General features: G+C 44.0%; 1 protein-coding gene across 15 annotated transcripts; it reads right to left on the bottom strand.

Annotated features, from left to right (window-relative positions):
• Positions 1–33,956: 33,956 nt before the first annotated feature.
• NEDD4L (NEDD4 like E3 ubiquitin protein ligase) lies at positions 33,957–215,898 on the bottom strand. Of its 15 annotated transcripts, XM_082497952.1 has the most exons (31): positions 215,795–215,898; positions 174,228–174,301; positions 138,484–138,565; positions 132,907–132,945; positions 130,101–130,154; positions 95,008–95,058; positions 91,759–91,820; positions 91,552–91,654; positions 90,490–90,656; positions 88,116–88,248; positions 86,800–86,976; positions 83,097–83,171; positions 81,052–81,111; positions 76,155–76,286; positions 75,542–75,661; positions 72,907–73,104; positions 72,285–72,362; positions 70,760–70,814; positions 65,952–66,010; positions 61,481–61,546; positions 52,640–52,869; positions 50,827–50,948; positions 49,889–49,959; positions 48,339–48,434; positions 44,853–44,926; positions 42,723–42,783; positions 42,251–42,310; positions 41,624–41,731; positions 40,642–40,738; positions 39,638–39,710; positions 33,957–38,615 (listed from the first exon to the last, which is right to left on the bottom strand). In XM_082497952.1, exons 1-31 carry the CDS (start codon positions 215,840–215,842, stop codon positions 38,513–38,515), a joined length of 2,928 nt encoding a protein of 975 aa, XP_082354078.1. In that variant the 5' UTR covers positions 215,843–215,898; the 3' UTR covers positions 33,957–38,512. The 15 variants fall into 15 exon arrangements, 9 of the variants coding, with proteins under 9 accessions (XP_082354078.1, XP_082354079.1, XP_082354077.1 ...); XM_082497953.1 differs by lacking the exon at positions 81,052–81,111; XR_014270230.1 differs by lacking the exons at positions 81,052–81,111; positions 130,101–130,154; positions 132,907–132,945; ... (1 more) ...; positions 174,228–174,301; positions 215,795–215,898 and adding exons at positions 70,614–70,670; positions 125,468–127,772 and having other exon boundaries at positions 33,957–36,751; positions 37,604–37,653; positions 38,184–38,615; positions 42,723–42,792.
• Between the last annotated feature and the right edge of the window lie 54,844 nt (positions 215,899–270,742).

The following is a 270,742-nucleotide window of genomic DNA, read 5'->3' as shown; positions in this document are numbered from 1 at the left end:
CAAACATTTGAAATAGTTTAGATTAACTGTACCAAAAATGTGCCTATGTCTCTCCGTTGAGGGAAAAGAAAGGAAAGTGTCAGACAGACATCTGTATTTTAAATTCCTTCCATTACATGGGACGAAGTTCTCCAGAGTTGTTCTGAAGCATTTGAGTTTATAGTTTTCTGCTAACTTAGGTGGAGGAGACCAACTACAAATTGGTATTGCAGAATTTAGGATGGTGTTGTAGTCCACATAAAATTCAATGTATGAAAGACTGTTTGAAAAATGAGTTTTTAAATAGAAAATGCCAAAGGAAGGTGAAAACATAGAGTGTGACTGAAATCTGGGTCAAAACATTGAGAATAGAACCTTGACAAAAGAATTACAATGTACTGAGGATGGGAAGCCATTCATTTCAAAACAAGGGTTAATGACGATCCTGTGCTACTGCAGAGAATCTGAAGCATCACAAGAGAATGGTGGTAGAAAAGTATACAGAGCAGAAGGTTTGAAGGAGTTACCAAACACTGCATGCAGAGGGAGATGTGGCACAGATGAGGCAGATGGTCGTATGGATGACGGCTGTGCTGTAAGGAAGAGGTTTGCCCAGGGAAGTCCCATTGTTCTGGTGTCTCAGTTGTTCAATCCAGGAACCAGTCTGAGTTTACCCACATCTCTCTCAGCCAAAAGGAAGTTGGTGTGTGTGAGAGAACGAGACACCGTGCACGGCCAGACAGCACACCTCGCGATGGGGAAGGCAACAAGCCACTTTCCATCACCCCTGGCAATCGTCAGTGCATCGTGTATTTGAGCTGTACTCTGTTGGTGCTTTTGCTGCTTGCAGTTCTGGCTAGCTTTGGTGGGGAAGAGAAGATGCTGGGAATGGGGTGTATCGGGTGCTCTGTCATGTTGCAACTGGAACCGCTGGGTCAGTCAAGGACATGAACGCCAGTGCCGGGCAGTTGGCCTGAAGCTGGCCACCCAGCCTGGGGGAGCATGCGGTTAGGCCATCGCTGTGCGTCAGGGGGCCTTTCCCCTTCTGGGGCGATGGGAGAGGGTCTCAGCAATAGCGCTGCTCCTGACAGCTTTCCATCAATGGAAGGTGCCGATCTAGGAAGGAGAGTTTACCACAGGTCTTTCGGGTTCTTCTGTAGCTATGTGTGTCAGTAGTGCGCTGGATGATGTAACGCACCCAGTGATGAGGCTGCTTGCTCAACAAAGCCAAAGGACGCTGTAAGGAGCCTGCATAATAAAGGTGGGGCCTGGTGTAGCCATTGAACTTGAATTCCCTCAAGCGCTGCTATAAATAGAGAAGGCTCACTTGGGGTCGTTGCCTGATCCAGAGGCTGCACATGTGTGCGCGTGCATGTGTGTATGTTTGCAGGCCACCCTTACGTTACCTAAGGTACTCTTGTCTGTCTGTCGTGTCGGAGCTTCCCTAGCTTTCTGACGCAGACAGTTTCTGGTCGTTCAAGAAACACCAAGTATGATAGTGGCATGTAGCATCTTTGAGAAGGAAATTTGCTCCCTTTTCCCCATTAAGTGCTCAGCTTCCTGATATTTCCTATCTCTAAGAGACAGGATATTGGGAGACCAACACTCCCCCACCGCCACAACTTCAGAGAATTAGTTCTGTTGATATTTCATGCTATATATAACAAGCCATCGTATTTGGATTAAATAGACTCACACCCAGCTAAAATGGGTGATTTTCCACTGTTAGGAGTTTATTGAATGCATTTTGTTTGTTAATAGACATATTACATTGGTGATGTATTACAACGCTGTGTGAGTCACAATTCCTGAATTTCTGTCGGTGGAAATTCTAACTGATGATAACAGAAAAAACTAGCAATACACTGGTTTAAAGCAGTCATTTTTCTGTAATAGGAAAAAAGGTTCAATTATAATAATGTCACATGATCGTGTTAAAATTCAGTCATTGCCCTTGAGTTCAGCTACGCATGCAATTACATTGAAATAATTATACATTAATAGCTACCAAAAGTAGAAAATGCTTGACTGATTACCTCAGGTTAAAGCCATCTTGATAAGTCTTAAAACCTTGCTCTGGCGTGGTACTCGGATGATCGCTCTTTGGCGCATCTAAGGGAAGTAGAGAACCGCGTCTCTGCTTTTATTTATTTCCTTGTTGCCCCATTCTCTTTCACACTTGCTGAGCTGCCTGTTCTGCCCTCCTGTCTGCTTGTTCGACAGGTAGCAAGTCTGGCAGGAATACCTTGTCTGTGCAGATGCCTCAAAAACATCCTCAATTCCTTGCTGTCATTTCTGGGTGTGTTTATAAAGAGCTTAAAATTTAGATAGTCTGACAGTGGCACAGAGAGAGCTCCAGTGTGCCTGTCAAAAACCGATGGGAAATGATGATTAGCAGATTGTTTGTCTGCCCATGTCTAAATTTTCATGTCAGATTTTTTTAAAAAGACTTTGCTAATAATTGCTGTTCTTCGTAGCCTGATAACTAGCCACTCTACACACCTAGTCTTGCTGTTACAGAAAATACGTATATACCCTGTATCAGGAAGTATTTGCTGGCTATCTGAAAAAGAATGAAAGCTGAGTGCATCTAAACTCAACTGTATACAAAGGCCTAGACCAAGAAATCAGACTGGGAGGAGAAACTTGGTCCTGTTTATGTCAGTTGATTTCAATGGCAGAAGAAAGATTCACCTGTAGAGCTGTGGTTTTACCTCGGAGTTCCTGTGTTACCAATATGCATCAGCTGGATGTCTGCGAAATCATAAGCAGTGACATCATAATTGCCAGTAGGGTAAACGGTGTTCTCATTGGGCTCTAGATGTACTGGCCCACTGAGATGGATGGAAGAAACAGCTACCTGTGTCACTGACAGTGCTTTAATCTGAGCCAAAGTCTGCTTTTTGCCTTTTACATAAGGGAACCAAAGCATGGGTTTTGTGAGCACGTCAAATAAATACGTATGCTAATCTCAGCAGAGACATCAGCAAAGCAGAAACTGGAACCTATTTTTTAAAGGAGAACTTAGAGGTTACTTCGTGCTGCTAGCGCTTGTGTTATTATATTAATAGGTATTCTTATGCACGCACAGAATGAATGAATTGCACTGTGTCCTGGTAGCAATTTTGAAATGTTATGCTTTTCCTAGGGCAGCACTGTAGTTGAGGCTGAAGCACTAATGCTTTGTGATTTGAATTCTATTACACAGACTAACAATGATAAAACGCTCAAGACTGGAGTCAATAAAGCTTCTACAGGATGTTTCTTCTTGTTCAAAAGTAATTAATCACATGAGTGGTCTATAGGTATTGAGTTTTTAGAAGTATATGTCCCTACAGATAAACTGATAATTCTACCTGTTCTTTCACAGTTTTTCACAGAATCATAGAATAGTTTGGGTTGGAAGGGACCTTTAAAGGTCAAAAGTGCATGAAGTGCTTTAAAAAAAATCTGATTTCCAGTGGTGATGTTTTTCAAAAACTCCTAAAGGATTTCAGTGTATAGGTCAATATCCACAAAATATTAGGCACGTAACAATCTTTTTTGAAGAACGGTCTGTGGTCCTTGGAACTTTATTGCTCAGTGAAAACTGGCCACCTCTGTCCCTTTTGAAATAGAACCCCAAGTACATTTGAAAATGTCACCTGAATATTCAGAAGTGTTCCGTGGTCACAGCGAATGAACATCAGTCCTCCACAGGTTCAAGAATACAGCTTGCACTTTTGAAAACCCGTGCACAGTTGCTGGGAATCAGCTACACACTCTGGTTCCAGCTTTAGATGTGAAATAACGCTCTCGCCCACAAGGACAAAGTCAGTGGTCCTGAAAACAGTCAGCCTGGTCCTGAAATACGGGAAGATATGCCTTGAGTGCAAAAGAATTGTCTCTAAAACTGGAAAATTGAGAAAGTTTTACCCAAAATGTCTGCAGCATTTTTTAACCTGTGTGGGAAGATCGATCCTTGCCACAGAAGTTAGATTATTCTTCATTTCAAGTTTCCAAATGAAGAAAGCCAGACGGCTAAGGTTCAGGACTTGAGTCGAGGACTGCCTAGCCTTTGCAGCACCGTGATACGTGTTCCCAGCCCTTACGCACCACGTGCTTTACAGATTGCTTGGCCCCAGGTCTCCAGAGAAGGCAGCTGATGTATTTGAATGCTGTGCCTTGAATATTTATCCACTTCAAGGAGATGTAAGATGGAGGGCCCCTTAGAAAACAGGCAGCATGTTTCCCAAACCATTCCTTATACCACATAGCAAGAGAAAATTGTATGCAATTCTTATTGGAGGAACTTTTCAGCATAACCCCCACAGCTTAACCTCACATAACCTAACAGTGAACTGCAGGGATGCAGCCCCCTTATGCCTTAGTTTCTTTTTTTTTCTCTTCAAGAAACTTCAGTGCATCTAATACTTGTGTGGGTGTTGTAAAGGTCATGTTGCTCTACAATAAAAGCCTCGGTAAATAACTTTTCATTTTTGAGTTTTAAGAGCACAGTAGTAAGAAAGTAATAGGAAGAGAGAATTAATCTGCACTGCTGTCCTGCCACAGAGCACCAGAGGAAGGTTAGGAACTGTTTGCCCGCATGGATATTTGACTGAATATTTTAAATGGCTTTCCTTTAATAACATTACATGTAGAAGCAGGGGAGCCTGTGCTGCCATTCCACCACTGGAGCACCAGCAGTGGTGATTCATGTTTTGCATCTCTGAAACAATGAATGATGTTGGGTTAAGCTGTGATGACATTGCAAATCGTAGAGCTAGTTCAAAATGACAGACCTAATCTCCAGCTCTTTGTGTTGTTATGATATGGATATTGCGCTCAGACAAGCAGCACATGAGGCTTACTGAATGGGAGGAGAGAAACGGCGTAAGATGTTCTTCAAATAAGAAAAATGGCAGTGTCAATAATGAGAAGGGCAAGCAGGACTGGTACAGGCTCTCTAGAAAGCACTGCAGGCGTGGGGAGGGAGGGAAGGGACTTCATGTCTCTCTCAGTCAAAGGTTGAGAAGAAAAGTAGCTGCTGTGAAAACATTACACTGAGGGCCTTGCAGACAAGGTCACTTGCTTTCCTCCTGCAAAGCCAGAGAAAAGAGGAAAGAGTTCCACCTCTCTTGCCTACCCTCACCCCCTACCTCACCTGCACAAAGACTCCCTCAGCTAGAAGCTCGTTCTCAGCAAAGACCTTTTGAATAATAAGCCATGATTATCTGCAGCTCTGCTGTTTTCACTGTGAGTCTGCCATAAAATACTGTGGGCGTGAAATTACTGTGATTTCCTGGGTCTTGGACAGGAGGAGAATATTGGCTTTGGGAGCCTTTCTGTTGCTGCTGGAGTCTGGCTGTGTTTATGGGTGACTGAGGTTGCTTGTTTTGCAACAGTGGCAGAACAACATCCCTTGTTAGTGTTAAAGCTTAGTGGTCTTACAGATGCCCAGTCTGTGCCAGATGTTTTGGCTCTGGCCCACTACATCAGTCTTTCCAATTCATTTATCTGCTCCTTTCAGACAAAAGGTAGGGCCCAACCTTATGCTGTGGAGCAGCCCAGCCCTCACCTTCCCCCTTCCACCTTTTTGATAAAGAACCTCCAGCCTTTTTCTTTTTATACAACTAAAAGCTCGCTGACCGCATGAACCATGTTCATGTTCCCCCAAACACACAGGTGATATGTATTTGGTCTTGTGCTGGGTGTGCACACGGGATCAGGTGATGAGAGCGGCGTCTTTGCTGTGGCTAGATTTGTGTGTGTACACAGCAGCATGGTGTATCACAGCTGCAGTTGGGTGATGTGACAGGCCCGTATCAAGTGACATAACAGGGCTGGACTTGTCATCAGGACCCAGCAGAAAGCCTTTGTGGCACACACCAGAAGGCAGCTTTTCTGACTGTATCAGATCCCTGCACAGAGGGGCAGTGCAGGTTTTCAGAACAGATGGTGACAAAAGAAAATTGTGAATGCAAAGAGGGATTAGGATATGTATAAGGTTTAGGAACCTATTCTGGGTTCCTCTGTGAAGACGCGTTGTGTTATTATAATTAGAAGTGCTGAGAATTCTTTTAAAAATATCTAGACTGGAACTCAATTTTAGTAGACAACATTGTAGTTCTTCCATTAATTTTCAGCAGTACACATTGCTAATGACTGTTCCATGGCAATAACTCGTGGAAGAAAACAAAGTTTAGGGAATAAGATTAGGTAACTCATTGAAGGTGTTCTGTTGGGAAGCAGTGTGTAATAAAAGTGGTTGCAAATGGAAACACAGCATAATCTATAAATGATAAATTTCACATATTCACCTGTGCTTTCTTCCAGCAGCATTCTACACACCACAGCCACAGGCAGCTTTCTATTCATTATGCATGCCTGGTTGCTTAGCACTAGAAGTCAGAGGAAGGGTGGAGTTTGGAACACGCTGATGAATATTAAGGTTACTGTCATTGCAAATCACAGAGCAATGTTCTGTGAGCCTAAATCTTGGATTATTCAATGGGATTTAGGCTTCTCAGTGCAGAGAAGGTGCCTGGCTTTCATTAAGGCTTTGGGAAGCTTCTACAGATGATTTGTATTCTTTACAATACTATTCAGAAGAATTTCTATGAGGAAATTGTGATGATTCCCAGAACAGTAGGCTTAGAATATAAGACAATGGACTTCAGTGCAGTGCTCAAATCATACATACAGTTATGACATGGAAGGGGACAAAGCTGAAAGCATTTGAAACCTGAATAAATGATGTTTCAAGTCAGAGGTAATAGCTTTTTATCAGAATTTTGGAAAGCGTTCTGTTTGAAAAATGTCATGAGAGTCTCAGTCAATTAATGTTCCAAGCATACGTTTTAATTTGGTGCCAACAGCCAGAGTTTCAGTACATCAGCTAAATGGCATCAGTATTCTATTGTCGTGGTCAATCCAACAGGAAAAAGAAAATCCCAAGCTGGCCTAGTTTTTCTGAGGTAATCACAACCCCGTTGATTCCAGTGAAATCCACATTCTTAACGATGACATTGTAATGATGATTCCTTCAGATGACTCATGTGCTTTAGGATGGGGAATCTGGAAGTGCGTGTAGCAGAGTATGTATTTCCCACATATTATGGTGGGTTTGCATATAAAAGAAAGAGTAGAGTCATCCTGATACACATGTAAAAATGTTATTTATTCCTCAGCCTGGTGGGAAAACGTATTGCTACACTTCACATAGTTTTCTGAATTGACGTCTTGTCTACCAGTAGCTATTTAGTGTGATAATGGCGTTTGATAGACTGGACACAAACACCATTGTCACACTCCACAGCTCTGGTAGCAGTAGATCTTTAGTCCATGGAAGAAACGATGTGCACACATTGCAGTCTTCAACATGAGGACTTCAAAGATCTGCAAAACACAGAGAAAAGACCATGTTTATGTATATTTATATGTGGTATATCAGGATTCTCACCAAGGAAGGGGGAGACAGGATTCTGAATTTCTCTGAGGGAATATTTTGTCTCAGTTAGCTGTAGCAATCTGAAAGCTAGGTAGCTTTAAGTGTGCCTTTAAGTAGCTTTAAGCTCCTGTCCAAAGGAGATGGACAAGCACCTTGAGAAGGTGATCAGTCCTGTCCTAAGAGAAAGATTTATGAAGGGAGGGATGAATCACTCTCTGGAAGGACCTGTGTCATTCTCTTATCGATGGAGACAGCTCAGAATAAGCTCCTGACTTTTACAGAGCTATGTTAGATCTGAAGAATCACGATGCTAAAGAGTATATTTGTTTTCCAGGAAGAAACACTGGCCTGTGCAGACAGAATGTAGCTTTGTGAAAGTGCAAGCCAGCTAGTGAATGTTCATTAATAGGAATAACAAAATAATAGTAGCAACTAATTGATAACTGTAATCGGGTTGGAACTCGGTGATCTTCAAGGTCCTTTCCAACCTAAACCATTCTATGATTCTATGTAATGAAGTCTGCTAACTGAAAGAAAGGAAAAAAAGAAAAAAGAAGAGACAGACCACAGAGTGGAATTCCTTCATTCCTCTGGAATTGGTAAAAATTTTTCAAGGAGAGCAGGGTACATTAAACATTAATGTTCCAATTTGCATTAATTTGGGTAGATTTTGTATCTGCTGGGTACAAAAATGTTTTTTGTAGCTACTGAAAACTTGAATTTCCAACTCAAAGAAGAATGCTGTATGGACTGGTTAGAAGCACCATGGGAGGGGAAGGAGTTGTCTTTTTATGCCAAGAGATGAGGACGGAACATCTTGCTATAATGCTTTTACGCTCTCCGTCTCAATTTTTTTTAAGCTCAGTAAATGCATTCCCATTTTTACATACTCAGGAGCATTTGTTCCCCATTTGTAATAAAACTAGACTCTCCAATGGTCTTCTGGGTCTGCTTGCATTTTAGCCAGACTTAAGCAAGTTAAAGCATTCAAAAGGCAGAATCTCAGATCCTCAGAGAACTCCTCCTATGGGCTTAGCCTTCCTGTGAATCTCATTTTTTATCTTTCCTAATTCACTGCCCTGGCGATGGGTCACTCCCACACATTAACAGCCTTAACACCTCTGCTTTCTTCTCAGTCTGCTGTCAGCGCTCCCATCCTGCATTCCAGCTGAGCAACAAATCTCTATCATCAGCTGCTTGTAAAATCTAAATGTTTGAGGTATGCATGCTGAACTTGGTACGTATAGGGAGGAAAATCACATTTCTGTACTTGTTGAGACCAAGCGGTGGTCATTTTAAGTATCAGCTTTTGTAAGCAGGAGAGGCAGTCCCTAGCTTGACTCAGGGCATGCTGCAGTTTGTGCACAGTGCAACTCTGCATGCCCCAAAATAAGAGATTGTGTATGGGCGACTACCACGAGGTCAGCTGAAGCCCTGGAGCTTGTGGGGAGTAGAAGATGGCTCTCTGGAGGAAATGATCCAGAAAAGAATCTGCTCTCCTGATGAGATGCAGGTTAAGGGCTCCTGCAGAAACAGCAGCCCTGGTTTGAGACAGTGGAAGGAGCTGTAACAAGAAATGATTAAGGGTAGGGGCATAGGGCTCACGAAGAAAGATTTTATATGCAGATCACCACCTAGGGAGGTTTAGCTCATGCTATTCTACAGCATGAAAAGTTGAAGTGGCAGCAGAGGGGAGACACTAACACCCACAAACTAGGTGGCTGCCTGCATGTACTGCATACATCTGAACCACCGGTGTACCCTGCGCACTGTCGCAGGTTATTTTGTCTGCAGTCCTTACCTTTTCATCCAACTTCATGTCTTTTCTGAATCTTTTTCTTAAATGTAATCTAGTTCAACCAGTGTTGATCAGTCAATGCAGACGCACTAGGCCTCTGGACTAGTTTAACAAGTCCATCGAATCCACCCTCCGTGAAAGCCTGGACTGGCAGCACGAGCTGGAGTTCGGAGTGGCCCTTGGCTGGTAAATAGCAGAAAAATGAACCTTGGCTGGCTGGTTACCAGGTCAGGCTCTTTGTTTTACAGACGTGATTATTACAACTGCTCTGTCGTTCCCATCCTTGTCAAGGAAGCAAGACTATAAATGCTTGGGGGGGGGCTGAAACTTTTCCAAGTGCTTTTCATCTTTCACTGACTTTGTCTGTTTTGAGTCTGTACATGCTGTGGTGGGAAAGAGTTGGGCATTTGAATGCATAGAGAGAACTGTCAGGCAGATTTGCAGATTCCCAGGTCAGGCCGCTGTGAAATCACAGCTACAAAGCAGACATCTCTCAAAGAAGGTAAGGAGCCTCAGCACACCCTGCGCATCAAAATGGCACTGAGGTTTTTGAATCAATGATGGCAAATACACAGTCACAGCCAGAACATATTCTGTCTAGTTAGATGCAGCCTGCAGTTGTAGACCTGAGGTCCACAAGGCTATATTTAATAAATGTGCCTATGCCTATAGGTGATAATGAGAAATGAATGCCAAAGGAAGAGAATTGCTGTACCTTGCTTTCTAATTCATCACAGTATTAGTGTTTTTTCCCCTTACCTTTCCTTATACACATTTTACTCAGCTTTCTCTCTGCAGCAGAGAAGAAAGCTCAGGCAAGATCCTCCTCTAAGTGCTCCGAGGAGAAGTCTGGCCACTGCTGGCAGATACAGCACAAAGAGCAGCAGGACCCTGGCGGAAGCACCTCTGGACTTTACTGTGAAATGTATATGACAGTAGGCAGCCAGGCAAAGGATGCAGGTGCAAGCAGGCAGTTTTATAGTTCCACAACTACGTGGAAACTTCTGGCAATTCAACAGCAGTATTTCCAAGACAAAAGGTAATGAAAGAAAGAGAAATGGCCACTAGTTTTTCTCACTCCAATGGAGAAAAAAACCCCAAACCAACGTGAAAGTTACTGGACAGTACAGGGAGAAAGCAAAGTATAAACATCAGAGAAAAAAAAAAATCCACCTTTTGCTTCTCTTCTGCTAGACATTTGTGTAAAGAATATTATTGGAATGTTCCAGTTGAGAAGGTCATTGTGAAGAACAAGAGGGTTTTTCAAGAGCTATCTTGATGGATCACAGAACCTGTCCTTTTTGTACATCCGGACTTGGAAGCATGCCTGTAACCCTGGGGATGTCTAACCACACTTACTCTCAGCTTCCCTGCCACGCTTTTTTTTTTTAACAATGAACATTTAGGGTGGCTTGCCCACAGGCATGAATAAAAGCATAATCTCTTTAAAAGTGCAGGCAGAGATCACTATATATGAGACTTAAATCCTGTTAAATTACACAGACAGGCCACAGGCATTTGCGGATCTTTTGGTATGCTGAAGTGCTTAGTATTCAAAATTCACCTGCACTATTTTATTTTTGTTGGTACATTTTAGCATTTTCTTCTCCTCACATGAATGAAGCACAGGAAGGCACTTACCATCTGACACAGCTGCCAAATGATCCTCTGGTGTGTCGCTAGGGCTTGTCAGAGCTGAGATTCTTTGCCGTGACGTTTCGCTGAATATCACCGTATTTGGATCTTTGGAGGTCTTGGTTTTCTTTTATGAGTTCCAAGCAGTGGTCAGCTGTTGAAAGCCTCTGTTTCCAGTGGACACCTTTCCCTCGGCCTTTATGGGATCCTGAGGTTTTAAAGTAAACAATTCATTCTCTTTCTGATAAGTCATATTAAAATATTGATCTGGGGGAGGGAGAGGGCCCTCACTGCACAGAGCCAGAGTCACCTCTAGTCACACAGACTGAGAAATGGAAAAAAAAAGCTCTGAAATCTCAATTTTCTCTGTCCCTTCAGAGAGAGCATATGTGGATAGGGGAAAATGCAAAATAGAGGTTTTTTTCAGCTGCCTGTTTTGCTTAGCCCTCAGATGAAGAGCATTTACTCTGTCTTTATATTAATTGTTTACTTCTTCCAGCGAGACTGATTTCATCAGTTCCTCAGATCACAGTGCTAATCTTACTGTTCACTTCTGGGTCTTACCATTTTTTTTCTTTTTTTAAATTTTGACTTACTGTCTTTTCTGCACGGGAATTTTCAAAACTCTCAAAGATCCTGTCACATTTTTAATAGGTTTTACTTTCCAGCACACCTCAACAGCTAGACCATTGCATAAACCCCCAAATTTAGGGCACGATAAATGTAACATTTTTTGTGACGGTAGTATGAGATTTGGACCTGAGACTTCTCTAAACATAAATGAAGTCACACCTTCAGCAGGATAACCTTCCTGATGGTTAACTAATTAGTCTTTCACGGCTTATTTCCATTACCATGCTTCTGTTCCATTAGAACATAAGTACTTTGTAACAGTCTTAAGTGAAAGTAATGTGTTTTTTTTTAAAAAGCCAAGTTTTCAATATCCGCTCAAAAGTGGGGAACCAGGCCACTTAACTGGTTTTGGCTGGATGTGCCTGTTCGGCAGCAGAAAACCACTGCAAAATCAAACTTGGAAAACATTCTGTGTCGTGCAGTCTCCTTGCTTTCCCGCGTTAGTATAACTAGACCTTCGACAGAACACAAATGCAACTTCTGTCCTTGTTAAGATACCTTCCCTCACCACTGCCAGGGTGAGATGAAACAGGCCCAATATATCTGAGCTCTAAGAATCAGAGCTCTCCTTTTGTGAGAAGGGTCCTGCAGGTAATCGATTCAAACACGTAATACAATACTGTGTAATGGAAAAAAATCTGCACTACTAAGCCACTAGAACATCCTCATCTTTACCCATTTATGGCATGTCTTTTCTCCTTTTTGGTTGTCATGTATTTGGCCTGCAAATTTGTCATGGCAAGAACTATCTCCTACTGTTTCCTAAAACGCTGTTTCCTAAAATGCTGTATTCTAATCACAGTGTAGCTCCAGTCTCAGATACACCAGTAATACAAATAATAATGTCAGCAGTTGTGAATAAAAGAAGGCACTGAACTATGCTTTCTGTGCAATAAAGAAGCTATATTTATAGGTTATTAGAAGTCTTATCACTGCATATACAGTTCAAGAATAGCTTTTTCCCCTTATGAAAAACTCCAGAATGTATAGTTCCTAGGGATTTAATGACATATTTTTATAACCTTAGTTGTAAAAGCAATGTTAGTTGCCTAATGGAGGTGATCTGACCGCTTCACTGTAATCTTTTCCAGTTTTGTTAAAGAAAAAGATTTTAATTAGCACAAAGCACAAATGAATAATGCTAACAGGTGACATTTAGTAGGGAAGCTGAGATTTAAATGAGATGGGAAAAGAAAAAGCTGAGTTGTAGCTTTCTTAACCTGTGCTATATGACAGGGTATTGGAGAACCGTAGTGAAATGCAGAGTTTTGTAACACCACAGTGCTAATCACTTGCTTTTAGGTTAAAAGTGCCCGTAATGTGCACTGCCTAACTTCAGGTGCTGTACAAGAAGGGAGACCATGGCCGCATGTGAGTCTCAACTGTCTATGCAGCCCTTGCATGCACTGATACAGTCTCACTTTTTAGCCTTATAAAGACCTTAACAGGAAAATAACTGGGGAAATTCTGGAGTGAACCACCATCTGGCTGATCACTAAATGTCAGACAAAACCAGGATCTACTGAAGTCAAAAGAAACGTTTCCACTAACTTCTGAAAGATCAGGATGGCATCTACAGCATTATATGTCTGTATTTTCTTTGTTTATGCAGACATCCTGCGCAGAGGCACCCGACTGTGCCATGATTGTTACTACTAATAGACTTTCTGTAATATTAGGAAAAATATACCCCAATTACAGCTATTTTCTTTGCTTCGAGTCCCAGTGGTTAGGGCTTTTCGAGGGTCCTGTCAACCTTTGCGTTACCTGTTGCCCTCCTGCAGCAGGAGCTGCTTTTCATTCAGTCTTGACAGTGCTTGTTTTTCGGTGAAAAGTCTCTTATTTGGGACTTGTACAGGCACACAGTATAAAGACGACAGAATTTCTAGTAGTACTAGTTCTGCTATTATGGGCTCACTATGAACAAGTTTTGGGGAAAATATTTATTTAAAAATTACCTGTACAATTATACCAGAATCCTGTGTGCAAACTCCATATGCCATTCTAAAAATATGGATGTGCATTCTAAACCTATAGAAGGTATCTGACAATTTGCTTGCTCAAAAAAGAGGGCAAAAGACTGAAACGAAAAACACAAAACAAAAACAAACCACGCCACATGTTGTCCAAAACCAAACCATGCCACATGTTGTCCAAAAACAGCAGAGAAAGACTAAAATGTGCTACTTTTACTCACAGAGGAAACACCGCTTACTCTCTATTTCTGGGGTTGTGTTTCTGGAAAAAAAGGCTCTTTTCCTCAAAATGGTGATGTGCAATTGCAAGTGGGGTACTGCCCACTACACATGGAGAGGAGCCACTGGTGAGAGACTGAAACAGCATTGCAACATTCATTACTGTTGCAGACTGGTTTGGGTCCAATTCTTTGAAATTAAATGCCAAATTATTTGGAAATTTCTAAAAAAAAAAAGGAACTGGTTTGTTTAAATGTTAGTAAAGGTGACACAAGGACAAATAATGCAATACAGATTGCACATTTATCTGAGGGCCAGATTCTTCCCTGAAAATGTGTAGATATGAACCCAAGCACAATTATCTAACTTTGAACTTGGCACTGCTCAGAGCAGAGGACTGAATCCTGTGACCTCCGAAGGTCCCCTCCCACCTAAAAGATTCTGTGGTTCTGTTTTATGTGCATAGCTCCAGTTGATTAAGGTGTCATTATAGAAAGGATGAAATGTGTTCCACACGAGACTTTTTTCCTATCATTTTTCTTAGATAAAATGTGGAGGATATCAAGATTGAAATAGAAATCTGAGGAATGGAGTCTTTTCTATGTGGAAAGAGTGAAAGAACAACTCCAAAACTGAAGGAATAATAACTTACCACAGGGGCAGTTTTTCACACCGGGAAGACTTAACAAACAGTAAGAAGCTATGGTTTGGTGCTGCAATACCTTAATTATGAAACTCTTCAATTAAGAACAACAATTTTGGCAAAAAAGGGGTTAAATATTCTGGGCATGGAGATCTCACTAGTGTATTAGGAGAATTGTTTTATTCTGTTTCGAAATGATATGGGCCTACAAGGGTTTGTGAGGGGTATCAACCCCTTTGGAAGAATAAACCTTTTTTGCAGCTGTTAATTTTGCTCATAAATACATCACGTGTTCAACAAAGCTCACTTAGAAAGCCCGTTTGAAAGGGCTGAAAAAACACACTTACTTTGTTTATTTAGCATAGATTTCAAAAGTCAGTTGCACCATTCGGTTCAAACTGCAGGCTTTCAAATCAGGGTTCATTTACATGACCTGAAAGAGGCTCACCTGAATCAGTTCTCATTCTTTTTTTTTCTCTACACTTAAAATCAGAATAGTTTGAACTTTATATGAAAAGAAGAATAACACAGAGAAGGATCATGGCGCGCACGTAGAGTAAGTGGGGAGAAGCAAGTAGATTGGGAAGAGCTTTCTCTTCCTTTTTGGGATGGCCTGCTATCTCATGTTATCCAGCTAATTTATCACAACCCTCAGGTTAAAGTTGGTTGCAGTTGTGAGAGAGATGGGAAACTAGACCCTCAGTTGAGGAGGGAGGGAGAGCAAAAGGTTCTGGTCTGAAAAATCTGGTGCTATAAGGTACAGAGGGTTGAAAAAGGAACTACCGAGGCACCAGTCAAGGGAGACTGCGACTCTGCAATCCCCTGGAATCTGTTATTTAAGGATTTTCCTTCCCTAGATTCCAGATTCAGAACTTGACTGTAGCAGTAATGGCTATTCACATATGAGAACCTGAGTTGTATGTTTATGGCTTTACTCCAGCTCTATGTTTAATGAGCATATAATCAATACTCTTAAACCGATTTGGGGACGGCTGTTTCAGCGATGGAAAAATCCTGTTACAGTGCACCAGCTGTGGGCATGGCTTACTTGGTTTGAAACTTTCGGACAAATCCGTGTCAAAGATTTAGGCTGGATCCTTTTATGGGGAAAACTGACACATATCCAACTACGTGACTGAATTTATCCCTTTGCTATGACCTATTAATTTCAGTGAATCTATGCTTACTTACAACAGTTTAGGATATTACCATGTCATTTTTGAGAGGAAATTGCTACAGGAATTCTTGGGCTCTAAGTGGGCAAAGCTGGTATTTATCTGTTTATCCAGATTACTACAGTATTTAAGGGGCACCAACCTTCCCAAACATTCAAGGAAGTGCATTTACCAGCACGAATACCACAATATAGTAGGCAAAGGTGAGGCGTACGTAGTTAGATCACAGAAGGGAAAATGTGGTGACCCTTGCAAGTCCGTGGCTAGTGGTTAAAGATTACCTGTTCTGGTCATTCTGACTACTAGATAGAGAAAGATTAACTTAGAGCAGTATAAAGTAGAGCAAAGGTGTTTAACCTGGAAACCATGATCTCTTCTGATTTCTGCCGGGGCTCAGTAAACGAAATTGATTTGAGTTTCCCAATCATCAAACTCATTACATCAGTTCTAGATCATCCTGGCATTCCCCGTAACGATTCACCATCTGACACATCTGACACAAAGAATTCAAGTTGAGGATTATCTTCAGATTACGGGTGTAAAGTCTGACTAATGTACCGTCGTGAAATTTATGTTTCCCCAGCAAAATAGTGATAGTGGATAGAATTTAAGCAACTTTGATGTAAGCAGATGGCTAACAGATAAAACTTATGTTTATTTACCTGTCCCTAGGGGGAATCTCCCCACCCCCAAGAAAACTACTCCCTCTGCAAACGCTGTTATTTGGCTCCTTCCTCTACATCTTTTGCCCATGTCGGCTACAGTGTTTCCGTTAGCCTGAGGAATTCACTGTCTGTCGGCAGTTGACAAAGGCACAGAACTGCTCGTGTCCTGTCAGCCACTGCTGCAGCCTACATGTTTCTGGCAAAGCATTAATCCTATAAATCCCAAACCGCAGCAAAATAAACTGCTTAGTAATGGGCATTTACAAAGAACATAAGATTCTTGTAACTTCCCTTCCTTTCTACGTTGTACCAGGAGGTCGGCAGGCCTCCTTCTCCGCATCAGCCGGCGGGGAGCAGTGCGGGGCACGGCCATGGACCTGCCCTGCCCCACGCGGTACAGTATTCCCTGAATTGGGGTTGGTCAGTACCAGTTCACTATGCTGCTCTGTAGTGGTTTCTTGTCGTCTGGCAGCCGTTACGTGCGCAGAGCTTAGTCAATACGCCATAGATGCTCTCTGGTCAGAGGAGCGTGTGTCCCCACCGCTCTCTTGTCCGTGACTGGGGTCTCTCCACATCACATCAGGTGCTGCCATGCTGCGCACGCAGGACACAGAAGGGTTAATTTTAGAACTGTAAGCAAAGGCTAGTGGTTTCAAGACTATTGCCCTAAATCATTTTGGAGTCCAAATTCCAGTAGAATTATTATCTTCAGGAATGGCCGTAGTAAATCAAAACTTTGCTCAGCAGTGGCCTGTGCCGCCTACCTCAGAAAAGACAAAAAAACCCCACGCAGCATTTGCTGCCTTCCCCGGCCTGCAGATTAATTTAGTATCTGACTAACTTCTGCTCATAGGTATTCACATATCGTGTATGTGCACGGCAGCCCGGCACCGGCACAGCGGGCGCGCAGAGCTCTCCCTGAGGGGTGCACGCTCGGCAGCCGTGACGCAGTCCCTACGCCGCAGGAGCATCCGCTGCCTCTCCTTCCGCGCTCCCTGCCTGCAGCTACCACAGGGCAGACCGAGCGCAACGTCAAGGTCTTTGTGCAGATAAGGATAAGCAACTTTATTCATTTTTTGATATTTGCAAGTTAAAAAGAAGTTGAAATCCTCCTCTCAGAACTTGAAGAGATTTTAGTGGCCTGAAAGCTGTTAATAAACGATCTAATCCCCTCAAAAAAGACCGAGCACGCCCCACGCTCATGGCGCAGAGGCCGCAGGCTTCGCCCCATGGAGCAGCGCCGCCAGCCAGCGGGACCTCCTCTGGCTCCTGCCCCCAGGCAGGGGCAGCAGAACCTTCTGGAAGGGGCAGGCTGGGGGCTGCGTGCTCTCTATTAGTGTGGTGGCTGTTCCTGGTTTCTATATTCTTCTGCACCTATTTCTCCAATTAACCAGAAGAATAAGGTGGCCATAATATCAATGTTTTGGAGACAAAGAGTAGTGACAAAATAAAAAAAGTTAGTCATGGAGTGTTTTATGTGACATTGCAGACACTTCCCTTGCTAAATGTAAACTTTACACAGATACCATATTTAGTTTAACCGGGTAGTTTGCTATCCTATGCAGCCTGAAATTGAATTTCACATGGTTGTTCCAGCCCTGGATGCCATAGCTCTGCTTCACTGAAGTATTTTTTACAAAAGCGTGATTTCAAGACCTCAGAGAAAATAAATCTGCTGTTTCTTTTTCTAGTCTGTCTCTGGGTAATTGCTGTGCCTGTCAGCAGAAGGTGCCTGTAGGGGAGGGTATGGGACTCTCGGGTGCAGGTGGTCTTTATTTGCTTAGATTAATGCAGGTGCTGAGCATCAGGCACGGCAAGTTCTCCTTAGGCGTTAGGAGAGATTTCTGCAGTGAAAAGAGAAAGAGAACAAAAGCAGGGAGAAAAGGTAGGCAGCCGGTCCTCTAAAAGACCTCTCTCCCTCTTTCAGCAAGAAAAGTTTATTTGTTAATGCTATGGAAAGGATTTTCCTTCAGTAGGCAGAAGCTGGGTTTCAGCTGGAAGCCTGCATGGCTGCAGCAGTTGCTAACTGGCCAGCGATAGCTACGAGCAGTTCACATGTTGCAGGTAACTTGCACATGGAAGCAACAGGGGAGTGAAATATGGATCTTGAGCTCAAGATAAAATGAAGCGGTGGCAACTTCTGGCCTAGCTCTGAGAACGGCAACGTTATTTAACAAAGGTATTGAAAGAGGAATTATTAATCTACTTTGCAGGCTGTAGAAACAGGGCTGGAGAGTCACACAGGTGTTTAGACAATTACTAAGTCATCATTAAGATCAGGTGTGAGGGTGGCCCAGGGATATTTCTAGAAACTGGCAGTTGGAAAGAGATATTCAGTGTGGCTAGATCTTCAGAACAGTCTCTGTTCAACTGGAGGAGCTCACCTATCGCACTGGGCAATTTACTGGCAGTAACAGCTCTGGAGTTCGTGAGACAGCGCTTCTGGACTGACTCGGCTGGAGTGAGGAAGCCTACAGCTGACAGGTAAGTCGACTTCTAATCTTTGGTTGTAATGTGATGATTCTGAGGTTCCACTACTCAGCAATTAGAATACAAGGTGTTCCATGGCACGCGTTAGATTTGATGCTCTTCATAGAATGGACATCTCTGGGAAATGAGGGAACTTGTAGATGAGTTTTGCTGAGGAGCTGTTCTGCCCATACAGTGTTTTGCGGAGCAGTGTTTAGGGGTGCGGAAGGTGGCTGAGCGTGGCTCTCGCTGAGGCAGGGCCCACCCGCTGTCCCGAGGTGCGTTACGCTATGCTGGGGATCAGGAGACTTGTCTAGCAGGGCAGGGTTAACGGTGTAATGGTTAACCTCGCGGGCTTCTTACCCTCTCTGGATGGCAGCATGTGTAAATACTTTCTTGGTGTAATGCCCTACAGCTCTGGAGTTTTTGAACTTTTTTCTAAGTGAGTCTTTTCAACAAAGCTTCAGGGTGTGCTTTTGCTGGTGGTTGAGAATAAAGAATGTCCTATCCTCTACCTCACCGTGAAATATCTGCCCTGAAAACAAAAACATTCAATAACGTGGTTGTTCCTTGTGTATGTTCTTATAATATACCATCAATATGTGACTGTGCGAGTGTGGGCTTGCTTTCAAAAGAAGGAGCTCGAGCTCAGTATAAAAAGGAAGCGTTTCTCATTGTCTGGTTGGGTGGGGAGGGGAGATAAAGGATTGGATGCCTGAGCTCTTCAAGAAAAACACCTACTTTTTTTTAAGCTATCAGGAATTGGATGCAAAGGATAAGAATTAGCTGCCTATGTAATCGCATACCAGTTCAGATCACCAGATCTTTAAATCTGTTGCTATGATCTCACTAGTTTTCCAGGCTTACAATGTTGTGCTCAGTGTAGAGTTAAAAGAAAAATGAATTTGAGACTTCCTTGTTTCTGTGCTTCACTTCTTAATATCTCATTGCGTCGGTATTAGTGTTTGAAAGAGGAACTAGTTTGCTTAGCAAACTTCTTTTTTTTTAATGGAGAAATGAAGAGTCACTTGTGAAAGAGGTGGGCTGTTTTTTAAGGGAAAAAAAACAAAGTGGGGGAGGAGGGAGGAAAGTTCTGTTTGGTTTGCAAAGAATGCCTGCTTTAAATATCTATGTCTTGAAAACATTTCTGTTTGGAGATACTGTTGAGATGTTTCAGTAATTTTTTTCTGGACCAAGGTATCTGCTGTATTAGCCTATAATAGTCCCTATAGCGATTATATGTCATAGCTGCTGTATAGCCCCCGTAATGCAATAAGACACCTCTCTCTTGCTGAATCGCTGCCATCATCGTGCTCAGAACACAAAGCATATATCTAAGCAACAATTTTCTCTACGTCATGTGAACTTTTTAAAATATATGTTTAGTCTCAGAGGAGTCTTTTTTTCAACTGAAGAAGCCTGGTTTTTTTTTTGTTTTGTTTTTAATTATATTTTTTTTTTATTTTAAAGCTAAAACTCTCTACTGGCACTAAAATAAAACAGCACTTTCCAACTTCTTGGGGTTTTTTTTTGTATTGGAAATCAATTCAACTTGTGCAATTCTTGTTTTAGTAATCTCGGTGAATTAATTTTTATTTTTATTAAATATATGAATTCAAGCCTGTCTTATAAAGATCAAGTAAAAATTAGTTATTATCATGTTCAAGTGAAGACTCTTAAACCATGCAATCTGCAGGCACTTCTGTATTATTTACTTTCAAGGCTTATTCAGGGATTCAGAGATTATTTTTTTTATTTGGTAAGCAGAAAGAATAAAGTTATGCTCGCAGGATAAATTTTGTATGAAATGAAACTTAGAACTCACCTGCTGCTCCTAGAATACTCCTGAAAACTTGTTTTTCTTCTGAGGAAGTTTATTATGACTGGAAAAAACAAACCACCACATATACAAATCTTAATCTTTATCCCCAGTGGAAAGTGGGGTATTTCCTCCAGAGATTAGCTGATGGTTTTCCAAGTTACATTAGAACGTTCTCCTACTGTCTATGTTGGGCAGTTGCCGTTAACACTGTGTGGTAGGAATGGCACTGTACAAAGGTGGCACTTGTATCTCTCCCGGGAGCCTGGCTCTGTTAAAGATTACTCACTCTGAAACCTACCAAGCGAAAGCCTTCTCTTAGATTTGATTATTCCTGCGGGTATTATTTCTCTAGGGCTTGTCAGTGTGGACTGTTGTTTACCCTTGTGTCAGGGCTTCATTTCTCAGGGTGGCATTTGGCAAGGTCTGTTCTCTAAGAAAAACGTACTGCAGTTTCAACAGCCGGCAACGGGTTGGGTCGCTCGGAGCCTGTGCTCGCGCCACAGCTCTCCGAGGCGGGTAGGTTTTACGAGCACAGTGCTGTTCTGTGGTGCCTCTGGGATGAAAGAGGCCGTCACTGCGATACTCGGACTCTCTCAGCAGACTGACAGTCTGCTCGACTGAGGTATGCTCAAATATTGTGAGGTCAATGATGCGGAGAGGAACGTACAATTTAATGTGAAATATGCCTTGTGGTGGGGAAAATGTACGTGTGTTTCCAGTGCGACTGGTGTGTTAAGGTACGCCAGTCTCGTGGATAGCTCCTTGGAGCTATTTCACACATGTGAACTTGGGAACGTTAAACGTTAATCATTCTTATCAGCCCTCTGTAAGTGGTGAGTCAGTACTGTGTTTTAACTTTGGGTAAATGAACAAACACTGTGGTGCGATCCATGAAACTAAGTAGTTTGCGTAGCAAGATTCAGTTTGTTTCACAATTCCTAAATGCTAGTTGAACATAAAGTTCCGTTTTAAATTAGGATTGGTGAACAACTCAACCAGACACAAATACCATGCTGCTGTGACAAGCAAGTCTGGGAAATTCCTTAAGTCTGCTGAAGATGACAAGTGGTCAGTGAGCCAACTAGGAAGGATGCCCTCCTAGACTTGTCCTTTGCGACTAGAGACGGACTCGTGGGAGGTGTGATGGCAGGGGGCTATCTTGGCCACAGGGATCGTGAAATGGTAGAGTTTAAAGTTTTTGATGTAGTCAGAGAAAAGGTCAGCAGAGTTCCTGCCCTGGATTTCAAGCGAGCAAACTTTAAGCTACTCGGGGAGCTAGTTAGCAATGTCCCCTGAGAAACTGCTTTTGAGGGCTTAGGGGTCCATGAGTGGTGGTCGGTTTTTAAGAACCAACATTTTTTTTTTTTTTTTGAGAATCTTGCAGAGGAGCAGGGAATCCCATTGTGTCAAAATTCATCCGAGCAGGGCAGACGACCAGCTTGACTGAACAGGGAACTCTCTTGGATGATCTCTGGAAGCCAGGTCAGGCTTTGCAGAAAGATTAGAGCTGTGGTTTGCCATGGTGTTCCTCAGGGCTCAATTCTAGGGCCAGTGCTGTTCAGTGTTTCTATCAAAGATCTGGATGCAGGAGTTGAACACACCCTTAGCAAGTTTGCTGACGATACTAAACTGGGAGGTGCTGTTGACTATCTCAAGGGACAAGAGGCCTTGTGGAGGGATCTAGATAGATCGGAGCATTGGGCAATTGTCAATGGCATGAACTTGAATGAGTCCAAATGCCAGATTCTGCAGCTGGGACGGAGTAATGCCAGATGTAAATATAAACGGGGAGAGCGGCTGGGGAGCAGCCCTGCAGAGAGGGGTCTGGGGGTGCCGGCTGATGGTAGGCTTGGTAGGAGTCAGCAGTGTGCCCTGGTAGCCGAGAGGGCGAACCGCATCCTATTGAAGCAATGAGAAGATAGCACGGCTCTATCAGCTGGCAGGATTACTGAGCATGAGCTGCACAGCAAGATCAGATTCAGGTTGGAAGGGTTGTCAGGAAGTCTATAGTCCAAACTCCTGCTCAAAACAGAGTTAGCTGCAGGGTTGGACTAAGCAGGTCAGGGCTTTATCCAGTTGGATCTTGAAATCCACCCCAGGTGGAGACTGCATGCCCTCTCTGGGCAACGCGTTCCCACCTTGAACAGATGTGATCCTGTAGATCAGCTGTGTAACCACCAGATGTCAAACAAGATAACATCAGATAAAACAACTGCTCTTTGACCTGAAATATTCCCTGGGAAATTGGTAATACAGTTCCCTATTTTTGGGCCTACGCACAGAATATTAGTTTTCTCTTTCTTTCAACTTTCATACATCAAACCACTGCAGGTGAGCTGCACTGTAAGGAGGAACCCGCTCAAATCAAGGGATACATGCTACAGAATGTAGCACGTGCAGAGCTCTCCGTTCTGGGAGTCTGCAAGAAGTAACGGACTGTGGCTAAAAGGCCCGGGTGACCAGGAATTACGGGCTTTGCTCCACACGGCTCTCGGTGTTGTGGACAGGTAGCACTGGTCAATGTGTTCTTCTGTTTGCTTGTTGAGCAAAAACCGCGTGTCTGAAGAGTGTGCAGTGAAAATGACGGTTTCTTCCGTAAGGTTTTTACAGTCTCAGTAAAAGGTGAATGAGAACTTGATGAAGCAGCACAGGGAAACAATGAGAATTTGCATTTTCTTAAATACCCTAGCGGCCTGTCTGCCATGGTGTGATGTGGGGTTTGGTTTGTGGTTTTTTGTTTTTTGGTTTGGTTTTTTTCCCCCTCTTCTGGGTGCATCGTTTGTGTATTTTTTTTTTATCTTTATGAAGAAAGAGAAAATACAGAGGACTTTGAAGGCTGCTAATACATCAGTACTCTCAAAACCCAAGTATCTGTTCTATCAGTGTTAAAGACTGAAAGCATTTCATTAGAAACTGAAGTAACAGGTGATGGGTCCCTCTCCAAATGGGAGGCAGTGCTCACATTCAGTCTTGAACGAGAATGGGGGGCAGTGGGAGGCTGGGCCGTGAGGCTTTGGGAAGAGGAAGGGTTTATACTTGGGCTTGAGAAGATTTACAAAGAGCGAGGTGATGTCGTCAAAGCAGCAGCAGGTGAGAAACAGTTGAAACAACATCCAGCATCAATTTTTCCTTGATTTTACTTCTTAAGCCTGCTGTTTAGGAGGTTCCTTGGCACCACCATGGTATAGGTGGTGATACTGCTTTCTAGGGGCCATAAAGAGGACATGTTGATGATACCAAACTGGGTGGGGTGGCTGACACCCCAGAGGGCCGTGCTGCCATCCAGCGTGACCTGGACAGGCTGGAGAGCTGGGCAGAGAAGAACCTAATGAGGTTCAACAAAAGCAAGTGCAAGGTCCTGCACCTGGGGAGGAAGAACGCTAGGCACCAGTACAGGTTAGGGGCGGACCTGCTGGGAAGTAGCTCTGAGAGAAGGATCTGGGGGTTGTGGTAGACAGTAAATTATCCATGGCCCAGCAATGTGCCCTTGTCGCCAAAAAGGCCAATGGAATCCTGGGCTGCATAGGGAAGAGTGTGGCCAGTAGGTCGAGGGAGGTCATTCTCCCCCTCTACTCTGCACTGGTGAGGCCACAACTGGAATACTGTGTCCAGTTTTGGGCTCCCCAGTTCAAGAGGGACAGGGAACTGCTGGAGCGAGTTCAGCGACGGGCAACTAAGATGGTGAAGGGCTTGGAGCACCTCCCTTATGAGGAAAGGCTGAGAGCGCTGGGACTCTTTAGCCTGGAGAAGAGAAGGCTGAGGGGAGACCTTATTATGGCGTACAAGTATCTAAAGGGTGGGCTGAAGGAGGATGGAGCCAGGCTCTTTTCAATGGTTCCCAGTGACAGGACGAGGGGTAATGGGCACAAGTTAGAACACGGGAAGTTCCGTTCAAATACACGGAAACAGTTCTTTATGGTGAGGGTGACAGAGCACTGGAACAGGCTGCCCAGGGAGGTTGTGGAGTCCCCTTCTCTGGAGATGTTCAAGACCCGCCTGGATGCAGTCCTGAGGGATGTGCTCCGGGCAATCCTGCTTTAGCAGGGGAGTTGGACTAGATGATCTCTAGAGGTCCCTTCCAACTCTGAAAATTCTGTGATTCTGTGATTAAATGGCATAATTGTTAGTAAAAACTGATTAAAAGGAAGGTTAGAGGTATTAATTAATACCTCTAAAGCATAAAATCGGGGAACGTTCTGGGGAAAACCCCATGGCAGCACCACTGGCGGAAGAATTCCTGATGAATTCCATAGGGCCTGGTTTTCACCCAATATGTAGTATTGCAATAGGCAGTTATTGTATGAATTAAAGGATTTTGCTGAAAAGCGTAAAGGTGAATGAATCTGTGAGAAGGAGTGTGGGATACAGTTATCTGTCAGGCGGTGTCAACCACACGTTTGCGAGAACTGCCTGAATCGTCTCTGCCCCAAAGAGCGAGGTTTTCTTCAAATAATATTTTTGTGAAACCCATCATTTGACAAAATATTTCAACTTGAGTGGAACTTTCAAGCCTAAAAAGGTTTCTGTTTAACTTGTAACTGCTCTTTTAATTCTTGAAAGCTGGCATGAATATTGCAGTTTGAAAATGTTGCTTTTTAAAAAGTATGATTTTGAATAGCGCTTATTTTATTTGCATGAAGCTTTGGAGGTTTGGGTTGTTTTCAATCTGGCTTTCAGATGCTATGGTTGGGAGCATGAGGAGACCAGGAGGAAATTGGGCACAGACGAGCAAAGGGTAATACGTGTTGCTTATTTTGAGTTCTCTGATCCAGCACCTATTGAAGCGATGCAAATTGGCAGTGATGGGTATGGGATTAAGTCCCATAAGTTTTTAATAAAAACCAACATTGTCTCTCAGTTTCTTTAGGTCAGCTATTTTTAAGGACAAATTTCTCAATCCAGAGGACCTTATGTTCCATGCATGACTATTTAAGAAAGTTTGTTTGATTTGCCTATTAAAACTGGTGGTATGACCATTTAGATTTAAAGACTTTTTTCATCTTGTTAGCTGTACCTCATGAATGAATGTATGTACATAAAATAGCAGTTAAAAATTAAATAGGAACTTGTTTAGGTGTCATGTCTGACGTATAAAGTGTAGAAGTTGGGGTGGGGGGGAGAAGTACCATACTGGGAAAGAGTTGGAATGCTTTTCCATGGAAAAACTCGTGCATCCCAAATCTGAAGGATGCCAGAGGAGGATTCAGAGAAGGGAAATCTGCTTGATATGGGGCTTCTTATATTTGCACGGAATCAAATTCTTAAAGAACTGAAGCTGACGGGGGGTGAAAGGGGAAGTCTTCACATAACCAAATGTGGAGCTGTAGGAGAGAGAACAAAATGGAGGCAGCAGTTGTCAGTTTTGTCTCTAGGAGTTTCTCAAGGATCTATAGTGGGCTTTTCAATGTATTTTAGGATATAATTCACATTTCACAATGTGAAAGGCTTTGCTGAATCCCTGGCTTGAGTTTTCTGGGTGTTGTTACCCTCCCACCCCCTCTTTTGGTCTGCCCAACAGAAACTGATAGCCAAGAACAAACAAGGTACTCGGTAGATGAACTGACTGTTTGGTCGTTGTACTCTTGTCCTTCAGGATATGGACAGATGTGCTCAAACAAAGCTATTTAAACAGATGCCAGTGGCACAGATAAAAGGTGAATATATATGTGTGTATATATATACATTGGCGTTAGAGGCAAAAAAGAAAAAAGGCTGCTTTTCCCCAGAGGAAAACCTGATAACAATGCTTTCTGCAGATTAACTTCTTGCTGTGACAGTCCAATGAATCTCAGTTCTCTCTGTTAAATGTCACTCGTGCTGGTATTCTGTGGTGTTAAGTTTTAAAATATTCTGGATTTTCTTAACAATACCTAGGTAACGCTTATTTGTGCCTGCGGTAGGTGTAGAAAGACCTCTGACTCACCAGAAGATTGTGGTGGTTTCCCCAGCAGCTTCATGCGGCTGCTGCTTATACTAGCAGGGGACTAGTTCTTCCTTCATTCCCCACGCCCCAATGCCTTATGTTCCCTGGTTTCTTTTTTGGGCAAAAGATGCATGAGGTCCGTACCAGAAATATTTTGCTGTAGATGAAACAGTCATTCAATACAAAATGTAAGAAACTGTCACTTCCTGACCTCTGGTGAACATATTGTAAGTGCTCTCTGAAATGCCTTGAATTTCTTCTGTCCATTCTCTTTTTTCTGGGAGTTTAGATATTAGTGATAGGTTTGTTTTGATAGTTACTTGTCTTGGGAACAAAGGAGCAAGAGTAAGGGATGCAATATGTTCAGACTCTGAACAAGACCTAAAATAAACTTAGGAGTGGATGTAGTACTGTTTCTTCATCCCTTTCTTTTCTTGTAGAGCCAAGTGAAAGCTGTGTAAGGTAATGTTAAGAAAATGGATCTTTGCAATGAAGTTGGAAGGAATGTTCCAATCAGTGTTGCCCAGAGCCAAGCCTGACTGTGCTTACTGCTCTGTGTGACAACTGGTGGTGAGAAGTTATGCTTTTATCACCAGAAAGAAAAAAAAAAAAACAAATAAAACCCAACCCAAACAACTGAGCTACTTGTACTGATGCTGTTAGAAATCTGTGTTTTTCATGCAACAAATAACAATTTCGTAGTAAGAATAAGCAGAAATTGGAATGATGAAGGTATACTTCACAAAATTTTTTTTATGGTAAAATTGTCAAAATATATGTCAAATGTATTGCCAAACCATAGTTCAGGGGTTGATGTGCTCTGTAAACGCACCAGAGGCCAGAGGTTTGGGAACTGGGTCTGACCTGAGTTTTCTGGCTCCTGCATTCCAGACCCGAGAGAGGCCAGACACTGAAACAACTGCTAAAAATTGTAAGGAGAAGGGGTCTCCTTGGGAGGCAGGGGCGTCTTCTCATTTGTTTTTTGTCTACGTTAGAGAGGAAGCAAAATCTTGCTTCCAGGAATCCACGTTGGGGGATATTCAAATTCTGGTCTAAACTTCTGTTGTAGGAGAACTGATACTGACTCTCTTTAGTGTTTGTCTCTCATTAATTAATCTCTGATTAATTTGTGTTCTAAAAGCCACTGAAGGAAATACAATGCTGATGACAGTTCACCATAAAAGGTTTTCTTGGCAAACAGGATGTCAGCTTCTCCATTATCCTGAGAATTCAGAGTCAAAAAAAATCTCAAGATGGTTCCTTTTTTTTTTTTTTTTTTTTTTTTTTTTTTTTTTAAATCTTGCTAGAGTTCTTACCAGTTCTCCTCTAGGCCAGTATTCTGCCAAACTGGGGTTGTTAACCGCAGATAAGCACAGAGCCTTTGCACCTGGGCTTAAACTGTTCTGGTTTGTATTCTTCTGATACGGTGCCACTGCCCACATCTGGGCCAAGGGAGCCTGTGTCAGATCTAGGTTTGAGGAACACTTTGATTTGTCTCAGGCTGCACCCTTGTCATGTACCACTACCCGCCTTTCCTGGGGCTTGATTCTTCCTGAGCATTAGATGATCTGCGAACTCTTGCATTAGGGTCGGTACCATAGTTACAAATAAAAGGCAGAAAGGAGCGACAGGGAGCTGCCTCCTGCCTCGCTATCAAATAACAAAGCCCTTTATAAAAGGGGGGGGGGGGGGGGGGGGGGAATTCATAATTTGGACCACATGTTCTTGGTTTTTCTGTTTTCTTTTTTTCTCAAACCTAGGGGCACAACTAGGAAATACTGAGTCCAAGATGTGCATGTTGTAAAAAGCTATTGAGATAACAGCATGTAATCACAACTTCTATTTACATTATTATTAGATAATCAGAGACCATCTGCATGCTTGATTAGGAAATAGAACTGCTTAAAACTCGACAATTTTCTTAAAAGCTGTTGTTCACAGAAGTAAAGCACTGAAGCACAGGAAATTACTGGGATGGTAGGGAAAATGTTGTCAGTTGTGGGAACAAATAGCACTCAATTCCCTGAATTGTAGATGGGCTGCAGAGGAAGGAAATTCCTCAACTTGCACAAAATATTAACCTTTAGCTGCTTCAAAGTGTTTTTTGGTCTTTGTTCTGTGTAAAGAAACCCTTAAAACTAAAGATACGTTCTGCATCAGCATACTGAAATATTTAGAGGTACAGCAGAGAAGTGTCGAGCCGTTGCAGGCAACTGATATTTGCCAAGTATTGATTGAGCATCCATCACTGTTATTCTTTAACTTTAGTCCAAGGCTCAAAGTTTGTTTTGTTTAAAAACTGATTTCACAGGGAGGTCGTGTCCTCTAGCTAATCCAGTCGTGATAGAGGTCTGTAGAATGACAATAGAGTGTTCCACAACTTGGAGAAAAACTCTGAAACCCATACAGAAAACCTCTTGGTGTACGTATCCACAAAGAGCAGTACGTAGTGAGTCTGAAAGAGTGACAAAACGGACCACGTAGTTAGTCCAAATTAGCAGAACAAGCAGAAGCCCCAAGTTTGTCCACCTGTTTCTGCACATAGGCAGGAAAAATGAAGTTGTGTTTCTAACTTGTGCGATTGCATCTGTGGCAGCGTAGGCTAGCAAGGCGGGAGGGTACGAGACTGGAAACCCGAGTACGAGTGTTATGTTCGTGTCTTTGCAGGCGTTACTGTGACTTTGCTGCCTGAGTTACCTGCCCTAGTCTGAGGCAGTGGTCATCGCTCCCTTTGCTGTGTAGATGTGCATTACAGCTAAATTTCTTGTTGGCTGAGAACAAGTGCGTTCAGTACTCAGAGATCAAGCTCCCTGTATTCAAGTCATAGAACCATTGACTCGTAGAATGGTTTGAGTGGGAAGGGACCTCAAAGACCACCTAGTTGCCACCCCCTGCCCTGAGCAGGGCCACCTCCCCCCAGCCCAGGTTGCTCCCAGCCCCGTCCAACCCGGCCTTGAACCCCTCCAGGGATGGGGCAGCCACAGCTTTTCGGGGCACCCTGTGCCAGGGGCTCACCGCCCGCGCAGGCAAGAGTTTCTTCCTAATGTGTCATCTAATCTCCCTTCTACCAGTGTAAAACTGTTCCCCCTCGTCCTATTGCTACAATGGTAATTGACTGAACAGCCACATCATTGTTCAGTAATTGCTTTGCAAATTCTTCAGCTTCCTGAACGTTCAGCCCTGCAAACTCACCGAGTGTCTGACTCCTGTTGAGGTGTTGGTACCTGTCAGGTCCCAGTGGGAGCTGTGTGCCCTGGTGGAGCTGGACTTAGCCGCTGCTAGTGTGGTGGCTATTGCCTTTCTCTGCTTTCATAGTATAACTTGCTGGAAATGATCGATGTTTCAATCAGCTTGTAGGTTATTAGCAGTGTGGCAAATTATTAGAGCACTTACAAATTTGCAGATATTTGAATTTGAAAAAATGAGCTACCAGCATAACATCTTAAAGCAGTTGCATTGTTATACACTACTGATAGAGACTTATCAAAGAGAGGAAAACACATCAAAATTTAAAGTCAAGAACTTGTATTAATACAGCTGAGATGACAGTCAGGGTAAAAGATAATAGGTTTGTGTATTTGTAATTAATATATCTCAAGTTTATATTGTATTGCACTTAAATTTAAGAGTCCCGTGAAACACCCACAGCAAATGGCAGAAAATAAGTTGGGTGAAAATAGCAGATGCATTTGAGCAAGAATAAATTGCATTTGAACGAGGCTCTCAATCAAAAGCTGGGGAAAATAATCAGCAGTAATCATCGAGATTATTTATCTTTGTGGTCCTTGTATTGGAGATGTTTGGAACGGGAGCGTTTCCTGTTGGGTTGCCATAGCGAACCCTGGGTGCCTTCCTCGTGATAGTGTTATGTGGGGATGTAAACGATAGTGGGGTTTGTGTAGAGTCAACCTTGGAATGAAAGGGAAGCGTGAAATTCAGCTTGTCGTTCAGCTGGGTTTGAAACACTGGAGGTTGCTGAAGCAGAGAAGAGGTTGGCTTTGAGAAGAGGGTGTGGACCAGAATTTTTTTTTTTTTAAAGGCATTTCAGTCTTTTGTGATTGCCAGTAGGTTTCCAATGCCCAAATACTCATTACGTATAGTTACAACTAAGTTGTCAGCAATAACTGTAATTCTCACGTGTGCAACTGCTCTACTGTGTTATCCCTACCCAGTGCATGTCCTAATATAGGTAACGAATTTCTGGGTATTAGCACGTACTAGTCATAAGGTCTGTAAGCACTGCCGTCCTGCAGGGGGGAGGAAGCGCAGTGCAGCACGAGGCACGGAGTTCATGCCACGGGGGCAGTGGGTGCCCGCTGCTGTCATTGGCACTCCTGGGGCCGTTTTTCTCTAGCTACACCCTGGAAGTTGTTCTGCACCAGAATGGCAGTAGGCAATTCTGAACACTGCCAGAAGTTCTTTGCCAGCCTGCAGAGCTGCTGGCCTCGCTGTTCAGTTTGTCGCCAGTGACATAAATATACCTGTACATCTTGTCAGTTTAATCTCCCCTTGGCTGGGTCCTGAACCACGGCGAGGACCATTTTCATGTGAGGAGCCAGCTCTGGCGGCCGTTTGTGTCAGGCTTGCCCTTGTTTGAGACGTGTGGGGCACGGGGGAGTGTAAGAGCCTGTGCTGACATCCGCACGGTTTGGAGGAGGTGTTGCTCTGACGGCCTTCCAGATGGAAGCCGTGGCAAGCAAAGGAAACCAGAGACCTCTGGACTACCTGCAGAGAGCTAGCAAGCAGGGTAGAGGTGTCTAAGAAACACGAGGGTGAATGTCTATGGGATAAGAGGTGTCAGGTTCAAAATAAAGGGAGATACTCCACACTGGAAATGATCACGGCCACTGTGCTCAAACAGCTGTAAATACTAGAATTTCCCATGACACCAGAAACTATTTATTTTTTAAAAAATACATAAATTGTATAGCTATTCATGTTCAAGGAAAAAAAAGGCCATCACCGCTGTAGGATGTCTTTGAGCTGCACATCACTCGCCTTTGAAAGAGCATTTGCTGGAAGCACTACTGTTTGCCCTACTCTTAAGCTGTTTTGGAAGAATCTGCAAATCAGATACTTGCCCAGCTGGACCTGAGGTTTGGTCTGGTATGGCTGTTCTTACTAATGACAGGAAGCTTTAAAAAAAAAAAAAAAAAAGTATTTATTTGGACAGTGTAGGATTTGTTTCCTTTGTCAGGAGTAGAAATGTCAGGGCAGAAGCAACTGAGTCTGAGGGTTGGGGAGATGAATGTATTCCCTGCTAATACAGTTACTGCAGCGTCTCCTATGGGCGGCCACAGAGTGTTATTGAGATATAGGAATTGATTTGGGATTTGAATATATTGACATGGTTTCTTTGTTTGTTTGTTTGCTTGTGTCTCGAGGGCAACAAAACCTTACTAGCCATATACAAACAGCGAATTGTAAGGATTTGCACAGACATTCTTTAGCACCTTAGAACGCTGCCTTGCCACAATTTATTTTTCATTTCCAATTAGAAAAACAAATGGAATTGTGGGGTGTGTCTGGTGGTTTGTTGGGGTTTGTTTGGTGTGTGTGTGGTGTGGTGTTTTTTTTTTTTTTTTTCTTTTGGAAACCTACTGGATGTAAGGATGCCAAAACATTAATACACACGTAGGTATCACTGGAAGAGACATGTATGTGGAGGTGTGTTTTGTTTGTGTTAAACTTTTGTTGTAATGAGGGCTGGTTAATTGTATGTTTTGGCACTACACAGAGTTTGTCACTTTACAGTGTAAAGATGTTTGCTGGTGTAAAGGAGCACGTTAACAATACAGCTGCGTTAGCTCCGGTACAAGGGAGGCTGCGATGTCGGCTGATAGAATGGACTGAAATACGTTGCCTGGCTGCTCCGGTGTAGGAAGAGGTGGTGGTTTGAAGAAGGGGAAGGACGTGGGCAGCCCTTTCAGAAACTGGTGCCCAAGGGAGGAAAATACAGATAGATAGGCACAAATAAAGCTTATACAAAGTAAGTTAGTTGCTGCTCTGTGGTGTTGGTACAGCTGAACAGTAGAGAGACTGGTGCGTTGATTAATAAAACAGACTAAGTCATATTGCGATTGCAGGTGGAGATGATGTACCACAACATCACACACGTGTGCAAAAATAACTCGGCTGCAGAGCTTAATGGGCCGAGTCATCCAGGGCTTGGTGTCGTCAGGGTCACGGCAGCGCTGGTGAGCTCCGAGTAACTTGACTCAGAACAGGGGCTCCCATCTATTGATAAGCTGAACAGCGCTGCCGATGGCAGGTGCTATTTCTGCATCGCATGAAGAGGTTTCTTTTTTGGCCAGTCGCCTTGGCCGCCCTTGTTCCTCTTCCAGTCCCTGGACTACAGGACCCTGCTGAAGCGGATGGGAGGGTGGTGGTGGTGATGGGCCTCTTTCTTTCTCCCCCTTCCTTTTTTCTTTTTCGTCAGCAAATCGCAGCTGAAGGTGGCTGCCGGAGCGTGCTGCGTGACCCTTGGTGTGTGTTAGTGCAAGTCGCATCAGTGTTGCGTGTAGGCAAGTGAGGGGACAGCTGGTTGTGTACGTACTGAGTCTGTGTTTCAGACGAACAGATAACGCAGCCCATCTGCAGCTCTCGGGCACTGACATTAGCTGAAGAAGAACGCGCTGCATTCCTCAAGTGAGCTCTTAAGTCAAAATATGACTTGAGGTTTTCTTGTGTTGGTTAGGGTTGGGTTGTTTCTGTGGGTTTGTTTCTGTTGCTGTTGGGTTTTGTTTTGCCTGTTTGTGGTGGTGTTTTTTTTAAGTAAGTGGGGCATTCACACTGATTAACAGAAAAGGAAACATTAGTTCCGTTGCTGGCAACATCAGAATTGTAGCACTGAAAATCCAAACAGACTTACTGATGTGTATACTTGCACTGTGAAACTGAGCTCTCGACTTTGTTGCAAGTAGGGGATTTTGTTTGTAGCATGTACGTTATTGTGCGCTGCGGAAAATTCTGCTGTAAACATAGAAAATTCACGCTTATTTCAGGTATGGCTTAAACAGGGGAAGTCTGTAAGTGTGCTGCTTTGTATGGTGACTGCAGAATTGCATAATTCGGGAACAGAACTTCTCATGGAAGTCTGGTGGAGTATTACAGTTTTTGTGTTATAAATGATGATGGAACAGAGGCGATGATAGAAAAACTGCACCTCTCCCAGCTCTTTATTGGTATTTTATCTGATGCCACTTCTTTAGAGAACACTCCATAATCACTAACCTTATATTAATTGTTCAAACCCTTACAAAGTTACCTTGAATCGTGCCTTCTGGAGGCGGCTGTGCACCAGTGACCAGTAGCCACTGGACACTCTTCTCAGGGACACATTCTTATGCAGTTGAAAACATCAGACACATTAGTGTTTTGTGAACAGGTGAGGAACATCAGGAAAAATTTGGGAACGGCTTTTACAGAAGCTGAACTATGTGGATGGTGTGTTTAATTACTTAAAAAATAAATCGGGCACAGGAGTGACTGCACAAGGGCTCCCCCACCCCCATCCCGGGCTGCCAAAGCCTTCCTGCGAATTGTGATGTTAAGGCAAGTTTTTATTTTTTTAACAAAATGAAACAAAGCTTCAGTTAGACAAAAAATATATTTGAAATATAAAATGCTGTAGCTTCCATAATTCTTTATTAAATATTTAAGTTGCATCATTTCATTACAACAGCTTCGTTTTGTCACATTGAGCTTTTGCTGTCAAGAGAACAAACTATGCTTTCTTTCACTGCTCCTCAGAAAACGAATGGAAAAGATGACTTTCGTCCGTAAACAAATCCTTTCCCCACAGTGTATCAAATCCAACCACAGTTTAGAGGTGTATTAATTGTGAAAATGAGCATTATCTATAAGTAAGTAGTACTTTTAAAATCAGGTTTAAGGTAGATTAGCATAACTTTGAATAGCCTTCTACTATGAGGTGATTTTACAAAAAATATAAATTATTAAATAGTGTGAATTTAAGCTGGAATGTTTGACACTTTTGCATGTTTGGAAATAATAATTTCAGTCTTAAGTTTGATTTAAAATTTATATTCAAAACGACAGATGTAGCAACATCATTTTCTGGAGTTTTGCATTTGGGTTTTGAGAATCATAACCTATGGACTATGGCACAGTTGTGACGGCAAGTGTGCAGCGGGGGCAGACGGCTCACCCGCTGCTGCAAATCCCGTGGCACGGGTTAAAGTACAAAAATGCAACACATGCTGTGGTATGTGGATGCATACTGTGTATATTTACAGCTACACCTTAAAAAATTAAGAGGCGGGAAAAAAAAAGCAAGGTCTGTGTGAAAATAATACAGAAAAGGAAAAAACCCCAACATGTAAATGGAGGATAAACGTGGACAAACATCGTTAGCAGTGTGCATTGACAGATGTGTGACTAAATATGGTTTGCGCCGGTGGTGGTGGTGTCTAACAGGGTTGTAGGCACACTGCGACAGACCCAATGGGTACATAACATTAATATGGTTAAATTCCAGTTTTATAGGCTTCCCATGCATTTCAAATAGGATTACTTCTTAGTGCAACATTGTAACAGATGGGGGAGGACTGTAGGGCTTTTTCTTTGTTGTTGCAATTTTACCTACAAAAGGAAAAAGTTTTATTAAGAGGATAAGAAAATTAATGTACACTTTAAGATGTCCAATCTGGTAATTTACCTTTCTTCTACTGTACATACTAAGTAATAGCCCTTGCACTCACAGGCGTATGATCACTTAGTTTTAACTCTTCTTAGCTCTCACAGCGCAGTCCGAGGCGCCAGCTCCCCTCCCCGGCTCCCCAGCGGTCACGGTTCCTGCCCCTTCCGTGTCACGTAAGGTGTTTCACCCAGAGCACCCGGAGCAGATCAGCGCTGCTGCAGTTGTGATTCCCGCTCCGATACTGCACTGCATCCCTGCGGGTGCAGAACTTGCAGCAGCATCCTCTGCTCGTGCATCAGGCGAGCATGGCACTCATGCGCCTTCCACTTGTCATTCACAGAGGGAGAGTCAGCAATAAGATAAATCTTGTGGTAACAGAGGGTTTGGGGGTTTTTGTTACTTTTGGCCTAAAAAGACAAAAAGTGGCAGTTTGGCATGCAAGTGGGAATGAATGCGCCGGTGTGGTGTACACGAACTCCAGCCTTACAGGGCGCACGTCTCTAAGTCTGAGAAGAGGAGGTGACAGCTGCAGACCCTGTATTCTGACAAACGGCTTTGAGTTATTTGTCTTAAGGCTTCTTAAGACCAAACAAATAATGGTTCAGGTACCACCTTTGTGATTACTATTTATTAACCAAAAAAAGCAGCTGAATAGAAAAAAAGGTTCTCCTTTGAAGATAGTGTTGGCACCACAGCGGTGAATGGGCCATGCGGTCAGTGCACAGGAGAGGACGGTGGTGTTCAGAAAGGCACAGGACGGTGGTACGTGTCCCGCTGGACTGTCAGTTGCTTTGGGTTTTAGACATTTCGGGTCAATGACATTTAGCTACTTTTTTTCCTAGAAAGAGTCCCTCAAATGCAGCTTCTGGAGCTCCGGTAGCAGTGCTAGCTGGGAAGTCTGGAATGCAGCATAGGCCGTCGCTAACAGCACTACGGCCTTAAGCTAAAAGAGCCCTGCAGAGGAAAATCCATTTCCTCTGCTGCTCAGTGTGCAAATGCACATTAATTACAACTCTCGGCAAAATTCGCCTCACTATTTTAACACCTAGCGAATGCTTTTGGTGCATCTGTCGGTTTGTGAGATGAGTGAATCTGAAAAGATGTTAAGCTAAGTCATTCTAAATTTTCTTTACAGAAAAAGAATGTGAAGAACAAAAGTGTCCCTTTTAATCAGATGTTAGTGCGCAACTGCAGATAGCTGGAGGGGCTTTGACCTTGATGGCAGTAGTGAACCTGCTGTAGCAGCCGAGGGGGAGGGGAGGGAAGGGACCGCAGCAAGATCACAAGGAGACATGGCAGATTCTTAAACAGAACGCGCCTCCTGCTTCTGCCTCAGCTGCGCTACTGCAGCCTTCACCTAGACACGGGATTGCACTGCAGTCTCACAGCCAAAACGGTCTCAGGAGTTCTTAAGGTATTGAACAGGAGTAGAGCCTCCAACCACACCAAAAATCCTCCAGGTTAAGAGAGGAAGAAAACAAAATTTGGAGTATGACCCTTCCCTCACGGGAGTCCGTGTTATAACCAGCTGGGCTTGACATACCCGAGGTCAGCGGAAATACCTGGATTTACCTCGTGCTCTGCCTCCCACAGCTAAACGGTCAGTACAGCGTTCCTCTACCTGCTCGGACGCAGTCCGCTTTCTCGTGTTCAAGCTCGCTCATCGAAGGGAAAGGGTCAGAAAGGAACGTCAGGAAACTCGCGTAACAAAATGAATCCTGACCTGCGTTCAGATAACAGAATAACCGTCCTCATGCATCTAGCAGGGCTTCAAACTCTCCGCCAGCGCACAACAGCTGCTGAATGTTATTGGCACGAAGGTTTCTTTCCCGGAGCCTTTGAGCGGAGGTGTTCCTGCATTAAACTCTCTGCAGGGTGGCTGTTCGCTCTCGGACGTACGCTGCGCTTGCCAGTGGGTGCCGGGGAGGGTAAGGGCGAGGCTACAAAAGCTGTTGGCAACGCGGTCAAATTCTGTTTCAGCATGCAGTGTCATCTTGCTTCAGAAGCATTAAGTGCGTTCTGGGGGGGAGAAAGCCTATCTATAGGTAAGTATGTGGACAAAACTTAAAAAACTGAATGTTAAATTGCTGAAGCCAAACCTACTCTAGGAGTACTGTAACCATTTAACTTCTGGGATCAAATACAAATCTGTCACTTTTAATCCGTCACAAAAGAGATGCAACTCAGACATTATAGTTTAAGCATGCAACATGTCATAGGTAACAAAATTGATTAGATAGCAGTGTATATTAAATAAACCTTTGTGATTAAGTAAAAAATAAATCACAAAAACAATTGCTGAGGAACATGTCTGCAGGCTCAGCTCTACATCTGTTTGTTTTTTCTCTTTTATACATCAGCAGCAGCCAAATTCACAATTGATAGATATTGCACCAGAGAGACATGTGCAGTGAGAAGGAATATAATCACATTAATGTTTATGATAAAAAAACAGATATGACTTCCATGTGTTACATAAAGTGCCTTTAGAGTTGGTGCAGTTAGAAACAAACAAAAAAACCATTGTTATTTAGATATCATTAGCAAATGCATACAAATAGGAGACAAAACAGACCTGTTTTCCATAGTGCCAAATCACATAGTGCCAGGTTTCATTCAAAATGCCTCCATTGCAAACAGTAAAGAGGAAAGGATAATAAAAGAATCACTATACAAAGATAATGACAGGGTTAAGCATATTTTCCTAAAATCGTTAATGCCAACCCTACCCCAAATGCTCTATAGTACATGTAAGTATTACCAATAATGAGGCAATTTCTTTATTGAACATGAGATTTGGCATGCTGTGTTATGATTCTCCCTTGACTGGTAACTACTCTAATATTTATACAAAAATGCAACATCCAGTCCATACTTCTGGATACAGAAAAATATTGATGTGCTCGATAAAAAGAGTTGCTCTCGGTATATAGCCCATGCGGAGAAAATTTCCAACAGAGCTTTCTCCTACTTTCTCAACAGTTTGGGAACACAAGGCTCAAAATGTGCTTTGAAAAAATGACACTGGCATCAAGTCTGGTATGAAATTAAGAAAAATGCTCATTTTTCCAAGTATATGGTATTTAATTGTAATGAAATAAAATCTGAAAATGTCTAAATCAATTAAAAAGTAAACATGAGTTGTAATACTATACCTGTAAAATGATTAATTCCATTCATTGTCATTAGCAACGATGTAAAATATTTATTAAGGGCTTTGCCTACAGAGGCACAACATAAATAGAGTAAGTCCTGCTGAAATGTGATCAGAGTTCCTGTTAAGCGGTTGTCATCTGCTGTGGGAACGTCGGAAAAGCCACCCGCAGATCACAGCTCGACCTTCTGGATTCAGGCAACCGCGCTGGGAAGGCTTTGCTGCGTGGACCAGCGCTGTGCAAGGGTTCTGCCATAGTCACTCGGAGTCCATTAGGCAAATGCAAACGTGCAAGCAGAACTTGCTTGAAGGGGGGAAAAACACCCATGTTTAATCCACTCCTTCAAATCCTTGAGCATTTTCAACTGCCATAAGGAGCTTCTCTCGCAAATCTTCAAAAGATTCATAAAGAGGTAAGTCTAGGCGATTAAAGCTGAAATTTAGAAGGAAAAGAATCACTTAATAATCCATTGAAAAATACACGTACCCTTAAAGAAATATAAAACATTAAATAATTTGGGTGTCTTAACAGAGGATCTCTCTTATTGTTCGAATGGGGACAATCCCCACGGGGTCCTTTGCAAACGCAACTACTGCCTGTGCTCCCTGCAGGCAGCTCTGAATCCAGTCCTGCCCGTACCAAAGGCAGCGCTCCAAAATAACCGTGTGCCTCCTTTCATTTCAGAGCTGAGCGTGGGAATGTGCTAAAAACCACTTAGGAAAGGAGAAAAAAAACCCCGCCCACAACAACAGAACCCCCCTGCCATATTTAGTTGATTTGAAAACATTCCATCTTTGTTAAACAGCTGATTTCCTACCGCTCAGCAAAGACGTTCTGAATTTATAGGACAGACTCTGTACTGGCTGAGGGGAAAAGAAGAAGAATAAACTTCCAAAAGAAAGTCTTGAAAAGGTCCTGTAAAATGTTACAGAAAACTGAAATATGAAAAGGATGGATTGACTTTGGAATGTGTTTAGGGTTTTGTTGGGGTGGGTTTTTTTAAACAAAGCTTCTTATTCTATAGAATGATTAAGATCACTGTTCTCTACTAATGTTCTAAAAATTAATTTTCCTATACAGCACAACTTGCGTTACCTTAAAAAAAAAAAAAGCCATATTCTTGATATGCAACAGAGCAAGACAAAGATTGGTATTGAATGATTTCAGCACTTGCAAATTCTATAAATTAGAATTAAATGAAGTCAGCTGGACTATGACCTCACATTTTTAGTGAATTGCCCAATGCCCTTTATGTAGAGTGGCTTTCTGCGCCTGCTCTGTTACGCCAGATTTCCTGCAGTTCATCGCCACTTCCTAGGCTGGGGGAAAAAGTATCCCATTTTATAACAAGCTGTACAATCCAGAGCTAAACGATGTTAGAGAGAAGCACAGTCATCAGTTTCCCCTCCTTCTTGGCAGTATAAACTGTAGTATTTTATGCTTTTATGACTTACCATGTGTGAGCTCTGGGCAGTTTGTCAGGACTTCCCCATTGCTCTATTGTAAACAGCTGAGGACCATTTGAACCTGGTTGAAAATGAAAATCATACGAAATATAAATTGCTGGACACTACAGAGACTGCCTAAATGCTATTTTTAACATTAACTGTTTGCATAAATAATAGGCTCGATTTTTCAACTGGTACAAAATACCTGGTACAAACTCTCTTGACTAAAACTACATCACAGCAAGTGATCTCCAAGCCCAGTTCGCCTGTGAAGTTTATCCAACCACCTTAGCATAGAGGGTGTGTAATGCAAAAGAAGGAAGCTCAGACATTAACATCTGCAAATCAAAGTGCTCGGTTAAACGTGCATTCTCCTCCTCTTCGTATGACACGAATATTGTCATTACATGAATATTATCCTTAAATGCTGTTCGTATGACACGAATATTGTCATTACATGAATATTATCCTTAAATGCTGTTCGTATGACACGAATATTGTCATTACATGAATATTATCCTTAAATGCTGTTCGTATGACACGAATATTGTCATTACATGAATATTATCCTTAAATGCTGTTCGTATGACACGAATATTGTCATTACATGAATATTATCCTTAAATGCTGTTCGTATGACACGAATATTGTCATTACATGAATATTATCCTTAAATGCTGTTCGTATGACACGAATATTGTCATTACATGAATATTATCCTTAAATGCTGTTCGTATGACACGAATATTGTCATTACATGAATATTAGTCCTGTTGACAGCCAAATTTTTTTCTGTGGGAGGTAGGAGTGCATCTATGTAACACCCACAGTGTACAAAACTCGACTCCTTTGCAATGTGCACCCCCAATTCTCCCGTGCTCTTGGCATCCAGGAGAATTCTTACAGGGGACCAAAGGTTGGCCATTGCTGAGTTGCAGTTGTGCCCAGAGGGGTCTGTATGGCCATTCCAGCGCTGAGCAGAACCCGCGGGCAGTGGAAAGGAAGCTCACCGTAAAGTTCAGCAAATCCGTTCATAGGCACGCGTGACGTCCCAGTAACAAACTGCAGTAACCGAATCCGCTTTTCGGCATCCATCAGTAAAACGGCCTGTTGACAGAGAGACACAGTCACTGGCTTTGCACTGTCACAGCTGTCGGTTGTTAGAAAACAAAACCAAACCTGAGTAAACGATCTCTATTAGACTGTAGGAGACATGTAACTGGACAGATGCGATCCAGGTCCCATACTGGGCTTTCTCTGATTAAACAAGGAGTGTCACTGGGCCCCCCCACCGAGAGGGCTCGGGCAGCAGCGCCACGTGCTATTCCCGGCCGAGGTGACGTGCCTCGGGGTAGGGCCATACCGCACCCGCCTGGAGCTGCGGGCAGGATGGGCGCACTGCAGGGGTAAGTGTGCCCCAGAGGGGGAGTGGAGAAACAGAGAAGGCAGAAAAGCCTTGAAGAGCAGAGACTGCAAAGGTTCAGTGTTGCGCTACAGCAGGACCGCAGCCCGAGCCTTTTGGGACTGTATCGCCACTGGGATTGCTACAAATACAGAGTCTTCATCTATACATCATTTCATGACTGTGGGCAGTAAGAAACCCAGAAACAAAGTTTGAAGTACCTACACAAAGCTGTAAGATGTGGGTATTTTCAAGAAAAACAGGCACACCTTTGAAAAAAAGTCCATGGCTGTTATAGGAAAAAGTATGTTAGTAGTTTTTCTGGGGACGCACACTTTTCATAAAGGTATTTTACTTCATAAATGCTGCGAGACACTTTAGATAAAACCAAAGATCCAGACTTCCTATCTTGGGTCTATTGCTAGTAGAGTCTCTACTGAGCAGCACAGCCGTCATTTCCAACATACACAGCCGGAGTCTTCGGCCGTTTTCACAAAGAAAAAAAAATTTATAACAGACTCCGCAAAACAATACAGGAACTTTCACTTTTAGCAATAGCCAGAGAAGCAAAATGCAGTAAAAAACATTACCTTCCAGAACCACTGGATAACGGGATGATTTGGGCAGTAACCATTTTTGTAGATGGTATGTTGTCTCCAGTCGTTAACGTCAACATCGCCAAGGCCACACATCAGTAACTACAGGTGGAGGTAAATTGAAGATGGTATCGCATTATCCTGTGCACTTTATCAGAAAAGCAAAGGCACGTCTCCCCTCTGTCTGACCTTTTAAACAGCGGAGCAGTGCAAACGCAAACATAAAGGAGCATTTGAGCTTCTCTTCGCAACTCTCAAAGAACATTTCATTTTCCTGGGGACACACTGTACACTATGACATATGAATGCTGTGTGCCAGCATCTTTTCTGCTATTTTGCTCAAAATATGACTGAAAAGGCATAATGGCGTTAATTCACTGAGCTACTTACATGCTTTTTATACGCACATACTCAACCATCTCACTCAATAATTACAATTTTTTGTGCTTTTATGCGATCAACATATTATTAATTTGGGAGAAAAATCTCATTTCCCACAATAAGCAAAGCATCTTTGTCTGCAAATTCACTTATGACAAATTAAGTGAGGGATGACGAGCCTAAAACATAACGCATCTTTTTGTCATCTGTTGTCTCTGAATGTCAATTAAACAAACTCACCTCTAGTTCATTTTCATCAAAAATTTTAATCAGATCAATAGGAAGAAGTTCTGTGAATCCCTACAGAAAGCAAAGCGAAGTTAAAATTCTCATACCACATAAAATTAAGTTTTTATCTAACAGAATCTTTGGCTTCAGGGAACCTGAGTAAATAGCAGAGAACAAAGAACTGTATTTCATGTTCAGAACCCAGTTGCTGAAGTACGAGTCCTAATTTAAAAAATTAATTAGTAAATTATTTCAAGCTTCAATAATTTAAGCTTGAAGGAGAATGACCTTATTCTCCTAAAGGAAAGACTACATATTCTTACACAAGGTAAAACTGTAAAATCATAAAACATAAGCATTGCAGGACTTCTGCGGTTATGCAAAGCTCCACACTCCCTTAACGCAGACACTGATGTATAAGAAATCCGCATTTAAAAAAAAAAAATTATTTGGGGGAAAAAAATAAGCAGCTGAAGAACCTTACCTCCAAAAATGCATTCATTTGTTTTTGAACTCTGTTTACAAACCGCCACTGGATGACCAGGCTATAAAAACCAAAGACACAAAACCACACTCATTAGAAGACTGCAAACTACGTGTTTAAGAGATTTCAGCAACCCGAAGGGTTCCAGCTTCCCATTTACAACTTCACCCATCTCCCAACCCGGTGTGAAGGAGACTCAGCAGCTTTTTTTTAATTATTCAAATTTACCTTGTGCGGCTGATTGAATTGCCAAAAAAAAATTCAGTGACTACAAACAAATTCTCATATGAATATTTCCCTTTAGCGTGCAACACAAACTCTACGCGTACACTTCCACATTCTATAGCTGAGACTCTTCCACATCAGCAGGAATCTTTTAACATGACACTATCAGACGCCGTGACATTAAGCCTTTTGTTCCTGAGGAGACTAACGCGAGGATGAAGAGGGCGAAAAGGCGTGCCTGTGGCCCGAAGGGCCTGCGCGTGCTTTACTCTGCCTTATTTCCGTCTAAAGGACGCTGTAACCCAGACTCCGGCTGATGGATTTACTGTTGGCATTAGGTACCCAACTGACTACACATTTTGTTCTTCCAGAGCTCGGAGTAATTAACAATCCCCAACGAAGTCTACAAAATCTGAGCATAGATGTAATTGCACATAACAGCCTGCCTAGAAATAAATAAATAGATCAATAAAATCTGCAATAGCAACGGAGAAGGTTTGTATTTCAGTGCTAACCACCGACGGCATCAATACCTCACAGGTTCTAGAATAATGCTTTAGAAATCCAATTAGTTCCTCCACTAATTCAAACTGTCAGCAGGTATAGTTGAATTTATTATTTTACATTCTGGCAGGCAGAGAAACAGAGGAAGCGTAACAGTAAACCGAAACAGCCTGTTTAGCTTTGGCCAGTTTGTGGTAGCAGCACTGCGGCTGTGGTCGGGGCCGGGGTCCCTCCAGGGAGCACCTTCCGCCTCATGTGAACTCGGGCGCTTTGAGCCACACTTTGGACAAGCGCGTTTCCCGCGTGGGGATTGCAGGAAAGCCAAGCAGCGAGTTGAATTTACTCTTTTTTTGTTCTGATATTGGCCGATGTTATGTAAACTGAGTTTTCCAAGAAGGCATTACGGCGTTGGGTACTGTTCGTTTGGGAGTTACCAGACAAGTCCTGCTGTGATTTTCTCATAATGCTTAAAGAAATAACATTGATTTTCAATTAGCAGCTATTTAGTCGGTTTATCTATTTTCCTTTGTTTCTGCAATAAACTTTACCTAATAAAACAATGCAAACAAAACAGCAGATTTCCTGTTAGACAGTGATTCTTCGTTATATACACGATATGGTATAAACACAACATATGCATGAGAATGCATCTGTTCCACCGTTACAGCCAAATCTCTCTAACACAACACCGCAAAGGGGATTAACAAACAAATCCAAACTTCTCCTCTTAGGGGAATGCTCACACGCGTACAGAGTTCCTGAGTTCTTCCTTGAACGAAGACCACAATGGCAAGTACGAGCTTGAGAAGTTATACAGACACCCTATGCTTTTTCCTAGCTCCAGTTCAGCGCTCAGATCCGCACTCAACTCTCACTTTGTATTCTGCGACCTAACAGTTCATCGGGAAAACCCCTAACTCCTAGGGCAGAAATTCATCCCTCCTTTGCAGATGGACACACAGAGCTAGTCGCCCTCAGCACGGAGGTACCAGACAGACGCAGGCATGAAACTGGGCAAAATTCCTATGTCTACTTTACCAGGGGAAGTACAGCAGCCAAGCTGCGCCGTTTCTTTTCATCGAGTAATTTAGATGCAGATATCCGTCCCTCAGAACAATCCCATCCCTTCTGCAGTGTCCCTCATGCCTACCCATCAAGAAAATAGTTCCCTATTAGGTCACAGACTCCCCTGATTAGTGTAATTCATAGAACAGTAAAGGTTAAAATTCAGACTTCCTAAGGGTCAGGGTATAAACAATGTTAACAATAACATTTTCTTCTAAAAGGATCTCTGCTGCTGCAGTGTAGCACAAACTACAGTAACTGCAGTAGGGTAAATGCTAAGACAGGTACAACTGTACTTTCTCACACGCAAGAGAAATTCCATAAATGTATACATACTCAATGTATTCCCTTTTGTTTTCATTTGTTACCATGATTTCTGACCCGTTGGGCTTCAGGTCGACTTGATATGTCTGTATTTCAAAAGAAAAACAAAACAAAACACAACATGACATCATTTCAACATTCCTCACAAAATCCACTCTCCTTCAGCAGCATTTTCCAAGGAGTAAAAATATCATGCTATAATAGCAAATGAGACATCAAAACATTCCACATTTAAAGATGGCATCACTAAGAACAAATTATTATACGGCCACTTGTAAGAATGAGTTCTTGATCATCTTCATTAGCAAGTGAGCAAACGATTCCAAAGCAAACTTGTAGTCCGGAACAGCAGGTTCAGGGGGTAAATGCATACTCCACTTTAATAAGGGTAGAAAAATGCCTCTAATGTTTCAAAATGCTTGAAAAAAATGATTACTTAAAATCCACAGAGAAACTGTTTCATAAAAAGGCCAAAAAAGTAAAGTAGATAAACAGATTACAGAAATGCTTAAGCACACATTTGCTAAGGGCGGTGTCTCCGTGGAGCGTAAGATTGAAAAAACTCAAATTCATTACAGTTCACAAGAAACTACAGCACATCCAAATAACGTATTTATTTCGAACAAAGTGATTTATGAGGAGGAATTCACAGAATTAATGCTGGGCAGGGACCAGGACAGCTCGAGGTTGGGAGCTTTTATCAGTTTGTGCCCCCACAAAATTGCTCCCAAACCGTACGCTCCACAGCTGCAGCTGTGAAGCGGCGCTGTTGTGGTGCCGATGCCGGTGTTCGCCGACAGCGCAGGCACTCGGCCGCACTCGCTCCGGGGAGCGCTGCTCAGCGGGGGGACGCAGGGATGCCGAGTCTTCTGCTGCTCGTGAGTCGTCGCTCTGTTCCAGCCGGCTTGTTCCGTCACTTCAAAAGCACGGGGCCCCTCGAAGCAACCGAGACGCGACTCTGCACCCACATTCAACCAAACCTTTTTTAAAAGCTGTTACTAATCTTTAATAATTAAATCAGATGTTGTGGTTGAGTAACAGTAAGGCAGTAAATTCATCAGCTAATAAACGGAGCTGTGAAAGGAGGAGGCTGGAAAGCTCTTTTGAGGACTGGATTAACACTGACTGCTTCGACATGGAGAGAAACAGTACAATAGGTCTATCTGGATAAATACACCTATTACTGATGACTGTACGATTAAGGAAAATAACTAATAGGGAGCCTACGCACCTCTCAAACACTAGTTTATTCATTCCGTAAAGCCCAGAGAAGAGAGTCCAGAACTAATAAGGAAAAGGTTTGCCATAGTCTCAAAGCTGAACAGGCTGAAGTTACGAAGATCACACACAGAAGGCTTCTCGGTGCGTGACTCTTCCTGCCCAGCTGACGATACATTGCTTTTAAGAAACGAGAAGTAGCGTTCCAAAGGCAGCGAGGACTTTGGAGAAATACAGACCTTTTCTTTCTCTGCTTTCTGAAGCTGGCTCTCCATCCTTCACATGGTGAAAATACCCACTTTGTATTTCTTACTGACTTGTGACAACTACTGAAACCTTATTTTTGGTTATTAAGTAAGGAAGGTAATAAGAATATAAGATTTACCAGAGGTTACTTGTTTTTCTCTACCTCCAGCTAAGGCTGTGGTGATAAATGAAGTATAAATAAATACAGAACCTTATAGCAATGCAATCATCTCCCTCTTACATACGCAATGTCCTTCTGGAAGCAGCATCATCTCCTACTCAGGTTCCCACGGGCACTTCTATAAAGTTTCAGCAGTTTAGCAGTAGATGGGGCAAAACAAACGCCAAAGTGAGTCAGGGCCCTCAGCAGTCCCCCGAGTGCTGGCAACGGCCAGCGGCACACGCAGAAAAAGCTGGCGCCGTCAATATTCCCCGTAACTTCTGCCCTGCTGGAAAGCACCCTGTACGCATTTGGGCTGAGAAGATGTGTCTGTCTCTAGCCGGATGAATTCCTCCTCACTGTAGCACCGCCTGTCCTTCCACTACTGAGCTTTTCCAGGCTTTTCTTCCATAGAATTTGCCCTGCCAATTTTACATCTCACCAGCAGTATGACGGAAACAATATTATTTTATCTACCATTTTAGGCATTTGTCTGTAACTCAGCGAGTTGAAAGTTGAAACAGAAGTTAGCCAAGAGTCATTACTACTGCTGGAGAGCTAGCCCAAACCGCCTCCTCCCCCTGCCGTACGGGAAGGCTGTCATGTCAGCTCAACACCTGGAATTCACATTACAGTAATTTGAACAAGAACTGTTATTTCTGATCATAAACTGGGCACTAAATGAGCACGTGAAGTCAGTTACTCGTTATGGGTCCCTCCAACTGGAGCTAAGGCATAACCAGAGTGCAGAACCGTACCAGCGGCACAGCTGCAGCAGCATCCTGCGCATTCCTACATCAACGAAGACGCAAATCTCCAAAACCTAGAATACCTGCCACATTATGAAGAAAAACTCTGGGGGTAAGACGGTGAGTCAAAATGTCAAGAACAGTAAGACGAATGTTTCTGATGCCTTTATTCCACACCCCCACCCAATATATTTCTCTAAAGAGGACAAATCCTGTGCCGTGTACTCTTACAATTATATTAAGGGAACTTCCCCAAACCCCACACATACTGTAAGAACATGCTAAAATGGTGTGTTCAAAACAAACGAAATCATAAATGCCATCAATGACTTTGTACCCATGATACACAGAAACAACACAGGGAGAGATTTAATAAAAAAAGTAAACTAAGAAATGAACGCGTGAACCTCAAGCTGCAGCTATTTTAACATCCGTTCGTAGCTTCCCCGAGAGCATAAACACTCCCGGACGGGCTGCAACTTCTTTTGATTACCTGTCACACTTTAGCACTGATCTGCTTCTTGCCTGAACAGCGCTGACCTGCTGAAGAACAGCATCTAAAAGATTAATCTCTGCTGGCATCAGATGCATCTATTGTAAATTAAACAAAGATCAATCTTGCTGATAGTGCCAGAATTAGCTCTTTGAGGTATTGCAGAGTTAGGAGAAGAGCAGAAAGTATCTCCAGGTAAGTTGATTTATGCTTTGAGTCAGAGAACAAACTTCTGCCAGCAGAAGTGAAAGCTGGCAGTGAAAGGCTATCAATAATTTGAAGCTAAATCGTTACAGAACAGAAGATAATGAAAACTACCAACAACCAACCGAGTGTATTACAAAACCTTTTCATCCTGTGGCTTTAATGTTCTCTCTAATTTTCCAGGTAACTGATGCAACTTATGTTGCTTCAGGGAAAAAGTAATAAGCACCGAGAAGCGGATGAGGATGTTGTTGACAGTCCAGTGTGTGCATACGTTTGGAAATATTTGTAGTCTGCTTACACTGATCATTAACATTCGACAGTCCTGATCAAGTTCGCAGCCACGAGATACTGCTCAGTATTTATTTACTTCTTTGCAATAACCGATAGTAAGATGGAAACGGAGTTTTGGGATAACCTTTACATACCTGTCCAAAGTTCTCCTCATCTATGCAAAACATGAGGTCCAACTCCGTAGGGTCATTTTCCAGGATCCACTTCAAAGAGTTGTAGTATTCACTATCCTACAGGAGATCAGAATTAAACAAAGTTTGAAAATGTGAACGTTAAACGGATAGTTTAACTTTAAATTGAACAAATAAAACCATCTAGAACTAGAACTCCATAGAGACTGGAAAGCTGAGCACTCGTTTATCTGCACAGCTACTGTAAAGCAGGGTAAGACGGATTACTTTATTCAGCTGCGTTTTGCTTAGATGCTCTATTTTTGGATTCACGGAACTTTTCTTAATTGACTTGCCATTGCATTATTATACACCACAGTAAACTGACTCTACATATCCATTTGGTAAATATGTATATAGCGCTGTGAAATAATTGGTTGGAAAATGTCTTGTTGATAAAACTGTACATTCTTTTTAAAGCAATTTATATACCACTTCCTTACATCGATAATATGTTATACAATAACTGATGGCATTGTTGTTATGAAAAGCCTTGAACCTTACTGAATAAAAGACCCCTCTAATTTCCTAAAAGGGCTGTATCTTCATTGTGTATTAGGTTCATAATTAAAGATTGACCCAAGGAAAAAAAAAAAAAAGTAAAAAAAGTACACGTAGCTGTCACGAAATACTTCCAAGTGAGAGAGACAAAACTAACAGCCCCAAGGCTCTCCAAAGGCCATAGCAGTGGAAAAACTGGACAGACCTCACAGGGTTAAAAAGACAAAACCCAGTATCATCCTGTTAACTTACTGGAAACCATTCGTATTTAGCTGTTGGACATCTCCGAGATGCACTGTGTTTCAATACCGGCACGCTGCACATCTAGATTAGGCAGCTGTGGAATCCTATTTGCTGTTGTCCTTCATTTTACAACACAAATGTAGAGATTACTAACTTGTAAAACAAGTTGGTTTTCTCCCAGACAGTGCCCAACACGAAAGCACTTGACTGCAATTAACGTCGAAGGTGCGAAAGCAGAGGAAGTGCAGGGAAGGAAACCAAAGCAGAGGTAAGGGGACAAGTTGTGCTGCGTTCATAAAGTATATTTTGGAGAGAACTGGTTATCAGCTGGCAACCCCTTCTCCTTCCAGCACTGCGGGCAACTCCCCGCGTTTCCAGGTCAGACCTGAGCCCTTGCATCCCCCTCTTCCTGCCCCACAGCGTGACCAGGAAGCCGTAGGCCTCGCTGGCGGTGCTCCTTGTAACAGGGAGAAAGCTGACCCGGTGGAAAATCTGGAAGTATAACTACGCATCTTATGGTGTGTTTCTTACTGCCCTATTCACGTCTCTTGTCCCTCTCGCCACTGTCAGTGCACTGCTGCCGAAACAGCCGTACTAGCAGAGAAAATTTGTTTTATTAAAAAAGTCCGTACGTATCTTTCTAAAGCTGTTGCAACTATGAGCTTGTGTTTTCCACCAGGCCGTTCACGCAATTGTTAGCTTTTATAAATTTCCCCAGAGGAAAAAACCACATAATTGCTAATGCTGATACGGCTTAAATGTTATCTTACCACTGACTCCATGTCTTTCAGAGTTATTGGTTTCCCGAGCATCATCTTGTAAAAAGGTCTGATGAAGAAGCCTAAAAGAGAGGGAAGAGCGTTACCTCCACTGTTTCGCATTTTCACCTTACACAGAGACACGACTCCTCAAGGATAATACACCACGATATCTTCCTAGTGTGCCAGCAAGACAGAAACCTCCTGAAAGTAACAGCGCTGTAACTGCTCGAGTTAACCCAGCAGGCTCATTTTTTATTTAGGCACAGAAAGTCCAATTTTTCAATTACAAGAATTGTGCCATTAACTCCCATACGCTATTAAACACTATAACATTAATGGCAGAGAGACACAAAAGAAGGGGAATTGAGCTCCAGGTCCTCTAATCCATTTAAAATTGCCATTTTCTCTCAAAAGAGATGCTAGAAAAACAGCATGGACAGCCTCCTCTTCTAATGTGCTGCACTATCGCCAAATAAAATATAGTCAGTTTATAATGTTTGCTTGCTTATTGCGGGATTTCAAAGTTCTGCAGAATTCATATTTTCTCATTAAACCGTTCAGTAATAACTTTACAGATCAAAATACGCTACAATTGACACCCACACAACTGCTTTGGATGCAGGTTTGCATGGAAATGGCTGATATGAATTCAGCGATTTTCCTTTAGGGATAGTGATTATTTAGCAATGCTGATTCGGGAGTTTTAACACGAGTGGAGAAAGCAGCAAAACTTTATATGAAATGTGTTTGTTGAGTAAGACACTACAATTTTTGAATCACCATTCACATCAGGAATGCAGTTTCCAACAGTTCCAGTTGCATTACTTTTCTCTCACGCTTTGTCTCCAGAAGTACTATGCTCTAAGGCATACGAATTATTGAAGCGATTTATTTCATTTAATAAAAATCCAGTAACAGTAGCATAGCCACACAGCGTAATAACTCACCATCCAATAGCTTCCCATGATATACTGCCAGACCAGCAACCCGACCAATAAATGTGAAATACGACAGATGATCTTCATTACAAAGACCTGAATTAGGATTAATCTGAAGTGTATAGTTGTCCCTTTTTTGGGGAAAGAAAAGAAATATCTAAATAACCAAGTCTTTAAATAACCAGATATTCAGATATGTTAGTAAATAATCTGAGCTTCGGGCCATTTCCTGTTCACTTTTGCAAGAGTGCAATAATGTAATTTATCCTTGTGTTCCTCAACAGGAGTGTCCGACAGTCTGCGGGTAGGCTGACCTAACCAAAACTGTCTTGCTACGACCACGATGATTCTTTGACATAGGTAAATAAAACCGCTGCTTGTGGGGTAACAGGATTCTACCTGTGGCAAGCGTAAGAGTTGTGTTAACCTCTCCAAAGGGTAAAAGCCTGGCATCACTGGGAACAGGAAAATTGCGCCATCAGCTTCAGTGGAATGAGAATTTCAGCTAAGTTCTCTCTTCTGCTGGGCTTGATTATTCACTCTTTCCAGCCAAATTTCAGGGCTTAAAATTTTAGGATTCTCTTTTGCAGTAGCTGCTTTTAGTTCTTGAAATATCTGAAGGTACTGAAGAGGAATTAAGTATAGGGCGGTGGTCCAGCCGTCCCAGGATAAAGACTGTTTCCTCACTAGCATCTTAAACAGCACGCACTAGAGAACACCTCTGAAATAGGCTTAACCCCCAGGACACTGGAAAAAGCCATCCAAGGACTAACACCTTTTACCTGGCTAACAAGCATTAAGACTTGTGCGAAAATGCGTGTCACGATAAGCCATTAGTGTAAAAGCAGTGTTTTTAATTTGCAGTACATTCTTAATCTGTGAAGAAAGGTATGGGGGTTTTAAGTAGTTTTTTTTTTTTCTTATTTCTTAAAATAATTAATTAGGTTTCTGAACCTAAAATGAAATAACATTGTACTGAAAATCTCTACAGTGAGCTCTATCCCGTAAATGGGAATACTTCAGAACAAATGTTTATCCAGTGAACTCTGTCAGCACAGAGGCATTCTGCAGCAGCCAGTGCTGTGCCTGCCAGTTGCGCTTCCCTTCAACGGCAGACTGTGTCTTCTCTGAGACGCAACTGCGAGAAAACTCTCATTGCGCAGTCTTTGTTCACCTACTTTACACTTATTAGAGAGTGAGCTTGATATTCACATAAAAACATCAGAACTACCGCCCGCAACTGAGAAATCCATCCTCACGGTAGCCAGTACACAACGTGGAATTACACACGGCATATTAAAACAAACGTACTCTAAGCAAGTGACTTGCTCTCTCATTTACACTAATGGATCGCTCAAAGATTTCAAAATTGGACAAAAGCAAATTTTAACTTCTGTAAGGCCACTGCTGTGTAAGCACTGAAATGCAGACGAGAAGCTGGTTTATGAGCTAATTGTAAAGGAGCACTAGAATCCTGGGCGGCAGGTGTTTCACAGCCTAGCGGGAGGGCATACAGAGAGTCTTCTGTCTGACCCCTCCTTTCACTATTACTAGCCCCAAAATCCGCAGTTTTGCCAGAAGCAAGGCAACGCTGAATACTGTCTTAATAATGAAATTTTTTTTATGAGGTTTCAGTGACAATTTGAAAGCTTCTCTGAAAAGCAAGTGAGGAATGATAGTACAGAGCAGAGCGATTTGGCTGATAAGAGTGTATACTGATGCACCATGAAGGATGATCTAACTACGTTCCAGTGTAACTATGCCTCTTATGCAAAATCTAATGTATATCCCTTATGAATGGAAATATTTAATGGACACTTACGTTGCTGAATATTCAAAGAGACCATAATAAGGGTTAAACATCTCCTTGGACAAGAGAAAAAACCATTCTCTGGCCACACCTCCATAGTCAAGTCCTTTTTCTGACTCAAATTCGATCCAGAGCCTGGCTTTCAGTACATCAGGTCTCTTCACGGACATGATTCTTCTGTAGGACTCCTCAAAAATATTATTTCTGTGTAGCTTCATCTCAAATCTGTTCGGTATATCAGCCTATGTTAAAGAGAGGTTGTATTATCCTTGTTAGTCTCAATAAATAAGTCTTCAGGCACATTACTGACCAGTGGTAACAACTAAACGACCGATTAAACAACTGATGTATAAAGTTTCCCCTTATTTTTGTTTCGCAGAGCTCTCTAAGTGTACAGGTCGACAGCATATGGTGAACAAGGGAAGTTCCAGTATAGTGCGTCAGAGATTTCTATGGTATTTGACAAAACAATGAAAACAAAAAAAGTAACAAGCAAACAACAAAAAGTGAGAAAAGGATTGATATTACTATGCTCTCCTCGAAGGGCATTTTAGCCTAAAATTGTAACAAATGCACAAGATTTATGCAACCGCTTTACTCTCCTGTCTGTAAAGGCCAGAACAGTTTCACCAGGAGAACACCTACAGTACCATACACACAACAGAAGTGAATTGCAAAGGTGGAAACAAAAGAGAATCAGGCTGCCCCAACGTTGGAGAAGTTCTGTCCAAATAGGAGGGAGCTAACGCGCAGTACGGTTTAGCCCAGGAAGGCAGAAAAGACAGAAGAGAATGGAATTAAGAATTTGTAGAAAGAAGCCTGGATGAACAGATAAAAATGACTGTTACAGACACGTATACTTTTCCTCATAATATTGACTTGAACCAACTGTTGCAGAAGGTTTGCTTTTTCCTGACAACTGAAGTGCTTATTGTGTGCAATCACTGCTCAAACTCAAGGTGAGAATTTGTCCTGGTTTGAGGTAAAACAGAACCAATTTTGTTCAGTAACTTCGCTTCTTAGCTGGGCCTCTTCTAACAACTGAAATTAACTGCATATTGTGCAGACAGTGTTCACTCTCTCAGAGTGATAAGGCCAATTGTTTATAGCTGATGCCCAGGCGTGGTATGCAGAGAGGCTCCTGCTTACACTTATTGTCATAACAGCCAAGGCCAACCAACTTTGTTATTTGCCACGTTGGAGGGTCGGAAGCGGAAAAGCATAGTGGGGTCCCACCTGCAGGGAGGAGCGGACAGGACAGGTGACCCAAAACTGACCAACAGGGTATTCCATCCCATCTGCCTCATGCTCAGTATAAAAGCTGAGGGACCAAAGGGTCAGGGGCTCTTCCTTCAATGGCCGACGTCTGAGGAGGACTCTCTCTGCCTGTGATCCCAATCCTGACTCCAGATCCGGAATCCAGTTCCCGTCCGCCACTGAGTCCAGCCTGGGACTGCCCCAGTGCCAGCCGGTGACGTGATTGTCATCTCGGGAGCTCGATACGGTTTTGTATATATTTTTCATTATTTCTTTTTATTTTATTATTAATATTTCATTAAAGTAGTTTAGTTTCTTCTAAACTCTTAAGTCTCTTTTTCCTCCTCTGCCTCTCTCTTTGTAGAGGGGTAGAGGGGAGCATCTGTCGGTCCCGCCTGGGGTCCCTCGGGTCCCCAGTGGTGGATTTGGCCTAAACCACGACAGATTAATTGGCGCCCAACGTGGGGCACGAACAGTGCTCCACCAGAGCTGTGATAAATTGTCCAAATAGTTTGAATTCCAACTTGCTCCGAGATTAGAACAGACAGCTCGCATTATGTCGTTCTTAGATAAAATCATGTATCATGCCTTTAAACAGCTTTGTTGGACTTTAATGCAGTCAGCTTGGTCTAACCTGTCAAATGCATTGCAAACTTTATTTATTCTTTGTCTTGTTATGGGAAGGTTTAAAGGTGCTATGTTGGTGTGGTTTGCAATTCAGATGTATAACACGATGAGGTGGGTAACGGCTCTACCTGTATATCTCGGGCATCAGGTGATGGATTCTGTTATTAATTATACTGTCGGTTCTACCTGGGGAATGTTTACTTCGCCCTTTGATACTTATGCTAATGTGACACCCTCAGAGCTGGGGCATGGAAACCTTCTGGGCTCTGAGGATAAGGACTGGTACCTTGTTAAGATCGTGATTTTGTTGTTGGTGCTTCTGAATGTGGTGCAGGGGTGGTTTATTGTGAAACATCTGTGCTGGGGTAGCTATAGGGTACCGTCCGCTGCCGCCACTCAGACCCGCGCAGCCGCTCGGCGATCTGCAGCGGCACAAACCGCGGCCCCGCCCGGCCCGGCCGCAGCTGCCCCCCCCAGAGCGACGGCAAAACCGGCAGCCGCCCCCCCCACCGCAACGGCACAGGCGCCTCCTCCGCCGCCGCCGCCTGCACCGGCACCACCGGCAGCCGCCCCCCCAACCACCACGGCACAGGCGCCTCCGCCTCCGCCGCCGCCGCCGCCTGCAACGGCACCGGCACCACCGGCAGCCGCCCCCCCCACCGCAACAACACCGGCCCCTCCACCGCCCGTCCCGGCACAAGCTACTGCAGCCACTACAACCAGTACCAAACCTACTCAAACTCCATCAAAATCGGCACAAGCTGCCCCGGTAACCAGGAGGAAGAAGAAGAGGTCAACTCCTTCCCCTACCCCTTACGACAAAGACCACCTCAAGTCAGATAGCTTGGGGGAGGGTTCTGAAGAAGATCCAGGGGAGGGTCCTTCAAGACCAGATAAGGGAAAGAGACCTTTGAAAAAAGACAGAGGCCAGAGTCCTTCTAGAGCAGATGCTGGAGAGGCCCCTTCTAGGGCAGCCTCACCACAGGAGGACTCAGATGTAGAGGTAGTTGTTAAATCCTTCTCTATGAAAGATCTGAGAAATATCAGGAAGGACTTTAGTCGTCATGAAGGTGAAACACTTGTCTCCTGGTTGCTCCGATGCTGGGATAATGGGGCAGATACCCTAGATTTAGATGGCAGAGAAGCTAGGCAATTGGGAAACCTGGCCAAGGATGGAGGTATTGATAAAGAGATTGGGAGAAAGACAAGCACTCTCAGTCTCTGGAGGCGACTGGTGTCAGCCATAAAGCTCAGGTATCCCTTTAAGGACGATATCGAATGCCGTCCAAGTAAATGGACCAACATGGAAAAAGGTATCAAGTACCTGAGAGAAATGGCTGTGCGAGAGGTGATTTATAGTGATGGGCAAGTGATTGTAGACCCTGATGAAATGCCATGCAAACGATCTATGCTAAAAAAGTTTGTACAAAGTGCACCATCAACATATTCCCACACATTGTCAACAATGGTCTGGGGAGGATCTGATACTGACACACCAACCGTAAATGAAGTGGTTAATAAGGTACAACAGTATGAAGACAGTCTCTCTCGTCCCTTTTCTGTGGCAGCCATAGAAAAGCTGACTGTGACCACTGAGAAAATGACTGAGAAGCTGACTGTGACCACCGAGAAAATGACTGAGAAACTGATTGAGAAAATAGAGCAAATGACCCAGAAATTAGTTGAGCAAACCGATAAACTGTTTGATAAACTAACCAAGGTGGAGGAAAAACTCCATTCTTTCCCTGTACAGACTCATGTTGCAGCTGCTAAGAGGAAACGCCCTCCTACTCAAGAGAAAAAACACCCTCCGACTCAAGACAAATCAAACCCGATGCGAGATATCCTGTGGTTTTGCCTCTGTGAATATGGAGAAGACATGAAGAAGTGGGATGGAGAACCTACCTCAGCCCTACAGGCACGGGTGCTTGAGCTGCAAAATGAAGCAGGTAGGAGAAAGGATTCTGACAGGAGGAAGGCTGCTCCAACCTACGGTAGGCGATCCTACGGACCAGGTAGGAACCGATCTGATAATCGTAGGTACTACGGTCAACATTAGAGGTGCCCTGCCTCCAGCCAGGAGGAGGAGAGGGACAACCGAGTTTATTGGACTGTGTGGATTCGATGGCCTGGCACATTAGAGCCACAAAAGTATAAAGCCCTAGTGGACACTGGTGCACAGTGTACCCTATTGCCATCGAATCATAAAGGGGCAGAAACTGTCACCATTTCTGGAGTGACAGGCGGATCTCAAGAACTGACTGTATTAGAGGCTGAAGTGAGCCTAACTGGGAATAAATGGGAGAAACACCCCATTGTTACTGGTCCAGATGCTCCGTGCATCCTTGGCATAGACTATCTCAAGAGAGGGTATTTTAAAGACCCAAAAGGGTATCGGTGGGCTTTTGGTATAGCAGCTGTAGAGACTAAGGATGTTACACAGCTGTCTACCTTACCCGGTCTTTCAGATGACCCTTCTGTTGTGGGACTGCTGAGGGTTGAAGATCAGCAGGTGCCAATTGCTACTGCCACGGTGCATCGACGACAGTATCGCACCAACCGAGACTCCCTGATTCCCATCCATAACCTGATTCGCCGGCTAGAGAGCCAAGGAGTGATCAGCAAAACTCGCTCACCCTTTAACAGCCCTATATGGCCAGTGCGAAAGTCTGATGGGGACTGGAGATTAACAGTAGACTATCGTGGCCTGAATGAAGTCACACCACCACTGAGTGCTGCTGTGCCAGATATGCTACAACTTCAGTATGAATTGGAGTCAAAGGCAGCCCAATGGTATGCTACAATTGACATTGCTAATGCCTTTTTCTCTATTCCTTTAGCAGCAGAGTGCAGGCCACAGTTTGCTTTCACCTGGAGGGGTGTCCAGTACACCTGGAATCGACTGCCCCAGGGGTGGAAACACAGCCCTACTGTTTGCCATGGACTGATCCAGACTGCACTGGAGAAGGGTGGGGCTCCAGAACACCTACAATACATCGATGACATCATTGTGTGGGGTAAATCAGCAGAAGAAGTTTTTCACAAAGGTAGGAAAATAATTAAGATTCTTCTGAAAGCAGGTTTTGCCATTAAAAGAGGTAAGGTCAAGGGACCTACACGAGAAATCCAGTTTTTGGGAATCAAGTGGCAAGATGGCCGTCGCCAGATCCCAATGGATATAATTAACCGAATAACATCTATGTCCCCACCTACTAACAAAAAGGAAACACAAGCCTTTTTAGGTGTTGTGGGTTTCTGGAGAATGCATATTCCAGGTTATAGCCAGATTGTGAAACCTCTCTATGAAGTAACTCGAAAGAAAAATGAGTTTATGTGGGGCCCTGAGCAACGACAAGCCTTTGAGCAAATTAAACAAGAGATTATGCATGCAGTAGCCCTTGGACCAGTCCGAACTGGACGGAACATTAAAAATGTGCTCTACACCGCAGCCGGGGACAATGGCCCTACCTGGAGCCTTTGGCAGAAAGCACCAGGGGAGACTCGAGGTCGACCCCTGGGATTCTGGAGTCGGGGATATAAAGGCTCCGAGGCCAACTATACTCCAACTGAGAAAGAAATCTTGGCAGCATACGAAGGAGTTAGAGCTGCTTCAGAAGTAATTGGTACTGAGGCACAGCTCCTCCTGGCGCCCCGATTACCAGTACTGGGCTGGATGTTCAAGGGTAAAGTTCCTTCTACTCATCATGCCACCGATATTACCTGGAGTAAGTGGGTTGCCTTAATCACGCAGCGAGCTCGAATAGGAAACCCAAATCGCCCAGGAATCGTAGAAGTGATCACAAATTGGCCCGAAGGCAAAGACTTTGGGATGCCACCAGAGGAGGTGGTGACACGTGCTGAGGAAGCTCCACCATATAATGAACTCTCAGATAATGAGAAACAGTATGCCTTGTTTACTGATGGGTCTTGTCGTATTGTAGGAAAACATCGAAGGTGGAAAGCTGCTGTATGGAGTCCTACACGACGAGTCGCGGAAGCTGCTGAAGGACAAGGTGAATCGAGTCAATTTGCAGAGGTAAAAGCCATCCAGCTGGCATTGGACGTTGCTGAACGAGAAAAGTGGCCAATACTCTATCTTTATACTGACTCATGGATGGTGGCAAATGCTCTGTGGGGGTGGCTAAAGCAGTGGAAGCAGAGCAACTGGCAGCGCAGAGGTAAACCCATCTGGGCTGCTGAGCTGTGGCAAGACATTGCCGACCGGCTAGCAAACCTAGTCGTAAAGGTACGTCACGTAGATGCCCATGTACCCATGAGTCGGGCCACTGAGGAACATCAAAACAATCAGCAAGCGGATCAGGCTGCTAAAATTTTCCAGACAGACTTGGACTGGGAACATAAAGGTGAACTATTCTTAGCTCGGTGGGCCCATGACACTTCAGGTCATCAAGGAAGGGATGCAACATATAAATGGGCACGTGACCGAGGCGTGGATTTAACCATGGACGCTATTGCGCAGGTTATCCATGACTGTGAAACATGCGCCGAAATCAAGCAAGCTAAACGGTTAAAACCTTTGTGGTATGGGGGACGATGGCTGAAATATAAATATGGGGAAGCTTGGCAAGTTGATTACATCACACTCCCTCAAACTCGCCAGGGTAAGCGCTATGTGCTTACAATGGTGGAAGCAAGCACCGGATGGTTGGAAACCTATGCTGTACCTCATGCCACTGCCCGGAATACCATCCTGGGCCTTGAAAGGCAAGTCTTGTGGCGACATGGCACGCCAGAAAGAATTGAGTCAGACAATGGGACTCATTTTAAAAACAATCTTATAAATAATTGGGCAAAAGAACATGGTATTGAGTGGATATATCATATCCCCTATCATGCACCAGCTTCTGGGAAGATTGAGCGATACAATGGACTGTTAAAAACCACCCTAAAAGCTATAGGAGGTGGAACCTTTAAAAATTGGGACAAACATTTACAACAAGCTACCTGGTTAGTTAACACCAGGGGATCCATCAATCGAGCTGGTCCTGCTCAATCAGACCTTTTACATATTGTAGAAGGGGATAAAGTCCCTGTGGTGCATGAAAGGAATTTGTTAGGGAAAACTGTTTGGGTTTTTCCTGCTTCAGGCAAAAGCAAACCCATTCGTGGGACTGTTTTTGCCCAAGGACCTGGATGTACTTAGTGGGTGATGCTGAAGGATGGAGAAGTTCAATGTGTACCTCAAGGGAATTTAACCCTTGGTGAGAATACTCAATCCTGAGCTGTATGATGCTGATCACTACATAATACTAACAGTGTTTAATAAGTGTTTTTCAGAATAACACAGTGGTGATGAAACCTGAGCTAACTTCATCAAGTGGCGTCCAGCAAGCTCTTCAAGATGAACATGCTACCCATGGGCATAAACCACAATGAATTTTGTACCATCTTTACTGCCCTGAGATGAGATCCTGCAATCATGAACTAAATGGACTTAAAATTTTGTATATAAACATAAACCGTAGATGAGTAACCTGCATATATCCATATCACATATAACTGTGTGTGTGTAAATTTGATGTATAAAAGTAATAGTAATCTGAGCAAGATGCAAATGGTATGGAATAAGGGGTGGAATGTCCTGGTTTGAGGTAAAACAGAACCAATTTTGTTCAGTAACTTCGCTTCTTAGCTGGGCCTCTTCTAACAACTGAAATTAACTGCATATTGTGCAGACAGTGTTCACTCTCTCAGAGTGATAAGGCCAATTGTTTATAGCTGATGCCCAGGCGTGGTATGCAGAGAGGCTCCTGCTTACACTTATTGTCATAACAGCCAAGGCCAACCAACTTTGTTATTTGCCACGTTGGAGGGTCGGAAGCGGAAAAGCATAGTGGGGTCCCACCTGCAGGGAGGAGCGGACAGGACAGGTGACCCAAAACTGACCAACAGGGTATTCCATCCCATCTGCCTCATGCTCAGTATAAAAGCTGAGGGACCAAAGGGTCAGGGGCTCTTCCTTCAATGGCCGACGTCTGAGGAGGACTCTCTCTGCCTGTGATCCCAATCCTGACTCCAGATCCGGAATCCAGTTCCCGTCCGCCACTGAGTCCAGCCTGGGACTGCCCCAGTGCCAGCCGGTGACGTGATTGTCATCTCGGGAGCTCGATACGGTTTTGTATATATTTTTCATTATTTCTTTTTATTTTATTATTAATATTTCATTAAAGTAGTTTAGTTTCTTCTAAACTCTTAAGTCTCTTTTTCCTCCTCTGCCTCTCTCTTTGTAGAGGGGTAGAGGGGAGCATCTGTCGGTCCCGCCTGGGGTCCCTCGGGTCCCCAGTGGTGGATTTGGCCTAAACCACGACAGAATTCAAGGAGTTATCAGTAAACGGGCAAAGACACTGGCAAGCGCCTCTTCAAACCACAGCTGGTGTTGCCAAGGCTGTTCACTGCGATCTAGGAGTCAATATCCCAGGCAAGCTAATACCGAGTGCTCTCTCACATTAAAGATGTTACCGACACTACCCCAGAACAAGAGCGCCAGAAGCTTGCGCCACACCCAGCACAACTGGGGGCTCTGACGTGCCAGCTTGGTCCAGCTCTGCGCTTCAGCCCACTGCTGAAGATGAAGAAGTATCAATCCTCACGCCTATTTGCAGCCTAAAGGCTTGTAAACTAACATACCATTTAGTCTCCCTTGCACTGGGAAATAGCGAATCATTGCTCCTTCCCTGCAGCCTTTTCGCTTGGATTTTGCATTCACATAGACAAATGTGAGTCTTAAAGACCTGTGAATGCTTTTGTTGAGAAGGCAATGGAACTCAAACTTTTCTTCATTTTTTTTGTTCCTACTTAACCCCTTCAGGAGCAGCACAATCAAGAAAAATTGGCCAGCGTGTTATAGCAAGGTACACCACCGGTCTGTGTCTATGCTCGGGATAGCCCGTTGTTTCTCCCAGACACAGCGTAGGGGACTCCGACCCAAAGCAGCACATTTCTACTCACTGGTTTCTTTAACTTCTTCCGGAAATAGTCATATTTCTGTTTGAACTCCCTGGAATACGGAACTGCCTATCAGAGAGAGAATCACAAATACAGATTATTCCACCTATTTGGCAGTTTGATATTCCAACATTATTTCAACAAAACCAAAATTTAAAGACATGCTATCTACATATGTATACCATAGGTCCTCTAATAAAACCCACCATGCATGAAGTACAGCAGCCAAAATTGTCCCATTTCTCAGCGTGTAATTTGAGTTGAAAGGTACGAAAACATTCAACCCAGGTCTTCTGTTTATCAACTACTTACGCTCTTTTTTTTTTTTTTCCTTTTAGAAACAGGAAAGAGAAAACCACTTTTCAACCCAGACAACAAATTTCGGAATGTATTGCTGCCATCCGCGTGTCTCACTGAGGAACACTGAGCGTGCCGCACGATGCGGAGTTTTCAAAACGCCTAGGGTTACCACAGCATATGGATTTGCACGGCTGAAAGTGCTAAGCATTGTTAAGGGCTACTCAAAAGACACAAAACTAAAAGAATTTTGAAAATGAATCTAAAAACAAGTTAAGGGCCTCCAGTAAAGCTACGACATTAACAACAAACACTGTTCACCCTCCAAAAAGTGCGGGACACAGAATTAACTAGGCAGGGTAATGTCCATGGCTAGAAATCATCTTTTCAGCCCAATATGAACGCATCTAATTCTTAATAGTTATCAAGCTATCACAAAACTATATAAAAACTATTTTGTAAATTACTTATAATGAAAATATACACCGCCATAATGTCTTTATCCAGAATCCAAAAGCATTTCATAAACAAATTAACATTCTTTTGAACCCAGCACAAGTCCCTGTGTAATATGTATCCGAATGCTCACTGCGGATGCCTGTGAGTTAGCCCACGTTTGTAAGTAACAGCAGCATAACATAACAATTGTGGAAGTTTTTTTAAAAACAGGGCACAGTGAAGGTTGGTAGAATTACATTAATCAGCAGAGCTGGAAATTGGTTTCTGGTGCCTATCAACACCCCATAACAAATGCCACAGGTCTCCGAAGTATTTATGTGGATTTCCAGATGCGTGAAAGGCATCTCGGGACGACTGCAGGCATGCCCAAATCGAGGTTCAACAACGGTTCTCCCAAGCTCCGTCATTCAGTTTTGAAAGATGTTTCTGTTTAAGACTGCGCTTCTCTCTCCTGCTACCACGCTGTAGAGGCGAGCGAGGACTGGGCGCTAAGCTAGAGGTTTGCCATGGTTGGTGTGAGCCCACCCGCCCCTCGCCGCCCAGCGCAGTAGGCAGTAAGATGACAGTGTTTTCTGCTACCTACTTGTCCTCCTCAGATTCCCCTGCTCTTGCACCAGATCAGACGTGCACACCAACGTCCAAAAAGGCCGAGCCTTTTACGGCACACATAGACACAAAAGCACTGAAGCGCATTGGCCATGGAGCAGGAGTACGGGTAAGAGCCATCCGTGCTCCTGACTGCCAGTCCCGGGACTGTCCTACGTTCCCAGCCTTCGGATCACACGGCCATAAACCAAAGCTGTGAATTAAACTAACGAACAGGGATAGGCTGCAAAAGCGATACTATGACACAAATAACTAACAAATAACTGCTATGTATTTAAGTAAAATTCTTTAATTCTCTGTGGGCCTTTTCGACAATTAATTTTCTGAGAATTAAGAATCCTTAATTCTCTGGTTTTTGACACCTTATGCAACATCAGTTTAACCAGTTTGGAAAAAGCCTTGAAAAAAGAAAAGAAATAAAAAAGGCTTCCTGGCCTCCATCATAACATTTTCCAACTACATCCCTACTTTCCTTTGCTCTACTGTTCCTTCAAGATGAAAGGGCAGACCTAGTAAAACAACTAGCTAAACAAACAAAGTGTCTTTTTTGGGAGCGAAAGAATGATTTTGAATTCCACAGGACTGCAAAAGTTACATTCTCTGTTCTCCGAAGGCTGAATCACTAATTGCAAAGTCCAGTTCAAGTTCAGTTTCTGGGTGAGGACCGGGATTTTGGGGGAGGGTAGTTATGGGCTGGTCTTGAACTAGATTCCTGACTGGCTGGAGGTGAGAGCGGGAGGTGGAAATATTTCTATAGGAGTTTTCTCTTGTGGATGAGGAGACATGAAAAATTAAAAATAATAAAAAAATCAAACAAAATCATCTTACTCTGATGATAATATGACTTTACTACAGCCATTAAATAATCTTTCAACATGTTTCCATTGTTTAAATGCAATGTGAAATGCAATTTAAGTAGATCTTTGTTTTTGTCGTGGCATCAAAAATACTATGAAAAGCATTAAGACAAATCCTTAATACTTATATGGCTGTAAAATGGATTTGACCTTGCTTTCTCTTAAAAAAAAACAACCAAACAAATAAGTGTTATTTACTTAATGGGATTATGATTGACCCTTATTACCTTGAAATAAAATTTCCCACATAGTCTCTCTCATTTATACTTAACATTTCTGGGAAAATTAACATTAAGAATTGGTATAGCATACTGTATATTACAGCTCAAGCGTTAAGTGCATGATAAATGAGTAAATCACTCCAACAGCAATTACGTTCAAACAAGTGATTATTATTGAACTTATTAATAAACAAGAGGAATTGGAATTACACCATGCAGTAGTTAATCTGCTGTGTCCTGAGACCCTTAAAAATCCTGAGGATTTACCCAAAATAAAAAGGTATTCTGGGCACCCGGGAACATCCTAGGGTTGGAAGTCTGATCACTCACAATACCATAAAATGGCATAAACTGGCATAAGCCAGCATAAGAAGGTTAAAGAATCACTCCGTATATTTTACGTTTTGAAAATCTGATATTGAAGTAAAAGCATATATTTATCTTTTCTAAGGCTGATATTCTGAAATCTCTTACTTTACCTGCAGTAAGTCCATGTCTCTTAAAAGGACAGACCCAATTTTTGTCTTTTTTACACTCTGGATCCCACATAATCACAACTCTCCCATATCAAGTGGAAACAGCTTTTTACTATCCAGAAATCCAAAAATGAATACCCCATTGTCTCAGCTCGGCAAAATTCTATTGTCAGTAATGACTCAGATAACGGGCAAATATGAACATTTTCCTATACCCGTCCCTAAAACCTTACAATCTAGGATTCAGCACAGAGAACTCTGTCTGAAATTCTCAAGATCTGCCTTTACGATTCAGAGCGGACACGTGCCTTTCGCCTAGCCTAATACAGAAACATACTATTTTAGCACAATGGAGGAATAAAAGATAAGATGCAAAGATTTAATATTGTTTGTTCCATATTAAGTAATTTATAATATCAACAAGCGTGGAGAAAGAAAAAAATCTGAAGAATATTTTATACTTACATTATTTTAGATGTAATTTAGTTAAAACCACATTTTTTCCCCCAATTCATCCGTTTGGATGTCAAAAGTACGCTAAAGATATCACTCTTACTTTTGTCCTGGAATCTCACCATCACAATGCGCAGCACATACAACAGCACAAACCGTGTTGAAATCTTAATTTTTTTTTTTTGTTTCTCAGCCAGAGATCACATGAGTAATCAATCTCTTTCAGAAATCACATTCATCATCATCACTTAGTGGAGGAAGCTTTGCGTTGCAGGAGGAGAATGGAACAAACGAGAAACGATGGGTTTCCTTGTGTTTCAGAGCGTGAAACGCCATTCGGGCTATTTAGCTATGCAGCTACCGAATGGATGGAGCTTCGCTCAGAAACAACACAACAATATAAAAAATTAAAACCAGCCAAACAAAACCATCTCTATCCTTCTGAAGAGCCTTCTCTTCCTCCCCACTGAAACAGAGGTATTCTGTGATTTACTGTCGTATCTACCGATCAAGAGTGTTTCCTAGACACTCCAGGGCAGAAGCCAACTTCACCTGCTAATGGCTACAAACTGGACTCGTACCATACCACTGGAGAAGTTCCCTAGCTAGGTACCTACTGCTAGGAAAGCTTCCAAACCCATCAAATTCAAACCGACTGTCTGACGTGGGAATAGTGTGCACAGCACTGCAGTTCCAAATGTTCCAGTGATTCCTAATTAGCCCACTACTGCTTTGGACCCCTGGCAGGAGAGTCCCCAGGGCACTCCAGCCTGTGCGCAACAAAATAGGTATGAACAACAACAAAAGAGCGGTATGAGCATTTAAATGCTGGGGCCAAGGCATCAGTTTTGGGGCCTGTTGGCAGGCTGTCACACGATGGCAGCCCCCCCTGCCCTTGCAGACTCACAGAAGCTGGCACTGAGCCTCCATGTCCGTCGGGAAAAGGCAATCCATGGCAGAGGTCCTGCTGCCTGGTCTGTCCACCAGGCAGAGGCCGATCTCATCCGCACACTGGGCATGACCTGCTGCTCGACAATGCCTCCTGCCTGTACCGAATGTACACGAGTCACAGCATTTAATGGGAAAAAAACATAGCAGTACTTACTGGACCAGTAATTGCTGGGTTCTGCAGTCTGGGATCTTCCCACTGGGTAATTTTATTATCTGTAAATAGCAAAAGAAATTACATCGTTACTTCTCTGTTACCACACTGTGAATTTATCTTGTTTTTTTCTCCCTACAACTGTTTTCCCTACCATTCCCACAACTTAGTAGTTCAGGGTTAGAAAAGGCTGCATTCGCCCATCTACACCAAAACCCCATCACACTGTTTAGTTGAAAACACTCATTCAAAAATGCAAAACTACAACAGAATCCAGTGTATTTACACTGCTTTAATTTCGACGTCTGTAGTAGTAAATATGTTCTATTTGAACATGGTCTCGGATTCACCTCATATTAGAAATACACAGACTTCATGCCTGAAAGGTAAAGGAACCCAAAAACTTTGTCAAATGACAGACTAAGCTTACTTTTTTGAAATTTTGCATAAAGATAGCCAAAATGTAATACTTATAAAAGACAGTCTGTATTTAAATTTGGAGGGAATAACATCTCTTTTGAAAGAAGTGTCCTAGACACTGATTTGATGAAAAGGTTATAGGACCATTAAGGAAGGCAAAATGATACAGTTATGGTGTAAGACGCCATTGAGTTTTGACCAAAGGAGATTTTGGCAGTAACATGACAGAATCCAGTTCTATTTGTCTACAGCTTTTAAGAGGGTCTCTATGTCACCAGGAGGGTGACATGGTCAGGTAACAGAGAACCATGGTGAAACTCTCCCTGCCTCCAGACAACTGCTCCTCACAAGATTCTGAACACAACAGAATCACAACAAAACGATGATGTTGCAACAATAAGACAATGCTCCAAAAACCAAACTAGATGCCACCTGCAATGGCAAGGTTTAACTCATCCATTTGCTGCACTGAAAGGGTAATACGAATACATCTGGTTGTCACATGCACTGCTTTGATTTATGAACACTCTCTTAAGATAGCAGTCCAGATTTTAAGTTTTGTAATTGCTAAATTTGGGAATAAACACACTAAGTTTCAAGAAAATTGTTTTTATGGCTACTATAGGTAAAAGCAAAGAACCAAACCCACTGATATTAAAACACAAGTATGTTCCACGTTTCTACAGCTGGAAAAGACCCGTAAGTATTGAGCACCCCAAGCTAGTTTTAAAATGGACTGGGATTTGAAAGGTGACATTCATTAAATGCTAACTGAAGAAAATTTAAAAAGATCACAAGCACATTTCAAGAAACTCGATCTACCCGTTAATTTAATATTAGAATACTATTTTATTTCCCTTGCCGCATCAAGTCTATTTAGTACTTATGGAAATTATGGAGGAAGGCTGTTAGACTGACAGCTCCCGGAACCACATGGGATCCACAGGCCAGATGGGCGTGATGCCGAATCTGGCCCTTTCCAGTTTGCTCCAACCTGTTCCCTCAAATTTCCTTCGACAAAGATTACTGGTTTTATACCAATTCATTCCTTATACCTACTTGAAATTGCCAGCCACGAATCACGGTGGCGATTTTCTGTGCGATCAAAGATGGCACTGGAAATGACTGCAAGTTTATCAATTCCTTCTTATTGCCCTACATACTTAAGAGTATGATGTTACTGACAAATCTTTGTCCACATTTTTTTTCAGAGTATTACAGTGATAGGGACTTCAAATTATAAATGCTATTCCAGGACTTAAATGCCCCAACAACGGGAAGGGTCTAACCTGAACTGCTCTACCTGGAATTGTACCTCAAGATTCTCTGTCTTATCCACATCTGCTTTGGATAACAAATTCATTCCTTTGGCAGGACATTTTCGAAAATCTACCATCTCTCTTGAGTCTCCACACAAATACAATACTCTGTCTTCCCTTGTAAATCGGGCTCTAGGGCCCTTGAGGATTCCCTCTTTTCCTCCGGTCCCTTTCCAAATGGCGCACTGCCTTCCTGAAGCTGGGGACCCAGCGTGGCTACAGGGTTAGCACAGCCAAGCCGCTACCGCTGCTCACGAGATTAGAAGGATTACTTCAGGTCTTATTTAAGACACTCCTGTTCATACATCACAGGATGAGTTAACTCACGGTCGGCTGATGATATATTCTTCATGCCCTGTTCAACCAAAATTCTGCTAATTATTCCCATTCTGAGTAATGCTTTGCAATTCTTATTTAACAGCTTCTTCCTTCGCACTACCGCGGCAATTCGCCAGACTCATTCCGATTTCTCATCCTGTTCCAGTGAGCCCCTCTCACCTCTCCTCCGCTGTTGTTTTCTGCTGAACTAACGAGTACATTCCCCCTCATTCATTGGTCAATCACAAACGAACATACAGAAAAACGGTGGGTCCGAGACAGACTTTGAGGGGAACCCAGTTAATATATCCATCCCTCTGGCAGTGAACCGCTGGTACCTGGCCTGCATATGGCTGGAAAACCTTTATGTTTTCCCTCGCAATACCTCCAAACAGAGAGACTGTAATCTCCTATAAGGCTCCTAGGAAATGCAGAAGTATATGCACGCTACAACAAATAGAGAATACTATTTCATTCATGGATGGTAAATAATGTCGACTTAGCTAGCTAAGGACCGGTCACGGACACCTAGAGACTGTATTTTTGTTAAAAGATTGGCCACTGCAGAAATTAGAACTGTTTACAATTAAAACACAAAAATATTTTCAGGCTGCTGTGTTACAAGTAATCCCAAAATTATTTTAGCAGTACCTTGCTTTACTAGTTTGTGTGGCATGCGTAATAGCAGTTTGCACTGCTCCACAAGAGGAGGTTGCCCTGCTGGTTGCATTCCTTTTTTACAGTTTCTCTCAGGGATGAGAAAACATTTAAAAAATGGGACAATATTGGATAATTATGTAGAAGAATTACAAAATGGACCTGGGGAACCAGGCCATTAATAGCAGCTGAATCTGTTAACACTTTCAACATTTATATTGTATTCTAATAATGAAATTGAGCGTATCTGTTGCACCTTCCTAACCCCTTTAGCAGAGACGGACCGAAACGATGGCCAGTTTATCATGGGAACGGGCACTGCGACTTGCCTTGAGGGCGAGCACAGCTGATGGCCCCCCCAGCTGATTTCAGCGTATGCTCTCAAGTTAGCCACGAAACAAGTACGCGCTGGCGGGCTCTGGCACAAACCCACCGTTCTGGTCAGTTGTCATCGCACTTCTTATCGATACTGTGAAAACAACTGCTACCGTTGAGATTGCTCAAGCCAAATGAATCCCTGTTTGCAGTCATTCCCTAAATACGGAGCACAGCATTATCACAATGGAGCTGCAGCGTGTCACTGTAATGCCGCTGGCACCACCTCTGCTCCTCGACTCCACTTGCAATTGCAACGGTGCGGCACCAGACTGGGACCAAAAGGGTATTTGCTGGAAACAAGCAGCATTATAAAAAAAGGCCTCTAAACTTTTGTAAAGACTGCTGTATAAGAAGCTAAGAAAACTCAGACCCAAAAAGGGTCTAGAGAGAGATTTCAGATGCAAATAAATTTAGTTTTATAACATTTATAAATTCTTTGGGGAATTCTAATTAACGTACAACTTTAACACTCCATTTACTTTTAGAGACTAACAGGTGCTTAAGTAGATTTAGGAGGCTGAAACATGAAAACCTTTTAAAGGAGGTTGAGAGGCTCAACAATTATACAGATATTTAAATAAGACAGCTTTATTCTGTGACTCTTCAGTGACAGTAGTTTAGAATAATTTGCCATATTTAAGTTTCCAGATAACTGTTGGGAGAAACAATGTATAGAAGAAGAATAATTCTGTACTGATGTTTGGAAGAGGTTAATCTTGTGCTCGATTAATGTATTATTCCTAATTTTTATTTAAAACTATTTATATAATTTCAAAATTTGTATTACTTTAGAGACAGACTTTTAATGATGATTTAATAATGTCCTATATACAACTACACATAAGCATCGGAGTCAGTGTTACTCATACTGAAGGAAAAATGTAATACTGTCAAAATATGTATAATAGTTTAAGATTTTAATTCTTTAAGTTTTGCATAGCATATGTACCCTCTTCTAACAGTTTTGTGAGTTATCTGTTTCTGTGAAGATTATGCCATCTGTAGAAATACCTCATTAAAAAGTCCAGCTGAAGTTTTTTTTAAAAAAAAAAAAAAAAAAAAAAAAAAAAGAGGAGGAGAGAACCCAACCTTTCTGGGCTGCTTTATTTTCAAACAACAACAAAAACTCACATGGTAGTTCTGAGATGCTGTAATAAGACAAGTCTACAATGAGACATCACTTACACTAGAACTTCACTAACAGAACTGAATAATATTAATGGGCTGGGTGCAGTTTAACATGCTATAAATAGGAAATAAGATCAGAATCAGCACTGCCACAAGACCTTCGTAAAGGAGAGGAACGAGTGCTTATCAGCGCTAATTTCTCCACTGCCTATATGTGGAGTTGTGGCTATATGTTCTTTTCTCATCTTATTTTCTATTTCTAGTGTATATTTTAATTTATTAAGTGCAAATAAGCCATGGGATCATCAACAACAACAACAACAAATCCAAAATATCAACAAGAACAAAAGAAACCACAAAGAAGAAATGTTAATGCTTCACAAGTCAGAGAGGGACAAAGCTTGATGAGCCAATTAAAAGCAAGCTTTCAGTGAATATACAGTACCGTATGAGGGCACTAAGTCTCTGGTATCAATGTCTCCACATATCAACACCTGGCTTCCTAAATGAAGAGTAAAATTATAAAGCTTTCACTTCAATATTTATTACCTCCCTTTGTCTATTTGCTGTAGTACCCGAGTGCTTACTTACTATGGTCTATATAAAACGTTCTTCCATCCAAATGTATTCTTTCCTCCCAACCAGGCTGGAATTGGGGAAAAAAAAAAAAAAAAAAAAAAAAAAGAGAGAAAATAAGCAAAACACTACCACTGACACAGCACGAAGCAATACACTATCCACACCTCCTTAAATCGTCTGATAGACACTTGTGAGGTAGAAAACGCAAAATGATCACAGAGGCATTATGTCAAGGCCAAAAATCTAGGAAGATTCAAAGAATTGCCTATTTATACAGGTAACTGTATCCAATACAGTAAATCTTTTTTTCAAGTTTGGAAGCGGAAGCTTCTTGCACCAGGGTTTATACGCATTTCCTCCTATGAGGAAAGGCTCACAAAGACTAGACTGTCCATCATTGGTTAGGGTCGAGAGTTTCTGCTTCTACTTCTGAAACCCACGTGGGTTCTTTACTGTAAACAGGTACGCCAGGATGCCGTCACAGGGGGACGAGAATGTCTAACCTAGTCCTCAATTCCTCCCTTTTTATCCATTCCCTCTCCTCATCTTCCAAATCATAGTATAGGAAGGAGAAGAAATGGCACACTGTTGGCAGATGCAATGCTGTCCAGTCTAGCACTCATTCCACCTGTATGCTCTACACGAGCTTCAGACTTCTATAAAATACAGACGAGAAACGATTTCATTTCAATCTTTTTTGAGAAACTCTTGTTAAATTCTGTAGTCACTCAAAAATGGATTGTTTAGCTGAGTTTAAATCTGTTACTAATTATGTATTTCCAGGGATACGTCAGGCTATCCCGATTTCACTGCAGGTTTCACCTCTTGTAATTAACAGAATAAATTGCAAATTGGTCCCTCATTTCCTCCCATGCAATGCCTCCTATCTAAGCAATGTGTCTTCGAAGATTAAGGCATGCTCAATGTATCTGGGGAACTGCAAAAGAACAGCTCCTTCCACAGCTGTTTTCTTAAAGACAAATTCCATTACTGCTGGGCGGTAGGCCGGGAACGCATCGGAATAAATATTTTCAACTCGGCCATTAAGGATACAGTTTCTTAAAAACAAAGCAAAGCTCTGGATTTGACATGGCTGTAAATGAATATTACACTTCGGTTACAAGTGTGGCAAAACTTATGACATTAAAATTATAATTTTCTCTGCAAAATATGGAAGTTTCATTGAGAACCCAAAATTTATCGAGATTTCTAAATGCCAATATATGCTGGTACACTAATAGAGCTCACTTTGAACAATCTGCTCCAGGAACAGGTAGTTATCTAAAAGCACACAGTCAGAGATATAAGGAAGATAAGTTTCTTCAAAGCTCAGAGCTTCAGATAAACAAAGAAACTCGTAAACATTTCAGAAATACTATGGGCTGGCTTCAAAGAGCAGACAGATCACAATAACGCTTATAGCTTTTATATCTTCAGAAAAGCGATGACAGCAGCGTATGTGTCCACATACAATATACGACTGCAATAATAGATTAGACCACATAATATATTAAAATACATACACATTATCACTTACAGGAAGAGGGCCCAAATCATTAGGGTTCAAAGAGGCTTTTGATCTCAAATGCACCGGAAATTTCAGTCGTGGATCCTCCTGTAGCAGAAATATAAAAATATAATACATTATATTAATAAAAAAGCAGTGCCAATCACAGCAAAATACAATACAGTTATGGACAGTCTCAAACTAAACAACAATCCAAATCTCCATTGCACTGTGTGCCTCTAAAACCCAATTTGGGGGAATTTAAAAACAGTACTTGTATGCAACGATTTGTCAAGTATAAAAAGGTCAAACACAAAATGCAAAACACTGCTACATGGTATATGATGTATAAATGCACCAAAACGTAAGAGGATACAAACAAATAAGTTTCCTTTCTCGGAGTGCAGCCATGGCAGCACTACGGTCCTTTCAGGACATTAGCTACTCAACTCGACGGCTACCGTACACGGCTGCGTGGAGGATTCAGCCAGGTTCCCACATCAGCTTTATGAAAAGATAGGCGGGCACATCCCCTCTCAAAGACGAGGAAGACGCCATGATAAAACGGGGGGTATACAGGCGGGAAAAGAAAGACTTAAGCGTGTAAGAGATGGCAACTGATTTAAAATTCATTATCTAGCACTTCTCTTACCCACGTAGTTGTTTTAGTGTTGTGATCGATGAAGAAGGGCCTGCCGTTGGGTGCTATTCGCATCTCCCAGCCAGGAGGAAGGAAGCTCTGTGCAACTTTGTGTTGGGGTTTGGGAGAGTTGTAAGGGGAGGGCTGCGGGGACTGTGGATTGGAAAGGGTGTCCTTCACCGCTCTGCGCACGGGGGAGTCCTTCATACCCTGAGGAAAATGAAAGACATTAAGAGTTGTCAAATATCACTCAATAATGTAAAATGAGTAAAACTTGGTATCGCAGCAAATAGTTTTTAGTTCCAGCTGTAATTAATACTAGAATTAAGTGCTGGGACTGATTTCCCAGAACCGACTTAGCTACGGTCTGCTCCTTGTGACACACTGAGCTTTTTGCTGTGAAGGACAGCGTTTTATCACTGCCCTCTGCAGTGACGGCCACGGTATTTACTTTTGATTATATATTTTACTGCAGCTGCCCTTTAAATGTCAATATTTCATTTTATGAAGGAAAAAATAAAAGCATTGCTTCCTGCTTCACGGTGCAATATGTCTCACTTCACAAGAAGAGAGTATCCTAAGCGTGAGCCAAAGTTTTCCACTTTTCAATGCGTTTCTCAACAATAACTTCAGACTATAGCTAAATATGAATTTCAAATTAAAACAAGTTCCTAAAATAAATGGCGGTTTGCAATTACAGATTTTGGACAAAAATTGCTTCACTGATCAGCGTCTATTAGTTAAAAACAGAAGTTACACGATGTGTTTGGGTTTTTTTTTTAAATTTCACCAGGAATCTGCATGTTTAGATGCCTATACAGCTTGAAAAAATTGATCCCGATTTACTCGTCCTCAAAAACAGACTCTCGCAATCAGAAAACCATACTTAAGTACTGTGTTTAAATCATGTTTGCATTTGTAGTTTTCAGTTATTTTCCAAAAATGTAAGTTTGTTTTCTTCTTGCTTCTTTGCTAAGTATTAAAATTCAGTAAATCTATGAGTGCTTATTTTGGCAATTACCTGACTTAGCTTACGTTTAATTACTATTTTTTGAGTATTTGTATTAGAATATGAGGTTTCAACACAGATATTTACTAAATTCTTCTAGCCTTATTTGTGGCTTGTTTTGAGCTGCATGTGGATGGAAAATGCAGTTAGATTACAGTGTCCAAAAGCAGCATTTAAAATATCCTGCGTCAAATACAAGATTACCCTACGTCTTGTAAACAAAGTAGTTGAACATTTTACAATAAAATAAACTATTTAAACAAAAGAAGTAACTTCTAAAAAGTTGAACTGATTTTTTCTCATAGTTGCGTATCCTTTTAGGATTTTATTATTACTAAGTCTACACCTTACCTTTTTATAAAAAAAATATTGATTCAGAGGTTTGTGCTCCTCAGCACCCTCATGGTTTCTGAGCATGGAACAACCTAACCCCCAAACTGATGAGCTGAGTATTCTGAGTAAAGAGAATACTGGTTCTGTAGCTATGGAATGGGTTATTGCCCTTAAAAGTTGGCTTTTTGCCCTGAGAAACTCAAGTTTCAGATGCTTAGTCAATGACTTCCACCAGCTCAGCTGTTTAAAATGTCGATAGGGAGAGGAACACCCTTAACGTTTTAATGTAAGATATTCAGAATATTTTTATTTAATTTATTTAGGTTTCAGTAAATTTGGTCTTCAAAATTAACAATAGCAAGGGTAGTTTTAAGTAGGTCATTATTAAAGGGTTTAGCTGAATTGCATATAAGTAGAGATAATTTATTTTAAATATGAACTGTAATCACCTCACTACGATCTGTCCAATAAATCCTACCTTTGCTTAACAACGTGCTCAATAGTTTGAGTACTTTCCAGTATAAGGAACAAAGAAGAATGGTGCATAAAATGAACTAAAAGTTACAATCCTCACTTGATTGCTGGCAAACTTTGGCAGGGGCTAAGGGGACAGAATAGGAAAGAGATGGTGAGAGAGAAGGACAAATAAGGTGCTATACCTTAAGTCTGAAGACAAAGTTTTTAAGAACTTCCCCTCCTCAACACAGCCATGTTTAACTGATTCAAGAGTTTTAATCACACTTTCAGAAGTAAAACACACATTGTCTTTGATTGTGTAAGAAGCCACTTAAATTATTCTTCAGACATGTTGCAGTGAACATCATTCAACAGTATCCTGAACTACTTCTAAAGATACTTTAATTAAATACCCTTTGAAAGAGGAGGACCATAAATCACAATCAGTATCTTAATTCAAAGATTTTTCCAAACTCAATTGCATGTATTATTTTCAAAGTTACCGGCATCCAAATCAATGTTTCAACTTAAAAAACCCCATTTCTGCACACTCGTAGCACTTGGAGTCACAACATATGTTTCAGACACGCATGCAGATCATGTTTTCGCTGACCAAACCAAACAATCATATATAAACTACATCATTCAATGACCATAAAGTAATACAATTGTACAATACAAAGATCCAGATGGAAAACTGCTAAAGAAAACAGCAGTACATTAGGGCAAAATCAATAATAGGGAAAACCAGCTGTGTTGCATAACTAAAAAGGAAATAAAAAGTTATAAGGACAACAAAGAATGAGAAGTCAGACAGAAGTGATCTTTCTGGGTAACAGCGTTTCTCACCTCTAGAGGAGCAGATAAAGTTACTGTGGGCGAACTGAGGCTACGAGGCCGTCTTATCTGGGGCTCACTTAAATGGTTGCTGCTGTTTGCTGTGGACCCGACCATGCCATCTTCCGCAAGCTGTTCCAGGAGCAGAACCAAGTTAGCAAATTCGCACAAGAAACACCGCTCATCCAGAGTTAGGACACTTAAAAAATGACATAGTTATGTATTAGTGGTAGTAAATACCAAATATACTTTCTCAAGGACCAAATATTTAATTCAATTCAATTGGAGGGACAAATAACGTATGGTACTAGCAATAGATCAAAAGAACTTTTGACTTCAAGCCTAAGAATGCTTTTGCCTCCTCGTACTAGTTCATATGTACCTCGCTGTGAACTCCCTTCACTGCAGCAGTCAACTTACTCTTTACCTAAATAGAGTTAAAAGTAGTAATAAAAAATTCCCAATCATGGAAATTTTTTAGGATTATCCCAAGTTGTCATGACAACGCTTGGGATTTTTTTTTTTTTTTTTTTTAAATTTCAGAATTCTGAAGAACTGCTTCAACTGCAATTATTCTCAATACATGCTGAGTGTTTGCTATCTAAACACTAACAGATCTTCATACCTGCATAATGGGCCGTGTCCATGTAGTGGTTCGATTGTTATGATTGACGTAGTAAGTACGGCCCTTTGCATCCTTCCTTTCTTCCCAGCCCGAAGGTAAGCCTGGTGTAGTATGTACATAGGCCACTGAAGGCTGTTCAAGCAAGAAGTTACTATATTGTTATTTAATAATTGCTAAAAAAAAAAAAAATATTTCGCACGTCTATTGATTAAAAAAAATCTCAACTTGTTAACTTACAGCATTCTTAAAAAAACCATACAGAACAACATGGACTCTGATACCATTTAAGATAAGCTCTTCCTCAGGTACCTTTGAGTCAAATAATTTTTTCTCACAGTAGATCTTTTGATTCCCTTTTGCACAGATTGAGGTATCGTGTTCAGAAGTCAGCTGAGCTTACATTGTGGTTTAATTTTTTTTTCCTTAAAAAGGTGGATTTTTTTCCTTTTATTAGTCTGGATAAATAAGAATTGAGGTAACCGTGCAGTCGAGTGAAGGTCTGTTCTTTTCTTTACCCCAGGGTGCCTTGAGGCAGTTGCAAGAAACTACTGTGGGCACAAAACCTAAAGTTTAACCATTTGTTACGGTTGCAAATGTTGCTTTCAGGGTTAGGTGGTCTGAAGACACAAGACACACTCCAAACTGGAGCCCAAATTTAGTATGAAAACATTATTTCACTCGAAGTTCCACAAGAAAGATGCTGTTCTAACGAAAATACACCAATACCAGTAAAGGTGCCAAAGGCACTAACTGCCCTTAAACAAGTTCTGTCACTATTCAACAGAATAATTCTATTACTGCGTGTTGCTGATGTCGTCATGTAGTTCCTGAGGGAACTATTCAACGCTTAAGCCAATCGGACATTTTTTTCCTGGGACATATAGAGGGGGAAAAATTCCCCCAACATTGTAGCACAATGAAAAACAGCCTCGAGAGAATCTGTAACATTGACCCTGCCTAATCTCAATGTGTATTTTAGGAGGGGAGGATGCCCCGGGAGTTACAGTTTTTAGACCATACGCTCTACATAAAGCCGTATGTTTATTAAGCTTAGTCACTTTCTAGCCTGGGACTCCTCTTCTCTTAAGACTCCCCCCGCTTGTATAAATGATTAAGAGGAGGCATCCTGGCTGTCAGCGACGCAAATGAGAAAGCAGAATACTCAGGACAGGCGTTTCTCTCCAGTACCTGATGTAAATTCTAAGAGCTAAAGAGACACGGGGGCTTCTGTCACTCACAGCAGAGCGAAGCAAACTGCCGAACTCCGTAGGACAGTATTTTTCCTCTCTAATGAAGCCCACGAATGGAAAGAATTCCGATTTACAGTCCTGCCCACCTTCTGTCGTTTCTCATGTATGAGCCACGAAGGTGTATCATTTCCCCTTTTGCAATGTCGGGGCATCTGGTGGAGAAGACGCGCTGCTGGGCTCGATAAAGGAGAAACAGAGCGGCCAGACCAAAGGTTTGTGTAGAACATTAGATCTTTTGTTGTCACTTCACGTGCGCTCTTTGCTCATGCTGTTAATAACAGCAGTCACTTTAACTACTGAGAGACAACTTCAAATTTGGAAGTCAACACAAATTCAGCTCTACAGTATGATTTTAGCATCAATCCCAGTATTTTTATTAAAGGTATAAACTACTTGGCGGGAAGAGCTGATCACTAGCACGAGCTCTGACGAGCGCGGTATGTCTCAGCCTCACATCAAGAGAACGAGTAAGCCAAGGAACTAGGGGTTCTCTTTCACCCGTTCTTTGGGAGCCTGAGTTAAACCCCTGTAGGCACAGACCTACGTGTACGACAGTGAGGGTATCAACCATTTAGAGTAAGCAAAGGTGCCCCTGCTGCACGCTTTTTTGGGTATTTTGCCCATATCTGAGATGGCCAGCTGAAATACAGCCTGTTTCAGGGCTGGTTCATATACAGGCAGCCCAAGTGCAGGCAGGCGGAGATCAGCCCTATGGGCAAATGATTTGGTAAATATGAATGACCAAAAACTCAGTCCTGCAAAGTATTCACATTCACGCACGGCTCTGAGCTATTATCAACTGCAAATTACCAGCACCTTAACAACTTCGACTGAGGATACAGCAACACAAGAAAGATGCTCTCGTTATGCCAGCTGATCTTTCCTTTCTCTTAAGCACTCTGCCAAAATAAATTCAGCTATCAGTAGCCTTTCTCTTTACTATTCATTGTGGGTTAATGCAACCCATAATGCAATCTGCAAAACAGAGCTTGCTCTTCACTCTCCTTCCCCTATGTTAGATACCAGCATAAACGATATTCTACCACATAGAGAAGAAACTTGGGAGATTTATCAAGAGCCTTTTACCCCAAAACGGAATGCTTTTTAACAGGTGTCTTCAGTAAAGGGGGGGGGAAAGAAGTATTATGGTTAAGGACAAAAAGTCATGAGAATGGAGATGCTGGGACACGATGCATTAACTCATGTTCTGCTCAGACTAGTTTTCCCATGTAGCCTTTATGGGAAGGTCCTTAGGGACTTAAAAGAAAAAAAATAATTTAAAATTCCTGAAAAGCAAAATGGTTAATAACCACAGATATATTTACTCAAACAGGCACTTTACCTACAGCCATCCACACCTGCTTCATTACCCACACTCAAGTAACTAACTTACTAATCTTTCACTGCCGACATACATGGTCAGCCATGCTGTATCTAGGGCAGACGGAACATTTTTACGCTTACACATAATATTTCGTGTGTCCCTTTCTCGTGAGCTATCTAAATCCTTAGACTTGGACCCACAGGGGGAAAAACGTCAGGTAACGGCGTTTGTATGACTACACCCTTTGACAGCCCCAACGCTGGCTAAGACAAACCACAAATCAACACAGGCTGCTCCCTGCTTCAGCCGCACTCCAGAACAGACCGGGGGGGCCACGGCAGTAATAGCGACTCTCACACAAACCAAAAGTAATTAGAGCAATCAATTAGCAACATGCCGCTCCTGGGCCCTGGTCATCAGGCCGCAGGGCCAAGCGGGGTTACAGCTGCCTCGCCAGTGCTACGTGTCTCTCGTTCTCACTGCAAAACCAGTTCCAGAGAAAGACAGTCCTGCACAGGAAAGAGGACGAGGATCTAAATCGTCTCGGATGTAGGGGGGCACAGAACTCGGTGCCTGCTGCTCTTAAGGAGCTCAGCTAAGCCAGTTATAAAAAGGGGTATCATTACTTTTTCTTCACGTGCCAGCGTGGGGCATTTTTGTGCAGCCCCCCCGTGCCTCCGGCTCCCAGCACGCCTGCCGAATCACACTTCTCTAGGGACTGAGGCTGAAGAAGGTCTACCTGTGGGTCCCAGTCCAATGAGGGGTTTTGTAGGGATTGTGGAAGCAAAACTGAAGTCACCCAGAAACTCCTACTACTGGCAGATTGTCTACAAGCTTTAGGTGCCTAAAGGACAGAGGGAACGGCAACCTTTGAAGATAATGTTTGTGGATTTAAATGCATGAATTCTATTTAAGTCCTAAGTCCTCTACAGATTTGGGTTTCAGCGTATAAACGCACGCTGAATGAAGACAAAGCGGGGGGTAGTGTCCCATTAGTAAGCTGCAATATAATTAGGTAAAACATCTGTGATATAGTTGGATGAATTATGAGTCAGTGAAGTCTGAACTCAGTTATTTGCAGAAAAATAGTAATATTTTGCTCTAAAAAGTATAATCAAGACAGAGGTTCTGCCAATAAAAGACCTTCTTTACATTACAGTTCGACATAGCACACATTTTGACTATAATTAACAAGTCAAGCAGGTTTTACAAGGACATAAAAAATTGCTACTTGCAGGAACAAAATGCAAGTAGACTCCTCTGATTCTAAAATTCAAACCACAGTAAATATAGACAGTATTACAGAATGACGCATCAACACCCAAATTAAGATCTGACATTACCACATATAAATAGGAAACATACCAAGTTTAAATTGTATTGCTTTCCCTGAAACAAATTATCTAGGAGTGCATATCATAGAATAGTTTAGGTTGGAAGGGACGTTGAAGACCATCCACTTCACCCCCCCAGCCCAGGGTGCTCCCAGCCCCGTCCAACCCGGCCTTGAACCCCTCCAGGGATGGGGCAGCCACAGCTTCTCGGGGCACCCTGCGCCAGGGGCTCACCGCCCGCACAGTCAGGAATTTAAAAAAAAATAAATATTCATAAAATCTATTTACGATAGTTACTGTAAAATGATTGCAATGAAATAACTTGTTTCAGACTGACATTTAATGAGGTTAAAAAAGAATGGGATGTTTTTGGCAAAGTCCAATATAAATTAGAAGAACTTTCCTCGTATTACACTTTCAGAAAAGCACTTCCAGAATTTTATTGGATGATCAAAGTAAAAATTGAGCCTTGGACTGCTGAACAACTACTTGAAAATGAATCCTGGCATTAAATAAGACCATTAAGAGCTATATATTAATGTACCTCCACAGTTCTCAAATTAAGATCAACTTACAGAATTAAAATGAATTAGTCTAATGGAGACTAAGGGAAGACGGATGCAAGCTAAAAACACAGCTATATGTACACTAATTTGATATCTCTAATACCTGATTCTTTCAATATCAGTTTTAAAAGAATTAGGTATCCTATCTTTCATTTTCAGAAGTCCATGGTATCTCCTTAGTGTATAGCTTTGTTAAAACTCAGTGGCATATTCACATCATTAAAACATGCCAGTATGTGAGGGAAATTGCAATGTTTTGATAAATTTTAATAAAATTTGAAACAACAGTAAAAAAATATAACCATCCAGTGGCTGTATTTCATTCAACACACTGCTGCTTTGTGAAAAAAGTTCCTTATTGTACAAGACCTAAATCTACCCATATTTTATTTAGAGACAGTGCTTGATAAAGAGTATTATTACCGTTGGTTCCTCACCACCTGTGACAGTTGAAGAACGAGCTCTCCTAGATGGACCACTCTGCTGTTAAATGATAATTAATGTTACAGATAAGTATGCTTAGTGATGAAGGTCACAGATTACTGTCACATCTTCAGGAGTAAGGAATCACAGACACTTAAATTTATGAAAAGAGAGCAATTAGATAGGAATAATGTTTCAGATAATAGCAAAAAAAAAAAAAAAAAAAAAAAAAAAAGAGTCAATCACTGATAACCAAATCAGAATCTCATACAAACCCACCAAGGGAACTAATTTTAAAAGTTCTTGTATCTGTTTCTGTGTGTTCAGTATTGCTAACGATGATAAGAACATTTATTCTAAATGTAACACTGCCCCCCCCAACAAATTTTGTATGTTCTGCCCATAAACATGGTACTTAAAACAAAACGGATACATTCTGGTCATCAATGAGTGCACAAAAGTACTCAGATGAAAAAGATGGAACGGATACTATGAATTTTCAGTAAGGATTAATACAGTCAAGAGCAGCACTGTATTTAGAAAGAAAGTATGTATTTAGTTGCTAGAAGACATTATCATTAGGCCAGAAAGGATTAAATATGGTTAAGATCAAGTAACATCCTTGTTTTAGAGCAATGCTTTAATTTCTGGTGTTTCAAACATCTGCCAATAAAATGAGTGTTCTACAATAACAAAGTGAAAGACTTATCACCAATCCCAATCTGACTGCACCAGTTAAAGAAACCCAGCCTCCATAGAGTGATATTAAACAATGAAGCAGAACACCTCCGGAACAGACTGCATTAGGACTCAACGTTGTGCAGCACAGAGAGAAGGCAGTTAAGGTGTGATTGTACTGGAAAGCACACCACTGTTCACCCAGAAGAGGAAGTAAAGAGAGAGATAATGCTTCAGAAGCAGTTCTTTGAGCAGCAGCTAATACATGCATCTGTAAGCACCAAATGTAGATAAACTAAACAACTTCCAGAACACGTGAAGAAAATAAGCAGAGAAAAACACTACGGTTATTGTAGATATCTGCCCAATAGCAACAGAAAGAACAAGCAAAGGAGAGACGTCACCTTTTATAACAAACTTATCGATATACTCTATTTACTCAATATTTCAATAAAAAAGATAGACAAATTCACTATCTGTAGATTCATATGTAATCTGTTTCTAATTAAAAAACTTGGGGAAAAAATCCTGCAGGTATAATTTTTAAAAATATTAAATTGTTTTGGAAATCTGAACAGTTTTAATCAAAAGCATATGTTGCACAATCCTATTTTAAGTAGTCTCTCTGCAGCCTGCCACCTATGCAATCTTCGTGCTTGGGTTGTAGGACAAAAGATGTGGAATTTCCTATCAATTAGATCAAAGGTGGGCATGCTTATGATGTGAAAGAGAAACTTGTTTAAACACCACCTTTGTGTCTTTTCCTGTTTGAAGAATCTACTTACATAAAATTGCAGAAGCTGCTGCTTACCCAAATTACTCAGATTAAAAAACTACAACAGACGCAATTCTGTTCAGTTCTATCGTACGAGGACTATCACAAAAAGGCTCCTTTGAACTGCATCTAGGTAAAACACCTATCCTTTGCAATGTTATACAGATTTAAATATTCCAAGTAAAATCAATTTACAGGACACAAAAATATACCTGATATGAGAGTCCTGTAGCTGCTACGGTTCCCAGTACAGATGGTGCTACCGTCCCCTCCCATCCCAGCTGAGAAAAACCCAGATTTTCTCTCTCCACTGCCCATATGTCTAGAGTTTGGCAAACTGAATTTCTATGTTAAATAACTGAAGTTAGTGTGGCTATGGTCTCGGTCTCAAAACGTTTTCCCCTCTCATGAATGTCCTCATTTTAGTTGCTGACCATAATGGTATTAGTTTGGTATCTGTTACTATTTGGGATAGTCAGATGCTCATACTGGTTACTCATCTGTATCTCACTGAAACTGACCTAAGAAAAGTTATTCTTCAGCATCAGACAGTGTTCAAACAAAAAGAAACAGAAGTTAAACTTTGGTTTACCAAGGATAATTGAGACTGTTCAGCAACTGCGTCTGTTACACTGCAAGATCTTAATCTTGAAGAAGGGTCTCTTTGCTGGAAAAAAAGAAAAAAAATGTCTGTAAGTTAAGGTGTCTTAAAACATGGAGTTTTATTCAGTAATTTTACTTTTCTATCATTTAATCCAAACCCCTCAAAAATAATATTTATGTTACAGTGCCTTTAGTTTTAACATTTCCTCAGAAAGGTAGCAGGCAATGAAACATGGAAATTCTTAGCATTCCATCCTGGACTGTTTTAGATTAACTGAGAAAAGGAAAGTACTTGGATACGCATCTTGCACTCATCTTTAGCATCGAAGTCACAATGTTTTACTGGCTGAATCTAAGAGAAGAGGATAGGCCATCCCATCTGGGAAAATTAACACTTGTGGAATCAGCAGTAAAGGGGAAGGTTAACTAGACACATAATGGGACGTGAAAATGCCATGGAACTTCTGAAAATATTTTCAAGTATTTTTGGAAGACATTTTAGAGAACCTGGAAGGAGCATAAGCAGCATAAAGAAAATGTAAAACTTCTGGCTGAATACTGGCCATGCAGCCCTTGGAAAATCGATAGGGTAGAGGTAACAAACTTCTACGTGCAGCTTACTGCACCAGTTAACCCCTACATTCATTACTCGCAGAGGGCACGAGCAGATGCCAATCCTACACAGGGGATGGGTACGGGGTTCTCATGTCTGTGACATCCCGAGCCTGTGGCTGGGAAAGCAGCACGTTCTGGGGACTTTCACTGGCTTTACAGCCGCAGGGGCAGCCTGGCTGAGACCACCTGTTGGCTTATTCAGAAATTTCCAGATTTGCATCTTAGTACATGATGCTTTGCTTACTCTTCAATAACAGCATTAAGAGCAGCTTTAAGGTTTACTGTTTAACAAACAGCAGAGAAGCGCTCAGAAGTTTGCTGGCTGGAGTTAATCCAGAAATTTCACAGAAAACCAAACTAATCCCTAGATACAGAACTCTATATTGTCATGGTCATTAGGGCACCTATAGTTATAATACAAATAATAGCAAAAAAAAGGACATTAGAATATATGCAATTACTAGACAGATTACTTATGTTTTACAGGTACAAACCTCTTTGTAACAAAATCTCCTGTAAACAGTTAGTATCTATGCTGTTTTACTAGGTAGTGGTATACACAGTTTCTCTGTTGACAATGACCCTTCATATATATTATGAATAAAAGGGCTCCTTCATTTTCCTAAAGGAGAAATGCTTCAGCTTTTCTGTATGGTATGATTGAGGTTGTAAGTTCCATGTACAGAAACAGGCCTTGGGTAATTCTTAAACTTATTATTTTGCATAATTGAGACCCCACCTTTAATCAAAGACTAACTAGCACTACCCTTTTCTGGATATTAACGGCGTGAGGATGAATGCACTAATAAACAAGCAAACGACCTAGCCTATTTATAACCGCTCCCATGGGCGCCCTCACGTACCACTGAAAGATAATGAAGCAACAACTATTTGAGAGGCGTATCAGAAACTCCAACTCTTACTTGAAAACAACAGTCCTAAGAGCACATTCTGTTAAAAGACCAGTGTTTAAAAAAAATGTAGAAAAAAAGGATGTAATTACACTTTGCTTCTATGTTACGCTAAAGATTAATGTGAAAGGATTTGTCTGACAAACGTACTGACCAGCAAGTCTGACGTGTTTTATGGCATTACATAGATATATGAGGAGAGTGACAAAATACTTCAACACACATACAATCGCTCCTCCGCTATCTGTTGCGATTCAGCCGTGGTGCAGATTAGCTATGTATGGATGTAGAGACACTGGGGCTGTCGCTGCGCAGCACGACCACAGGTCAGGCTGGATGTACGAGTGCAGGCGCGCTGCTGGGGAACCGCAGCTCGAAGGGCTTCTGGTTTCAGCCCACAGCCTGCAGCTCTGGGCCAGCTGCACGTAAAGCCGGTTTAGAGCTGGACGGTTTGGAAAAAACCCTGGATCCAAGCTTCCGCCATGCACAATGCAAGCCTTGGGGAACCTGGATCAAGAGGAAATGTCACATGGACATAGCTGAGCACACGGATTACAGCTAGCGTTTGGCTGGAAGTGCCAAACTCTTCCTGCCTACCCCGCTCAATCCAAACAAAGATCCGGGATGTCTCTGTACTGTGCTTGCCGACCTCCAAATTGGGAGGGTCTAGTAGCCCAAGGTAAGCACTGATGATTCGTGTGGAACCAGCTCAGATTTAAGGGCTGGATGAGTGCCGTGAGCCCTCCCAGAGGCCGGAGCTGGGGGAAGCACGGTTCAGAGACACAAGCTGCCTTGACAGATACGCTAAAGGCTGCTCAGCCACTCAGCCTCTGTACGCAGACTTCTGGGGGCCTCAGCAAGGCATCTTCGAGCAATTTCACTGTCTGGTTTTTATGTTACTTTCAACACCCTTAGGCTGGATAACGCACAGTAACAGAGATTTTAAATGCTTTGACAATTTCTTACTTTGTAAGTGTGGTCTGATTATAATTTTTATTGCATTGATAAGATGCTATCACTTAATGGCTCCTAAAAGAGCTAGTTTGTATAGGAATATAATTATTGAATTATTTTAGTTAAGATAACTTTGCGGCTATACCATTTTTTTTATCTAGTGTAGAAACATGTGGGCCCTGACCTTGCCACTGGGACTGCTCCATTACCCTCCTGCCCTCCAAGTGAAGGTCTACTATAATCTGCAGTTGTCTACGAAAGCACAAGTGACTCTTTATGCAGATGGTTAGCCATCACAGCGATAATTTGCTAACTAATATCCAAATCACTACAAGACATCTATTGCATACGCTCTTTGTGAAAAACTTGCACCTCATCAAGATTCTATTTAATCAGACCAAGAGTAAATACGATTCCTGATCTCCTGAACCGCAAAGGTACGTCGATGGCATACACCAAGAAGAAAAAATGAAGAAATTGCAGCACAACCTTCTGTCTAATACAATTGTTTTCTTAATCAGAGAGACCTAAGGCATCCCCCTTCTTGCAAGCGTATTATCCCTATTTTTTGTGGCATCATCATTCTGACAAACTAATGGATAACAAATATAGAGAACATTTTTTGGTTTTACCTCAAGTAAACTCTTATTGCAAGAGACAATTTTTTTCCCAGACTAGCCATTTACAAACTTGTGGCGGACTCCACCAGAACTACCTACTTCCAGTTCTAATCCTTTGTTAGTCTTATAAATAGCTGATCCAGTAAACTGAGGGGTTTATAAAATCCTAATACAAGAATGCACATGCTTCATTATAAACATGTACAGTTAAAATACTGAACTTTAGAAGAATTATTACGTAGTAAAATGGATGCTGATTGAAAGAGCATTAGCAGTTTTTCCTCTTTCCTTTGGAAATTCTTAGTTTGATACTCTCTAGTATTACAAATTTTGTTTCACTAAAGGTGTAACAGTAGCAGAGTCTGAAGTTAAACTCGTACAGAAGAAAACATTAAATCTAAACTGAGGAATTCATTTGTTCAAGGCAGTTTGCTTTATGGTGAAATCATGACGCATTTTTTGGAAGGTAAGTTTAACTACATGCTCAGGTTTTCCCGAGACCAGCAATTACTACCCATGAGTCAGATTAGGTCAAACTAACAGAAGACTACAGTAATAGAGGTTTATATAGAAAGAGCAGCATGTCACGTACAATCAAAGAACTGAGTTGTTCCCCATTGGAATCAGGAGTGACCTGAAGTCTTCTGCTCAGTTCCTCAGATAGCTCCTGAGGACTGGTTCGGGATACTGGAGATGCAGGAGGAGGTGGCAATGACAAGCTTAAGGAATCTCCACTTGCACTTGCCTCCTCTGAAATCGTTTCCCAAGGCTAACAAAAGAGAAGAAACTACGTTAAGGATTTGTAAAGACAGATTGAGTCGTCGTCTTTCCCTTTGCCTTCTCTGTGACCACCTCATTGAGACAAACACAGGTGTGATAATGAGCCTCAATATTTAAGGAAATAAACCAACCCCTAGAACACACAAACAAACATTCTACTCGGTGCGAGTAGTCACAGGGAAAAATGGTTTTCATGTTGACTTCAAAACGGTCTTCACGTTGATGATGACACAATACTTTATTAGTCAACACAGGAAATGATGTCGATGAAAAGATGCATTAAAAAACTCTCATTAAACAAATTCTATTTGAAAATTTGTCCAAAATGTAACTAATTCCGCACTCTTACTAAAAACTTCTAAGAAACAACCGTTAACTTTAATTTAGAATGCATAATAGAAAGTTCTCATTAGTATCTGCAAATCAAATATTAACAGGTGATGGATGCAACAATAGTTTCAGCAATCTATTTGTTGCTCTGAGTAACATTTAGTGAACCCAAACTAGCTTTCACAAATAATTTTGTCTGCGATTCACATAAGAAAATATTCCTTAAAGTTGAATGGGATTAGAGCTTTGCACAAACTCTCACTTAGGCCTACAAATATCTACCAAATTTAATTTATTCTAGCTATATATTAAACAAACACTCACCCTGGTTAATAAGAACTCAGAATTCTAACTAGAGCCAAGTATTCGGGGAAAACAAACAACAGCTTCTCTTTCCTCTAAATCAAGACACTAAAGAAAACTGAAGTACATGGGAGTTCCGGCCAGTATGGTTCCTTTCTTTTTACAACTTATTCCACTGTTATTCAAAGCAGAATATTGAAAGTATTTCTGTCAACATATATATAACAAGCAATGCTTGCAATTATAAATGTTTCTCCCAGCATTTCCATAGTATTAAAATTGTGCGTACATTTTCAGGCACCCACAACTGCATGGGACCTTGAAAGTATAGCTTTGTTTAGGATTTTTATTTTGTTACTGGTATTTTACTTAGGCAATTTCCATAAACACCACATAACAGCATTACCACGTATGTTGTATAGTAATTAGTTTACAAATGAGAAACACATCAGCTTGAAGTTAAGTCAACTTCTTAAACCCAAGACCTTTACATACCTCCGGAATGTCTCCACTCTCCATAGGTTCTGGTTCCAAATCCTCACTAATGTGTCTCCGAGAGCGGAACCGCCTATGGGCTGCTTCTTGGTTTATTTGTCTGATGTTGTTATCTGAATCAGATCCCACATCACTGGGTAGTGGGGAAATGAAAGCATGGGAAGGAGAAAAGAAAACCCCAATGAATATTAAACTAAACCCCCTACTTTGTCCATCGCTTTCAAAACCTCATTAATGCTTTTAATTATATAAAACATTATTCTTGCCTATGTCAGGCTTCATAAATAGGAGACCGTTTAATCCCTCAATCCAAAGTAAATAAAACTGGAAGCACTTCACCAACATCATGTAACGCTGGAAATTGACATTCTTCATGCATCAAAGTTGGCTGAGCTGTAATGGAAGTCCACACTCAAATATACCAACGCATCGTCACTCATCCTTTCCTGTGACGACCAGAATCACTGCTGACACAGAGATTTTACCTTTGCCCCTGTCTTTATGTCAACTGTTGTTTTCCTTCTTGCGATAGCCAAAGCAAATGCAAGCTGTTGCGGTACGGATAACTTTCTGAACTGGCTGCAACCACTAGCTTGGCTCCCACCATCAGAGATGGAAATGGAAAATACCTCAGTTCCCTTGATGGAGACCTGCCTGGCTTGTGGGACTTCTCGCCGTGCACAGCTAGACAGAAGTCTCTATTACAGTACTCAAGGGGCAGATGTTGTTAGGAGGCAGTATTGTATTTGAGCCCCTCCTTCAGGATGAGGAACTGTAACTTTGAAATATGGTTATTGTCAGGAAAAACTTCTTTGTGCCATCATTTTATCATTGCACATTTTAAAGAACTAAACTTCTCTCATGTTCCTATTGCAGACACGGACTGTACAGCACTCAATGTTCTTCCTTGATGACCAACTTAGTATCTGAGTTACTGACCTAAAAGTGAGAGGTTATGTATCCTACTTGCAACCTCATGAGACCTTCTGCTCCCAAAGGTTTCATAAATCCACAGAATGAAAAGCCTTAATAGCATCACTCTAAAGTCTTTGCTCTTCACCAAGCTTTCACGCGTAAAGTTTATCAGTAGTAATTATGCCTTTGTGTCCAAACTACCTGTGATGATACCTAGCTAAAAGTGAACCCGAGGCCTTCATTTTATACACCCATCTGATGATGACGCTTTCTAGTGATGATTATTTTTTGGTATCTGCTAGTCAAACATTTCTGGATCCATGTACTCTTTACTTCATTTAGCATAATCAGATTACAAGAAGGTGCTAAATCAAATGATTTAAAAACCTCTTTTTTCTAGACACTGACCATTAGCAAGCATAATGATAGTAGCTGAAGAGATTTACTCAACAAAATACACATTGCTTAGTAAATAGCTTAAATAGTTCAATAGTAAACAGTTCAAAACATACAGAACAGAATTTAATTCAATTCTAAGATAAACGCATTCAGACAAGAAGAACAAATAGTGCCTGAAACAAGGACAACACATATTTGCATAATTAACTATGGTAATGAATATTCAAGAATAATTACTGTTGTAATAAGCAGTAGTGGAAGAATAGCTGCTACATAAAAATAATGCAAGATGTTTAACTTGTACTTGATTTCCGTATAACTCTTAACTTTGTCAATTATACATACTTTTTAAAATGTAAGCTTGCCACAGCTCTATAAATCTAATTGTAAGAAACATACAGTGAAGGCTTGAACAGGAGCTCCACATTAGCACAGTCAGTGTACATAGGTAATGCAGCCTATACAATGAATAATAATCAGGGCCTCCTCAAAGTTAATCAGTTTACCTTAATTAAAAATTAATAGAGTTGACTTCCCCCCCCTTACCTTTCCAACAGTCTCTACAGAAGAAAGTCATTTATTCCTGTTAAATTACTTACTGAAATATTCCACATCTGCCTCCCACTATTCTAAGATATGTTGTTAATGCACTGACTTCCTTCCCACCCCTTCAGATTTCCTAGAATTTCCCAGAACACCTATATGTACATGGGTGATTTGCTGGGGTGCGGGAAGTCTCTTTCAATCTTAAAAAAAAAAAAAAGGATGTTTCATTTTTAACTGAAGATATCCAGACTTTGGTTCTCAATTTACAAGCACATCTGTGAAAAATTTTCCATGAATATAGTCTCAGATATGTAGCACAGCACCAAACCCATGATTAATCTGTTACTGAAAAGAAGAATGTGCCTTTATAAACTGCTTCATAAAAGTCTTGCCTAAGACTTTTTCCAACCTTGACTTTGTAACTTCAGAATGGTTATCTTTGCTGGAAAAAATCACTACCCTAATTGATAATTTTGCACACAGCCACGAAACATTGCACTCCGCTGCCACTTACATTAAACTTGGTCGATGCCACTGAGTAGTCCTGTTGTTATGGTTGACATAGTAAGTCCGCCCCAGGTTGTCCACTTTTTCTTCCCATCCAGGAGGCAGTGGAGGAGGTGGTAACTCCTCCTGACGCTGAGATGCAGCATCATTGGAATCAACCACATCCCATCCATGCTTAGGAAGAAGAAAAAAAATTAAAAATTTTAAAGTTCAAGTGAAAGAGAAGTTATTCCATTGTTGCTTACATTAGCGTATAGGTACAGATTCCGAAAGTATTCTATTTCTATATGCTTTACATTATGTAGTTTTGAACTTCTCTGGAAAAAACTCCATGGTTACAGTGTGCACCAAACCCCTAAAATCCCATCAGTCTATTACAACAGGGATTCCCACATGTATCTGAGTGGTTGCCTGTTCTAGTAGTGCAGATTCGCAGTCAAGAAGCCGAAGAGAATCAACTGCTACCTTTTGAACTCAGAGATGTAAGGCTTGGGTTGAGAGCCCTCATTCCCAAGTTACAGATGACTGCTGCACACTATTAGGAAGGCAAACTTGGGCTGACAGAACCTCTGTCAGCCCTAACTGCAGCTAATTCTTAAGATGGATGATGGCTGATAGAGGGCTGAGAGGTCTTTAAACCTGCTGTGCTTGCATGAGCTTTATTCTCTGCAAAGTCAACGTTGCCAAGGAAATAAAGAAAAATGTTCTAACACCTATTTTGAAATGGCCTCTGAAGAAGAGGTACCTATTATAGGCCATTATATTTACAAATTACTTGCACAGACTTTCTGAATTCTTCTACTTGGCATGACTTCCACTACTACTTGCTCACGAACTGAGTCAGACAGACTTTAGAATTCATTGTGGCAGCTGAAATACTTTGAAATACTTGAAATGGTTGAGAAAACACCATGTTACAGTAAAAAAAAAAGAAAAGCTGGAGGGGAGAGGAGAGTAAGCTGCTACTAACACTGCTACCAGGGTTTTCTCTTCCCAAAGGTACAACTTTTTCTACAATTATACCTGAACCTCTAATAATTTGAATGCTTCCACAAGCATTAAGCCTTACCTCCGATTCATCCCTTTGATCACTGTTTTCGTCCTCTTGGCCACCATTTTTAGGCATATAAGCCATCTTCAGTCTCAAGAAACCCTTTACACGAGATTTGTGGCTAGAAGACAAGGAGGTACGTATCATTCAAAAACCCTTAAATAGTTACAAATAACAAACCTTGAAGTAAGACATGTTTTAAAATACAAAGGTTCTCCCCCTCACCTTCTTGGTCTGAGAAGGAAATCCTTAAATGTGTATGGCCTTTCCATGGTTGGGTCTTCAGTCTATAAGCATTCAAGAAAATGGCAAATTAAAAGGCTTGCCCACAAGTACAGAGACACATAAAGAACATTCACATCAGAGATGTGGTAGAAATGCTGGAGAAGACGCTTAAATAACAAAGTTCTAGCAGGCAGACCTCTACCATTAGCTGTTAATACACAATTACAGAAGCAGTCCACGAGATGTCACTGCAAATATCAACAATGGGCTGCACTGAGTCTCATTTCTAAGTGTACGCAACACTCACAAATCAGAAAAAGGTGGAAAAAACTTTTTCCAGTCACCCAACAGCAGTGTCAGAAAAGGTTGTGTCCATTTCGAAGCAGTATTTTTTTTGCATGTTAGAAAGTGATGAAATAAAACTCCTCCTCAGTTGGCTTTCGTTTTTATTTCACAGCAGCTGAGACTTTCAAAAATAATTAAGACTTTGAAATCTTATGATATATCAGGCTGACAGACTATATCATCTCATTTCCATTTAATTATAAGTTTCATAAAGCCTTAAATCTTGAAAACTTTCTATTGAGAAATCTAGATGAGCATTTCAGCTTTCTTATCAAGTAAGTTACATCTTTCACGTCTGCGAGAACACGGATGTTATAGATACAAAACTAGCCATTTAAAAATGACAAGGTAAATATGAGAATCAGAAATCCGTATGCATACTCAATGTGTTGATTATTTGGGGTACTTTATTCTAATCATATGACTAGAATTAGAATATTCAAATCTCATGATTTGGGCTGACAAAATTGGATGCAGGAACTGTGTTACACTGAAAGAGTAAGCACATTATCATACACACTCCACTAAGACTAGAGATCTACCACTTCAGATTAACACCAAACTTTCTCAAAATGAGCAAAAGTTAGTGGTACTTTTCAGAATGTCGTGCCCGTCTGCCATCCACTAAAAAAAAAAAAAAAAAAAATAAAAAAATGATAGCATATCCATAAAACCCTTCCCAGCCCTGGCCCTACAAATTGGAATACTTCAAGTCCAGTTCTTTAACTAAACCTTTCTGAACACAGAATAAACTAACTCCAGACTATTATTCCTTAAAAGCTTTGTTGTCTGTTGTATTTCAAAGTAAACAAAAAATAATTTAAAAATCAATCCTATCTCATTATCTCAGGTATTATATCAAATACCATACAGACTTTCTTTTCACTGAATGAACTCTTATCCTGTGAGGCATTTCCTGCATTCAATGTCACTTCAGCTGGGAGAGAGGGACTTCCCGTTTTCTCAGACAGATAGTACCAGATTCTAACCAAATCAACAGGCCATCAAGGCATGCACGATTAAGTAGTACTGCTTTTTAGTACTCAACTGTATGTAACGTAGATAAAATAAGAAGCTGTATATTTTAACCAAATTTTGTAGGTAGCAATTAGATAGTATTAGAGAAAGCAAGGATTTTGACAAACATCAGCAGTGCAGCTAGAATGTGAAAGCAAACATTTGCTAACAAATACACCGTGATGTCTCTTATTAAGGTACTGGAAGAACGAATGACGAAAATGTTGATTAGAACATAAAGATACACAGTATCCGATACTGATACCTGAGCATCAGAATTAGAACACACACCTTAAAGAGCCTATAACTAAGTGACCATAGCAGAGTACGAGAACACACCCAGAGGCAGGCAGGTAAGCACCCTGCGGAGACACTGCTAAGCTGCAGCTATAGAGAGAATGACTGTTCCGAGGTATGCACTGCGAGCTTTCCCAGAGGAATTTTGGGGGGAAAAAAGTAGCTGATCCAGGAAGTTTTACAATCTTCTATTTTCTGTACGGACAGTAGAATACTTTAAAACAATTCAAAAAAGTTTAGCATTCCACTCAAACATGAGCTAGAAAGAGACGTGCACTCTCATGTTCTACGTAAGTCCCCTGTGAGAGGAGAGCTGTTCTCTTCCTACAGAATATGGAAGGAAAGCAAAAAGTTGCTAATCCCTCAAAACAGCTCACAGAAAGTGTGACATGTCTGTGGCTCTATCTCAAATCTTGCTGATGATTTTTCATTATTAAAAATAATGTTTACTAAAAAGGAACTTTAAAATACCACCCGACTCTGCAAAACAGGCACGCACTAATATGTCCCCCATCATTTTATATTTCATAGTACGTTGGTTGCAGGACACAAGTAGCTTAACACTGGAGGGCTTCTTCTTCAGTTACGTGCAGGCTATTTAGATGCTGTCTGTGCATATGGATGCACGTAAACGGCAATATACACATAAGTACGGATAAAAATACTACGCAACACAGCTCATGACATGAGCTCATATGAGAATGGAGTGATGCATTTTTCATCAGAATACATTTCTGATCATTCCATCATATTTTTCAGCCATTGTAGTTTATAAGCCAACAACAGCATTTTGACTCGTGATGATCCATAACAGACATGTCTAAATAAGCATCACTGTGAAAGTCATTACAAAGCCTTTTTCCTCCCACAATAACATCCATCAATAGCAAGAAGTCAAATTCAGGCACAAATAGCAACAGTCATGCTAAAATTGACACCTTATTTTGATGTAAACATTTTCAGTAGCTTCCGCCATTCCTATGGTCCCTCATTCAAATACAAAAACAACCCTCCAAGTTCACGGAAGTAAGATTAACATGTACCACATTTTAAAAATATTAACTACATCCAGTCAACAGTAGTCATCCAAAACATTACACGTTATCAGAAAACACTTATACTAAGTGTAAACCAATCACTATATAAATACATACATATATATGATGTCTGTAAAATTAACTAGAAAACTTTGTGAAGTAGAAAGTGTATTTCTCACTATTTACAAAGAAGATGAAAAGCAACTGCAGTGTTTCATACTTTTTGTGCCCTGTGACCTTCCAACTTCAGTTCTAAATAGGACCCAAAATCGTGGGCTTTTCAATGTTTTAACAAAAGTTCTGGAGGAAATAGAGTTTGCTAAGGGAGAATACAACTGTTTCAACTGTAAGGGGAAAATCACGAAAAGGAAGAAGCCAGAAGATCAATAGGACAATAATCACCAACGGTAAGGTGAGAAACAACCAGTCTATTGGCCACATGTAATTCGTGACTTGACTCAGACCAGACCAGGATTTTAAGAAAGAATCCACGTGAGCAGTGAATCCTGGATGTTGAGAAATTTAATGGAGACCAGAGAACAACACTGCTTACCGGAAGGTGACTAAGTGGCACATCCACTTGACCCAGAAAATCGTCTCTAGTCTGTCAAACAGAAAGGCAGAAAAAGGAGTAATTTTACATCTGAAAAGCAAAAAATGATAAACATCAATCCAGTCACAACGAAGCAAAAATGAAGATGGTTGAGTACCATTATTTTAGCAATTACTGGTTTCTACCCCTTTATTGTTGCACATTATCTGTTGCTATAATTTATCTTTTTCAGCAGAGCATTTTCTGTGACAGTCCAAAATGGCTTCTTAGTCCACAGTATGTATGTTAAGTACTGAGGAAATTGTTTCTTCTGACAACCTATGCATAGTCATAGAATGGTTCAAAATAGTTAGTACAAAGTGCTACTCTTTCCAGCATTGGCCTCCATATGCATTAAAAAACAGAGTGAAATTACTGTTCGCTACGTCATTGAAATGCTCATGTCAAACTTGGTGACTTTTTTTTTTTTCTTTTTCTTTAAGGAAAACCTTGTACACACATCTGACAGGGAAGGGAGGGGAACCCAACATCCAGACAACGAAGACAGAACCACATGAATTGTAATATTTTTCCCCCAAATAAAAATCTGTTTAATCACTTTACCAAACAGAAACCAAAGTATTAGAACTTTTTGATTTTTTTTTTTTTTTTTTTTTTTTTTTTTTAAGACTGCTGTTCCATTAATTCAGAATGCTTACTTTGTGAGGAACGGTTACACACCCTTACAACCAGCCTTTTCAGTAACCCGGTGTTTCCCACTTGAAGACTTGACCCCTCATACGCCACTTCAAGTTAAGCATGCAGATGTGGTTATACCAACATTCGGGCTACACAGCACCATCACAAATTCACTTATGCACAGTTCTGTCCATACAGAAGCGATAAACACTACTTTTCTGCACGCTCTTCACTATTTGTTTGACCACCACCTTCTCATCGAGTGAACAAGCCAAATGCAACATCTCCCGCAGAGGTAACACGAACAAGCTGACAGTGGGACCAGGTCTCCACCTAACTATACCTTTATTACTGGGTATTTGAACCATTATTCATAACTTCACCAACTATATTCCATACCCATTTTACACCTATGAAGATGACAGGATAAAGAGAGTCCCTTCAAGGTCTAGAAGCTCAAAGATCTATCTGATCTTTGCAATCCTCAGTGATTCTTGACGCTGCTCAGACTGGACTGCATGCAGTGGCCTAATTGCCTGTTCATACCTACTGCTTTAAAGAGCACAAAAATTCACACAAGATATCTCGGCGCACTTCTAGCAATCTACTTACAAGGACAGACAGAAGAAAAGGAACACAAAATACTAGCAGAGGCGGACAAACCAAGGATAAGTTTTGAGAGGGAAAACGTGCACCGTTATCACTCACTTGACAGCTCAATAAAGCCTAGAAAGAAACGGCTAGCATCAATTTTCTCACCAAACAATAAAGTTTGTTCACTCAATATATAAAATTACACCAGACAAAACAATTTTAGCTGAAAATATTTGCGTACTGAATGGACTGTGATTGCTTTAAATAAATTATAACTTTAAAGCACTGCTGAGGCGTTATCTTTACCACTTAGAGACACCTCAAAACTACTTCAGCATTTAACAATTTTTATGATTAACAGTGCCACCTGAAGAGCAGAGTTGCACTGGTACCTTTTATTGTCAATTAATCTAAATCTCAGGGGTGATTTTTCTTTAAAACGTGGCTGTTACTATCCATCCAACTTCAACACATCCCCGTGCAAACCAAAAATGCAGGCTATCCTCCTGTTTGAATCACATACACACGCATCAGTCAATCTTCCCTGCTGGTAAGTAATAGAGGGCCACCCAGAAATAAAATCAAGAAAAATCAGACCGTACAGTCAGACACTGCACGGGGCAACTCCTTTCTGTCTCTTAGCACCGCATTACCTCAAAACGCCATGCGTCTGAGTAGCTTACTGGTATTATAAAGTACCCCGGAACGTGACAGAGTACTCGCACACTGAAAATTACTCAAGGCATACGCTCCCATCACAATACAGTTCATAATGCGAGTAAGACCACAAGCAGCAGCACACTGGCCTGCGACACCAGGCCCCGCCGCTCTCAAGTGCTGTAAAAAGGAGCGGTGACCAGACCAACGGTATTCAGAAGCAGCTGTACAGACGCCAGATAAATATTCCAGTTTGCCCCTTATAAACACACTTCACTTTTCTGACAGATTTTCATCGACATGTTTGCACTTAACCTCCCTGGCTGCTCACAGCGCCACTGTGGACAATATCTAGGGAGAGGCTCTTCAGAGCTGCCTGAGTTTCCCGCACAGCGGTGGTGCGGACGTGCTGAAAGTCAGCTCCACAGCTCATCTAATCTACTCCTTCATTATGATCATCATTCGCTCATTTATAACAGCAATCCACTGTGCTAATGACTCGGATTAAGATTCCTTCCTTCCTGTGATGAAAGCCATTAAGAACACAGCAAAATACCCAACACCCCAGAAACTCCGCAAAACCAGAGAAGCCCCAGGCAATTTCTCGTTGAAGGGAGAGGCAGTGGGAAGACAGTCCCAACCCTCCTTTGTGATCCCCAGAGGAACTGGGGGGGCAGCTTCTGAGCCCCCGCTGAAGAGAGAGCAGCAACACGGGGCACGGGTGGGGGGAGGTCGCTCCTCCAGCCCCTCACCAGGAGAAGCCATCTCCTGCTCTTCCTCCCTCACAGGTTAACTGAACACCCGCGGCTGTAAAAGCTGCCCTGAGATGAACACAGGGTCCTCACAGAGGGGATGGAAAAAGTGACAGCAGTGATGTCTGTCTGTCTGCTGCTGTCTCTACACTCTTAAATTCCCACCTGTGCTTATTCTTCACAACCAGCCATGATTGAGGAAACCTTTCATCTTACAATAATTTTGGTCCGATACATGGCCAATCCTGAAACAAATCATCTGAAATGCAGATACTTTTTGATAAATCAAAACCACAACGGCTGTTCTAAACACAGGGTAACACAGCAAGGTGGCCGTATGGACAGCTGTCATGAGGAATCACAGAATCACAGAATCGTCAGGGTTGGAAGGGACCTAGCATTTTGATCTAGATTGGAAATGTTATATTCAACAGTCAAAGGAACGAAATTTTGGCAACAGATGAGGTATAAAGTAGTTAAACAGCATATATGTGTTTGCCTTGTGCGCTGGTCGCTGTGCTCGATGTATAACTGGTATTCCTTCGTAAGATATGAATTTAAAAAAAAAAAAAAAAAGCATATTGCATTCTTCAAAAATCAACTGTCAGGGAAAACAATTTCTGCCAGATACTGTTTATGATACCAGATATCAGCCCCAGTGATTCCCAAATAACCTGCTGCTTATTTATAACCACGCTATGCACAGAATTCCAGGAAGTGCATACTGCTGCTCCAAAGCCAAGTTTACATATTTCTCATAGCAGAGCATTAAGTTTAATATTAAAATTCATATTTTATATGATAACATCACAAGAAATCTGTTTCTGCTATAAAGACAGCATAAAGTCCTGCGATCCCCAAAGCGCAGACACATACTGCTGTGCTATATGCCCATGGGACAACACAAAAAAACCCATCTGCACCAAGAAGTCTGCATTTTTTCCAAATTTAAGTAAAAATAGCAAAGAGACTTTTTCATTACAGAATTTTGACTATTAATCTTCTTCCTAGCAACTACTGGAAAAACCCGGTGGCATGCATGCTTTTAGAGAGTTAACATATTTCTCCCTTAATATTGGCAAATACCAGGTACCTTCTACCTCCTGCTTCAATACAGTTACTCAAATATCAACTACTCAGAAAAAAATATATACACCTCTTTCTAAATCTGTTCATACAGCTTTTAGTTCAAGACAAACACAGCCAATGGACATGGAAAATTTTCAGGTTGGTTAGAAACAGAATTGTGACCAGACATGGCTGCAGTTTCACTGTAGATGTGGGGAAGAGTGTCCTCTTCTGTGCCTGTGATGGGGAAGAAACCCTACCATGGGTTGGCGGAGACGGTGGGGACATGACGAGACGAGTCTACGAAGTCCCCTCGGGGTATTTTTCTCAACAGACACACACACAGGTGACTTACATGCAAGCACCAAGCCTGACATACCTGATATATTCTGTGAGTAGACATGCTGTAAGTATACCACATATTTATCTGATTTTAACATATCCAGAAGTCATGAGAACTGCTGCGTCTACACTGTATAACCGATTTTATCTGGTGTTTCCAGCGGCTCTGCAGCCTGGCTGTGGCTACAGCCCCGATGGGAAACTGGGCTGGAAGAATTGTGCAAATTCCACACTGATGTTAAAAGTCTTCACTTCTACCCAGACCAAGTTTTCAGGAGATTTTACTATAAATAAACCCAGCCTTAAAAGCAGATGAAGCAACAAAATCAGTTTCTCTGTGGAACTGGAAAATCCTTAGTTCTAGCCTGGGTCTGCCAGTGAGCTGCAGTGACAGTTTAGAAACATCCCTTCCTCAGCTCCTCCTGACGTGAATATTGTCATCTTCACCCATAGTAATGTTCCTGTAGAACCGAATCTTTATGCAACTTTTGACTGCACATGTACGTGTATAAGAAAAATTATTTAGGAGGTGTTAGTATATTGATATTTAGCATTTGAAGGCATTTTTGTTCTGTGAAAAGCATTTTTGTCTTCCGGGCCACCGCATTTCCAATATTTAGGCATTCTCATCGCGGGGCTTCCTGCTTCCAGGAAAGGCACCTCACAGCCCACACGAACCTGTTTCCTGCTCTATCATATACTGCACTTCCAGTACCTTATTTTTCACATTTCTCATTATAACAACATCTGTTCCAAGAACCTCCTTCTCACGAAAATAACAAGGGCTATTGGATCCACAGGCTTGCCTGTTTAGTGCATGTTACCCTGCTAGTTCCTGCTCGTCTGATTTCCCCCCCGGACAGTGAGTAACCCACCCTTAACAGTAAAGACGCAGGATGCAGGTGCTTATCGACCGCCAGCTTGAAACAGATTTTACCAATCGGAATTACTGAACTATTTTTCAGAGCTGTTGGCTAGAGAATGATGCTGATAGGTGTCATTATAACCTTTATTTTAGATAGGTCATTATATAACATGATATGAAGGCAAGCTGTTAATTAATTTTTTTAAGCAGTAAATAGAAGGAAAAGTTAGTTCACTGGAGAGAGCCTGCAGCCGCCGGCAAAAATCTTTACTACCAGTTTTATTGTTTCAGGTTTATGAGACAATCTTAACGACCAGCTGGAGTTGTCAGAAATAGTCACTCTCAACACATGGCTTCCCCTTCGGAACGCCCGGCAGCACCCAGGGCTGTGTAATGCCTGGAGCCGCTCTGCCCTCACGCAGGACGGCCGGGCTGCCAGCGGCGAGATCCCTGCCACCTCTGCTGGTGTGAAACGCCTGAGAAAGGCCCCGCACGAGTTGCACGGCTTGGGAAGGACCACAAAGGGACAATCAAACCACCAGCATGCACTGCCTTTTGGAGGGGCCAACCCGCGCTTAAGCGTCATTGTGCTCTCAGTATTCGTTCCGTGCTATCTGCAGCGTGGCCTCTGCCTGGGCCAGGGAAGACAGGAAAAGCACGGGGCAGGGAGGGGTAGAGCACGTTGCAGATGCTTTATAAACAGTCTTGCTGCAAATCCTAAGACAAAGTCTAATAAAAGCTATCCCAAAATTTCCTATTTTGTCTTTAACACTCCAGAGCAATTTTAAAATGTCACACCATCCTCTGTTCCAAACGACCACGTGCCAAACGGGGTTTGGTTGGTTGGTTGAGTACATTTAGTTCTGACGAGAAGAAAGTCAATGAAAAGATGAACCAATCTGCCTGGTAAACGAGAGACTTCCAGAAAGTTTTGGTTTTATTTTGCATACCACATCACACACTGACAAGTATTCCTCACCATCCACTTTAATTTGGAATCGAAAGAGAACAAAAGCCCACTTTAGAATAACGATGTTTGAAAGTAACAAAAAAGCTCATGGCTATTTGAGGTAGTAAGTGAGCATTATTTTTAAAATCTGGTATTTTTTCAGTTTTACAAAGGATATAAGATCTCATTACTTCAAATACTGCCCTATTTTCCTGCTAGCTGTCTCAAAATGAAAGGTGATCACTTCTGGTTTTTGGCAGAGACATAAACACATCCTGTCTATTTAGGAAACCTGAATCTGTCCAACCATCTAGTTTATTTACACACTGATCTTGTAGAAAAGCAGTACTAATGCAAGAATCCTTTCATTTCTCTTCTGTATGTTCAAACGCATCAGGCGTGTTAGGCATTCTGTACATTCAATTTTCTTGTGTGTGTGACAGTTACCCATTTTATCAACACAGACATCGCAATGAAACATGGTCACTATCACCAAATCCTAAGTGTAGGCAAAGTCTCAGCTACCAAGCAAATTACAATGGGAAAAAGGATGCTTAACCTGTTGAGGATCACAGAACCCATCCGGCGCAATATACATTTGCTTTAAGCGTTGTCCAGCATAAGGGAAATAAAGGGAGGCACTCCTGCTTCAATACTCAAATGAGTCGATTCTACATTAAAATACAATCTAATTCTAAATGTTTCAGCTCAGTCTGAGAGTTAAACTGACCGCTGAATACCATTCACCTTGAAAAACAATACCAAAAATTCAGTAAGTCAAGCAGCTGCTGAAACGGTCAGGAGAAAATTTAATGAAATGCAGTATAAGAGGCACTCGACACAGGCCCTCAAAGTTCCCAGCAGTCCCAAGCAGAAAAAAATTAACCAGCCGTTCTAGCCTGAAACTCACAAAAATCCAACTGCAACCCCCAAAAGATTGCACACAACCATGCCACCCCACGGCAAGAAGGACTAAAGATGCATGGTGAGAGCCAACAAAGTATTTCACTGTCAAGCACTCAACCCTTGTGCGGACCTCAGCCAGCCAGTACAGACGGTAGAAGCTTAGAAGAACCAACAATGAAAAACTGATTCACTCCCTCCTTGATGCCTTCTATTCCCTCCCACCCCACCCCACCTCTCCTCTCAAAAACCATCAGGAAACTTCAAGGTCAGCAAATTGCTTCCTCTTAGGCACAGCGCACACAGACTCTGCATTAATGAACCATTACACCGCCTTTACACTTGCGTACTCGCAATTACTTTTCACTTCCAAAAAGAAGTGGGTCTCAGTTCGGTACTGTTGGGGGGAGCAGTAGGAGTGGCAAGGTTCAGGCACCTGATTTGCTGTTTCATTTAGAAAGGTAATACAGAAAAGGAGATGAGTGCAGTCGAGGAGGATAAGGATAAGTAGCATAAGCAATAATTGCTGGAAGAAATAAGATTCTAGTTTAAAATAGGTTTAGAACAGAGTAAATGTATGTATAATTTTACTATGTAGTAGAGTTTGTATTTTACCTATGGTATCATTAAAGACCAAAATTAGAAGATAGCTATCATTAAAGGCAATGGCATGAGAAAATATTTCGTTACTAATAAGCATTATTACTAGTCAGTGACTTAAAGAACTTTAAAAAACAACAGAATTACTTTAAACTTCTAACATGCCAAACAACTTACTATGTGAAGCAACTGTTCAGCATGTGAGATTCAGATGACAAGGTGACACTCGCAAGCCAAATGCATGTAAAAATTAGTCTGCAACTTGATATACATCCAAGCTGTAAAGCCAGTAAGAAAAGCCTGGGATAAAGTTACACCACCTAAAAGCCCTTAGTCCAGGAAAAAGTATAGAAGGGAAAGCATCCATCCACGTCTAGGCACAAACCAGGAAGAGTTAGTTGGAACTTCGGATGGTATACGTGCACCTCAATTTTACCCGGTACTGACACAAAACGGGGGTCACATTTAAAAAGAGAAAGTATGAATAAGGCATTGTAAACATTAAGTTTGTTGTTTTCCAGAAGGGAAAGTGTCTATAGGTAACAGTTAAGCTGTTATAGACCCTTAATAATTGAAAGCCAATTTTTTAAACAAAATTACAGAATAATCTCAAATTCAGAAAGAAAATGCTTCAAGAAGGGTTCTAATAAGTCCAAGGATACAGACATACTAGTTTGTCTGAAAAAGTGTCAGACAGATAAAGCAACTCTTTGGAGAAGGACGTCCCAAGTAAAACTGGAGCGTTACTCAGTACGCGTGAGGCTCTAGATAAGCAGGGATTAATGGAAGTCTTCCCTCGTATTTTCTTGTAAGACGTGTTCTTGGAGGAGTACCTGCTTATTTCAATTCCCGAAGAAAAGATAAATATCACCTCAGGTGTACACCTATTATTTATTCTTAATTCTTTAACTATGCCTAAATAGAGTATTCACTATCAGAACCAATGAATTCATGTCAGTGACAGGAACGTCAAAAGCCCAGAGCCAGGACACTTTGGGCAGTTTACAAGCTGTCACCTGAGCTGCGGTACCTCAAGACCCCTACCTGTTGTTGTGGTGCCAACGCACATCATTGTGCAACAGTGTGACTCAGGTACTCACTCGGTACTGTAAGTAGCATACCAGCAGCTGCATCCAGCCATTTACTAAGTAAACATAAGAGAATAATTTAGATAAAGGATTGGCCGATGTAAGAGTTGCAGGCCGTGCAATGAAATTCCCATTTACAATCATTACAACCAGCGTTCAGTGACAAAAGCAGATCGAGTCACTCCTGATGCCGTGCTTTCTGCCTGCTTCCTCCCTGGCGCTGTAGGACCTCGCACCTCCCATTGTGCCTGCATGAGCTACATCTGGAAATTAAGCCGGCTTTAAAAACAGAACACGAATTGCCTGATCTAGTTTGCCGAGTGACTCTATCAATAATTTCAGTGGCGTAGCTGAGGCGGATGGATGGTACGGCACGGAGGCGGGAGCCAGAGGAGGAGGGGTAGGACAGACGTGTGTTGGGAACGATCACAAAGGGGTTCCCACCAAACGCTCGTGTGAAAACGTGCTGTTGGCCGCCTCGGCCTGGGAACCAGCAACGCCTGCAAACCATGGGAGTGATCTCGCATCAGCGTTTGTCCGTGAAACTGAAGTACTGGACAGAGAGACAGGGAAGATGCAAAAAGAAAACAAATTAAAGCTACGACAGAATCTGTATTGCTGTCTGTTGACACCCCCTGTGATGTGGAGGTGAGTCCGGATCAGCTGTGGTTCTCAGCAATCCCACAGAGGTTTTCAGAGATGTTTTGGTTCCCTGGCCAAATACCAGATTGGGTAATAACACTCCACCTACCTACGATCCCCCTGGCATTTTCAGTTGATCGTGACGTTCCCAGCTTCCTGACCCAAAAATTGTTGTGTACTATTTCTGTGCACCGTTATAACAGATGCCACATTCCAACCCAGATCGCGCTTGATTTCAGCACTGGGTGACACGATCTCTATAGGCGACAGGAAAGGGTGTGCGGTATTACACTGTTCGGAGATCACCCTCTCCCAGCAGTGCTCCATCACAAATGTATGGGATGAGAGGTAAACGCATGGAAAAGACTGCAGAACCGCGTCTGTGCACACTTCTGCACCATCCTCATCAGCTCTAACTGGGTTGTACTGGAGGCAGGCGAATGCAAGACCTTCAAGCTGCAAACAGAGCTAGATAAAAAACTACAAGACATTTTGTATCATAAACTCAGATCCCATGTCCTGTGGGTGCCTAAGGGCCAAATCTTCATTTTCTGTTGTTTAGCTCCTCATCTTTCTTCCACGCCTACCGCCCGGAGCTCCCAGCGCAGGGGGAGAGAGACGGTCCCACTGCGGCGACGTGCCCTGTCACCCAACCAAACAAGGCTGAGGGGCCAGGATCATTGTGGGACAATTTTAACGCTGGCAGCCTTAGCTGCAAAGAATGATCAGTATGTCAGCGTAACTCATGCCCTCAAGGTGCAGAAGTACACGAGACTTTGGGGACACACAACTAAGCTTTAAGCTGGTATTTTCTAAAAGCCAAAAGCTAATGGCACAGTTTAAGCTGAAAAAGGCAAAATAAACCAACCTGGCAAAGAAAAACATGAGCCTGTAAAGACGTGATTACCACCACTGATCGAGCAGCCAAATTGTTAGAACACAAAGTGTAAATTTAAGCATATTCTACTTACATATTACTTCAGCCCTGCACTTGAGATATGATGTACCATCACTGCCACATGCCATGGAAAGCATTCCAAGAGTTTTAAAGACTGTCTCGCTTATATAGCGCTAATTTTTCACAACATAAATACAAGAGAGTTGCACATACCAAAAAGAAAAATACCAACCCAATAGCAGAAAATACCTGCTACCTTTAGATATAACTACATAAAATCACACATTTTACCTTGGTAGAGCAAACTCTTCTCCCTTAATTAGCAAAGAGAGAAACTGCTACATTGGTACAGCACTGTAGTGTAAGTCCCGCTCTTGTTACTTCAGGAACAAAACCAGCATTCATTTTATAAGAGCAATTATTCTAACACAGGAAGCCATTGTTGCATTAAAAATATTTCTACAGATAAGACAGTACAAATCAATCATTTTGTGCTCAACAGGGCAGTGTGTTTAAAGCAAACAACAGAAGCAACGACAAATTAAGACACGTACATTCCTTTCCCCGCCCCCCCTCCCCCAATTTCCAGTTTCCTTAACTTGTCTCACGTCCTGGAGCCCTTACGTCTGTAACAGTGTCGCTGAACGGGGAAAACACCGAACTTTACTTTTACTGAAGGCTTTAAAAATGAAAGGGACCCCCAAAAAAACAAAAAGAGGAATTGGGTTCATATGTAAGTATTTTTTAATTATTTTTTGAAAACTAGCAGCAAAACGTGATTTTATTAACTGAAACAAAGCACATTTATCTTTAACTGCTTTTGACTATAATCTTAAAATATTAATCAGCCATCACAGATGCCTTTCTGCACCTATGGCACATCAACTCCCTGATCTCATTTACACCAATAAAGGTACAATGATAATTTTATTATAGTCATTTGTTATTTGCTGAAAGGAATACCAAACCGAAATTCTTAGTAGGCAAGTTTCAGAAATTTTTCTCTCTTCTTACTAACTGAACTGCAACAAAACTCTTTTCATTTATAGAAACTTACAGGAATTCTGGCAGTTGCCAGTGTAACCTCTCCTTTCTTAAGTAAAATACTTTCATCAGTACTTCCTAGTTCCCAAGCACGAATAAAATTCCCTTTGTACTGCCCGCCGGCACTGCAAACAACGCAAGATGCACACATCATTTGGCTTTTACTCCTAGTTCTACCACGTACGGTGGTCACAACTAAGGGATGCTAAGTGTTCCTACGCAGGGTGCAAAAGGGCGATTCCAACAAAATAAAGAGTGACTAACTTCCTGGGTACAGTACGGATGCCACCAGAAGATTTAGCTTTCTGTTTGCACTGGGCTTGGGATGCCCCCGTGCCGAGGCCGGCGCCCGCACCAAAGAGGGGCTGTCTTTTCCTACTAACCAAAACCAGGTCCTCCATCACAAGGACCACAAAATGACTGATCTCCAGGTAGTTGAACTTTGGTACAATTACTTTCACCCTAAATTTCTGATTTCTTTTTTCAATGCCTGATCCAATGTGTTGCTCGTGACACTGAGGACCGCAGTCCTTCAGTCAGTCTGTTTCCTCACTTAGTAACAGCTGACTTGACAGCACAGATGATTTAGTGTGTTGCTTCTGTCAGATTCTTTAGGTATGTAAATACTCTCGTCCATTTTTCAACCAGTATGGCTGAATGCTGGACTTTAACCCCCCCCCCCCTTTCTTTTTTTATTAAAAAATAAAGATGTTTCAATAATCCTTTCTAGGAAACAAAATATTTTAGAAAACATTTTACATTGCAAACCTAAGTTTTGTTGTTGAATGTATAAATTTTATTGGACTTGGTATTTTCTATTTTTAACTCATTTTTACAAATAGCTCTGCTGATAAAGGCTCTATGTGAAATTTTGATTTGGGGACAGTATTTACTACTTGACAGTAATCTAAACTTATTCAGTGTTTGTGTTCAACTGTAAGGCATACAATTTAACCACGGAATAAAGCAGAATAAATTCTGGTGGTAGTGGTTGTTCCTGTTCCAAATCTCCAAGTGACAGTAGAGCAGAATACAAAGGCTAGTTTATTTACTAAACAATTATCTTCTGTTATTCATTTGTACAAAAATAAATACTTACTGTTCCTTAAATAGTGCTAACAGAAACTTAATACAAGAACAGTCTCAGTTATATTTTAGTTTCCATAATACTTTCTTTCTCAACGCAAAGTCAAGTCTGTTGTGGGGCCACACGAATGTGAACAACAGCTTCCAACTGCGGGGTAGCTTTTGTCAATCTGTCGGTTTGCAATGCTTTGCAATAACTCGGAAACGGTAAAGAAAAAAAATCGGGTACATTGGGTATATGAAGAGACTCCAAGAGATTTGCATGTATTATTCCGTGCGAATTAATGATACCCCCTAGAATACTGCTGCACATCAGAGTGACTTTATTCTCCTTCCACCAGATCTACTGCATGTTAAGACTTTCACTTCAGGACTTAATTACTGTAAACCCTTTGGTATGATTTCCATCCATTAAGGATCGTTAAGGATGAGACACTGCCCAATCGATTCCCAGGACATTACGTACACTTGTGCCTGCTTGCTCAAGCCGAGTGATCTTTGACGGGATAAAGACATGTAACATGCAGAGGTCCTTCCTGAATCAAACTAGAAACAACAGACAACACGTTTAAGTTGCAATTTCAGAGACGAGGCAGTAGTGCTCCAAAATTGTCACGGCCGGGTGAAAATAGCCTATTTCCTAGCAAGCACGGCCAACCAAGACAACCAGATCCTTACTTAAACAGATTAAGCAAGCCGCAGTACATAAGCATCAATTATTTAAATTCTAAAATATTTCTCTTGCGTTGCCACTACTTATTTAAACATGCTAAAAAACATTGGGCACCTATGCCAAGATCTGATGCGTTCCACAAACATGACTAACGTCCCAAAAAACTCCAGACAACGCCAGGGAGAAGACAGCAAGTGAAAGATTTATCCCATTCAATATAATAAAATGGCTTCCTAGTTAGATCCCTATTCCAATCAAACGTATGACCCACAGGAGCGCTGGAAACGGACTTCTCTTTCCTCGCTCTAACATGGGTCAGTTCTAAAAGGCTTTATCAGTGACGTTTGCCAGGAGTCACTGATAATAATAAGCACTAATAATACCCTGCTATTGTTAGTACTACCGCATGAGGAACAGCCTCCGAAAAGATGAGAACCTGTTTTTCTTCAGATATTGGACAGTCCAAAGAGGGAGTAAGTAAAGGAGTAGCCTTGGCGGAGGAGGGAGCTGACGGCCGAGAGACGCCCGAAACAGGCCCGAGTTGTGAGAGGATGGGGAGAATAGGAACAGAATCCACACGCACAAGAGAAAGAACAGGTAGAGAGTCTAGAGCAAGCGACATGTGTTAGGACAGTTCCTGTTCCTTGTTCCAAAAATTAGGAATTATTGACTAAAAAAAAAAAAAAAAAAAAAAATCTCAGAACAAAAGTGAAATAATCTTCTCATGAATTTTCATTATAACTTCAAGACAGACCAGCGAGGCACAGTGAGAAGACGACGCTGAAACGGACTACAGATTCACAACGGGATAATCAAGTAAGCACCACCGAGTTCCAAAGTACTCAAAATACTGTGCGTGACCCGATTTCACTCGCATCCCAAGAGCTGAAATCGCGCTGGTGGCAATTTAAAATGCACAAGTGAAGCCATAAGCTTAAGGCTTCTCATTAAAATGAGGATGGGGAATCCCCAGGCGGGAGTCACCATCCTGAGAGAGTTGTATGCTCTTGATGAGAGAGACTCATCTGTAATTGCAAAATGGAAGACAAAAATATGGCAAAAAGGGAAACCTTACCAGTAAGTTCTTACCGCCTTATTTACGCACCGATTCGAAGTCACTCCTAGCAGCTTTTGTTTTGTTTATACCCTTCTCTATTCCTGAACGAAATGCCTGGGTACCTTTCTCATGGCAAGGCATGAAGTATTTGCCAACAAGAGTGGAGCTGAACCACCACAGCTGTATTATGGAATACGCTTAACCTGTTAGAGACACTTAGCTGTATTTTTTCTTTTACCTAAGTTTCCATAGTTGAAAAAAGATGGGACAAGTGTTCCTCCGTCTTTCAGCAGCCACTAATGCAGAAGGAACAGTAAGAACTGTAAGCTGGTGGGGCACAATAATCGGCTCGATGACACGATAGCAGAACCTGACCTCTCCAATCTGTATCAACGATTTCAGCACATGATGCTAAAAGACTCTCCAAGAACAGTGGAAAAAAAACTAAACTAAACTGCGCTTCAAATTGTTGGGTGTTTCAAGACATGAAGAATCAAACATTGAGGAAGGTATCCTACAAATCTGCCATTATTCTTTCCATTAATACTTGTAATGGCTCTAAAAACTTTCAGCGAGCGCCCCAATACTTTTTGCCCTCAAAGCTGTATGCCTGCTGTCTTTACAGAATTAAATATACACTGCCACTGGTACGGGGCAGAGAGGCAAAAGCGTTTTTCATACTGTGAATATGTTTGAGTCCGCACAGAAGCATTCACTAAGGAACCACTATGCCTCATATCTAACAGAGCAAATTTTATTCAAATTCTGTATTTTTGTGCATAAAAAGGTACAGAACTTAGAAAGCTGATCTTCCAAAGTCGAAAAATTGTAGATGAGGGGCTAACCGTGTAGCGTCAGAGAGCAAAACCAAGGCAGGTTCACAACAGGAGGCTTGGTGCAAGGAAGAGAGGCTGGTGCCTCCCCACAGCACAAACCGCTGCACTGCACTTCTTGGAACTTTCAGAGCCCCAAAAATTCTTCATTTGCTCAGACTCACATTTACCATTGCTTCTCGCCCGGGAGAGGGCCGGCCCTGGGGAGGATGCACAGAAGCACACTACAGCACACGGTATTTGGGAACTGACACACAACCTACCCACAGCTACCTGTATCAGCTACCTCGTGATGGAGGTGAGGTATGACCTTGAAATTCCACCTTTATACTGCAGGAAAAGGATGATAAATCAACACAGCGTGAGACAAAAAAATCAACCACCTTTGTTGCGACCATGTGAAGAAAATGACTAAACAATTATGACATTTCACAAAAACTTGTGAAATACAGTGAAATGGAACGCATCGGATCCCACCACTGTGGGATCCAATGTGGTCCCATTAAGGGTCGGAGAAATGCATTTTTTCTTTCAGACGTGCAGACTGGCGAAGACCTAAGACGGAGAAGCTAGGTCAAGTTTCAGTCTAGCTGACGTGGAGCTGCGACACAGAAGGGCAGGCGCCTTCGGCTCCCCCGCCAGCGGAGAGAGCAGTTCAGTCACATTCACACACTTAGATCAGCTCAGACCTCTACGGATGAGGGAGCAAAGCCTCCAGCAACCGCATTTCTCAGCCAGCTAGCTGCGTAAAGTTACCTGCCGTGAAGGCAGGGCCTTGTGGTCACAACACACAAATTCTGTCTTCTTCCCCACCGAAGTGCCTGTTCTATTTAAACTCACTCCTTGTGTGTTAGCAAACATGTATTTTACTTCCTTCCAGAATTATTCACTACGAAGCACTGCTCTCACACAGGTCACCTCCAAAACCAGTAATTCACAAAACTATAGCGAATGGATTTCTGAAGTGAAGCATAACTGTAGCTGGGTACTATTTCTGCTAATACTGGTAAGCAAGGGAGGTAGGCTTCGGAAATTTACTCTGCGATGGTGTACGATATTAAGCAGATTAAAAAGAGTATTAACTAGCTGGCAAATTGTTCATTAATATTGCCTTGTGTTGCAGACACTAGGAACCATTCAAATGACACGGAGCTTTTATTGTCTCTATTACCATTTCTTCTTTTCTCCTCTTCACTAATCTCCTTTTTCCACCTTTTTCTTTTGCTCAGAGATGTCCTACTTTTTCTGTTTCTTTTCCTCAGCAACAGCAGTTCAGCCTTTTATTCAGACTTTTGGATTTCACCATACTCTGTCACGACCAATTTTTCTATGTATGTGCTTCCTTGGCAGAAAGCAAGTAAGAAATATAACCCTCAGAAAAGCCAAGTACTGTATGAGTATAAATGCTCTAGTGTGCTGGGGGGGCGATATTCCCTCTAAAGCTGTTCCAGTGCTTATAATGTATCCTGGAGAACCGCAGCCACTGAGAACCGAAAGGTGTAAGAGCTCAAGATGCAGAATGTATGCAACTCTTGCAACCCTGCTGAAAGATTAGCAACAGGATAGCAAAAAACGTTAAAAATGGACCTCACCTTCCCCTAAAAAACCATAACTTTTGCCTCCTGCTTTGACAGGGGGCAATCACAGCTAGGTTTAGAGCCCGCGGGAATGCAGCCGCCCTTGAAAAATGTTAAGACCATGACTTCTGTGGGAACTGAACACAGACAAAGCTGAAAAAAATCCAGAAGTCATAATTTATTTCCCTTAAAATCAGTCAAAAATGGAATTGCCGTTTTAATAGAGAGCTCAGAAAATAGAGGGATTAGAGAGGCATCACTTCCGTAAGGCTTAACGTACACATATTCTGCATACATGTAGAATCACAGAATCATCTAGGTTGGAAGGGACCTTTAAGATCATCCAGTCCAACCATTAACCCAACGCTGCCAAAACCACCACATGTGTGAGCAAGCAAAATGGTGTACTTCGCAAATTTTCAAACTACTGATTCTTCTCTCTGCAGCCCTTCCTCCACAAATTCTGGTCAAATTTCCCGGCTTTCTCCCTATAAATAAGAGCAAATTTCAAGCAAAGAACTCTGCAGCAAAGAACTCTTTCAACTGTGCAAAAGTGTTCTTGAAGAATAATCATGTTTTTAGTCATCCGTCACACACATCATTACACTGATGTAATATTCCCTTATTACTGAATACTATTCCTGAATTTGTTTTCCTCAATACGTACACCACCGTTCTAATTTCAAAGTAGCACTAATATATAACAAAACATGACTCAAGGTGAAATAAGTCCACCTTTTCCCCTTCAGTAGACACCCTAATTTCTGCTATTTCGTACTCTCCTTAAACATGCCGTACACTTGGGCCTGAGCCACTCCGAACAGTTCAAGGCAGGCTGAAAGACCAGTAATCCCCGCAGTGCTGTGAAATTCAGTGTAACCTGACCACATAACACAGCCTACTCAAGTGACCAGAGGCAGGTTTTGAAAGCCACTAAATGTTTATCCGACCTCTTGTGAACTCTTAATAAAATACTTGGCCGTCCGGGCAGACAAACAACAACTAACATTTATACAAGCTCCAATTCCCACCCAGAGCGTAGGCGTTACGTCCAGCTTCCAGAATTACAGCTCCTGCAGCACAAAGCGGAATTCTCGCAGTCTGGAGGAGCTGAAGGTGCATCTTGAAGCAACATCCTAGAAAAAGGTTTTTGTTTCAAAATTACACGCTAGAGCCCCAGCAGTACTCTGAAAATTCCTTTCCTCCTAAACGATGTGCGAGTGTCCTATAAATTGCCAGGGCTGAAAGGCAGCAGAAGTCGCATTAAGCACCTTCTCCAAGCCTTCAGTTCTATTACATTAGGACCCATCAACATGTTTATCTTGGACCGTGATGCAGTACTTCAGGCATGTGGCTGACGGAAGAATTGTAGGCTGAGGCTAAACAAAAGAGAGCGGCGACAAAGAAAAAAAAGTGGTGAAAGTATGAGGAGGCAGAGAAACGAGATAGCAGTAACGGTATCAGAGAAAGCACGCTGACATTTATTCAGACTAAACTTTCCAGAGGTACTAAGTACGTTCTTTCAACCATCTGATCCGAGTAGCACTTATGGTCAAGAAGGCATTAGACTTGGCAATGTAATATTTTTGCTTTAATGATTTTCCTAATGTTAAGGAAAAAAACCAAAATACATTGTAGAATTGTAAATGCCGAGTTTATCTGACACCAGAATGCATCATACCTGTCATTTATTAGAACGGCTACGGACTGACTAGAGAGAAACAGAAAACTACTTTATGTTGGGATGACCAAAACGCTGATTAGCGGACAGTTAACTAAGGCAGTCTTCCCAATTTCTTTAAATGAATGATCATTTACACTAACATGTGTTCAACTGCTTTTTTTTCTTGCTGAGACAAAGAACCTTGAGACCTGCTAAATTTTAAAGGTTAGAAATACCACATTTGTCCCTGACAGAAAGGACAGCCAACATTACGTTGCTGTACTGGTCTTTCACATTTCCAGTTCGGAGACAGACATGCCCACCCACGCTTCACGGCAAGAACTTGTGCAGAAGCCCCTCACCAACTGGGATTCTATTTTGGGGAGAGGAAGAATGCAGTGTCTTAGTTTATACTTTGGATTGTTTGACGAATTATGCTTTTAGTAGGCATTTCCCCAGAAGTGACCCCGGAGAGTTCACCCGCTGATACAACCCCCCCTCCAAACAATCTATATTCTTACCCTAGCTCACCCCTTACGACAGGAAACCAAAACCATACCAATTTTAACTATTTCATTCGGTCAATGACATTTTCCTCTAATATAACTTGCTTCTGATGGAATTTAGGAAGTTATGAAAATTCTACTTAAAATAATGTGAATTTTTGTTTAATTAATTCTTCAAGAAAAGGGTAGTTACTAGTTCATGTAGATCGGTCATTAATATTTACTTGCACGGTCTTTATGGTGGGCAATTATTCATTCAGCTGTCAGGCACTAAGAAAAGAAAAAACCAGCAGGGTAACTGGTAATATACTCTCTCAGGGTGAAAAATAAAGAACCCAGGAGCAAACCTTGAAAAGTCTGTTTCACTTTGTGCGCTTTTTTTAAAAATCAGCTACCAGTCCATGCTGTTTGCGTCCTGAAATTCTGCACACTGAGTTGATGTTTATATCTTTAAAACGCGATTACAACAAAAAGCAGAGGTTCAGAGGTTCTCCCGCCCAGCACCTTACAGGCCCGCTCCTCCGCGCACCCCCACAGCCGGCGAGTCCACCCGCCTCCTCCTGCCTTTGCGGTACAGCAGCTACCGCAGGGAAGGGCATACTCCGTACCTCCAAATAAGGAACAAATTAGATGTGTATTGTAATAACAGCCAGGTTTTGGTAGCAGGAAAAATTAGGCAGGGTTGACAAATTTCAAAGAGGTCAGGCCCTACTGTGGGCTAAAGTTGCACCTATTTAATGGGAAAATGTTTGACTCTTTAACATACAGATACACTCTACAAAGTTGGGCAGTTAGTTAACTGTATCAAATTCACAGTATTCACAACTCCATATACAGGAGAGCAACCACATTCTCTGCTGAAACCCTTCTCCACCCCTTTTTTATTGCTCCTAAGTTAACAGCAGACTAAATAGCAAAAAACCAGCACAAAGTAGCCAATTCCCGAAGGTAAAACCACCCCGCGGCTTACTGTGGGGATGGCAACAGTAACACACAGTTGCATTTTCAGATCTCTCAGTACATTTGAAGCAGATAAAGTTTGCTTTCACTTAAGGCATTTGCCATAGGGCGGATGTTGCAAGGTGAAAAAGATACTAAAAAACGGTGATGTCAAACGAAGAGAAATCTCTTAAGAGCAGTTTCCCACATCTAAAAGGCTACCGTTCCCGTACTCGGCTAGCGTCTCCGTGAGGCGTTCCCGTACTTGGCTAGCATCTCCGAACCCACAAAGCCCACAGATGCAAAACAACAACAACTCCCTTTCACTTGCTCTGTTAAGATCAGATATTTTGACAGAGTAAATTGAACATGTAATAGATCTCAAATAATATCACCACAAATTAACTGATTTCTGAAACCCCCTTTGGTTTTGGCTTTAAGCACCAAATTGTAGCAGCTTTTTTTGCATTTCGTGCTGACGTAGCTAGTATACAGCCTCGCTTCAAACGAACGGCGAGCCTTTCCAAATGGAAATATTATTTAATTCAGCATGAAATTTTTATGCCCAGAATTGACTCTCAAAAGTATATTTAGGCTCTGGATTACATCCAAACTGAGAATCAATTACGTTTTAAACTACTTCCGTTATAATTCCTAATATTCCTCATTTTACTCGTTCTTTTTTAGTGCTGTCCACGTGACTGCACACAGCTGACTGGAGAGCAAAAAGGGCAGCGCCGCCAGAAACACGGAGAGAATGACTATTTAGCGGCCGCACATTAGGAGATTAAAGTAGTCACACAGTTGGCATCAGATCCGTTTTCTAAAATTCAGAATCAGAAGATTAGCCTTCAAATGAAACGTCCCTCTTTGCGGTGCTTACTGAACCATAAAGCCACAGTACCGCTCATCCCAGAACCAGGAGAAAATCTGCAACATATTTCTAAATGCAAATCAACTAAACAAGCAAGTATTAAGTACGTTAATACCTCACTGTCAAAGAGACAGCAAAGTCTGCCTTTCCAAAGGCATATCAGCCCGAGTAACACCAGGAAAATGCAGAGATTTGCATGTCTCCTTCAAAACAGTTTTTCTCCCCGAGGGTTGCTATGCAAATAGAGACAACCTCTTATTGAGAGGACAGATTGTCCTTTTAGATGAACAGCCGTCTTCAGCACATTTCCTTCTTTCAGTAGCATTCATTTACTGCATCTTTCCCACAGAGAAGTATGTTCAGAGAAAGCTCAATTTACAGTTCAGAGGGGTTTTGGTTTTTCTCCTTTCCCCCCCCCCCCCCCCAGAGCCGAATGGTAACGCTTTACCCAGAGTAGGAGACAAAGTAGACAGTCTGCAGTAGGTTGCCAATACAGGAACAAACCAAAATATTTTTTTACCTTAAAATACACGAGAATTTAAAATTCTTCTCAACGCCTCAGAAAGACTGATAGCTGCAGAAGTTGACAGGCATAATCCTGAGGACTGGAGGACCTGCTACCACTTTTGAAGATGTTAAAAATTTCTGCGTGCTCATCTGTCAATAGAGAACAGGCTGAAATACACAGTAAATTGAGCCCTACAGACCTGTCGCTGAGCAAATAACTTCTGCCGTGTAGGGGTGCTGACGGGCGAGCTTTCCTAGTGGCCACCAGGTAACACTGTGTTTGAAGGTGCATTGTTTCAGCGAAGCTCGTACCTGTCCCAGACAGTCCCTCTCCCCTCTCTGCCTCCCCTTATCCTGTCCGGAAGGATTATTTGTTCGCTGCTGTACCTCCCACAGGACTTTGGCTGGAATTGCTGCATTGTAAGTACGGTTTGGGATTTTGTGGCACACACTAGCAGATACGCGTTTACACATAGAGCAACATTTAAGTACGGACCATACCTATGGTGAAGACGAGTAGCCAGTCTAAGCAGCTTCTGTTTCCCTTGGAAGAGCTATTAAGCCGAAGCCTTTGGAACTGCTATGGCTAAACGTAAGAACAGAATCGTAAAAGGAAGTTCACGAGCGCAGCTTCAATCATGATGAAGTCAACAAGAGAATTCCTAACATCTTCAGACCGGTCAAGACTTAGCCACGCACCTTCCAATCATACAAACCATTAAGTCTTCTAACGATGCCTGAATCTTCAACACACGTGTGCGAAACAGAAGTGAGTTGGACCTCCTAGAAGATGAGGCACAGCCCCCTTTGCTGTCTTCACCAAACGTTTCGGTTTACAGCGGTTATGACCAGTTCTTCACAGGAAGCCATTCCCACCCCTCTTTTTGGCCCAGGGGGTTTCTCCTTTATACTTGGTGGGGTTGATGTCAGCCCGCAGGGAGCAGAAGCCTGTTCCTCTGAGTCACCCACCGCCGGCCCCGTGCCAGTCACCACACCGCAGAGCACTCCCACACCAGAAACGGCGTTCGCGAGACTGGAAGTGAACTGGGAAAGCTGATAATGTCACAAGTACTGTAAACTATATAAATAAATAAAATCCTTCAGAGTAGCGCCATTAGCACGCCTCCCAGAGTCTCTCTTGCAATCCCATACCTTAAAATGTCAAATATTACAAGAAACCTTAGTGAAGCCGTGCAGGGCTAGAAACCCCTGTTACGGATTACTGAGCTCTGGAAAGCTGCCTGTGAGCAAACATACCGCTCCATAACCGCAGGCTGCGGCCCCGGCCGCACCGCAATCATCCCCCAGCAAGTATAGTTCACTGGTGTTTATAATAATGCAGTGTGCTGGCAAGCATTCCCCGAGAGAGTTTCTAAAAATAAGGAAGCGTTAGTAATACAGCAACTACAGCAGCCTCCGCTTTCAAACCTTTGGAGAGAGCGCGCAAGGCTCCGGGTGTGTGACTCGATGGAGATTCTGCTCAATTTTTCAACAATAAAGCGGAGTTCCACTTTCACAGAATTTGAAGCAAACAAATGCCTTGGGGCAATACGATTCTGCAAATATAAACCCATGCTCGAAGCAGATTTCAAATAACTAACAGGTTAGCACATTTGAAATTTAAAGTCTTTACCACACTAAGTACGAAAAGAAAAACTTTTTACTGATGAAATGCACAAAACTTAAATTAGAGGAGTTTTTTCACTACCCAGGATGACACATGCAAAACGTAATGGATATTATTCTTAGCTTTGATAAGAATGCTTTAAGTTTTAGTTAGCAACATGAAAATATTTTATGTAATTGTGATTTAACATAATCCCTCAAATAATAACGCTGTTCCCACATCGTGATATGCTGTGGGTTTTATTTACAGGATGCAAAGTAACAATAATTTTAAAAGCAGAATTTTTTTTTTTTTAAAATTGCGTAAACTGTTTTAGACCCTCACTTGAAGTAAAACTTTAGGCTATAACTTTCTCAAGAAGGATTATTATCAGCCTCTAAGATCTTGTTTGAAAGGATTTTCACTGTTTGATGAATACCTTCCTTTTGAATTTTAAAGTAGCTGGCTTTCGAGAATAAAAGCATTTAAAATACCGCATTCCAGTGTTTTATGCTTGTGTGTGTCCGGCAAGCTATTGAATGCTAAAGTTAATGCTGGATTAGTAGGCTCCTGTTGCCTTACTATAAACAATGATTACGCATTATTCTTTGCCATTAAAAAAAAAAAAAACAAAACCAAACCCAAACTCTTTACATAAAAGGCTTAAGAATATAAAACTTCAACAAGTAACTGAAAAGAAAGCCAGTCAGGTCATAGAAAATCCCACCTTACCACAAAGTGTATATTCCCTTGTTCTTTCCTAGAACAGCTCCCGCAGAGCCCGGAACGCTGGTCACCCGGGAGGCCGTGCCTGCCAACCCAGGGGGAAAGGGAAGACGAAGCATTCCACCAAACCAACCGAAAACCCCCCAATTCCCACCACAGCATATAGCGCCGTACGTGTTTTATTTGCACGACTCATCTCGCCAGAAGGAAGTTTTTCGTCCGGCTTTCCCTTCCAGCACGCTGTACCCCGGCCCCCGCGGCTGGAGCAGTCAGCACAGGACAGACCTGGAAACCGGAACGCTGCTTTGGCAACGATAGCGCCTGGGCCTGCAGCTCTAGAACGAGCTTTTCCCACAGATATAAGACACAGCCCAGCCTTTTGCTAGGTTTGCAAGATCAGGCGATTTAACTGGAGCAAAGATGAAGGGTTTCCTTTTTATTTATTCATTCTTTCTGGAGACAGAAACCCACGTGGCGGTACTGGTGATTTTATTCACATATTTTTCTGTACAAAATTTCTGACTTTTAGAGGCCGCCAATGCCATCCTGCTAGATGAAAAATCAGATAAAAGCACCAGATTTTAGACGAATGTATGCAGTAGTATATTTTACAATGAGATTTAATCTGGGAACTAAGTAAACGGGATAGATTTGGATCTAGAATAGTTTTCTGAACTAGAACAGCCATGAAACATGCACATTCCTAAATTCTTCATGACTCGACAGCTTTTCTCAAGTAAGAAAAGAGCTAAACAGCACGAAAAGCAATCAAGACTCTGTATCTGGTTTATTATGGGAATTTTCTGCAGCTAGATCTGTACCAGCGCTGCTCTGGCTGGCACCTTCATTGTCAAGACTGTGTCAGCATTTCCATTAGAAATTGAGGGCCACAGAAACTCAGCTTTAAAGAGTTCACTGTGTACTGCAACTCAGCATGCAGTTTTTCCATGCGGGAGCAAATAGTTTATTACTGCTATTAAAAAGACTGATGTTATTTCCAGCTCTTCTGCTCAAACTTTTGTTCTTGTTTCTTTACAGAGAAATACCAGAAGATACAGCTTTCGGGGAGAAAGACGCCTAACAGTGAAGTCCAATAAAATCCAGAATTGCTTCCCAGGGTACTCTGAGAATGTGCAGGGACAGGGTAAAGACAGCACTGCCAATTCTCAACTCTCTGAAACCTTGACGAAAAATTACATGTGGAGTTCCTGATGCTGTGAGCTAATTTACTCTACTTGCAATGTGCGATTTGTCCCCCACTCATACGGGGAAAAAAGAAGTCCAAAAATCAGTCTGCTCCTTGGTACTCTCCTCCTTGTAAAACTGGCTTCTGCTCTGCACGTGTTTCAACGCCATTGCCCGCCCTGCCAGGAGAGGAAGATCTCTGAGAACAGATGGGAAGGCTAATTAAGAAGGGGCCAAGTGATTTCTGGAGGGGAATAAGAAAAGAAAAAAAAAAAAGGTAGTGGTGAGGCAGTGGTGGATTTTTTCTTTCCACATGAGGGAAATACCTGAAGTGGGCTGTAATATATGGCAGATCCCTCAACAGAAAAGGATGAGAAACACGGTCATCTCCAGGCAGAGTCTCTTGTGGTAAGGGAGATGTTGTGGTCAGTGCGACCTAGAGGTAGGTTTGTTGAGGAGAGAAGAGAAGAGAGCAGAGGAATTGGTTGTATCCTCAGCAGAAAACCTAAGAAGACTCAAGGGATGGAATTCATCACCTCTACCTGCAGATGTGCAGAACAGGGGCTTTGCAGAGAGCCGTCTGCGCTCCTTGTATAGCAAGAGGGGAGACAGGAAACTCATAGCACGATTCCTTTGAGCTATTTTAAACATCTCGCTAAGGGCAACGTGAGTTATGTTCTAGAAATGCCTCTTAGAGTCCAGACAGCAATCCCTGAAGTAGGTCTCCAAACTTAGTCATGTGCACTATAAAAGATAACGTCGCTAGTCCCGCGTAGCACTGAGGAGGAGCAGCCTTTTAGAGGTGCAGAGGACTTCCCACGCCGCCTGCCTACCGACGCCCCTGGGCGCTGAGCCGCGCCGCTCAGCTCTCCTTCGAGAGACTCGGCAAGAAACACTCGCTTCTGACAGAGCTTTTACCTTTGTAAAGGCCTCTACCTTTTCATATGCTCCTGGTGTAACGGAGGCTGGCAAATAAACTGGTAACAACTTGACTTTTCTTGGTTTGTACCGTTTAGAATGTGGTACTGCACTCCAGGAAGAGGCAGGACCGGTTCGGCACGGCTCAGCCACGAGCACTGACCACCAGAAGCGTGAACACGGGCAGAGTTACCTCTCTGCACAGGTCACGGCCGTATGCCTGCGGGGAGGGATGGACACACGGACAGTCTCTAACGCCCTAACTCTCTGCACAGGTCACGGCCGTATGCCTGCAGGGAGGGATGGACACACGGACAGAAGGAGAGTCTCTAACGCCCAGTGTGTTTTCACGCTGCGTGTTACATCTTAATGCAGTAGTTCTAATACACTTCATCATCCATGTGAAAACGGGATAGACAGATAAACAGTTATATATCTGTTCCTTAGGAACAGGCTTGGTCCCTTTTTTGTCTATTTTGTCCATTTTTGTCTATTTAATCTTTGGAGTTCTTGGACATTTAGACTTGGTTCAGAAATCGTAACAGAAGCAATTATACCTCTTTCCCAATTCAAAAGCACCACTACTTCCCATACCGACTCAAGTCCTAAAAAAGCATCTGCGTGGGGGGTGGTTAAAGATGATGAATGATGTTAAACAAAGTGCTGAATACTGTGTCAAGGACGGGCTGCTGAACGACCACAGAAGTGGGCAAGAAGAGCCACACTGAAAGGGAAAATTAAGATCTCTCTCTGTGGACTGCATTAACTAACGTGAAACGAATAAGCCCTCGCACCGGTTACGGAGGGGGGATCCCTTTCCATTTTAGTTCACGTTCAAAGATTTCCATCAGCTTTTCTCGTGCTAATCTGCAATACATAAACCATTTGGTGTCTCAGTACTGCCTCAGAAAAGAGACTTTCAGACTTTGCCATAGTTTACACTGAAACATTTAAGGTTTTTTTTTTCCTTTTTTTTTTTGATCAAATGGATCAGTTTATGTACAACAGTAAAAAACCAGAAAATTCAATCCAGAGTTGAATTTCATACTAACCAAAACATGCCTCGTATTTTGCAAATCACACTGGTAGAAATACAGAACAACGTTATTCCTCCACTGTCCTTTTTAATTGTCATACAGTGGTACGCGCTTTATAAATGAAGGCTTAGCACAGGCAAGTACAGACCGGCGCTTCTTGTCCATTAGCGCCAGGCCAGCCCACAGCATGGAATCGCAGGAAATTCTTGCCCAACCCACTGCGGCCAAGACACAGTAGAAATGGGAAACAACTGGATAAGGAAAGTAAATACTACGTAGAGAGAGACCCTAAAGAGATGGCCAACGGAAGCTCCTCTACAAATTCATCACCTTCAAAGGACCGCAAACAACGAAATCTACTTCACTTTCTTTTGCTTCTTGCAGCGAAGGCTTAGCTAGCTAACGGGGATTCAGATGTTTGAGTGTCACTGTGCACCAAAAACTATCTCCTCAATGCTGAGAGGGGCAACTCACGAGGCAATAATATATAGAAATATGAAGAAGAGAGCACAGTAGCACTAAAGCAGACACTTGCTATTGAAAACTATAATTTGTGAGATTGTCTAAAGAATAAATATTCAAGCTAAAAAAGCACAATGTCGGTCATCCCTTAACTAGTCTTTATTTTTCATTGAATAAAACTCTATTTCCCTCAGTTAATTTTGTTTTTTTCCTCAGCTGTAAGAAAAACCAAAATAAATCCCAAGACTTCCATGCTCATAGACTCTGAATATCTTGGAGCACGGTGTGTCAAGAGCTTTTGACCAAACTCAGGATAACGGTAAATACGGATCTATAAGGCAAGTTAATTGGCATTTTTTCCCTTTTATTTGACAATATATATAAGTATGTCATGATCACATCCCTTTTCTGCTAAAATTGCTGTCCCTATAGCCAGCTGTGGGTCAGCTATATACAGTTTTCTGCACAGAGAATTTGTGCGCGTTTCTGACCATAAGCTCCGACGTATTCCGTATTAATTCCCAGGCCAACTAAGGTAGGAGTACCTTAGCTCCTTAATTCCATTGAGTTCCACGTTCTTCAGACGAACCTTTTAACCGCTTCCCATAGAGTCCACATGAAAGCCACCACGTGCGTTGCACATGCGTGCCCAGCCCTGCTTCTGCTTTCATAGAAAGGAAATCTGGCCCAAGAGAGCGGCTCAGGCAGAGTTTAGGCAATCTGGTTTGCCACACAGCACCAGCCTGAATGAGGCGCACGTCTTCGGCGCTCACGTACAAGTCTTCTGGGCACTGTGCAACGCAGAATTGTGGCCCTTCGTGACTGCTGAACCGTGTTTATCCCAGCCTGCTCTGCTTGCTTTCCGTGCCCCGATCCCAGCTGGGATCTTGAGGAGCGTGAGTAGATTCGCTGCACTTTCACAACAATATTTATTCTCAAATTATTTCTAAGAAAGGAAAAGAAAAGCCGAGCTGTGAGAAATGAAGCCTTGCAGAGTCGAGAGTTGCCACTTCTGCTTGTTAACTAAGTATAATTCAATACCGCTACTACAACATTTTGTTAGGGCGCTTTGTATTTTTATCACAACAAAGATGCCTTTGTCAGGTCTCTAAAACAGTTGTCCAATACATGAGATTTTTGAAGTGTTTCCCACAAATACAGCCATGCACTCCCGGACCCAAACGATAAACAATGTGAGTATTTGTTATACGCCACAGCAGATAGACACACTTCCCAGTAGGCTATTGCATGACATATAAAATATCAGAGCAGTCGAAGGAATTTGTAACGAGGCTTCCAAATAAAATTTTTCACAATTGGACATAAGCTCATACTTTACTGAATATTTTATAATGACTTGTAATGAAATACATCCTGCTTGCCCAAAACCGCTTCTGTCTCAAACAGAAGATATTTGAAAGGTCATAAACACTTGGTAGCAGTAGGACTGCAGACGCCCGCTTGAATGTTTTCACTCACGATAAATAAGGCTGTGGCAGCTGCTGCTTCCAGCCCCAGGCCCGTGCCCTATATCAATCAAATGCACACAAACTTGCTTAACTGCAAGAGTCCAGAATTATTTTTTTCTAAGCTACCAGCTATAAAACATGACAACTTTTCCCCTCAGCTTAATAGAGCAAATATTTCAGGCACAGCCTCCCTTAGCATCAGAGGTCCTCCAAACAAACTTCTGCGGGATAGATTAACAAGGACAACTTACTAAAGAATGTTTTATATGCAGACAAAATAAAGCAAAACTCGCACCAAAATGCTTTCGTTCCCCACACTCCCTATGGCTCCCTGCCTAGCCACTCACCTCTACCCGCAATATTTCTGGGCTTACTGCAAATATGAGAAACCACCATAAAAAAGTTTTAAGTCTCAATTAATTCGTTATTTTTGAACCTTTTTGCGCTAAAGAATGCAAGTACCATTTGGAGCGAGCGCCTCTGTGGCTGCCACGCTTCATGGCTGACTAAATCGATTTCGCAGGGTGACTAAAACTAAGAGCACACAGGAACAAATTTCATGATTCTCCTCTGGAAACACTGAAGTATGTCTTTGGTATGTGAATCAGTACTGCAGTGAAGATCAAAGAGGAGACTCTGGGGGGCAGATCCTTTAGGAAAATGAGAACTGCTGCAGAGACACGGGGCACATCTCCGCAAGCGGCACAGATCGGTAGAGCTCCGATGCTTTTGTACCGGCTTTGACATACTACAGCTACTTATATAATTGGGTCTGGTGGTTCTCCATAACAGCTATTATTGGAACGGAACAAGGCATAATAAATAGAACAGGGAAAATCAGACCCGCTTTTTTCCCCATTTCATTTTTAGTACGAGATCTAGATTCATCGTAGTATCAGAACACAACATACTGTACTGCGTACATGAAAGTCAAACGAAGACGACAGTCAGTGAGGCTTCTGCATGCCAGATTTTCCTGTTGAAACGTTCTCAGGCGGGCAGGAAAGATACTATGCACCACTAGACAAAATTGCTAGCTTACGGAGAGGGAAATGAAACCTGTAACTGGCAAGGGATCTCTTTTTTCAATTTTACAGTTTTAAAAGAAAAGCTTAGGGCAACTTTGTGATTTTGTACTCACAATGGCTGCTGAAGAACTAAAAAGAAGGTTACACTGGAATAACTTTAAGATTGTTCGCTTTTTCCTAGGAAAGCTGCAGCGTCATCATACAGCCCCGCTGCAGTGAGCAGCTCTCTTTGGGCCACATTTCACTGAAGACAAGCGCCGAGACCCAGCACACACGAGCCACGAAGACCAAAACCTCTTCTAGCGAATGTGTTTTCACAGCTGGAGACAGAGTGCTTACTAGTCTATATACAGCATCGCTGAGCTGAGGAACTCAAGTGGGCAGTGTTGAATTGCACACTAAAGCAATTTAAGCAAATGACTAATCGAAACCCTTAAGTTTCATTCCTACTTTGGTCTTTTAAAAAGCAGCTTAAAAACATGCAACATCAATCCTCTCCCATTATAACAAAGAAAACCCAGAAGATTAATTTTGTCATCTTAAAGCAAATTCAAGGCAAATACAAACAACGAGACAGTTTACTAAGTTGTGCCAAGCTACTTGTACAGTTCTTTGATCAGGACTTGTGGCACACAAAAAAGAGGACATGTTTTTAATTTCCAGAAGGCCAAAAAAAAAAAAAAAAATTACTATAGGAAAGATCCCCCCCCCCCCCCCCCAACTTCTTGGTACCTTATCTGCTAAGTCAATATCTTGATTGGAATTATTTTAAGATTTCTATAGTCTGAGCTACTATTGCATTAATATACACATTTTAAAATCATGTAGAGGTACGCTCGTGTGTACATTATACTTAAGAAAGTGTGAAAGTATTTGTTTTTAAAACCAGAGTGCACGAAGAATCCTTCGCGCAGCAAGGTCTCAGCCAACTGAATTAATCCAAACACTTAATTTGCCATTTGAATGTTCTGATTTTTAAAAGTCTTTCCAGCTGATGTAACACTGAATTAAGAAAACGTGTGACATTAGAATCTCAAAATATTACACTGGATGTAATCATAACCAAGAACAAAGTTACGTTCCATCAGAAATAGAGATGATTCCTGGCTTGCTCCAGAGAAATGCAGAACATTCTAGCACTAACAATGGAAGCGCTTCAGTTGCCTCAAGCCCAGGAGCCTTTCTAGGGCAACTCTGTGTTTTACTAGCGTGGCATACTCAGCATCATACTTACTGCGGTGCCGGCTGTTGTGGGACCAGGGGTGCCACGACCCTCTTTACCAACAACCTGATTTTGTTCTTCAGGACCACGGGTGACAAGAATTCTGAAGTGCTGCTGCCTCGTGTTTTGATCTGGTCTGATTTTAAACAGGCATCCCTGCGCTTGAGGAATCCGCTCTACTGAACTGCTTCTAGACACTGCCGACCCGTTCCTGCCATGTCCACGCAGGTCTGAATTCAGTGCACCATCCGTGGGGCTAACTTCTTCTGCTGGCGGCTGGACAGGGTAGGAAGTACTCCTTTCTAGCCGTATCCGAGGATACCGGACCAATCTGTCCCCTTTTGTTCCAGTGAAACCAAAGTTATAGTTGCTTCCCGCACCTGTACTACTTGTCTGCGGTTGCTGTAACTGGAGAACAAAGAACTTTTTCCCTGAATTTGCTGACATATCTGGCACATGTTGCAAAGACCAACGCCGGGGTTCAGGTGTGGGAGCATTATTTTGCGCCTCGGTACCAAAGGGTAGTAGAGTAACCTGAGGCACGTCTGCACTTGAAGCTCGATGCTGAATCCTCACACCACTTATGTTTAAACCTGAAGCTGCTTCATTTGCCCCTTCTTGGGTAGCTGATGAGGCATCCTCACCCTGGTTATTAGAAGGAAGAGTACAAAATATTCTGCGATTACAGCAAATAGTTCCATTAACCTGTTGCCCTAACTCTTCCGTCTGCCTGGGTGGAGAATTTTCCGGAGTCGTCTCTGGACTGCTCGGAGAAGAATGGTTTTCAACAGGGGAGGCATAACACTCCCTGAAGTCTGAGAATTTACAAGGAAGTGTCTCCTCAGGAGATTCCAGGGGTGCACACTCGTCCACGCAGCCGTTCGCAGCTTTGCGCTGAAGAGAGATCTGCATCGATGAGCTTCTCGTTGGACGCACATCAATACTGTTCAGCAGCTGGGGAATAAACATGGATGTGCTCCTTTTTAAGGAGCCCACTTCTTGCAAATCGCCGCCGCCACCACCATAATCTGCTCCGTGTCGGGAGAAGGCGTGAGGACTGCTTCTTCTTGGCAAAGTGTGGAATGCCATGAAAAAGTCATCTTCTCTCTCCCGGTCGAGGATCTCCGATTCAGGGGCCGTGTTGCTTCGCCCAGAGCCAAAATGAAACCGCAGCCGATGGGCCATGGTTTTACAGAGAGAAGAAAAGGAGAGGGAGAACAGCAACAATTCAGGCACTGCCAGAAGTTAAAAACCAAAGACATAAACTCCAAGAAAAAGTGTCCCATCTGCCAAACTGTTAGCACTGCAGCCCTGATAGCGACAGATAGCAGAAATAGCCCAAGTGGCAAGCAGCATTCCAGGCATGATTGGGTAAGAGCAATCAGCGCTCCTACACACTGTGACATAGGGTAGGATGGTGGGAGTCACGTGGCCTGGTTCCCCCTCTCCAGTGTAAGCTAGTGGGGGTTTTGTTTTTTCTTTTTTTTTTTTTTTTTTTTTTTTTATGCCAGCAAGAGCCTGAAACAGCACCTTCACAGCTGCTCCTTTTCCATCAGAGAGGAGCGGCCCCAGCGGGAGAGCTCTCACAGCTGACTAAGGCAGCGAACACACTCGGCACTGCTATAAATCTAAACTGCATCATACTCACAAGGCACATTTGTATAAAGCACGCGTACAAAAATTTAACTACGACGAACCCACTCTGATTTAGTGTTAAAAGTTTAAGTTAGCTCCACATGCAAATGAGAAAAATTATTTCAAGCTTAACATTTTGGTGTGTGTTACAGCATTAGGCTATCATGGCAGAACGTGAATAAATATAGCACGGTTATGCTTTCAATTTTAACTGTGCTCATAACATGATTAAGCAACAAACTTCTTGCCTTTAAAAAGCCACAACTTCTACATTGTCCCTGCGAACGCAATATAACCTATGCCGCCCTGCGCAGTCCCTTTTCATAACTAAAAAATACAGCAAACAAAGCAATCGTACATATGGCAAAGATTTCTCACACAATAAAAACAGCAGAAATGCGCAAGATGGCAGGAGGCAAAGTTTCTTTTTCAGTTTTACCAGGCAGGAAAGACGAGGGAAAAGCGGAGACGGGTGTTGCATGTCGTTTTGTACCGATTTGTCTAAAACACCGTAGAGAAACTCTGCCCATCGCTGGCCAGCCGCCAGTGAGAAAGTTAGCAACGTTGCCACGAGCAGGATTGCCAGCACGGAATACAGTTACACTCTCCGAGAGCCAAAAGACCGCAGAAGAAGAACAGACAGACAGGATACACCAAAACATAAACCAAACACCCTAAACCAGCTCCGTTACAACACAGAAACTCAGCGGTCTGAGGGTACTCACAGTTGAAGTGCGCTCACAATAGCACTGGTTTGCACATACTGGCAAAGAAACTCTGTTTAGCAAGAAGTGCAGCTTCAGTTCAATACACGGACACTTGCTCCCTAGGAGAACTCGAGAGTAAGTTTTGTCAACAGCTCTGAAAATTCGGAGGTGGAGGGTCAATCCTCTATGTAGACGTTTCAATCTCTGTTTGAAAGTAGCTTGGGTTCAAAAGACAGACAATGACCCATCACGAGAAATGGAAGCTTAAAACGATAAAACTGCCAACACACAGCACAATCCCCTATTGTTTTAAGTGGACTATGGGCCAACAAGAAGAAAAACACGAATAGTTTCTGCAGTGCAACAGTGTTGCAGATTGCCTTGTGGGAGCACAGGTGTTGAGACTATTTTATCTTATTTTTCAGATAAAATGTATTATTCAAGGACACAGTCTCTTTGCCCAAAGATGAGCTCGCATCATAAATTCTCTATTTTGATTGGAAGACAGAAAGGAAAGGACATACTGCGAGGACAGAAAGTGCTTAGATAATTTGGGAACATGAAGAAGAAACAAAGTTCTTGCAATAAAAACCATGCAAGATTTGACAATAAATATTTCAGAGTAAAGCAAAAATGATCAGTTCAACGTCTCCTCGTTCTGTAAACGTAACCCGATGGAAATCTACTACTCTAAAAGCCGCAAGGTACCCGCTTTGTCAATAGCTCAGAACACCACCTGAAAGGAAGGCACCAGCTCCTAAGGCACAGGCTGCTGCCTTGGCAAGGAGGCCGCGAGCCCGAGGGCAGGCTGCCTCCACAAGTACCATCACAGCTGGAGCAAACACAAAACGCTTCAACAATAAAGAAGTACCGAAGCTGCCAGTGTAAGGCCAGCGCTGCAGACAGAAACTTGAAAGCCTTAAGCAATATACGTGGAACGAGTCTACCGAAACGGCCATTTCTCAGCTGTCACTGCATATAGGATTTTTCCCAAACCACCACCCCCAGACGTCCCCGTGTGCGCCACTGTCCTCTCCAGGCCAGAGCCAAACCTATTCCGTGAGTCCCGCTTTGTCCTCTGCGCCGACACGAATATACTCCAGCCATGCCGCACACCACACACACGGCACGCAGTAATGCCAGCACAGCCCCGAGCCCCGGCTCACGTGCGCTGCCTCACAGGTACGCTTACAGGATTTCTGCTTCAGCGTTGTTTGCGTCAGCTGCCAACCGAAGAGGAACTTAAAGCTGGGAAGAACGGACTGATCATGTCCCTTAAGTTCAAAAGGTACAGGACAGTTTAAATGGTGCAAGTGGTCATTATGATCATTATATGTCAATAAGTATGCTCACAGTCAGCCCACTCTAAATGCCCACCGTCACAGCTCTACTGATCTACTTCCTCCTAAAGGAAGACATAATCATTTGGCTGCAAGTCCTCTTTTTCCCCACAAGGTCACAGTTTGTATGTTTTTCTTTGCTCTGTATTTAATAGGAAGACAGAGGAAAAGAACATATTTTTTGAAGACAGATGTTTCCATACTGAGGTGTTTTGTATAGAAAGATCTTCACATCACTGATGCTAATCTTCACAAAGCAACAAGTTTAGTAGAGGCTGTACTGCACCCAACCAAGAAAACATTGACACCTGATCTCAAAAACAAAGAGATGGCGTTACAATTTTCAAAAGACAAAACCCCAAGAGAGTCATTCACCCTGTTCGCCATTGCACTGGCTTATTTAACCGAGTGTGTTTGGAATGACAGGGTCACTTATTCCACATACATCTGTGTGAAAACCTTATCTACTCAATCGTAACAAAGCAAGCAGCAGTAAGATGTTGGAAGACTTCTCGAGAAGACCTACTGCATCAGACAAATTAAGTTCAGGACTAAAACCACTAACAATATGCAGGGCGTTATGAGGCAGGGAACTGAAAACATAACAAAGAGTATTATTTTGCCATTACCTTAAACCTTCATACACCCACATCTTGCGTACAAAGTGCAGCTCTGGCAACCGCATCCCAAGAAAGGACACAGAAGCATTAAAAGGTACAGGAAAGAGACGCTGAAATGGTCAGGGGATGAAGCAGCTGCCTTGGAAGCGACTAAAAAAGTTGTGACTATTGGTTTAATGCTCTGATTATTAGTCCCAGAACCAGATACTTTTTATGCTTCTAGCTGCATTTCTTCGCACACGTAGACAACAGACAAAAATACACCTTTAGGATATGCCGCATTCTCATCAGCTGCATGACAGAGCTCTGTGATTAGTAAAACACAATCAAGACAAGCACTCACCAATCTGTTTTCATCAAACACTTCAAACAGGAGACGATGATTGGTTGGGTTTACCTACGAGAAAATTCAAATACTGTCACTTTAGGTTCGTGAGCTTGATGATAACAATATATGGGTCCTAGCTCACCCAGTGAACCCAGGCAAACACAACAGGACTACCGGGCTTTACGTTCACCTTTAATTTTACTCCGACTGGAGCACTAGAACTCCGAAGAGGAATGGCACGGCTGCTGCACGCCACCGAGCTGCGTGCAACCAGATGGCCGAGAGGAAGGCGGAGAGGACATCCCTGGGCAAACCAGTCAGCCCTGGCGTGTGCTGCAGCCAGAAGGGCTAACGGGGCAGCTCCAGGCACCTCCAGCACACCAGCCAAGCTCCCCTGGGCTCAGGCAAGGCAGGGACTTGCTCCCAACACAGGCTTGGCGGGTTGGGAACAAGCCCCCGGCTGGACAGACTATCAGAGCTCCCAAGTTTTTTTTGTTCTGCAGCTGCAAAGCTCAACTAAACCGTCAGGAACAAGAGTTTTACTCAATTTCTTTCATAATTTCACAATCATCTTTATCCCAGACTGCCCATCACTCACCGTTTCTAGCCCACGTTTCACACACGGCTATGGAAAACCCAGGAGAAGTCTCACCAGCACTTGCAAACAGCAAATATACCTCCAGAAAATTATTTACTTTGAAGTACATTTAAGCAGAAAGACTGCCAACATTTAAAAAGAAACAAACGAAAAAAGAACTCGGGCAGGAGGACAAAAGAGCCTCTATTAAAGAAGAAAAAAGTTCTATAGTATTTGATATATTTTTTCAGAAAAGCTTTGTAAGCTAGGTTACGCTATGTCCAACTTGTTTCATTAAGAAAATTTAGAAACAATATTCCACAACAGGCTGATAAGTCTGTGGGGGTGGCAATGGACTTCCCAGTTTCGAGAACAATCAGAGAAGTGTGACACATAAAAACCGGTATGCATTACATTATATAATCACATTATTGTTTAGGATTTTCAAGGTGTTTTAACAGAGCTTCTATGAACTAGATCCGTAGCTTAAGCAACACTAATCGTGGCAGGTTTGTGTATTGTCTTTTCCTGGGAACAGCAAACGATTAAAAAGACTGCCTTGAATAATATGGTAAAGTTATAAGCACAAATACACGTAACAAGCACTGCTTAATCCCGAGTAAATATATTTCACTTTAAAACAGATGAATTTGTTGCTTACAGTCTGTCTCACAACTCAGCATGTTTATGAGACCAGTATTCCTAAAGATGGGCTTCTGGAGCTGAGCTCATCCATTTCCGAATTACGTATGCAGCTGGGATCAAATTTGGGAGAGCTCAAAAAGTCTTCAAATAGACAAACAGTCAAAAGCTTTCTCTCACTTCCCTTTCCTGTGCAATGGTCGTGATGGCAATCCCTCTACATCATTTGTCCTCTGTGCTGAAGGCAAAGGCATTTAAACACTTCACCATAAGCTGCTCTCTTCTAGGGTAGCCCATTTCTAGGGAAATTACAGTATTAAAATTCCTCTGCATTTTTACAGGCAGGCAGCTTAAGTGACCGTGGGGTAGAACCACCTCTACAGCGAGAGGAGAGCAAACATCAAACCCCGTGGTGATGAAAATAGAAAACCTTAGCCCCAGCTGTAATTTAGTGTCAAGACAGTTCCTGTGGACTCTGCGTAACTTTAAAAAGTGTAAGTCCGTATTTTCCCCTCTGAGTACACTATAAAAATCAAAACATTTCATAAGATAAAGATGATTTTACACATGTATTACCCAGCTGCAAAAATCTAGAAAAGCTATTTGGTACACGTTTAAAAATAAAAATTCCACTTAAACCTCAAAACCTGCGGATTAACAATTATGTTGGTGTAACAACCTATCTAAAAGATCCTGTTAGCAGGACGGTCAATTGCTAAGACTCTGTAAACAACGTTCAACGTGATACCCGTATTTAACAATCTACAACGACATCTTTTCTCAAGCAGCTGTTTAAGATTAAATTTTAAAAACCACTGAAATTCTACCTAACTTTCTTTTGTGAAAGCTACAGCTGCACTAAAATTAAGTCATTCTTCTTTGGAAAAATATTTTCAGTAACCAAATAACAAAGTTACTATCGCCCTTCTCATTTATATTGTGTTGGTTTTTACTAACACTATTTTAACCCCTCCTTTAGCACTTTCAAATATTTAAAATGATTTCTTTCTGATAAAAACTCAGTTTAGCTATAACCTGGTTGTCATTTTAAGCAAGATCTAGAGATATTAAAATGGAACCACACACAAAAAAAGTATACTTTGACTTTTTTGGCAAGTAACATAAAGGGCAAGAGAAATTACTTTTTCTGTCTTCCTTCTCTACCTTTGTATTTCGTTATTTTTTGCCATGATAACTTAAATTTCATACGGGTTTTGGAAATAACTCTGATTATTTGCCACTGCATCAACATTTTAAAACCACAGCAAACATGCTCTGCTAGAAATACATTTTCAAGTAAAAATATTTTTTTGTCAGATGAATTACTTCAAAACTTACTCTAAATAAAGTCCCAAATTGGGAAACAGTCCATTTCTAATTAACCTGATGCCAATTTCTGCTGATCATTCCACCACTACAGAAACAGAAGTGCAATTGCATGAGAACAAGCATTTTTTTATGTAATAAAAAACAAATAAAACAACAAATAAACAACATGTGTATAAACAACAAATAAAAAATAAGCTTCTTCCCAACCTTATAAAATGCCATGTGATTAATTGTATGTATTATAATAACAATTGCAAGTAAAGGGTAACTTACTCTAAAATAAAATTCTTCATTCCATTTTGGATTCAGTGTCTGTAAAAGAAATAAAGGTATTTACATTCTAAAATTTCTTTAGGTTTGCCATTTTATAATCATCAAAACGTGCACGTGAGTGACAATTTTCTAGGAAAAAAAAGGAGAAAAAAGCATGTCGTAAAAAAGACCAAAAAAAACCACCTGCCATCCAATTATTTAGAAATTCTCTACTGAGTAAACCAAACGTGGGAGGATATTTGAGTCAGATGATCCTAAAATAGATGTTAAGTATAAATAGGATTCTATGATTAACGGCAAATCACTGACAACTTATAGAAATAAAACCTGAAGAGGTTTCATTCTTGAGATTCATTTAAACCCAGATGAAAAAAAAAAAAGTATATTTTTTTTTAAATACAAGGACAACTTTAGGGCTACAAAAATAAGGACAAGATTTACACTGTAAATTAAATGGAAAAAGAAGGAAGTAAAAAAGGAATAGGTATGATAGTCTGCCTGATCTCCCCCAAGCCTATGGAGGATTTTAATTTTGTTTTAACAACCTGAATAAAACGTACAGAATAAAATATGCATATAGATTGCAAGGGAGCTCAAGCATGAAATAATAAATTGATAAAAAAGGTATTAGAACTACAAACATCAATGATTTGGGCAATTCAAATCCGGGTGAGTTTAAAAACAAGTATGATACATCCAATGGTTTTGTTTTCATGCCAAATCATTCCCTCATTCTCTCACATAGCAGAGATTTACCAGAAGAGCTGACAGTAAAATTGGCTCTACACCCACCAACATTTTGCATAGCAGAGAAGGAGAGTCGTGGCTGTTTATCTTAACTCCTTGCTATAGATGCGATCGACCGACCCTGCGCGGGACCCGCTGGCTCACTCGCTGCCCTCCTCTACGACATGGAAACACGGGCACCGTACCGCAGCTCCCGCTGCCGACAGCCGCACCTCCTCCTGCCCGCTTCAAACCCCGCTGCGTCCCAACTCAACCTACTTGTGACTCATCATCGATGGAGTCAAGTTCTGACTTTTGAAAACCCTGTTCTAAAAAACGTAGGGGATGTAGGGAGGACAAAATGGAATACCGGTATAAAAAAAGATCAGACTAAACCTATATAAAGAGCTATGCAGCTGGTTAACAGTCGTACCCTGAGAAAAGTTTTGCCTGCTTATCCTAAGCAATCTGATCAAGAGCAGGGAAACATTTCACGAAAGAAAAGGCCACTGTAGAGGGTAGATGAAAAGAACAAACCGAGTGCAGATAAAGGGTAGGGGGGCTAGAGGTTGAGGGCAGAGAGAAACTTGCAGCTTTTTTGCCTTAAGGAGCACAAAGGTGCTCAGTTAAAACTATGAAGTAATAAGAAAAAGAAAGTTACTTTTAAAATACTTGTATTCATCAAATGCGGCTGTTACTGGCAAGAGAGGTACCATGTAATTTAACAAATGAAGCGTGGTCTCGTACTAAGTTTCAGGGCACTACTGTCCATCAATAACGCATTAATTTTGAATGCTGCTTAACCACAAATACAAATTTCAGGAAATATTTGCTGTATTAGGCAGCACAAGTTTTGCCAAGTGCCCTGGTAACTGGCGGAAATTTCTTCCGCCTTCACAACTCAAACACCTAGTAGGTGAAATCAGAAAGTACACGCCCTAGAATCCACTAGAATCCTAGCAGAGGAGAAAAGCACCCGTAAAGAAAGGCTCCAGAAATAAATGCACAAATAACTTCGTAAAGGGTATTAGCAGGGAAACAACAACAAAAAGACTCATCAGCAAAAAGAACTACAGCCTAAAAAGGGCAAGTATCGTACAGATAAAGAACTGCCAAGAGTCAAGCTGAGTTAGATCTTCCACCGGATATTAGAACAAACACAAAGAAGGCTTTTCAACCATATAAATAAAACGAGAACGCGGAAAGAAATGGTGCTACTAAGCAATGAAGCTCAATGGGGAGACGAAGCACATTTCGATATGGGAAATCATGTTTAAGATCACTCATGGGAAAGGCAGAATAACTAAGAGGGATCGGCACAAAGATAGAAGTTGTCACAACTGATGTAGAAGTGAAGTCTTCAGAGCTCAGCGCAGTCACTTTGAGGAAACCGGGCAATCTCCATCCAGACTTCTAAAAGAATTGACACATGAAATCACCAGCCCAGTAGCAGGGATTTGAAAGACATGCTAAGCATCTTACAAGATCGTAAGACGGCAAACAGCAAACGCAGCTTTTTCTCTACTGCAGGAAGGAGAGGATTTCTAGCAGGCCGCTCCCGACAGCTCCGAAGGGAAACACAGGGCACTCATCAAAATTTACACCTGGAATAACGAAACGTGGGGGGGGAGGTCAATCAAAACAAAAAGCCTCAGAAATTCAACATCCTTAGATCATGCCAGACGAATCTGGAATTTTTCCCGATAACTTTATTTTTTCAGAGCAAGGAAACAACGGACGTTTCATCCCCTTGGCTGTAACGGAGCCCTTCACAAGGCTCGGTCCAGCTGCACAGCAGGACACGCATCAGACAACTGCCCAGGTAATGCAACCGGGGAACAGGGAGGGGAAACTGCAGTCCCTGCTGCTTTCCTGAAGGCCCGCCTGCAAGACAGTGCCACACAGAACGTTACCCATTAAACCGAGGAAGACAAAAACGAGTAGAAAAATAAGAAATGAGCGGAGGGTTAGACGCCGTCATATTAAAAGAGAAGTTCCAGAGCTGAGGGAGATAATTGGCAGTGTCTTTCAGAATCACTCCTGAGCCTGATTGCCTCAATATTTTTTCATTACGGATTTTAACTCAAAATCAAGATATACTAACAATGTTTGCTATTTATGAAATAAACAGCGATTACAAATTGCATAGGAAGAATACCGCTTGGAAGGCAGAAGTCTTGAGATGAAATTTAACAATTCAAAACAGAAATGACTTACTAGAACTTTCCAATAGATGAGTTAATATTACTATTATGAAATGACTGAGAAAGTCCAGGCTGTAAGTGACAGTTACAAGAAAGAGTGAACAAAGGCAGATGCAACCCCAGGAATACATCATCGTCGTCGTCGTCATCTCATCCTCAGCCCCCTGTCCGCAGGTGGGTTGCTGGGCAAACGTCCTCTTTTTTCCTCTTCCTTCCCAGGGCAACGCTAAGATCTACGAGTTAGCTCTTCCTTGATACAATCAATACGATACTTTCACATCTTTGCTACATTTTAATTTGTGGTGGTCTTCTCAGAAGCTTTCTTATTCTCTTTTCACGTGGATTCAAAGCTGGTAAGTATTGCTTCAGATCAGCAGTAACGTTACAACCTTATTTCCAATCTAATGCTCTCATTTCAACCTCTCCTCACTTTTGGCACTACAGCCATTACATTTCAAACGTGTGGGAGCCAAATATGCCACACCTTTAGTAATCATGCTTTTATAGCAGCAACATCTTTTCAGATAAGGGCAATGTTATTCTAATAAGAATTTAAGAATGAATTAAAATATTAATTTTTTAGAAATCAGAAATTAAAAAAACTCTGGATGTGATCACCATTATTTCCTAAGAAGCAAGGGGTTAAAAAAAAAAAAAAAAAGTCCTATATTCATGCCACGCTTCCTATCTCCTCCCCCCCCCATTTCACAGACTTACTACAAAGGATTTCTCTCCAAAGGTTCCGTGCACCTCCATGACCTGCCTCAGATCCTCTCTCCTATCACAATTTTAAGACAATAAACAAGCAGTACAAGAACTGGACTTGTCTAGACAGTTATTTTTCAGTAAGCTGTTATTGTTCAGGAATCCTGAAGCACGCATTTTGCAAACAAGCCCACAAAAGCAAATGCATAGACTGTTCGTAGGGCGCAACAGCTCAAACGTCTCCAACTTCCCCTGTGCTCTCTCCAGATGAAAATTGTTGCTCATTTAGTAGCTGGTAAAGTCTGAGCCCATATCGCTATTGATCCAAAAATACTACAGTGGTCCAAATTATTTTTTAAATCGGAAAATAAACCTTCACCTACACTCATTTTATTCTTTTTATCTCCCCCTGACAATGTAAGAAAGTCCCCTCAGTCCACAGACGCAGGTGTATGGATTTAAGAGTTTCTCATGAATATTGCCATTCCACAGCGAGAGAGTCACAGCCAATCTCGCACTTCAGCAAGAACACGTTAGTTAAGATTACACCAGAATTATAACAGCCAGGTATTTTATACTAGCCTGAAAATGACCTATCGAGCCTAAGCATTTGCCATTCATGAGATTCCAAGAACATGATTCCATGCAACTGGGTCCCAGGAAATGGGAAACGGCAGGACAACCACCACGCTCTCTACAAACACAAGACATGCAGATCGTAACAAAACCTCCCACATACTCCTGTGGAACTGGCGATAAATCTTGAACCTATTTAAAAACAAAGAATGCCACAGTCCATGTTGTTACTGTAGCAACAAACTAGATACTCCTTTTTGGAAAAATTAACATTTTCCTCACAAACTTTAACGTCTAAAACTAAGCTAGTTGGGCTATAAAGAACATATTTAAAAGGATAAATGAACGTAAAAATGCTATTAGGAAACAAGTACCAACGGTTAGCCAGGACGTCTCTTACAAATTGCTTTTACTTTCCAAGATGAGACATGCCCTGGGCCCTGTGAAAGGTTCTGCTTCCATCTTCCACGCTTCCAGGATTTCACGTTGGTTTTCTCATGACACCTAATGTTCTGATTTTAGAACAGCATCGTGCTATTTTTTGTTTGCAATAACAACACTTCCCTCACTACTCTGTTGTGCAATAATGATTTCAACTGAGTCATTGTTGATTATAAATACCTTCATAAAAATGACAACTCATTATTTTTCCCTTAGTTTTCATATGGGTAATGAGTTTTTTCCCCCTCTCTGCCATCACTACCAGTAAATGTAAAAAAAAACACACACACACAAAAAAAAAAAAAACCACAACCCAAAAAACCCAACCAACAAAAAACCACCTTCTAAAATTGTAGGACCCCGATGATGACAAATATTTCCTGGTGGAATGAAATTAACAAACCAAATAAAATTTAATTTTGGCTCTAATTAAAAATGAAAATGAAAACATTTTCAGTGCTTTTCCAGGCTTTTCTTACAGCATATATTCTGTTATTTAGCTATTTTAAATTCCCACGTTAGGAATATATTTTGAAAAGGGAGATTTTGAGAGGGAACATTGAAGTAAGATAATTTTCACTAAAATTCAAAGAAATTATAATTAAAGCAGAGTTTCTTAGTTCTTTATTTCAGCTATGGCTTTCATTAAAATATGGCTTTCATAAAAGAAACAGTGAATGATGTAATGAGATTTGGTAAGCCAAGCTTTAGAGAGTAACACACAATATATTAGATCCTGTCAACAGATCATGGACACTGAAAATGCATGCAATTATTTCGGTTTGAAAAAACCCACACTATTCACCTGCTATACATGCACGCTACGATCTAAATAAGTTTTGTATTATGTTGTAGAATTATGTTCCAGTATTCTTAATATTTCCAAAACAATGGACTAAAAAAAAAATACATAGTATATACATACCTTTTTAATAGTTTTTGTCTGCACAAGAGCAAGTTCTCTGTTCTCATCTGCTACATACAAGGAAAGTTTCACGTACGGGTCACTGCAAAAGAAGATGTCATATTTAATAGGAGTATAGTTTTACAGCCAAATGTAATTTCAGTGTATATATGTCATTTAATTGGATAACAACAGCTCTAACCGCTTCTAGTGAAAGTGTTTTCAGTGAAACCTAGTAACTGTAAGCTACTGAAACATTTAAAATATGTGCTCGAATATGCTCAATTAAATACTGACCATAGCATTAAAGATAATTTAACTTGCAGCTTTGTCCCATTGCTGTGGCCAAGAACCACTTTGTTGCATACAGCTTCTGCTCATGAGCACGCACATGGCAGTCCATTAAAAGGAGTGAAGAAAAAGTCCAAGCTATGGGTTGTAACTAATCACTTGAGGTTGACAGGAAAGGGAACAGCGATTGTCTTGAAGAAGTGGCTCCAACTGTATTGAACCATAAGCCCAAGCTGCACGGTCTGAGTGGTGATGGCCCTTCTGTCCATCCGATACCCCTGCCCGGGTCCTGAGCTCTCCTGCCCAGCCCGCGGGGCTCCTCGTCACTCGCCGGTGCACTGTGGCACTTGCTGCAAACAGACGTGCGCATATACTCGTCTCTCAGGCAACCCACACTCATGGGTCCCCCCTGAATGCCATCACGGACCCTCTCCCCATCTGGTACCCTTGCTTGGACCCAGGTGCCTCTACTCACTGGCTAGTCCAGCTTGGGGTATGCTAGTGAACGCCGTACGTTCTTCCCCACGCACACCAGGTCTGGGGGAGATAGAGACACTCACTCTCCCCGCCAAGAGCCGGCGCCCAGACTGTGACCAGAAGCCCCACGCCAGCCACTGGCACCGAGCCCCTCACCTGCAGCTTGGATAACCTCAATGAAGCAGATGCTCCTGCCTTCCCTATGGAACACACACCCTTCCACACCGAAGCGCACACTGACCCTGCTTCAGCTTTTCATGCCCTTCTCATCACCAGGTTGCTCAAGATCAAACACTACCATAAAGGTTTGCCCAAATGCTTCAACCTCCATATTCAAATCCAATTTCCAAGGTCAGTGAAGCAGAACGAACATTACATTTGCAGCTATGGGGTATTATAACTGCTGCCTTGAGCTCTACAGAGTAGTAAGTAGAACCACCACTAGAGCTATTTGCCATTAGAGTTCATCTGCACTTCGGGAAAGTCTTGCCAGAACCAGACAGCAGAGACAAACCTGGCCTCAGCTCTCCCCCCCACCCCCAACCCTGCTCTCTCCTTCCAGAAGGAGAAGGAGATGGAGATATTCCAGAGACCATCCAGCTCTCTATGCCAGACACCTTTCAGATATAAAATGTGCCACTAAGGGAGGTCACTGCTTTCACCCTAACTCCAGCTGTTTATCACTGTTGCTGTGCTGCAGGGTTCTACCCTCCAAATCTGCGCTGTCCCATTTCTTTCAGCAGGCAGACAGTAGCTACCAGTAAGGGGTGATGGGGAAGAAGACTCCACGACACCACTATGATGTGACAGTCTGCTAGATCCTTCCCAGTACCAGTAGAATACTACTACATTTGTTGGGAGGTCTGAATGTTAAAGACCTGAAGAAGGTAATCTCGTATGCTACAGCAACCTCAAGTATGCTAGTGTGGTTTCCACAGTACTCACAAATAATACATTCAAATATAACCTTTCTCTTATGGAATAAACTAGCATGGCCACAAAAATGATCCGAGAGCTGGAACCCCTCTCCTGGGAAGAAAGGCTGGGAGAGCTGGGGTTTCTCAGCCTGGAGAAGACACGGCTCCAGGGAGACCTTGTTGCAGCCTTTCAATATATAAAGGCAGCTTACAAAAGAGACAGAGACTTGTCACCAGGGCCTGTAGTGACAGGACAAGGGGCAACAACAGTTTTAAACTGAAGGAGGGCAGGTTTAGACTGGACTTAAGGAAAAAGTTTTCCTGTGGGGGTGGTGAGCCCCTGGCGCAGGGTGCCCCGAGAAGCTGTGGCTGCCCCATCCCTGGAGGTGTTCAAGGCTGGGTTGGACGGGGCTGGGAGCAACCTGGGCTGGGGGGAGGTGTCCCTGCCCAGGGCAGGGGGGTGGAACTAGACATCTTTAAGGTCTGTTGCAATCCAAGCCATTCCATATTTCTATGATACTATGCTGAAAGGACCCAATTGGGAGAAAACCATCCTGCAGAAGCCGACTAACTTCATAAAGGTATAGTGTCAGAAAGTGGAACTGGAGCAGTGCCTCTGCTCTAAGACAGCAAATGGGTGGAAGAGTAAAACCAGGACACTGAACTGCTCCGATGCTTCTTTTTCAAGACTGCAGCACAGTCAGCTGGATGCCAAGGTAGGGTTTCTTGAGGGAAGGATAAAGAACAGACATTCAAATTACCAACCGATCCATTCAGAGATTCAGACACACTCAAATACGTGTCTTTGATACTTTTCAAATTTAAAAAACAATTCTGTGACAGTATCACTACAGAATAATCAGCAGTTGAGTGTTCATTATACTAGAAACTTAATTTACTTGGAAAATAAAATACCACAGTAAGGTGAAAATAAAGTAAGAATAAACAAGACATCATGTTGGATTGGTTATTCGTGTCAGTAGATGCACATAAATGCATCTACTTAAAATGCAATTAAATTCAGCATTAAGCACCAAGGTTTAAAAGAAAACAAAGCATCATTGTGATTAAAAAGAAATGCTGATACTACTTTGAATTGCTTAATGTACTATGCTGCCTAACATTTACTGGCAAAATAGCCTATTACAAGCAGCAGTAGAAACCAGATACTCATTGAAGCCTGCAGTTTGCAGTGTGGGCGAGGAATCAAACAGAGCCTTTCTGCCATAAGCCAACGTGAAGAAAGAAGTTTGTATGGAAGAAGCAGGATTAAAAGGCAAAATTAGGGATCTTATATAGGGCTGTGAAAGGAAAGTCTTAGCCGCAACGTTGCGCAACATTAAGAAACTAAGATTGGCTGCTAACATTTGAATCCACAGAAGCATTCGGGCATGTTTGTGGATCTCACGTACAAGCTGTTCTACAGGTCTGGCCCTTACTCTTAAATCTATGCTTAGACACTTAAGTCCATATCTAAGACTGCAGTTGTGCCTTCAGTTTTAGCTGGTCTGAGTCCACTGCTGCTGAAAGTTAGCCCTTCCCGCCCCTCTCCTTCACCTTTGGCCACCTATTTCTGCACCAGTGCCACTCAATCAGACCAGAGAGCTGATGTGACTGGAAAAAAACACTACAGAAACAATAACGGTAATAATTGCAAAGAGCTTTTGGATTTAAAAGCTCCCAGAAGATAGAGAGGAAAAGAAACGCACAGCTATGATAAGGGGAGGGTAGGACCTCACCTTCAGTGGGAGCACACAGTCAGGTTAGCTTAAGCCCATCATAAAACCTCGCTCTTACTTCTGGAATCAAAGCCTAGAAAGTGTTCTTTCGAGAGCAATTTTACTGCACAGGACATTGACAGACATAAGTAAAACCGAAACAAAACGATCATACGGGTATAAGTGGGCCGACATCTAAACATAATGCTACTAGCTATGCACACCTGAGAAATGGGAAGGTTCTTAAAGAGAAGCTATATAGCTGGGGATAACACCCTCCCAGTTTTAAGTTCTCAATCCATGCTTGGGCAATGTTGTTTTCATGAACCCTTGGAAATACTAGAATTTTTAAATCCTAAAATATCCTGGATGAGTCTTCTGTCTACAGAAAATGAAGAACTGTGAAGGTGGCAACAAATTTTTTTAATATACTTTTTTTTTTATTATAAACAAGAGAATAATTAAGTTTATTCCAAATTTCAGAAAGAAAATTTTGCCTTTACTGAACAAACTATTGACATCTCTGCCCACTCTAAAAGTTGGACAGACTGAGCCAGAATAAACTGTACCCGCAAAGGTCTCACTCCCAAACGCAAGGCGGGAATTTATCCAAATGATTAGATATTTGAGACTGTTTACTTATATGCATTCATTTACTTAAAATGAACATGTAGCCGGACAGATACTACAAACCAGCACACTGTAAAGCTGTCTCACACCTCCCTCTAGCCTGGCCACTTGTTCTGGCTGTTGTGCTGCCCCTTCCCCGTGGCAGAACCCCTCTGCGTGGAGCCGGGCACAGGCACAGGTCAGAGGAGGGATCCACGGTAAAGGCAACAGGCAGTGGGGAAGGAAGAGGTCACTTCCCAGTACAACCACTAACCCGGCTCCTTCCAGTGTGCAAATGTGCTGACATCTGCTGTCCTGGGAAGAGAGGAGACAGCAGAAGCAGGAAGGAGCATCCAGGGAAAGGGCAGGATTATTTATTTATAAGTCACAGTGTCATCTTAATGTTTTCTAAAGTCTACCATCCCACTGATTCTGTCAACAAACTGAACATTACAAATAAACAGAAAACAGCACTTGTTAAGGACATCTTTAAACCCCAGGAAATGCAGTGCCAGCTTGGTTTTTTGGTTTTAGCTTTCTGAATAGCAATAAGCATTTAAAAAGAAAACAGAAAACTGTTAAATAGAACATAAGGAAACAAGTAAAAAGGAAAAGAAACAAGACCTGAGATTTACCACTACAGTTTCTTATCCAGAAGCGGTGACTGATGCAATTTGATGACAGCTTATAGAAAAAGTTGTTTAAGTCATTATCTGCTCTACATACCGCTAAATTCAGCATTTCATTCACAACTCTGGGAGCTGCAGCTGCCTAGACAAATCTGACAGTTGGTAATTTTTTTCTGTGCTTTGAACTCATGATCTGTCCTAAAGAGCTGTGAAACTTCATGTGATGAGGATGGGAGCGCTAAACTCATCTAGCAACAGTGGCAGAGAGAGCATCTCATTCACAGCTTGTAGCTTCCAGGCCAAAGTTTCCTAAAACAGCGTAGTTATCTGAAGAATAATCACCACACACACACACACACACCTTCTCTTCACACCATCAGAAAATAAGAGGCCATGAGTACCAGATACCACAGAACACTGAATTTGTAAGTTTTCTTCTCCATTTGGAATTAGCTGCAAACAAGAAATATCACTGAAGTCTGTTAGGGTGCTTCTCTCACCACATAGTTCTAACTCACTCAGCAAACGTTTGCAGGAAATCATCTCATTTTGCTTCATTAAGACGCAGCACCATGGTAATCACACTGAGTCGTAGCAAGGGCTAAACCTGACGTACTTCCAGAATCATGAATCTGGGGATCTTCTGCGTCCAGATAAAACACAGATTGAAACTTATTTTCAAGCACCATACACACACCAGTTCTTAGTTTAGGAGGTATTAGAGAGGCCAAATGCTCCAGGAGGCGTGTCAGTCAATGCTCTTGAGCTACACCGTTGTTCAGAGAAAGCTGTGATTTTACATTAGCCAGTTCAAAGGAAAGTCTTAGCGAAAACATAAGTTTGTTATAGCTTACAGGTTTCGGCCAATTCCACTGGGGACAGGGCTCCACCACATCTCATTTCAGTGATGTTAATGTCTAAATTAAATTGAAATATAGCAAAAGAAATTGTTTCTAAATCAGCAGATCTTAAAAATTTAAAAATGGGATGACTCAGGTGTCTTTCTGCTGCAGTATCTCACCCTCCAGAGCTCAGGAAGGCGTACCAGCTTCAGCACAATGCTGAACTGAGCTGTTTCCAAACATCTGAACAGGGTTGTGACTCAGCTAATAAACCCACCGAACAAGAAAATGCCGAGAAGAAAGCAGATGCTCCAAGGTGGCTCTGCAAAAAACGACAGGGACGGTGCTGAATTCTCCTGCTCCAGAGGTGGCACCTAAGCCAGGTGCCTATGCCCCCGTCACCCCGAGCATCCCAGCGCCCGTGCTACTCACTCAGGCATTACCGGACTTCCTTCCCCACAGCTCCAAGTAACAGAAGCAATCTGCTGGCAGTAAGCCTCTCCATTCTTTCTAATTACTATCCTGCACAAACTTGGCAAATGGCACCAAGGTAAAGTGAATATTTACTGCACCTTTTCTCTAACCATGTCTCTTTTCAAATTACTGCTAAATGACATGTTACTTTGCCACAAGGATTTCACTTCCCTCCCATAAAACACCTGACTGATTCTTACAAGAAAATTGCTAAACAAAACTTCCAAAAACTACAACATTGTGCTTGAAGAACAAAACACGTCATAGCCAGAATGTGTCAATGTTAAAGAACACATTCTTTCTGAAGAGCAGGAGCCAATAAAGAACTGCCACTGTGAAGGCATTACTGTGCCATAAATGATCGCTTTTTTATGCCAGGAACACACTCTGACACTTTAAACTTGAGACTTCATAAGCTCAAAGACATTTTCATGAGAAGTATTGTTAAAAAAAAGGTCAAGTTTACAATAATTAAGGTTGGGGTTTGCTCATCTGTTTGGTTTTTACAGTTTATTTGTGATACTCCTCACAATGGATGGCTGTGCCATCTTTAAACTTCTGTTGTTGATCACAAATGAAGGCTCATCCTCTTGAACTCGAGCGTTACCTGCAAAACTCCTTCAGGCAACTCAAAACTTATCTCTGGGAGACCAAGCATAGTGAAACATCTCCCAAACGAAAACATACAGGAGAGTAGGAGCCTTCTAGCAAAGTAAATTCTCTGCATCTTCAAAGGCCTGTAACTGCAAACACCACGGCCCTGTTCCAGGGAAGGGAATGCTATTAAAATCTAAGCAAAATAGTCAACTACTCTAGTCATGAAAACACAATCATATGGACCCATCACTAGACCACCTGTTCTCACATGTTGATTTAGCTAAAAACCACGAAACCCAACCAATCACACCCCGACCAACCACCCAACCACCCCCACCATGTCTAACCTGTCTTTTTAGAACAGAAAGAACAGAAACACAAGAAATGAAGATGAAAGGTTCAGGAATTTAGAATGCCTCTGAAATACGTCAGCCCATTAACCTTCCCCCCCCCCCCTTTTACCCCCACCTGCCCACTGCTTCTTCCAGTTTTGGTGCCACTCCGCAGTTTCCAAAGACTTTCGATTCCATTGGGCTCCCCGGCACTGCATGTTTCAGCAAGCCAACCATGCAACGTTGGGATCATTCTTCAACAAATCTTTCAAGTAATGTGACAGAGTTTCCAACAGCCGTAAATATAATTAGACAATTCTTTACATTGCAGTTACATAAACTCTTAGTGACTAGAATATATCTGACTAAGATTAAACCTCTTGTGTTTGGAAGTCTATAAATAAAACAGTAAAGCTTTTAAGAAACTTGTTACATAGAATCAGGCTCAGATTGCAACAACTAAATAAACCATTTATTTAAGTGCCACTAATTCTGCAGCTCCAGATGAAATACAGGCGTTTGTATGTCCACAGAAAGAAAAGCCTCACGTATCTGAAACGACTGCAGAATTAGAGCTGTTAGCAGAGCGAGGACACGAAGACAGCCTTACAGGACCCAACATTAATCTTCCCCAAAGGGTTGCAGAAAATGAGAAGACTATCAAAAGTAATTTATATCATAAGCTGCTTTTTCATCCTGACTCACCCAATTCCATTTTTAAAAATTAAATCCAGGTAAAAAATGCAGAATGTTTTAAACATTAGAAAACAACACTTTTCTATTCTTGATGAAAAAACTCAACAACATACCTTGTTAAGTTTCTAAATAATTCTGCATTTGTTATGTAACAAAATCATTACTGGCATGCACTTATTCTATTCAGATAAAAAGGTAAAGGATGAAAGCATTTATTCCACTACCTTTAACTGTTCCACGTATTTTGATACGTAAAGGTCTTAAATCTACTCCTTGCCAATAATTTATAATTTGAAAATCTCTTCCTGGCATTAGAATATGTTCAACTAGAAAAAGTCAGCAGTGACTCAAATTCTTAATGAACATTAAAATAAGTCTTCCATTTAAGAAAACAAACAAAAAAACACCACCACCACCACAAGCTTCCGCTGCAGAATGAATCCTTAGTACCATAAACCCCCAGATTTATCTCTTCTAAGATTGTCTATGTTTATGAAGCCGGTGCTTCTGCTCCTCGAGGAAGGGAGCATCGATGGGAACCGGCGGAGCACTCCCCTCACAGCAGTGCATCCCACCACCCCAGCTGCCCCCAGTGCACGCTGGCGTTTCCAGAGCAGCCCCTGCTCTCACACCACTGCCAGCTACGCCCTGCCTGTGCGAGCGCAGGGGCACAGGCGCCCCGCTGCCTCGGCAGCTGCCTGCACTGCAGCCCCCGACTCAAGGCTCACTCTTCTCTTGAGATCTTCTGAGGGGAATTAAGGTGGGGTGGCCAAAACACATAACCCCTCAAAAGCATGACCTGCTCCTGCAGCAGTGCTGGCTACACTGCTCCCACCTCAGCTCCCAAACACTTGAATTTTACTTCTTAACACGTTCAGGAGAACCAAACTGCTGGTTCACCCGTTGGCAAAACACAGCAACTCAGCTGGGGCACCACAACCTGCTCAGCTGGCACCACCGCAGGGAGGTGTGCAAGGCCTGCCGCACGGCAGACAGGACACAGAGCTGACGTTAGCAACCGCTTCGACCAAATCCTCACAAACCGCATGCCAACAGCCTTCGAGAAGGCCTGTCCCACCACATCAACTTCCACAGAGCTTCCAGTGCCCCAACACTACAACCACGGCTTCTGGGTCAGCTCCTCTCTCCATTACAGCTGACACTTAACCCGTGGCCACCTTACAGCACCCAATGTCCAACAAAAACAGCAATATGGAAAAAAAAACAACACACCAGCCATATCAATAATAGCCCAGTTATGAAGGTGCCGAGATGGGATGTTGTAACTCGCTTCAAGCCTGTGTTACCTGAGTTCTTGCATGACCTTCAGTAAACCTCTCCTCTCTGGTTCTCAGCGTTGGTAGCACGTGGCCACAGACACATACGCAACTGGATGGAATTCAACAGGGTGTCAAGCAAAACTGAACCAACTGTTAGCACTAGTAAAATGCCCGGTCTCTTGTTTCTAATCTCTACAGCTGCCAAGTATACTGGAATTCATACAGTACCAATAGATTTCCTCAAATACCATGAATACATACAGCCACACCAGGTCTAAGTAAGTTAAAATAATGCGTGCCTAGCATTGAGATACAGGTTAATACCAGCAGAATGGTGCTGGTCTCTAACTTCTGATTATCAAGAAATCTCATCCCATACATGTCTCATCTGCTCTGTAAGTAACACAACAGAAGTTCCTGAGATCAATACATCTACTAGGAAGAACTAAACAAGCTACAAAGCAAAAGAAGACAGAATGGCTGAGACTTCTCGGAGAGCAGACACAGCAAAAGCATTGAGCAAACCGGTGAAGAAATCAAAGAATGGGAAAAGAATGAAAGAAGCAGATGCACAATTAAGAATATAACTATAGCAGGAAAACAAAATATATATAAGGTATCCTAGAAAACAGACACTAAACATCAAAGTAGTAGTAGAGGCACTGATGGAACTTCACAATAGCTAATTGCAACCCAAATTCCTACTTAAAAGCAAGTATCTTAGATCAACACGGCATCTTTGCAAGGTAAAGCTGCCGCTGACATGGAAGATGTCAGTAGACAACAACATGAAGATCAGTAAAATTGAGGAAAATTTGCAGAAAAACAAAATATAGCATCTGATCTGTTCAAAAATCACTGGGAAAATTAATAGCAAATTGGAATGAAATATATACAAAGAAAAGAGGAAATACCAGATTGCTGTCTAGCAGCAGTGTTTGTAGAAGTGTTAAAGAAAGGAAATCTGGATGATCCAGATCACAGAGGACACAATGATAAATGGGGCACCTGCTGAGAGTACTCAGAAAAAAGAACAAACCAACCAGGCTAGAGAGAACTTTTGTGCACGGAAAGCAGATTCAGATCAGTTGTTAAGTCATACTTGCCAGATATTTTCACCCTGAAATTCATGGATTAAAAGGAGGGGAGACAAGGAATTAAAATGAAGTATTGTCTTCTCAACTCTTATAAGGCAGACAGATTCACTCTTGAAGAAAGCATTATAAAAAAAGCTATGGCACTCCTGGTAACCACAATAACAAGTGATGTATGAATACTTTCATTGTGCTCTAAAAATAAGTAGAAAATAAAGCAACTCATTCCCCGGTTCCTTGTGAGCGTCAGTCCCCGACTTGAATCACTGCTGATTTGCATCAGGTTTTAAAGCTGAATGCCAGGTAAGTTTAAGAGCGTGACACTGGATGAGCAGAATTAAGCCCTTCGGTTCCTGTAGATGACATCATTTATCTGACATATGTTTGAACTAATAGATTTGCAATTTGCTTGGAAAACTCACTGTAGAGGTAGCTCTGAGGAGAAGTACTGCTTTTGTCTTGGGAAAAGGGTAAAATATTAAATAGAGAAATGTAGCAAAATAATACAGTAGAAAACGACAAATAGAAAAGCTGATCTCTATGAATTTTTACAGCAGTACCAGTGTTAAAATGCAATCTTAATTAAACCTGCAACGTAACAAATTGACAAAAATCACAGACTTTAGAAAGCTGTTAACGTAGTTAATATCCAAGTGAAAATTTACACAGGGGTTCTAGTCGAATTACTGTAATAACAGAAAGCGGATACAGAAAATGAAACGTAAGTCTGGCGCCTGGGGACAGTACAGATGGCGGTTCTTTACAGCCAGCCCCGTGCCCGATTTTACACTGGCCAGCTTGAACACAGACGGATTACACCACCAGGGACACCAACGGCGAGAGATGAGAGACTGACAAAGCCACTCAATGCAGGTAAGGTCACTGCGCCCAAGAGGCTGTCCGCTAAAGAGACGCCCCAACTGTAAGAGTACGGCATAAAAAACCTACATTTAGTGGAACAAAGAGTAATGTTATAATACCCTCTTTATCTGTGAAGGTATTTCTTGATGAAAGAGGAGCTATTTTTATAATTAAGATTGAGGGGGAAGGTATGTAGAAGTTTCTTTTGCCTGCTATAGGGCTCCTTTTTCCAGATAGAGCTGCAGAAATTACACTAAAAAAAAAAATAAAAAAAAATCCAACCTCAGGGGCATTCCTAATAATAAGGGGGAGGACGGGACAGGAAACCTGCAGGTGCAGTGATGGAGACAGGCACAGCTACACTCATAGTCTGAAAGGTTACAGTTTGTAATGCTTTAAATTTTTTATACTTGACAATGTCATCACCCACTAATATCAGAAGACAGCGGATATATTCAGTATGTTTTATTAGGCATTCATAGGACTAAGCAGGGTTTTAAAGTCAAGTTTTTGTGAAATGAGTCCAGTCATTATCATACTAGTGACTGGAGATGAATGGGCGCTGATTTCTTGAACACCTATATATAACATTCCTCTTCACAAAATCCCAAAATGATTAAAACCAATAATCTCGTCTATCCTGACATGATCTGCCTAAACCAAAGGAGAATGTCAATGCCTGCTCAGATTAGCAGAACTCTGAAGGTGATAACAGTTCTTTGGAGAATAAACTGGAATCCTAAGAAAATTTTGTTAATAAGAAAAGTTACGTTAATCATAATCACAAGTTACTGAAAAGAGAGTTTGGCAGAGCAACAGCCATAAAAAAAGAAAAATAATCGTGTGTCTTAAGAAATCCTTTTCCTGACCTTCTGAAATCCCTCAGACATTCAAAATTACCCACTTGCCATGGTTTTGCCAACTGACAGTATTTGGTATTTTCCTAAACTCAAGCAATTGTAGATACATAATGATCATCTTTCATTTGAACCTCAGCTTGAGAAGGTAAGCTTCCAGCACTACTTCTTGTGGAAGACAACAGAAAACACTGATGACTTAAAAACTCTGAAAACTAAAAAAAAAAAAAAAAAAAAAAAAATAAAACCAAACAGATCAGCGTACTTTAAAAACTATGTTATTTGAGAGTACTGTGAAACTGGAGCCCATGAATAGTTTCCTATTTTTTCACTGGAGTCTGGAATTGCATTTGGTATATATTCTTGAAACAGCTTCGAAAGCAAGGCTCAAAACATCTTTTGCCAGTGACCCAATGTACGATTTATTTATTTTAAGGCACAAAAGAAGGGGGTGGAAAGCACAGGCATATATGAAAGAACAATGAAACTACTAAGCCCTACACCGCTCCATTTTTATTTTAAAAGCCAAAACCGCCTCCCCAAGTATAAAATTTAGTATCACTTGTTATGCAAGTGCATGCATGCCAAGCTTGTCACATGAAGGCAAACTTCATATTTCAAAATAGCCTTATTGCTTCAAAGGAAACGAGTCTTGCACGAGCTGATAATTTTGCTTGTGTAAGAAATGCAGGTGCATTCCCTTTGCGTTATCGCTTTCCTGCCTCTGTTCCACATACATGAAAGGAACTCATCAACAGCTCACATCATTCTGTCCAGAGAAATACTAACACCCTCAAACACGAAGGCAGAGAAGGTTTTTTCTGGAAGCAACATCCAAATTCAATTTTTTCCATGGTCTTGAGGGGACCTCTATTTGGCTATTGGTCAATTTTCACGCAAGATCTTTCCCCACCCACACACCCCATCAAACCTGCCCACACTCTCTTCAGTGCCCAGTGATGGGGGGATCTAACAAAATCCTTTTTGAGCCCCTTAAGGCACATGTCTCCCTCTTTTCCTGAGTAATGTGAAGTTGAGTGTTTTAACATTCCCCAAAACAACTAACGTCAGATTTATGTCAAGTACATTTCTAGGCCTCAGGTCATCTTCTCGTGGAACCAGGAGGGCTGAGGACTCCGGGTTTGTCTGGTTTGGGGAGGAGGAGGCTGAGGGGCCACCTCATGGCTCTCTGCAGTTCCTGAGGAGGGGACATGGAGAGAGAGGTGCTGAGCTCTTTTCCCTGGGATCCAGGGACAGGACGCCTGGGAACGGTTCAAAGCTGTGCCAGGGGAGGTTCAGACTGGACGTTAGGAAGTATTTCTTTACTGAGCGGTGGCCAAACCCTGGGACAGGCTTCCCTGAGAGGCGGTGGATGCCCCATGCCTGGCCGTGTCAGAGAGACATTTGGACAATGCCCTTAACAATACGCTTTAACTTGTGGTCAGGCAGATGGACTGGACGGTTGTTGCAGGTCCCTTCCAACTGAAATACTCGATTCTGTTCCATAGCTGTGACTCCTTCGTGTCCGGTTCTAACAATCTATATGCAGAAGACTGATCTGTTTCTGCTGTTTAGTTTCAAACTCAGACTTGTCAAGAGTCACGTCTACATCACTTTGCAGAAAGAAGGATGCAAGCATCATCCCTCCCGCCTGCAGCCCGAAGGCCGCCTCTCTCACCTGTTGCAGAAAGCAGCCACTGCAACCCCGGCTTTCACCAGCCACGCTCAACTCCAACTGAGGCAGACCAGGACAGACAGAATTCCAGTACTTTAACTTAATCTCTGTGAAGGTCTGAAGGAAGGAGAATAAGCAGAATGCATTTGAAATTGCTACTGTCTTACACTACTGCACTGAAATCTGAGGAAGCTCTGCACAGTTCACCAGTGCTTATCTCCTCCTTAACTGGAACAGCAGAAGCACACTGGCCTGCCACTTGCCCCGCATGACAGATTAAATACGAGAAGTAAAATGTACAAGTACGGGGAAAGGGACACCAGTGCAATTAAACCTGCCAGAGCTCACTTGTCAAGATTTATTTATTTATTTTTTAGTAACATATGTATGTTACCCCATTCTTAGAGCTGGTAATGTTTACTCTCACCAGTATGTTGTAAAGATTAGAAAATGCCAGCGTTAGCACACTCTGTTAAGATGCACACAAAAATCCTTTGTGCCGTACAAGCAGCATCTCCCAAACTGTCAGACATACCTGCTGGGGAGGCAAAGAGCCGAGCCAGGACATGAGTGAAGGCCGCTGCATGCTCCTCCAGACCTGCTCTTTTAAACTGGCATGGGGGCATTACCTGAAACACCTCTCTCCAGAAAGGGCTCGATATTCCAAAACCTTGACGTATCAAACTTTTTAGTGCTAACAACCATGCATGCCATTTGGTACCTACAGATACAGCTATGCTATAGTTCCAGAAGATGTGTAAAGGTGTCTCAATTAGCTCTACCCACAGCAGCTCAGCACTTCATACGAATGGATTTACTCCAACAGGACACATGGGTAAATTTGCAGACTGTAGTCTATATGTACTATTATAGATGCACTTTTACAGCCAATGTGCCTTCAAAAACATAATTTACAAATTCAGATCAGTAAAATATACCATCTTCAAAAATATTAATCTCAATGACTCTCCATAAAATATTGGGAACACCATGAATAGCGATTAACATCAGGGCTGAAGCAGATTATACTTGGCAAGAGGAAATTCCTTGAACTTGAAAATGTTTCACAGAATCATTTAAACTCTGGGTATACACGCACTTAGTTGAGCTTAAAAAGTGATCAATAATTTTTAAAAATCTCAAAGTTCTGCTTGGTGATTTTTAGATTCAAAGAGATGATGGAAACAATGCTCCAAATACACATCATTAAATATGTTTAGAATAATAATGAGATAATTCTAACAAAGTTTTATGAAAAGTAGTAAAACCAATGCTGTAAGGCAAAACATTTTAGCATCCCTATCACTTTTATCCCAATAACCATTTTCCCTGGTGAATTTCACCATTCCTGCAATTGTAAGAAAGGAGAAGTGCAATGAAAATAAACAGAAATTAACTACAAAGAATGCCTCAGAGCATATCATCTGCATTTGCTCACTGTTTTCCAGTTTAGCATGACCCTTCTGGGGTTCATCTTCCTGTCTGGACCATATGAAATCAATTATAAGTGTTTCTAAAAGGGAAATAAGATTTTGCTCTCACTGTCATACAAGTCTCATGTACCGTGACGGAAGCAAAGCATGAAGCGACTAATCGCACTAGAATAAAGGAACATCCGCTTTCAAGAATAAAAGAAAACCTTACCTTATCCTTCACTGAAAAGCCAAACTTGCAATCCACTGTATCTAAGCATCCTAAAGTCTCACCTCTCCATACTAAATCCTGGATCCATTTTACAGGCCTCCCATTTTCCTTCTAGTTTTTTATTTTCCAAAGAAAGGCTCAGACCTCATCTGGCACTGCGAGCAATTTAGCAAGGCTTTATTCAAAGAGCTGCTAGAGATAATGACTCACATAACAGACAGCTGCAAAGAAGCGCCTGGGGGTGAAAGAGGGAGTTAAAAATTATATATCAAACCCCACCTACAGTGTCTCCACCTTCCTAGGTTGCTCCTTTAAAATGCTGTGCTCTGTTAGAGTAAGAAGACCAGATTTCTTTTGCATTTTTCCCCATATTGAAAAACTTCCAGAGCATAAAGAACTTGATTTTCTAAACATGTCTCAAAAAAAAAAGTGTATTTTGATTTTATAAAAAAGATGCGAGTGTAAACATAAGTATTTTTTCATTTTCCTTGAGGCTATTTTTCGTGATTGTAAGACCAAGGTAAATGAATGCTCTAACAGAGAATCTGCATACATCAGCCCTAGATCTGAATTCTTCCTATGCTGCTTCACACTCCCAAAATACCTTAACGAGTTCTAAAATCCAGCAGGAAAAAAAAAAAAAAAAAAAAAAAGAAGAAAATTCAATGACACATGACTTTTGGACCAGAAGGGTCCCACACAGGAATTCCAGGCAGCATCCCTACCAATGCATACCACACCCCACACACCGGCTGCCTTCAGAAACAGGCTCATCCAGCTTGACACAAGCAGACAAGAGAGGCTACAACCTCAGAGACACTGCAAACGACCTAATTGAGCACTGCTGCTAGAAGCCGGCTCACCCCACTGCTGGCTCCTGTCCCTCTGCTAATCCCCTCTTCTGTCAACAAGCACGTACCTCCCACAACAAAAGAAAAAATGGAAAGTGAACTTGGGGTTAAGCCTTCCTTCCTCGGCTGTCATAAACCCAGACCAGGTCCTTCATCCAGTTCACTGCAAAGCCCCATAAATGCTTGTGCTGGTTGGTGGAAGAGTTGGTGGAAGGTGGAACGAGCAGCCAAGGCAGAGGACGGTGGGCCTTGTCCCTGCCACGCAATGTGCGGGTCTCGTCGAGGCTCTCGGACAGAACTGCCATGGTCTCACCCTACTGCCCCAAAGAGTCCCACCGCTGCCACCCCTTTTATGTCAAATGGGACAAGGTCAGCCATTTCCCAGGACCAAACTGAAGATGACTGTTAGCTATTTTTGCCAAGTTTTCTGCTCAGCAAAGGAAAGAGGGGGACAAGCAAGGCTCTGGCAGTACTGATTTAGCAGGTATAAATTGCCATCCCATCCTCTGAAAGCCTGGTTCACCACCGAGGCTGTCAGCCCACCCCCCGACCAGGGGTCACAGGAGCGCCCTGTGCCCTCCACAGAAGCATGAATCCCAACACGGGAGCAGAATGATATTTGACAAAAGTAAAAGGCAGAAAGCAAAGGAAACATATAATTAGTCTGTGGAATTCACTGTGGTTAGGGAATTACCCAGGTTCAAAAGGGACTGAGTTGGTCATGTGCATAATAACAGTAGTCAGCTAAGCACATCACAAACTGGGATCCTCTTGCCTGAAGTCTGATGTTAATCTTCGGGTACTGAGCTAAAACTCAAACTTATGAGAAGCACATTATTTTCTTACTAATATAGGTTGAATTAGCTGGTAGAGATCACTGTGAAGGCCACACTTCTAACAGCCTCAGATTAAAAAAAAATATCCTGAATTCAGACTTACAAGGAAATTTAACTCAGGACAGTCTGCTAAGCATGAGGTTTTCAGTGGAAAATAAAGAGCTCGCTATCTTTTATCTAAATATATTCAGCGATCCTTATTCTGCAACACATACGAGGAAAGAAAAGAATACCCTCCCAGGCAGGGAGGAAGGTTATTTTTCTAGCTATCTCCTCCCCTTCCCATATGAAGTCTTTACCAAGAGCAAACAGGTTTCATGGTAATTCCTCCTTCTTTTTCAGCACCATTCAAACCCACCCCACAGTCTGGGAAACAGTATCATAGGTTAAAGAGCATACACATAAAACACTGAAAATCACTTATTCTGGGTTTGCTACTTCTACCAGTCAGATTTCAGTACAGCACACAGCTGCTGCTGCCGAGCCTCATTTATGTCTTTCAGAAAGAACATCTTTTGTTTTGCAAAGATGGAAACACCATGAAATTTGCTACTGAGGAAAGCCATTTTGCAAATGCCCCAAAGCACACTGTGTGTTAAAGGGAAAGGGAAACAGCAACCAGAGCAGAAAAGTAAAAGTGATATGGATCACCACATACCCCAGATTCCTATGTCTCAAAGTGCCAAGTGTTGTCATGTGGTTACTCTGGACAGACACGTTTCCCAGCTTCCTTCCCAAAAGCATCTGTACTCCCAAGGCGCAGATTTACAGGCAGCTCAGCTACCACAACCCACCTTGCTAGAACGGACCTAAGGGATGAGCCACATGCTGTGCTTGAGCCCACGTCCTGACTAGCGCCTTCCAGGACAGCTGAAACCGCAACGAACATCTGCCTTAAATGCCAGAGAAACTGAGTGCTGCTGACTTCCAGAAAGAGAGAGGTCTGATAGTCTCTCTTCCATAAATACCTATCTTTGCAAAATTGTAATTCTTATGGATAATAAGGTCACGTGAAACAGGTAAATGAAGCCCTCCTCACCTAACATAATTTAGCATCAGAAATTTACATGGCAGATCCCAAATAACTCTGCTGTCAGTGTTCCAAGCTGTCCCAGTGCAAGTCTTTAAATCTGTCTCTCTGAAACTACATACACCATGCCAAGTACAACAGAAAATATCCTGCAAAAGAAGCAACTGTATTTCGCACTGCGTTATCCTTGGTGTTAACAAAATAAACTGAAGAAGTATCAGCTGATGAGAGCAAACATATCACCAAAGCCAGTGATATTACCCCTATTTCCAATAACTAAAGACTGGATCTTCAGCTATTTCAGAAAAAAACCCACATACTGATTGTCTCAGAATTCAATGTAAATTTCTAACCAGAAGTGTGTATTTTAGAAGTACCAACTTGAGAGTGATGTCCTGTCATAACTGGCCACAGAAAGCTTGTATAGAATCGAGTCAAGCGCAAAACGTAGGCAAAATAAAGGAACTAAAATACCATTCAGTAACTTCCACCCTCACCTCAGTATCTTCAGCTCTTCGGGGCTGCGTCAGGTATCTCGGAACATCTCCTCACGCCTGCTCTTTGTCACCTGCATCATGCCGTCACTGTGGTGAGTCCTTCTGCTTTCTCATTTAAGGGGACACTGCCAGCATCAAGCAGCCTGCCTTAACACGACTGAATTTACACAACAACAGTGAACAGTGCTTTAGCAGATGCTCTGGCCTCAGACTGATCCATTACTCTCCCCTTCAACCCACTCCCAGCTGATGCACCAAATATATTTTTGGTTAAGGAAAGAAAACAAAAAAAAAAAAAAAGGCAATTCTTTTCCTTCTACAGCATGGTCCTCTGTGTAGGACAGTCTCAGTGAAAAGATAAACCACGCTGAAACTGTTAATCAGACTGGACACACCATTCCTCAGTGTTAAACAAAACACATTATTATTCTACAGGAGCATGGTGTAAGCTGAATCATTAGCATGTGAAATCAGGCAAAACATTTACAACAATCAATGAAGACAAATTACTAGTAAGTTAGGGATGATCAAGTGTGGCATGCTGAGTACCAGGACAAAAGACAGAAGAATACAGCAAAGAATTAAGAATTAATTATTTACACTGTACAACATATATCAACATCTTTTAAATCTTGACTTTCAACAGGCACAGAGGACATAGATGGAAACATAAACTAAAAATTCACAAAATACATGACATTTCTATCATGTTTAAATTTCAAGGAAAGCAGCAGTAGGAAAAGTTTCATGCTATTTATCCCAAGTACAGAAGATTGCAGGTTCTGTACAAAAGCACTACCATTAAGAGACTTGAACCGTTGACCTCTACAACAGGAGGGGAACTTGGCAACAAGGGCTGGGTTTAATAAATTAAATTTCCCAGCGATTACTGTGTCAACAATTGAATGAAAAATGCAAGTTATGCAAACACCTAATAAAAGGCAACTGGCCTCTATTGTTTCCAATGAGTAGCAGCCACCGACATGCCACAGGTTAGGCAATGACACGCACCCACATCCTCTGCTGGTGCCGGCCAACCTCACTCACATCTGCCACATCAACATCCAAACGGCACGTGCACTATTAAAGGCCACAAACCTTCAAAGCCATTAGTAGGTAGAAGGCCAAAACCATTACAAAACACGAACACTAGTCAATCAGCCTTACCCCCCCCGGCTGACAGATAAATGTCTAACTCCACTGTTTCTCCTTGAAATATCTGATTTCATTTCGTTCCTTCCTACCTGAAAATTGAAAAGGTTGTGATCTCCATCCAGGGTCAGTGTGCGCTCTTAGTCACTGCCCTGGGCAAGCTAACGCTACTGAAGGATGTGGCAACACAACTATGTAAAAGCCTCCACCTGCCAGAAAAGGAGATGCATATCACATGCTTATTGCCGAGAAACAAAATTTCATTTATTACTCCTAAGAAATGCTACACTGCTCTTCACCCAACTGTACGAGGAAAGTCTGAACTTCTGTCTGAGCAGCCCCTTCTTAAGGGCTTTCTCCCAGAAATGCAGGAGATGTATACATTTGAACAGAATTTAACCCTGATCTGAAGAAAGATTTATTACTTTTTTTATCTCCTGGTGCAGACACAGCTCAGCTTCAAGACAACACAGATTTGCTATCTGCAAGATAGTTTGAGATTGCAGTTTAATTAAATTGCCTTTCTACACCTAGAGTGGACAGGAACCGCAAGCTGCCAAAAACTCCCAGAAACCAACATTTGTGGGTGCCACAGGAAGTCTACTTAGTTAAAAAGGAATTCCTACTAAACAACTGGGGGTACAGCACTGAATACCGTGCCGGTGACAGTAAGTATAACCCAGCCCAGCAACACCTCGACTGGGACCGTGCTTTCCTCAGGCCTGCCCCACATGCCGCTCTCCCCCGGCCCCGGCCCTCTACACCACACGGTGCTGCCAGCACGGGGAAAGGCCCAAACTGAACAGTGCCGGCACCCAGCACCCAGTCACTGATGCTACCAACATAAACCAGAAATTCCTGATGGAAATGACCGATTTGGTCTCCAGCTGCCCTTGCACAGCACCGGCAGCGCTGCAGGCCGGCTGCCCCGCACCGCGGCTGCTCCACCGCGTCCACACACTGCCACTGCTGGCAATCCACGGCTCCTGAGGCCGCCGGTTGTAACCACAGCGCTCTGCCTTTTATCATAAAAACGCATCAGAAACTGTATTAGACATGTTGCTATGTTCACAAAGCACTGTGAATCTGCACCCGCATGGCCACACAGGCTTCTGCCTCCCACAGCTGCAACTTCTGCACCTTTGCATGCAACATGTACCCACATTTTTTTTATTTCATCCCAGTTTATTTTATTTGGTGTTTAGCCTTGTTCTGAAGACCGAATGATTAATTTCCTCATAGACTTTTCTCAGGCTCCAACTTCCAGGGACTATTTCACAAGCATTAGCCCTGCCCGCTTAACACCCACAGAAACCGAGGGCCTGGCGTGTTTCCACATTTTACAATGAGCTATCCAAGACACTCAAAAGAAAAAAAAAAAACAGAACAACCAAAACCTCACACAGTAGTTTTCTGTGCTGCCTCTCTGACCTTGATGTTTGCAGGGCTGTTTATCTCACTTTTTCCCTCACTCCAGTCCAGTGTTTTTGCCTGCTCTTAAACCCACCATCCCCGCAGCGGCGGCCATGCCCCGTGTGGGGGCGGCTGTGGGACTGGCCCTGTCCCCCCCGGGGCAACCCGGGCTCCCCTCAGAGTCCCCGCAGCACCTGGACACAGACACACAACACACTCAAAATATAGTTTTTGAAGAGTACTTAGTATTCCACAGCATTTTATAACCATATTAATGTCATTTTGCAGGCAGATATAAGCCATTTCTGTACTCCAGGCCATACAATGTGAACTATAGTTTGCGCCAGCTCTGACACTTGTCAGACAACATCACAAGCTGACTCAGTCATCTAAACTCAACAAAAAATGGTCTTCTCCCCTATTTGCTACCCAAAAAGGCGGTGGACCGCTTTCTGCAGGGTTGGTGACCCCAGCTGGCTCAACACGTGGCCTGCCAAGAGCCCGGCGCGGGAGGGCATGGCCGGCAGCCCTGGGGCCTGCAGTGAGCGGAGGGAGAGCGGGCAGAGGCCACCGAGACAGAGGGCTGCAGGGGGAGGCACGCTCTCCCTTCTCACCACCATCTGGCTCAGGACCAGCGCTTACAGGAGACTGGAGATGGCCCTTCAGATTCACCCCTGAAGACAGCACTTGACAGACACAAGACCACAGGCATGAAAATCCATTTCCTCTCCATCTCACAACAGGATTTTAGGTACTAGGTATTCACCCTTACTGCAATCACATCCACAAAACACGTACAAAATTTACAGGGCTAAGTGAACTTGTGCCATTAGAGGAGCCAACAGGACCATGCTTTAAGGTGCTGAGGAAAGGCATGGCTTTCATCAGACGTCTTCATCCAGCTGCGACTGAAGAGATCCCAGCCACAGCCTGTCCGCTACCACCACATCCCAGCTGGAGGCGGCCATCCCCAACACTTTCCCACCTGCCCCGCTTACTGCCTGCTCCCATCCCTGCTCCCGCCCCAGCCACCCCGAAGCAAGCCCTCCCGCCGCGGCAGGTCCGCAGGGGTAAGAACCTTCACCAGGGGGAGGCAGAAGTAACGTCAGGAAAGGTAAACCTCTTCACCTAGTATCACACTAACAGCACTCAAAATACCCACTCTCCACAGCTGCATCAGGAAGGCAGCTATAGGATGAACTAAGGGAAATCTTGAATGCACAAGGCACCTTTAGCAACAGAAATATCACCTTTAGTAACAGAAACACAGTTAACAGCAGCATTTTGTATGCCAGAACAGAAGGAAAAAACAAATTAAGCCAAGAAAATTCTTCCTTATTTTAGAAATGCTAGGAAATTTGCTGTGAGTCATCACCTAAGATTAAGTTCTTAGTTATAAAGACAGTTATTTGTCATAAGAATGTGTTTATTAAAATGGATTTAAGAAAAGCTTGTGTGTACAGGGGTTAGTGGATGCCTGTCAAAGCTCTGCAGCTACGTCTGTAAAAGAGAAGGCAGCTGCTTTCAAATAAGGCAAAGGGAGGATGCAGACGTGAGTTACCAGAGAGGACAGCTTCAAGAACGGCAATCAAAAACCACCAAGAGGGGGAGTTTGGTTTTGTTCTTGTGTGCTATTACTCACTGTTACAATGAGGTATTGATGAGATTCACCACCAAGCTTTCCATCTTATCAAAATGTTCCTCCTGGCAAAGGAGGTACCAGGGAAGACAGTGAAGCACAGGGCCAAGATGAGCAATTTCCCCACAAGACAGTTTCACACCAGTCTACAGTGTCCCACTCAGTAAATATTTACACATCTCCTTGGACATTCAACTAACTGTTAAAATTAAAAAGTGGTCTTTTAAAATAGTTAGTTTTCCAACTCTGGTCACATAGGTCACCATTATCTCTCAAATATAGGATTCCTGAATAAGCCCCATTCTTCATTTTATTTCCACTCTCTGTAGATAATGATAACATTTGTATAAGTTTATAAAACATTTATGTGCAACTGAGCATGTTAAAAATCACACAGTTTGCCGCGTTAATAATGTCTGGAAGAGTGAGGGATAGAAAAGGAGAGCGATACCTTAGTCACCCACCCAGGGTTTTTTACCTCTGTTACAAAGCTGAAAATTTAGCACTAGGTTTCCTGATAATTATTATTGAAATATCTCCTAATTTACTTTCTATTCATAAAATAGTCCAAGGACACTATTTTATTTACTTCTCGGAACAAGAACACCAGCATCTTGGTTTTCTGTAGCCCAGAAGACACTAATCCGATAAAACTGCCCCTCTGTAGAAACATAATCTACACCAAACCCAGGAGAGCTTTACTTTAGCTAGGGTAGGGAAAAGAAAAAAGAAAACAAAATGGATTTTTCTTATAATTTTGCCTCACCCCCTCCTTAGGTATGACCGTTATACACAGTCACAAGGGTTAGACGCAGGCACACGCTTCCACACTCTTTGCGGTTCTAGTAAGTCTACTAAAAAAGGGAACTGAAAGTTCTGTCCGCCACCCTGTCCCTAACTTACCCGCTGACGATCCCAGAGCGAGCCCCTGAGAATACAGAGAGACTGACTGTTTCTTGGCAGGGTGTCCAAAATGAAGCTTTGGGCTGAGAGTGCACATCACTCTCCTCCCCCCAGCAGTGGAACGGTATTTATGGAGTAATAATACACAATTGCCCTACGGGGGAAAAAACCCCAAGCAAGCTTTAAAGCAAGACGGAGTGGCAGCTGCGTGGTCACACGGGCAACAACCATGCAGGCTCACCGACGTTCTGAAACGGAGCACAGTCACTTGGGCTAATGGAAGTCTGGGTCCATAACCCCACCCCGACCAGCACTCTGCACCCAGCAGCAGGTCTGGTCCTATCAGGCCCCCGGCGCAGCGAGCCCGTTCCTCAGCAGGGCTCTGGTCTTTGCCGAAGAGGGCAGCCACCTTCACCCCAGTACGCCTGCCGATCTGCATCCCACCACGCCGCACCCTCCGCACCCCCGGCCCCCCTCTGTGTGAAGAGGGCAAGCTGAGGGCTGGCTTGTGCTCCCCACCACCACAGGTGCCGGCCCTGGAGCCTTCTGCAGCAGAAACAGAGAAACGAGCAGTTACAGCACCCTGGTTAAATTCGCATCCAAAAAATTCAGTTTAGAGGGCTAACCCACAATTTATTACCTCCAAAAACATGAACAGACGTAGCTGGTTGGGTGCTTTTCCTTCTCTCAGGTAGCGCTGGCAGGCATAAATCAACTGCACGCCACTATATTCAAGCTCCCCGAGATATTATTTTTAAAATTACTTCAACAATGGAGCTCACAAGTTAGGACAGGCTGAGATGCGTTTATATCCTGCTTTTTATGCCCACAAAGAGTAACTGGGATACATGAAACTTTCTGGATAAACTCACCTTGACTGAAATCTATCCTCTGCAATCACTAAACCTGCATCAGGATTTCCATCAGGGGAAGGGAGGAGCGAAACAACTCGGTTTTTTAGTTCACTGACAATGGCAAATGCATGTAGAATCCGTTGCCTTTTAATGCACGTCAGAAGCACTTACAGCAATAGAAACTATATTGGCCAGCAGCAAAACTGAAAAAAAAAAAAAAATTTTGACAAAACCTAACCACCAAGTTATACCTGCTCCAGTTATTCACAGAGAACTCGGGGGAAAAACCACTAGTGCTAAAGCAGTTATTTTTGGAAGTGCCTGCATTCCTCTGCACTTACTTCTCTCCACATTTGCCTACACTGCAATGGCTCATGCCACCCATCGCTTTCTACACACCTCCACCTCAGCAGCTCCCAGCCTTCACCATCACCCCAGGGGCTGGCTGCCCCCCGGTCCCGCTCACCCGATCCCCAAGTTGAGGAGAAGGCACTCACCCCCTCGCCGCAGGCAGGGCGCTTCGAGCCCACCACAGAGCGGGTACGGGACAGGAACAGCACCCGCACGCATGGGGACGTGCTGACAAGTCAGTGTGGCATCGCAGACTGTCCCAAATTGACCATTTGAGGAAAATACCTCAAGAGACACTGGGTCCCATTAACTGGGATCAGCTTACCTTTTCACCCACTGCTACTGCTACACCAGTCACCACACGCAGCTGATGGAGAGGGTCCCCGACATCGGGCAGCTCTGGTCCTCATGTCCTTCCTTTTGCAGCCAGGTCACGTGCCACATCTGTGAGCTACCATGTGGCTTTAGCCACACGCTCATTTTCCGCGCACAGTCCTGCTCGCAGATCCACGCCATCGGGGCACAGCAAGCGGCAGCCAGGACCAAAGCAACCGCTTCTTAAGTCAGCTTAAACTGCCTCTGATGTTGCAAGAGCCAGCCCTCTTCAACCGCCGGATAATCACTGTTCAATTGCATCCACATGTGCTGCTCATCAGCAATTACTGTTTGGAACTCCTTACCACTAGTGGGGACCACACACGCACACCTGGCTGCTCCAATTCAGCGGCAACGCCGACCAGCTGCGGCACGGGCTGGGTTTCATGAGAAATGCTTCCAGAACCTTCCTGAGCTTTGACATGGTTATGTAATGTCAGAATCTCCTCACATCAATAAAAAAGTAACTGTTGTGTTACCAAGACATGCAAAATGCTCTTCCAAGTTTTCTCAGGGCAAAAAGCATTGTTTGCAGCACTTGTGTTCCCTATTCCACTGCTCTTAACTTCCATAAAACTTGGAGCATATTCTTAACCATAAATTATGATTTTATTTAGGTACTTATTTTTACTAGCTAGGTGAAGGTTTGGACAACTGTAAGAGTGGCAAGCAGGCAGCTGGGACAGAAGGTAAAGCCACAGGAAAAGGGTACTGTCTGGGGCGGCACAGGGCCCTCGCGTGTTATCAGCACAGACACGGCCGAACTTGTAATTGCAGATGGGAAAATGAGTATAGGAAAAGGGAAAGATGCAGAAAACAGACATGCCCAGAAACAGAGTCTCGCCATTCACCAGCTGGTAGGAATATACTGAATTCGTCGCTCCGTACACAAAAAAAAAAAAAAAAAAAAAAAAAAAAAAAAATCAACTTTTCAGCAGCAATACCACTTCCTAGCCCTGACTCTTGTCTCGTGGCCTGCTCGCTGCCTTCCTTTGAAACTCCACCCAGCTCTCTGTTTCTTAGGGCCTCCTTCATACCTCAGGGAAGAGGAGGGAAGACTGGGAAGACTCCCTTGGAAAAGGGCGGGATGGGAAATAAAATGCCACCGAGCCCTCAGCTGGTGGGTTCCTGCTTCAGAGCGGAACGCCCGGAGAGGTGGCTTAGCAGGATCAAGGAGAGCAGCACGGGAGGAGGGAATCCCCAACCATCCCGCAGTCCGAACGGTCCAACCGCCCCTCGTGCAAGCGGCGTTCCCACCCCCTTGGTGTCAAGAGCCGTGGAACCTTCACATTCCCAGGGCATTGCACCTCACTGCTTCTGCTCCTGCTGTTCTGAACCGCGCAGGGCGAGGCACTGAGCACCCTGAGGATACGCGTGCTGTTATCAATGACATTTGACTTCTCTAAGCTACAGTGTTTAATGGAAAGGTTTAAGCAAAGCTTTAAAAGTTAATGATTGAGCAGTGACTTGATTTTGCAACCTAAGATGCAAGGTTTTCCCTCACCAGACGCTTTAGTATTTTCTTCTTTTAAGGCAACAATTTCTGCCTTTCTCTTAGCCCCACAGAGTAGCATATGATCACGAGATGTGTGGTTTTTAAAAAACAAAATGCCTGCCCTCATATCATTTCTTCAGTAAAAATTGGTTTTACTACTTCTTAAAAAAACAGGATTTTTTTTTCCTTATTGAAAGGAAAAAGAAATACCAAATTGCAATGGATTATTCTTAGTTTACAGGAATGAAGTTTCATTGGCACTTCAGTGAAAAGCTGACAGCGGTAAAACACGTTCAACTCATTTGGGAGATCAGCAGAGGCTTAAGAGAACGAGACACCAACGTAACATGAGCACTAATTCTCATTAAACAAAGACTGACAACAGAGTAAGCGCCATATGAGATCAAAAAGTGCTGGCCATCCTTAAATGTATACGCACAGTCCCAGGCCTGAAAATTTAGGACAGAAAGAAATACTTCACACACAAAACAAAAGCTCCACAAAAGAAAGCTTCTCCAGGTCTGACGGAGAGCTGTTCGAGCACCGCGCTTGCCACCGCTGGGTAAGGTCGCTGTGCTTCTGTGGTAAGTGCCACCTGCGGCTGTCATATGCTTTCCATAGCTCAGGATGAAAACACAGTTTTAGGCTCACACTGTTGAGCAGAGCAGCAATGTTTATGTTCGTTTATCACAGAGGAAGCAATACAATTATGCTGGGACTGATGATTAGTTCAAATGAAATAGAAATAAATATACAATGCATCCTGGGAAACTCTCAGATATGGACAATCTTTCAACTATAAGATACGAGGCATCACTAAGTCTAGCAGGAAAAATTAAAGTGTATAAAAAGTAGAGGCTGCTGATCATTTCAGTCTGTTCCACCTAGTGATTTAATGCGGGCAGCAGAAGAGGAAGAAAAGACAAAAGTTCTGCCTCAAATATTTAAGACCAAAAAAGTTTTCCTTAGAAGATTTTGTCCACCCACCCTGTTTTGATTTAAGGATAGGGGGTTCAGGGGAACTAGTGGGTCCCCGCAGACAGCGGGCTGGCGGAAAAACCGAGTGGCTGAACACAGGCACTTCCCTTTTCAAACAACGGGAAATACTTTAAATTTTTGTATCTGTACACAGAAACTTTTCTAGTGAGCAATTATCTGATGAAAATTATTTTTCACTGTGACATTATAATCTTCAGGAACCATTACTCAGTCCTCTCACTCATTAGCAAGACCACATACCGGAATAAGCAGTATTTCTCCGTTTACAGCTGCCGAAATGTATACCCAGTGCACCCTGTACAAACGGATAAAACCCCGCCGATTCTGGTGGAGAACAGGAATGCCGCGTTCCCAGGAGAGCCGCCACGGCGGCCCGCGGGGAGCGGTGCTGAGGAACGCCTCTGGTGCCCTCTGGTGCCCACTCCCTGCCCCGGGCCACCGCCTCGGTGCCCACCTCCCCATAACCAACACACCCGGCAGCCCCATAGCCCTCCAGTTCCTCACCTGCATCAGGAAAAATCTACATTAAGGCTTCATAAACAAGAGTATGCGTTATCCAGCATATTTCGTCCGAGCAGGCTTTAACGTCTCCAGGTAATGCCACCCTCTACCATCCACCAGTCATACATTTCGGACACATTTTGTTTCACTGTCCCTTCAAATGCCTTCTTGAAGTAGAGCCCAGAACATTTTCTGTGACCGCTGTCCGAGCCGAGGTGCCCGGAGCTGCTGGCGTGCCCCCTGCGGTTGGGTCCCCGACCCCTGCGGCTGGCCAGCCAGAGCAGGCGCAAGCTGGCCGCCCGTGAACCGTGGCAGGCAACGAGACAGGGTACGGGATGGAATGAGCCGCTGCAGCAGACAGATGGGATTTGGGCTTTCTGGTGCTCGCAAATAGGCTGCAGCGCCTTTACCTTGGTGCAACGCCACCATCGATGATGTCTTGAGGAACACTGCTGAACGCAGCGCAGGGTCTGTCCCGGGACCACCTGATACCACAATCGTTTGAGCGCGTATCTTGCAAATCCCTCAGGAGAAGCTTAACGAGACAAGAAATGACAAGGGGACTTCGGAAGAGCAGGAGCGAGAAGGAATGAGACAGCTCTGGCTCTTGCACTTACTGAGGTTATGTACTGCACACACTGCGGGTGTACCACTGGCAACAACCTCTTTCAGAAACCAACCACCTCTGCCCACATTTGGTCCATTTCTCCTCCTTCCCAGGCAGGCACGCACACCTGCCTTAAACACTACACTGAATGAGATCCTTCCAACATCTGCCTGCCCAAGGCTGCTCCGATGGCCTTGTAGTTTTTATTTAAGCCTGCTAATTTAATAGGTAAAGCACAAGCTGTGTGTGCTAGCTGAACCCAAGTAGTGCAGATGCTACCGTGTCAAAGATACTGTTTTCTTCTACTATCTTACTGTCAGCCTTAGAACTTCTTTTTTTTTTTTTCTCCTTCACCTTCCAAAGTACAGCTTGGTTTAGATTTAATGAAGCTCTCAATTGGTTTCTTTCCCTTCCCCCTACTCAGTAAATAACATGTTAATTTCTACTAGACTAGAAAAACTTTCACTTTTTCATTCCAAATCCAGTTGTCACTTAGAATACATTGCCGGCAAACTTGCCCCCCTCCAATGCAGTACTCTAACAGCCATGTGTTGAATCATTCATCATTTAAAAAAAAGTAAAGACAGTGGTGACAGGAACCCATGATGGTTTCATCCCAGTGCCTACTAGACCACTCATTCAAGTTTGCAAGAATAAAGTCTTACTTGATTCTTATTTTTGTTGAAGTACCATAACACATCAAAATTTTCTAGAGAAATTCAACTGGCATTGCCCAGTGCCCCCTCGAAACACAGCGAGCGCATGGCAAAGGGGACAACTCAAGAGCTACGGGGTGGACAGAGCGGAGGTAGCGCACGAGCAGCCTACTCTCTGGGTAAGGCTAAACACTCCTCATCAATAGCACTGCACGCGTCTCCCAAAGTGGAATGTTTGTATTGCTTTGGATATTCCATTTCTCAAACCCTTAAACCAGCAGAAAAGCGGTTTTCTAGACTCCCCCCGCCCAGACTAGGGAAAAAGAAACACAGTATGAACTCTATCCTACTCGAGCAACCACCGTCTACTCAAGCGGCTTTGTTGAATTTGGTCATTTGAGAGGTTTGCAATAGATAGCTCTCGCTTTGCTCCACCCCCAGGAGCTCCCCGAGGCAGGATACGTGCAGCCCATTCACTCTGGCATATATGCCATTTTGCACTACCGAAACATTTCTCAAAAACCCACTGCTGTGTATCTACCTACTGTAATGTTTTGCTGGGTAAGATTCTGGACTAATGGCTGATGTCAAAATCCATTTTGTTAGGCCCACCACAAAAAATAAGAGTTTGAGTTTTGTCTACCTTTACATACCGTAAATAATTTTATAGGAGACAGAAGTTATGGGTAAGGCCCCTTCCTTGCTGCGTGGGGCAGAGAGAGCGGCAGAGCGAGCGCTCCCGCTCACCGGGGGCCGAGCAGAGGCAGCTCATTACCAGCCAGATTGTTTCAAAACATTGTTTGGCTAATTTTTGAGAGATGCTCACTTCAATTACTGTGTCCGTGCTGCCCAAAGGAGACAGCGGTACAAGGAGACCAGGCTGGTTTTAAAACCCAGCTCCAAGGTAGCACACTTGCTAGGGGGAACAGTTCCAGGGGTACAGCTCTCACCACAATTCTTCCGTGAGTTAAAACAGGATATTCCATAACTCAAATTGGACCAGAAATAGCGACAGCAGACCTGAAAGAATAGCTAAAAGATAACCATCTGCTATCATTGTCATCTGCAAGGCACAGTCACAGTTACGTGCTCTCCTGCCATTGCCAATTCACAATAACAGAATACTTATGAATCAAAGAATTCAGCCCCATTTTGCGTAGCCTTGTGCTTGACAGGGCTACACAGTATGGTTTAAAAAGCCACCAGAGGCCTGGAGCCGGCGTGCCCTCGCACCAACGCCACGACCGCTAAGCGCTCAGCTTCGGCCCAGGACACGCGAGCAGGAGAGAGCCGCCGCTTGGCTGCAGGCTCCTGGCAACGGAGCGGGTAAAGGCAAGGCGCCCAGGGGCAGCCCGCAAGAAGCTATCACGGCATCAGAAGCGGAGCTGCCTGTAATGAAAAACAGCCATAATCTTAACTGAAAAGCACTTTACCTTTTTCAACTTCCACACAGCCACAATTTCCACTTACTTCATGATTTACAAGGCAAAAGCAGCAAAGGGATGGTATACACACAATCCCTTCTTCCTTTCCAAAACGATTAGTAGAAATAAGAACATCCACGTCGGGGTCTTATTTCACACAACCAGTAATAACCAGAAGACATTTTCTTCTCGTTTATACAGATGCATTCACCTTTATTACTTGTGAGTGCACTTGTGTGTATATGCAGAAACTGTATTTACAAGAAGTGTGTCCCCACTGTGCCAAACCACCCAACAGCCGTCCCAGTGACACCTCCAGGAGTGCTGTATTTTACTTGTTTTTTTTCCACTTACAAAAAATATAATCAAAAAGCCAAGTCCACACAGGACATGCCTTCAGGGAAAGACAAACCTGTCCACTGAGGTAGACGGTGCTTAGTGAATAGACCAAGTCACTAGAGAACTACTTCTACTTAACTTCAGTAACGTGTAAACATATTCAGGAGAGAAAATTTCATTTTATATTCTAAGGTTCTCTAGGCAGTAACTGCATTTGTGTGCAGTGACTTGCACAGTGCAGCCTCAGCCACGATGATACTTAGAGCATCATTCCCAATATGTGAGTAAAATCAACAGTAATAAACAATAATAATTTTTCAGTATGTTGCATAACTAAGATTAATTACATTATAATTTGCATTACCTAATTACGTACAGGAATACAAATACTAGCTGAATTCATTAAGACATTATATTTTAAAGGTAAATGAAAAGGAAATAAATGTAAAATAATAATGTATCTATTATAATACAGTATATGTCAGGTAGTAAATCTGTGTGCCAATGCACTAGAGAGCAATAAGACTGTAAAGTGTCTGTCAGAGTTAAGCATGCCAAGCTAATACTAAATTGACATAATCCCAGTCCGCAGTATCTGTTAGCCATTAGTATCTATCAGAGACTTGTAATTTAACAGGGCAATGCATAAACCAGGTTATAAAAACCTAAATCAACCACCCACTTCCGTCCACCTCAACTAGAACGACGCACATGAACTTCATCGCGTTTAACCATCACCTGGGGCTGTCATCGCTCTAGCTGGTTCTACACTCCAGTGCACTTTGTGCCGCTGTAATCATAACTCTATACATCTCTGAACGCATATATCATTAGTTACTATCAAAATGATTTCAGGAGCCAAAAAGAACTTCAAAAAAGTAAACTCGAACGCATCGAGTTTTCGTTATTGTCACAGCCTCCGTAAGGAACACGCTAGTGTCTCTACTGCTCTGCGCTGGTAAGGGACTTCCCCCGGGCTCCATCAGGCAAGAACTGGCCTTCCGACTCGGCGAGCCGACCGGCAGTGTTTTATACGGGGAAAGTTGATTAAAAACGGTAAGGAAAGCCCACTGAGATGCAACACAACGTATGCCTCGTAGTTAATCTTTCACAGTCAGATGGTGACCTACTATTCTGCCGGCTATCGAGCTCGGAGCCACTCCGCCACCCAGAGGCACATCAGCTGCTGGGGCTGCAACTCGGCAATGCTGATGTGCTTTCAAATGACTTCAGATTAACCCATTCTAAAGTGTGTAACATTCTAAAATATTTACCAGTCACTTGACCTTCTTCCTCCCAAAAGGCAGAGCCCACTCACTGACTCACTGTGCGGAGCTGCCTCAGAGCTTCTCCCCGGTGCCATTCCCCGCCGTGCAGGAGGGAGGAGGGACAGGCGCCCGACCGGACACTGCAGCGCCGGGCTGCTGCTCCGCCACACGTCCCCTCGGCAGAGGAACGGGACCATCACCCTTGCAGCCAGGGAAAGCCGGCCCCGCGGCGCGCCAGGACACCAGGGCAGCCGCCTCCTGGGGGCAGGGAAGGGAGTTCTGGGGCAGGCAGTCTCCGGCTGCTGCGGATAGGAAGAGGATGGGGAAGCAGGAAGATTTAAGAGGAGACCAGCCGCTGTGAGAGACACCTTCTGTCACCAGCATGGAGAGGACTTCCAGGTGTGGAAATGCAGAGCGCAGCTGTTCCTCCTTCCCCCCACCGCACCACTGGGTGCACCAAGGGGTGCCCTGCGCCGACCAAGAAGGTCCCAGCACGGCCCACTCGGTGGCTGCATCCTTCCCCGCGCCTGCTGACAAGGGGCTCGGACACCACGCAGCGCCTACCAGCCAGCACCCACTGCACCTACAGATTCACACCGCTTACTTTTACTCCACATATTAGCCTCTGGCTGTGTGCTAAAAGTTACACCATCGCAAAAATCAGCTTGAAAAAGATTTGTGATCTCATGGAAATTATTTATGGGAGAGTGTCAGGGTCTACAGCCGTACCAAGAGAAGAAAACACACATAGACAGGATTAGTTATTGCTATTTTTTAGGGATCCTGAACATATACTACCCAGTAAGAAAAAAAAAAACTATGTTACAGTTCTAATGCCCATACATTTTCCTTTTCCTCTTGCTTAGGTCAAACTTTACATGTTTCTCCTCCACCGCCCCAACTGAGAATTTAATCACGTCCTCCATACTGCTCCTCAACAGAGCTGCCAAGGGGACGGTTAGTACACAGCGCTACCTTACACTGACGCTCAACAGCTTTGTTAGAATGGCACGACCTGAAGCAACTTAAACTACGCTTCAGATTCAAGCAGTGTGAAATGTTAATATCTCGGCAAGGAATGCAAGGCCCCTAAGTCAAACAGAAAAACTACTTTGGAACTTTAGCCAAAAAAGCAAGCTTTGAGAGCTTGCCGACATAGCAATGCAAGCATTTCACTACGTTTGTAATATATGATGCTGCCAGTCTCAGCTTTTACTAAAGAACTGCTTAAAACAAAGTTAAAAACATGCTTTTAACTCTCTGGTTTTATGGCAATCCTACTGACTTGAGACCAATTGACTTAAATATTTAAGGGCCACATCAATAGAACTCAGTTCAAATTTCACTTACCTTTTACCTTTCAAAACGCGTGAAGTTAAAACTATTTTTACAATTTATCAATTGCTAAGCAAATTTAAGGAGTTCTTTTGAACGTGACATCTTAAATATTTACAAGAGTTCTATAAGAAGTATGGCCAAAGGAGATACTACAATGCCGGGGATTCGGCTGTAGTTTCCAGTGTATCCTTTAACGAACCAAATGAACATTAAAGAGATTCTCACTCGTCTCAGATTACTTCTGTGAATTTGTCACGCACTTCGATATTTATAAAAAGTTCCTCTTAATGAGCAGATTCAATATTCCAACCACCAGCTTTGCTTTTTTTCAAAAGGAGTGGTAAAATTTAAAGCTCTGGAAATAATGCCGAAACAAAATCCAGCCAATTAAATACAAATCAAAAATCTGTCATTGTATGAAAAGGCCAAATTAAATGAGATCTCGAAAAAGCAAAGTTAGCACATAAATACGGCGATTCTAGGATTAGTATTCGCAATAGAATTCTTGTTTTCTCTGTGCCTCAGTCCCATCTCTTCTCTAGAATTTGCTCCTCCTCTCTTATTTTGGCACTGCAGCACCTCTCCGCCAGGCGCCGGAGCGCGGGGCAGACGCAGATGCAGAGAGCAGGCAGTAGCACTCCTGCAGTGCGAGGCAGCCCGCCATCCACAGTACTACCCCGGGGCTCCTCAGCAAGCGTTACGTGTCCACTACGTCTACACCTGAGCTGCTGCTTTTGCTGCTTATGGTCAGCAACAAAAGCTGTTCTTCGAAATAGCAAATTTGGGGAAAGAAAATAGAAAAGCTTTGTCTTACCATATTCTGCACACAGCTACCAAAGGAACGTTTGTTGCAAATTTCACCAAAAAAAATTAAAGTTGATTAAATTTTTAATTGCTCCTTTCATGTAGTTTCAAGCCAGATACGCAAGCTAATGAACAATTTGTAAGCATCATTAAAGAAATACAGGAAAATCCACAGGGAGGCTCATTTATACATTAAGAAATTAGTCATTTCAGTAACAGCTAAATTGGATACCACTAATTTCAAACTGATAAAAAACTTGTAAGTAGATTGGAACATTTAGAGCAAAATTTCCTCACACTTAGGCCTGAGATAGCAAGAAAACATCAAACCTGAATTAATCTTCGGGGAAAAAAAAGTAATGCCTTCTGGTTCGTTTTGGCTTCAGAACCAGCTTCTCCCCCACTATCTACCTGATTTGATTCTTTAAGTCATTGTGCAGCAAGCCCAGACTCGGAGAAAAGCTGTTCCTACACCTGTGACTAACTCTTTCAAAACAAAAGACTTGAGAACATAGAAAATGACTGTATCTGTATCTTTCCATTAGACCATTTAAAACCAGTTTTCTTGTTTGACAATTGTTATTTTGGCCAAAGACCAGGGCAAACTATGCTCTGTTTGCCCCATCTTTTGATACACAGCTAAGCAGGGGAGCAATCATACAAAGACTGCCTTAAGCACTCCAAAACCACCTCTTTTCCCTCGCAAGTCCCCAGTTTAAAACCTGAACTGGTTCGAGGCTCAACTGGAATTAAAACCAGGATTTGCCACAGCCTAACAGAAAGCACTAAGCCAGCACAGTTCACTCAGAACTCTTGTCCGCGTTCGTACGTACCGCTAGCCTTCCCCTGGCACAGCCTCAACCGGGGAGAAGGCTTTTACCGCCTTTGCCTCTAGAAGGTGGAGTCGATGATCCTCACGGGTTCCCTCCAACTTGAGATATTCTGGTTCTAAGGTGCCATCCTTAGGAACTGCAACGGCGGCACCTGGGTATGTCTGTGACCGAAACAATTCCCAGTCTGGCTACCGAGTCAGACTGGCGCCCGCGAGACTGGTACTGGCAGGCCCCGGGGAAAGTAGAGCTTCCTCAAAACAAGACAGAGGGTACCGCTGGCTTTTGGTCTGTCTCGTGTTATGTGGGGCACACGGGGAGACAGCGGGGAGTCTTTTAGCCAAATACTGCCAAAGTTTGAGCTGCTCCTCAGACGCTCAGAGAGCGCGGGCGGACGGTGACGTTGGGAACGGCCTCCTGTGGTGGGAGAGGGCATCAACAGCCACCGCTGCGAGGAATGGCTCTCGCCAACACGCAGCCCCCACCCTGCACTGCTTGTGATCAAGTAACAGGGTCTCTCCATGTTCACGAGCAACCAATTATAAAGCGTCCTTGCTCTGCTGAGTTTGTTCTGTTAAAACCTACACAACAGCCAACGCAGAACACTCACCTGGCTCCAAAGATGTCTTTTTTCGCTAGATCAATGCCAGAAACCACCTTTACCCTGAGGATACGAGACTCCTCCTGTTAACAGAAAAGAAAACAGGTTTAATGTTTATTCTGTAATTCATTTTGAAGATTAACAGTTCACGAGAGGTTAAGCTGTGACTGAATTCCCAGCCTTTGGGCAGCAGGAGTCTCTCCTTGGTAGGATTTTGAAAAGAAGAGTCTCTGGGAGGAGAAACACACTTTGTCTGCTAAAGAATATCCTGAATCCAAACAGGAAAAGCATCCAACTCCAGTCAGAGCTGTTAAAGAGTTTCATAAAAGCAGGATAAGAGTAGATAATAGCAATAATGTCATAGTAACGATAATGTCACAATAATAGCAATAAAAGACGACGACAATTTGCTGAGCAGGGCCATTTCAAATCCTCAAGGATCCTTACCCCACCGAAATTCATGCTCCTTAGATTCTAAAGCTGTCTGTTCAAACAAAAGGGAAAATATAACATTTTTGTCCAATAATGCCAATACCTCTTGACCAGAACGATGTCTGCAGTTTAAAAAAAAAGGGTGCAAGATTAAAAACAAATCCTTACAACTACATTGTTTAAATCTGTCTCAGCATGTTGGTCTACACAGAGCTCAAAACCAACTCTCAGTGACACATGGCAGTTTCTGGAGATGCATATTACTAGGACATCAACTGATGTTTACCACTTCATTGCTTGAAGCTCCTGAGGAACATTGGTATAGATGGTAGTTTTTAGTTTTTTTTTTTTCCCCCGCCCTGTCTGACCGGTTTATTTTTGCCACACAAAGAGGCCACCAAAATTAAGTCTGGAAAGGATCCTACAGAAACAGGTTCTGCAGTCACCTGTATCAGTTATACCTTTTTCTGCTCTGATAAGCCTTCCAGACCTGCAAGATACAAGATTCAATTACAGTAATTTGAGACTCCGTTCCCCGAAGCTTGCTCCGAAAACAATAACACTTTCCCACAGGTTGTTGCTGGCACGACCATACTACACCTACTCTATTTGCTTTAGATAGCTAAAAGCGAGGCACAGGCTTGTTGGCTGTATCTGAGATTTTGGAGATTGTTAGGAAGGTCAGAAACACCCCAGAAGCAAAGCCGTACCTGTCCGGTCTAATACCATTCTTCTGGAAGGAGTCAGAAACAGATTCCTTCAGAGAAAGACAAACAAAAGTCTCATTGAACCTGTCTGCAGGGCGGGTTCCACCCTCACACACATCCTGCCGCAGTAACTCTGCTGCCTTAAAACAAAAGCTTCAGGATTTAAAGCCTTTCTGAAAGTTCGTTTGTTGGTATTCTTTCCAGCAGCACATAATACTGTCCAAAGTAGTTTCTAATTAAGAAAACGAGATTCATTTCCAAAAAGAGCCTAAAGCTTACCAGATTGGCAAACAAAACATTATATGAAAATTCAATGGTGCTACGTTAGTGGATATTGAAATTTTTTTTTATATGATAACTTTTTCCAATCTGTTAATGTCAATACAACAGGCTCGGTCTTCTACAGCAGTTTTAATAGACAAAAGGCAATGAACGTGCAAATCGTGGTCAAGAAAATGCCTTCATTAGAGGAGACAGCATAGAAAAAAACCCGTCAGAAACGCAGACTATTCTGACCTTACTGAAGGAGAACTGGAGGATAAGAAGTTGTAATACTAAGAGAGGGGCAGAAAGACGGATTTCGGACAGTTACTATATTATCAGTACGATTTCCTCCCGCAAAGTCCAACACCAACTTTGCTGAAGTGGCATCTTATTTCTGCACTAAAATCATTTCTGCATAGTGACTGAATAAAAAAACACCCCATATTTAACAAAAATCACAGAGCAGGATGAAGTTCAACTACGGCAGGATCCCTAATTCAGGTTCTGCAAGACACACTGCAGGAGATGAGGTTTGAGACCATCTAAGGAACCTGAAGACACACAAGTCCATGGGACCTGATGAGGTTCATCCATGAGTCCCGAGGGAACTGGCAGATGAAGTTGCCAAGCCATTATCCATCATATTTGAGAAGTCGTGGTAGTCCGGTTCCCACCAGATTTGAAAAGGGGAACCCACCGATTTGAAAAGGGGAAACATAACCCCCATTTTTAAAAAGGGAAAAAAGGAAGACACAGGGAACTACAGGCCAGTCAGTCTCACCTTTGTGCCCAGTGAGATCATGGAGCAGATCCTCCTGGAAACTTTGCTGAGGCACATGGAAAATAAGGAGGTGATTGGTGACAGCCAACATGGCTTCACTAAGGGCAAACCGAGCCTGACAAATTTGGTGGCCTTCTGCGACTGGGTTACAGCATTGGTGGACAAAGGAAGAGCAACTGACATTATCTACCTGGACTTGTGCAAAGCATTTGATGCTGTCCTGCATGACATCCTGGTCTCTACACTGGAGAGAGACATGGGTTTGACAGATGGACCACTCAGTGGGTAAGGAATGGGCTGGATGGTCACACTCAAAGAGTTGCGGTCAATCGCTCCGTGTCCGAGTGGAGACCAGTGATGAGTGGCATTCCTCAGGGGGTGGTTCTGGGACCGGAGCCGTTTAACATCTTTGTCAGCGACGCAAACAGTGGGATTGAGTGCACCCTCGGCAAGTTTGCTGACGACACCAAGCTGTGTGGAGCGGTCAGCAGGCTGGAGGCACAGGAGGCCATCCAGAGGGACCTGGACAGGCCGGAGAGGTGGGCCTGTGCAAACCTCAAAGTTGAACAAGGCCAAGTGCAGGGCCCTGCACGGGGGTCGGGGCAATCCCCAGCACAACTCCAGGCGGGGCGCGGAACGGCTGGAGAGCAGCCCTGAGGAGAAGGACTCAGGGGGTTGGTGGGCGAGAAGCTCACCATGAGCCAACAGTGTGCGCTGGAGCCCAGAAAGCCCCCCGCACCCCGGGCTATGTCCCCAGCAGGGTGGCCAGCAGGGCGAGGGGGGCACTGTGCCCCTCTGCTGCGCTCTGCTCTGGGGAGACCCCCCCGCAGTGCTGCCTCCAGCTCGGGGGGTGCCCACAGCAGAAGGCCACGGAGCTGTTGGAGCGGGGCCAGAGGAGGCCCCGGAGATGCTGGGAGGGCTGGAGCCCCTCTGCTGGGAGGACAGGCTGGGAGAGGTGGGGGGGTCAGCCTGGAGAAGAGAAGGCTCCGGGGAGACCTCAGAGCCCCTTCCAGTGCCTAAAGGGGCTCCAGGAGAGCTGGGGGGGGGACTCTGGATCAGGGAGGGGAGCGATGGGACGAGGGGGAACGGTTTGACACTGACAGAGGGGAGATTTAAATATTAGGAAGAAATTCTTGCCTGTGAGGGTGCTGAGCCCCTGACGCAGGTTGCCCCGAGAAGCTGTGGCTGCCCCATCCCTGGAGGTGTTCAAGGCCGGGTTGGATGGGGCTGGGAGCAACCTGGGCTGGGGGGAGGCATCCCTGCCCAAGGCAGGGGGGTGGGAAGTGGATGGTCTTCAAGGTCCCTTCCAACCCAAACCATTCTATGATTCTACGATGCTCCAGACTATCTAAATAGATAAGATTCTCAAAAACGTACTTGAGGTTTCGCTTCATACTTTAAGTACACCAGAAGATACAACCTTGTTCCCTCCCTGCATGCAGCTTCTCAGCCACTGCTAAATATTCCATTTTACCAAGCAGAAAGTGCTTTTGCAAATGTTTGTTCAAATTTTTATGTGCATGAAATATATGTAATATTTAAAGAATTAAAGAAAATAATTAAAACACCTCAATTAGTAAAAAGGCCTTACCTATCTACTCTCAAAACTTTTCCTTCAGTAAGATACTTTGATAACATTACTGTATCAAGGTGAATTTTGGATGATGGAAAATTCTTCTGCAGAACATGACAATATAGAGTACACAGCCCCATACGAGTAGCTGTTCAGACAGCTTGCCTGTAAAGTAATTGTCTTGTAATGCACCAAACTTCTCTGTATCATTTGGTCTAAAAACAGCACACCACAGGTATGTTCATGTGCACACATATGTATAAAAAGCACAACAAAAGAATATTCCAGCTCACGCGACTACACAAAACCTCAGATGATCTAGATGAAGGGTTCCCAAATGAAGCTCACTCAAGCATGACCACGGGCAGCACTGGGAACCAGCAGCAGCTCCCAGCTTCCCAGGCTGTGCACAGGCTGACACCCCGTATTCGTATTCCTCCGACCTCCACATCCTTGGCTGGGAACGCTGCCTGCCAAAAACTGAAGGAATGAAGGGCATATTCTTACACTTGCTCCCTGTGTCCCGACTTCTCCGTTTATCTCCCAGTACGCTGTGTCTAGGTAAAGAAAGGAGTTAAATTTTCACAGCAACAGAGAGGTAATCTCACCTCACTGTCCGCCAAAAGATCAGATAAAGGATTGCTTGGCTAGCACAGCCACAGACTCAAAACACAGAGCATCCATTACCTGACGCAGCTTCCCACCCGCCCTTCTCTGAAAAGACTGTACAAGAAAAGAAAATTAGGATTTCGGTTTGTTTTTCTCATAAACCCTGAGCACAACGAGAGCGGCCAGGACAAGACCACTAAACATGGAAAAATCCTGCGTGAGAAGACCCAGGATTCAAACCCCAAATAAAGCGATCCCTTCCCAGCTGTGAGCCTGAGCTAATCTTTAGTTAAGCAGCAGTTATGCTGGTTGAGGTTAAGGACGTGTCTACACATACACTTCTTTCAGTGGAAAGTGCCGACTTAAACAGCTCTCCCCTCCTGTTTATTCCATTCCCACCGAGGTTTTTCTGACCGTAGGTCAACACCTTGAGCCAGTGGGGCCCACAAAGGGCACACCAACACAACAGAAGACAAGGGGAGGAAGAAACGGAGAGCCCGGGATGAAGGGCAGATGGAGGCAGCTGCTTAAAAGCCAGCACTGCTGTACAAAGGTGTATGTGGCACCACAACCAGAAATGTGAGTGTCTACAACACTCGGACATATCCACCTGAGCTTAAAAAATGCTGACTTGCCTTTTATTTTTACTCCAAAACCCTAGATTTCCAGGACAGGAAAGTCCTTACGTACAAGCAGAGAGAACATCTTCACTGAGTTCTATGTCTTCTGGACACACCCTCCAGATTAAATAATAATAAAAATAGCCAAAGACTTAACCATTGCTCCAGAATTAGCTATCTATAAGGCAAGACCACTCGCCAGCAAAGCTAACACCTCTTGTAAGCCTTGGGCTCACTGCTGGTGCTCGGCACAGGGCGATCGATGCCTCTGCAAAGCCTAAGGCCTGAGTCAGTAATCCAGCTCGGCCAAGTCCAGTACCACTGGTCAGTACCTACACGTACGCTCACCAGCGCCCAGTCCGATACCTCCTGCAAAGCCTGAGCTGAGTGTACTTCGCGTGTTTTTAGCGGGCAGGAGAACCCCAGACACGAGCAGAAAATGGGATGAGGAAACAGATTTGGAGGATTAAGAAGTGATATGTTGCAGAGCTGTGGTTCTTCTTGGGATCCTATGCACTGGAGACAGGCTGAAGGATACCTGGAGGGATGCACAGCTCAAGTTCCAGTTTGCAAAACACGTAAATGAACAAGACTGCGCAGAGCAGGTTAACAAGGCTGATCAGAAAAGAGACATCTGCGCCCTGAGGCTTGTCTGTGTTTGCCAACTATAACTGCCATCACTGTAACAAAATATATTCTGATAAAACGGTCCAATAAAACATCGGCTCCACTTATAAATCTTAACTTGCTGAGAACAACCAGTCTTATCAAAGGACAGCCGTGCAAAGTAGGTCTGCAGTCTTCAGCGTAAGAACCAGACAGATGACAGAAGGTATGAAAGAAGCGGATCACTAAAGATTTGCAGAAAGCAGGCAGAAAACAGTTTGTCATACATCATTACATATCGCTCTGAAAGCATCTATACCAGAAAACTACAAAACCCACCAAACCAAAAAACCAATACAGCCATTGAAAGAGGCAGTCCCCCTGATTTCCCCCCCCCATTCGTGCCTCCGCTCTGTTCACAAGCACAGCTCTGTGGGCCTTGGGTCAGGGAACGAGAGGTGCGAACCCGGGAAGCCGAGCCCCCTGCCGAGGGACTGCCGCTCGCTTCCGCGCTCGCCCAGCGCGCCGACCGGAGACAAACGGCCACCAGAGGCGGGAAGGGAGGGCCTGCTGCAGCCCCCGCCGCCGAGCCGCCACGCGGACTCCCACCCCAGCAGCAGGCACCGCGGGAAAGGGATGCGGGATAAGTCCCTGACCAGAGCTACGGGATTTTTCTTGTTGGACTTTAAAAAGTCACTTGTTTAATTAGCCTGTACGCGTCTCAAAAATCAAATGTGCCACAGGATAATACTGTAATCAAGAGCTCTTTACAGGTAAATAGCTTTAGGTACCACACGAACTGACATGCCGCTGAGCAGAAAGACAATCTTAAACTGTCTAAACAACGCTGAGGAACACAAATCCAGCAGAACACAAGTTATTGGCAGTTAAATGTCTTGACCAAAATACTTTCCTAAGTAATCAGTAACCTACGCATTCTCAGAGCAGTTTTCTCAACACAGACTTCCATTTTCTGGCAACTGTATCTAATGTCCCTCTGACTCAGTAAAGAGCGAACAGAGGCAATTGCTTACCGCCCACCAAGGTGGTCAGGCTCAGGGACACAACCTTGGGATGCTCCTCCCTCCCTCTCCATGTGCCCAAGAAGCCAGCACCTCCCCTCCCTGGCCCAACACTCACATCTTTCCACCAACAGCCCAATTTTCCTTCCGGCAACATCACTGGGACCAGGAGGCAGGAACAGGCGAGAGGGGTACGGTAAAGGGAAGACACGGCTAGGAGAGCTGAGGCCACCTGATGCAAGCACTGTCCTTACCGGAGGACTTCAGCTATTGAGAAGGCACCTGCTGCTCGAGTTGCCATTCCCAGCACACCCCAAGGAAGAGGCAGCAGTCCACAAGAGCACTCCAGAAACGGTCCGTGGTCCGCAGTCCCCACTGGCCCACCCTAACCTACCCAAAATGGGTTAGTACTTGGTGTTCCAAGGTCACTTTATTCAATGCTGCACGTTTTCACAGCTTTGCTCCATGCCAACAGGAACCAAGCGCTACGTGGTTGCACGGTCAGAGCGTTTCCAACAGCATCTGCACTAAAATGCAAAAGGGAATATGGGAATATTTGAAACGAACAAGATGTGTTTTCCTCTCCCCACCTCCCTAATACCACAGATGGGAGCTTTTGGCCTGCATTCCTTCCTCTTCCATTTTCTCTTTAGTAATCACAGAGCACCGGCGCTTAGATGATTTAAATGCTGTGCTCCTGACAGTGGTTTATAGCAGCAACTTATCTGCTGCATCCATCTCTAAAGCACTTTTAGTAATCTTGCTAAGTGGATACATAAAAGCCACTCTGGTTCTGCTGAGAGCTGAAGATACATATAAAGGGGAACTACTCGTCTGGTGGTAAGACTGAACTGTAGCCCCCTTCCGTGCAATTCCTGCACTGTCCGAAACAACTAGTACTAGCCACGGGCAAATGGCAAACTAGACGAGGTGGACAACTAACTCTGCAATTTTTGTATTCCACTCAGTTTCGTTCCTTTTGAAAAGAATATATCCTAAGCTTCTTTTTGAAAATGCACTTGTTGAAAAAGAAGTGGATGGAGCTGACCCCAGAGAGGAATTTTTCTGTCATTTTGGAACCTTGCCCGGAGCGCCCTGAGCCTGGAAGGGTCTCCTTAAGAAGCCAGGCGTTGCCACTGCCTCGGCCATCCCAGAGCCGCAGCGGAGCTTCCAGCGGCCGCGGCGCACTCCTCCGCAGCGCCGGCACAGCCCCACACCCAACGCTCACACTGCATTCCACCCCCCGTCAGATTTTTGCGACTACAATGCAGAACATATCTCAGAATTTAAACCTGTGTTGTTCGGAACACCTGGATTACAAGAATTTCGCAACGTTGCTGCTAGAAATGCAAAGCTGCGCGTGCACACGGGGAAGGCGGTTGTTGGCCGGCTGTTAGCAGTCAAGCAGTAAAATGCTAACATTTATGAAGCCTCACTCGTCAAAGCTATTTATGCCTCTGCTCTTTCCGTCCTCGCCCCTCTAACCTTAGCCTACCTCACCCACCGCAGCAGGGGTGCCATAAAGGGCTCGATTAGGTATTAACGCTGAGTTCCACCACTAACCACACTCGTACTTACTTCTGCTTTGTCCAATGATTAACGTGAAGTTTATGTATCCTTGCCTCCCCGAAAAATGTCAGAGGTTACATAGTTCTCTTCTTTGCTGAAGGATAACCTTTATACAGATTCTGTTTTCTCATCTGCAATTCACATTGCCGTTTTAGAAGACGTAGCTGATTTAGGTGGAACCAAGCCATGAAACCAAAACCCAATCATGCACAAAAACCAGACTGCACCCACAACGGACAGACCCCAACTCACCTCAGAGAACAGATGAGAGAATGCAGATGTGTTTACAGATTTAGGAGACTTTTGTATGTACGTTTATATGCACGATTAATATTTTAAAATTCATTTTTAAATGAACAACACGTTTACTTTCCCCAGGTAATCTGAAATGCAAAGTAATTTCCAAAACCTAATAAAACATTCACATAAAGAAAATTCATTAAAAAGTCCTCTTGCCCTTAGATTAGTAAAATAACCTGGAGCTGAGAAGTTTAGGGAAGAGTTCTGGAAGCAACAGGGGAAGAATGCAGGCGGAACGCAGTGCCCTGAGCTGTGCGCTTCTTCCCCACCGGTGAGGATGTAACGCCACCCCTCAGCTTCGCCCCGCTACGGAACGGCCCAGGAGAGGTGCCACAGTCCACACCAGCTAAAGCAAAACAGCCGTGCTATATATGTTCTAAACAAACACATAAAAAGAAATCCCCAGCAATCCCCAGCCCGGTGTAAGGAAGAAAGCTGTAGACATCAACTTCTACAGGACAGAAAATCCCTTGCTATATTTAGAGTGCCCATTAAGAGAGTAGCACTGAAATAACAATCGATATGGGTATAAAATTAGAAACTCGGCTTTTTTAAATGAACAGGCAAGTGTGAAAGGCACAACGTTTGGATCAATGCAAAGCAGTATTTGAACAGATGCCGTGCAGACCACAGAAGATTAAACATTCACCATGTTCTTCCACAAGTGCCTTATAAAAGGTATATAAAACCATCCGTAAGTCAAATCCCTCAACACAGACAAACCTCCTTCTGTCTTTTCCGAGTCGCCCCAAACCCCAGCCAGCCTTCGCCGCAGCTGCGTCAGGGACAGCAGCAGCAGGCAGTTGCCCGAGCAGCCGGAGGGCGCCCGGACGCCCCGCCGTCCACGCTTGTCACGCCGCCACCGCAGCCAAACTTACCCGCGCTGCACGGCTGCTTCGGCGCGAGCCCCCAGGTCCCACGCCGGCGCGTCCCCGGGAGCGCCGCGAGGCACCGCCGCCCCAAGCGGCACGCAGCCGCCACGGAAGCTTTGGTGACGGAGGCAATCCGTGGCCCTCACCAAGGCAACGAGGTGAAGGGACAGCAAGCTAGGGTTTCACCTGGAGAAAGCTTAACGTGAACCGCGGCGGGGGAGTGTTGGCTTGGTTTTGTTTTGGTTTTGTTTTTTTTTTTTCCTTCTCTGTGTAGAGGCATTTTGATTTCAAACCAAGATAGGCATGAGCGAGGTAAATTTCCACTGAGTGGAAGGAGCCAAACCAGATCCCACTGGAAAGTTACCTGCGGGCAGAGACTCCGTGAACCCGCTCTCATCCACCCAGCGCCCCATCTCCACTTTTATTACACCTGAAAGTTTGCAAAACATAACAAAATAGAAAAGACAACAGATCTTTAACTCAGTGTTTTGGTTGCAAAACACATCAGGATGGAAAAGACAACAAATCTTTAACCCAATGTTTTAACTGTTGGAACTTTTGTTACCCTGAACAAAAACCACATGGGGACCCCCTGGTGTGCTGGACATAAACATCGCCACCCAAACAAACTGCTAATTCTCCCCATTACTGTGGAAAATCAACCAGCATTTACAGTTTCAAAACAAAATAGAATATTTATCATCTACTTAAAAAAAGAGCAAAAGTGTTGTCTACAGCAAGCATAACATTAGGCTACTCTGAAATCTTTCAGCAATTGAGAATGCAGAAGTCAAGGTAGAGCACAGAAGAGTCGTGCTGATTCTTCCTTTGATTTGTTGGTGGATTAAACCAAGCCGCATTACGGCTGAGTGAAAAAAAAAGAGTACCCTAGGAAGCTACGCCACATCCACAACCTACACGGAATATTGCCCTCTCCCGAGAGCCAGCCACCCACCCCACCCCAAACAACACCAGGGCAGCCCAGCGGGGAGAGCCGACGCGGGATGCCCTACGTGCCGGCCACCATTCCTGGGGCGAAGCCGAGGAAAACTCCTGCTCCCGACTGCCTCCGCACAGCCGCTCGGGAGGGGAGAGCAGCGCCCTGGCCGAGCGGCCCCTGCCCCGCTGCGCTGGGAGGTGACACTGGGGCTCACCTCCCCTGCCACCCCCAGCCCCTCCGAGCTGCCCAGCAAACTCCAGCGACCCAACACCACGGCCCCAGAAACGCTCCGCTTTCCACTTAGAGTCTCTGCTGGCATTTAAAGGAAAAACTACCACAAAAGTGACCACAGTTTGGAAGAAAGGCCGTGAGCCGAGCAAGGAAGTCAATCAACATACACTGCGTTCCCTCCCAACAGCACGGGCAGTCGGAGCAGGGAGAAGCTGGTTTTCTTTCTGGAGACACGGGGAGAAGAGAGGCATCCAAAAGGAACAGCTCAACCTCTGGGGACACCACAGCGATTTTCTGAAGGCCACAGCAACAGTACGTGATAAGTCTCAGTATAATTCCTGTGATATCTTAATAATCTTGAAATTTGTCAGTGGCAATTTTGCAAACAGTCCTTGATAAAATCTCAGTTCTGCAATGAAAACAAGAACAGGCATCAAGGGTATGAACCGCGTCTCCGCTCTCCTCCACAAAGCTCAGCACAGGAAAACAAACGTAAAGGTGACTAGGTTACAACCACCTACTTATCTGGCTCAAGCATGGAAATTCAAATCTCATTTCAGGTAGCTTCACCACAAGTAACCTGGGAACCCAGCTCAGGTCTTCCTCCCTTCATGCGCTGATCATGTTCCCCCTTACGAAGTCTGAGACGAAAACAAATTGTGCCATTTCTTCCCCGCAGAATTCTCAACTCTCATTGCATGATGCAACGTATTTGAAAAAAAAAAAAAAAAAAACCCACCATGTTGTTTTCTCTAAAGCAGATCTCGAAATCAGAGCAACTAAACCTAGAAGCTTCCGGAGGAAGGAATGCCCTGTAATGTGGATCAGAAAGACCCTCCTGGCTATGTGGCAGCGGTCAGTTTGCAGCGCGCCAGCACCCGCGCTGCTCCCGCGCACGTCGCCAGGCTGCGGCCAGGGCTCCCCGCACAGCACGGCGGCAAAACCCGAGCCAAACCCACGCTCCAGGAAACCAGCACTCTGCTGCCGAGCAAAACCCGACCTCTCGTCTGCACACGCCGATGCCCCGAGTTGAGGGGACCTGCTCTTTTGAGCCCTAGCGCGAGGCGTGCGCCCGTCAGTGCCCTGTGCCGGAGCTGGAGGCGGCAGCAGCGGCCTCGGCAGCACGCTGCTCCGCTGGCAGAAAGAACAAGGGGTTTAAGCTCCTCGAGAGTAGCCACAGGGCATCTCAGCCTGCACTTAAAAGTCTCTGATTATCCCACAGCGCTACAAAATTTACTGAATTATGTTTTACTAGAATATCTTACTAATGCACACCAGAACACATTAATCACATCAACGGATTAAGCAAACACCAGTAGGCATTAAAAGAACTGCAGAGTGTCGAGAACTGTGGGAATCTTAATCTCACACAACAGAAAAATGTGAAGTGTTTTACAGTAATGATTCCAGTCCTACTTCTAGGACTTGGGACCTGTGGGAAGAGGCACCAAATTCATGTTTTCCTTGGTTACACTGACATAGTTGGGGGGGAAAAAACACCAGGCAAAATTTCAGACAGGCATGAGTTTGTCTTAGAGGGACACACCACGATGCTGCTCTTGCACGTGGTCAAAATGGCCCACAAAACTGAAGTGAGCAAGTTAAACACACACACATCAGGAGGAGTGCGTGGAGCCCAAAAGTACGCATGAATCAGCGACAGGGTTAGGAACCTCACAACTCCCAGTCCAGTGCTGAAATCACAGTATTACGAAACAGGCTTCAATCACGGTACTGACCCCATGAAAATCTGCTTACAAGGTATTTTTACTGCATGTTTAAAAAAAAAAAAAAAGTAAGTGTTCCAGGTGAATTGCGATCTAGTTTTATAAAAATCAGTTGAACTCCATGCAGCTAGATATACTTGAGCAATTTAGCATGCATGTTGAACCAGGTCACCTGTGGTCTTCAGAAATACCTAAGAGAATGCAAAAGAACTTTAAATTAATGGACTTGCTGTACTGCACAAGACCTTTTTCTCCTTACTTAACATTTAGGCCTATTTATACCTCTCACTAAAGGGATTCATCTAACCGACACATTGCTTTCTGCGCAGCCTAATTCACTGAACCCCCACGCAGGCTGTACACAGGTGTATTCCAGATCCAGCTGTGCCAGGAAAGCAAAAAAATCTTACCCAACAGCTTTGCTCCCATTTTTTGACACTGCCAGCGGTTCCCATCTCCCCCCTCCAGCTGACAGCAGAGACCGTGACAATCACAGTAAGTCAGGCGAGTTTCATTAGACTCACTCCTCCGGACGTCTCTGAGCTGCGGAGCGCTCCGGGCGGAGGCTGGGGAGGAGACACGACCCCCACCACCGGCGCTGCCACTACTCACTGCCTTCCCCTCGCCTGCTCCCACGCTGGGCTCAGACTCGGTGGCTACTTGGGGTTCCATCTTCTTGGCTCTTCCATCGAAACAGGCAGCCACTGGTCCAAATCCCTGCTCCTCTCGCTCACGCTACACGAAGGACTACCCCCAAGAAGCCTGCAACAGCAACAAGTTTGCCATAAAAAGCACAACAATCACGCACATCCGCTTAATTTAGCACCATTTTGTGGCAAATAACGGAAAGAAAAAACAGCGTAGGGTATGTTTGCTGAATCATCTCTACAGGAAATTCGCTGGGCAGAGAAGAACCTAATGAGGTCCAACAAAAGCAAGTGCAAGGTCCTGCACCTGGGGAGGAAGAATGCTAGGCACCAGTACAGGTTAGGGGCGGACCTGCTGGGAAGTAGCTCTGAGAGAAGGATCTGGGGGTTGTGGTAGACAGTAAATTATCCATGGCCCAGCAATGTGCCCTTGTCGCCAAAAAGGCCAATGGAATCCTGGGCTGCATAGGGAAGAGTGTGGCCAGTAGGTCGAGGGAGGTCATTCTCCCCCTCTACTCTGCACTGGTGAGGCCACAACTGGAATACTGTGTCCAGTTTCGGGCTCCCCTGTTCAAGAGGGACAGGGAACTGCTGGAGCGAGTTCAGCGAAGGGCAACTAAGATGATGAAGGGGTTGGAGCATCTGCCTTATGAGGAAAGGCTGAGAGCGCTGGGACTCTTTAGCCTGGAGAAGAGAAGGCTGAGGGGAGACCTTATTATGGCGTACAAGTATCTAAAGGGGGGGTTGAAGGAGGATGGAGCCAGGCTCTTTTCAGTGGTTCCCAGTAACAAGACGAGGGGTAATGGGCACAAGTTAGAACACGGGAAGTTCCGTTCAAATACACGGAAAAACTTCTTTACGGTTCAGGTGACAGAGCAGTGGCACAGGCTGCCCAGGGAGGGGGGGGAGTCCCCTTCTCTGGAGATGTTCAAGACCCGCCTGGATGCAGTCCTGAGGGATGTGCTCTGGGCAATCCTGCTTTGGCAGGGGAGTTGGACTAGGTGATCTCTAGAGGTCCCTTCCAACTCTGAAAATTCTGTGATTCTGTGATTTGCTTTCTGAAGGAACCCTCACCCTGCTTTTCCCTGGACAAGCCAAGAGAGGTATATAATCTTTGGTGGGAGCAAAGAAACAAGAGAAGCATTTGGTACGTGTCGCTATTAGGAATATGAAGAAAGCTCTGACTAGGGGTTACTGGTGCATTTGCAGAAGTCTGTGACCTGAAAGCGACTCTCCCATATTGACTTAGTTTTAGAAGGAAACAAAAATTACCAAAACACAACCAACAACCACCCAACCCTGATCTTGCACCAGAGGTCAGCACCGAGATCATCTGCGGCCAAATTGAAAATGTACTTCAAGTCTGAACAGAAAATTCCTAAAGGAAAATCTGACAGCAACTTCTTTTCCTCCCCTTAGAGGATACAGAAACTCAGCTGATTCATTAAAACCTCAAGCTTTTATTTGAACAAACGACTAACTTTCTGGCATGCAAAAATAGCCCTTCAAGTATGAACGACCATAAAGTAAAGGAAGGATGTTTTCACATGTAGGATGATTACACTACGCTGGCCTGACACTGGCAAAAGCCTTGCCAACCGGAGAGTGAAACAAGGCCAGCTGGTTTCATTTCAGATAGTCATTATCCTCGGGTCAATGTCCGGACAGATCTATTACTTTCCAGCACACAGAAGAGAGCAGTACTTCAAAACTTATTAGTGAAAAGAGAAACACAAAAAATCCAATTCCCCAGTGAATGTCTAACGATTTTGCCCAATAATGAAGAATGGTCTGAATTCCCAATTAAGAGCCTGCAGTAAGAAGTCACAGAAGGACGCAACAGAGTTATTTTCAAAGCATCTTTTCAAGCATGACAATTAGGTTTTTGCCTTTCACTAATTTTTTTTTTTTTAATGCTATACATCTTGAAGTGGTGTTTTGATATGATGAAATTCACCAGGCTGTTAAAATTCAAACTTTTTTAAAGTTAAAAAATTATGAATTACACGTAATACAATCCTCTTCATTTTTCCTATGCAAAATGCCACACAGATCCAGGTGTAACTCTGTATTTTAGACTACCAGTTCTCATAAAAATCCACCGATTGATGAGAAAGCCTCCAGGAGCGAGCAGTGCATATGACCTCAAAGAGAATCACAGAAGGGATGAGGCTGGAGATGACGGTGCAAGCCCGCTGGCCGGACCGTGCCCTCAGTCCGCACGTCGCCAGGGATGGAGGCTCCACCGTCGCTGCCGGCACCGCTCTGCCTCACGCAGCCCAGGGGGCCGTCGGCCGCCTTCACCGCAAGGGCGCGTTGCTGGCTTACGCCCAACGCGTCATCCACCAGCACCCACAGGACCTTCCCCAGAGCTGCGCTCCAGCTGGTCTGGCCTGTCCTCTCCTGGGCTATTCCTGCCCTGGTGCAGGACACGTGTGTCCCTTTGCTGAACCCCACGAGACTCCTTCTAGCCCATTGCTCCAGCTTGTCCCAGTTCAGGTCCCTCTGAACAGCACCACAATCCTCTGGTGTACCAGCATCTCCTCCCAGTTTGGAACACCTCCATCTCCAAGTTTGCTGACAAATGGCAAATTACACTGGGGCTCAAAGGGGAAGGCAGTGTTTTCAAATTTAAATAATTCTACTACAAATGACTTGGAAACAGATAAAAACAGAGTTCCCAGGAAAACAGCTTCAGAACAGCTGTGGTTAGGAATCAGGCAGGCGGGAGAACAGGTTTAAAACAACTGTGGTTAAGAATGAGGCCGGCAGGAAAACAATAAGCTGAGGTTTTATTTGTAGGCAATGACACGTGCAAGGCTCCAGGGAGATACACGCCGGGCTGCTGGGCAAAGGGCAACTTCCATTTGCGTGTAGTCGAAGGCTGTTCCGACAAAGGACGGCCCTTGCTACTGCTGGGAACGCTTGCCTCTAGCTGTGCTTCATCATGCCTCCCGGTCCGCAAAAGCATTTCCTCAAACTCATTCCCGGGTAATAACCGGGGCCGGAGATCCAAACATTTCAAGAAGAGTGGGACTAAAGCTCAGATTAATGTATTCCAAAGATCTTCTTTAAAAGCCTCTGCAACAGTCAACAATTAATTTTAAAAGTTCTTAAGAACGGACTACTCAATATCTAAGCAGAAAAAGCCAACAAACCTCATAAGAAAATGATGCCCTTTTATCTCACATTATACTCATCATCAACCCATATTTCATCCCTGCCATTTCACACACTTCAAAGTGAAACTTTAAAGTTCTTATAATTTCATATGCTGGCTTGAAAATCAGTCTTGGATAACAATTTTCCCAACACTGCACGCTCGGAGCGAGGGTCCCGCCGGTTTGCTGCAGACCAGTCTAGGCGTAAGTCATCGGGATTTCCCCCCTCCCACCACTCTCCGGGGAGATACTTCCATTTTCAAAGAGATGCTATTTTCATACATGTATTCTGATAGACCACACTGCAAGATATTTATGTTTCAGAAAAGCAACTGCTTCCTGTGCCCATAGGATACCGTAGACAGCCTTTGTTTAACAGAATTCTCATAAAACTTGCCTTATCTTCTTTCTTTAAACTCCCAGGACATTGCCAGCTGCAATTCAAGAAAGCCAGTGTTGATTCTTATCGTGTCATAGGCTGATATTCACACTTCCATAGTGAAAAACCCAGGGAGTGGCTGCAGATAACTAACCGGCTTGGCATCGTACAGTTTCATGTGCAGAAAAGGTACATTCACAAGGATGGTGCTGGTCACCAGCTTAGATTTTTTTCTTTTTTCTTTTTTTTTTTTTTTCTTTTTTAAAGACACATAAGTTTCAAATACCTACTAAACTTTTCACCACTTTTGAAAGGCCGACTATGCATACGAAACACACAAAAGAAGATCTAGTATCAAATGGGGGAGGTTTAGTTGTACTTCATTCCGGTAGCCCAATTAGTTGCCAGCTGATCACACAAGCATGTTTATGCAACCACAATCCATATTCTTGTTAGATATTTAATGATTTTAGACGGTAACCAGCCAGCTTTATCACGGCTGCACTGTTCAGTGAGAGAACCCGCATTCAATAAAAACGTAGCCCAACAATAAACGGGGACTGGAGGCTAACTTCTGACCCAGACAACCTCGGCGGTCTATTTAAGAGCAGAGACCCACTGTCCGCCACAGCACCACCGCCTGTTCCACCGCAGTGCGACCTGCAGGGCAGGTGAGCAACAGGACGAAGAATTTCCTAAACAGGCTTTGCTGAAAAAGCCTTGATAGCAGGAAATGTACGCTAACTGACAGGAAAATGCCAGTAAGACTCTCAAAACCTTAAATTCCTCAAAAAGCAGCTGCTTGCAGTATTTTCCGAGGCTGAAGTGCTGCAGCATCGAGCACATTTTCAGCAGGTGAATAGGTCCGTCGCTATTAGGGTCTGCCGCTCTGAAGATCTCACACTGCTTTAGCAGAGGGCAAGACGTACGAGATCCTGCTTCACTGGAAGGCATAAAACAAAACTCATTTTCAAAAGGTTGTGTAGAGACACACAAACAAAATACTGCAGAGATAATACACGAGCTTGACTGATCCCACACACAGTTTGCATCAAGAGGAGGACAAAGCTCTTGAGAATAGAACAAAGTTTGGAAAAGAGCAAAATGTAAAGAAAGTTCCAAGTTGTGGGTTTGGTTTTTTTTAATAGTTTGATTTTTCTCTTCTGTTCAAACCAGAGATCAAGTATGCTTGTAATGTCAATAACTACACCTTCAAATCATAAAGTATTAATCCTGGATTATTACATTTACTGTAGCGTGGCAATGCATTCGGCAGGGGTAACTTTAAGCATACTAAGAGACCAGTACCATAGGAGATTACTGCTTAACTAACATAACGGTAAACCGTCAGGTGTAATGCGATGTATTGCTATTCATCCTCGTTTGAGCTGTGAAGCAAAAAAAAATAAGCAAAGATGTTAACAAAAAAAAAAAAAAAAAGCAATGTGAAGTGCTAACAAATCCAAAAGACGTATCTGAAAGCAATTTTAGAAAGCGTAGTGACCATTGCTGGCACTAAACCTTAATCTACAATTTCAGTGTTCAGTGTATTAATTTACTACAAGAAGATCTTGTTTGAAACTTGGTTCCTAGCAAGCCTGCACAAGTAAAAAGGATGAAATATAGGCTATAATCCCAGCATTTGATCGGGAGCTGGATTCATGCATTTTGGTGAGCTTCACCAATTTCTTTGGTGTCCTGTGACTAGAGTACATGAAATATTCTCCAGATTTACCTGGCTAAATGAAAACATTATACTAAATCAGGTGAATGCAAAACATCTGTATTTTTGTATATATACACCCGTACACAGGTGTGTGTTTGCTGTCTGAAAGAAAATATTTTCAATTACTGTATATTTTACCCAAATAGAAAGGAAACAGTTCATTTCCTAGGCTGGAGAGAGAAGCATGTCTGCAGGAGCCCCGTGATTAACACAGTCAAATAAAACATTCATAAAATAAAACAAAACACTACAAGAACTGTAACAATACGAAATTTGCAATACAGCAGACTGGGAAGGCACACGCCGTCTACACGGGGAGTAGGACCTGCACACGCTGCACGCAATCCATGCACGCCCCGAACTGGGACAACCAGGTCCGCCTCTTTGCAGAGCCTGCAGCGAAAGGCCAGGTCGGAACCATCGCCAGTTGAAACAAGGTAAATCCCAGCAAAATAAAGGGACGCATTCACCACGTCTCCGGGTGGTTAAGGACCGGGACGGGGCCCAGAGGCTGTGGAGCCCTCAGCACTGGAGACAAGCGACACGAGACTGGAGACAACCCCACGCAACCTGCTCTGAGGCCGCGGGGCTTCGAGCGGGGCTGGACCACGCGGTCTGCAGCCATCCCTGCCGCGCTGGCGCAGCGCTCGGTCCCTCCAACGACCGGGTCCCTCAGCGACTCCTGCAGAGGGTCCACGGCACAGCCCGCAGCGCCCGAGACCAGGAGGTGTTCTCACAGATTCCTTCAAGACAGTCTGCAGCACCATTAGCTCCTAATTCCCACTAAATACGCGCATGCAGAGAGGAAGGTGGACCAGGACAGACTTGCTCTCAGCAAGGCCCACTGGAGAACCAGGAGCTGCTGCACAGTGACACCGCAAGCTGCAGAACCCCTCAGCTATGTTTGACCACTGATCAGCAGCTCCAGAGCCCGACGGGTTCACGACAGCCCGTTAGAGCCCCAGCTCCAGCCCCTGGCAGGTTCCTTTCCCACTCCATCCCTCGGTTCCCTGGAGATGCAGCAAGACGCGGGAGAGGCGTGCAGCTCCTCCGTCTGCTGGGGGGCAAACCAGCAGACGGTGTGAAACGTGGAGGAGATACAGGGTCAGAGGCCAAACACAGACCCCAGACGCTCAGAGACACTGCAAGCCTGACGTCTGAAGGGAATTCAGCCTGTATTTTTCACCTGTTCATTAGCTGATACTTTTTTTAACTCTTGTAATAGCCTAGCTGCAGTAGACTTCAGCTCAGAGCAGAAATCAGGAATGTCAAGTTTTCAGAGAAAGACTCCGTTTTCTGACACAATTTGTTTTCTTGTGTGAATCATCCTGTTATCCAACCAGAAATGAAATTAGATCTTCCAGCTCTCAACCGGAGTTAATAATTAATGTTACTGCACGAGCTTCCAGCCTGCCCTGGTGAAGAAACTCTGTCAAAGACACGAACATTTCAATGAGCGGTGCTGTCAGTCAACTCAGCAGTTCCCTCCTTTGGCCTCTCTTCTCCATCTTGATCAAGTTTCTTTTAAAAACGCATCGAGTCATATCCTCCAGCTGTACCCCTTTTCCCTTAAGGCAAACCCAGCCATAAGCTCTGCTCCCCAAGGACTTCGAGGTTTGGGGGACAGATCACTCCCGTTACACTCTGCCCAGATTAGGGGCGGAAACTCCCGGCACTCAATGCAGTGCCCAAGCCAGGCTGACGGAGAAGCGACCCGCTCTCACCATCGACGGCCGGTGCTCAGGCTTCTCTGTCCCGGTCATGCTCTCACCGTTCCCAACATCCTTGCGCTCTGTGTTCCACCTCTTTCCCCCCCTTTCTTTCCTATTCACTTTAAAACCACAGCAGTCCTTTGACAAAGACTTGACTTTTTTTTGCTCACAAAGAGTATTTGTCGTTTAAATGTACGCTGCAGGGCGAGCAAGCTCTTACAGTGGAAAACTATGGTCTCTCATAACAGAGCGAGAAAACCATGCAGTTTCTAGTTCGGGCTTAGACTGATTCGATTTGGGAAGTTAAGCAGTGAGCGCACACGGACTGACCTGGCTGGAAGGACAGCAAATCCCACAGCGGAGTTCAACTGTTTCCTTCTCTAGTGTGTCCACTGCCATACCAGGATACATCATGAACAGCCAAAGATGTGGACAAAAGTTCAGGTATTGTGAAAAATAGGTGTAGTTACAAAAAATTAACAAGAACATGACCAATGAAGGAGACTAAAAAAAGTAATTTAGCTACAGAAGTTACTTCCTATGCATACATGCATTTTAGATGCTTTTCAGGAGGAAGAAAAGTAGTTACTACCTTTCTTTTAATTAAACAACATACAATCTCTGCTCAAAAATGTCAAAGGTGCACCTGAGTTAATATACACAGTCAAAATAGTCAATTACAGAGAGTTCATCCCTAGCAAATCAGCGGGACTGGGTAAAAAATACATTACTTCTGCTGAGAAGAAAAATACTTGTTAAACAGTTAAAAATGGTTTGCTGAGGTTTTTAAAAAGTAAGTTATCCAACTGCAGAGCTGTGTCAGCATTCGTTTATCCATATGATCTTTAGTGCGGGTTAGCAGCATTTAGATCCATGTCTTATTTTCAGGGTGCAGACCTGCATGCACCAGCAACGCACTGGGTCCGGAGGCAGCCAGAACGCACTGCGAGCTGCGTCTGTACCATGGAAATGCTGTTAATACTCAAAGCAGCGTCTGTACCATGGAAATGCTGTTAATACTCAAAGCATTTTTTTTCCCCCTTGAATGGAGTATGCTTATCTTTTTCACAATTTAAAAGAAGAGGCCCATATAAAAAAGAGGAAAAAATACAGTGATACTGAGAACTTTTTGTTTGTTTTATATAAATTATTATATCTGCACACTCGCTGAGGGTGGAAGGCTCGGGGGTTTTTGGTCTTGGGAGGTTTGGTGTGTTGTTTACTTTGGGTTTGGTTTTGTTTTTTTTTTTGTTTTTTTTTTTTTAAATTGTATTAATTGTTCATAGGGAACTCCTAAAGCATTTGTTAAATCCTATAAATAAATGGATTGTTGCTGGACAAGGCTCAGAGGTTAGCTCAGTCACTTGTTCCCAAAATGGTACTTGACACTGACTAGACTAAGAAACACTCATTAAAATATTCAACACTCATTATCCAAAACAAAGGATGGACTTTGTGTTCTGCCAGGCATTCTGGACGCAAAATGTGGCTCAATGCGCCGAACAAAAGCCACATTCAGAATCAAAGGATTGCAGAAGATCTGCAATAAGGTCAGTCATTCATCATCTCAGAGCAGGACCTCGTCCCAGAGAAGCACAGATGTGTGTTCTTGGAAGAAAGAGAAAAAGAAGGGAGCAGAGGGCACCGCAATCCAAAATTCCCTAGCCAAGCTCCAAGGCAATTGAACAGCTTCCACCTCATCCTCCGTGGCGTTAGCAAAGCCGTATGGGGTCAGTCACAAGCAGGTAGAAGCAATAATTTCTTCACCCCAACTGCTTGAAGTCCCCAAATTACCCAACCGATACAAAGTCTTCAAGATTTGGAGTTTCGTATTAGTTTCCTCACCTGTCTCTCATTCAGCAGCCTGCGGTTACAAACGTAAGCCATCTTCATAACTATGAACGTCTTCACTCATCAGTTTAGACATAAGCGTTTTAATCTTGAGCCTAGTCCCGAAGCATAAGACATCTCTCCCTCGAGCAGCACAATTCGCCAGTGAATACACAGAGCCGTTTGCGAAGGCTGTGCTTCTAACACCACCAAGTCCTTTGCTTTTAGAGAGCCAGGAACATCGAGAATCAAGGACAGGATTATTATTTTTTTTTCCCCAAAGACAACAAATGAATATTACGGTGAATGAAGTACTGCAGTGAAAAACTCTTGGGATAATACAAATTAACGGAAGTCGTCTGAAGAACAAAGTCGGTTTCCTCCAGGCAGGTTTAAATGAATTTATGTCCCCTTTCAGAAATAACAAAGGCCATCTACAGAAAGTCCAATTTCGCTTCTAAATTATTACCGTGGCCACACAATGCAAAGGGAGAAAAACAGCTAGGAGCTGCTGCAGCGAGACCGAAATCCAACTGCACACAGAACTGCCTCCTTTAACGGGCATAGCTTGTGTATATGTTGGGAGTTTCAAAACAATATATAGCCTTAGACTTCTTATGGAACGTTGTTTGGCCGTTGAACAGTCGCATATTGCAGTTGCTTACGTTGAATATAGCAAGATTTGCCCAGAAAATCAGGTCACAGCTCCAAAAAATGCAGCTGCTGGTAAGGAACTCATGACACTAAGAAAAGTGCTAAATTGGTCAGCAAAAAAGTCAAGTGAAGTTGACAGGCATCAGCAGCGCTGGCAGGCAAACAAAATACCGCCAGCCCTCCTTTAGCTCTCCTCTCCCCCCCACACGCTTGGTCAAATCTACGTAAAAGCAGCTTTAGGTTGTTGCCCAAAGGAAGCCCAAAACTTAGGAAACGCACAAGTTACCCACAAAAACACACTGCCGCGGCCCTAGATTAGAACCGGAGCCATCAGTAGGTAAAGGGAATAAAGCTGTAGTATGTTCAGAGATGCCATCATGAAGGACTACGAAGAAAAAACTTCCCACAACAATGCTGAGGCAGCGCTAGTGCGCAATAGCAGGGCAAGCCATTTTGTTTGTCAAGACTTCAGACAGACTGCTAAATCACCAAACACCGTGGCTGTGCTGAGATTTATTTGGCAAGCAGAAAGTTTGGTGCAAAAAGGAAAAAACCCAAACTTCCCCGAATTGCTACAGAGTCCAGGTAACTTCCCCCTCCCAGCTGAATACCACCCAGCCAACAAAAACCATCTCGAGAGCAACAGCGTTCTCACAGGCCCAAACAGAGGATTTAGCAGGGAGAACCAGTCCAGCATACACGAACTGCACTACTAAGTTAAAGTCTGTTTACAAAGTCTTCTGGGCTCTCCCCTCCTCCCGAGTGCCGCAGGGAACATTACTGAGGGCTTAAAACTTAAAAACACATTCTCGCTGCACGCAAGATCTCCAACAAACAACACGTACAACTCACAAGCAATGGCCAAGAAACTTCAGTTAAGGGAAGTTATCTGAACATTTTGTCAAACTTTTGGCTTTTTCACAAACCCCCCCAAAGCATCGTGAAGAACTTTAGCTCAAGTTGTGTTTTGCAGACAACATTCCTAAAGACAATTTAACTTTCAACACCGAGAACAAGAACAGACACAGCCATTTGCCCCGTGTGTTCAATCACGAACGAGTGCCATAGCTGAATCTGCTAAAGCAATAGAGAGGGACTGGTGAAAACACGTCTTGTCAAATGGACGCGGCTTAAGCGTAATATACTTTTCCGAAGAGACCAAATAAACTTTTAGATCCCTAAGCTAACCTACACAGATATCAACAACTTAAGCAAAAAGGAAGCTTTAACACATCAAAATCGAAAAAGAGACTCCGACAGAGCAGACTCTGCGTGCCCAAACTGTACTACAGAGGATCAAGCCCAACCGCGGTTACCCCCGAAAGAGCGCCCGTCCCTCCAGCACCACGCGCTCTCAAGACCTGCCCTGCATCTCGCCCACCGCTCCGGCCACCACACAGCGATGGCCAGCGGGTCCGTTGGACAGAAACAGAACCCAACGAGAGACTCATTTTCTGCCCGTTGAGTTCACTGAGCTGACCGGCTGTGCTGCTCTTGCTCCGTACGCCTGACGGGAGGAAAGGGGTCAAGTCAGACGAATCAATTCAACGTGACCCTACGCCGCCGTAACTTTATCCTTCTGCTTCTTGGGAGGAGTTCACATTCTGTAGTGTTCACATTCTTCCTGTACACAGAAGGGAAAGTCAACAGGTTTTAAAGGGGTGCTGAATACAAAATAAGTGTTCTGTGAATAGGTGAACTTCACTTGTTCAAAAATCTGACACCCTCAATCCAGTGTTGGGTTTTTAAAGTTTCTGAGAAAAAATGGCATTGGAGTTCGGGGGGGGGGGGGGGGGGGTGGCGTTTTTAATATAGTAGGTTTTTTAGTAGTGTTTTGAAAGGCATACAATTAAAGGATTCTACAAGCTAATTCCAACTGCAAACAAATGGAGCTGTTTGGGCGCAGGGGGTGAGGGCATTATGCAGGGGCTGCCCTCCCAGTTCGGGGGGAGAGTATTTGGGGGAGGAAAACGGCTGAAAACTTTGTTCAAACTATGTTTTGCTACAATTACACCTTTCCAAATTGCTTCCTCAATAATTACTCACAAGCAATCAAGAAAACCGAGGGTGGGGTTGTGTACTTTTTAGCCTAACTCCTGTTGGTTTGGGGGGCACAGCCGCCTGGTGCCAGTGTCAGCAGGGCCCGGGGTAGGTGGCCGCTCAGAAGAGGCAGTGGTTAATCTGGTAACCAGTCCCAGGCTTTTCCCCTGTGTGGGGAAGTTTGCTTAACGCCCCTACCATCGGGGAACTAGGAGGAGGGACGAGGTCGCAGCTTCAGCAGAGCCACCTTCTCCAGTGGTGGCTGCAGGTCCACGGCAGCAATTCCCAACCCAAGGAATCAGCCGGGCGCCCAGGAGTGCCCAACACCCGCTGAACCCGGGTCTGCTCTCCACCGCAAGCTGCGGGGATAACGGGAACAGTCCCAGCCCTGGGCAGGGAAAAGGCAGCAGCTTGCCTGGCACACGCCATAGGCCACTTCATCAAGGGAAGCTTCGCTACCAGGGGAAACCTGAAAATCCCCGGCCTAGAGCCTGCCAAATCACAGCTCGACGAAACAGGTGTCATTCAGCAGTATTTATGCTCTATTCCTAAGCATTTTCATAGCAAGGAAAAAAAAAAAAACAAAACAAAACGCTAAACTTCGATACCTAGTCAAACTGGTGACTTCGGAGCGATGCCGTAGGGAATGACAGAAGGAGCAGGCTGGAGAAAACAGCCCTAGAGGAAAAGTACAAGTTCCTCCCATGTAACGAGTAATGCCGAGGGATGGGAAGATGACTAAAACAGAAAAAAGTCATAGCACAATAGGCAGGTTGTCAAAGAGGCAAGGCAGTAACGAGAGCGAGAAATTAACATTAATCACTAAGCCTTCAGCCTTTTGCAACAACTTTGTCTTGTTTCACTTTGCTCATCTCGGAGGAAGAAGCACGGCAGCTTTTTAGCTCAGTAATTTTCCAACTAGACCATGCTCCACCCCAGCAGCATCACGGCCAGAACAACTATCACGACATTGTAACTCAGCTGAAAGAAATGGGAGAATCGCACAAGCAGTCTTTCCCAAGTCACTGTTTGCATACAAAAGGGCAATTTTTGTTTAATATTCTTTAAGAGTGCTCGCCAACCCAGCAGACTGTTTCACTGGCATGCAAAGCCTACTACTTCATTGCAACGATTTTCTGATAGGAATAGCTAAACATTTCTGCATCCATCAGCAGTACAGTGCTATCTCCTCACAGCAGGTTTAGCTCTCAAACAGTGATAGGGCCGTGCTATTCTTTCCTCATCCAGCCTTCCCCAGAAGCTGCAAGCGAGGTCAGGAAATTGTAAAAGATAACAGGAAATCAATATACCACCTGTCCCGTGCTCTCGCACGCCTCCTGCCTCTAGTGCACCTTCCAGGTTTTTAAAGCATTCATGGAGCACTGGGGCGGGGGGGATCTCTCTGTGAAAAAGCTTTTCCAAGGTGATCACGTAGTGCAGATCATTCTCTGCTTCCACTTACCAACAATCACGTCTTTCCATTTGACTGGAAGACTCTTATCCAAAAAGAAATATCTCTTCAGTGTCAGTGAAACGGCAAGCGTGTGTCAGCCTAAGCTACGCAGGACTACTAGGGACGTGCACAACATTAATGGCCAGTTCAACGGCGGAGAAGGGCTTAAGCCTCTTCTGAGACGCACGATGAACACCACCGTTATCTAAGGCGGCACAAAGAACACAGATCGCAACCAGAGATCAGACATGAAATCCAAAGGTCGGGAACTGCACCCACCCGCGCAGGCAGACGCGCGCTCCTCAGGCCGCAGCTCCGTGTTGAACACCGACGCCAGCGGTGCGGGGCACAAGAGCGCGACCGCCTGGTGTCACCGGCGGCAGAGAGGAGACCATGACACCCGGCAGGAAGAAAAACAGAAAGAGCCGCAAAATGAAAAAAGCTGTTGCTAGGCAAACGCACCACGTACCTGAGTGCCAGAGCAAGAACAACTCAGGAAGTCCAGATAAGAGCCGTGGACGGCTTTTTCCACACAGAGGTCCCGGATTCACCGAGATATCACCCTTGCGGGGAACATAACCAAACCACAGCACGTGTGCTGATAGCGGGGTCTTTCTTCCCCCACGGTCCGTTCTTGCCAGAGGCGGCCGCGGTGCTGCGGCAGAGGGGGGCTCCGGCGAGGGACGGGGCTGCCCCTGAGCACGGCCTCCCACCGGCACGGGACGGGGCCCGGGCCCGGCCCTGGGGACAGTGCGGCCCACAGCGGCGACAGCCCGCCCCGGCAGATAAGCTGGCAGAAGGCGCCTCAGGAAGCACGGCCAGCCCCAGGACACACCTGACGATGGCCTGACCTCCCGAGGGGAGCGACCTCGCGCCAGACGCCCTGTCACGCCGGCACGGCGGCAGTGCCCCACAACCCCGATGGCCACCGGCCCCGGTGCGCGACCCCAGGCTGGCGGAGGCGGGCTGCAGCGCTGCCTCGCCTCTGCGATACACATGGGGATGCCGAGCCTAAACACACCGAAACCAGCCGCTGCTCAAATTCAGGTTTCCACAGCAACGCCAGCAACGGCACACAGTGCTGCCGTAGCGCATTCCTGCGTTATCAAGCACTATCGGCATGTGCGTTCCAGCTTGCACAGTGACACCTGTTTGAGGGCCCTAATTTCATTTTCCAAACACCATGGTCCTGGCGCACGAAGCACAGAGCCTGAGCTGCCCGAAAAGCAGCAGTGGTCACAGCGCGCAGTGGCGACCCTCACCCGTTACGGGCTGCGGCACTCCCGTCACCCCCTCTCGCACGGTGCTTGCTGCACGGGTTAACGGCTTTGCTTCTTGTGCAAGTCTTAGAAATTGGAAACAAAAACTCCATCCCTCGTCGGGCAGACAAGCGAGGGCACGCAGCGCGGGGCAGCCCAGCCAGCTCGCCGGTCGCTGTGCGGCGCAGCACACGCTCGCACAGGTTACGGTCACCTGCAACGAGTTACGTCTCATCCTCTCGCACTGGAGTGAAACGAGGAAAAACAAACGCAGTTACGAGCGGTTCAGGACTGAACTGACCAGACTTAAAACAAAAATCAGACTCCATGACAGTAGCACAACAGATTAAAGGTAAATGTTTGTAGTGTCAGCAGGATGAGAGAACAATAACAAATTTTGCTAAATCAATCCACAAAAGCATAAGAGGCATTGCTTTAATAATAATGTCAGTCAATCAAAAGACAACGACTTCAGTCATGACTGAACTGCTTTAAAATATGCACCAGTTCCAACCCAAGATTTGGACAATATCCTAAGGAAAAAGCAACACGGGTAGGCACATAATATCAGAAGATCTTCACAAGACTCGGAAACGCATTAGCTACCACTTTTACCATCTTAGCTCTGAGGACTCTGAGGCTGCTCCTTGAGGGTTACGACGGTCCCGGGACTCTGACAGCTTCCAAGAGGGGCTCTCTCTCCCGGGACCTTGCCTTAAGAGCAGGCAGGCACAGGGTGACTAACGACCTCTGAGGTAACCCACACCCACCTTGTAACCGCTTAGCCCAAATCTGTTTTACAACCTTTGACTTTTAAACTACAATAGACACTAGTAAGACAAAACCAAAACCTGACTGTGCGGCTTCATGTCGCACGACCTCTGGTTTGACTGCAGGATATCCCTGGAGAACGCAGCTCTAACCTCGTCCCCCAGCCCCGGCTGGGCCGGGCAGGCCCAGCACCTCCAGGACAAGGAGCTCTGCTGGACCGTGCTCACTGCACCCACCGTACCCCCTTCCCGGCGCGCCAGAAAGGCAGAGTCACCACTCTTGTGTGTGCAGCTGGGCCATCAACTCGGTTAGGCACAAATGAAATCACATCCTCAAAGCGGGGGGGAAAACGAAAGAGCTTCTTCATCATGCTAATTAGACCAAAGGATGAGAAGGTACCTTCTGGATAAGAGAGGCAACAGGACAGCACCATCAGGATAACCCACTTCGTCAAAGGAAAAAAAAAAACATGCTGCGTTACCTTAAGAAAAGAGAAAGACCGATTCAAGCTAACTGCCTGTTACCTCTATTAAAGGCCGTTTTGAAGCACTCCTGGCCCCCATGTCTACGTCTGGTTTTCAGACCTTCAGCCCAGACTTACTGGTGGCCAGGTTATGCCCATTTCTGTTCTTGCCCAGCTCTCAAGTTGCTGTGGCACTAGCGAGCATCCACGCAGCACTACCTGGAGCCCTGGCACACCACCAGTGCTCGGGCAAGTACACAGCCAGACGAGCTGATTCCTCGAGCAAATGGTCAAAGGGCAAAGGAGATGCTATTTTAAACTTGGCTTTGACAGCTATTACTGTCAGAAAAGCACTCAAAAAAATAATCAGTCAGCCCAAAGCCACTTCCTAATCAGTAGGATAAACCAAGGCACATGACACAAAACTAGAATACAAGAAACTCTGGAAAGTGCAAAAACCATGCCCCGAGAAACCAGACATCTGTCACAGTACTTCCACAGCCCTGAAGACTTCAGCACCATTGACTAATTTGGATTGGAGGGGATGTCGCCAGCCAAACTCCTGCTCCCACAGGGTCCACCCTGACTTCAGACCAGCTGGCTCAGGGCTCCATCCAGTTGGGTCTTCAAAAGCGACTCCTCAACCTCTCTGCCGCAGTGCTGAATGGTACTACAAACTGAGGAGCGGATGCACAAAGAGATACCTGGCAGGTAAAACATTCTGGGCTCACTAAAGGTAGCACCCGCGAAGTTAACAGAGCACATTTCTTTGACGAGTTGAAAATGAATTGCAGCACAAAGTATATGTTGTAACTTTTACTCATCAAGACTTCAATGAAGTGACAATGACACAGGACAGCAAAACCCACCGTTAGTTAAACAGCCAGTTATGGTCACAACCAGAAAGAAGCTTGTGAGGAAGGAGAAAGGCCTGCGGTACTCTCGGGCTATTAACACCCTAGTTTAATTAATCTAGTTCGTAATGAGAATGCTCTTGAACTTGCCTCCTACAAGCCTCTAATCAACCATTACTGTTCGAGAGGATTAGCACCAGAACTGTGGGCAAGAACTAGCACAAGATCTAGCCAAGGAGATGACAATACAGCAGAAGCAAGCCCTCCTGCTGGGTAAGACCATGAGGTTCAGAGGCAGGGAAGTATTACCAATGGAGAAGACAGGAAACAAGACTCATCCTACTTGCTGTGCTGTCTACTAAGCCTCCACTCAAACACTGAGTTCCAGTGAGTCACCGTGAAGGACATTGTCAGGACAGAGGTGTGTCACAGCACTGTTGAGACCAGCCTACCCTGCAAGGGATAGCGAAACCGTGAAGCTCCTTTGCACAAGAAGCAGAAACGAGAAGTGCCTCCTCAGGCCAAGGCTGCGGGAGCAGGCATTATTCACCCAAAATCCTGGCTGAACTTGCACGTGAATTTTCAGTGTTGTGTTTGTTATTCCCTACCAGACCTCCAGGATTTAAGTTTTTTCTATAGACACTAGAAACGAGGCTTGACCAGATGGAACCAAAACAGAACAGACAGCAAGGATGAAAATAAAGGTCTTTCTCCCATCCATCCAACCACCGCCTCCACCGCTCACCTGAGACAACTAAACGGCTGCGTAGCAGGCAAACTTAATTGACTGGAACAGCAGAAAGTGAACTTGTCCTAAATTGGAAAGTATTTCTAATCCTTTTTGGCTAACCTGTATCAATTTGCCTTGCCACCAAAAGAGTGCCAGCACAAAGGGCAGGGAGGGCTCACAGCTGGCGCTACAGAAGGGTAAGGGGACAGCAAAGCCATCCAGCCTCCCACTTCAGCAGCAACCAGATGTTAATTTAGCTCCTTTGATGTACCAAAAATAAATCACATCTTAAGAGCAGCCATTTTTGTCACAGCTGGTGAATGTCTCCTAACCATAGGGAAAATGATACTATTCAGTCAGGAACTTGATGAGGTTCAGGAAGTTTCAACAAGTTTAGACAAGCAGCTGTACCTCCACAATGCCCAGACTGTGCCTGGTTTAAATCTATTTGTAGCTATTAAAAACAGTAACATTCCCTACTCGGTGTAATGCAATGTATAGTACTGGTGTAATTCTTAAAAATGCAAAATAAAACTTAATTTTTGGCGTTCCAGTAAGAAATATTATAATTGGAAAACCACCGCAAAAGCTCTAGATACTTAGTACTTTGGCACTTGGAGTGTTTCAAAGTTACAGGCAGTGATAAAGAGTCATGCGAGAGGGCAGGCAGGGTCAGCAGTGAAGCAGCCCCCCGCCATGGCACGCAGCCCCTCGGGCGCGCTGCTCCCCCGCCTGCGCCTCCCTGTCCCCCCGAGCCCGCCTCTCGGCCAGCCTCTCGGCCAGGGACGTTTCCCATGTCCTCAGGTGTCCAGCCACTGACCCATTTGTGCGTTAACTCATTAACTTTAGCACTAAGGCTGCCTTTTAATAAAGAGAGGGGGGAAAGCGCGTCCAAAGCCAGGGAGGAGAGCCCAGCAATACCCAGACTGTGAACAATTACATTACCACAGCTACAAAATGAAATTGCATATATGCCATTTAAGTATTCCGTACAATCTGCAGCTATCAGTTCACTAAAGCAAGATTTGTCCAAAACAGAGTATTTTCAAGTTCTTTTGGCTCAATAGTTGCAGCCAATGGCTGAGCCAATATTTTGTAATACATACAACATCATCTTAGTAAGAGCAGAGGTTAAGCGAGTACATTGCTGCTTGCTCTTTCAAAAGCTGCAATTCTGTTGCTTGGTTAATAAGGCTAAATTAGCATAAGCAGAAAGCACAGACGCATGGGTTTGTCCATACGCCATGTGTCCCTCTCACCACTCCTGTCACCACAAACATCATCACAGGCAAACTCAAGAAACCTTTATTTTCTCCATGTGTCTGCTAAGGAGTTCGTCCATTTAACGTTTCCAGAAGGCTACAGATGAGCTGTCTTTAGACAGACTTACCACAGATTTCATCAGGGTCAGGATTCTAGCCAAAGCTTCAGATTCACGAGACGGAGACAGCCAACATGACAGCTCATGGCCACCGAACAGCCGATGTCCTGCCCTCCCTTCGTCACACACCCCCAGCAGCAGGGAACCGGAGTAACGAGGGAGCCACAGCAAACAGCCCAGCACATGACACCGAACCCAGAAATCCAGATTTCAGTTCATTTTAACAAACTGGGCTAAAGGACATCTTACGGGAGAAGCCAATTCAGCCTCACTGCCAGATGCCCGGGCTGTCTCCGTCACCGATGGCCTCAGTCCAGCCTCCTCCTTCCCACCGCAAAACCTGACGCTTCTCTTCCACGCCAGAACCCGCGGAGCCTTCATCTTCCCCCACATGGCACAGAGCTAGCGTGCTGGGACCACCTGGTCACTTCCCCTCCGCCAATTCCTCGCCACAATGGGGAATTAGCTCTTTTAACACCTTCAGACTTTGCCACTTAACTATTGCGTGAGAACTGAAAAGATTTAAAAATAATTTTGCATTTAGTAGCATATCTGAGTGACGCTCCACGATTTACGAGACACAGTGTCGCCCTAGACCTGAGACAACGATCTCCGTGACCCCAAAGGCCACCCATGGAAACCCCTGCACGAGGTGCAACACGCACCCCAAAGCTTCGAGGCTTTCTCAACAGCTGGGCAGTGACAGCAGCTTTCCTCCGATCCTCACCTAAAATTGCCAAGTGGATCCCGCTCTGCTTCGCGGCCAAGTGGGCGGCAGCACCCAGGGAGTCTGTCCACTCTGGAGAGCACCATGTTCACCCAGCAAGTCCCACTGCAACGCTGCTCACGGCTGGAGCTACTCCAGAATGGTCTGCAACTTGTGTTGCTTTAGTGGCCAAAGTTGGCTATTCCAGAGCCAGATGACCTACTGGCCCTTTCCAATTTAAGGTCTAGAGATCTGTACCATGTAAAGAAGTACACAAATAAATACGAAAAAGCAGGACACAAAAAGACATCCTTTAACTCTCCGGTGTAGATACACCAGCCAAAGGTACAACTGGGCCAGCAAACAGCTTCCTAAACTGACTAAAAGCAAACAATAAAGAGAGTAAGATACAGGCAAAAACCCGGCACCATCAAAATGGTATTACCTCCCAACTCCCAGGGACTTCAGGCTCAAGGGCCTTTCAGAGACCAAATCCATATCTCTGAATTCAAAACCAAGAAAGCGAGGCAATCTGTTTATTATAAAAGTCATTTGTTTTCATTCAGATTTTTTATTACTATTATTTCTTTTTGGACACAGCAGAATCGGCATCTGATGACCGCAAGACTTTGGTTTCCGTTACACGCTGGCCAGAATACCTTAGCACTTGCTGGCCATAAGGAGGGGTGGTGGAGACTTACAAAAGCAGCCAAGAATTTTGTTTTGAAAAAATAAATGACCATTTAATAAGTTTGTTCAAACAGACAAAAAAGTTTGAGTGAAATGTCTCTGCTTTCATTTACCAGAAGAAATGAAGCAAGATTTCACATAGACACACCAAAAGCAAGGAAAAAAAAGAAGCCTGGCTGGTGTTCAGCAGGAAAAAAAAAAAAATAGTGAGATTGCGAAGCAATGTCTCTATTGTAATTTCTCAATGATTAAAAAGTTAAATACTTTTGTTGACTTATTTCAAAAGTTGATGACAGTTTATGCAGGTTACTCCACGGCGTGAGGGAGACCTGATAGCCCCTCTCTCATCAGAGGAACTGGGTAAACAGGAGGAGAAGGACTGCAAGCAGAGCACAAAACCAAAAAAATTCCTTTGGCTCTCCTCCCTTTGAAGTATCCCAAAAAAACTTCTTCCTTGCTGTTAGTTTATCTTCCAGAGCACCTCATTCTTGGAAGATAAAGTGTTTCTTCATCCTCTGAAGACCTTAAACGCAACCCGCCCCGCAGGCAGAGGGGAACAGAAGAGCTAAGGACCCTTTGAGCTGTGATGAGCACCCTGCACATGCACGGACACGGACCACGGCTTACGGAGCAGTGTGCTCAAGACCTCATGCCCAGCCTCACTGGGAAGAGGCCAGAAGCGGAGCTTTTCCCTGCCACACCAGTCACCAGACGGACAGTCAATGAGGAATTCATCCCAGGACACCTTCTGCTGAGAGCTACTCATCACTCCCACCTCTCCAAAGTCCCACCATGAACACAGCGTGAACGCTGCCAGAAAGATGCTTAAAAAGAGTAAGACTTTGAACGCTTTCAATTAAAAACAAACACAGAAACACGCAGATTATATTAACATACTTCCATCCTCAAGTCAGGATTATTCAAAACTGGGAACTGCCCCAAGGAGAGGACGGCACGATTGTGCACCATTCTGAACAATTCTGCTCTTTTCCAGCAGATAAACTACATTAAAAAAGAAAATCTGTCTTGGGTTGGCATGACACCAATAAAACACCACCAATCCATGCAGTTAGGCACAAAAATAAGGTACTACAGCTTAACTGCAAAGCACAACTCATTCATGGAGTTATTCCTCACATCCTGCCAGTGTTCTCAGAATTGTAGCTATTTCTTTTGTTACAGGCAAAGTTCCTAATTCCTAGAAATTGGGATTCTGACAAATATCTACATCCTGCCAGTGCACAAAATAATCCCTTTCCTGAGGTTTTGTTTTTCTTCCTTCTTTATGGGAGGGGTGAGGAAAAGACAGAGGGTGCAGGGGAAGGGAGCGCTCCAGCATCAGGAACTCGGCGGTTTAAGAACCCCATGCCGGAAAAAGTTGGCACGGCAGCAGGTTAAGCACTTCTGAAGGCTCCAGTTGTAGTCCCGGCTGAAGGTAAAACCCCCAGCAGGTTTTACTAGTGAAACGGCAGCAGCTCCAGTCCTGCACCGAGCCGAATGCGCCAGCAGTAAAACCACATTCCTTTCAAGTCGGAGAAGTCGCCCAACCTGCCACTGCATTCTTACCCAGCTTACCAAAAATAACAGTGTTTACAAGATTACACTTCATTTCTTTCTAAAAGGGGACAGAGCTGCCTAGTAGCATTTCTTTTACTGCTACAGTAAAACTCTCTTATTTAACACAATTAAAACAAACATCTGAGAGGAAGTAGGAACTAAAGCAAGAGATGAAGAAATTGATGATAGCGAGGTTTTCTCAGTTCACCGACACCACAGTTTACAAAACTATAACTAAACCAAGCCGCTACTGCACATTGGTACTGCATCCACAACTTTTTATTGACTGAAGCTGGTAGGTAATCCGTCCCGTGCTGCTATTAAGAGGCCCAGAGGTTTCCCGCTCGCTCAGGAACGTCCCAGTTTATACGCCGCAGAGTTTAATTCAGCAAGAGGTCTTGGCCCCACATAATCCTCTGGGGCTGCGAGGCTGTCGGTTTAGCCCGATTCAGCTGAGACGGGCCAGCTGCCGAAGAGGCTGCACCCCCCGACCGCGGCGACACAGGCAGACGGCGCCGCACAGGGCCCCGCTGCACCGGCCTTGCTTCGGCTCCACGCCGCAGGACCCACAGCTCCGACACCGGTAAAGGTAACAGCACCGACTCCCACAGTCCCTGGTGCGGCCTCCGGACCTTCTAGCACCTGTGGCGATAGTCCATCTTGCATAACGAGCTGTATTTGGTTTAGGAAGGATAAATATTATAACCTGCCGAACCTCTCATTGCCTGAAAATGCAACTCCAACCCAGAAGCTGCAGCGATGCACTCTTTCTTCCCATAACATCCTAAGATGCTAATTTCATTCCCCTCTGAAAGGTAGGCTCATATCACGCCTGGTTCTATTTCCAAAACAGAACGCAAAGAACCCCATGAGAGATCCGTTGAACTCTACTCCCGAGAACGCCGTGCTGCTGAGGCTGAGGGCTGCTGTGGCAGCAGCAGGGCTTTGCTCAGCAGGTGAGGGGCTCACAGTCTGCCTTTACTCCCCAGGAAAAGGGTATCTGTGCAGAAACAGACCATAACCTCGGGTTTACATTTACCACTACACAGTGCCCTCCAACGGCCAGCCCATCGCACGGATCTTGAAAATACTGAACCCAAGGAGATGCTCGCCCTCCCTGCCCCGACAGCAGTGTCTGGGCAGCACCGCAGGAAGGGCTGATGCACCCGCAGCGGCATCCCGCGGGCCGGCCCGCCTGCGGCGGCATCCCTCACCGGGCTGCAGAATAACCCACTGGCTTTACCAGAGGGCAGGGGCGGAGGACAGACAGAGCTGTCACTGAATGGGTGTATATGGAAAGCTAGAACTTCTTCACACCCTCAGACCCACATTTTGATACAAACCACCTTAAATGTCTTCATATTAATTCTAGAGTTTACTTAGTGTCAGTTATGGTGGCCAAAATATGCTGATAACTCACTAAAAGCAGGTTTAAAATACAAGCTTTTATAAAAATCCATTGACTGAGAACCACAGCCTATTAGTTTTGTTATTATGCCACAACAAGTAGACACGCAAGCCCTTTCATTGATTAAATGCTTCCTTATCTGGACTTTTTAATCACCATTTAAAGTTTTACGTGCTATCCCTGGGAAGCCAATGCACTTAAAATCTATAAAGCCAATCCAGATTTTTTTTTCCCATTTAAAAAGTCAATAAAAAAGTTACTATTCTGAATTGCTTATTACTAGGACAGTGTGTCACTGCTGTGACCGAGGGAGGCCCCTGCTCACGCTCCGATGAGAGTTATGCTTTCACATAGCCAGAGTACCACAGCAGAGACAACAGACCTCTTGAAGAGTCTGTTCACCGCGTTGTTCACAAAAGGTGTCCTTTCTCAGGAACTCCCGGTGTTCCTTGACGTGACCCTCCGGCGGGCAGCGGTGGAAGGGGAGCTGGGGCGGAGGCTGGCCGGCAGCAGGCTGGCCCCATGCCGCTCAGCCCCTTGCCCACCGTGCAGCCCTGGCTCAGCAGCGCCCCACAAGGAACCTCAAACTGCTCCTGCGGCACGGCACCCACAGCCGTGCCCTCTGAATGGCGGCCATCCATCCAAGGCTCTTCCAGCACCACGGTGCCCAGCCTGTGCTGCTCCCACGGCCAGTACAACGAGGGGATGTGGCCAAAGAGCCCCTCTGCAGGTGCCCATCCCTGGGGGGGCCTCAGAAATCCTCTGCGAGACAGCTCTACCATCCAGGCAACACATCAAGAAACATTACCTTGAACCTAAGTGCAACCAGCTAAAACGCAGACGCTTCCCCCCAGCAACTCACCATCAGGCTTATGTCACAAATTTCCAGTTTGCTTAAAATGCAAAGTAGAGAAATCCAACCCTGAACTCCACCATGTCACTGCTTTGTCATGGAGTCAAGTGGGGGAGGAAAAACAGAAGCCTTTTTGCCCAGTAGTAAGTGGAGTGAATGGGCAAGCAGCGACAGCGTACCCCTTTTGAAGCCTTCGCAGCCCATCTCATGGACAGCACCAAAACACACACAGACAAACTTCATTAACGTGACACTCAAGTACAGGGAACGAGACACCCTCAAGGGAGATCATTCCAGAGCAACAAATCCATAAGCAACATGTAAACACAGGACACAACAGCCAACCTCCCATACGCCTCATTTTGAAAGAGTTTGCACAAAAAGAGATGGTTTATGCACTGCAGCCGTATTCCTCGTCACCTCATGGCCCAAGCCGTACTCTGCCATGACATCACTGTGGCAAATCTTATTTTTACTCTTCACCCTGATGTTAGATAAAGTATAGATAAGTCAGTGCTTTACAGGAATTCATCCCATCCACAGGTACCATTTCCATCATACCTGAAAACTGTTTTTGCTTGTATTTACCAAAAGCGTGTCTCCCTAACAGCAGAGTGCCGCAGAGGCTCCTGAGGTCTCAAAATCCTTCAGGATTAATTTCTCACACCTAATGCTTTGCCCAGTGCACTACACAAGAATTGAGATGAGAAAAAAAGGTTAAGCTGCAGTGACTATACCCAGAACTATTTATTTTAAGGCATATGCAATTATATCTCATGCATCAAGATATTTTCACGAACATAAGCTCCTCTTTGACAATTTCTAACGCATGACAAAATGTCATCTCAGTAGGAAGCTTGTAATTTCAGTTTATTCAATCACAAGTCACGGACGTTGAATAGAACTTGAAAAGAGACGAATGCTGGAATTGGAGAGCAGCTTCACATATGAACCTCTTTTTTACCTGTATTTTAAAGTACAAAAATATACTCTTTCTTCAAGGACCTTTTTCTGAAGACACATTATTTATTCAACCAAATGAGGTACAAGAAGCCGCAAGTTTTTCTTCCACCCAAGCACAGTGAGAAAGGCAAAGGGAATACTCATGGAAACTCCCCGTTGTTTGGGCCACGTTGGATTTCATGACTCTCAAGAAACCCAAACTGAAACAAATGAGGTAGACTCCTCTACGGGGCATGTTACTTCCTTGATTCTTGGGGGGGGGAACCAACTACAAAGTAGACTATGTTTGAGATTACTCTAGTAAATCCTAAAAAACAACGGTCCCAATGTACTCAATGGTTGAGGAACGCCCCAAACAAAGGAATGCCGGAGGCTGGGGGAGATCGCTTGCGTCCCTTGGGCTGGTGCTCCTGGTCTCGCTGCCAACGCCAGCACTGAAGACCCATCACCGTTACAGCAGGAGTGATTAACAAAGAGCCGTGGTGCAAACCAATGCGCGCAACTGACACGCAGCTTCCGTCGGGAGGAGGAGTGCTCCACGTAGGAACACATTTTCTGCCACCCAGGGGTACAAGTTTTTAAATACACTGGCATTTAAAGATTACACGACAGCACCTCAGCTTCCAGTAGACTATGCAAATATTATTCCACGGAAGGGCAGCCGGGCTGACAGACTGTCAGCTGGCCCACCCCCTGCTCCCGCGAGAGCCAGTCGCTCAGGACCACGTCCAGACGGCTCCTGGGGGGCTCCGAGGATGGAGGCTCCACTGCCTCCCGGGCAACCTGTGCCAGGGCTGAAGTAGCCCTCACAGTGAGAAATTGACAGGAAGTGAATTTGATTTACAGCTAATTTTAACCAATAGATAATTCTAACATTTTTTTATAGCTCATATTTACAAAGAGGCAGATTTATGAAAACAACATCTGAAGACAAACCCGGTCTGTCAGTGGCTCAGCGCAACGGTTGGCTTGTCATCCATGACTCAGTAAGTCCCTAAACTACCGAGTGTCTCAACGCCTGTCAGAGTATCTGAACAAAATAAGAACAGATGTCCATATTGAAGGTATCCACTGAGAATTACAGCTATTTACAGAGATTAATGTAGGCACAAACTCTGCAAACACTTAAGCATATGCTTAATTTAAGACAAGAAGTAGGCCTACTAACACATACACCTACCGGGCAAGGAAAAGTTAAGCCTGTGCTTAATTATTTGTAAGAGATATTGCTATTTTTATGGGAAGCCATTAAGCAAGTCTAGCTTATATTTAAATAAGTACTTCTTCCGATCAGCAAATGCGCTAGGACAGGTAGTCCTACATAAGGCCTACTTAAAGCCCTACTTAAGCCCACTTAAAACACAAAGCATACAACAGAACTGCAAACTCTACTTCAAACCGAGGTAGGAACAAAGAAAAATTAATAGCTTAAATATGTCCATGTATACAATTTGGCCTCTCCAGAGTAGCAAAGAGATTTTGCTTTTCAAAACAAAGAGAGGAGTCAAGTCCGAGCCAATGCTAATGGAAAGTCATTATCCACAAAAGCCAGTGTGCAATCAAACTGTAAACGTACCCGCCTTTCCCAACCACTCTTCAGATTTACCTTTAATGAAACTCACTTATAGCCGCCTTCCCCTGGGCGATTCTCCTCCTTCGCTGTTTTCCTTTGCCTATCTGTTTACCACAGACTCAACAATAGTTTGGGCTGTCGACGCACTGAAACACCACCCGTGTTCTCCTCCATGCCCTTCTTCACCCCGATCCCTTTTTCCTCTTTCTTCCACCCTATTTCCATTTGTAGTCTCTGCCGTATTTTTAGATGATCACTGCTCTGTTCTATGACGTGTCCAGCACCAGCATGATCTACTGTTCTTCACAGGTAGGGTGATGGCAGTCATCGCTGCATCCATGACGTGGGACCACCATGGGTCATCGCAGAGACCAGCAGCTCACTTTTCCACACAGTTCTTTTCCAAGCAGCTTGGTTTTACCCAGGGAGGCGAGCGACAGAAGCCTCTCCTTACCTGGGCTGCCGTGCCCACGCTCTAGCAGGGCAGGTCCCTCGTACCAGCCGGGGATGTGAGCGCCATCGCAGCGCCTGCCCTTGCTCTGCCGAGATCCCTTCCACCTTGGAGACAGGGTGGAGAGCGGCGTGCCGAGGCGCACAGCCAGCAGCTGCGCTCCGCCGTCCAGTGGATTTGTCCGTGTATTCGTTTCTCTTTAGCATTCCGCGCGAGTACCAGCGTATGTCGAGGAAGGAGGCAGGGACAAAAGATATCGGCGAGTACACACACCACAAAAAAAGCAGCAGCCAGACTCCAGTATTACGTTCTCAGCCACATACCCGGGACACGGCAGGATGGTTCACAGGTCTCCCTGTTCCTCACAGACCACACTTGCTAATGCTCTCAAATCTGTGAAAGCACGTAACTGCCACCGATCCAGCGTTTTGGGGCGCCCGTGCTGGGACAGCCAGCCCTGCCGGCCCAGCTGTGCCCGTGGTGGCCCTCTGGGAGCAGCCGGACTGCCGCAGACCGCTCAGCAGCGGGCCCGGGTCACCCGAAGGGTCCGGCGACACAGAAAGCGTTGCCGCAGGCGGCAGCCAGCCGGAGTGAGCTGCTCAGGGGGCTCCCGCAGCCCCGGCTGCCGTCAGCGAGCCTTGCCCTCACGTCAAGGCTTGCGGAAAGAACCCCGGGAGGAAGAGATCTGCCTGGATGCTGTGCTTGCTACCTTACCTTGCAGCGCGCTCTCTTCTCCCCTACCATCACACACATACAGAGCGTTTCACGGCTTTATAAATCAACAAAAGCAGAACTAACCACCCCCCTTTACAAAAACACCCACTACAGCCCAAGAACCTCCTTTCCAATTAAACAGTACAGTCATCTAGATTTGGTGCCGCTCAAATGTAATAGGTAATAAAATTGTCTGGCAGCTTCTACAGTCAGATTTTTTATGCCAGTTTCTCCCATACCACAAGACCGACAGAGAGCCCATCATGTTTAGTCCCATAAAACCGGACGTAATATTGTCATTATCATTATTTACTCCTGTGAAAATACAACCCAGGCAAGCAATATGCCCGATGCTGACAGCTGACACACCGAAATCACAGAACAGTGATACAGCTCGTCCCTTTTCTGATGCTTTACTACATCGCCTACGAGGAAGAAGGAGCACCTCGCCAAGGCAATGAAATAAAAGGGGCATTAACTGCAGTTTTCAGCGTTCACCTAAGATAAAGTGGACTGCTTTATCAAACACGCTTACGCACATTTAATTTGTCGGCGCTGCATGCGGCTCTGCAGAAGACATCAGTTGCTCGTGCCGGACGCGGCCATCAGTGGCCCCGAGCCCTGGCCGGGTTGCCAAGGCCCCTCTGCGCCGCCACCGGGCCGGGCCACCACCTCCCGCCCTCGGGCCACCGCCTCCCGCCCCCGGGGGGGCCCCGGCGGCCGCCTCCCTCCGACGGCATCCCCGTCGCCAGCCCCGGCTCTTTGTTCGCCACCGGCCCCCGCTGCGGCGCTGGCGGGGCGAGGGGCGGCGGCGGCGACCGGCCCGGGACACGCTCCGCGGCGGGGGCGGCCGCCGGGGCCCCGCCGGACCCGCGCCCCGCCCCCGCGGGAACGGGCTCGGGCCCGCCGGGGGCAGCCGGGCCGCGGAGCGGGGCGGGCTCCAGCCGCCCCCGGCCCCTCGCAGGCGGGCGGCCGCACCTGCCGGGGCTGCGGGGCGGCGGCACCGGCGCTCAGCGGGCCGGGACGCCCCGCTCGGCCCACCGGACCCGCCACGTCTCCCCGCCCGCGGCTGCCGCCGGGCGGGGGCGCGGAGCCCCGCGGGGCGGGGCGGGCTCCCGGACGGACCGACCCTCGACCTTCGCCCCGCGGCGGGGGCTGCCCGCCGGGACCGGCTCCCCCGGCCTCCCCCGCCGTGCTAATGGCGGTGGGGCGGCGGGCGAAGGGCGCCTGTCACTCCCCCGGGTGGGGGGGAGCCCCGCGCCCCGGCACACACCGACACGCGCTGCCGCCCCCGGCCCGGCCCGGCCCACCCGCGGGGGCTCCCGATCCGCCCCCCGCCCCGACCCACCTCGTCCTCGGAGAGCCCGTAGACCGGTTCCACCGCCGCGGTCGCCATGGAGCCGCTGCGCGGGGCGTCCCGCCCGCCTCAGGTGAGCCGCCCGCCGCCGCCGCCTCCTCCTGCAGCCGCTGCTGCTGGCCCGCGGGCGGCGGAAGGCGGGCGCCGGCGGGAAGGGGCCGGGGGCGGTGCTGCCCGCTCGGGGGCGGCGCTGGGCCCCCTCCGCTGCCGCCGCCGGCTTGAGGCTCACGGGCGGCCGCAGGGAATGGGGAGCCCCGGCGGCGGCCCAGCGGGGCGGGGAGAGGCGGAGCCCGGCGGCGGAGGCCGGGGGCGGGTAGCCCCGGCGGACCGGGCCGATTAGGCCGAGGAGCGGCACAAAGCGCGGGGGGCGGGCGAGCGGACGGACGGGCGGGGCGGTGAGGGGCGCTAGCGCTTCTCTCCGCTCCCCCCCTCCCCTCACCGCCCCGCCCGCCGTGGCGGGAGCGAGCGCCCCCCAGCGGGCGGCAGCGGCGCCGCAGGGCCTGTGAGGGGAGCCCGCCCCCACCCAGCCCCCCCCGCGGTGTTTTTTAAGGAAACGAAATATTCCGGGTGGTTTCTGGGGAAAATGAAGGGCACCTCTCAGGTTCTGAATGGCCTCCGGCCTTGGTCTCTGCGCCTGCCCTCAGTTGGCTCCTGTCCCGTCCCCTCCCGGCCGCGGGCCCACCCTGCGCTAATCTCCCATTTATTATCTGCTTGTTATCTTCGGGCAAGGCGGTAGCGCTTAAGTAGAGGCTAACGAGCTATAGTTTATGTGGAAACTCTTCTCAAACCCATTTATGCTTCTGCAAGGCAACAATTGATTCCTAGTGTGTTTACTTTTAAGTACGCAATGTGTTAATACAGCCAGGAAGAGCCGATGACACAGGGAAAATCTCCTGTCATGGCACCCCAAAACAGGGCCGTCCCCGCAACAGGCTGGAGCAGGGCCGTGCTTGGTGGGCTCATTGGGCTCAATGGGCTCGGAGGGCTCCTTGGGCTGGAAGGGCTCGCTGGGCTCAGTGCGGCGTCCGGGCCGGCACGGGCGGTGGAAGCCAGCGGCAGTTGCAGGAGGGCACTGGGCTCTGAGCTGCGGCAGCACAGAGACTCGCTCATCGAGTCATCGCCTGCGACCTGCGCCGCCCGTTCGGCAAAGTGTAGCCAAGCGCTGGGGACATGCAGCAGGGGGAACCTGGCAAATAAGCGGAGGACAGTGACCCCTGAGACTGCCCTGTCACAAACAGAAAACAATCGTGATGGCCCAGTAACCGATGAGCAAACATTGGAACGGGCTGCCCAGGGAGGTGGTGGATTCGCCATCCCTGGAGGTGTTTAAAAAAAGGGTAGACGTGGTACTTGGGGACATGGTTTAGAAGTGGTTTTGTCAGGTTAGGTTAGTGGTTGGACTTGATGATCTAAAAGGTCCCTTCAAACCTCAAAAGTTCTGTAATTCTATGATTTCCCCTTACTGTGTTTTTACAGCAACGGGTAAATTGGCCACTAACAAAAAAGCATCACCAGAGAAGCTTCCAGCTAAGGGCTTGACAGACCAACATCCCTCTGGTCAGAGATCACCTTACACCTGGTTTTGGCTCTGTGGGGCTGAGGGGAACGGGAAAGAGATCCCTTTTTCTGGAGAGGTTCTACAAGCAGTCCGTAAGCCAGAATGTTTTTTCCCAGCCTTTACGAAAGCTGTTCCTGGGGAAGGAAGGATTTGACCTCTGCCCAGACAACAGTGCACACGAGCTAAAATGGCAAGCTGTTAAAGTACAGCTCATGAAGGCATTAGCCTTTGTACTCACACGAATGTCTCCCGGCCATAAACTCCATATAATGTAGTTAATCACTGGCACATCTCGGCAGGGTCTTTCCCAGCACCATGCCTTGAACCTGCTCGTTTCCCCTTCCTCGGAGGAGCTGCCAAGCCGTCCCTCGAATGGTCAGGTCCAAAGGAGCACCTGGGCATGAGACTCATTCCACAGTTCCAATGTCAAGATAAATTCCGTTCTAATACTCTTTCTCCTCAGCTCAGCAGATCATTCTCAAATCTGGATCTAGCTTTTTTTCACACGCTTTTCAATCACCTACTTTGATGCCTCAACAGAAGCAGCTCCACCACCTCTCATCCCCTGGATGCCAGCAAAGTCAGGATTCTCCCATCATCCCCTCCCCGAGGGTCTTTCTCTTCCCTTACTTCTGTCTTGCTTTCTCTCGTCCTATTACAGCTTCAGCGCTCTCAGCGGGAGCACGAGTTGCTTCAGCCTTTCTCAAAAGGCCATTTCAATAGCCTTCTCTCCCAGTTTGCCGTTCCACAAGCCTGGCCTCATCACCAGGATCTGACCAGAAGGCAGAGGTAAACTGAGTCCAAATCATCCGGGAAATTCAGGTGCTACTTGGATATCTCAAACTGTGTGATTTCAGGAGTCCTTAAAGTATTTTTTTTCTGTAGTCAGTTTCATAAACTCATCTCAGTTCTTTGCATGCCCATATCCTCAGGAATCAGCAGCTGAGACCAGTACCTGTAACTGGAAACTATTGGGAACCTGGCACAGGCTATCCGGAACATTCATATTTCTGAAGTATGGAATGAAAAGGAACTAGGTGGCTGTGATTCAGCGACTGTAATTGGGCTGTAATCCAAACACTGTGAAGCTGGTGATATACGGAAATCTCTGGATCCGGATCCTTTCTGCAACGCATCATCACAAAGGGTGAGCTCTGGACACGTGTGCACTGCCGGGCCATCTCTGGGCCTCTGAAACCACAGTAAAAAATGGCTTTTTACTTCCACGGTACAGCATCTACACCGCTGGGTTCGCAACATCAGACCACACTCCCATCCACAGCCTCCCTCCATACCTATGCACATACGCTGAATGAAAGGATCTCTGGTGGCAAAGCAGAAAAACAGCGCTCTCTGCCACTAACACATCAACCTTAGTGGATTGTAAAGCTTTAGTATCAAATGCGCGATGGAGATTACTCGTTTATTTCCTCGTGACTATTACGTGCATAATTCCTCTTCAGAATTGTATTCATGAGAGAATGCTAACAGCAAAAATTTCTAGGTGCAGCTCGGATGATTTATAACCGGCTTCTTTATATAACAAAAGCCCATTAATTATTCAAAATTCTCAGAGAAAAAATAGATTAAATATATATTATGGATGGCAATTCTCCATTAAAGATTAAGCCTCACACAACTGTGTAAGACAGGACGCAGTCGGGAGTGCCGAGGACGCAGCACTCCCTGGCGGGTATATACTGAGAGGTGTAACGGGAGGGGTTCCCGTGCCGGGATGGGCATCTTGCCTCCCGTAGCCGCGGGAGACCGGTGATTCTTCTCGACCTTCAGCAGTGGCCCAGCCAAATGTGCAGCGCTGTGCCCAAAAGGCGGAGAGGGGGTTCATCCTGTTCCAGCGGTGATTAGCTTACGGCCTGGGGCTGCGGGGTGATTCCCTGCTAACTCCTTTAACCTCATCAGCTGGGAGCAGACGCTACTCCTCTTCATATAAACGCCTAATCCTCTCCTAAATCTCTCTAACCACCTCCCCAGCAATATCCACCTGCTGCCATGCACCCTGGGCTGCCTCCACAGAGGAATAAAAAGATGTCAGCCCTTGAGCCCATGCACGAGCTTGCCGCCCGATCTTTTGCTCATACTAAATTGCCAAATAATGCCGATATGTACTTTCCGGTAGAAAAAAGGAAAATACTTTATCTGCTTTCCTGCATGGACCCACGGTCCAATGGCTTTTAATTCTCTCATTTGGCAAACAAAAGTCATAAAAATACCTGAGCACATGCCCATTTTTAGCCTCCAATCAGTTCTCTTTGGAGGACATTTGCTCAGGAAATTGTTATTGTTAATGTGTCTTTTTTCCTCTTGGTATTACAGTGCAAATGTCCTCCAAGCACAACAGGGATGTTTTTCTGCTTCTCAATGCCAAGTGATAGACCACATTTCACAAAAATATGTCTTTTAGTGGGAAGGATCAGAACTATCAGCTTCTGGACTAGCTTGAATGAGCAGGGGACTTTCTCGCAATCCAGCAGCCCATTGTTGGAGGATAGGGAGGGTCTGCTGAGCAGACAAAAAACATAAATGCCATTTCATGCTTTTATCAGGTACCAATGTATATCATGGGAAAACTAGGGTAACAATAAGCTGGTAAACAGGAAAACTTCCCACTTTGGGTTCAATGGTTTCTTAAAATCCTACTTGTGGAACTCACTCTATCCCAGTGTATACTAGACCTCTTCCAAATCTCAAGCAGGGATTCTAAATCTGTTCCTCAGAATAGGTGTGAAAGATTAAGATTGGAAATCTTCATTTACCAAGGAACACACTTGCTCCCTGTCTCTTTCAATTACTTTTTTTTGTATACTCTGAACATGTTTTGTAATATACTTTTCTTTTTCCCTGCATTGCACCATCAACATTCATTTATATCAGATATATGCTTTTGTTTCAATTCTAGCTCAGACTGAAATATAATATGGTACTCTAGCTTATGTAGTAATATTGGTCTTATCCCTTCCTTTCCCACAATGAATCAATGACATTTGAAATCACGGTCTATGAGATAGGAACTCCTCCAGTGTGAGAAAGCTCACAGCCCCATTGCACTTGAAGTGAATTATTTCCATTTACAATTATTACAATTACAATAATTACAATTAAAATACTGGGGGGGGGTAGCTTTTAGGTTTTTTATTAATGGGAAAAGGTTTATGGGAAGTTCATGACATATTCTGCCATTTTCAAAGAGTTGTATCAGATTTAATGAGGTAAGCAGATTTTACTTTTCAATCACTTTAGAATCACAGAATCATTTAGGTTGGAAGGGACCTTTATCATCAAGTCCAACCATAAACTTAATGCTGCCAAGTCCACCACTAACCCATGTCCCTCAGCACCACCTCTACCCATCTTTGAAATACCTCCAGGGATAGTGACTCAACCACTGCCCCGGGCAGCCTGTTCCAATGCCTGACCACCCTTTCACTGAAGAAATTTTTACTAATAAAAAATGCAGCTCTGTGTTTTATTGCTGCTTGTTTCTACAGTTCCCTTTTTATGGACACAAGGATGAAATTCATCTGACCTAGTCGCTCTGGGATCCTTTTATCCCCAACAGAGAGAAATGGGAGCTTTTGAAATGCAATGCATCTCATCATCCTGAAGCAGATATCTGAAAAAAGTCAAATGAATGTTACCATGAAAGTGCCTCTTTCTCTCTATTGACGGTAAGAAAGCCCGAGGCAACGAGCTGCAATAACGGCATCCACGGCACAGGCGCCCAGCCGCAGGTGGGAATGGGATTGTCTTTCACAGGCAGCCTACATTCACCTGCCCCAATTTTCATCATTTTAAAAAACTAAATACAATAGTTTAAGAATGGATTTCTCTTCAACATGTTGAAATTTGCGTCCGGAGTATTGAGTATTTTAACTCAACTTCTTAACAAGTGAAACAGCAACCCGTCTCGTACCCTTCCCGCCGAGAAGACCAGAGGCAGAGCGTAAACTCCTTTACTCCTGCCTGCCTGCAGGACAACGTTCACTTCTTGTGATTGAGGTGGAGTCGCATTAGCAGGCACCAAGGAAATGCACTTGACGGAAAGCCTTTCCTGCAGAACCAAGCGGTTGCCAAAACTGCCTGGCCACCGTTCAGCCAAACACTTACGTGCTTTGTGAAACTGGAATGGATTTGAGCGTGTGCTTAAGATGAAGCACTTGCGGTATTTCTTTGCTACGTCAGGGCCCCTCAGATTAACTCCTATATTTTTTTAATGAACTTGGAAATATTTCACAAACTATTCTGTGTCAATTGCATGTTAAAAGGAGTTAAAACAACACATCTCCTATTAGTAATCTGATCAGGTTGACTATAATGAACAACATAGAAAGAACTAAAAGGATGTTCCAAGCTCTGCCAGTTATCTTGTGCTGCCGATATACCTAGCAAACGTTATTAGCACCTGATCGAATCCTTAATGTCAATATCAGTGTCATATGGAAAATAATTCCTTACATTTCCTAATTTCAGGAGGCTGCTTTGCTGTAAGAGCTCGTCCTGAAGCCATTCTCAGCAGAAGGAACCCAAGTGTGAATGCAGAGCTCGTTTCCTCTGGCTCGCGCTTCCCGAGTAAGTGTGACACTGTGTTGGCAAGTTAGGAACACTGCAGCATGTGACTTCAAACAGAGTAGGGAAATACTGGTAACCACAGAAGAGTTTGTCTCCATGCATTTCTTGGCTGCCCTGCTCCTTGTGTCAGCTCTCACACAGCTCCTCTCCGGACGGAGCCCCTGGGCTCAGCCCAGCCACCACCCCACCCGTGTGGTACCATCTTCCCCTGTCTCAGCCCACCCTTCACTTTTAGCGTTTTGATAAGAACACGTGGAAGGAAAACCAAGCATCACGGCTTGGTGTGTTTGTGTGCAGCTGGCGTACTGAAGCGAGCCCAGCCGAGGCTGCTGAGATGATACAGGGCTGGGGCACAGGGGGGGCTGAGAGCCACATGTGCTCAGCCTGGAGAGGGCAGGGCTCAGGGGACATCTTATCGCTAGACCAACTACCTAATCAGTGGGCAAAGAGAAGATGCAGCACACTCTTCTCAGAGGTCCACAGGGACAGAAGAGGTGACAGGGGCAAGTTGGAACATGCGAAGTTCTGATTACATACGAAACAGATTTTCAGCGTGCGGGTGGGTAATGTGGAAGAGGTTGCCCAGAAAGCTTGGGGTCCATCCTTACAGATATTCCAAATTTGACAGGACAAGGCCCCACACAACCTGACATAAGCGCTGCAGGAGCAGTCTGCGGAGTCTCCTGTCCCACCTGTGCGATTCTGAGTCTGTCACAGAGGCACTCCCGGGAGTTGTATGGTACCTGTGCATGTAGGTATAATAAAAAACAGTAAGGAATGCCTTCTTGCCAAGTCATGCAACAGAATCTAAATAAATGTTATTTTTAGGAGAGAGGCAGGAGAAAATTAGGGGGAAAAAAAAGAAAAAGAGAAACATCAGCCAAAGGAAGCTAATTTAATACATAAGCACAAATACTACAGGAGTCCTCTTTGGGGCCCTCAACAAGCTTGTTGGGACAGATTTTAGCAACTGCTTCATCATTCTCCTAGAAATGCGATGCATACTTGATACAAAAATGTTAACTAAACATTGCTGTGTATTTAACGAGAAAACTTCAGTAATAACAAATAAAACAAAAGCCTCGTGAATAGGCTGAAACACTGCAAAACTTTGCTGTTTCCACTCTTTGCAGCCATTATACACTGCAAAAGCTTAGCTATTTCCATTATTTGTAGCCGTTATTTGTTTTCCTGCTGGACTTAACTGTACCAGCTGTTACTCAAACATTGGGAGACGCTACTTAGAAGGTCACTGTACATGCCAATATATAGACTTTACACTGTAAATCCCTAGTACTTTTAATCATCCACTGACAGTGGACACAAAGAAAATCCAAATAAACCATGATCTTCACAAATACAGATGGTTTAGGTTTTATAGAATTGGCTTGAACAGATTAATAGAGCCACAACCTAAGCAGAAAATGCTCTTTAGGAAATCAGATGGATGCTTCACCGGCTTACCAAACAGCATTATGATAATAAACTGCTGCCAGAGTCCATCCAAAATGACATGCTATTCTATTTGCTGCGAGCTGTAAATTCACAGCAATGGTTTCTAAACAACTGCGGTGAAAGAAGAAATGATAGCACGGAAGTCCCCAGCAAGAGAGTGAGTGCACGTACCCACGCACAGACCTGGCCACGGCTTCCCTGGATGGACACCTCTGAGCTGCACCGACTGCCCGCAGGCCCTGGGCTGTAGAAGTCTTCGATTGCTTCTCCTGCAGGAAAGAGAATCAGAGAATCATCTAGGTTGGAAGGGACCTAGATGGAAATACCTGGAAATCTTTGAAATACCTCCAGGGATAGTGATCCCACCACTTCCCTGGGCAGCCTGTTCCAGTGCTGGATGACCCTTTTGGTGAAGAAATTTTTCCTTATATCCAATCTAAACCTCCCCGGCACAACTTGACGCATAGTTATTGCTTTTCTCCAACAAAGGTCATTACTTTCTTATCTGGCTATTGCGGGACTGTGGACATCAGGGACCGGCACGGGACACCAAAGCTTTCCTTTGCAGCCAGCCATTTGCCAGCACTTCCCAGTGCCTTGGGGCAGAGCCCGCGGCCGGTCGGGCAACGGCTCCCCGTGATGGGCCACTGGAGCAGCGGCGAGGCCAGGCTGCCAGCCTCAGCCCAGCCTTCGTGTCTCCTCCCGAGAGGGGGCTGCGGTTGGCAGCAGAGTGGAGGCCGAAGCCAGCCGCCGGCCCTGGGGGACTCCTCCCGCCCCGGCTGTGCGGCCACCAGCCCACGGAGGCGGTGGCGGGCCCGGAGCCAGCGCACCGGCACAGCCCCGCGCGGTGCCCAGGCGAGGCTGCCATCACCCACATGAAAGGCACCTCGTTAATTACATCAGCAATCGGGCTATTTTTAAACGAGCATCGTTAGGATTGAAATATTGAGCGACAACTGCAGAACTGATTGACGACCCAGCCTCGCTGCGGCAGAACACAAACACACTGGCGTGAAAATAGGGCACACCGCATTCTCTGCCTCCCGCGGCTTTAATGTCTTTAGATGTTGTGCACGACAGCAGTAGTTAAAAATCAGGCAGGCAAGGCTGTGTTTCGTTTGATGGGGTACCAGCTGCATGTTGATTTTTGTAATTCCTGTGTCTTTTAAATGATTATTGCACTTTAGTGATTTCCAAGGGGATTTAAAAATGTTCTTTTCACAACATATTGCTAGTTCCACTGAGCTTAACAAATCATAAAAGTAATAATGGAAAGTTACAGATTTTATCCTACTGTCTTTTCTTGGTTTAAAATAGAATTTCATTATTCTATTTCCACAGAGGAAAAAATAAATCTACATTATACCGAGCCGAAAGAAGGCTGTTTACAGGCACACTTCACCATAGTTCAATATTTAATGATGTTACTGAACAATCTTTTGCTCAAAAAAAAGGTTTTTCTCACTGTAATGCTTGTAAACAGGGATTTTTCTCTCTTTTTTTCTGAAAAAATTTCATAAGAAATTTTTAATATTTTATCAGGTTGGCGTTTGAATGACAACATCGCATCTATATTTTTCAGTATGTATCTTTTTTAAAGCATTATTAAAATGTCTAGGGGCTGAATATGATTCCAAACGTAGAAAACTGCTTCTGGATGTAATAGATTAACTATTTTAAAACATGCTAGTATTTGGTAACGTATTATTGAAAATGTCATAGAAAATGCACCAAAGCTATAAACCAAGTTGAATCCAACTCCCACAAAACATAAATAGCTTTTAATATTTTATTACTAAGTTATTTTCTCAATCCTGTTCTTTTCTGGTTTCATTACTCCAGGAGGATGAAACAGTAATCCCCTGGCCTATATCAAGATATGCTTTTTAAAAGCTTTGTGGTACAGTGTGGTGAAAACACCCGGGTAAACACCTCAAAAGACAGAAACCCTCCGGTTGTTGGGATTGGACTGAGTGTCCTCTAGTTACGGTAACATTGTGTGTCAACCAGTTAGAAATCCCACACTGAAATTCCCTTCAGCTGTATGTCATCAGCAGACAACGGTGAGGTATGAAATATAGCTTTAGACGATAAAAGCTGAGGCTTTGGAGTGGCCGCTCTTCAACTCAATCCATGTCATTAGTATCATCCACTAAACGCGAAGGGTGGATTAATCTCACCTTTGTGCGAGGCTTCACCCCCGATAAAGTCAATGGAATTTTTCTAACTGGCTCCAATGGTAGAAAGGTCTGACCTGACTTTTGGCTAGGTTAATTGTTATTCAGTTTCCAGTAACAATATTTCAGGCATGAGCAAGATGCTTGCCCCTCCTTTAACAGGATTTTACTGTGTTGTAACTTCCCTGTGGTTTTGAACATTTTGGATGTATGTCAAACAGGCACAGGCAGAAAGCGCTGATACATTATACATAAAGATCTGCTTCCATAACTTCCTACCTCGTGTCAGCGGTGATGCAAAATAATCAAAACAATTTCAAAAGTAAGACAAACCATTTTCTTTCTTGACTCAAGATCCAGCACAATGTCGATGAGCGGCAGTGTCAACAACGGTGACGCAGCAGGAGCACGTGGCTGGCAAAGAAAGAAGGAGCAACATTTTCAGCAGCAGCAGCAAGCCATCAGGTCCCCTCAGTTGCAACGTGCAACAGAAGCTGTGCTGCTAAATCACACACAGCCCTGCTGTTGGGCCACTGCACGCCAACACCCCTCCAGCTCAGGGCTCTGTTTTCCTCTTAATAGGAGAAGAGAACTGTCATGTAATCAGTAGCTCATTCAGGGGTGACAAGAAGATGGATTAAACACAGATTTAAGGAAAACAAAGCAGAGAACGTTCAGATTTACTGGAAAAAATGTGTTTTCCTGAGCAACTACCAGGAGAAAATCAGTATAAGCATTGACAATTATTTTTGTCAGGCATCTCTTTACAAAATTGTTCTGTTTCTGCATTAATATTTATGCTAGTGTAGCATATTGAGACTGCTATGATAATTACATAATTTTTAAGTAAATACTAAATAAAATCTACCATAAATCACCCAAGATCAAATTTTTATCTTTTTTTCTTTTGCTTTTAAACAAAGCATTAATTTCTCAAGTTGTCTCTTCTCTTGTTAATTAACTTATTTCTTCAATGGCCAAAGAAACTTTGTACAATGCGCGTCAATCTACTTTGCTTATAGGGAATGTAGGATTATTCAGGAAAAGTGAGTCGATCTGCTTGATTTTCATCAGTCAAAGGGGGCTTTTTTGTTTTGTTTTTAAGAATGATTTTTAGGTACATCTAAATGCTCCTCATCAGGACCCAAACTTACAAACACGGAAGTCCATGAAGCCAGTTTTGTATTTTGGCTCACTCTGCCAGGTGTAGTCCTTTCCTCCTATCGAATATATAATATCGAATCTAATGCTGGTTATTGTCCTAACAGGTCCGTGCATTTATTCCAAAGATGTGGGTTGAAAATGCATGTCTCTCGTGTTTCCCAAAACAGTGTTTCTCAGAAGTAGCAGTTTTTTTACCTTCATGACAAACTTCCAAATTCTCTATTTCTTTGTAAATTTGAGCCAATAAGCAACATTAACATTAAAGAAGTTGAGAGGAGGTCTGTGTTTCTATCAGTAATTCATAGTTTACACAAAAGGAAAAAAAAACCCAACATTGTTCAGATATTTGAAAAAGAGTCTGACTAGAATTGTATGACCTGAGCTGTGAGGTGTGGCATCACAAAGGCTTTGAAAAGTGGCTGCTAATTATTCTGAAAGGTCTTTGATGTGGTCAGTGGCCTGTTTTTTGGACAATACAGGACATCCTTACAGTTTACACTCTCTCCTGGTATGTCAGTTTTCCAGTCAGCGGAGTAACTTAATAGGTTGGGTGAATGGAGGCTACACGTCCCCAGAGAGCAGTGTCACGCTGGCAGAAGGCCCCAAGCTGATGAGAGACAGGGTATTGCCATCACCATGCAGAGGCTTTTCTTCTTTCTTGGTAATTAACCTGAGAATGTCTTACCTTGCTTAGTTTACGGGAAATGCAAACCTCATGAGATTTGTTATGCAAACTGTTTCTTTCACTTGGATTTCACGTTCTGTCTGTGTTTAATGAATCCTGGTTTTGTTCAGATGACTGCGGTACTGATAATCCCAGGCAGACGTCCCTGGGGAGAAAAAAAAAAAAGGAAAGAAAAAAAAAAAGAAACCTCAAACCTTTACGGAAAAGTGATGAAAAGATGAAAAGTAAAGTTTCTCAAATTTACACGTCCTGTCAGGCTCACCCAGCAAAGCGTGAGTCTAATCTCCATGGGATACTCCCCAGCGTAGGCAGGTGGTAGGGGAGGGAGACCATCCGACAGACCAAGAGATGAGACCTGATGATAGACATAGACACAGAAACTTTTAACAGATTGACTGAGAAATACAGTTGTTTTAAATGAGTCATACACGACACTCGCTGTAGCACTGCTGGGTTCAGGACTACAGCCTCTAATCTCTGTGGCATCCACGGAGCAATGCCGTCTCTCCTGTTACACCACCCAGGGCATGTGCCACACCACACACCACTGCTGTTCAGCATCCTACCCCCAGGCTCTCACCGTGAGCTCTCCTCACTAATGGTCGATGTACTGTTCACCCCTTGCAGGAAAAAAAAACAAACCACCAAACCCACAAGACTGGTGTAATTAATGTTCAGGCTCATCTAGTTTGGGATCTTGTCTCTGCCAGCGGCCAGCAGCAACCAACAAGGCAAGCACGCAGTGACACTTCTACAGGGCAACCTGCCGGCTTCCAGTAGCTTGCAGCTCAAAGGCTTCCTGAACCAGAGACCGTACTTTTGTATTTTGTAGACTTTGATATGTTTTTCTTCTCTTAACTGGTCAAAATCCTTTTTGAACCTATGTAAATTTTTGGCATTATCCTGGAATAATGAATTCCAACGGACTGTGTGAAAAATTACCTCCTTCTCTTTGCTTCTCTATAATTTTAACTATTTAATTTTATTTCTCCTGTTTCTTATGTTATGGTTAATAGGGAACAAATCAGCTGTTCAGCTTCTCCTGAGATTTATGCCTTTACTGGCTCTCAACGCCCTCTTTCAGTTCCTTTCCAGGCAGTAGACCTGTAGCACACCTAGTCCCTCCGAGTAAACAAGCTTTTCTTAACCCTTGCTCACCTCTGTGGCCCTGTCACACCTCTTGTTAAGTCTGTTACATCTGTTTTAGGCTTTACTTTCTAGGATTTGGGGAGTCGAAGATTGGATGTAATCACGGTGAGGGTGCAGAAGGGATTTATACTGTAGCGTTTTAGTGTGCTCTGTTCAGTTTGCTATTTCCTTCTCAGTTATTCTGAACCGGCCTGCTTGGGAGGGCCAGTTTGGTTTTGTTTGACAACTACAGCGTATTTAGCTGATGCTTTCATAAACCTCCCTACAGCAATGCTAAGAACCTGAATAAGTAGGGCGGAACACATTGCTGAATTTTTGTATTGGGGTTGGCTCTTTGTGTTACTTTGCATTTATCCATATTAAATGTCAACTTGCTGTGCTACTGCCCACTCGTTCACTAGCATGAAATTATCATGCGACTCTTCCCAGCTGGCTTTTGCTTTTTATTATCTCTAATAATTTAATAATCACCAGCAAAATTTTCACTTCGTGATCTGTAACAAATTATTTATGAGCACACCTAACATTAGGTTGCAGCAACCTTTAATAAGAAAGAAGAAAGAAACTCTGCTTGTCATCTTTCTGCATTGCAAAATCTTTTGCCTCTTATTTGATAATCAATTATTGGCACATGGAAGGAGCTTCCTTTTTCACCTGTGACCATCCTGCAAGTTTTCATAAAACCCATAAAACTCTGTGAGGCAGATGGCTCCTGTCTATGCGCTCAGTAACTTTTTCAGAATGATGTAGCAGACACATGATAGTGACTTCCTGCTCCAAACGCTGTTGACTCTTTCCTGCTATTTCATATTTGCCTGTGGGTTTACTGACATTACTATTTCTGCCAATTTGTCTACAATGTTGGACCTGTTGGAGGTGGTTCCCAGGCTCCCCTGGAGCTCCTTCAAAACTGGTGAAAGCGTTGTCGTGCACCACTCCTCTCCATAAAGAGCCATTTGTTGCCACACTCAGCAAATCCTCGCTTCGATCTCTCCAGCCACTGAGCTCCTAGAGCTTGCTGCTGGCTGCTCTGATGGCGTTGCTCCGGAGCCTCTTCTGCAGACCCCCGCCACTCTGAGACCCTTCCCGCGGGGCTCTCCCTGCCGAGGAGGCCACCAGCGTGAGCTCGTCTTCAAGCTCTCCGCGAGCCAGCACTGAGGCGAAGATTCCAGCCAGCCAGGACCTTGTCGTGGAGTACTCCTTCTATGTGTTGATCAAGTGATGCTGCAAGGTTTCCTGCTTCCTGATGTGTTTGAGAAACATGTCACAGTCTTGTCTTGATTGCCTTATTTTGATTTTATTTTTAATTTAACAAATTTATGTTTTTCTCTCCCTTCCTCAATTGGGCACAATCCGAAATTTGGGAGACGCAACCTTTTAGTTAAGAAATTCCATTGCTCATCCAGGCTTCTTTGCTCTTTTCAAAGGTTCTTTCAGGTCAGAAATATACCCTTAAATTCTAATACAGTTTCTTTTAAACAATATCCACCCTGCCTGCATGCAGTCTGCCCTTCTGACTCTTCTTTTTAATTACCTTTTCTACTGGCTTTCTTAGTTTTGTGTAGTTCTTCAATTGGAAAGTCCTACAATGGATCAATCTCTGCATCTACAAAGGTATGAGTATGTTGGGTCACTGTGTGACCTTTACACAAATCCATTTCAGCATTTTTGGTTCTAAGCAGTGCTGGCTTGGGTCTTGACTTAAAAATAAGAAGCAGCTCCTCTTCTCCAGTCTGTCTATACACAGCCGATGGAAGGATTCATGTTTTAGATCCTGGAACATTTTTATTTCTCTATAAAGTATCACGTATGATCTTTAGGTTAAGTATAAGACGTGGACAATGTCATAAATTGTGTACTCAATTACCATGCTGAATGCATTATAAGACTGAAAAAAAGATCAGAAGATGTTGTTTGATGCTATTGCCCTTCTAGTAGTCAGCCTGAAGCTCAGTTATCTCCCTTTTTGAATTTCCACTTGAAAGGCTTTTGACTGCTAAACCAGACAGCTACTTTCTACATTTTTAGCTGCAGAGGATCCATAGCCTGATTTAGAAAATAGGTGAAAGCAGCAACTCACCAGCCCCGCACTCTTCCAGTATCTGCTGCAGGCAGGAAGATGCATCTGTCCCCCATGCAGGAACAGACTCAGCAGAGGATATGCTAATGACTGTCCATATGCATTATTCTGCCCAACTGCACCGGCAGGTGCACAGCACTAGCCAAAACCTTTAAAAGAGAATATGCGGGATTTCTGTGAATGACTGCCATACACCTGCTAACAGTCCAGCTTTAAGTTTCATAGTAACAGCAGGCGTTTTTCTTATCAATTTCCTTTTATTTTTCATCGGAGTGCAGCACGGAGGCAGGTGACCCATTCATTTTGATCAGCCACTGAGAAATGGCAAGCCTGCTTTTGCCAATTTAAATAGTCAAGTCACGAGTGATGGCAAACATTATGTTCAGCATGGCTCTAGATAAAGTCCTGGGGGCAAGCACACAGTTAAAGACTGAAAATACACCACGCTCAAGCCAGCATTTATTTAAAAACTTTGCTGGTATCCTGCATTTTATGGCAAATGCATAACTTGTATGTTGGGAGATAGTTATTCAGCAGCTGTGATAAATCTTGCCCAAAAGTCATTCTTTGCCATTGTCATGCCTTAACAGGCTGTGCCTCAGGCTATGATTTTGAGCAGCCATGTTCTGTTGTCCCTCGTGTTATTAATAGATTTTGTAGGCTACCTGCCTTTTTAATCCCCCATCCTTTTTTTTTTTTTTTGCTATAGCACAACCTCTTTTATCCCCTCCCGGCCCATTGCAGGCTGGCTTTTTGGGAATAAGAGCACTGATAAACACAATCCTGTGTCAACAGGCCTGTAGCTTTCTATAAAAGGGCCTTCTGGCTGAAGATTTGGTAGTTACAGCATTAGGAAGGCTGCCCTACTAAATATGGCTTTTCTTAGCGCATATGTCCTATTAAAGCTGGTGTACCACCTTGAGAACTGGCATACTGCCACTCTAACACATGGGCATGGTGGTACACTCTGTATAAGCTCGAAATATGTTGGCCGAGGGGAGGATTCCAAGCCTAGGATACTGCAATGATTTTTTTGGCTGGCATACTCGCAGGGAAAATCCAGAGCCAATGTTTTCTATGTTCACTAACCTCCAGCTCTCGATTTTAGGCATTGCATGTCTGATTAACAGAGATAGCAAGACTTGGGCATTTCCAGCTTACCTCAATGCCCCTGAGCAATATTTCTGCCAATGCAGAAAAGCTGAGCAATACTTTCCCTGCCCCCCCCCCCCCCCCCCCCCCATGCTGGAGCTGGTCTGCAACGCTTGGGACAATAGACACAAGCTATCTGCAGTGAAAGTTGCCTTTCACTGTTGAGAATTCAACAATAAACAACACTTACACAGCTGAAAGCAACCAGCTTTGGGCTCTGGCCAACTGGACGGAGGAAGGAAGGAAGGAAGAGAGGGGTCAGCTCCAGCTCGGAAGCCCTGCCCATGGGCAAGAGGGCTGCGTGAATTTAAGTCTCGTGGAATTTTCCAGATCACGGCCTGTACTGCTTATTCTCTGCAGGATTATCAATGAGGAAATTTGCACTGTTTGAACTTGCCCAATGGTAAAAGGTTGCGTTTCATTTATAAGAAGTCAAGATAGGCTAATTCACTTATTTTCAGAAATGCATAGTCTTGTACTGTTGGGCACCAGGTACAGCCTCCCTGTTCACAGGGCTCTTTCAGCAAGCACCATCGAAAATCCCTCTCTCTAGTCCTTTCTGGAAGGAGACATCACTGCGCCCAAGCCGGGAAGCTCTGGGAAGGAGCACAAGCTATCTAAATCGCCTCTCCTCTATCATTACTCAAAGAGTAATCAGCAAAACCACCCAGCCCGTCCCATTTGAATTCCAAATCAGGCATGCATACCACTTGTTTTAGGGTGGAGATCTCTCCCTGTATTTTGGGTTTCCAAATCAGTGATTGTGTTGCAGATGACAATTACTTCTCCTACTGTATCTGTAGGGTGCTGAATGGCTTCTCCCATTCTAAGTGCAAAGTGGCAGCACAGTAGCTTTGGAGAGGTTTATCCAAATTATGACAAGCCCTTCTCCTACTCCAGGGAGGTTTTAGAAGCAGAAGCAAAGCTTTTTCTCTAGGCTAATTTGTTGTTTGGTTTCTAGGCTTTGGTAACTATATTGCACAGCAAGTGTATTCATGTTTTTTGCTCCTACCCCCACCCAGATCAAGGGACAAGGCCAACGTGTGCTGCAGCGATTTTTCATCCCGCAAGCTTGGGTATCCCTTCTAATGCAGGTCCTGAGCACGAACAACAGTGTGGGCTTTGGTCTTGTCTTGACACGGAGCTGGGAGACAGGCTGCGGTGCACACCCAGGTCCCGCAGGCTTGTCTAGCCAGTAAGGGTGCCTGTGCCAGAGGGGTTTTCCTGCAATACGCCAGGCCTAGGACAAACACGCAACTACAGCAGAAGAATAACAGTTCCACTGAAGTAAACAGAGCAGTGATAGTTTGTACCGGTTGCTAATTTGGCTCATGGTGTCACTGTTTTGCATATGTACACTCCCAGTGAGTTTGCCATAGAACAGTATGTGTCCGTACCCATATCAGAGGGCCACATACCTATTACAATTATTTTTTTTTTTATGCTGTTCTGCATTACTTTTTGAAATCAGAGAAGCTGCTGCGGGAGGAATCATTATCCTCAGCATATCACACAGGCTAGTATCTTCCACCTCACTTTCACTACTTTTCAGGCTCCAACTATGATTATGGTATTAACTGGTGATCATGGACTTGGACTCTTCAAAACAGCAGAGAGGTGTGATAACAGTCCCACCGATAACTCCGATTGGGGATGGTAACAGGAATTACAAACAGCAAAAGGGGAGTGAAGAAGAATGGGAGTTTAGTGTACACCTATGCATGTGGCATTGCTTGTTATCTAAGTAGCAGGTAAGCTGGGTGCAAGTGAGAGAACACGAACAGATTATCCCAAGAGTCAGTAACTTTTGTTTCTTACCTTTTGAATTATTAAGAAATACATTGCCTTTAGTAACCTCTTCCCCTATATGGCTGCCAGCTATGTTTTTGTGTGCAAACTGCACTTGCTCTGAACTCTCTGGGGTACATTGGATTGGCCCTGGCTGTAGCAGCAGAGAGAGGGCAGTGATTCAGCGTTGCGCCGTTGGCTCACAGATCATGCCTCTCAACTGCTCTGTATTAGGAGGGTCTGCTTTCACTTTACAGCATATTTGCCTCCATCCCACACAGATCTTCTGGCATCTTATTTCCACTACTCTACATCACTTGTGTGATAAACACAAAACGAAGGTGTCAGGCAATGTTATTTATACTAATCCTACACCCTTTGCTCTCTTGCCTTATTCCCTAATTCCTTTATCTCGTCTCCGTCAGTAACGATTAATGCATACATTTCAAAAAGGCCCATTATGCTGAGGTGCAAGGACGCAACGCTGTAGTGGGAGACACCCAGCACACCCCTGCTCCCCACCATCGCACCCAGCCTAGATTCTTCTTAAAGGAGACGAGACCTGCCACGCTGAGCCAAGGCTCCTCAACTCTGCCAGGCATTGCATACATATGTATCTGTTTTGTTTTTCTTACTTCTTTCATTTTGTTAAAATAAACTAGCATTAAGAGCAAATCATGAAGGAGAGGGATGCTTAAAAATTCTGCTTTGTAAGTACACCAACATGAAAGCTAAATGCGATCACTTGTGTACTCACACCCTATTGACATAACTCAGGAGATATATACATATTTTAGTATCTGATATTTTTTTTCTTTATCAAAACAATTCAACTGGCTTTTACAACCTATTTACAACCACCAAAATTCTTGATTTTAAGAGCTTTTTTATAGCAGAGCTGCCCCTTACTACCAGGTAGTTGGGTTAATTGCTAACACCAAGGGCAGAGATGTTGTGAGGGATCCGTGCAGACGGACACCCAAAGAATAAGGGTGCGTGCGATAGGAGTGGCCTGTAGCAGCATGCCAGCTCATTTATACAAAGAGGTACAAAGCGGTGTTCGGTAATTACAGAGCACGTGCATGCATATTCAACGCTCCACATGATAATAAAGGCCAACTACATACGCTCTGCCAAGAAAGCGACATGATCTGCATCACGATGATGAAGCCAGAGAGGAGCTGCAATCAAACGGCTGTGAACGGCACCAGAAGGAAAGTCCTGGTCAATAGCCGTGAGGCAAACAGGCTCGCGGTGAAGCAGGGACCCGCTGACAGGGTTTATGTCTAGTCCCTGCCTGAAGGGCAAAGCAATCATCCTTTGCAAATACTGGTGGCTGTTGCTCGCTCATGTGGTGCCAGGTTTTGTTCTCACTCGGATTGAGCTCTGCTATTTCTATGACAAGTCCAGGTTAGGTCCATATAAATATTCAGGGAGTTGTGTATACCTTGATTTAGCTGATGGAATTTTCTGCAAGTCTTGGGTACCTTTATCTGATTTTTCATCTTATGTTATAGCTGTTATAGATCCAGTAACTAGAACTACTATAGCCATTTCCATCCACTCTTTTTATGAACTGTTTAGGTTTGCCTCTGACCAAACTAAATTTTGCACGCAGGCGCGCACAGGCACACATACACATACACACACACTGACTTCATTCAGATTACACATTGGTGTAAACAGGAACTAATTTTCCTGAAGTCCAAGAAAACAGTCAAAGGATTACTTTTTTTAAACGAAGGACTCACATAGTTATTTCTTCCCTCAAAGCTGTTATCTGCCCTGCCTCCCAGTGGTGCTAAGGCTCTGAGCAGCCCAGGAAATCTCAGGGGAACCAACATCCTCCACCCCACTTCCAGCAAAAACGGCTACAACACTGACAAACTCACGTTGGCCGGGTGTGCTCCGCTGGAAACACCTTGTTCCTAAACAAGGTTTCAAGCATATTCATACAGGGCTATGAAAATTTGGGAAAAAGTGTCCTTTTGTGGTTTCCTCCAAGTAATGTCCCCAAATAAAATCTTTCAGTAAATACCGGTTCTTGAATAAAACATGCTACGTGAAAAGAAGCACAACTGTTCTTATGTTGGGATTCTTTTGTGAAGCCGGAGGGTGCAGTCGCCTCCTTGCCATAGCAAAGCAAGTTTTGTGAGGAGCAAGTCACCTGCCTTCTCGACTGTCGGGCTGCAGATAGCCTGGAGACTCCGGCAGATCCTCGGGCGCAGAAAATAACAGCATCACTCTGAAAGGGATGGAAGATTAGGCTCCAGCCCCATGGAGTGATTCTCAGGATATGGTATAAATCCCATCAGCTCAAGCAGAGGCATTTAGATATTAGTGTTTAACGAGCTGTTTGGTTCCATTTAGTTTCGTATTGCTTCTAAGTATCTCTGTGCATTCAAGCAAAGAAAATTGTAATAGCACGATTTATTACATGAACTTCTCAAAGAATCTTAAAATACGGGAATACTGTAGCAATGAATACTGCAGCAATAATATTTTAGAATGTAAAGGAAACTTTTAAGTATTTCAATAGAATTTTCATTAGTGTGATTGCAGCATGAAAATTAATCAGTCATCTGTAGGTTAGCTGAATTATCTTTATAAACAGTTCATTTGCAGACGGAGGAAATCGGGATGCATACCATGAAATCAATGATGTGTAAAACAGATCTGAAATAATTTCCGTCTGTTTTCCCACACTATTTGTCTAACTTGAACTCAAGCTGCAAATGCATTTGTGTATCATCAATAATACCAGCCATAAATGCAGTCTGTGCGTCTGCCTGTTCATGAGATTACAGCAAAAATATATACGAATGAAGGTGGAGCTGGCCCCGCAGACAGTACTATGTATGAGCTGCAGTGGGAGGTACGTGTTGGGGGCTCACCGCGGCGGGCAGCGCAGCCCCCAGCCGCTCGCTCGCTCTCCCCAGCGGGACGGGGGAGGACCAGACAGGCAACAGCGTGAAGACCGGTGGGTTGAGGTAAAGGCCGTTTAACGGGTAAAGCACCAGCTGCGCGTGCACGCAAAGCAACAGGAGGGATTCCTTCTCTCCTTCCCATCGCAGGCAGGCGTTCGGCCCCCCCAGGACAGCAGGGCTCCTGACGGTGACTGGGGAAGACGAAGGCCATCGCTCCCAATGTCCCCTCCCTCCTCCTCCCCCAGCCGTTACTGGTGCGCGTGATGCCCTGTGGTCTGGGATACCCCTCACTCAGCGGGGCCGGCTGTCCCGGCTGGGTCCCCCCCAGCCCGTCGCTGGTGGGGCAGGGTGAGGAGCAGAGAAGACCCTGACACTGTGCAAGCACTGCGCAGCAAAAGTTAACGCACCCCCGTGTTATCAGCACTGCTCTGGGCACAAGTCTACTATGAAAAAATATATTTACCCAGACGCTGGAGATGAAGATGATTTGTGAGACACAGGGTGTCTCTTCAAAACAGCGGTTCAGAACCTTCTAATAGAATCATAGAATAGTTTGGGTTGGAAGGGACCTTTAAAGGGCATCTGGTCCATTACCCCTGCAATGAGCAGGGACACCTCCCCCCAGCCCAGGGTGCTCCCAGCCCTGTCCAACCCGGCCTTGAACACCTCCAGGGATGGGGCAGCCACAGCTTTTCGGGGCAACCTGCACCAGGGGCTCACCACCCTCACAGTCAAGAATTTCTTCCTAATATCTAACCTAAATCTCCCCTCTTTCAGTGTAAAACCGTTCCCCCCGGGGTTTGTAGGCTGTTTTCTCGATAAAGGGAAAATGTGAGATACAGGCATGGGGTATATAGACTTTTTATGTACCATAAGCAGAAGACAATTGCACCAATTCCTTGTTCCAAGAGAGCAACTGTACTTTAGGAGCCTTAATTGGAGATGGACCTCACTGATTACTCACCAGCTTCTTTTCCAAGAGCTACTATCGCTAAACAACCTCACATAACAGCAGGTTTTCTCAACCCCAAGCATTTTGTGCACACGAGAAATAAGCACTTTAGGAGTAAGTATCACAGGGATATCTGGTGATAGCTGTCATAACAATCACTATTACCTACACAGTTCTGTAAGTATATCCGTAAGGCTGACAAAAGCCATCTAGATGTCTTGCTACTTAGGATTAACGTTACAAGAGAGCTCTGGCGTGGGATAAAGAATAACAGTTAAGGAAATACATATACCAAAATACTCATGGAAGCACTCAGTGTAAGTCTTTCAAGGAGCTCAAAATGGCACTTCACCCTTGGTTGCAAAGTCCACATCGGACCCCCAGCCAAGCATCCTACCAGCTAGACACTCCAAGCACCAGAGACAAGGGCAGAAGAAGAGGGAATGAACAAAACAAAGAGGAAAAGGAGATGAAGGGATTAGTTAGAGGAGAACTGGGAGGAGTGTAGTGAGCAAAAGGGTGAGTAGGAGGAAAATAAATCTGAGAAGTAGGCGGGTGAGAGGTACATAAAGCCATGAAGATGATACCAGATTACAGAGTCGTGAGTCAAACACTGAAGCATGAAACAAGTCTACAAAGGGTATCCCACATTCTTCTAATTCACACAAAAACTTCTGCAAATAACACTCTCTGCCAGAGATATGTTACGCAAAATCAATATCCATCTTTGTGGGTTAAGTAATCTTTAAAGAGTGAGTCACATAGCTGATGCATGTATGTGAGTCTGAGTGGTTACATAGGTTCAAAATGTGCGCAAAATACAATAAAGGAGAAGAGTGGGATTAAATATTGTGCAAAATGTAAAAACGGAAATTGTTTTGAAAAGTCTCACCCTGAAAAAGGAGGAATTTGCATGGGCCACACTTATGTGCCAGGTAGGTCTGGTTTTTCAGGATCTTGCCACCATCCCACAGGTCTAACACTTCACTGAAATCAGCTCTCCAGAATATAGAATTACTTTCCTCCAGACTTGTTTTTGCCCACTCAGTAGACTGGTATTTGTGGACCTCGGAGCAGGGATGTCTTTCTCCTAAACATGCCTGCAAAATAGGGAATGATAGAAATGATCTTTCTTTTGAAATGAAGGCCACGTGTACAGACATAGCCTGGGATGGCTGGGCAGGGCCACGGGGATGGGGTGGGCCAAGACCAGGCTGGGATGTCAGCCCACCGAAAAACTAGCCCTTCATAACAAACAGAGCAATTTTAGGCTCTGAAGAGGAATCAGTTCAATCCACCCAACCTCTGAATTACACTCATGGACATTTCTTCCTTCATCAACCATACAGGGAGCAAAGACACTTAACCTGGCAAACAAAAAATGGCCAAAACCAGATTATGTGTGAAACCAGTGATGTTTTCTCTTGACTTAAAACCTAATCTACACTCAGTACTTATTTCTGTAAGTTTACACTTCTCTACAGCATCTCCTAAACTTCTTGGCCTCACGGACAGCAACTCAATTTTCTTCCTAGACCACCAAATACTCCTATCTGTAATTACCCGTTTTATGCTTCATGTCTGTGCAGGCTATTTGCCTGTAACTAACCATGGACTCACAGACCACCACTGCTGTGCAAACCAGAGCTTTTCAAAATGCTATCCTGTATGAAATACAATGTGGGATTAGTCCAGTATTCCTAAGATGCTCATCTTCTATGCTGCTAAGAAAACCACTGAATTGCTAGACAAATACAGATTTTGAGAGAGAACTTGGATTTCCTTTGTTAGGTGAGGCGAGGGCAGGAGCACAGTGAAAGGACAGGTCTGTGCCTGAGCAAGTACAAGAACGGGCTGCAAAGCCAAACACCTTTGATGTGGCTCCCAGGAAAGAGAGCAGAGGTGGCCGAAGCACAGCTCACAAGGGGCAATTCTGAACAGGCTGCTTGGCTAGACCAAATCACCTCCATCACACCTTGCCGAGAAGCTGTTGCACAGACTACTCCTTCTTCTCGTCATTCTCTTCACAAACATTTGGGAATGGCTTTGAGACAAGTCAGGACTTTCTGCCCCATCTGTTCTTGGCAGAGCAGTGAGGTATTTTGTTCAAGGACTGCGCCACCCAGCTCTCCGCTTCCAAACACGGACCAGTAACTGGGACTCCCTCTACGAGCATGTTCTACTGGTTCAGAAACAAACCAAAACACAACTAGAATGTATCTTTTGACAGATAAAACATCTCCAGTCATATTTACTGATTCATGCTGCTCTAGGTATTTACGTTGCTAGCTTGGGACAGAACATTTCCAGTGGAAAAATGGGGGAGATGTTTCTGCAGCTCAGAACTACCCCGAAAGCCTTGCAGGGTTTTATGTAAATATTTTCAGACTGGATTTGAGTGGCCTTTTCTCCTCCACAGATTCAATTAATAAGTACGGGATAGTGAGGTACAGTAAAGGATGATCATAAAAGGAAGTGCTCCCCCCAGTTCTTTAGAATTTGCAGTCAGTATTTCACCAGAGACATAAGGTCTGCTTTTCAGACTGCAGCTTTACCTCCACGAACCCAAGCTGGTCTCCCTAGGAAATGTCCACACATACAGAGAACACTCAGACGTGCACGTGAGGGAAGACAAGTGTGCAGAGAGGTGAGTGGACATGTAAAGATACTACGTTCAGCACACCAAAACATCTGTACAGGACAGTGAAGCACTAAGGATCCACCAATGAACAAGGCTCTTGATCGGTACATGGAATTATCGCCTATTTGAGTTTAGTGATATAAGCGGGAAGCTTAATTATGAAATCGTAAGCTCTGGAGAATGATAAACAAGCTCAGCCCAGCTTTTATTGCTTTGCTAGGAGGAGCCGAACTTTAGCTTGCTTGTGCAGCCACTTGGGATCCACAGACGTCCCAGCCAGGGCGCTGGTAAGACGTAACGCAAAATATGCATGAACCGATTCAGTGCCTGGGTTCAGAGTATCGGTGTCTGTTCTGAACTCCACCACAGCTGATGTCTGAGATAAAGCCGTTATTTCCTTTCACCACCAAGGGCACAGGAAAAAGCAAAAGCTGAGCACAGCTCGGACAAACTTAGCAGTTCTTATGAAATAAGACAAAGCATTAGAAGCACTGTATGCTTCGCTATTCAGCTCCTGTTCTAGAGTCTCGTTAGCACTCCCTGTGGTACAAATGTTAGTGCACTAGAACCCAGGAGAACTAAGAGTAAAACTCTGCTATTTTCAAATGAAACATTGTGTGCTGCAGGAGAGACAGGGTGTCAGCTCTGTTTGAAAAGGAGACTCGGGGTATTGATCTTTCCGGATGAAATTCAGTCCTGACCGGCCAGACATCACGGGGAGATTGTTCTCCTGGCGTTTCTATATTCATCTCCATCTGGTGTCCTTGGAAGAAGAGCCAGAAGAATGCAGTGAGTGATACCTCTTCTTGCCAGAAGACCCTCCAGGTAGCATATAACGCCAATAGCAGGACATGATCTTCAAGGAGGGGATCACATATCTCCTTCACTCAAACAACCCTCAGAAGAGCAGATTCCTTCTCTGACACTGAAAGATCTGTAGATAAATCTTCATCTGCAAGGAAGACCTATAAATGCATTAGAAATGCTAAGTCTGAAGCTGCCTAAAGTTCAGCAGGTCTGCATTTCTGTACCAGAGAAACGGTTTTTGCTTGTCTGGTTTTTAAATTCTGAACACAGTCCTTTCTGCTGACGCTAGCGCGGATCTGGCAGAGGGAAGCTGGGGACAGAACATCTCAATCCACTGCAGTCAGGCTCTTCAGAGCTTCTCTGCAGAGACAATAATCTGCAGTAATTCTGAGAGCAAGATGGTTGCCATTTACATGCTGCCAAAAGACCAGAAAATAGTAAGATATATGTGACATGTTTATGCCATTGTTTCATTCCTGTTTATTTCCAGTGACTTGTACTCCGAGTCTTTCCAGCAGCACGACAGGGTCTCCAGCTGGGCAGCATCACTACGGAAGCGGAGCCTTGGCTTTCTGGGAAAGAAACGCACGACCTGGAAGGGCTCTGTGAGGCAAACGCTATCTGCAGGCAACATGAATCAGCCAGTGTCAACCAGAACCTAAACTTCTTGATTAGCTGAGGATACAGGTTGAGCGCTGCACGGAACCCGGTTCTCAACCTACCCAAGAAAGAGTCAGGAATAATTCTCCAGAGATGTGTTAAATTATTCTAGAATAATTCTTATAATGTGACATTTGTGTATGCCATTGCAGTTAATTCTCTTCCCGAGTGGGAGGAGGATTAGTAGAGAGAGAAAAAAGACATTAGTTAAGGTACTGAGTCTTCTGTGTTGTCAAAAACTTACGTATGCATATCTCTGTAGCTGGCTATACATCTTTACGTAGTCAGCAGAGATTTCTGCGTGGTTGTGTCTGATTTTTAATCAGCCGTAGCTTTATTGTATACCTATGATTTTCTGTCTCATAAAGCTGATCAGTCATATCAACTGCTTTTTAAATCGTCTTAAAAAGATACTGTCTTTTTAAAATTAAAAGATGAACCCCCCTGTAGTTTTACCCACCCATTACAAGCGCCTCAGCAAACGCTCTCCAGCTTCAGAGCAAACAAACCGACCCCTCCCAGTTTCCAGAAACCCTCATCCTTCTTTCAAATTGGAAATGAATAAACTTAACTGGAATAAACTTAAGTTTTCTTGACATCGTCTTCCACCAAGGCAATGGTGAGGTAGGCTTCTCCCTCCAGGGAGAGCACACATTTCCCGGGCGCAGAGACGCCAGCCCTCTCGGACGCGCGCGGAAAGCCCGAGGTGCCAGCTGGCCCGAGCTGCGCTGGGCGCTCCCCGCTGTTTGCAGCCAATCTGTGCGAAACAGGACAAAAGGTCTGGCGGTCAGGCTGGCGAGCGGGGCTGCGGCAGATGGCTGGGCAGCCGCGAGGGTGATGCCAGGACAGGCTCCCTTCCACCCACCCGCCCGCAGACCCGCGCCTGGTGAAACCGCCTGCAGCGGGTATTCCCTTCACCGCCTCTGTATTCCCCCACCCTGCCATACCCTTACTCAGCCTCGTCCCACCTCCGATCTGTGCCTGCCTTCCCCAAACACACGGACCCCCTTTGTCCCCAGACCACTGGTCCCAGAGTAAGAACTAACTGCCTCCTCCTTCTCCACTCCTCTCCCTTCTGTTTTTTGTTTCCCATTTGAGTCATCCCCTCATTTCTCCTTCCCACCAGATCTCCCCAGTTCTTCTTCCACGTCTTCCTCTCTTGTAGGCTCCCTATCTGCTTAGGTTATTTTCCTCAATCATATTTTTATGCTCTGATGGACATATCTTTACGGTCTGAAAGCCACAGTATATTCAAGACAGACCTAAACGTGTTACTTCTAAATACCATCCTCCAGCAAGCAGCCCAGACGATGAGCTGTACGCCAGAGATAGTCCAGTTTAGCTAAGCAGCAGCAAGAGCTGAAATAATTAAAATAAATCTGCCTTTGAAGCAAGCTAAGTCAATAGATGCTAACTCACCAAATCTAATAATTACATGCTTCCTCCTGTGAAACTTGGAATAAAAGGTTCTCTTTCCAAGACACTGTATTTAAGCAAATCAACAAAGAGAAAAAGAGAACGCAAGTTTATGTGGGTACACACATATAATATAAATATATTATTAAATATTTTTTGGTGCAAATAGCAGCACTTTTGGAGAAGCTGTAAAAATTTAATGCAGATGTCTCTACATTAAAATTGCTGACATTTTTATAGAACACAACACATAAAGCATAAATCACATTTACCAGCAATCGAGTGCTTAGGCATTTCTGTTTTGCTTACTTTGGGAGTTTAATCAAATGAATGCTATCAACCTCTAACATCATAAATCAGTCGTTTTAAGAAGTAACGGGGGCTTAAAGTAGTGTGAGTGAATGAATTTCTAGTTAGCTCATGCTTCTCTGCATATTAATTTTAAGTCTTGAATTTACTCCAAATGACTATAAAAAAAGAAAAATCAAAGCGGGATACATTTTACTATGTAGATGTCTGATAATAATGAACTCTCATTTATTACACCACTAAATACGTGATTCTCTCTGCTTTGCAGTCCAAGAGCACCCTGAAAAATTCCAGTGGTCAGAGACAACACAAAAATGAGGCAGCTGTCGAAGGTGCCACGCTGCAGCACTGTGTACAAAGGTTCCAACACCATCTTCAACCCATGTGAAAACCTGGATGAGCCCAGATGTTACAGTCCGAGTTCCACTAGTTCTAACACGATGGGCTAAGAATTACAATGGTGAGAGAGCACCCCAAGTCCCAACTATTATTAGCACCGCTGATTGGCAAGTACGAGCTCTCCCTCCGCTCATCAGGTTTTAATCCAATCTTTCCCACAGCTCAGGGAACTTAATGTGAGCTCTGCTGTGTTATTTTTTTTCTGGAATACTTTCCCCTTGGTTTCAGGCTTCAAGCCATGGCTATAGGGAACAGCATTTTAGCTTCCATGAAGCACCTTTCTGTAGAGATGTGGCACACAGAAAGAGGAAAAAGCCCAAAATAATTTATTTTCACTGTGCATGAAGTTTAGTCAATCATGTCAGTACTTCCTGTCTTGTTATATTTTAGCAAAAACTGAACAGATTTTTTGACTACAGTTAAATGGGTGCAAACTTGTCATTACTACTTGAAATCCTTCTTCATCTGAACATGTGTAGTCTGCTGGCTAATTGCTAAAGAGCACAGAACCCCCAGAGGGAAAGTGCCCTGCTGACTCTCCTTGTGTGTACATACGTTAAAGTTATTCACAAAGCGCAGTACCCACAAAAAAGTTGTATGCAGCCTGCAAAGGAACCACAGAAGCTACAAGACAGGAAAAGAAGGAGGATGCCGTGACCAGTTTTTTAGAAAGACTATGTGTGGCCTACAGACTAAAGACTATATTGTAATGCCTCTAAAATATATATAGCCATGGCTGCGGATATAAGCCCGCTCATGAAAATGTTACATAAAATGACTCTTGAGAGGTTGCTAAAAGCAGTAACTTCCCTTAAAAACAAACAAACTGACTCACTTTCACACGGCACGTCTCTGGTAAAATGGAGAGATGCTGCTACGTGATGGATAAATCGGGTGAACCCTGGAGCCAGCTGCAGCTCCAGCCCCAGAGCTGACTGTGCGGGCACCAGGGCAGCGCCTGACGCTGCCCCGCGGTACCACCAGCGCAGGCTGGTCACGGGCACAGCAGTGGTTCCTTACCTGCTGCCCAGCGCCGACGTGGCCAGGGAGCCCTTGCTAGAAATCTCAGTGAAGATATAGTTTATGGCACAGTGCTGGATGTGCTCCTTACAAGCTCTTTTTGAAATAGAAAAAGAAAAAAAATCCACACAACCTACTACAACTTTCATGTCTTAAAACTGTGGTAGCCTGTCCAGACACGCCAGACCGCGCGGCAAGAGAGCAATTGTAGGGTACGAGTCCATGACATAATAATCCATTAAGAGCATCTGGATGCATAGCCTGCAGCCACAATCATTTGTCCTTGCTATTCCTCTACTTTATTCTTCGTAATCGTATTCAATGCCTGCCAGGGTGTGCAACAGCATTTAAGTCACTAAAATTACTTTACTAGAACATATCTCTTGGAGTTGCTTTAAGGATTATTTAATGTTTGTACAATATTTTGAATTTGTCAGTAATATTAGTGCTTGAATACCTTTCTTTTTCCTGGAGGATTCCATTGTTACAGTGAATTTTCATGCAATTATTGCTAAGATTGCCTGGCAGACTAGTTTCTCCCATCTTTCTAGCAGGCCAGCAAGTCAGGCGTACACCAATAACCAATGTACACTATCTGGGATAACAGTCCTAAGTAAACCCTGCACAAAGGACTCTGTGAACAATGGTATAGTAATTTCTGATCATAGACGTGCCTCCAACAGTAGCTGCAGGGAAGCACAAGACGGATTCCCTTTGTAAACTACGTAAAATAGTAGCAGAGTTTTGTTGCCGCTTCAGATACGCCAACATACATGACCTTCTCTCAGAAGGTATGAAAGCAGCAAATTACCCAAAATGTGCACAGTTTTGTGCATCCAACAATGCAGGTCACAAAATCAATAATACACAGAAACAATTGCTCAGAGATGAACAATGAAATACATTACACATAAGCTAAAGAAGAATAACGCTCCCTTCAGGAAAGACACATCAAAATCACAAAAGACAGCTTGCTATACAGATTGCAGGAAAGGAAAGTGACAGTCAGAAAATACTGAATTTTGATTTGTGGAAACACAGACTCACAGGGAGAAGAAAATAGAAAAAATCCTTCCACAGTAAAAAGCCCCCCAAAAGGCAGACTTCCTAAGTCTGCTCTGATAGTAAAATTTCAGTTTTCAAAAGGGTCCAGAGATCAGTTCTGTAAGAAAATCTAAGGCCTAAGGTTAAACCTGAACTCTGTAACACAAGACTACCGTATTCACATCTTTTCCATTTTTAACCCAGCTAAACAAACAGCGGGGCTCGCACAAGGCCAGGGTAGCACAGACGGCGCGTGGGGAATGGTCCTTACGCTGCTCCACGGGCACAGCAAATCTGCAGGCAAAACTCAATTTCCCACTGAAATACCAACGGGGAACCCGAGTAGGAGTGAAGCGCCTAAGCACTTGCACGGCTTCAGGACTAAATCATTTCAGCTCTTCAGGGGGGAGAGAGAAGAAGGAAAGAAAAAGAAATTACCTTGCATGAAAACCGTATTAGATGCTGAACTATGAACCTGCATGACAAAACCCACAAAGGACCTCAAGGATCATCTGGTCCAACCTTTCTTGGCAAAAGTACCCTCTAGACAATGTGGCCCAGCACCCTGAGGGGGCTTTCCCTTCCTAACTGGGTCCCATCAGGGTGCAGGAGTAACAAATGTCTGCCTGTCTCTGGAGCGATTTAGTGATGGCTGGCGCAGGGAGAAGCCCCTGCTTTGCTTCTCCGTCTCTTTGCACAACCCTCTCCCCCGGCGTGCTGTCAGAGTCAAACCCCAACGGTGGTCACCGGCAAATTCCCCCGTTCAGAGAGGAAATACAATGAGAACAGGCACAGAAATCAGGTCATTCACTTTTCAGTTCCTTGGTCTTATCCAAGAGTCCTTCATTTCCAAATATTTCTGTGAAAGCCTGAATTCTGAATTTATCATTGAAACCACCATCATTTGTAATTTCACAGACATCAGTAACTCACAAAGCACTGCAACAGCTGAACCTAAGTCTGAAGCTTATCCAAACTGTGCAGGATTTCCACTCCCTTCTGCTTCCTGAACTAATCTTAAGCGACAGTAAATATATCTAATGCTTTAAAAACATTATTTTAAAACTTCACAGTCAAGATTCTCAAAAGCGTGCAATGAAGGTAACCGTTTCAGATACCTTTCAGTCAGTACCTGCCACCGGAAAAGTCTGGCTTCTAAGCGTCTTAAAATTGAGTTCATAAAAACCTCCAAAGCAAATAACAATTACTTTCCAAAGCTACTTAACACAACAATTGGATCATACTGCAAATCTAGTTCCAGAGGACCAAATTTTGACACATATCTCTCAGTCATCCCACTCATTCAAGAGAAATCCATTTTATTCTGCATAAATCCAAGCTGCTGTGACAGCAGGTGCCCCTACCTTCCCTCTCCTTGGCTCTGCTCACTCCTCCCAGCCCTTTACGATGGGGCCACCCTTCAGGCAGCCCTGTGATAAGCCGTATAGAACCAGAGAATCGTCTAGGTTGGAAGAGACCTTTAAGATCATCAAGTCCACCCGTTAACCCAGCACTGCCAAGTCCACCACTAACCTATGTCCCTCAGCACCACATCTGCCCATCTTTTAAACACCTCCAGGGATGGCGATTCCACCACACCTGTTCCAATGCTTGACAACCCTTTCAGTGAAGAAATTTTTCCTAGTATCCATCCTAAACCGCCCCTGGAACAACTTGAGGCCGTTTCATCTTGTCCTATGTGTTAGGCAACTGATCCAGCTGAAGATGAAGCTCTTTCCTTGGAGTGATCAAATTCATTTTCAGCCTAGTCATTTTGCGGGTCCGGCTCATCGCGCAGACACACAAGTGCTACTGCTAGGACAAAGAAAACGCAAGAGCCAGCAGACGCTGCTGGGACAGGGCGCACGGCCTCCTGTGCGAGGAGGCTGCAGATCTACGGCCCGTTGAAGTGATGGTGTAACCCTGGCTTCGGGGCAAAGAGTGCTCCGTAACACGCTGCAGCAACCTGAGAGCCAAGAAACACGCCAACGCCCGGCTGCGGGCACGCAGAGCTAGCGGCAGCGGTTGGGTGGTGTGGTGGTCCATCTGTTGGCCAGAGCCAGGACCAACACCGTGCCTGAGGGAGCCGCGCTCAGGCTGCGCTTGCCAGCGCTGGCATCTCACCGCTCTGCGGGAAAACGCTCGGGCAGATGAATGTGTAGGTATAACAGACTGAGACTTTTCTCCTTTCTTTTTTTTGCTAAATCCCCCTTTCGTTTTAGGAAAAGCATTAGTGCATAAAATGAACAGAAGCAAGTGGTTTTGAATGATACATTTCTTTCTCTGTGTAAAAATCATCTACTGATTTCCTACTGATGTATTCTTTGTATTTGTGGTTTATGAAAACAAATCTCAAATATTTTGTATAGTTTTTGGAGATGAGATTAAACACTATTTCCTTTAAAAGCCAATATCATCGTAGACTTAGAAAACAGAGTCAAGGGTTCCTTCTGTATCTGCTAGAAACACTAATCCTGATTTTAGAACTAGATCACTTTGGGGAAAAAATTGCCCTCCTCATGTGAAGCATCACTAGCTTGCTTGACTGGGAAGAGATTTTCTTTACAGAAACAGGAACTTCTATAAAATCCATGTGTATGTATTTGATGGGTCATAGTCAGAAAAGGGAATGTATAGGAAACAACATTTGTTGAGTAGTTGGAACTGGAAATTAGTTTTATTCTCTGCAAGGGATACAGTTATAAACTGAGCCCGCTGTTATTTTAAGCTCTCTTGCAAAGCTGCTATACTATGGTTTATACTACAGTCTCTTACCACTGAGTCTTCACATATGTTACCAGTGCTCACATATGTTACTAGTACGAGCTGAAATCCCCACGGGTCACCTTCCACTGGCACCACCAGCGGAACTACAGAAACGCTCGAGTAAGAAATTAAGGCATCCGCAGGTATGGTAAGGCAAAAGCGAAGCGGCAGTCGGGTCTCACACAGCTCCATCAGCAGTGCTCACCAGGAAAAAAACCCTCAGATTTTGGTATCTCCGAACCTATTACAGCACGTAAGACATGAGTAACATGTGGACTCCACACCGTGGAGGACTCCAGCCCGCGCAGGATTCCAGCTGTGAAGTGGTTCACAGCCGCACCACATCTGCACAAAGGGAACGGAGATCAGTACATCACCTAACTGACACCTTTAGGTACCCAGTTCCTGCAGGCAGAGTGGGAAAACGCCTTCTGATATCAGGTATCCCATGAGTATTTAAATTAATGAATACCATTAATACATTCCATTAATAAATTAATAAATAAATTAGTAAATTTATAATAAAATTAATTTCAATTAACAAACAAGCAACAGCTACCAGTCTACTAATGGAGAATGATCCCTCCATTTCCATAGAATGCAGGGGTCAAACTTCCTCCGCATATCTGACTGTGCCGTGAAAATTGCATTAGGATTTCTTTATGTGTATAAGCGTGATACAAGAGAACATCCCTTAAAAGAGGGAATAATGAGGTGTGCTCTAAGTGCAGTTTAGCAGGCACTTAATCTTTGTGGAATTCCCTGCTGAGCTGCACTAACCCCAGCACCGCTAATCAACTATCAAATTGGAAAGGATACCTCATTTAAAGCAGAGCTCTCTCTAGCAAGTGCAAAAAGTCAGGCAGGAAAATGTATCTACAGAGAGATGACCTTCATGAAGAAACCTGTATTGCAAACCCACACGTCACCTGTGAGCAAGGAAAGGTTAGAATTTTGCTAGATTACCGAGTCCCTGCATTACAAGTTACTGTAGAAAAGTCTTTGTGCTCATCCTGGCAACGATACTTTCATTTTTACACTATCAAGCTTTGGGGAAGGGGGGGGGGGGGGGGACCAAACCAAACCAACCTTGCAAAACTTAAGACTTCTGTTATTAGAAATGTTTAAGTTTGTGGCACAAAATGACACCACCCCTCTTCTTGATTTTAGTGACTAATACTCCATCTGAAATCGCGTTACTATGCGAAGAGACATGAAGGCATGGGTATTCTTATGCCCTAAGGATTACCTCCAGAGTGCTGTCTACTATTGATTTGTTGGTTCCTTCACTTTTAAATATTGACTTTACGATATTGAATCTTCCAAAGCTGAGGCAGTAAAAGATCTGGACTCAGCCCCTTTGACACTCCAACAGGGCTCTAACCTAGGAAGACCTCTAATCTATCAATTTTTTCTGAAAGCTTTTAATGTAAATGGTGACAAAAGCAAAAAGAGGAAAAAAATCATAAATATTACAAATGCCTCGCTTCCAACTTTAACTCTGAGGAACAAACACTTAAACACTGCCTATCTTCTGCTTCAATCCACCAAGCTATTGACTTACGCAACCTGCGGCGAAGAGGAGAAAAATAGTTATATGTGAAAACACACAGTGTAAGGAGACGGACTACTTTGGGGCTCTCAAACCTTTCTTCAGAACTGAAAGAGAAACAGCAAACACCAAACTAAGTACAAGTTAGGACCACTCACTCTCAGCTTAATTTACGATTTAGAAAGTTAATTTAAGCCCCGTAAACTGTTCCCAAGCTGCTCTGAGCCTGCAGCCTTCTGTTTCTGTGTGAGAAATGAGGAGGGGCTTATGTGCCCCAAAAGCTGATCGTTCTTCAGACACAAAAGTTGCTATTAAAAGAAGATATTACCTCTGTACGAGCCGCCTTCTTCCTTATAGCCTTAATGATTAGAGCCATAAAATTATCAGTATTACAGGATGGATACAATTATATTTTTATGTTCATGACTGCATCACTTAGGAGGGTCTGGTGCTCACTCGTGGCATTGCAAAGTGTCCCTAGTGATCCGGCCTGAGTCTCTGCCACGCTGGATGTACGCCATTGGAAAACATAATCCAAGAGTAGAAATTTCTTAGTCAAGTTATCGGAGCAGGTCTGAGTGAAAAAAAAACCCCAACCAGCAGACCCAAACCCATGCATTTTGCATGCAATTGTTGCATACAGAAAAACATATCTTTCCATGAAGATTTTATGAAGAATGCTCACAGTGAATAAAAATTCCGATCTTTGAAAAAATACTATAGCCAGATCTTCATCTATGTCAGGATATTTTACATCAATTTAGATTAACCTTTATGAACGCTGAAAAAAAATCCAACCTGTCCAAAGCTGCCTGTGAAGCAACAACATAAAGTTAACCCTGACTCTAGAAATCCTATAATTATACATTTTCAAAACAGGCAGACCAGTGCACCTTTCACAGATTTTAATCAACATAGAAACACACAATTATTTTAGCATACAGTGTCACAATTTATTTTCCATCTTTACAAACTGTGCAAGTTCTAGCATCCACATTTTCCCCAAATTAATAATTATCAAAATTACTGTCTAAATTACTTTTGTTTCCAGATTAACTAAAAGATATAGAGAACTATTTTTTTCTCATTTGGGTTAATTGGTAAAGAAACCAATGGAAAGATGAACAGAGAGAAGATTGTTTCCATAGCACAGCCTGTGAATCAGAGAGGCTTCAATCTGGAAAGGCTTCGAGTCCCGCTCTCAGAGGCACCTACAGCCGGGTGCGGGTACCCCTCCTGCTCAGGGCCCCGCGGGACATCTACAAGGCTTGGGGACCTCGTCCTTCCCGGAAGGCAGCAAGAAAGAGTCCTACCAGCTGATGGCCAGAAATCTGTCTCCAAAGATGAAATCTGGCACAGAAATAATTGGTCATTTCACAAACTTACAGTTGGTCTTTGTTTAATAAACCCAGTGAAAGTAAACTGAGAACATGTGGGGATGACACAACTTTGTTACGTGTTTAATACCCTGATGGTAAGTCATGTCCTTCTCAGCCCCCCAAAAGGGCTTTTCTAGTTGAATGACAGCTTTCAAAAATGGAGCTATATATAAAACAGTAGAAATGTTTTCTGCGTATTAGGAAATTATTCAAATAAGAATGTGAACGAATGTGCTACAGAACTGCTTACATACATCTTAACTGATATGTATAACTCTTGCTAAACAGGAACAACTATTTGTGTTAAGTCTGAATCAAGCGCCCATCGATGTCTTTGAACAATTAATTATCAGCAAGAGTGAACCCCGCCTTGACACTGTGCTTAGTTATTTAAATCAAATTTGCTCCTTGCTTTAAAAAAAACCCCAACATTAAAATTAACATCAAAGAGTTGCTATTATAATACTGTGTACTTATTTTATACAGCTCATTCTGAAAAGGACTGTATTGATGATCAAGAGAAAAGTCAGCTTTTGGTTTTGAGAGGTTAGACCAATACTGAGAAAGTTTTGGGTGTGATTTCAAGTTTAGCCACAAACTGCTAGTATGATTTGAAGAAAAAGACATTCAGTGTTTGTGTCTTTCTTTTTTTTCCCTATGCAACAAGTGGCTACAATTCCCACTTCTCAAAAGAGAAGCAACGTCTGAAGTTCTAAGACATGCTGGGCATGAGGAATACAGCGAAACCAAACAAACTCAAGTCATGCAGCTTTATACTCACCTTGGGGGTTGCACAGAAATCCGCAGGAGATTGATGGGAAAAACAACAGCCTGCCTGGCAGATTCAAAACATTACCGTAGCTGTGTTTGTTTTCAGTTAGCTTATCTCTAAGTGATTATGTTTATTAAAACCAAACTTGCTTTCCATCCACCAGGAATTGACAGATGCCAGGGTTAACTTCTTCAGACGACAGTAGCTTCTCTTGCAAGGCTTTGTGCAGCAGGGCGAAGGACACCGTTTTGTTACGGAGAGTTGCATCCTTTCGCGGGATGCTCCCTTGCCCCCTGTGCTCCCCTTCCAAAAACTCCAGCGGAGAGTAGAGCAGAGCGGGAGGCTGAGCAGGAAGCAGGAGTACAGCAGGGATGGGGACACGCTGTGCGCCGAAAGATGCATCAGCTTGTGGACACGGGGACCAGGGGGCTTGTGTCTCCACGGGACTGGCAGCAAGGAGAGGCTAGGCGAGAACCGTTTCTGCTTAACTCCTCCTAACTTCCCAGGAAAGCTCAGATCTGATGTGGTGAGTCCCAAACACTGACAAAATGGGACAAATACCTGAGTAGAGGGAGGGAAAGAGAGAAGGAGCAACAGTGCAGAAACAAGTGCGTTTTTGACTAGAGCATGTTGAGATCTTGGGGCAGAGGGGCCTGAGTGAAAGATAAGATTGAGGAATAAGAGAGAAGAAGGAAGTATATAGGAGAAAAATTCAGAAACAGAATTGGAGGCATTTGCTGGGACTGACAAGATGAGGGTCTGTGAGCGGCAGCAGCGGGAGTTGCTTCATCGTGCCTGGAACAGCTGCTGCATTTCCCTCAAGCACAGACCAGTACTTTGTTACATGTAATAAGTAATATTTGGACAGGGCCATTAGTCACTGCTGTAGCAATTAATCACTGTTAAGGGGCGTTTTAATCTCTAATAACTTTCCTCCTGAACGGTCATCATGCAAACCTAGCTGTGCATACAGCTACCTAATGAAAACTGATGTAGAAACCAAACGTTCAGCCCTGGACATGAATTAACTTCCTGGACAGAAATGGAATTGTCAAAGGTGTAAGTAAACCTCTGCTGCTTTGTTAATCCAGAATGTTACTGATTTTTAATTAACTTTGGTTTTATTCCTGTGTGAGGAATTTGAGGCAGGTAGCAAAAGAGAAAGGTGCTGAAAGACACAGCTTTGGAATCCAGCATCACATTTTAGATCTAGGAAAAAAAAGGCTATTTGAACAAGACTTTTCTGGCACAGGAAAATTGAATATTGTTGCTACTGAAAAATAAACCCAGCAATCTCTTACATATCTGTCAGTCTAAAACAAAGATCACTTTTATTACAGAGCAGCATCCACAAGCGGCCAGATTCTGTTTCTGCAACAGCTACTCATAAATTAATAGCTAAACAGCGTTAACCTCAGTCACGTTCTCCCATATATATAATGATCAAACACTTTCATTAACTAAGCCTGCAGCAAGGGATCAAAAGATATGATGGTTTGATGGTGTATTGAGTAAAAACTGCAAGATACCAGCCTTTTTATTTTCCCCTGCTTGTATAACTGTTCAATAATAAGCCTCGTGTTATGCCAAACTGAGAACGTACGTTAAAGTAGAAACTGCATGTCTCATTTCAAGAATAGAAGAAATTCTACTGTTGTCTTTCTCACTCATTTTTTAATGACTTGAGTAACAAAGGTACAACACATCAGATGCTGGTATTGCCACAGCCACATGGAAACTGTTTCCTGGACACAGTCCCTTGAAGCTTACCATGTTCACATATGAATAACGTCCTCTTCAGGCGGGGGTCTGTGTAAGGGGGAGCAAACCAGATGCCTTCCAGGGAATTACGTTTCCTCCTTAGCCGTTGAAAGACAAGGGGATTTTGCATTACCAAAATATTCTGATGTATGAAGAAACTTTTCATTCCGCTTAGGTTTGATCAATATGGAAAGTTTCAGCCCAGGAGTCAGGGGGATGTTGCTTTTGAAATGGGTGACAACGCTGGAAATTCTTGCAAGCACTAGCCACAGCTTTGACGCTATCTTCTGTGGGTAAGAAGTGGAGTTGGAATACAGCAGCTGGTTCTTGAGGAGAAATTAACCCAAACCACGCAAACTGACAGCATAGCAAAGACCCCAAAGCTGTACTTGGTGTGCATTTAAACCAGTATTGCTGCCCAAATGTCATTTCTTTCCAACTTTGAGCACCTTCCCCCACTGTTTTCCTCCACCACTGTACCACTCTCTGCTCCATGCAATGCAAACTTCCACGGATAATGTCAACAACCTGGCCGAGGGAACCAGTCCTGGTGAAATGTTACCCAGCAAAAAGACAGAAGTGATTTTTCAGCCTCATTAATCCCCTTGATGCAGTTCACTGTGACAGCACAAGACTTTTTCCGCTGACGAGCAAGGCGCTGCAAGGAGATGGTACTGTGTAACTGGGCTGCGAAAGCAGAGACAACTATCTTGTGTGGCAGCAGCCTCAGCCTGCGTACACACCCCATCGTCCCTGGTCATCATGTCAGCAGGACAAAATGACAATCTGGTGACAGTGCCTGGGGATACGACTTGGTTCTCTGCCTAGAAGCTCTCACAGTGTCTGCAGGTACTGCAGAACACATCAACAGTGGTAACACAAAGCATAAAAGAGAGATACAACCATAATAACAATGGATCCAAACATCACAGTTATTATAATACCATAACAAGGAGTCTTACCCTGTCTTTAATGAGATACAGCACCGTGGATGCTGATAGATTAGTCTCAGTTTGCATTAGCATACACAGCTTCAAAAAGTAGCTGCCAGAATAGGTGTGGCAAAACAAAACCAGGAACAGAATGCAGTGAAATATTTTCAGTAAAGTTTTGGAGGTTTCACTTATACAAATAAGGTCAAATTAAAAACAAAAAAAAAAAAAACACCAAAACCAACAAATCAAATAAATTTTAAAAGAAAATAAAGAAGATGGGCTGGTTTAGAAACAAAACATGAGAAGCACATGTTTAACTTAGAGTGGCCAGCCACTGAGCAAAAAATGGAAAGCATTATCGCAGAAATCATATTAAACACTAGAGCATTTGGCTTATGTTACAGATCCCATCATCACTTTAAGAGATAGCTAATATTTTCCATTTTTTCTATTTAATCAGATCAGTAAACATATCTGCCTTTCACTTGCCATAAGCCATTATTTGTGAATAAAAGTGCATGCAAAAATTTCATAATAATTTAAAAAATATTTCTTTATTCTTTAGGAACATTTAGTGACCATTTTGGCTGGGATATATAATAAACTTTAAAAATCTTTATAATGGCACTGGAAGAAACAGATTTCTGGAAAACAATAAAAAGAGTCTAGGCAATTCTTCCTCCTACACAGACTGGTGCAGGCTACCATCAGCAGCTGCACAAACAGCCCTTCCTAACACCACCATTCCTGATACCTGGTCCAAACGTTAATTTCTTGGCTCCTATTACCACTCTGCACTGCTTCAAAATTGCCCTTGGACCCTGGCATGCCCAGGCCATTTGTGGGGCGGGGGTTAATTCCTCCTCTTAGGTTATGCCCTGAAACCTTGGCCTCTCCACACACAAAGGAGCACAGGGGGTTGGGGAGGGGGGCACCTAAACGACCCAGTCAGAGAAACAGAGCCTCTGCCACAGCCCCTGCCCGGGCTGTCACTGCAGAGCCATCAGCCCCGAGGACCAGGGGTGACACCCATCACAGCGGGTCACCGTAACCATACAGACCAATGGGGCTGCTGCCTAGGGGGTACGAGACACATTATAGGATGCAGGGAAGAGCTGGTGGGGATAGCACGGGGTGGGATGGCCAGGGGAGGAACCACAGCAGGAGAAGGGAGGCATACAGGTGGTCTGGGGAAGAACTGCCTGAGCAGTGTAGCCTGTCCTGAATTCTCATTAAACTCCATTTCTAAATACTTTGCTGGGTGAGGGACTCTCTGTTCTGTGTGTGCCAGTGTACATGGAGGTTGAAGCACCAGCAGGATGAGGCCATTGGTGCTGTTAGCTCCCGGACACCTCCTGCAACCAGGACGGTTGCCAGGGCTGCCACATGAATGCAGATACAGGGCAGGTGCGTCTCTGTGTGCGGCAGCAAAACAATAGCGTGGAGGCCTTTGAGACAGGGTGACCTGATCAACAAACAAACTGGCAAAAACTCTCAATCTCCAGATTTCAAGTCAGGGAACTAATAGCCAAGTACAGCAGCAGCCAGGATCATGTACTAAGGCTTATGAAAACTCACTGAATTAAAACTTACAGTTGGAGCTTGTCACATTCATTTGATGAGTTCCCAGTAGGCTACCGAAGTGTTTAAATGTATTTTGCTGCAGCCTGAAAGAAGAAAAATACCGTGAAGAGGATTGCAAATAGATACCAAATGTAGCAGAATTGCACTACTGACAACCCTAAACATAACCACTTTATTCACTACTTAATTAATAAGCAGAACTATTGGTCTCAAATGTTAGCATCCTCCAACCCTCCAATCCTTCCTTAAAAGGACTTGGGAACCAGGAGTCCATTTTGACCTTTTACAAAAGCCAGAAGGTTAAAGTCCTGTACCTCTTACAAAGTTTTCTTTCTAACACTGTACAGCTCTTCTAATTAAGACAGGATAAAGTAATTGTATCACTTAACACCGGGAGGGAGGTCCCACCTTTCTCAAGCTGGGCATCCGTTCCCCCATGCCGCAGCCTGGGCGGAGAGCAGGGCCCTGCCAGCACCCGGAGGGCCCGGCGCCCTGGGACATGCTGAATGCTGTCCTTGTGCCACAGACCACGTCTCCTGCAGGCAGTGGGGTGAGGAGCAGAGGGCGGTAGCCATTGCTCCGGCCGCCATTGGGGCTGTGGAGCCAGGGACAGGCTCCCTCGGCGCAGGCCTGAAGCGACGCAGAGCTGCGCGCTGCCTGACCAGCGCCTGGGCCATGTCACTGGGGCTGGGGCCCGGGGCTGTGTCTTCATCCCCTGCAGCAGTTTGGGAGCTGCTGCTCCCCAGCCTTCAGGGGGACGCGGCCCAAGAGACCCCGCCAGCCGCCCCGCAGTGCCAGCGCCGTGCCACCCGCGAGAAACGCCGCTGTTTAGGCACTGGCGGCACCTCTGGGTGAGGGAACCACCACCGACACCAGGAATGGCAGCGTGGACACAGGCAGAGGGGCAGAGCCGGGGGCGGCCTCGTTACACTGCATGTGGTGAGGAATGGGGACGTCGAAGTCCCTTCACCTGGGGTAGTGATTTCTGTTTGTTCCTTAGTACTGCTACCAACGTTTTCACCTCACGATTCACCTTCCTGTCCTTCGGGCCCGGGGGCCCACCCCGCTCCCTCCTCAGCCCCCGGGTGTGTAAGGCCGCCTGTCCGGCGGGGCGGCAAGAGGCTCCGCGGACACAAGGGGTCCCAGGCCCTCGGCGGGGCCCGGCGCGCTGCCGGGGCGCGGAGCCTGCCCCGGGCCCGGGCGTCCCCAGCCCTCCGTTGCCGAAGCCCTGCTGCTTGGCCGGGCGGGGAGAGCCACCGCAGCCGCGGAGGGATCCCGCCGCCGCCGCCTCCCCTCTGGCGGGCCGGGGGCGGCGGGTGGGAGCGGCCGCGCCTGGTGGGGCGGGGGCCGGGGACAGGCGCGGGGCCAGGGCCGGGGCCGGCGCGGCCCCTCCCCTCCTCCTGCGCGACTGGGGGAACCCGTTCGTCCGGTCTGACGGCGGCTCCCGCGGGGAGGCCGGGCGGGAGCGGGGCCGTCGGCGGCATGAGCGGGCCCTGAGCGAGCGAGCGAGCGAGCGGCGCCGGGACCCGCGCCCACAGGTGCTGCCGGCCGGCCGGCGGGCGGAAAGGGGCGGCGGCGGCTCCGCGGGGCGGCGCCGCGGCGACCGAAACTCGGGCGCTTGGGTGCCGGGGGAGCGAGCGGGGCCGGTCGCCAGCCGCGCCCGCGGGGCTGCCCCGGTTCCTGTCGCCGGTAGCAAAGTCCGGCGAGGCGGGCTGCCGGACCGGGGAGCTCAGGCGGGCCGGGGAGCCCCGGGGAGCGGCGGCGCGGGCGGGAGCGCACAGCGGCAGGTATGTCAGCCCCGACGGGCAGCCCGCCTGCCCCGGGAGGCGGTCGGTGGAGGGCCGGGGCCGGGGCCGCGGGGGGGAGTCCAGGGCAGATTTCTGTCACAAACCGCCCCCTGCCTCCTCCTCCCGCCTCCGCTGCCACGGGGGAGGTCAGAGCTGACCCGAAACGCTTTTCTTTCTCAAAATGTCACCTCCTTAACCTGCAGCCTGATGGGTTTGCGCTGGGAGATGGAGAAGCCGCGCTGTGCCGGGTGTGAAGGCGGCGGCGGCCGTGCCTCAGGGAGCGGATGAGGTGTGCTGGGCCCCAGGGGAGCTCTCCGTTGCGTCCAGTAGCGCAATGAATATTTAAGCAATTAAATATTAATTCAGAGACGAGCGGCTTCCTCAGGGGACTGTGAGGTGGCCGGTGCTGAGGTAGTTGGCGTAAGGGTCCTTCTGCCAGGTGAGGAGGCCTTTGCTTGAGGCAACGGGGCCTGGTCAGGACTCGCGGTGGCCCAAATGGGACCCGCGGCGGCCCGAATGGGCCGCCGCGGGTCCCGTTTGGGCCACCGCGAGTCCTGACCAGGCCATTGGTGCCTCCCACACACATGAGGGGCTTTTCAGACCTCTGTGCCTGACAGGACAGCATGTCTCGGGAGCGTCGGTCTCAACCCTCGCAGTGATTCGAGTCTCTTTCTCTCTCTTCCACCCAAAAAGATGCGCGTCAGCTGATCGTCAAACTTAACCACAGAGCCTCCCCAGTCCGAAACTTTGGGTGAAGGAAAGAATCGGTGTTTGCTGGGAGGTAAGGCACAGGGGAACGAATGCAGCTTAGGTTTCTCCTTGAGCTCTGGCAGATACCGCCATTTTACTGACTTGCTTTTGTGGCCTTGGGCTACTTGTTCTGCTCCTGGCTTCCCCCCCCATGTATAAATGAGGAAAACCGTTTTAATGGTTGTGGGGTGATTACTCATTAGTCAATTTATACAGCCTTTAGAGCAGTAATAGATGTCTTTATTAAGGAACTGTCATAATTCTGCAACAGAAAATACTGGAAAAGTTACTCGTGAGGTTGGTTGGAAGATGAAGCATTTTTTGACCCCCCCAAAAAATCAGTATCTCAGTCATGTTTCCTACTGCTTTATGTATATAGCTTAAATAGCATCCCTTCTCATAGTGTATGAATGGAACTGTTAAATGGAGCAGCTAATGAAGCATTTCACCACTGGCTTGAATATCAGCTGAAACGTTTTGAAACTGAAGAAACCATACTGTACAGGCAGCTTCTGGCAATAAATAGTTTCTGGTAATGAGTAACAGTTTGGTGTCTTTTATCTTGTGTGTGGTGGGGGGTCTGGATGTAAATGGCTGAAGAGTGCCCTGGGTGAGTCAGTGGGACTTAGAGCTAACCTGGGTCTTGTGCCGTTCCTGCCTGTGGAGCTGCTGCTGGAGTCCTTGGGTTTAACTCCCTGCATAAGTGTCTGTCCTGGCTCAGATTTACTCACAATTTTCTGTTTGTTCCTGTTTTTTATTTGTCTTTCTCTTCCAGTTCTGGTTCAGGTGTCCTGTGGTATTTGGTCATTTTGTGTTGTTTCTTGTCAGCTTCTGCATTGCTGTTACTGACATTCACATTAGAGGGTAGTTGATTTTTATATCCGTCCCAGACCTGTATTTGTCTCTTTGTTAACTTGTAGGTATCATAAAGATTATATGTGGTAACTTCTAAACTGTTCTCTTTGTTTAATTCTCCCTTGTGAGACACCTGTGAATATTCTAGTCCTTTGCTGTGCAGTTTGTGATGGTGAATTCAAAAAGCCACTTGCTCGCTTTGCATTGAAGCCCTCTATTTAAATTAGCTAGAACCTACTTTCCATACTCTTTGTTGTTGTGGCTTATATTTTGATGGCTTAGGTAATCATATTGGGCCTGAGTGTAACATGCTACCTGCATTTAAATATGGGGAGGGGTTTGATTGATTTGTTTTAATTAATTAAAAGGGGGTTTGATGTTCTTCCTTGGCTGTTTCCTTTATTTGGCCTCTGTTAAATGAGATACTTTGTGTAGTGTAATTGAATGCAGGATATTAGCCAGGAGCTTCTGAAACCTAACCCTAGCTCTGTCTGTGACTTACCGTATGGCCTTGGGCAAATCACTTAACCTCTCTGTGTTTCTGTACTTGTCGGGGTGGAGAACGTGGTTCTCATTATATCCCTAGGAGACTGCTGTTGCATGAGCTCTCAACCCTGCTTTGGAGGTGCTGTGCTTTGTGGCAAGCAGCTCTGCTGCTGCACCTTCGCTTTTTGGCAAGTTTACAAAATTATTCTGTAATGTGTAGTGGTGTGGTTAGTGCTGTGTGTTTTTTCCTCATGTGTTCTTATATAAATTAGAAATACATTTTTAATTTGACAGTAGAGGTCGACAATTTCAGCAAGTTCATGAATACTTTGTTGACAAAATGGTGTACAGTTATGCACAGGGAGATGTAAAACAAAAGCAAAATCTAAAAGAAAAACAAGGATGAGGAAAGAATAAGCAGTGTAGAGAAAACAGAGGAACCAAATCATGGAAAGAAACAAGTCAGTTGCCAAAGCAACTTTCTGCCTGAGAGGAGGAAGAAGAGGTAACGTGAAAGGGTTTGGAGAATTAACCAGAAATATCTCTTTTTGTTAAGAAAGTTTTGCAAGGCAAGTTAATTTCACTCTTTGCCTAAAAGAAATTTTCTTTTGTTATTGCATGCACGTAGTCTCATGAGGTGGAAGTCAGCCCCAGAAACCGTTTTCTAACATTGTTTTGTTACAGATGGAGCCTAATTGAAAGTCCAGTCTGGGGGATTCTTCTTGAGCAGCCAGTGGTCTCTGTGCACTGATGGTAGAAATGTTTCAAGCTACGCTTGTAATGCAGTCTCTTGGTTCAGTCACAAGCTGCATTGGATAAAGGTCAGTTCAGGAAAATATCTTTAGTGTCAGCTTTAGATGCTGACAGAAAAGGTGTATTACTGCGTAATCTCCAGCCTTGTTATCAGGAAGTAACCTTTATTTTTTAGAGTTAAAAATACCTGCTGGTTTTGATAGGGGAGGGTAATATCTAGGAAAGTAACTCTAAAGTTCCAAAAACCTTCCATGCCAAACAATATGGTTTATATGTGCACAAAAATAATTAACTTTCCTTTGTTAAAACAAAGACATGCTGGTTTAGAACACGAACCTTGAGAGGCAATGTAACGATCTCTGTAAAAGTCAGGTTGAAACCCCTTCAGGGTACTCTCAAACCTACAGCTTGAACAAAGGTTACCAGCTTTATTATCTTCTCCAAAGATAACTTGTCTTGACTTGGACTTTAAATGATGGAAAGTCTGCATATCTGTTAATGAAAAATCCTAGTGGAGATAATGGGTAAAATTATTATTTTGTTTCTGCAAGTGGCCCATCTTCAACCATCCTTGCTTAGCCTCAGGCAGCTTGGACTGTAGGCTATGGGTCTCTGTTGTTATTATTTTCTGTTGGTTGAAGAAACTGTCACTTCCCTTCAGCCAAGTTTGAAAAGAATAGCTTTTGGAGAAAGTAAGATTTCACGGAGCTTGGTGGTACCAAAGCGTTACAGTTTTACATTGGTGTTTACCTTGTGATGGTGCAGGTAATTAGTGCCATTATGGCATCCAAAGAGGCACTGGAGTTGATTCCTTGTAAAAGAAAGATCTGCAGATATTACAAGGGTGGCTGTGTATGATACCGATAAATCTCTTGGAGCTGGAAGTAGTCCTGTTCAGTTAGTCCTTGATCCACACAGTTAAAAAGGTACAGCTGAAACACCTTTTTGGAAACACCTTTTGTAATGAGTGGTTGCCCTTGGTGCATCGTACGAGGCTGGGGGTGTGTGTTTCTGATGGCAGTATAAGCTGGCAGAGATGCCGTAGCTGCCTCCCAGTGCTGTGCCAAGGCACTTCTTTGTGGCAGAATAGCCTCATTCTAGTCCACGCATTTTGCCAAAGCCGTTTGTTTGTATAGTGGAAAATAAAAGTACAAGTTTGCTTATGTCTTTATTTCTCCAGCATCTTTATTTCGCACAATTATGGCACTTCTCTTTTCCCATTTCAAACATGAGTGAGTTGATAAACATAACCCTAAAGCTTTGAGTGAGGCACTGTGGGCTTATGGCACCTTAACATATGGCTGTGTACAGACAACACTCCCGTCAGTCATCTGCACTGTGGGATTCCCAGATTTTTATCCCTGAGCTAAAATTTCAAAATTGATGTTAAGGCAAGATAAGGAGAAATCAGTTAATCACTAGAGTTTAACCATCTTTAGGTCTTCCTCTGGTGGATATTAATGCTGATGTTGTTGCTCATTCTCTGTTAGTATACAGATTGTATAAGATGCATTATTTCTAATCAATAGATACAACAAGATGTTAACTTTATGATGCTAATGCTTGTGGAAAGTGAAATGAACCTCTGCTATTCAGACTAAATTCTAAGTAACCTCTGCACAATTTGTAGTCACAAATTGCTTGAAATGACCTTTTTTAGAAATGCTTTCTCTGAGATGAGGTACTATTGTGAATCAAAATTTATATACTTTATATTTAAAAATTGTGTGTGTGTGTATTTATACATGCATATGTGTGTAAGACTTGGGGCTGGGTGAGCAGCAGCAACAGATGATACAACCAAGCTGACTCTCGTGAGACGGAACAGGTTCCCCAAGGATTTCTCATGTTGCAGTGATAGCTTGAGTCTCCGAAAGCGCTGTTTGAATCTTTTGTGGTTCTGCTGTGTGGTGGAGATCTCGGACTCGTCAGGTATGACGTGTGTTCCAGTGCCCTGGGATTTGTAGGTGCACTACTTCACCATGAGCATTTTATCCGTAGCCATATTTTAATCACTTGAATTGTAACCTTTTTTTTGGTGGGAATTCTGAGTCATCTGGTGTTAGGCATGTGTTGGCAGTTTCAAGGTGGGAACTTTCTCCAAGGTCACAGGGCAATGAGGAAGGTGTGTAAGGTCAGGACTTTGTTTCCTTACTACCTTGGTTTTGATTAGCTTACGCTCTCAAGTGTGGTTTGGGCATACTTATTTCAGAAAAGCATGCCTGACCCAGAATGTCTTTGCTGTAGGTGGAATTGTTGAGCGGTGGGAGTTCTGACAGACAAGCAAACCTCTGCTTATTTCCTCAGCTCTGATGCATTTCCGTTGGAGCGGTTTGGCTGTAAGGTGACCTGTTTGCAATGCACAGTATAAGCGTTCAGCCGTTCTGTTTTCCTGAAGCAGCACTGGGAACTGGGGTGTGCCTCTGCGTCAGCTGCCAGGAACCTAATTGTCTGCGATGTCTGGGCAGAGTCTGCTTGTCAGTTGTACCAAGCACCTAGCCGGGCCATTTCTGGTAGTCATCGGGAGCACTTTGGATGATACTAAAGGGCACACACTGTATATGAGATGTTCTGAATTATAACGTATGTTTTTTGCCTAATGCAAAGTATACATGGTTGGCTTGGCGCAGTTGAGGTTTCAGCTTCGGGGTTCGGTTTGCCCCACTTCTAATGTACGTTGGTGGCACTTGATGGAGACTGCCTCAGGTGAGCAGGGGCATGCCTGCAGTCACAGCTGGCTTAAAACACTTATCGAAACCGGTGTGGGTGCCTTTCTTTCTCCAAGACATTTCAAGAGCTGAGCTTTACCACGGTCATGGCATACTGTAAGGACACATATGAACGTCAGTGTGTTTCAGAACAAATGACTGATAGAAATCGTTCCCCTTAAAGATGCAATTTTGAGGGTGTTCAATTACTTTAAAGTAGTCATTCAATGAAGTAAATATAACTGTTACGTATGAAGTGGCTATATGAATTGACAAGCTTAAAGTGTGTAATTTGCATGGCAATCTAACTGAAGCTTAGTAGTGTTTGGAATGAAGGTTATTTCCTTGGCCCGTTTGTGCTGATTCATGCTATTTTGAGTAACTACGTTTCGCTTTTTTTTAAGTCATAAAGATTAGGTAGAAGGTTTGAGTTGTTCAGAAGATATTTCTATCTGCCTATCCAAGCACTTGTTACCAATAAAATTTCATATCTCTTCTGAGTAATATGTGATCTGTCTCTAATTTTGGAAGAAAATCTAGTTTTATTATTTGCCTGTTTCCTTGTAGAAGCTCTTGTTACGGGTAGATTAGTTGATTAATACATTTTTAATGAAGGACGATACTCTATTAAAGCATTTGGCTGGGATCACTGAAGTGAAAATAGAAATGCAATATCTCGCCATCGAAGGACTTCGGTTCTGACTGCTGCTTTGTGAGGATTAAACAGCGAGCAAGAACTGTAGAAGCATTAACTGAACCCGTGTTACCAATTTGGTGATTATCAGGCTGGGAGATGGACTGCCATGCAGTGTCCCAAGGTAACAGTTTTTTTGGGGATCCTGTCATGCTCACCTACAGCTATTATCTCATTTGTTGTTTGTACTAGCCAGTGGAAAGTTAGGTGGCAACTACTTTTTTGGCTGTAGGAGTTTCACTTTACAAATAAAACAAACAGTATTTTGTTTTCTCTGATAATTACAGAACCTTCTGAGAATTTGAGTGGTGAGAAGTTGGGCTCCTAGTGTAGTTTACTACCCCTTCCTCTGTGTTTCATGGTATAAAACTGTCTTGCATTTAAGCAACTGCAGTGGATGTATTCATCCCATAACTCGCGGGAATCCTCTTTCTTATGCTCTAAAAATAGCAATAGCTGATAATAGCCGTATGAGTTGCTGCCACCAGGTGAAAAAGAAATATCTTTGCATGTTGACTGGATGAACCCTCCATATACTTTGAATTGTGCTGCTCATTGTTCTGTTCTGTTTGAAGCCCACTGCTGTCTTTTTAGGTCAAGAATGCTAGCCTTAAGAAAAATGCATGCACCTCTCTATACCTCCGGCTTTGCTCTGTAAAGCAGAGCTTCCTTCTTCTGAAGCAGGTTGTGTTCCTCGGAGTTCTGCTGAATTTGCTGGCTTGTTAGTAGCGTGAAGAGGTAGGGATTACCTGTCACGTCTTGGTGTGCCCTACCTAGCTGTTTCAGAGCCCCTTTGCCACAGTCAGGTTTACAAAATGGTCATCTGGATTAAATACTTTGCTTTATATCTGCATTGTCAGAAAGGGTGGATAAATTGATCCTTAGGAAGCAGTTCTTTTGTTTTCCGTATCCAGGACTGGATATCGGTGACCAGGTTATTCTAACAGAAATCAAACTGCAGCCTTACCCAAGAGTGGATCGTGAGCTGTCTTTTCAGTTACAAACTTCAGGTCTCAAACATTGTTAAGAGCCATTCTTTAAATGTGTACTCATGGATGAAAAATCATTCTTAAACCTCTCGGGGTATAGGCTGGGGTATGGACTTGAGTTTCTTACATGCAGGTGTCTGTTTTGATAGAGCCATCAAAGTACGCTGTGGGCTCTGATTTCCTTTTTGGTTGTTTGGATTGCAGTCCTGCAAGTGTCTGTTCGGCTGCTCTATTTACCTAACAGGCTGTCTTTGTTTCACGCTCCCTTTCTAGCTTAAAATCTCAGTTATTGGCAAGATTAAGATGTTTGAAGTTTTTATTAAACAGGACATTGGTGTTACCATGTTTTACAACTATGCTTTTGCTATTTTATTGGAGAAGACTATTTCCCTATAGGTTTGGCAAGATGCATTTCTTTGTTTCACAACAATATGAAGCCTGAAAGTTTTATATTTGGATTACGTTGTTAAGGGCTCGGCAGATGATCACGACTCAATAAATGCTGAGTTGGTGCAGCTATGGAAGTTTCAGTATTTGCCTTCTGCCTGCCAAAGCAGTGATTAGGCAGCTGCTCTTTATATTTCCTCTGGGGATCCTCTCGACAGCTGCCCAAGAAAGACTTCATCCAGGGGTGTACTGAGGCAGGAAGCCTGTTTTCATTTACCTGGGTTTTGCTTTGGTTTTTTTTTTTTTTTTTTTTTTTTTTTATATGTAGTGATGGCTCTTGTAATCTTTCTAGAGTGAAGAAATATGGGACAAAACCGAAATATCTAAGGATCAGGCTTTTCATTTATTTACTTTTTTTAATACATAGTTAAATATCAGTGAAACATCCTGATGTAGCTTTTTTGTGCTATTTTATCTCCAGAGACATAAAGTAGTTCAGAAAGGTCTCTCTGGGTTGCTTTTTGTACTGAGTTTGGTTTATGACTCTTGCTTAAAATATTGATGTTGTTATGTTCTAAAATATCGGTCTGTGGCAGGGTTTGAGAAACTGTTGTACTAGGCACTGCGGAACCCGTGGGCTTGTTGTGCAGAACAACAGGCCAAGGAGAGGACAGCAGGTTATAGGCTGTGCCCGTGTTGTGAAGGGACTGAGGACTGACACGTATGAAATAGTTAGGCTTGTTCTGCTTCACATCCACGATAAATAAAAATAACAAATTTAGTAGCATTTTAATTCTTTTACTATACATACAACTTGTTCTAGGTGAATCTGTAACTGTTTGAGGGCCACTTTGAGTGACTGTCTGATTTGCAGCATTAGTTATGCTCCCTGTGACCCCAAGTTCTTGCAACAGTGTCATATGCAGTGACTTTCCAGAGAAGTCAGAGTAAGATTCATTGTTGTTGTTTACTGCCTTCAAATAAATGCAGTAAATGCTTTTTTTACAAGGTTTAAGTTATTGCCAATTAGCTGGTACTTGCCCTGAGGCATAAGCAGACTCTAAACCTGAGTGACCCAAGCACTGTGGAATTTGCACCTGAGTTTTCTGCCCTTTTAGTAAATAAACTTAGGCAGACATAATTAAACTTGTGTTTAATACTATTTTCCTCTCCTTTACTTCCCCATACATCACCCCTGCTGTTGGATCAGCTTAATTTTCTAAGATAAGGAGACTTTTAGCCTGGTTTATGCCTGCTGTGCCAGAACCGGGAGCTAACCATTGCTTCCCGCTGGCCCGGGAAGTGTGGCTGCCCTGGTGGGTGCCCGCCAAGCTCAGAGCTGGCCCCAGCCTCGCCAAGGGAGATGGTCTCTGCTGCCCCGCTGGCCTTCTCGCTGCGAGCGAGGTTAAAGCAGCTGCAGTTGGAGTTATCGGTACTCTGCATGCCGGCTCTCGGAGCTGATACTCCTGGGTGGCTGCAGAGTTAGTGGCTACTGAGCTGCTGGGGAAACCTCTGATTTCCTATTTATTTGTAGCTTCATTTATTAGTCCATTCAATGCAATAACTGTAAAAGCAGTGTTCATTTTGGATTACATTACTGTGAAATGGGAAAACTAGGTGGGATCTTGTTTGAAACAGCTTACCCCCAGCTCCAGCAAACCAAACCCTTTTTTTGCCCTACTTGAAAGACCATTTTCTAAGCAATAGTTATTTCAGCTCAAGTCTGAACATAATCAGTGCATACAAACATATTAAATTGTCTTTCTTTCTTCTGAGAGGAGATCCTTTTAAGAATGGACCATTGCTTTTATTTTATTTCAACATTGTTCATAAGTAGTTTGTTTCTCCTGCATGGCATAGCCTTTGTAGCTTTTTTTTTTTTTTTTAAATTGTGGTGCCTTTTACCTCCTCGGAACAGTGACCGCTGCAAAAATCAGTAGCAGCCACCTATCTGCCTGCCATATTTAATTCACCTTTGGTTTCTGTTGCGTCCATCCCACATCCTAGTGACGGTGGATGTGCGCTCTCCTCTCTTTCCGTCTCCCGCTGGCTCAGAATTAGTTGGCATCTCTGCTGCTCCATGCTGTCGGTTCCTCTCATCTCCTCTTTCACCTCGTGATCACTCCCCACCTTCCTCTGAACTTCTGACATCGCTTTGACGTCCCAGCTAGCCCTTTTCATGCAGACTAGGTGTCAAGAAACTTAACTCTAAACCAGTTTGTCGCCCTGTCACTGGAGGACTCCTTCGCCGTCGGTCTCACAACACCTCTCTGCCCTCTTCCGATGGTGGGTGTCTTTCTGCCGTCTCCTAGCCAGCCCCAGGCTCCTCCGCTGCCACGTGCCTGCCAACAGCCCCCCCTGTGCTCCCCGTCAGTCAGACCACCGTCCCCTCGGCCGCTCTTGGTCCCCGAGGGCAGGGTATGTACAGGGCAGGCAGTGAAGCTTCCCAGGAGACTCTGCCGGCCACCAGGGATGTTAGCGATGAGGTGCAGAGATGGTGCCCTCTGCATTTTGTGGTATTAGGGTTAGTAAAAGCTGCCTGAATTCACTGGTGCGTGTGCGATTGCCTTCTGCAGAAATGATAACAGTGCTGCCGGCAGCACAGAGCAGCTCAGCGGACAGAGCTGTGCTGCCTGCGGGGTAACAGTTAATGAGATCTCCTCTAGTAGCGGGGTTTTCCAGTTGGCAGTTTAGCTCTTTGAGGAGGCAAAGTGAATACAATTAATTTGAACTTCCCCCCAACAAACCATTGCGCTGGCATTCCCAGCTAGCATCACAAGCTGCTTCTGTTTGTATTTTAGGTATTTCCATTTCGCTATGCATCTATACTAGAAAACAAATACCGTGTTTTTTTGACATCTTGTCTAACCTTTTGCATGATTAATTAGTTCAGTAATCAGTTAATGAGTAAAGATTAATAGACTAAAGGCTGAATCTGTGTGTGTCAGGGGTATGAGCTTATTTTGTTTGTCTTAGTTTGAGAGCAATTCAAAGATCTTCTGGTATTTTTTAAGGACTGTCCATGTAAGGATCTCCAACTCTTCCCCTCTAGTGGTCCCCACATAAGGTGTTAGCAGGGCAGAATCCTTGACTACTGCAGGGCTTCTTGCAGTGATGTATATTTTACATATATTTCAGAGGAATTGAGCATTACATCCTGCTCTAAAAGGACTTTGTCCAACATGCAAACACTTTGGGATTGAAAACATAAGGAATTTCTTCTGCCTGAACAGACATTCAGTGCAAAGAAAATCTAAGTGTCTGTAAACCTCAAAGTAGACATGTGGGTGAAGAGTCTGACCCTGGCTTACTTGAAAAGCAAAGGCTTTGATGGCTAAGGGCAGGATTGTCCATATTCCTGTTTGGATAGAAAAAAAATGGAAAAAGTCAGTGTTTGTGTTGGCTGTAAGTATTGCTCAGCAAGTCAGAGTTTGCAGGATTGTTAAGAGGCAAGACTGATACCCGATTCAGCAGTGTGTGCCTGACTTGCCGAGGGATGGAACCTTGATGTAACCTGGGGGCCTCTGAGGCCCAGCGTGGGGCGGGCGACCACCCGCCTGCAGCCGCCGCAGTGTGCCTGTGCCCCGGCGAGGCACCGCGCTCGGCAAGGGCTGCGTGGCCAGCTGCTCCCTGACCACCGCGCACGAGAAACTGCCTGGATTGCATCACGGACCCGTTCCTGAAATGATGTCTCTACCAGTGGTCCTGACCACGTGCTCCGAGGTGTTAATGAGTGGGTTGCTCTGGAGATAAATTTTTGGTTCAGGTTTCTGGTTAATACGTTTCTTCATTTCTATATCAGGTGAAATATGAGATTTTATGGGAATGGGATGGTAGTCAAGAAAGAGCAAAAGGAGTAAAAAGAGGAGAAATAAACAAAAATATCACAGTGAGGTATTCAGGTGCCTGAGTTTGAGCTTGAATCTCCTGTGTCTTGAGGTGAATTCCCTAACTCCAAGGCTGTTTAGGAAAACAAATGGTCTTTTCATGAAAGTTTCAGGTTCCACAACTCTGTTAGTGACTAGCTGTCATATTCCTGGTTAATCATGTCAGTGAGCAGCTTCTAACAGCTTGAGTGGGTCTTGGGAGAAGTTGTATCAATTCATATTAAATCAAACTGCGCATTCATGTGATACCTGGTGGGTTTGGTTTATTTTGCAAACTGGCAGTCTTGAAACATTAGCTTGTGTGCTGGGCAAGCACTGCAGTGCTGCGAGTCATGAGCGTTGCATGCTTTGGGCTCCCAGCCAACAGCCGCGTCATTTGAGTAGCATATTAAGTGCTCATGTAATATTTATATCTCTCTTATAAGAGGTATTAAGGAGGAGAGACAATTCAGCTTTGCAAAAATAGAAACTAAGGTGGATGTCAATAGGGTTTGGTGTCAGCCCCAATGATTGCTGGTTTTGTTAGCAACAGCATATGGGGATAGGGTGGCACTGGCCCTCCTTCACAACCCCAGGCTCTTCTTGCAAGATGGGTCAACAGACAGGTACTTGGTAGCTAGCTGCTGTGCATGTTATGTTACTTGGCTTCAGCGATCTTTTAACTTGGTTTTATTTTGAAGTTGTCAGGGAGGAGCAAGAGCAGGGCTGCTCCCTATGGGAAAGCAAGCGGACAGGGGTCCCATGGCATGCAAAGCAACCAGGACAGACCCCGAGACGGTGGCCAGGTCCAACCAGAGTCCAGGCCATAAGGAAATGCCACAGTGATAAGACAGGTCCAAGGTCAAGCTCAGAAGTTGATATGTAGTTCAGGGTTAGGTTCTGGCCCAGCGATGGCTGGATAGGTCCACAGTGTCAAGGCAGAGC

The sequence above is a fragment of the Vanellus vanellus genome (assembly GCF_965231255.1).
Source record: "Vanellus vanellus genome assembly, chromosome: Z".
Classification (NCBI taxonomy): domain Eukaryota; kingdom Metazoa; phylum Chordata; class Aves; order Charadriiformes; family Charadriidae; genus Vanellus; species Vanellus vanellus.
This window is presented reverse-complemented; position numbering and strand designations above follow the sequence as displayed.

Excerpts from the sequence above, each read along its gene's own strand:
- NEDD4L (XM_082497947.1), bottom strand. The coding sequence starts at position 126,640 with ATGGCCCATCGGCTGCGGTTTCATTTTGGCTCTGGGCGAAGCAACACG. Across the intron at positions 70,815-72,284 it reads ATGATTTGGGCCCTCTTCCT|CCTGGTTGGGAGGAAAGAAT; the intron begins GTAAGTGATAAT and ends CCCCAATTCCAG. Across the intron at positions 50,949-52,639 it reads CTCTTTGAATATTCAGCAAC|GGACAACTATACACTTCAGA; the intron begins GTAAGTGTCCAT and ends TCCCCAAAAAAG.